Source organism: Dipodomys spectabilis, unplaced genomic scaffold (assembly GCF_019054845.1).
Source record: "Dipodomys spectabilis isolate Male_0828 unplaced genomic scaffold, ASM1905484v1 ptg000118l, whole genome shotgun sequence".
Taxonomy (NCBI): domain Eukaryota; kingdom Metazoa; phylum Chordata; class Mammalia; order Rodentia; family Heteromyidae; genus Dipodomys; species Dipodomys spectabilis.
The window spans coordinates 4831918-5114770 of NW_024870795.1; the positions used below are offsets into that span (position 1 = coordinate 4831918).

At 49.4% G+C, this 282853-nt stretch overlaps 6 protein-coding genes across 11 annotated transcripts; 4 read left to right on the forward strand and 2 right to left on the reverse strand.

The window, feature by feature from the left end:
- Positions 1 to 23837: 23837 nt before the first annotated feature.
- On the forward strand, positions 23838 to 47284 carry Ldlrap1 (low density lipoprotein receptor adaptor protein 1). Of its 2 annotated transcripts, none has more exons than XM_042688693.1 (9): positions 23838 to 24026; positions 32625 to 32767; positions 33629 to 33741; positions 35538 to 35652; positions 41440 to 41512; positions 41828 to 41911; positions 42652 to 42782; positions 44436 to 44470; positions 45427 to 47284. In XM_042688693.1, exons 1-9 carry the CDS (start codon positions 23939 to 23941, stop codon positions 45569 to 45571), a joined length of 927 nt encoding a protein of 308 aa, XP_042544627.1. In that variant the 5' UTR covers positions 23838 to 23938; the 3' UTR covers positions 45572 to 47284. The 2 variants fall into 2 exon arrangements, with proteins under 2 accessions (XP_042544627.1, XP_042544628.1); XM_042688694.1 differs by having other exon boundaries at positions 44442 to 44470.
- A 36236-nt stretch (positions 47285 to 83520) lies between these two features.
- Positions 83521 to 210621, forward strand: Man1c1 (mannosidase alpha class 1C member 1). Its single transcript, XM_042688679.1, has 12 exons — positions 83521 to 84244; positions 138547 to 138643; positions 182107 to 182222; positions 184327 to 184407; positions 189240 to 189334; positions 191564 to 191681; positions 195520 to 195613; positions 197654 to 197769; positions 203838 to 204057; positions 206294 to 206466; positions 207640 to 207755; positions 208512 to 210621. Exons 1-12 carry the CDS (start codon positions 83705 to 83707, stop codon positions 208642 to 208644), a joined length of 1899 nt encoding a protein of 632 aa, XP_042544613.1. The 5' UTR covers positions 83521 to 83704; the 3' UTR covers positions 208645 to 210621.
- A 13643-nt stretch (positions 210622 to 224264) lies between these two features.
- Positions 224265 to 238912, forward strand: Selenon (selenoprotein N). Of its 2 annotated transcripts, XM_042688737.1 has the most exons (13): positions 224265 to 224453; positions 225082 to 225199; positions 228873 to 229006; positions 230894 to 231103; positions 231248 to 231372; positions 231788 to 231925; positions 233163 to 233244; positions 233379 to 233567; positions 233864 to 233969; positions 234892 to 235004; positions 235097 to 235198; positions 235573 to 235752; positions 238896 to 238912. In XM_042688737.1, exons 1-12 carry the CDS (start codon positions 224265 to 224267, stop codon positions 235741 to 235743), a joined length of 1677 nt encoding a protein of 558 aa, XP_042544671.1. In that variant the 3' UTR covers positions 235744 to 235752; positions 238896 to 238912. The 2 variants fall into 2 exon arrangements, with proteins under 2 accessions (XP_042544671.1, XP_042544670.1); XM_042688736.1 differs by lacking the exon at positions 238896 to 238912 and having other exon boundaries at positions 235573 to 237301.
- A 641-nt stretch (positions 238913 to 239553) lies between these two features.
- Mtfr1l (mitochondrial fission regulator 1 like) lies at positions 239554 to 252932 on the forward strand. 4 transcript variants are annotated; one of them, XM_042688557.1, is made up of 7 exons: positions 239554 to 239610; positions 241708 to 241842; positions 242295 to 242399; positions 245550 to 245659; positions 245865 to 246076; positions 247410 to 247728; positions 251938 to 252932. In XM_042688557.1, the coding sequence occupies exons 2-7, from the start codon at positions 241819 to 241821 to the stop codon at positions 252041 to 252043; spliced, it is 876 nt and encodes a 291-aa protein (XP_042544491.1). In that variant the 5' UTR covers positions 239554 to 239610; positions 241708 to 241818; the 3' UTR covers positions 252044 to 252932. The 4 variants fall into 4 exon arrangements, with proteins under 4 accessions (XP_042544491.1, XP_042544490.1, XP_042544492.1 ...); XM_042688556.1 differs by having other exon boundaries at positions 239562 to 239635; XM_042688558.1 differs by lacking the exon at positions 239554 to 239610 and having other exon boundaries at positions 247446 to 247728.
- A 1000-nt stretch (positions 252933 to 253932) lies between these two features.
- LOC122115210 (aurora kinase A and ninein interacting protein) lies at positions 253933 to 267543 on the reverse strand. The gene is made up of 3 exons (XM_042688555.1): positions 267395 to 267543; positions 256663 to 256798; positions 253933 to 254979 (listed from the first exon to the last, which is right to left on the reverse strand). The coding sequence occupies exons 1-3, from the start codon at positions 267470 to 267472 to the stop codon at positions 254102 to 254104; spliced, it is 1092 nt and encodes a 363-aa protein (XP_042544489.1). The 5' UTR covers positions 267473 to 267543; the 3' UTR covers positions 253933 to 254101.
- A 2120-nt stretch (positions 267544 to 269663) lies between these two features.
- Paqr7 (progestin and adipoQ receptor family member 7) lies at positions 269664 to 271822 on the reverse strand. Its single transcript, XM_042688561.1, has one exon. The coding sequence runs from the start codon at positions 271768 to 271770 to the stop codon at positions 270733 to 270735; it is 1038 nt and encodes a 345-aa protein (XP_042544495.1). The 5' UTR covers positions 271771 to 271822; the 3' UTR covers positions 269664 to 270732.
- Between the last annotated feature and the right edge of the window lie 11031 nt (positions 271823 to 282853).

A 282853-nucleotide genomic window follows, 5' to 3' on the forward strand; every position in this document is an offset into this window, starting at 1 on the left:
ACTGGAAAAGTCTTCCTAACTCTTTCTTGCACACGATGTGAAGCAGGAACTTTCTTTCAGAACATTCCAGAATCTTTCTAATTACCATAGCAGGTGGTTTTCATTTTCTTCTTTACTATATATCCCTAGGTTTTATATAGCAAATTTTATATTTTTATAACAAAAACAATAATGATTGTTTTTAAAAAATGTAAAAGGTAGTGGCAGATCACACTTGTAATCCTAACTACTCAGGAGGCTGAGATCTGAGGATCAAGAATTGAATCCAGACTGGGCAGGAAAAAGTCTGTAAAATTCTTATCTCCTATTAACCACCAAAAAGCCAGAAATAGAGCTGTGAATAAAGAAGTAGCGCACCATCAGCCTGGAGTGTATAAACTATAGGACAGTGCTCAGACCCTGAGTTCAAGCATAGGTGTGTGTCACCACACCTAGCTAGGGATTGGCTTTGAACAGGTTGAGGCTGGCATTCCTTACCTCCCACTAACGGGCTCCACTATGGCTCCAAGTCACAACCTCTTAAGGGGCTTCCCAACCCCCTCCTTCACCTGACATAACTGCACTGGCTTTTTGTTTCTGACCTCTGTCTCCTAGGCTTACAAGAGTGAACCACGATGGCCTGGCTTAACTTTTAAAGTCTTGTATTTATCTTCTGGAAAAAATGAATGGAAAATTTTTGCTGGATCAGAGTTTAGTTCCTCAACAGCCACATGACACTGCCATCTGGTGGCTGCCTATTAAAGTCCCCGGCTTGCTTTATTCAGGATGAATAAAACGTTGCAAGCCCAATTTTTGGTCATGACTAAACTTACCACAGCCATTTCCTCCTCCCCCTCCCCCCACGGCTTTGCTAATATCCATTTCCTCAGCTGAAACCTCCAAGTTCACAACGTTTTTCTCTTTCTTGTTTTCTTTCTTCTTTTTTTTTTCCTAAGCCACCGTCTCCCCAGTTTCCAGCAGAAAAGCCAACTTGGTTCTCTTTTGTTGTTGTTTGTTTGTTTTTTGTTTTTTTTTCCGGGTTGTGGGGCTTGAACTCTGGGCCTGGGTGCTGTCCCTCAGCTTTTCAGCTCAAGGCTAGCGCTCTACCACTTGAGCCACAGCACCACTGCCAACTTGTTCTCTACTGCCCCCTGGCAGCCCTGGAGAGCCTGGGGTCCACTCTGCCTTCCAGCTCCTCATGCGAGCTAAGTCCTCCCTCTGCTCTCAGCCCCTCCATGGGAAGCGGGAGGGTGGGGTACATATGGACAGAGCTCTACCCAGGACTGACCGTGTTCTAGCTGTGGATCTTTGGCCCTCTCTATGGTTTCTCTGAGCCTCAGTTCCCCATTGGAAAGGTGGGATGGAGTCTGGATTCAAATTGAAATTTCATGTTCTTCCCACTATCTTCCTTCTACTATTTCTGCAGGATCAGTGGGAGTGGGTGGAGACTAAGAAACAGAGGGGCGGAGCCACCCCTCCAAAGTCAATGCCCCTCCCTCCCAGAAATGGCTGAGGCCTTCTGCCTTCCCTCTCCATACCTCCCCAGAGCCTGGTCCTGAACCCCTGCACCCTCTCTCTCACCACCACTTAGGATTGAGTAAATGTCTCCCCACCATGGGGTGTGTGCATTGCAAAAGCCTGCCCCAAAGAGTAATGGGGGATCCCTGGACTGGCTTAGGAAGTGGGGAGGAGAAGGTCTGGGGCCGTACCCAGGCTTGTGGCCCTGGCCTTCCACCAGGTGCTGTAGAGGTCCCCTTCTGTGTGGCCTGGGACAAGCCACTGCCTGTCCCTTGAGCCTCAGCTTGCCACTCTCTGGAAGGGGTTCATGGAGCTTGTGGGGATCTGTGGGGCTTTGGAGGCTGGGCGGGGCTGGTGGGGCCTCTCCCTCCCCTGCCACCTTGGGGACCCTGGACCCCACTTGGAAGAAGCACTGCTCCCCCTGAGAAGTGGATCCCAGGGGACTCTGTGCTGCTCCCCACCCCTCCACCCCCTGCTGTGGGCAGCCAGCAATGAACACTACATTAATGATTACCACCTCCCCCTGGGAAGCAAATTCAAAGTGAGGTCACCATGGTAACCCAGACATTGCCATGTGACCATATTTTTAAAGCGCTCAACAAGTTGCAGGCAAATTACCTCTTTTAGAGGAAGAAGAGCGTGGGACCTCAATCCTACATTTTGGTGGCTGAGAAAAGCCCAGGAAAGAAGAAAAGCCCAGGAGCTCTTACATGGGCCTGGATACTTCTACCAGAAGAGAAAGTGGGGGAAGGAGGGAAGGAGGGGTGGAGGGAGGGAAAGAAGGAAGGAAGAAGATGGGGAGAGGGGGGGGGAAGGAGAGGGAGAGGGAGAGAGAGGTGAAGTAGAGATAGGGACCACAAACCAGACCAAAGTTGACATCAGGAGTCCTGAATAATCCTATACGTTAGTTACCCTCTCATTTTGAGGGGGGAAGGGCAGTAGGTGGAAGGACTGTTTGCTCCTCAGGTCTCCAAGGCAAAGACACTGGGTTCAGTTCCTACTTCTGCTACCCTCAGTTGTGTGACATTGAGGCCATGTCTTTCCCCCTCTCAGTCTTGTTTTCCTTATCAGCAGGAGAGGACTAATGGGGGTTCCCGGCTGGCTTGTTTGCGAAGCTTGAATAAGGAGAATGTCCCACAGGCCACGGGGATGCGGCTGCCTCTCTCCCCATTTCACAGGTGCAGAAGGTACAGTTAGTGAGGACAGGTGCTGGACACCCACAGGGCAAGGTTGGATGGCAACCAGGTCTCCCTCCCTCCAGGCCCCAGGCTCCTCACCATCTGTCACTGGCCTGGCACCAGGGTGTGGCAGCCAATGACACTCACTGGACAGAGGAGCCATGACCACATCCATGGCCATGGCTCAGGTGATGATGGTGGAATTTGAAGCAAAGACACCCCTTCCCCCACCCCCACCCTGGGCTTCTGTTTAGAGGCCCCAGCTCAAGCCTTGTCCAAGGTGCCTTACACCAGCCTTCCGCTCCATTGCTCCTGGGGCCCTGGCAGATCTCTGGTTTTGCATGGCCCCCATGTCTTATGCTGGGACCACATTCCACCCTGTGCTGTCCTCCCCCTCTCCCCCTTCCTAGCCAGCCCCAGGCAAGACTGCCTCTCCCAAGACAGAATGAGGTCAGGCCTGCCGAGTGATGGATGGGAGTAATAAGCAGTCCTCCCCACCCCTGGTCCATGCGCCCTCCCCAGTCCCAGGTCCACACGGGGCCTGAGCAGTCAGAAGCGCAGCTGAGGGACAGCCAGCGGTCCCCTGCCTGCAGCAGCTCCGAGCTTGAGACTTGGGGTGCGAAAACCCTGTTTTGACCTTCTGCTGCCAAATAGTTTCGTCTGAGCAAATCCCTGCTCTTCTCTGAGCCTCAGTTTCTCCATCTGGAGAAGGGAGCACCAAGGCCTGACCTGGGGCCTCCTGGGCTGCCGTGGGGACCAGGCTAGTGGTGGACATAACCTTGTCTGCTGATCTCAGTACACATGCAAGAGGCGATTGCTGTCTGAGCTGGGTCTCCAGAAGGTGCCGAGACAGGGGCTCCAAGTCTAGCCTCAGATTTGACCTGAGGGGAAAGAAAGCTGGGGTCCTTACCACAGATTCTCTTCACTTCTGTTCGTTGTTTGGGTGGGTCATGGGGCTTGAACTCAGGGCCTAGGAGCTGTCTCTGAGCTTCTGTGCTCAAGGCTAGTGCTATGCCAAGATCCTCAGATCTTGGCCTCCCGAGTAGCTAGGATTACAAGTGTGAGCCACCGGCACCCGGCTTCCAACTCTCTTACTTAGAGATAAGATTCAATCCCCCCCCAATGTCTCCCACCACAAGAGACCCCCAAACATAGCAGCTTTGAGAATGCAGATGTGAGTTTCTCTCTCACAGAGCAGTCCTGGGCATGGAGGACACCCTTGCCCTGCAGCCTACATTCACACACTTGCTCTTTCTGCAGCATGAAGTTTCCATCCCAAACTTTGCAGTTTGTCGCTTTGTCTGGGAGGAAAACAAGGCTTCCTCCTGGCTGAAGGCGTCCGTTCTTGCTGCTGTAAGAGAGGCTGGGAAATACAGGTGGTGATGGCATAGGATGTGGAGGACAGACAGCTGGCTTGCATCGCTGGCCCTCTCCTCTACAGAGGGGAGTCCAGATTTTAGACAACCTCCTTCCCAGGTTTTATTTCACAGAACCAAGAACATGTACTCTGTCCTCTAGCAAGGCACAGTTCCATCAGGAAGCTGCTGAGAGGAAATAACTCTGCATCAAAGGGCAAGGAAGGGTGGACAAGAAGGTGCACAAAAGACATCCTATTCTAGGGCTGGGAAGGTGTCTCAGTGGTAGAGTGCTTGCCTTGCATGCATGAGGCTCTGGGTTTGATTCCTCAGCACCACATAAGCAGATAAAGCCAGAAGTGGTGCTGTGGCTCAAGTGGTAGAGCACTTGCCTTGAGCTGAAGAGCTGAGGGACAGTGCCCAGGCCCAGAGTTCAGGCCCAATAACCAACCAAAAAAAAAAAAAAGACAACCAGCCGCTGGTGGCTCACGCCTGTAATCCTAGCTACTCAGGAGGTTGAGATCTGAGGATCGTGGTTCAAAGCCAGTTCGGGCAGGAAAGACCGTGAGACTCCTATCTTCAATAAACCACAAGAATACCGGAAGTGGCGCTGTAGCTCAAGTGGTAGAGTGCTAACCTTGAGCTGAAGAGCTGAGGGACAGCGCCCAGGCCCAGAGTTCAAGTCCTATGACCGACAAAAAAAAAAAAGACATCCTATTCTAAACTCAGGACTGTAATCCCAGATAATTGGGAAACGATAATTGGGAGACCAAGGCAAAAGGATTCTAGTTTGAGTCCAGCCTGGGAAAAGTTAGGGAAACCTTGTCTCAAAACAGAATAAAATCAAAGGATTTGGGGCTCAAGTGGTGAAGCATTTACTTAGCATGTACAAGGTCCTGGGTTCAATCCTTAGTAATTATCTATCTATCTATCTATCTATCTATCTATCTATCTATCTATCTACCATGACATCATATTCTAGATTTCCCTCAATCTTTGGGAAAAAGCTCACTTCCCTAACACATTTACTAGAGGGGGGAAAACACTGAATAAAGATCTCACCCAGCAGCTGTGTATTTTAGGAAAAGTTTCTGCCCCTCCCTAATCTCAAATTTCTCATGGTAACCACAAGGGCCTCCAGTAGCACATTGGATACTTTGTCAGACGTACTGGAAGTTTTCCCCACTAGTGGACAAAATGGAAAGATGCGTCTTTCCCATGCACTGACACACAGCGTGAACACAGGCTGGATTTCAACCACCCTTCATTCCTGGCTTCCTGCCTTTGTGCAGTGTACAACCCACACAACCAAATGTAGGCAGCAGTCTTGCCTAGCAAATCAAGACTCCCTGGGACACTGGAGGGTACCAAAGGAGTACCTGCTGAGACTCATTCAGCGTCTTAGTGACTCTCAGAACATGGGTCCAGCTAGCAGATCTTTGGGTATGAAACATGGTTGAAACTAGTGTGAGGTCTGGGAGTGTAAGCCAGAGAGACACTTGCTTTCTGGGGGTTCGTGGGAATGAGAGTGTCTATTAATTCTGTGCCCTGGCAGCTGGTAGCCTCATCCTGGCCCTGTCTGATCTGCAGGGTGGTGAGGGAGAAGTAAGGGAAAGTTAGCTGGACACCTTGGAGTTGAGGGTAGGAAAGGAAAAGGGCTGAAGTAGAGATTCTAACTAGAGTCTAGGAACTGGGTGCCAGGTGGGCCTCTGTGGCAGGGAACCATGGCTTCACCTAGCAGGAGGTCTGGGTGGAACTCCTTGTCTGTGATCCGGGGAATCTATTACAGATGTTCCAGAGAGAGGATGGCAGCATGGATACTGGTTCATGCCAGTGGCACCAACCAGTTGTGGTTGCGCACGCTGAGGGGAGGCAGCCTGCAAAGGGCCAGCTGAGGCTCCACTTCCACCTTCAAGGCCCCAGGCAGCCCGCTCCAGAGCTGCTTTGGAGATGAGGGGCCTGACAACCCAGCAGTATTGAGAGACAAGGACTGAGTTGAGACTTGTCAAGGCCACAAGGGAGCCATGCCGACTACAGTCACCCTGCAGACTCCGGAAACCTTGGGCTATTTTCCCAAAACTAACTTCTTGGCAAACGCTTCTGCTTTTGCCTGGACTTGTAGCTATCCGGTGTTCTTTCTAAAATCCCACTACATCATTGATTTCAATGGAATGCAATACTATTGTAATACATAGATTCTAAGCTTTTGCTCTGTGGGATGTTAGCTTGCAACGTGGTTAAAGTTTGGTGGGTTCTGGCTTCTGGATGTGAGTGGACAAGGTCACAGAGGATTAAAGACCTGGCACCTCTAGGGACTTTCTTCTTCTGTCAGAAATGGAGTGCTTTTCTCCATGAATGTGAAGATCATGCTTACCTGCAAAAAATGGCCACAGGTGTGACAGCAAGAACCGCCATTTGGCCCTTTGAATGCCTTGGCCCCAGGCTGGACCCCAGCTCCGGCCTGGCTACTCCTGTCTCAGGCCGATCTGGGCCTAGTGGGTCTCCTGCACCTTGGACACACCGTGCTCTGACAGCCTGGGGTCTCTGATGGCCTTTTCATGTGACACCCCAAACCCAATAATAGGTCTTGAGTGTCTGCCTCATGTTTGTTCTTTGTTCTCTGATGGTCTCCGTGGAAACAGGAACCTAAAGGAGGCCCGAGCGGCTGGGCCTCTGTCCTGGCTGTCCTCAGGCTTAGTGGGGCAACAGAAAGCCCTCTGAGTAGGGGCGTGACCCTGGGGGCGGGGCGGGGATTCGTGGGAGGGGTCAGAATATGGGCGGGGATGAGTGACTAGCTGCCGGATTGGAGGGGCGAGCTGAGTGGGTGGGGCTGGAGCTGGGTGGGCGGGGCCGGCGATGGGCGGGGCTGGTGGTGAGGTGGCGCCGAGTGGGCGGGGCGTAAGCGAGTTAACCCTCCAGGGGTGGGAGCAAGGAACTTCTTGGCTGGGCAGAGTGGACAGGCCCTGGGGGACCGACAGAGGCTTCCAAATTGGGAACGGACTGATCCAAGCTTCCCATGAGGAGGAGGAGCGCGGGGCGGGGGCGGGGGGAACGGCGCACGTGGCCGAGGGTGCGGCCGGGCGCCCCTTCCCACAGCCTTCCAAAGCAGGGATAAAAACCGGAAGAGCCGTGGGACAGCCTGGACCGCCTGGCCTTGGTGCTCCCGGGGCCCCGGCCCGGTCCCTCCAGGGGCTCCGGGCCCACGATTGGTGGGCTGCCTGGCGTGAGGGCCTGGAAGAGCCCCAGAGCAGCCAGTGCTGCAGCCCGGCCGGCCAGGAGGGCACCGCCAGGCCCCGGGCACCGCCAGGCCCCGGGCACCGGGGGGGGGGGGGGGGGCCGCGCCCAGCCCCGCCAGCCGTGGCTGTCCTCCCTGCCCGCTGGAAGGGGCTGCAGGGAGGCGCAGGGCACGGCTGGAGAGGGGCATGGCTGGAGAGGGGCCGGCCCCAAGCCTGCTCCCTGCCAGCCGCAGGCCCAAGGCACACACACAAGTCACAGGTTTAAAATGACAGGGCAGACAAGCCACATGCCTGGCGCTGCCAGCCTGCTGGGCACTGGGGAGACCGAGGACAGAAATAGCCAGGCCTCAGTATGCCCTTGAAGAGCTGCTGGGCGGAGAGACAGGCCTGCAGACAGAACAAAGACAAAGACTCCAGTGGGGCTCACAGGGCTGAGGCTGGTGGGCAGCTTGGGGGTGGGGAGGATTGGCATCATTTGTTATTTTTTAGTGTTTTTTTTTTTCCAATCATGGAGCTTTAATTCACTGTTTTGAAATGTGCATATCATAATATGTACATTTGGTATATTAACTGTAGTATAACCATTCCTCACCCCAAATAGTATAAACATTCCATCACCCCAAATGGAAAACCAGACCTCTCTATTTATTTATTTATTTATTTTTGCGTCAGTAATGGGTCTGAACTCTGGGCCTGGGCGCTGTCCCTCAGCTCTTCAGCTCAAGACTAGTACCCTACCACTTGAGCCACAGCACCACTTCTGGCCTTTTCTGCTTATGTGGTGCTGAGGAATCGAACCCAAGGCCTCATGCATGCAAGGCAAGCACTCTATCACTGAGCCACCCTCCCAGCCCTCTTTATTTTTATGTTTTGTCTTTTTGTCGCTTGTGGGACTTGAACCTGTCAACCACCAGTCTTTCTCTGTTTCACATAAATAGAATTATATGCTATGTGGCCTGGTGTGACTGTGGCCTATGTGGCCTAGTGTGACTGGCTATTTCATGTGACATGCTTTCACCGTTCTTCCATGTTGTAGCATGCCTCATCCCCTTTTTTATGGCTGAATAATATTCCATTGCACAGATAAGCTACATGTTATTGTTCTAGTCATCAGATGATGGACATCTGGGAATGTTTTTCACTTGTTGACTGCTAGGTTTTATCATTTATCAAGTCCTTTCCCATCCCAGGTAGTTCTCAACCTCAAAAAAATCAGCCCCTCAAATCGATTAGATAAGATAGGTCATGGAGGGGCTGGGAAGGTGGCTCAGTGGTAGAGCGCCTGCCTTGCATGCCTGAGGCCCTAGGTTCCATTCCTCAGCACCACATAAGAAAAAAGCCAGAAGTGGCACTGTGGCTCAAGTGGTAGAGCGCTAGCCTTGAGCTGAAGAGCTGAGGGACAGCGCCCAGGCCCAGAGTTCAGACCCCACGACTGGACCAAAAAAAAAAAAAAAAAGATAGGTCATGGCCAAATAAACGCTCTTTTTAAACAACAGAGGGAGAGATTTGCCTCTTTTTCAAGGGGTCTGCTAAAGGACTCAGTGGTATTGAGAGACTTCCTTCCAGGGTGGAGCCCGGTATGGACAGAGGGTGGTCCTCAGGAGCTCCTGGACTGAGGACAACAATTCTTGTGGTAACTTCTCCTGCAGCCTGTATGCATACTATATGAACAGAAAGACAGAGAGAAGCCTTAGTAGTGCTCTGGGCCTCTGAGAGACAGGGCTTCTGAGTTTTGCCACTCAGTCTGGCCTCGTATACCCTGCCCTCGAAAGGCAGGGCCATAGCCTCCCTCTGTGCAGGGGAGGGCAGACTGGCTTGCATCGACATGCATGCACATGTGCACACACACACACACACACACACACACACAGTATTTTTTAAACACTTAGTGCTTTGCCAAATTGGATAAAAACTGAGAACAAGCTATGCAGTTTTGAGTTTCCAGGGGATTGGCATGTATATTTTCGGAGTTGGTTTTCATGAAAAAAACAATAAATTCTGTCTCCAAGGTGCCAGCCCCTAACCCATCTCCTCACCTGGCGCTACCTCACCCACCATTCAGATGCCTGAATGCTTGGCGACAATTTCTCAGGTGGCAGACTATGGGCGCCCAATATAGTATTTACTGAGAATTTACCAGCTTATATTTGAACACTTTGCATGGAGTTTATTGGCCCTCAAAGGATAGGTATCATTATCACCCCCACTTTAAAATGAGGAAACTGAGGCTCAGGGAAGCAGGTAGATGCTACCTCAAGACCCCTCAATAAATAGGTACAAGAAGTGGATTTTGAATCCAAAGCTGCCTACCTTACCTCTCATTCTTTTGGGTGACGAAGGCCGTCTTGGCCAGCCATGACTGACTTTGAGGCTACCTGTGTCTCATGCTGGACATTGTAGTCCCTCTCAGGTAAGACACACCTGAGGCGGTAGACCGAGCCCAGGGTTAGAGTCCTGAGTTTGAGTTTTAGATCCAGGCATAAGGCAAATGCCTCCCCATCTCTGAGATACAAAAATGGGAACTTTGGGTTCCTTAGTGCCTTTCCATGTTGGCTGTGTATTTGAACTAATAATAAACAATTCTCTCTGCTTCCATCCCAGGCTTGTCAGCCAAGCCGCTCTGATCTGCAGGTGGGTCACAAACCTGAAGTAAGCTATTGCTTCTAGAAACCTGCCAGCTGAGCCTCTGTTCTCATGGAAGCAGCTTAGGAGCTATGCCAGATAGTCTGAACCAAACACCAAAGAAAACCATCTCTAGGCAGTATGTTCCAGAAGAATCCAGCAGAGGAAGAGGTTGGCATGAGCTATAGAAATTGGGTAGGAGAAGCTGAATTTGCATTGGTTTATTTTTATGGTTTCATTTTTCCACTTGGAAGAAAATCACATTTCCAGCAAAACCATATTCCCTGCCCCCCTTGTCTTTAGGAGGCCCCCGTGTCTAGATTCTGACCCACTGAAGTGGGTAGCACTACTTCCTGGTTGCTTCCTGCTGTGGTGAACTTGGTGGCTTTCACAGATGGAAGGATTCTGGGTTCCAGAACACCTCTTGCTGGATGGAGGTTGTAAAATAAGTGAGCACTAAACTAAGATTTGTGTTAAGTCACTGAGCTTATGGGGCTGTTTGTTATAGCAGCTAGAGGTACTTATACTGATGAATACATTCTGGAGAAATCAGAGCAGTTTCCTGAAAGCTGTGTTGGATTAGGACATATGAAGGGCCATCTAGAAGGGGGAGCAGGAACAAAGGCTTTGGAACCAGTGTGATGTGTGTGCACAGCCTAGAGGGAAATCTGGTGTGGCGGGTATGGAGGGCCTGGTAGGAACTGAGACCAAATACACTCCAGCTTGTGGTGCCTTGCAGGCAGCTTGTACCAGCTCCTGAGGGACAGTCATTGCCTTTTTTCCCCTTGGCTCTGTGTTCAGTACTTCCCTCCCCCCTCCTCCTCTACCCCCATCCTCCTCCTCTCTCTTTGTGCTGGGATTAAGGTTTAAACTCTGGGCTTTAGTAGCTCGCCCTCTAACCACTGAAGCTCCACTTCTGGGTTCGCTGGTTAATTGGAGAGGAGAGTCTCATAGATGTTCCTGTCAGGGCTGTCTTGGAACTTCAATTCTCAGCCCTTAGTCTCCTGAGATGCTAGGATTATAGGCATGAACCACTAGCACCCAGTGTGAAGATATGTCTTGTCTATCTGAGAGGCAAGACAGAGCACCAAAAGCCCTGTAGCCTATGCTTTGTCCTTGGGCAGTGAATCTCATCCCCTGAGCCCCAGAGCCCTCATCTGCCAAATGGGCTTGTGGAAATCCCTCCCCCATAAGAGGGACCAGGCACAGGTCCCAGCTTTGCCCACTTCACTTTGTTGTTCCTATGCAAGCATGGCCCTCTGGGGGCTTCTGTGGATGGGATAGGCCCAGGCTTCTCAGAGTAGCTCAGAGGGCAGGGAGCATTACTCTATTAGAGATGATGAATTGGGCACTGGTGGCTCCTCATAATCCTAGTTACATAGGCAGCTGATATCTGAGGGTTCCGGTTAGAAACCAGCCCAGGCAAGAAAGTCCATGAGACTCGTATCTCAAATTAACCACCAAAAAAAAAAGCCAGAAGTAGAGTGTGGCTCAAGTGGCATAGCAAAGCCAGCCAGGCAGGAAACTCCGAGAGACTTTTTTTTTTTGGGTCCAGTCGTGGGGCCTGAACTCTGGGCCTGGGCGCTGTCCCTCAGCTCTTCAGCTCAAGGCTAGCGCTCTACCACTTGAGCCACAGCGTCACTTCCGGCTTTTTTCTTTTTGCTTATGTGGTGCTGAGGAATTGAACCCAGGGCCTCATACATGCAAGGCAAGCACTCTACCACTGAGCCACCTTCCCAGCCCTCTGAGAGACTCTTATTTTCAATAAACCACTCAGAAAATTGGAAGTGGCGCTGTGGCTCAAGAGGTAGAGCGCTCGCCTTGAGCTGAAGAGCTGAAGGACAGCACCCAGGCCCAGAGTTCAAGCCCCACAACTGACCACAAATTTAAAATAAAAAAAAAAAAAAAAAAGAATTGGAAGAGGGGCAGCTGCTCTGCACTAAGTCCCATCAAGCCCTGGTGGAATGATTGAATGAGGAGCTGTGTAGCAGCAACATATGAAATAAAAGATGACTGCTTCTAAGCAAAGGCCAGAATAGAGACAGGGACCCGAGGGTGGAATGCCCACAGCAACAAAACACAACAGAGGCCACCTGCCAGCTTTGTGAGCTTTCTTCCTTGAGAGGACTGGAAGAAAGGAAGGCTCTCACACACCCCACCCCCATTTCCCAAGGGCCCACCTGGCCCAAGGTCACGCTGGCAGTTGGCGCCAGAAGTGGCTTTGGAAACCCTAGGAGCTGTGAAGCTGGAGGTAGACCTGGAGGTAGACGGGTGAGCCAGCCAGGAGCACTCCCCCCACCCCCATCCCCAAGGTGGAAAGATTAGCCCAAGAGCACGGACAATGGATGGAAGTGACCAGAGGAATCCCCAGGCGGAAGGAAGGGGGGACAGGGGACGCCTGGGGAGGCCTGTCAGCCAGGAACTGGGAGGGCTTGTGGCAAGTGGAACCACAGCTCACACCAAAGGCCTGGGGCTGGCAGGAAATGCAGTGAATCACCGGGACTTGGAAAAGGAATGCCAGACAAGAGGGACAGGGGAAGGGAGAGCCCCAAGCCCTCCAGCACCTCTAATCTAGTGTGGGCATGGGAGGGAGAAGAAGACAAGACCTGAAGTGTGTGGAAATAGCAAATCACCTGGCCAGGTGCGACAGTGGCTCATGCCAGTAATCCTAGCTACTCAGGAGGCTGAGATCTCAGGATCTCCGTTTAAAGCCAGCTAGGACAGGGAAGTCTGTGAGACTCTTATCTCCAATTAACCACCAGAGAACCGGAAGTGGGACTAAAAGTGATAGAGCACTGGCCTTGAGCAAAAGAGCTCCACACAGCACCTAGGCCCTGAGGGTGAGCCCCACCACACACACACACACACACAACCACCACACACACACACACACACACACACACACACACACACACACACCACACACACACACACACACACACACACACACCACACACACACACACACACACACACACACACACACACACACGACCACCACACACCACTGTAGCAGGGTGCCAGGATTTCATAGAATCAGATAACAGGACAGGAGGACAGGAAGTGAGAAGGATAAGGCAGAGCCCAAGGGAGATCTCCCCTGGAGATGCAACTGTGGGGACCCCTGTTCACAGAGCCGGGGAGAAGGGTCCATATAGCCATCTAGGGGAACATGTAAGTTTTTCCTTTCCCTCTCCCTCCCTAGCGCCCCCCCTCCTTGTTATTGAATTTTTTATTTCCTGTTAATGATACTCTAAGTAAAGAAAAGTTTCCAATTTACATTACTAGCAAGAGTCTCACCATTCGTCCTTATGTGGTACATTGCCAGTTTTAAAGGCAAACTATCATTGCATTTAATGCCTTGGTGGAATCATGGGAAATGCACTATTAGTGTTTCATGGCTCAGCCGTAGGGTGAGTGCGTCAAGCTGGCCAGAAAGACAAACATAGACAGACTGAGGAAGGCTGAGGGGGAGACAGTGCCGCTAGCTGAGGTGAGAGGGTGCTCCTGGGCATGGGCCTCTTGGGTGGCCAGATCCCCCCCCCTCCACCCAAGCCGGAGCCACACCCATCCTGCTCAGCTGGGCAGCTGCCAAGTTCCTTTGCAGCCAGACACTGTGGGGAGGGTGAGGCTTTGCCCCAGATGTGGGCTGTACCTGCTAAAGTTAAGCCAGCCACCCTGTTCTCAGTGTGTCCATCTTACCAACCCTAGACAGACCACCCCAGCGCAGGGACCCTGCACCCTAGGCCAGTGTGTGCTTAGCACCTGGACTGAGTGGCCCCCTTACTAAGGCAGGGTCTCTGGCTGGCTGCTCGCCAGCCCCCAGGGCTGCCAGCCCAGAGTGGGGACAGCTGCTCCCATATCCCCTGCCCAGGATGATCAGAGGGCGATGCTGTGACCCAACCCAAGACCTTGCCTTCCTCCCCACCCCCAATGCCTGAGCCCAGGGCACTGCCAGGCATCACAGGTGCTGTAGTAGGGGGATGAAGCAGGGAGGAGAGGGGCAGGGCCCAAGATGTTCCCAGGAGCTGGTCTCCAAGGCCTTCAGAAACAGATTCAACAATAAATATCAACACTCTCAGGCCAAATGAGGTAGCTTCTAAGCATGGGAGAGGAGAGGGGAGAGGAAGGAGGATGGAAGGGGAGGGAAGGGAGGGAGAGGCCCTTAGAGGAGGTTGTATGCAAGCTCTCTGACCCCCACAGCGACCCAGGGACACGGTGGGCTTGTCATCCTGGCGAGCTCACGGCCACACTGAGCACAGGGCTGTTGTAAATTGGCCCCTGCTGCTCGCCCAGGCCTTCCAGCAGGCACTGATGGATGTACCTGCCAGGCCTTTAGTCTACCCTCAGTGAGTCCTTCAGAAGGAGAGACAGATGACCAGGTTCACAGCTTTGATCCCAGAGCACAAAGGGGCTGAAGGCCTGGGAGGGAGGTGAGTGGGCCCCTCTGTGTGGGGTATGGGGACCCTGTGGCCCTCCTCTGGTGACTTGACACTGCTGCTGGGCGAGACTGAGGGGGGCAGCTTGGCCTTCAACCTAGGGTCCATGTGTACTCTGGCTGCTTCTCTGCTCATAAGAGTCACACCTAGAGGGATACAGGAGCTGGGTATGAGTGCCATCGGTCAGTGCTGGGGGCTGGGTACTATAGTTGAGTGAGAGAGCTGGGTATAGGGGATGGGTGCTAAGAGTGGGTACTGTAACACAGTGCTGAGGCTAGGTATTATAACTGGGTACAGGAGCTGGGTGGTGGGGCTAAGTACTATATCTGAGTGCAGGAGCTAGGTGCTAGGGTGATGTGCAGGGGCTGGGTACTGTAGCTAAGTGCAGGAGCTGGGTAGAAGAGCTGGGTAGCAAGGCACAGTGTCAGGGATAGCTATTGTACCTGAGTGCAGGAGCGGGGTGCTTGGGCTGGGTACTGGAGCTAAGTACTGGAACTTGGTTCAGGGACTGGGTGGTTCACAGGGGCAGAGTGCTAGGTTTTGCAAACCAGGTTTCTTCCAGAGATCAAATTAATTAGTGCTCCCCTCACAAGAAGAGAGCTCCAGCTACAAGCACTGTGGGGCATGGAATGGCTAGAGACTGGCACCCAACACACACACACACACACACACACACACACACACACACACACACACCTCTGCACAAACCTGGGGCTGGCTCAGGAAATATCAGATACTCCCAAATGTCTCTGCTTTCAAAACAACGTGAAAACAACGCAAGAGGCATGCAGCCGAGGGATACCACCTGTATCTTAAACCTCTGCCATATCACGGCACTGGGGACTTTTCAAACATTGACTTCTTTTTTTTTTTTTTTCGTCGGTTGTGGCGCTTGAACTCTGGGGCTTGGACGTTGTCCCTCAGCTCTTCAGCTCAAGGCGAGCGCTCTACCGCTTAAGCCACAGCACCACTTCCAATTTTCTGAGTGGTTTGTTGGAGATAAGAGTCTCACAGACTTTCCTGCCCCGGCTGGCTTTGAACTGCGATCCTCAGATCTCAGCCTCCTGAGTAGCTAGGATGACAGGTGTGAGCTACCGGCGCCCGGCCTAAACATTGCCTTCTTGACCCCATTGTACAGATGGGACAAATGAGGCTCAGTAAGATAAAATCACTGTCCAGGATTACAAAGCTGAAAGCTGACATGGCCCTGGCTTCTGTGGTTGCCACCTTTAACATGGCCATGTCCTGCTTCTGCAGGAGCAGCAGGATAGAGCAACTTGCCCTGACCAAGACAGGGGCAGTAGTGACATTGGTTGGGCTTTGAAGGATGAAGAGGAGTTTACCAGCTGGAGGACCAAGTGGAGGGGGTAGGAGAAGGCATTCCAGGTAGAAGGAACAGCACAGGCAAGTGCATGGAGGAGTAAAAGATCCCAGGAAGTCAGTGGGGGAGAGAGGAGGGTCTTGTAGCAGGAAGGTGTGGTTCTAAGGGAGGCAAGATGGGAAAGGAGGTAGGAATTTGGGTCTCTATCTTATAGACTTTACATAAATTGAAAGTTCTTGGAAATCCAACCCTACAACTATGTAAATAATAGGGTGAGATTGCTCCCATTTCATGTTTCATGTTGCTAAAGCAGTGCCACTGTCAAACTATCTGTGGAGAAAGATTATTGTTTACAAATTTCTAGTTTAGCTGGGTGTGGTAGTACACACCTGTAATCCCAGCAGTGGGGGAGACTGCACCCAGCAATTGGCGGAAGATTGTGAGTTCCAAGCAAGATCTTGCCTCCAGAAAACAAAACATAAATTAAAAATAAATAAATAAAAGCTTTCTCATCTGCAACAGATCACTATTTTCATAAAATATGTAGAAAATAAGACAGCACCAGTGACTCCTGCCCATAATCCTAGCTAGCCTCTCAGGAGGCTGAGATCTGAGAACTGTAGTTCAAAGCCAGACTGGGCAAAAAAGTCCCTGAGACTCATCTCCAGTTAACCACCAGACAGGTAGAAGTAGAGCTGTGGCTCAAGTGGTAAAGCACTGGCCTTTAGAAAAACAAAAACAAAAAGTAAAACCCTTCAGGGACAGCACCCAGGACCAGCCGCAAAAACAAAACAAAAAAACCCAGCAGAAAATACATTACTAGAAAGATAAAATGAAAAAAGAACCCCAAACCCTTTTTTTTTCCTTTCTCTTATTCTGGTGCTAGTATTAGGACTTGAACTCAGGACCTGGGTACAGTCCCTTTGTTTGTCTTGTTTTTGGCAAGTCTAGTACTCTACCACTTGAGTCATGGAAGCAAGGAAAGGCTCTGAACCAGGATCCTCAGGTCTCAGCCTTCTGAGTAGCCAGGATGACAGGAATGAGCCACTGGTGTCCACTTTCTTTCTTTTTTAACTATGAGATTCAGTAGATATAAGCTTCAGCTGCTCTATCGGTTTTCATCTTCTGCTGTCTGCACTCATGGTTCGGGGAATGAACTGTCCAGCCTGAGTTATCCCAGTCAGCTAAGGTCCCTGACCAACTCCCATTTTATTTAATTATTTACTTTAGTGCCAGTCCTGGTGCTTGAACTCAGGGCCTGGGTACTGTCCTTTAGCTCAAGGTTAACACTCTACCACTTGACTTCACTTCAGCATTTTTTTTTTTTTTTTTGGTGGTTCATTGGAGATATAAGTCTCATGGACTTTCCTGCCCAGGCTGGCTTTGAACTGTAATCCTCAGATCTCAGCCTCTGGAGTAGCTAGGATGATAGGCCTGAACCACCAGGGCCCCAGCAGCCTCCAGCAATTCTGATACCAGCCCATGTGATTTGTGACACCCAGGGGCTGGGACTGTATGACCTCCAGACAATTTTGCTGTGCCTCTATGCCCCCCCCTAGAAAGTGGGAGACAGAGGTGCAAGAGGTGAGGAATTCATCAATGGCTGGCAGTGACACATGCTTTTGTCACCGTAATTAGCTCAGTGGCCCTGCAGACACTCACACTGGGGAGGGCAGACTGGCTGAGTGAGGACCAGAGAGTCCCTAGGGCCCAATCCTATTGTGACACAGCTTTTGACAACAGTAACAGAACCTAAGTCATGGACAGGTCATGGACTTGCTGGTCAGCTGCTCCCTGGTGGATGACGATGTCCAGCCCCACGCTAGAGGCATGCTGGGATGCCTCAGATCCCCTGATGCTAGGATGGTGGGAGGGAGGCCGCTGGACCCTGGGCTGAGCAGTTCCCCTGGAATCAATCCCCTGCAGAAGCCTCCCAGAGCCCTTTAAGGTGGGTTTATACAGATCAGAAAACGGAGGCTGGGAGGAGTCAGGGTCACAGACACAAATGGAAGATTTGATGGAAGAGCCCAGGAATGTGGAACTTCAAGGTCCACATGCATGCGTGCGCATGCATGCATGCTCATGTTAGAGAGGCAATAGTGATGTGTGAGTAGCTGTGAGAGGGGTATTGGGAAGGCAGGAGCCTTGGGGACACCCTGGCTGGATGTTTCTGGAAGCAGCAGTGTGGGAAGGGTCTGGGGAGGGAGGGTTCAGAGGCACCTGGCTGATGTGGCTGGGTAGGTGGACAGGAAAGGCCCTGCACTGGGTAAAAGGTCATGGTGGATGCAGACAGGATCCCTGGAGTCCCTGACTCACCAGCAGCTCAGACTGCCCCTCGGACCTGCCCTCTCCTGCCAGCTCACAACGCAGTGGGATCATCCAGTTAGAAACCTGCATTCAGTTTTGTTTTTTTTTTTGGTCTGGTTGTGGGACCTAAACTCTGGGCCTGGGCGCTGTCCCTCAGCTCTTCAGCTCAAGGCTAGCACTCTACCACTTGAGCCACAGCACCACTTCCAGCTTTTTTCTTTTTGCTTATGTGGTGCTGAGGAATCGAACCCAGGGCCTCATGCATGCAAGGCAAGCGCTCTACCACTGAGCCAACTTCCCAGCCCTGCATTCAGTTTTATTAAAATAGGCAACAGGGGCTGGGAATGTGTCTTAGTGGTAGAGTGTTTGCCTAGCATGCTTGAAGCCCTGGGTTTGATTCCTCAGTACCACATAGACAGAAAAAAAAACCGGAAGTGGCATTGTGGCTCAAGTGGTACATTGCTAGCCTTGAGCAAAAGAAGTTCAGGAATAGTGCCCAGGCCCTGAGTTCAAGCCCCATGACTGGCTAAGCGAACAAACAAAACAAATTAATTAAAAAATAAAATAGGCATGTGGAGGGGAGGCTTGGAAGGGATGGGAAGGGGAAACAAAGGAGGAGGCTACAATGCTTGATAAGAAATGTACTCATTATCTTGCCCATGTAATTGTAACCCCTCTGTACAGTTTTTTCACAATAAAAAAAATTAAAAAAATAAAATAGGCAACACATAGAGCACTTACTTTATACTAGGCCTAATTTTAAACAAGTCACAAACATTAACTCTTTTTTGTTTTGGTGGTAGTGGTATTGAGCTTTGAGTTCAGAGCCTTGAGCTTACAAGACTGAAGTCATCCTGTTTTTTTCACTATTCTATCAAAGAAAAGGTTTCACTTCGTACTGTGACACATACCTGAGGAGCTCCATGGTTGCTGGGATTACAGGCATGTGCACAACCCTACATCCAGCTTGCTTCAGCAGAGATGGAGTCTTGTGGACTTTTCTGCCCTGGCTGGCCTGGACCACAATCCTCCTAATCTCAACCTCTCACATAGCTGAGAATGACTGGCATGTGTCACTGAGCACAGCTATGGGTGGAAAAGGGGGTTTCTTTCTTTCTTTCTTTCTTTCTTTTGGTTGGTTGTGGGGCCTGAACTCTGGGCCTGGGCGCTGTCCCTCAGCTCTTCAGCTCAAGGCTAGCGCTCTACTACTTGAGCCACAGTACCACTTCTGGCTTTTTCTGCTTATGTGGTGCTGAGGAATCAAACCCAGGGCCTCTGCATGCAAGGCAAGCGCTCTACCACTGAGCCACCTCCCAGCCCTAGAAAAGGGGGTTTCTTAAAGTTCTGTGCTTAGTCTGGCCTTGAGCCCTGCTCCACCTATTCGTAGCCCCCCAAGTAGCTCAGATTACAGTCATGAGCCATCTATATTGAGCCTTTTTTTTTCAGTACCAAGGTTTGAACTCAGGGCCACATGCTTTTTTTTTTATTGTGAAAATACTGTAGAAAGGGGTTATAGTTACATGAGCAAGGTAATAGGTACATATCTTATCAAGCATTGTTGCCTCCTCCTTTGTTTGCCCTTCCCATCCCTTCCCATCTCCCCCTGGGCCACATGCTTTAAATCTAACACTGGTGCCACATTTTCAGGACCTTACCCTCACTTTTTTAGGTTGGTTGTAAGGCTTGAATTCTGGGCCTGGACACTATCCCTCAGTTCTTCAGCTTAAGGTGAGCACTCTACCACTTGAGCCACAGCACCACTTCCGGGTTTCTTTCTGTCCAGGCTGGCCTTGAACTGAAATCCTCAGATCTCAGCCTCCTGAGTAGCTAGGATTACAGGTGTGAGCCACTGGCTCCTGGCTTCCCTCACTTTTTATTTTTTAGCAATAAAACAAAACAAACCAAAAAAAGCAAAAAACAAAAAAACAGAGTCTCAGCCAGGTGCTAGTGGCTCACATCTGTAATCCTAGCTACTCAAGAGGCTGAGATCTGAGGATGGTGGTTCCAAGCCAGCCCACGCAGCAAAGTCCCTGTGACTCTTATCTCCAATTAACTGCCCCAAAAGGCCTGAATTAAAACTATAGCTCAAAGTGGTAGAGCACTGTGCTTGAGCACAAAAGGTCAGGGACAGCACCTAGGCCCTGAGTTCAAACCCAGGACCAGCACATATACACACAAAAAATAGTCTTCTATTTTTGCCCAGGCCAGTCTAGAACCTTGATCCTCCTGTCTCTGCCTCCCAAGTAACTAGGCCATCACACCCAGCCCATCAATTCTCTTCTCAGTCCCCAGTCAGTCTCCTCTGTCCATGCCAGTGCTATAGCAAGATACTGACTGGGTGGCTTTTAAACAACAGCCACGTCTTTTTTTTTTTTTTTTCCCAGACCTGGGGCTTGAACTCAGGGCCTGGGCACTGTCTGTGAGCTTCTTTTGCTCAAGGCTAGCACAACACCACTTCTGGCTTTTTCTGTGTATATGGTGCTGAAGAATCGAACCCAGGGCTTCATGCATGCTAGGCAAGTACTCTACCACTGAGCTATATTCCCAGCCCCTGGCCATCGCCTTCTCTGGAGGCTGGAAGTCCAAAGTCAAGGTGCCACTCGGTCCTGTGCTAGGTGCGGGCTGCTTCCTGGTTCATGGCGTGCCCTCCCTCTTCCCTCTCGGGGCCTTCTCAGGCTTCCTCTCACCCCCTCCTATTACCAGGCCTCTGCGTTGACAACAGTCACCTCCCAAAGGCTCCAGTGCCATCACCTTGGGGTTAAGATTTCAACATGTGAGCTTCTAAGGATATAAACACTCAGCCCATTGCATCAGTTGTGTATTTTTGAGGAAACTAAGGCTCATGGATTATTTATTTATTTATTTATTTATTTATGCTGGCCCTGGGTTTGAGCTCAGGGTATGGAAACCATTCCTGAGCTTTTGTGCTCAAGGCTAGCCTTCTACCACTTGAGCCACAGCTTCACTTCTGGCTTTTTGCTGCTTAATTGAAGATGGACTTTCCTGTCCAGTCTGGCATCGAACCTCAGTTCTCAGATCTCAGCCATCTGTGTAGCTAGGATTACAGGTATGAGCCACCAGGCCAGGCCGGTGGCATTAAACAGCTGACCTAAGACCATGAGGTGATGAGGGAGGGGAAGTGCTGGACTGGCATGCATGGAAGAGCAGGGCACCAAGAAGGAAGCAGGGCTTCCCAACCTGGGCCTCCAGTTACTAAAGCAATCATGATCAACGGCACAATGTTTGCACACTTAGGTAAGATAAGAAAAAAAATTAGCTGGGTGCAGGTTGCTGGGTGCCGGTGGCGCACACCTGTAATCCTAGCTACTCAGGGGACTAAGATCTGAGGATTGCAGTTCAAGGCCATCCCGGGCAGGAAAAGTCTGTGAGACTCTTATCCCCAATAAACCACCAGAAAACTGGAAGTGGTGCTGTGGCTCAAGTGGTAGAGCGCTCGCCTCGAGCTGAATTGCTGAGGGACAGTGCCCAAGCCCAGAGTTCAAGCCCCACGACTGACAAAAAAGGAAAAAAATAAAATAGAAAAAAAAATTACCCCAAAACCTCATCTTTGCACCCTGTGCTCTTTCAAGGTTTCCTTGTTCCCTTTGGCTGTAAACACCCCAGGTGGCTTCTGGTCCTGGCTGGCTGTGTGACCTTGGGCAAGTCCCTGCCCTTCTCTGGGCCTCAGACTTCTCACCTGTGAAATGAGGATTTGGCCAGCAACCACAGAAGAGGCCCCTCGCGGCTCTGACCTTCTGCTTCTGCTTGTGTCTGGGAGCGGCAGAAGGGGCACTAGCAGGCTGCCCCTCTGCAGGGGACACATGGCTGACAGCTCCCAGCAAGGCACCTCCGGGAGGGGCGGGGACAGGCTGCAAACAGCGTTTCCCAGGCCTGCCCCCTCCTGAGCACATATGGCGTCAGAAAGTGCCTTCCACCGTTCTAGGGCCTCGCTGTTCTGGGATAAGAGAGTTGGGGCTCAGTCTTGTGACCTCCTTATTCACTGCCTTTGAGGGAAAAGCTGAAAGACAAGAGACAGGAGCAAGGGAGGAAAGGAATACTGACAGCCTTTCTAGCTCTATTTGGCCCCCTTGCTAAGTGTCTGGGACTTGGAAATGAATCAGAAAGTCTTTCTGTCCTTGAAGGAGGAGAGAAGAGAAGAAACAGGCGGTGGAAACTGCAATACTGCAAGATGGAGACTGTGTTAGGAGAAACCTGATCTATGTAGTATAAGAAGGCTTCCTGGAGGAGGCAACTGTAAAGGTTAGTCCTCCAGGATAGCTGGCTGCATTATCTTCCCAAACAGTGCTGATGGAGCAGGGAAGGACAGAAAGGTGCTAAGGGTGGAATGTCAGCCGGGTATTCTTTGCTACTGAGCTAGCCCAGCCCTGTTTCTCTTCCAGCAGTATTGGCTGTGGGCTTCTGAGCCCAGAGTAATTGGAGACAGAGCTTCTTGCACATTACTGAGACACCCTCTCTGAAAGGGGCAAGCAGAGGCTGGATGATGGTGGGCACTCTGTCTTGGACTCCTATGGCAATTTTTTTCCTTTGTGCCAGTACTGGGGCTTGAACTCAGGGTCTGGGCACTGTCCTTTAACTTTTTTGTGCTAGCTGAAGCATTTTCACTTGAGCCACTGATCCATTTTGGGCTTTTTGATGGTTAATTGGTAATAAGAGTCTCAGATCTCAGCCTCCTGAGATTACAGAGTACAGGTGTGAGCCACCAGTACCTGGCTCAATATATATACTTTATTAGGAAGCTTGGCTTGACGTTAGGGCTTCATGCTCACTGGGTTTGCTTGCTCATGGCTGGTGCTCTACTACTTGAGCCACGCCTCCAGTCCTACTTTTTTGTGTGCTGATATATGGGGGCTTAATTCAGAGCCTCACTCTCTCACTCAGCCCTTTATGTTCCAGGCTGATGCTCTACTACTCCAGCCACATCTCCACTTCCAGCTTTTTTGCTGGTTAACTGGAGATCAAGAGTCTCTTAGGTTTTTCTGCCCAAGATGGCTTTGAACTGTGATTCTCAGATCTCAGCCTTCTAAGTAGCTAGAATTATATGCACAAGCCACCTGAGCCCCGGCTCTAGAGTCTGAATTCTAAAATTCTGAGATTGCTTCCAGGAGGCAAGAGAGAGTCTGGGTCAAGGTTACACACACTTAGCAAGTTGGAAGAGTCGCTGGAGAAAGGATCCCTTTTCATTTTACAGATAAGAATGAGACCCAGGGAGAAGAGGATCTGCCCAGGGTCACAGGTGTCTTCTTACATGTCAGCCACGGCGGCTGTGACCCGAGCTGCAGGGGACAGCCCAGGAGGTCCCGCGATGGACGGAGGTCGGAGGTCGCTGAGGTGCACAGTAATGAGGGCACACGTGCTGACGCTCCAGCCCCAGCCCTTGTTCTTCCTCTGGAAGCTTCCTGGGCCCAGGACATCTGCTTCCTCTTATTCTTTTCTTGTTTTATTTTTGTTGTTCAGTTTTGGAGACAGGGTCACACTGTGCAGCAGATCCTAATGTCTTGATCCTAATGTCTCGACCTCGCTAGTGCACGCACCACCATTCCCAGCTTCTTTCTTTGTATTCCTGAAGTCTGCCAAGCAGCTTCCAGAGGGGATGTGAAGAATCCTAGGCCCTGGCCTCCCGCGGAGGGGACGGCAGTTCTCGGCTGGGCCCGTGGGGATTGCGGAGAAGAGAGAAAGGGGGGCGTCGGGGACTAGAAGCCAGCACTTGAGCCTTACCTGGGAGCGCGGAGCGTGCGGACCGCCCGCGGAGCCGGGCGGGGGCGGGGCTAAATCCGACCCGGGGCGTGTCCCCCGAGACTGGGCGTGGCCAGGGCGTGGCCAGACCATCGCTCCGCCCCGAACGTAGCCGCGGAGCAGGCGCCCGGGAGGGCGGGAGGAGTGCGCCGCCCGCGCGCCTCCTGGCCGGGCGGAAAGTTTTCCTGACGGAGTTGTGGTGGCGGCGGCGGCGGCGGCCGGAGCGGGCCATGGACGCGCTCAAGTCGGCGGGGCGGGCGCTGATCCGGAGCCCCAGCCTGGCCAAGCCGAACTGGGGGGGCGGCGGCCGACACCGCAGTGAGTGTGTGCGCGTCCTCCGGGCCGGGCCGGGGCGGGCCGGGCCCGGGTGGCGCGGGGCCTCTTGCGGGCGCGGAGTTGGGCCAAGTTGGCGGAGAGGCGGGGCCTGACCCGGTCGCGGCCCGGCGCGGCCCGGCCGGGCCCTGGGACTTGGGGGTCGCCTGGGGTCAAGTTGTGCCCTCACTTCCCGGGTGCGCGCGGTTCAGCGGGGAGGGGGCGGGGGAGGGGAGGGGCCGAGCTCGGGGTCTCCAGGGGCGGCCGCGGGGCTGCAGGTGGGGTGCTCGGGTTTCGGGGACCCCCGACACCTCCCTACCTGCTGGCCCGGCAGCGTCCGCGTCCGGGGTGGGGTGGTGGCCGCCGCGGCGGACGCAGGGCTGGGGAAGGCGCCCATCGCTGCACCCCGGGGCCCCCACGGCGCAGCAGCCACGGGCTCCCCTCGTCTCCCCACTCCAGGCCGACCTGCGGCGGTGCCTCCGGGGTCTCGGTACCTACTTTGGGGAGCGAGGCCCGGCCTGGGTGTCTCCGGAGCGTCCCGACACCTGGCGATCGAGACCCCGGCATCCTCTACCCCGGCCGCGTCCAGGTGGCCGGCTGACCTCCAGGCTGCTTTTGAAACCTGTTTTCTCTCGCACCTTCCCCGGGGGGGGGGGGGGGAGGATTCGGAAGTCCCTGGGTGCCGGAGCAAACGGCACACTCGCCGCCACCTCTCCTGGGGGTGTCTGGGCCGCCGACGAGCCTTTCCCCGGGGGCCCCTCCTGTCTCCCTCCTTCTCAGGTTACTTCCAGGTTGCCTTCACCTGCCGCTGTCACCTGCCACCTTCCCCCGAGGCCTGAGAAACCAAGCCCAGGCCCCTGCTTTTGCAGGAGCCACTCGGGCCTTTCTGGCTGAAGTTGGAGCCCAACTTCAGGGCTCCCACTCCCACTTTCCTCCCACCTGCCACACACCTGGGGATCCGGAAGCCGCCCAGCCCTTCCCACCCCTATTCCCTCCTGGCCTTCTAGGGCTCTGCCAAGGGAGCCCGAGGTTCCCTGGTTGCGCGCGTTGCCAGCGTGTCTGGGCTTAAGGAGCCCGCCCTGCTCCTCCTCTGCAGTTCCAGCTGTGGGCCCCTCCTAGCGCAGACTGGCATGGTGGATGTGGCTAGGGCCTGCAGCTGGGGGTGGGGCCAGAGGCCCTCTGGATCAGGCTGGCCTGTACCAGCTTCCAAAATAGTTCTTTATAAACTCCTAGGGATGTGACCAGGATTCTGAGGGCTCACCCTCTCTTCCATGGAGGAGCTCTGTGGGGCTGAGGGACAGCAGGCAAGTGGGGAGGGGTGCCCCAGGGAAGTGGTTCTGAAAGGGTGGATGCCTAGATCTACCCCTGGATCTGGGGCGGGGAGAGGGAGCCACTCTGAATGGTGGACAGAGTTTCTCTTATCTGCTCCAGTTGAGGGTGAGTCACTTGTTCTCAATAACCCGCAGTTTCTTACCTGGACAGGAGTGTAAAGAAGATTATTGGTAATAATGCTCCCTCCGGATCAGTGTTTTCTTCCCTTCACCTTCCTCCTGCCTGTGTGCTTCTTACTGAGGTGGGCCAGGCTTGGGGGAGCTCAGAGCCTTTCTACACCTTGGAGGGAAGCAGGGGTGCTCCTCTTCTTTCACTCCTCCCCCCAATACTTGTGCCTTCTATACTCAGACTTCACCTATTACTGTTATTAAATCAGTTTCACTATCTGCAAATTGCAAATAAGAGTAGTATTTGCCTCAGACTGCCAAAGTAGGTGTGCCTGGCCTAGAGGAAAAGTATAAGTGGTACTTCCTGTTCTGGTTACTGCTTTAAGAAGTATTTCAGCTTCTGTTATAGATTATGATCAAGGGAGGTGACTAAGCCTGAGTTCTTATCAGTCAGATCTATTTTAGAGATAAGGGAAGTGGGAAGTAGAGTCTTCCCTGAGTCTCTATCCCCAGCTCTGGGTCTTTAGTGGACTGCGGCTTTGGGAAAGGGAAGGTCTCAGAGCTGACACCAGCCCTTGTTAAGCTGGCAGTATCTGGGGACCACTGTGACCACAGGTTAGAGATGGTGGATGGCCTTGGGGTGGGGTCTACTCACCTTGGGCCTAGCCTTCAAGATTGGAGTCTGTGGCTAAGTTTTGAAGACAGTGTGAAGCCGATGGACTTAAGGTTTGATTTGATCTCTGCTGTCTGCAGTGACCTCCCCTCCCCTCTTACATCTTCACCTGGGGTTAATCAGGTCTTTGATTCAAGTGTAGAGAAATTGATGCCCAGAGAAGGGTTGCAGTTTGCCTGAGGTTACACAGCAAAACCAGCACATCAGGCTGGCTCTGAGCCTCTTACCCCCTTGTCTCCCAGTCGTGCTGACCTCCCAAGGGGGCTATCTTCCCTTCTCACATACCAGTTTCCTGTATCTTGGGAAACATAAATATTTTATTTCAGTCTCTAGCTAGGGATTTTCCTTTCTCCCAGCTGCCTGGAAGGGTGCCTTACCCTGGCCCCTCAGTACCCTGTCCCTTGAGCTTTTTTTTTTTTTTGGTAGGTTGTGCCAACTTGCCAGAGAGCCCAGAGAGAAAGGATAAAGAAATAGGAGGTGCCAGCTTCAGTAGACCGAGTTCCTGGTGGGAGGTGATGGCACAAGAATCTAATCGTGTTTACTCACAATAGTGTAAATATTACAGACCCAGCCAACCACCCAGCCATTGTTTGTTGAGCACTGACTGTGTGTCTGCTACTGATACACAGGTGTGGGGACTCCTGAGAACCTAGTTGTCTTCTGACAGTGCTCTGGTAAAGAGGGGCAGAGCAGACAAGGCCACAGACAAGCAGAGGCTGACAGGATGCCAGAGATAAAAATGCAGTGACTGGTGTCCTTGTCTGGGTTCTTCCTGCAGGAGACTCAGAGTCCGAATAACTAGCCTTCTAGTTATTCGTTTGGGAAGAGAACATGAGGATAAGTGAGCGGGGAAGGGAATCCCAAAGTGGACATTATAAAGCAAAGGACCACTAGAGCTGCTGGGCTTTAAGCCCATGGCGCACTTGGAGAACCAATGTGGAATATGTCCCCTGCTTGGGCTGGCCCTTTGCGGGGCTGTGATGTGCAGTCATGGCTGGGACGACTGCTGGGGAAGGAGCCCACAGACTGGAGGCGCTGGCAGTCAGTTGGATATGAGGACTATATGCAGTGGGGCCCTGGAAGTACCACTTCTCTGAGAAGGTGACTGTAAAGACACAGGAGGGAGCAGCAAACCTGGGGACAGTTAGTCAGAAACGAGGACTCTGGGAGTGATGTTTGAAGGAGTCAGATGCTCCTTTTGGTGGGATAGGAGGCATGAGTCCTGTCTTGTACCAGAAGGGGATTGGCAGGCTCTAGGAGAAGTACAGGGTTCAAGAGCCAGTGCTGTTAGCTAGGAGCCTGCATCTCTCACACTCCTGAGCTCTCTGCAGTGGGAATGCCACATGTCCTTGGCTTCTGTTTTGGTCTGTCTTAGGGCCTGAACTCTGGGCCTGGGTGCTGTCCCTCAGCTCTTCAGCTCAAGGCTAGCACTCTACCACTGGAGCCACAGCATCACTTCCGGCTTTTTCTGCTTATGTGGTGCTGAGGAATGGAACCCAGGGCCTCAGGCATGCAAGGCAAGCACTCTACCACTGAGCCACCTGCCCAGCCCCTCCTTGGCTTCTTAAAGTGTTGTAATTGCCTGCCTTGTGTACTCTAAAAAGCTCATTGCACTTGACATTGATGGTGGTTCTTGGTAAGCACCAAGCAGGGTCAGGTGTAAACTTTATCTTCAGAACAACTCCATTTGGGGGGGGATGCTATTATTATCACCTTTTTTGTTTCCTTATGTTTTATTAGTGTCATTTAGTTGTATCATTTTGATATGTCCACATATGCATACCATGTACCTTGATCAGATTCATCTCATTTAGTCACTATCTCCTCACTCTTCTGCCCCCCGAGTTGTCACTATTTCAAACTGAGGAAACTGAGGCATGGATGGGGAGGTTCAGTGACTGAACCCCACCTCCTGCTTCAGGGCTTCTTAAAGTGTAAAGAGGTACTTAGGAAACTATAATCACTTTAAATTGTTTGCTTTGATAACAGTCCCTATGACTTTGACTTTTGAAATCTGCCTAGTACTTTCCACATCCTCTAACTTTTCCGGAAGATAGACCTGAAGGGCTGACTCACTTCTCAGAGTGTCTGCAGAGGCACAGCACTCTCTCCTCAGGGCAATGAGTCCACTCCTAACTTGTCTGTGTGGCTTTTAGGCCATCGCCCTCCAGGCTGGGGAGCAAGGCCAGGATGCTGGGCATCCGCGGCCCAGGGGTTTAGCTGCAGCTCCATGTTCCAGGCCCATCCATCTGAGTCTTCCAAGGCAATGGAGGGACCCAGGACACTGTTGGTCCTAACTTCTGAGTGGGGCCTTAATGAGGAAAGAGCACATGGTCACAGCTGAAGTTCGACTGGGCATATGGCCTGTCCCCAGCTAACTCTGGCAGCAGGTCATCTGTAAAATTGCAAAGTTAAAATAGTACAGTCATTACCCACCACAGGGCTGAAAATAACCAAGACCGGAACAGGGCTGTGGATACAAGCCTCTATTTGCCCAGAGGCCTCTGGGAGCTCCCCTCTAAGGCCTAGTTTCCTGTGGTGATGAGGAATGTGGCCTCCATTCTTGGCTTTGTGGGCTGAGTCCTGTGTGATGGTTCCTGGGGGTTGGTTTCTGAGGGAAGGTGTGGGCACCAGAGACCACATGCCTTAATGAAGGCGCATCATGCGCCCAGAGCACAGGAGAGAAGGAGCCCCCAGCATGGGAGGTGAGAGATAAGGGAGACAGACGCAGGAGGAGACTGAGTAGCACAGTGGGGCAAGGCGCCACCTCCATACCAGGTCCTGGGGAGGCAGGTATGAATGACAGGTCCTCTGACTGACGAGAGACAGCTGCTTGGTTTTGGGCAGTGGGTGAAAACAAGAACATTTTTATTGAAGAAAGGCATCGGCAGTGCATGGACCAGGGGATCGAAGTGTGAGAGCAGCTGCTCTGGGCCTGACCCTTAACCCTTGGCTGAGCATGTTTTTTACATTTATTACTTTGTGTGTGTGGGTATGTGTGTATGTGTTGCATGCATGCGTGTGTGTGTGTGCTGCATGCCAGCCACTTCTGGGGCTTGAACTTGGCCTGGGTGCTGTCCCTGCTCAAAGCTAGTGCTCTACCACTTGAGCCACAGCTCCACTTCTGGCTGTGTGTGTGTGTGTGTGTGTGTGTGTGTGTGTGTGTGTGTGTGTGTTTGTGCTCTTAGTTGGAAATAAGAGTCACAGACTTTGCTACCCAGGCTCACTTCAAACTGCAGTCTTCAGATCTCAGCCTCGTGGCTAGCTAGGATTATTGGCATGAGCCACCCAGCTTATTTTATTATCCTATCTAAGAGTCAGTCATCCCTGTAAGCCAAAGACTGTGGCTTCCCCCTTGTTATAGATGAGAAAACGGAGGTTCAAAGAAGGTCAATAGCTCACTCAGGATCTAGCCCCTGATGGAGGCTGTCAAGGAGAGACTAGATGTATGGAATTTTTGATCAAGCAAAGGGAAGAGCATCTGGGGTAGACAGAACTACTTAAGCAAAAGCTTAGAAGTTGAAAGTAGTTGTTGCATTGTGAGAGGGAAGTTTTGTGTGACTGGAGTTCCTGCCGTGCGTGCGTGCGTGCGTGCGTGCGTGCGTGCGTGCGTGCGTGCGTGCGTGTGTGTGTGTGTGTATGTGTATCTATCTGTATCTGTATGTGTGTGTGTATGTTGGGACTAGAGATGGGGGAACTTAAAATTAAAACAGACCCAACAGTCATTGTGGGGACTGAGGTCCCATCTAACTTACTGTATAACTACACAGGTCCCATCTCTCTCTGAGCCTCAGTTGTATTATCTGACGAGTGAAGGTTGAGTCTGTGAGGCTGATGAGTGGCAGCTAGTCTTGAAGCAGCTGGTAGAATGCAGGGGTAGAATGCAGGGAGAGAATGGAGGAATGCAGAAAAATGTTAAGCATTTGAAAGGTCGAGGAGGACAGAGAATGTTTTGACAGCAAAGAGATCACCAATGACCTTGGCAAGCTTTGGCCCCCCAGGAATGAAGGGAGCGGAAGTGGTTTTGGAAAGTGGCCAGGAAAGGGCTGAACCAGAGGAAATGGGGGAATGGGGAACACAAAAATAGGGGGAGGAAGGATGTTTGCCTTGGGGGCAGGAATGGATAAGAAGATGCATAAGGCCACCCCTGATTGTTTGGTGTTGCCTGCCTAGGGCCCTGTGTTGGAAAGGGAATGTAGAGCTGCAGCCGAGTAGTAATGTTTGCCCAGGACATAGGCGATGGGCTTGCCAGTATTTCCTTTACCACTATGTGCAGACAGGTCTGAAGTTGGCAGTGGTGGCCTGGATATCCTGGCCTGCAGAGAAGCTTCTGGTATTAGGAAAACCCAATTCCAGATGGGAGCAAATGCCTCCAAGAATCTCTCCCTGATCTTTGACTTGATCTTGTGCTTGATAAGGACATCTGGTCTAGCTTGGGTTTTCTGGTCCGAGTCCATTGAACCTCACTTTCTTCATCTGTAGCCTGGGGATGAGAGAATGTCTCCTTGCTGTATCTGTGAGTATTGGAGGAGATGGTAGAAGCCACTGCTTTATTACTGCTGTATCGTTGTTTCGTGGTAGCGTAGGTGGTGATGGTGCTCTTAGTCTTGGTATCTTTGAGAGCAAGGCTGATGTCCAAGTTTTTCTAGAGCCCCCATTACCTGTCCCAGGACTGGAAGTACCTCAGAAACTTCCTGCTGTTTTGTGGCAGAGCAGGTGACATAAGCTCATGATAGTGGGTCAGAGGATGGGGGTCATTTTAGGCTTTAGGGTCATCTCACTGGGAGCCCAGCCTCACACTGGAGTAGAGGGATGAAGGCTAGAGGACAATGTGTTGGGCCAGAGTTAGGGATGAGGTTATCCAGATCTTTTAATTTTTTTATTGTTACTATGAAGGTGATCAACAGAGTGATTAATTACATAAGTCAGCTAAAGGGTACATTTCTTTTCAGCCAATATCACCCCTTCCCTCGCTCTTTTCCAGTTCAGAGCACAGTGCAAACCTAGAGGGAGCTGGGGTGCAGTCTTCTCTTGGCTGTGGAGAGGGAGGGATACAGCCATTTGGGAACTCCAGAGCTAGGCTGAATTCTTATCAGGGAAGAGGGAGACATCTCTGCCAGGATCTCAGCTGCCTGGAGCCTGCCATGCCCAGTCCTGAGCTTACGTCTGTGGCCTTTCCCTCTGTGTGGTAGAGCACACAGGGCATGCCCCAGCCCCTGAACAGGATGTCCTAGGTCAGGTAGCCCTTGGAAGCCCCCTTCTTGCCTAGGTCCTGTACTGTTATGAACAAGATTGCATGTGAGGCTGAAGCATTGTCTCCCTCTTGTGGAGTGGGTAGGGTGTGTGGGAACAGTCCTGTCCTGTGGTGTGGAGTGGGTAGAGTGTATGGGAACAGTCCTGTCCTGTGGTGTGGAGTGGGTAGAGTGTGTGGGAACACTCCTCCTGTGGTGTGGAGTGGGTATAGTCTATAGAAACACCCCTGTCAGGGCTGGGAAGGTGGCTCAGCAGTAGAGTGCTTGCCTTGCATGCATGAGGCCCTGGGTTCGATTCCTCAGCACCACATAAGAAAAAAAGAAAAAAGCCGGAAGTGGCTCTGGGGCTCAAGTGGTAGAGCGCTAGCCTTGAGCTGAAGAGCTGAGGCACAGCACCCAGGCCCAGAGTTCAGGCCCCACGGCCGGACCCTCCCCCCCCCCCCAAAAAAAAGAAACACTCTTGTCCTGTGGTGTGGAGTGGGCAGAGTCCATGGGAACACCACCTGGGAGAGGCTGGGACAAGGATAGGCCAAGTATGCAGTGTGCATTCATCCTGGGGTCACACCTGGTTACCTGATCTGCTCAGCTTCACTGTTTCCTCTGAGTGAGTGGACCTCAACTGTCAAGGAAGGACCTCCCTTTGCACCCCTCTGCCTCCTCAGTGCCCTCTCCTGTGGTGGGGCCTGGTGGAAGCCCATTTCCTACCCTGCCTCCCTGTCTGAGTCCACCACTGAGCTAAGCTGATTTCTCCGGACATTAGTCATGGTCTCCTCAAGGACCTTCCCTGTTTACTCCGCTGTGCTCTGCTCCAGTTACTTCCTCCTAATCTGTAAAATGGACTCAAACCCACCTCATAGAATCCTACTACTAATTCAGTAGGAAAATACCTCTTGCCCTTGGCAGGTGCTAATGTTGAAGCTGAGTTTGGAAATATGGCGGAGACCTGGCCCTGGCATGGACTGGCTTTCCCAGCTTGGTCATGTGTCGGCCTCCTGCCTGGGCATGGCTGTCTGCAGAGGGGTGATGACAGATCTGGCTCATGGGTTCTCCTGAGGTCAAAGAGAAAAGTTTACACAAGCATCTCATCAGGTGCCCGGGACCTTCTGGAAACAGTTAGCTCTATTACCAGCGCGAAGAACCGTGGCACCTGGCACCCCTCATGGCGTGGTCCAGGGAGATGGGGCTGGTGAGAGCCAGTGGGCCTGTCAGCAGGGTCTGAGAGCTGCCTTCTCCCACCCAGAGCTGCCGGAGAACTGGACAGATACCCGGGAGACGCTGCTTGAGGGCATGCTCTTCAGCCTCAAGTACCTGGGCATGACACTTGTGGAGCGGCCCAAGGGTGAGGAGCTGTCAGCCGCAGCTGTCAAGAGGATCGTGGCCACGGTAAGTGCCTGGTTGGGAGGGGACACATGGAGCCCACCTGAGTCAGGGCCAGTTTCTTTCTGGGCTGTCCCTCAGACCTGCCTTGTAACCCTGATGGGTTATGTCTGGGCCTGTCCTTGCCCTTGAGTCCTTGTCAGGCTCAGGGACTTTGATGGGGGAGCCATTGGACTGGTAGGGTGAAGGTCAGTGGCCTCTTCAGCTGTCATGGCCATGGCTGCTTTCTGCCTCACCTCCCCCAGCTCAGACTTGCAACCTAAGTGTTGGTGACTTAGAGTGCTAGAAAGCATGGGGAGGTTGTCACCTCTCAGCCAGATTGCCCCCTGCTCAGCTGTGATGGAACAGGGGCCCTTTAAATCCACTTACCCTCATGACGCCCTCTACTGCAGGTCAGGCCGTGTGTGTGTGTGTGTGTGTGTGTGTGTGTGTGTGTGTGTGTGTGTGTGTGTGTGTGTGTGTGTGTGTACACGTGCACGTGCGCTTGCACACACTGGGTAGAACAAGGTCTGTACTGAGATCATCTCAGTGCAGAGTCTGGTATCCTACCTCCGAGCCATGTATCCTGGGGCAGGTCCCCTACCTTGTGTGCAAACTTCCTCCCAGGCTGAAGGAGAGGGGCTGAAGGAGGAGGGTGAGAGGCCCTCTGCCTATGACATCCAGAGCTTGGCAGTAACAGGTACCAGTGAGTAATAGTTGTTCCCATTTTTTGTTGGAGAAGGTGCTGGCCAAATTTCCTGCCAGTGGCACCAGCCAGTTGGCTGAACTGAGATCTCACATGGACCCTGAGTGTGGGGCTTTGGAACAGTAGGGTACAGCTCACAAAGGAGGGTCAGGCAGGCTCCTCTGACCCATCTTCCCTTCTAGGCCAAGGCCAGTGGGAAGAAGCTACAGAAGGTAACGCTGAAGGTGTCACCACGGGGGATTATCCTGACTGATAACCTCACCAACCAGCTTATTGAGAATGTGTCTATATACAGGTAGGCTCAGCATGGGGTGGCCCAAGTCTCCATCTTGTCACTGGGAGCAGTGATTGGTGTGTCCCATCTGAATCTAGGCTCTGCTGCTTTCTATCTGGGACCGTGGATCCTTGGTTTCCTCATCTGTAGCATGGGGTGATGCAGGTGCTGCCTTCCTGTGCTGTTACACTTAGTGAAGTGGGCCAGAAGCTGAGGCCTGGTCAGGCCTGGATCAGCCATGCTTCCCTTGTCTCTGTCTACTGCTGAGTCAAGCTGGGAGCAGAGAGCTACAGAGTCACTGCCTCTTTCTTCTGCTGTCAACACTGCTGGCTGTGCATCCTAAGGGAGGCTCTTGCAGGGTCTGGAACTTGACTATGAGTGGTCCCTCTGGCAGGGCCCCAGTGCTAGAAAGGAAGGGTCCATCCTTTCTTGCATGGCTTGGTATCGGATTCTACCTTGGGACAGCCTGGATCCATTTTACAGATGGAAAAATCAAGGCCCAGGGAGGGTGTGGTCTGAGACTGTGTCGTGAGGTAGGGTCCAGGCTGGAGTGCTGTCCAACAGATCCCCTCTGCCAGGCATCCTTCCACTTTCTTGTTCTGTCTCCAAGCAGGAGGCTCAGCTGGCTGGAGTGCATACATGTGTGCTGGAGGTGGCTTCAGAGTTTCAAGCTGCTCCCTTCCTCTCACATGCAGGATTCTACCCACTTCCCTTCACTAACATTTCCAAGTACCTGCTCTACTGAGGTCTATGCCCTCCTGGAGCTTCCAGTCTAGGAGGGAATGGAGAGATAGGGAAAGGAGATAGGGTGTTTCCCAAGAAAAGCAGAGTCCAGCAGGGGAAATCAGAGAAGGGCTCCTAGGGGAGGTGGCGTCTTGCTATGGCTGGATCCCTCTACCAGAGAACAGGAAGCTGGGGATGTGGCACTACCCACTTTTGTCTACGGGGCAGGGGAGGAAGGGTGTTTAGTGGCATTAATGAAGCAGTGCAGTTGAAGCCAAAGCCACCTGGGTGAGGGCTAAGTCTGCTGAACTGTTCCACCCCTGCAACAGCCAGCCCCTAGATGGGAGTCTCATGAGTGTAGAGGCATCCGACTGTGCGGGGACTTAGAGACCAAGGGCTCTGGGGAGCTGAGGTTGGAAGTGGAGATTAGGGCTAGGGATGTGGCCTGCAGAGGAGCTGCTGTCTCCCCCAGGCCCAGTGAATCTCCAGTTGGGTCACTGACTCACTCCAGTCCCAGCTTTCTATCCCTGGCCATGGTTCCAGTACTTACTTGTGGAGCTTGGGAAGGCTGAGCCTGGCTTTTACCTGATACCTGGGCAGGGAAGCCCAGGTGAAGGACAATACGCACAATGTATCCTGCTTCCTCTTCGAGCCTGAGCACAATGTGGTAATGAAATCAGGCCTGGCTCTGGCACCTACTCTTTTCACAGATCTTTAGCCTAATTCCTCATCTGAAAATCAAGCTAGTAATAGAGCTTATTTCAGAGGGTTGCCCTAGAATTAGTGAGGCAGTGTCTATAAAGCTTTTGATACATTGCCTAGTGCACAGGGTTCAGCTGTGTTTGGGGACGTGGCATGAGAGGGAAACAGGGGAAAGTGCCTTCCTTCACCACCAGTCCCTCCTCCCTGGCCTGGATCCTTGCTCTATAGATGGCCCAGGATGCTGGGCCTGGTGGCCAAGGCCAGATCTGCCCTCTTTTCCCCTACCCCTGCCCCCAGTGGAGAAGAGACAACAGGCTCTCTGGAACTGAGAGATGCTAGATGAGATCAAGTGCACATGCCAGGTGTGATGACACTTCCTGCTTGCCTTTCAGGATCTCCTACTGCACAGCAGACAAGATGCATGACAAGGTGTTTGCCTACATTGCCCAGAGCCAACACAGCGAGAATCTTGAATGCCATGCCTTTCTTTGCACCAAGCGGAAAATGGTCAGTGGGAAGAACACAGCCTACTCTTGGGGGCCTGGGTGGTCCAGATGGCAGGACCCAAAACTAATAGTCACTTTTCAAAAAGAATGAAGTCCCTGGGATTCTCCAGTGGGTGCTGAGAGCCAGGGGTATTGGAAGGTGAGCAGGTAGGTGGTACTCAGATAGGCTGTTGTGGGCAGCATCTGGCCTGTGTCCCCAGGAAGCACCTGGATCCTTCCCTCTCTGTAACAGATTTGTTAAGTTTGAAGTTAACTTTGGATCTCCATGATTAGTACAGCCTTGGGGGTATGGCCCTTTTCACAGATTAGTTCTCAGAGGTGGGAAGTCAGAAGTATCAAGGAAGGGGCAAAGATGAATTACTATGAGGCAGGGAAGGACAAGTGACTATTGTGGTACCTTTTTTTTTTGTCAGTTGTGGGGCTTGAACTCGGCCTGAGTGCTGTCCCTGAGCTCTCCAGCTTAAAACGAGTGCTCTACCACTTGAGCCACAGCACCACTTCCAGTTTTCTGGTGGTTTATTGATTAAAGTCTCACGGACTTTCCTGCCTGGGCTGACTTTGAACCATGATCCTCAGTTCTCAGCCTCCTGAGTAGGTAGGATTACAGACGTGAACCACTGGTGCCTGGCTATGGTACCTTTTTATGCCAACTCCAGTGCTCAACTTTAAGAACTTAGGGCCAAGAGGCCAAGAGTTTCCTTCCATTTCTAGGCCACCTCCCCCCGCCCCTCCATCTCATCTGGCTAGGAAAAGCCTACCAAAGACTTTGGTGGGCCCTGGCCTTTGTCACGACTGGTGAGTCAGCCTTTGGTGTTGATGCTTTGTTTCCCAGGCCCCTGAGATCTGAGCATCTTCTCTTTCAGGGAAGATATTGATTGATTTCTTGATCACAATGTGAACAACTCAGAGCCTAGTCCTTCTGCCCTGTGCTTCTTGAAGACAGGGAGTTAAAATGTTCTCTGTTCCCTTATCAAAGGACACATCAAGACTATCACAGTCTTTGTGGCCCCCAGGCTTTCAGCTCCTTAGCAGGGCAGCTTTAGATATTGTGAATGTTTCCTGGGACAGCCCTAAGAATTAACACAGATTTAGTGTCTTAAAACAGCATGGATTTTCTCTCTTACAAGTTCTGGAAGTCAGCGGTCCCAGAAAACCACCCTGCCAGGAGGGTAGTTTCTCTTGGCAGCTCTAGGGAGAACCCATTTCCTTGCCTTCCTCCCCTCTGAGACCAGCAGCAGTCCTTGGTTCATGGCCTCCTCCTTGTCTTCTGAGCCTGCAATGTTGTATCTTCCAATCTTGCTTCCACAGTCATCTGACTATTTCTCTCTGACTCTTGCTTCCTCTCAAGGCCTCTGCTATGACATTGGGCCACTGGGTAATCCAGGATAATCTCCCTTCTCAAGATCCTTAAGTTAATCTTGCCTGTAAAGCCCTTTTGCTATGTATGGTAACATTCACAGGTTCCAGGATGAGTCTGTGAGCACTCACAGCTGAGATTCAGCCTGTGCACACATGTCATGGAGTAGGAGTCAGCCCAGGGGTATGGTCACGGCTGAAGTGCTGCTGTGTGACTATGGTTAAAGTCCTTCCCTGGGCTGCTTGCCTACCACTTCTGGGATCCTTCTGAAAGGTCCATTTCTTTTGCCTACCTCTACGTGTATTGGGGAGGGGGGGGAGCGGGGGGGAGGGAGAGTAGGGTGGCTGTAATTGAACTTGGGGCCTGGGCTTAGATTTTTCCTTAGCTTAGATTTTTCACTCAAAGCTGGTGCTCTACCACTTGAGCCACAGCTTCATTTCTGGTTTGTGGTGGTTCATTGAAGATAAGAATTTTCTTGGATTTCATGGACTCCTGTCCCAGCTGGCTTTGAACCATGATCCTCAGATTTTAGCCTCCTGAGTAGCTAGGACTACAGGCATGAGCCACCTGCACCCAGCATTTTGCACATCTCCTGTTTGTCCTGTAGATTAAATGTCATTGTTACTCATCTGGGATCTCATGATTGCCCAGGGCCTTGAGCTGCAGTGGCTTCTCCTGTGACAGCCTGTTCCTACAGTGACTTAGTGGTGTCTCTTATGAGGCCATGGGGACTTAAAATACAAAGCTCATTATGTCCCCATTGTTCATCTCTTCTTCCCCACTGATGGGAGCAAGTACCGGGCAGGGCAGCTGGCTCACAGCCATCACTGCAGAGCTGGGGCCTGGGTAGGAGAGGCCTTCCCAAATGCTGTGGCTTTTCTCTGGGACGGGGGTTTTGGAATAGGAGAAAGGGAGCCAGCTTGATTCAGAGGGAGGCCTGCCCTGGCCAGAGGACTTTAGACAGGCTTGAGCCAGCTCAGTCTGTCCCCAGGCCAGAGGGCAATTGCTGAGGAAAATAAAGCCCAGCTACTGTTTGGCTGCTGGCCCCGGGTCAGCAGGGGGCAGGGTTCCTACCGAACACCCAGCTCTTCACTCTCTCAGCCTGTCTGTGGTCAGGGGCTGACTGCCTGGGCTGCATCCTTCTCTCCCCAGCCTCTGTGCTTCAGGATCACTGGAGAGCTCTTCTGAGAGATAACCAAGCCCAGAGTGGTGCAGGTACACTGCCTAGTGCCTCCCCTGGCTGGCAGTGTGTGGCTGACCTTGTGGCCTAGCCCTGTTTGGGAACCTGGGGGTTCTCAGGACTTCGCAGACTTTCTGGTGGGCAGAGATGAGATGAGGGCCTTGAGTAGTACGCTCATCCACTAGTGAGCCTCTAGAGATGTGTAGGCCCCCTGTCCTGGACCAGGCCCTGTGATGGGCAGTGGGGAACCTGAGCAGCCATACAAGTCGAGGGGAAGGGCCCAGCCTTGGTAACTGGACCCAGGAGCTTGAGCTGGGCAGAGATTATGAAATTTTCCACAGGTCAGGAAGACTTCCAGAGCAGAGTCCTTGAAGTTCATATCAGCATACATATCAGAGTACACATCAGCAGGAGTGTGCCAGGCCAAGGGGGTGGGCGGTGAGCGGTGAGTGCAGGCCAGTGTGGAGATCCCGTGTGCAAAGCACTTCACCCCCAATTCTTCAGCCTTCACAACTTGAGTCTCTACATTCCACACCTCCTTGCTGGAGTGAGCAGGAAGTGTGGAAAACTGGGCATGGTGATGCATGTCTGCAGTCCCAGCTACTAGGTAGCATTAGGAAGATCACCATCGGAAGCCAGCCCAGGCAAAGTTATCTAGAGACCCCATATGAAAATAAACTAAAACAAAAAGGGCTGGGAGTGTGACTTAAGTGGTAGAGTGCTTGCTTAAGAGGTATGAACCCTGTGATCAAAGCTCAGCCAACAAGCTCCTTCCCAGGTCACCCTCATTTAGCCCCAGATTGAGGCAGAACAACCCACTCAGGCCTCTCTTTCCTAGTCCTGGTGGACCTGGTTAGTAGAAGGCTCCCTGCAAAGAACTGTTCGCTTCTGCTCAAGCCTGAGGCCTCAGCCAGCACTAAAAGTGGGGAGCTCAGCATCACTACGCAGACTCTTGGGGCCTGGATACTCTAGTTCTGCTTGAGAAGAGGCAGAGCTATGCCCGCCATGAAGCTCTCTGTTTCTGGAGTAATCCTTGTGCAGGATTTGTACCTCAGCTCCAATAGGGAGCACGAACCTGGTTTGATGTGAGAGCGGGGCTCCCTCTGAGGGGTGAAGAACCCAGTGATTGTGCAGCTACATGAGAGGTGAGATCAGGAGGATTGACATTCCTAGCCTGCTGGGCAAAAAAGTTCATGAGATCCCAGCTCAACAGGAAAATGCTGGACACGGTGGGATGTCTGTTATCCCAGCTATAACTGCAAATGTAAAACAGGAAGATCAGGGTCCACATTGGCTGAGGCAAAAAACAAAACAAAACAAAACAAAACAAAAAACCCAACCCCCCCCCAAAACTAGCAAAAAGAAATGGAGGCATGGCCCAATGGGTAGAGCACTTGCCTAGCAAGCAGAAAGCTCCAAATTCAAACCCTGGTGCTGTCAAAAATAGTCTGGTTACTGGGAACAAGAGACACACACAACCTGGTCAGATGGTAACTGGTCAGAGTAATAATACAGACTCAGCCAGAGGAACCTCAGGAGGGCTGGGCACCAGGCTGGGGATTAGAGAAGCAAAGACTTGCCTGGGCTGTGAGCCCTCCTTCCAGCTAATGCCGAGGGACAGATTCCTGCAGTGGCTGCGAGCTGGGCCCACCTCCAAGTCCCTGCCCAGCCTAGTCCTGTAGCCACCTGCACACTACACAGCTCATCTCAGGTTGTATTTGGTTTAACTCACAGCCTAGGATGTCAGGACTGAGGGGCTGGAATGTATGCAAATGAGCCAGCAGATTTCTGCAAAAACACTATAAGCCTGTGTCCCCAGGTTTCCTGCAGGCAAGAATAATGTTGTTCCCATAACCCTGCCACATTGGATGACCAGTGCTTGCTGGGTATACAGTAATCTGGCTCAGGCTGGTAATTAGCCCATATTTTTAGTTCATGGGCAATTCTCAATGGTAACTGGGTCTATTAAACTTGATTCAGACGTGACAGCTTAAATTGTAAACAGCTGTGAAGAGTTTCATACTTAATTACCATATTTAAGTTTTGCCATAAAGCACCCGAACTTCCATCAAAGATGTAAATGACGGAGACATTCAAATGAGATTTTTATACTTCGTGAAGTTTAATTGGCACAGATCAGTCAGCTTGTTTGGGAATTTTAAATCTTTTTTTTTTAATGTTTTTAAAAGAGTTTTGAAAGCAGCAATGGCCACAGATTCATTTCTCAGTTGAATTGAGCTGTCTAGCATAGGGGAGGAGATGAGACTGAGGCTGGTTGGCCTGCCCTTGTGCACTTGAAAGAGTCTAGTGCTTTCTTCTCTTGCCCGGGGCTTGCAGGAAGAATCTCAGTGGTGTTTCCGGCTGCAGCTGGAGTTGCACCGGTTAACCCTGCATTGGAACCTCCGGGAGGGAGGTATGGAAATAGACATGGGCTGGGGAAAGGCCTGGCTGGCAGGAGGCCAGGTGCAGTTGAGCCAGCACTGAGGGGCCTCAGTCTGCCCTGGGAATGGGGTATGCAGACCCACAGATCCGGACACTTTGATCTGGGTGGTACCAGAACTCCACACCCATGGCAGGAGAGGAGTGGTATGTTCAAGTAGGGGTTGAAGGCATGGATGGACTCCTCAGGCATAAAGGGCCAGCATGTCCTTACTTCCTGCAGGTTGGTTACTGTGCAGAATGGATTTGGTTCCTGGCACTTAATGACTGATATCCTGTTCCTGGAAGATTTGCTAGCCACTCCCCTCCCTTGCTTGGTTCCAGTTATCAGCCCCTCCAACCTGAGCAGTCCTAAACAGAGCCTACCTGTGGCCCCTCTGGCTGTGGCTTCTTCAGGCCCTTCCGATCTCAGTTTTTCTGTTGTCCAATTCCAAGGGCTCACCTAGTGTCTGGAGTCCTCAGATAATCTGGGAGGCCTTCTTGAAGGAAGTAAGCCCCACACATAATTGGTTTACTCTCAAAGGGAAGCAACGAAGTGGAGGTGAACAGCTGTAGGGGGCTGGGATGAGAGTGGGACTTTGGGTTAATGGTGGTAAAGATGGGCCTCACCACCCTGCCCCAATATGGCTTACATAAGCATGTCTGCTCCAGGTGCTGTGGGAGGCGCCCCGCCCCGCCTCCATGCACCTGGCATTCCCCAGCCTGGGCTGGAGCCCTGGAGCTGCCAGGAGGGAGTCCCCAGCCCTCTGTTCAGACAAGTTTTTCCCCCAGCTGACACCAGCCCCTGCCTGCCCCAACTTCCTGTTTTTCAGGCTCAAGCTGTCACCCTCACTGTAGCCCAGGCCTTCAAAGTTGCCTTTGAGTTCTGGCAAGTGTCCAAGGAAGGTGAGTCTTTTTCATTCCATCAAGGGGGTTAAGGGGAGACAGATAAATGCTTGGCATCACCTGGGCTGGCTCCCAACCTTGGCCCCTTACCTGGCTTGTGACTGCGAGCAGGTCCCTTACCTGTCCTTCAGTTTTCCCATCTGTTAGAACAGCAGCCATCTCCCTCCCGTAGGACAAGGGAAGGCTGTGTGACATCCACAGGGTGTTGAACACTGCCCCCCTGGGATTGGCTGCAGTTGGGCCCCTGCAAAGTGATTGCTTGAAGACAGAATGGCAGGGCTGAGGCTCCTGCATTTTGTGTCTTGATTCCCACAGAGAAAGAGAAGAGAGAAAAAGCCAGCCAGGAAGGAGCAGACATCCTGGGACCCCACCATGACAGCAGCCCCTCATTGAAAAGCTGTGAGTCTTGGCCCTGGGAGGGGCCCTTCCTTGGGCTTCCTTCCTCTTGGGCTGGGGTAAACCCATGGGTGTTTTATTGTTTTCTTCTTAAATCAGTAACACAGACATTATAGGTAAGAAAATAGGAAATATAGACAAGGAACAAAATACTCACTTGCATGCATGTTTATTCAAACTGTACATCCATGTAAATGTATGAATCATCTCTGTGCACTTCCTGTCCTGTGTGCACTCTCTTTAAAACTCAGCAACTTAGTGGGGTGCCAGTGGCTCACGCCTGTAATCCTAGCTACTCAGGAGGCTGAGATCTGAGGATCGAGGCTCAAAGCCAGCCAGGGCAGGAAAGTCCATGAGACTTTTATGTCCAGTAAACCACCAGAAAACTGGAAGTGGCTCTGTGGCTCAAGTGGTAGAGCACTAGCCTTCAGCTGAAGAGCTGAGGGACAGAGCCCGTGCCCCATGATCACCACCACCACCACCAAACAAAAAACTCCAAAAAAACTCAGCAACTGTTATGAACATAAGAGTTGTGTTATCAGATCTCAGCAAAGACAGATCATTTCTTTATGGACAGCTGTCCAAAGGCTCGGAGGTGAGGCGGGACTTGGGTGGTCTCTGTCCTAGGCCTGGACAAGGCCAGGTCTGAAGAGGGAGTTGGGACCTGAATAGCTTAGGGTTTCCCTGATGGGGCCAGAAGAGAAAGAGCTCACGTCCCACTGGTACTCTGCCTGACCTCATAGCGGTTGCCACCGGGAACCTGCTAGACTTCGAAGAATCGGCCAAGGCCCCTTTGTCCACAGTTAGCGCCAACACCACCAACATGGATGAGGTACCACGGCCCCAAGCCTTGAGCAGTAACAACGTTGTCTGGGTGAGTAAGTAGCCCAATGGGAGCATGGGGACCCCACAGAATCCAATGAGCCTTGGGTAGATCTCTGGATGAGCCTCAGGCAGCTCCTGATTTGTGGGCCTCTGGGAGGACTAGACCTAGCCCAGTAGCTCCCAAGCCCAGGGTGGGGGATGAACAATGTGGCCTTTGAACTCGAGGCTGTGTCCCTAACAGGCCTGGCTTCCAGCACAGCTGTCTTCTTACAATGCCTGGCCTCTTAGCCTGAGCCTCCACAGCACTGCCCAGCACAGAACCAGCCAAAGGCTCCCTTGTTCTTGGTGTGGCAGAGTTGTGCCTGACACCCACCCTGCTGAGCCATCTAAATGCAGATCCACAACCTCAGACACTTGTCTGCTTGGTCCCTGCCTCCCTGTGACCCAGGGCAAGTCACTGACCTCTCTGTGTCTCAGCTTTTGTGTCCTTTAGTAAAAGGGTGACTAACCTCCACCTACAGAATCTCCCAGAGGAACCTGAGGGTTTTTGGGTTTTTTTTAATTGTAATTTTTTTAGAGGTAATTTCAGATTATGTTATAAAAATAGTACAAAGAATTCCAGTGCACCCTTCATCCAAGTTCTCTGTTATTCATACCTTCCAAACCAGGGTTAACGTGGAAATTAACATGGAAATGACAGGGAATCTGTATTATTTCCCCACCCTTCTCTCCCCACCCACTCATGCTTCCTGTGTCCTTCCAGTCCAGCATCCATTACATTTTATTTGTTGTAGCTCTCTAATTTTTAAAAATCTAGGACATGGAAGGCTTTTGGACTGTTGGGGCAACCAGGGTGCCCCTCAAACCTCTACTATCTAGGGACCACCCTGTAGTTGCTCACCTACCTGTGGGGGCCAAGGAAGGACCTTGCCCATTGCTTTGGGCCTGAGGCTGTGAGGTCTTAACTAGGGTTATCGCCTGTGAGCAAAGCATCTGGCTTTTCTATTTGTTCATTTATTTGACATAGGGCCTTGTTGTGTAGCCTAGCTTGGCCTTGTGTCAGCCTCCCAAGGGCTAGGATTCCATCTTTGAGATTTTGACTAGTTTTGGAAGTCAATAAGGGCAGACATCTTCCTCTGGCTTTTCCCTTTGGGGGTCTGAAAGCCATGGAAATCAGATCCCTTATTTTGTGGAAGGAAAAACTGGGTCTCAAAGAAGCTCTGTGATTTGCCCCAGGTCTGGGAGTCGAACCCACTCAGGTTTCTAGAGGCCTGTGATGTGCCCATGCTCTTTCCAGCTTTTTTTTTTTTTTTTTGTGCCAGTCCTGGAGCTTGAACTCAGGGCCTGTGCACTATCCCTGAGCTTCCTTTGCTCAAGATAAGCACTCTGCCATTTGAACCACAGCACCACTCCCAGCTTTTTCTGTATATGTAGAGTTGAAGAATGGAACCCAGGGCTTCATGCATGCTAAGCAAGCACTCTATCACTAAGCCACATTTCCAGCCCTTATACCCAGCCTTGGGCTCATGGGCTGTGTGGCTGGTGGTGGCAGCTAGGCAGGAGGCCTGCTTGTGTCTGCTCCTCTGGGCACTTGTGTAAGTGTCCTACTTCCCCATAGTTGATTGAGAGCTGGGATAGGCCCCCATGGAGAGTATGGGTCCCCACGCAGCACTCCTCCTGACTCCTGCTTTGTTTTCCCAAGGAGCTGGACGATGGCCTGGATGAAGCATTCTCCAGGTAACTTGTGCTGGGACCACAGGCCTCAAGTTGGCCCTCTTCCTCCCTTCCCTTGCAGTGCTTTTGCTATGCTGAGAACATGAGGCACTAGGCCACCTCCAACACCAGCCCCCCTTCACTTGCGTGGAGATGTAGGGCTAATTACTGGGGAGGGAACCCCTCCAGGGGGCTTAGAAAGCTCTTGCTGTTATATCAGAAGCTACTCTTGGGTACACAGCCACTTCAGGGTGGAACTGAACATTGCAGCTCAAGCTCATTGTCTCCCTGTACGTGGGCTGCTTCTAGGCCTGGCCTTTCTTTGGGCCTTGTCCCTTCCATTGGGCTTGGTTCAGCTCAAGTATCATGTGCCCTTTATTAACAATTTCCGAAATCAGCAGAGCCTTAACAGAAAATAAGGCGGTGTTATAATCCCACACTGGGACTGGGACTTGATTTGTGCTAATCCCTCACGTGCATATTACTTGGCCTGGATCAACTCATTGCCCTGGCCTTTCAGGATCCTGCTTGTACCTGGCACAGGATGCCAGAGCCTGTCTCCGGCTCGTACCCCTGTGAGCCCTCCCCCTGAGGAGGTGCTCGTAATTTATTGTGCACGTAGATTGTGTCCACAATCTAGATATTTTTTTTTTTTTAAACACACTTGGCAGTCAAGACTGCTTGTGGCTAGGCCAGTCCCTGACCACCTGTTGCTGACTTCCCTCCTGGGCAGTTCCAGACCAGGTCTGTCCCCGGGTGGGTGTGCTTACTGCCTGCTCCATGGATTTGACTCTCCATTGGTTAGAGGCTCCACCCCCTGTCATCTTAGACTTTCTTCTTGGCCCTGGGTTTGGCCATTCCTCCCCTACCCCCAACTCTGCTCTTGCCCTCTTCCTTCTGGCCATGGTGCTGGCCAGGCTGTTCTGGCTCCTTGCCAGCCCCTCACTCAGGGGCTCAGCTCACACAGCTCTGCCTTCCAGGCTGGCGCAGTCTCGGACAAATCCTCAGGTCCTGGACACGGGGCTGTCAGCACAGGACATCCATTATGCCCAGTGCCTCTCACCCATCGACTGGGACAAGCCTGACAGCAGTGGCACTGAGCAGGACGAGCTCTTCAGCTTCTGAGGGCCTGGGGCCAGCAGGACAGTGCCAGCTTTGACATGTGATGGACCAAAGTCACCCACAACATGGGAGCCGGCTCCAGGACACAGCAGCCTCTTCCTGCCCATGAAAGCTGCAGCGAGTCACAGGAGAAGAGAGAGCTGAACCTGCTTTTTCTCCAAGAACTGAAAGATGCTTTGAATATTTATTCAGTGACTTCTGGCTTACACTTGGCAGCCAGCTTTGCATTGGGCATGGGGAGTGTAGAGTGCTGTGACCAGCATCACGCTCTGCTTCTCTAGCCCAGAGCCTGCCCCCTCTGTGCGTGGGTATCAGGACAGTGACCAAAGCATTTCTTGTCCCTCTTGTAAGGACATGGACTTCCCTGGGACACCCCCACTCTGTACTAAAGGGCAGTCAGAATTCAGCGTGCTCTGGGCACAGGAAGAGCCTCCCCGCTGCCTCCCCCCTCCCCCCTCACTCTACAGAAGCCTGGGTCTTTACCTTTTCCTTCCTCAGACTGCAGGCTCAGGCTTGAGCCCTGGACCCAGGACTCTGAAGAGGCAGCCCCTGACCAAAGAGGACATAGCTTGGCACTTTAAAGCCTACCCAGCAGGTGTACCCCCTGAGGCTCTTCTATGGTGCTGTGTGGGCTAGAACTTTCTGCCCTTCTCCCACAGAAGTCTGTGACTGGTCCCCCAAGCTCTGGACCCTGTGTTCCTGCCCCAGTCTAGGACTGGGAGCATCCCGGCTGGTGATGGCTCCACCCTTGGATCTCTTCCCGCCCTTCCCACCCATGGGTGAGGTCACGCCTGCTCTTGTTTTGTCTGTACATCCATGAGAGTCCAATCCCTGCCTCCCCCTACAGCCCGGGTTTGTGACCATATATTTCACAGCCATTTTTCTACAGAAACAGGCCCCGGGCACAGAGGGGTGGAGTTGAGAGCAGAACTTACATCTGATGCCAAAGCTGCTTTCTCCCAGCTCACACCTCCTTTTCTTCTAGCTTTGTTCTCCCACGAACCAAAAAACTCCAGCTATTTTCTGACCAAAATGTGTTTCATAACAAGCCATCTGGTGCCTTTCCTCACAGCACTGGTGCAGGCCTCTGTGCCCAGCTATCTATCTTGCTGCCAGTTTCCCAGAAGATGCCAGTGTTGGAAGTCTGCTCCTTCCTGCTTAGGGTGAGACAAAACTTAGACTCTAAGCATCACACTGCTCTTTCCCTACACTGCCCCGATCCCAGTGGCAAGCTCCTTTAGAATCTCTCTTTCCTTCCTCCCTACTGCCCTGGTGGTCTCCGACATCTGAAACACAGCCAAGCTGTGAGGCTGTGCTTCCCAGGAGCCCCAGCAGCCTGGCTTCTTAGAGCCAGCCTGAGCAGCCCTGGGAAAAACCCCAGCATGTCTTAGAATCCGTACACTTGCCTGCAGGAGGGGATGTGGAGCGAGAGAGGGGACATAGAGTGTCTTTATCAGCATAAGGATGACTTCCTTTCCCTGCCCAGCTTCCCCCCGTGCCCCCTACCCTCCACCCCAGAATTTTGTCAGAGGCCATCCTGGAGTCCTTGGCCTGGGCTCTGCTGGGTTGTGCAGTCCTGCTGTGGCCTGTGGTCTCTTGTTGACTTGTCAGTGTGCTTCCGGTGTCTACGGCCAAGTCTTGGGCTCTTCTCCATGATGCTGTAAAGGAAGCTCTAATGGTGAAAACAAACAATAAATGTCTCTTTGTGAAGCACAAGCTGCACTTCAAAGGAGAGGCATGGTGGTGGGTCCAGCATTCAGAGCCCCCTGCCATTTGGTGACGGGAACAGTGGCTATGGGCCTGGGCAGGCCACGTGCCCAGAAGTAGCACTGTACTAGGGGTTGGTGGCCTTTGAATCTGATGAAGTCACCTCAGAATAATCATTGAAGCCCAGTGACCTCACATGTCAGCTCTGATGAGGTCCCTGGGTCAAGGACCCTGGCCAGGTTTGCATGTGCCCACGTGAGCCTTCTCTGGTGAGAGGGCTTGTTTCCACACACCAGTGATCCATGGCATTCATTCAGTGCCAGGAGGCTTGCTCTGTGCTGTACATGAAGCAGGCCTGAGCTCTGCTGGCAACCAGGCCAGGCAGGATCCCTGTGAACAGAGTGTAGCTTCATAATGAGGAGACAGTGAAAGTGTTTTAGTAACATGGAAGACCCAAGGTCCGGTTCTGACCCTGCCATTTAGGGACTGTGACCCTGGATCGGTTACCCTTTTCCTTCAGCCTTGCTTTTTGTATCTGTGAACAGGGCGTAACAGCACCCCTCTGCCTCCCAGGTTCTGTGAGAGTCAGATGACTATTGCTACCTTGTTAGTAGTACCACATCTTCCAGTGGCTCAAAGGTTACTAGAACAAAAGGAATTCGGACCAGATATGTTTAAGAAAGAAAGCAAAATGGCTGCCAGCACTTCCTGTGTACCTGTGGTGGGACTGAGTTGATTTTGCCCACAGTGGCTGTGGGTGCCAGGCAGTCCTGTCCCAGTCTCCTCCCTGTGATGTGACCCTGCCCTGCCTTGGCTCCCCTGGCTCTCCATGGCTGGGCTGTGCGGGGGTCTTAGCTGTACCTCAAACATGCTAAATGCTGAGGCAGAGCCCTCTGATGTCAGCTGTTGGGGAGACTCTCCATGAATCCTGAGTGGATCTGAACAAACAGGAATTCTCTCCTGTCCTCCATAATCTGAAAAGACACCCAACAAGTTCATCTTTCAGTTTAAATTTGGCCAACATCTTTAGTCTCTGGGTGTCTCAAATTATGAGTCGTGAGTACCCGCGTCTGCTCTTCCATGCATAATGCATGCAGCGGGAGGCGCACGGTCCCTTTCATATTCGATGTGACCTTCAGCATCGCTGCTGGACATGGGGGCTTCTCTCAGGAAGGAGAGAACCTCCCCCTTAAATCTCCCTGAGGGCTTTTCCACACTCGTGGATGGACCTGGCAGAGTCCATGTCTGGCCATGCTGGCTCTGGCTCTTCTTCACAGCTGCTTTTGCCTGTGGTAATTAGGATGTGATCTTTACATCCAGCATTGGTGTTACTGGTCCTTGGAGCAGTGCTCTTGAGTCCCTACTTTTGAGATGGGGTAGTTAAGGGTCAAGAAGATGAACAAGTTGACCCAATCTGACATCCAGTAGGAGCATTTGAACCCCAGGCTGATTCCGGAGCGCATTCCCACCTCATCTTCCTTCTCTCCTTATAGAGTGAAGCATAGACCCAGGTGGCTGCCCCCTGTGGCCAGTCCCTGGACACACCCAGGGTAAAACCCCACAAGGCCATGTGTCTTCTCATCAGGCCCCATCCTGACCCCAGCAATATTGTCCAGCCTGCTAGCAGGGCCCAGTGTGAGTCCTGTGCCCCTCAGAGAAGAGACAGGGGACCCCAGGCCCACCAAGGAGGGAAGGGGTGAACACCTCTGGAACAGCTGCTGCAGTGGTCCTGCCAGGTGCTGTTAACCCAGTATACAGATGGTGACACAGGCCCACTGAGGTGCTAGGAGCAGCCAGCCTTACACAGCTGCTGAGGGACAGGCCTGTGGTTTACATTTGGGAGCATTTAGCTTACTTGCTTTGAGGCCAGCCCAGAATGAACTTAGCCAAGAGCCAGCACAGGGTTACAGGAGTCAGCCTGGTGTGTCTGCTCCTAGCCAGGCAGAAGTGGACTGGACCATCAGTCCATGTTGCCCGGCAGCTGTGCTGAGTGTACTCGCTGAGACCCCCACTCAACTCCAGTCGGTCAAGACAAGGTCAAGGACTCCCCTGACCCTTCACAGACCATAGATAGCGCCATGGCATCCTGTGGCCTGGCCAGGTTTGCCCACACAGTGGGACTGCAGCAGTTTGTGCTAGGGGATGGTGTCAGGGACAGCAGGGAGCCCCTGGCATACAGGAATGGTCCACCAGGCCACTAAGGAAGGTGGAACAGCAGGCAACATTGTTTAGCTTGGGAGCTCCTGAGGCCAGGATGCTAATGGAGTTCCCAGCATCGTCCCTGTACACCTGGCAGAGCGGCCACCAGTGAATCTGCTCCACAGCCTGGGTTCCTGAGACATGGCCCAGCCTCTGAGAGAAGGGGTGGCCTCAGGTGATCAAAGGCATGGAGCCACAGTGACAGTCCACCACGACCACGCTGTGTGCCCAGGGCAGGGGACTCAACCTGGTCTGCTTTGGCAGAATACTGTGTGATCTGCTCCTCTGCCTCCATCAAAGAGCTTTCTTTCCAAAATGTGATCAAAGCAAGATTCTAGGGTTGTGTTTTGTTTTGTCAGTTGTGGGGCTTGAACTCTGGGCCTGGGCACTGTCTCTCAGCTCTTCAGCTCAAGGCTAGCACTCTATCACTTGAGCCTCGGTGCCACGTCCAGTTTTCTGGTGGTTCCATCCCAGGCTGGCTTTGAACCACAATCCTCAGATCTCAGCCTTCTAAGTAGCTAGGATTACAGGTGTGAGCCTGGCTAGATTCTAGGGTTTTGTGAGTGTTTTTTTTTTTGTTTGTTTGTTTTTAATTTGTGGTATTGGGATTTTTAACTCAAGGCCTCACACTTGCTTGGCCAGTTGAGCCAGGCCACCAGCCCTATTTTTTCCCTGCTTATTTCTAGGATAGGGCCCCTCACTTCCAGACCAGGTGTAATCTACCTACTTTAGGCCTCTCATCATTTCTGGGCTCACAGGTACGTGCCACCATGTCCAGCCACATCTGTTGAGATGGAGTCTCACAGCGTTTTCTGCCCAGGCTGGCCTTGAACTTTGATCCTCCTGTTCTCCACCTCCTGTACAGCTAGGGTTACAAGCTGGAGCCATTAACGCCTGGCAAGATTCTAGAATGTGAATGTGAGGAGTGCCTTAATAGCCCTCCAGCCCCTCCCCCACTCTGTTCAGTTGGGAACTGAGGTCCCCAGAGGACACAGGACTGACATTGACCCACAGAGATTGAGAGGCAGAGCTGAGATTTGACCTTTATTTTCCCGAGGCCCTACAGAGAGGAGAGAGATGCTCTTTCCGCATTCTGTGGAAGAGCCGCAGGCTGGAGTGTGACAGGCCGACCTCACCGCGTGGGGAAGTGGGATGGTTTTGATAAGAGGCTGAAGGAGGACCCTGGTGAATTCTCAAGTACATAATGGGCCTGGCTCCTCCTGCGCCTCTTGTCCTCCCTCTCGAGGGCCCTGTCTGCAGAGGATGCCTGGAAGACGGAGCAGAACTGCAATTGCATGCATAGCTCTGGAGCCTGGTACAAGGCTGAATCTAAGTTTTCCACTTAGTCACCACACACACGACTCAGGGGCCCATGTCTCAGTCTCCTCCTCTGTAAAATAGGGTGATGACAGTCTTGTCCAAGAGGGATGTGTCAAATCATGGAGCTAATTCAGGAGTGAGGACTTGTGCTGTGCCAACAGCACTACACTGTGGCTCTTGCCTGCTTGGCGGGAGGCTGAGATGGCCCAGAGTCACCCATGGTGTGGTTCACCAAGCGGGCAAAGCTGGGGAGGAGATGATCACACCCTACTAGCTTCCACAGGTGCACAGTGGCCCAAGCCTACCCCCTAACTGTGCCCTTAGGAAAAAGTACCAACTGCATTGTCCAGTTGGAAGAACTTTCCAATCTGTCTGTTCCAAGCAGACTCACAGAGGAAACCTAAGCCAGGCACAATGCCTGTGATCCTAGCTGCTCAGGAGACTGAGGTCTGAGGATTGCAGTTTGTAGCCGGCCTGGGCAGTAAAGTCTGTGAGACTTTTATCTCCAATGAACTATCTAAAAAGCAGGAAGTGGCACTGTAGTGCAAGTGGTAGCGCGCTAGCCTTGAGCAAAGAAGCTCAGAGACAGTGCCCAGGCCCTGAGTTCAAGCCCCAGGACTGGCATGTGCGTGTACACACACACACACAGAGCTGGGGGAAGGCCAGGTATGAAGGAGGTACCTGCAAAGGGCTCAGGTCATGACCATGCTGAGCTGAGGTGACTCTTGCCCAACTGGCCGCCCCTCAGAATTGCAAACAGTAGGCAGAAGCCAGGCAGGGGAGCAGGAGAGTGGAGTGGGGGGGTCCAGCTCCTGAGATGGGGAGGTCATGTGGGTGGGTGTGAAGGGCAGAGTTCAGGCACCCTACCTTGCACGCGGACACTCCTGGAGTGGGGGGTCCCCACATCTGCCCTGTGTCAGGGTCATGCTGGGCGTTCCCATGCATCATCCTCTGGAAAGTGTTCAAGCCTGAGACCCCAAGAGATGGTGTGACCCCATAACATTGAGACTCGAGGCTGGGGTGCCTGAACACTGAGTGAAGAGGGTAGAGAGCCTGGATTTGACCCACCTGGTCCAAGTTCAAAAGCCACAGCCTGAAACTGAATGGCAAGCAGGACTTACAGGAGAGCTTGGTCCATAATAGCTGTTATTCCTGAGGCTCAGAGAGGTGGAGTGATTTTCTGTAGGTCACACAGCCAGGGGCACAGCCAGGCCTTGTTCATATCACCACTGTCACAGCGGTTCCCTCACCCAGCCTGGCATGTGTTGGATTCAGGGTGAAAGTCGGGTGACTGATGATGGGTCCAGGCCTTCCTTCTCTTCCCAGAAGCAGGGTGAAGGGCAGAGTCATAGCCAACCCCAGGCCTGGGACTTTGGGCTGTGGGGCCTAGTGTACAGGAGGTGCTATCGTGCCCTCTCTCAGGTGTCCTGAGCTGTGGACCAGAAGAGGGACCAGGCTGGTGCTTGTTGTCCTTGAGAGCAGGAGTCTTCTGACTAAAGCAGGAATGGTGGGGAGGCTCAGCGACGGAGGCCTGACAAGAGAGGCCCCCCTCAGCTGGACCGTGTATCTGGCTAGTGGGCCTCAGGACTGGTCACGCCCCTGTAGTGTGACAGTGGGACCCAGCTTCTGAGTCACCTGGGTCTTAGGGCCCTGCTGCTGCAGCCGCCGCCGCCACCACCGCCTGAGAAGACAAGGGGAGAGCACGTCTTGAATGCCGCGTTATCGCAGTAAGTTTGTCGATTCAGCTCATTACACTTAATTAGAATTATTTAATTAGAATCTTAATAAAAGAGCAAGGCAGGAAGGAGGTTGAGAGCGGAGGTAGGGTGATTCGTGCTGAGTGTGTGAAGTAACTCAGCTGGGGGAGCATGGGCGTGCGCCTGCCTGGAAGGTTGGGCCAGGGGTCTGCATGTGGCAGGACCACCAGGGCTAGGGGAGCAGAGAAGCCAAGGGGTTAACAAGGCTGGGGCAGGGGGGCACATGGATGCACTGGCCAGAGGGGGAGGCCCTGCCCTGGCTTTCAAGCTCAGGAATGCTTATGTGAAGATGTTTCCTTGGAGGTAAGCAGGAGGGGAGGGACTGCAGGCAGGTATGTCAAGTCTGAGGCATTGTCTCAAATGGGGACAGGATGCAATGAAGAGTCAGAGCAGGGACCTGGAGCCAGGCGGATGCTTTGTGTCCTGTGCTTGCTAGCACAGATGGGCTCAGCTATTACCTTGGCAAGGGAGGCCAGCCCGAGAGCCTCGCTTTCCCATTTGTAAATGGAGTCATTAGTGAAGCTGTGGTTTTGAGGCATGGTTGTAAGAGTCATCTCCAGCGTGATGAACTCCAGTTCATCGTTACTGATTACCTGAAGAACCCCAGTTCCAGAGGGGCTCCAGTGACTCGTCAGAGCACCCTTGGGTGCTGGGACTCAGTCTGGAGGGCAGGGTCTGACCCCATGCTTGGTGGAGCATCCCTGGGCTGTCTTGCCACAGCTGGCAGACCCTGCCATCTCTTTAGGGAGCCAGCCAGATTTAGGCTGAAGCTTTCTTACATGGGCTGGCTTCGAACCTGGATCCTCAGATCTCAGCCTCCTGAGCCACTAGGATTACAGGTGTGAGCCTCCAGCTCCTGGCTTCAGCCTGGAGCCTTTGGGAGACAAACAAGTACTGTTGACTGACAGCAGATCTGCAACAGGACGAGAGCATCCAGTGCACTCTGCTGCAGGGCTGCAAAGCAGGACTGGAGCTCAACCTGGCTCTGAGTCCCGATGACATTTATGTAATGACAGAGAAAGAAGAGGCTGGGAGCTCAGTGGACATTGGGATTTGACCCACAAAAGACTCAACTCTACTCTGCCTTCTCCACAGTCCCAGTCCTGCTGCACCAAAAATCAGGAAAACTTTTTTTGTGTGTGTGCTAGATAGAACTCACTCTCACTTGGTCTTCTACAACTTGAGCCACACAGCTTCGGTGGTTAATTGGAGATAAGAGTCTCAGCCCAGGCTGGCTTTGAATTGGGATCCTCAGATCTCAGCCTCCTGAGTAGCTAGGATGACAGGGGTGAGCCACCAGTGCCCCGCGAAGGCAGCTAAACTTACGGCATAGTTACATAGCATGACCCTAGGCACAGAACTGGGGCTAAGGATGTAAGAACTGAAGTTTCTTCCTTTCCCTTTGTGCTATCCAGTGTGGAAGAAGCAACATGGCCTTGGAAATGGCATGGAAATGTTCCCGCCGTCCCTCTGGGTTCATTGGCAGTGTGCACCAATAGACCTTCAAAGTGCTGCCTTCAGTGACGCTTTTTCCTGGATGGCCATAGGCCATTGTTTAATTAATTAAGTGCAATTTAATGAGCTGTTTCATCACTGCATACCAGAGGCTGAAAGATTCACTCTTGGACACATACATGCTGGATTTTCCCTTCGGTCGGCACTAGACCATTTCCCAGAACGAGTGTTGTCTGAACTGGACCCTGCAATTCATCCTGCACCAAGATCCAAACCAGACAAGTTTCTTGACTGAAAATAGTGAAAACCAACTCTCATTAAGCAGAATGGGTACTGAACTGGCAGGACACCAAGAGGCTCCTGGAATTGGTTAGAGAAGGGGGTGGGCTCAGGGCAGGCACCCCAACAGGAAATGGTTGTCATTGTTGTGGCTAAGGCCACCATCACCAGACTTCACATGTTTCCCCCAGTCTACCCAAGCACCATCTCCTCTGCTCCCGGGCCCCTGCGCATGCTCTACAGTCAGGTGACAGAATGAGACAAACGTCAGCTTCTGAGTTAGGACAGAGATCTGCCCTGTTCCTTGGGGTTCGGATGCTGAGGGGAGGAAGGAAAGGAGGAAGAAAGGAAGGGTAAGAGGGAAAGAGGAAGGGTGGGAGGAAGAAAGGAAGAAAGAGAGGGAAGAAGGGAGAGAAGGAAGGGAGGGAAGAGTAAGAGAGAAGGAGGAAGGGGGAGGGAAAGAGCAAAGGGGAGGGAGACCAGAAAACTAACACCATGGTGTGGAAACACCATGCCGACATCCCATTACATGACATTACACCATGCATTACATCCCAGTCTTGGCCATGAACTCCTGAGAGGTTTAATTGTATCCACCCATTGTGTAGATGGAACACAAGCTTTGAGGTTCATTGTCAGTCATCACCCCAGGCTTTGGGGATCGTGAGAACCGGATGGGGGCCTGTGCTCTCTGAGCACTTCCTGTTTCTCACAGGAGGGCAGGGCCTGGGCCGGGAGCATCATCCTAGAAGCAAACCCACGTTAGAATCACATGCTGTCTGTCAGGCCCCAGCCACTGGGCAGTCTGTCTGTCACCATGCTGATTGTGGCTCTCTATGTGAGTTGAGGCTCCTGCCGGCAAACTGGGAGCTGAGGAAGAGGTGAGGGCCGCTCACCCCACAACTGGAATGAGGCAAGGGTATCTGAGAGAGAACCAAAGCCCAGGGTATTGGTTGACACAGGGACTGCTGGTCTCCACTATCTGCTGGGTGTTCCTGGCTCTGGTGTGGCTTCTCTCCTTTGACTAAAAGCAGAACTACATTTCTGCCAGCAAATGTGAAGATCCTGGGTTCAAGGCCCTGTGTCCTCCAGGGACTGTGAGACTGCCAAGGGGGCCAAGCAGGGCTGTGTTCCAGGACTGCATCTGAAGGATGGACTAGGAGCTTAGGTGGAACTCGATGGTCCTGAGGGGACCAGAGGGACAGGATCTACTGAGGCCACGCCCCTGCCTTCCAGCCAGGAGGACCGGGAATGACATGATAAGGTGTGGCCCTAGGAATGCAGCCCTCAGAGCCAGGCAAGAGACAGCACCCCAGGGCCCAGGCTTTGCCTCAGTGCAGCCCCACGCCTTGGAGGCCCTCGCTGGCCAGATTCCTGGGCATTGCCTCATCCCAGAGGCTGACAGATGTGCAGTGGGGGAGGGGCTCTTGATGAGATCCAGCCTGGGCCTCTGAACTGGACTCTGGGTGCTAATCCTGGCCTCCACCCCCACCATGCAGTAGGGTACCTCCTGTCAGGTCTTGGTTTCCCTTCCTGGCCAGTGGGGGTGGAGTTCATTCTTTTCTTAGATACTCATTGAGGTTGGGCTTCCTGGTCCCCCCGTTCCCATATTTGGAGGTACATGGTTTTTGTGGGATACTTCTCCCCTTGATTTTAAAGTTTATTTAATTATGGTAGATTTTTTTTTCTTTACTAGTATTGGGACTTGAAATCAGGATCTTGTACTTTTGTTTGATTTTTTCACTCAAGGCTGGTGTTTTGCCACTTGAACCACAGTGGTTCATTGGAGTTAAGAGTTTAAGGAATATTTCTGCCCAGGGAGTCTTTGAACCTCAATCCTCAGATTTCAGCCTTCTGAGTAGCTAGAATTACAGGTGTGAGCCACTGGTACCCAACTAGAAGTTATGGTAGAATTCTATCCTCCTCCTCGTCCTCCTCCTCCTCCTTCTCCTCCTCCTCCTCCTCCTCCTTCTCTTCTTCTTCCTCCTCTTCCTCCTCCTCCTCCTCCTCCTCCTCCTCCTCCTCCTCCTCTTCCTCCTCCTCCTCCTCCTCCTCCTCCTCCTCCTCTTCTTCTTCTTCTTCTTCTTCTTCTTCTTCTTCTTTCCAAGGATTTGAACTCAGGGTCTGGACTCTGTCCCTGAGCTTTTGCTTTTTAGTTTCAAACAGTAAATTATCCATTGATTGCATCATTGTGCCAGGCAGGACTCCACTGTTTATGGCTTAGATGGAAATCACCAGTATGCAGTTTCTGTCCTCAGGGATGGAAGGAAAGAACCCAAGGACGACCATCATTCTAGAACAATGTCTATGAGGAATCAACATTTGCTATCTCTACTTTTTTGATTTTTGTGTGTGTCAGTACTATGGCTTGAACTCAGGGCTCACATTCACACTTACTTTTTTGCTCAAAATTTGTCCCTGAGCTTTTTTTTTCCCTCAAAGCTAATACCCTGCCACTTGAACCAAGCATTTGGGTTCATTGGAGATAAGAGTCTCATGGATATTTCTATCCAGGCTGACTTTGAACTGAGTAGCTAATATTACAGGTGTAAGCCACCAGCACCTGGCTTATGGTAGAATTTCTATTTTTTATTTAAAATTTTTTTTTCCGGGCCTGGGCTTTGAACTCAAGGCCTGAACATTGTCCCTGAGCTTCTTTGGCACAGGGCTAGTGCTCTATACCACCTGAACCACAGTGCCACTTCCAGCTTTTTCTGAGTAGTTTATTGGAGATAAGAGTCTCACGGACTTTCCTGCAGTCCTCAGATCTCAGCCTTCTGAGTAGCTAGGATTACAGGAGTGAACCACAGGCACTCAACTTATGGTAGAAAGTTTGATAGATCATTTTAACCATGTTTAAGTGTGTAGTTCGGAGGCATTATGTGCATTCACAATGCATAAATATCACCACCATCAGTCTCTAGAACTTTCCCATTTTCCCAAATGGATACCGCATTTCTAAATAGCAGATTCATTGAGGTACAATCCACTCCTAATGCAACTAATTCAGTGGATTTTAGTCCACAGTATTGCAATCAATTTCAGAACATTTCATTATCCCCTAAAGAAATCCTTTAGCTACTATTAAATAAAGCTTATCCACCATGTAAATGCTCCTCTAAGTGTCTGATCTCTCTCTCTTCTCTCTCTCTCTCTCTCTCTCTCTCTCTCGTGTATGTGTGTGTGTGTGTGTGTTTGTGTGTGTATTGGGATTTGAAGTCAGATTTTTTTTTTGCACTTTTGCTTGGCTTTTTTCACTCAAGGCTGGCACTCTGCCATTTGAGCCACATCTCCACTTCTGTCATTTTGGTGGTTAATTGAAGATAAGTATCTCTTGGCTTTGAATCTTGATCTTGACATCTCAATCTCTGGAGTAGGTAGGATTATAGACATGAGCCATAGGTGCCTGACTTCTCAACTTTGTTTACTTATTTTTCAGATACAGTTTTATATTTTTGCCTACAGCCGGCCTTAGTCTGTGATCCTCCTACCTATAGTCTCCCATGTAGCTGGAACCATGGGTGTGAACCACCATAGCTGGTTTATTGGTTGAGATGGGATCTTACAACTCTGCTGTGCTATTCCAGGAAAAGAAACCAACTTCCAAGGTCTTCTAAATTTGTCTTTCACCAAATGAAAATCACATGCTTCACGAGGCCCAGGGCTGCAAGGACCATGTGGTGTGTTCAATGATTGCACATGTGCAATTAAGTGAGTGGCTAGGTGGAGAGATCTGGGCGGGTGAGTGATTTGCAAAACTGAGGCCTCAGGCAAGGCAAGACTTGGGGAGGAAGCTGCTTCTAGAAGTTGTTCCTTAGGAAAGGCCAAACCCCACAGACGTCTATGAATAGAGCCAATTAATAAACACCAGCCAAGGTAAATGTTTACAGGAAGAGGCTCTGCAGAGGTCTCTGATCTCTGAGACTGGCTCAGGCCTGGCTGGCTGCAGAGAAGGAAAAAGCTGCCTTCCTCCTCTGGTGGTTCCCTGCTGGGGTTTTCCCTAGATGCCAGAGGCCCAGTCCCAGAGTCTCTGCTGCCTGAGGCTCCCATGCTTCAGTCCTTAGCCCCTTAGAATTTCCTTAAACACCCCTGTGCTCCCCCTGTTCCATCCTGCTTCCCCTCACTCTTTACTGGCTTCTATGTAGCCTAGGCTGGCTTATTTATTTTGTCGGTCGTGGGGCTTGAACTCTGGTCTTGGACACTGTCCCTCCGCTCTTCAGCTCAAGGCTAGTGCTCTACCACTTGAGCCACAGGTGCCACTTCTGGTTTTCTGATGGTTTATTGGAGATAAGAGTCTCACGGACTTTCCTGCCCGGGCTGGCTTTGAACTGCGATCCTCAGATCTTAGCCTCTTGAATAGCTAGGATTACAGGCGTGAGCCACTGGTGCCCGGCCTAGGCTGGCTTTGAATGCATGATCCTCCTGCCTCAGCCTCCCAAATTCTCAGATTACAGGTGTGCATTACTATGTTCAGCTTCTGTTTTAATTTCTTGAAATGACATATTTGCTTAAATTGTATATAATGTAAGTCATATATATATTTTTTAATTTCATTTATTTACTCTACCTTTTCATTCCAGAGGGGAAGTCAGACTAATTTTTTTTGTTTTCTTTTTGTCTTGTTTGTTTATAGGTCTTTAAGAGGGTAAGGGGAGCATAGAAATAGAGGGATAAAGGGCGAACAAATGCAGCAGTGGTGCTCACTAAATGAGTTCACTATGTTGAAAATGAGTTTTACTGTGTTGAAAATGAACTATACATCTTGTTGGTGGGGAAAGGAGGGAACAATTAGGAGAGGGCGAGGGAAGGAGAGACATTGTCCAGGAAGAAATATGCTGAGTACCCGTGCTCATGCCTGTAATCCTAGCTACTCAGGAGACTCAGATCTGAGGATCGAAGTTCAAAGCCACCTCAGGTAGAAACGTCCATGAGACTCTGTTCTTTCCAGTTAATCACCAGAAAAACAGAAGTGGTGACTGAAAGTGGTGGACAGCTAGCCTTGAGAGAAAAAGCTCAGGGAGAGCACCGAGGCCCTGAGTTCAAGCCCCATGATTGACAAAAAAAAAAAAAGAAAGAGAGAAAGAAAGAAAGAAAGAGAAATGTACTCATCACTTGACTTATGCAACTGTAACCCTCTGTGCATCACCTTTATAATAACCATTTTTAAAATAAATTTATCTTTGAACATAAAACATTTTTTTTTGTGATACTACAGTTCAAACTCAAGGGCCTAGTGCTTACTAGGCAGATGCTTTACCATATAAGCCTGTCCCTACCCCTAATTTTTAAAAAGTAAATGCATGATCTCTCTAGCACCTACAGCAGCGCCTGGCCCTCTGAGGGACATTTAGTAGAACTTCCAGCTGAGTGAGAGTCCTCCCCAGGAGCTGGAGATTTCCAGAATGGGTGATTGAGGTGCTGAGAACAGGCAGCTGCCCTTGGCTCAATGAGGCAAAGCTTCTCCCCCTGCTAGGTTGGGGGAGGTTGAGGCAAGGTCTCCTGGGGGGGCCACTAGAGCTTCTCCAGGTGAGCAGCTGAGGCGGGAAGTGAGTGTATAAGTAGCAGTAAGGGTGAGAGGGGAGTGGACCAGCAGGTAAGGGAAAGGGTAATGAACAGAGTGGAGTCAGGTAGAGAGAGCCCAGGTGGTAGCAGGCTGCATGAATGGGCGGGGCCATAATAGAGAGGGGGGAGGGACTAACACTTGATTGGTTGGTTGGTTTTGTTTTGTTTTTATCTCCCCACCCCATTTCCTATTCCTGCTCCTTTTTCAAAGATCTGATTTGTATGTGAGAGCAACTGTGCCACCGGTTGCTTATATCGTTACTGATAGATGATTTCTGCAGTTACAGAAATAATCTTGGAAAGGATCACAGACCCAGCTTGAAGCCACACTGAAATCACGTGGCAAGAAAGACAGTCCCCTTTCGATCTTCTTTTTTATCTCTCTGAAGATGCCATATGGCAAAGCAGGAAGTTCCATCTGGGGCTGGCATGTCTGACACTCACACGCACTTGTTCATCTCCACCAGGCCAGGCTTCAATCAGAATGTTAATCCTGTGTGATTCTTGGGGTTCCTGGTGTCCCCTCGCTGGGCCACAGAAGGACAACAGGCAGAGGTGACAATTACACCCACATCTTTGCTTTATGATATTCCCCCTCCTAACCACTGTGTCTTTGTCCTACAAAAGTCTGTCTTTGTTGTCGTGAGACTGTGTGTAGCTTGCTCAGTGGGGCTGTGAATTGGTGGCTAAAATTAAGAATCTCACTTGGGAGACAAAGATGCTTCCTCTTCTAATAACTGCTGTCTATTCCCTGATGGACAATGGCAGGGTGGGGCTCCATGGACTGACTCCTCCTCCTCTAATTCATGTGAAACAGCCTACTGCTGTCCACTGGGCGCTGAGACCTTGCCTCTGACCCAGCAGCTGACCTCATCCTGAGACCTTTCACCTGCAGGCGGGGAGGCATGCCAGCATTTTCTGATGTCTCATCTTTGTTTATTTGCAGGCCAACTCCATATCCTGCTGCTGGCCTTTGTATAACATAACATGGCATTAGAATCAGCTCCGGAGAGCGGGGCACCTGTGGTCACGCCTGGAATCCTAGCTACTCAGGAGGCTGAGATCTGAGGATCAGGGCTCAAAGCCAGCCCCAGACAGAAAAGTTTGCAAGACTCTTATCTCCAATAAGCTACTCAGAAAAAGCCGGAAGTGGCACTATGACTTAAATGGGAGAGTGCAAGCCCTGAGCACAAAGAGGCTTAGGGACAGCACCCAGGCCCCGAGTTCAAGCCCCAGGACTGGAAAAAAATAAGAGAAAAAGAAACAGCTCTGGAGTTACACGGTGTGGGTTCTGCATTGTGTACTATGCTTTGGGGCAAGTTGTTTAACCTCTTTGGGGCTTACCTTTCGCATCTGTAGAATGGAGATGTAAAATAACCAGGAGGCCAGAGGAGATATTTATTCTGGAATCTATAGGAAGAGGAGGAGAGAGAGGGAAGAGAATTGTAGGCAACAGGAACAATATATGTAAAGGTCCTGCAGCAGCTAGAGGAAGCAAATCCATTACTAGGGACTGAAAGAAGGTCCAGGACTGAAAGAAGGTCCAGGACTGTGGAGATATTATGGCTTGGCTGCTCTGTGTCTTTGTTTTGAGAAAAAATAGAGGCAAGGATGCAGATGTGATTTAGGTCCTACTGTAATTTAGTTTTCCAAGAATCCCTCAAAGGTTTATGTGTTAGTAGCTGGGTTCCCAGCAGGGCCACTACTGGGAAGTGGTGGAGCCTTTAAGGGGCGGGGCCTTGTGGGAGGTCTTTATTCCATTGGAGGCATTGGGCCCAGTCCCTTTCTCTTTTGCCCTTTTTCTTCCCAGCAGTTGGATGAATGGTTTTGCTCTGCCCGGTACACTCACCATGATGTGTTACCACAGGTCCGTCAGCAATGAGACCAACTGATCATGAACTGAGATATCTAAAAAGGTGAGCCAAAGCAAACCTTTTCTCTTTATAACTTGATGAGCTCAGGTATTTGTTATAGTGATGGAAAGCTGATTCACACAGGTGCTACCCATGAGATGTATCGTGGACTTAAACCAATAAGACTGGGTCACATGTTTCTGGTTTTCAGAGACCTGGAAGAGGGGGTGTTTGTTTCTCTGCAGCCACTGTGACAGAGGGTTGTTGTGTCTCAGGCTGTGTGTTGTGAGTGTAGAGATGAGCTGGGGCCCATCTTGCTGAATAGTCAGGGCAGAGTATTATCCTGGGGATGTGAGCAGTGGCTATGGCCCCTGGTTCCTCAGCTCCTTGACCATGGCCAACCTTGTGGCTCTATTGCCGGGCCAGTTCTGCTAGGTTATTCTAGAGATCCCTTCCGGAAATTCAGCTCACAGCCAGCCTTCCAGCCCTCCCTGTAAGCCCTTTGTCCTGTATTAACTTCTTTTCTGCTTCAGCAGGCTGTGGTGGTGGCTGAGCTCTGAGTGGAGAGTGATTGTGGGAAATGGGCTGGCCTTGTTACCTTCGAACCAAAGGAAAGGATTCTTAATTCCAAGCCTGTAAGGAAAGAGCTAGAAGTTTCTGTTTTCCCTTTTCTTTTCCTCCCTCCCTTCTGTCCTTTTTTTTTTTTTTCACTTTTTGTTCTTCTTCCTTTGACTACGGTGTCACTATGTGACCCACACTGGCCTCAAACTCTTGATCCTCTGACCTCTTGCCTTCCCAGCGCTGGGGTTCCAGGTGTTCACTACCCACCCCTGACCAAGTGTCTGCCGACTAACTACTGGAATGTGCAATCTTGAAGACACTCTCTCTGAATCTAGTTGCTGTATGGTGAGGAGCCCAGGCCACACAGAGAGGCAACATGTGTGCGCTCAGGTCCACAGCCCCAGCAGAACCCCAGGTGACAGCCAATCAATCATCCACCAGCAGGCACAGGAGGATGCCACCTTGGATGCCCAGCCCTGCCCAGCCTCCAGGGTTCTGGCTTGCTGCTTCAGAAGAACTTCATGGCCGAGCCAAATCAATCTCAAGAATGGCCAGAGATTTTGGGTGCCAATGGCTCATGCCTGTAATCCTACTACTCAGGAGGCTGAGATCTGAGGATCGTGTTTCAAAGTCAGCCCTGGCGGAAAAGTCTTTGTGAGACTCATCTCCAATTAACCACTCAAAGACCAGAAGTGGCGCTGTGGCTCAAGTGGTAGAGCGCTTTCCTTAAGCAGAAAGAGGCTCAGGGACAGTGCCCAGGCCCTAGGGGAGTTCAAACCCCTCGACTGACAAAAAAAAAAAAAAAAAAATTGACACAGAAACAGAAGGATAAAAAGTGAACAAATATAGCAGTGGTACTCACTAGACACTACGTTGAAAATGAACTATGCAACTTGTGGGTGGGAATGTGAGGGAAAACTTGGGATAGAGTGAGGGAAGGGGTGACATTGTCAAAAAAGAAATGCACTCATTACCTGACTTATGTAACTTTAGCCTCTCTGTACATCACCTTTATAATTACAGTATTTTATTTTTTTGTCGGTTGTAGGGCTTGAACTCTGGCCTGGGCACTGTCTCTCAGCTCTTCAGCTCAAGGCAAGTGCTCCACCACTTGAGCCACAGCACCACTTCCAGTTTTCTGATGGTTTATTGGAGATAAGAGCCTCACAGACTTTCCTGCCCAGGCTGGCTTTGAACCGAGATCTTCAGAACTTAGCCTCCTGAGTAGCTAGGATTACAGGGGTGAGCCACCAGTGCCTGGCTAAAATAATTTTTTTTTAAGTCTAAAGCAAAGCTAAGGCTCAAGTGGTAAAGTGTTGCCCTTGAGTAAAAACAACAACAACAAAACCCCCAAAACTCAGGGACAGTGCTCAGGCCCTGAGTCTCTCAGATTTTCTTGTCCAAGCTGGCTTCAAATTATGATTCTCAGATTCCTCAGATCTCAGCCTCCTTAGTGGCAAGGATTACAGGCATGAGCTACCAGGGCTCAGCTTTGTCTAGTAGTTTTATTAGTTAACTGAACCCAAGGGGCAGAGGATACTCCATGGGATGACCAGCCTTGTCTCATGGGAGTCTTGGCTCTACTTAACTCCAAGTGGAGAAACATCTCATCCCTGATTCTCCTCAGCACAGCAGACAGGCTGACAGCCCCTCGGACAGGCTGAGATGCTGGTGCTTCCCTGACTCCCCATGCCCCCATGGCTGGGGCTCTCCTCTGTAGGAGCTGCTACTGCTTTGATTTCACTTCTTTCCAGAGGAGTGGGAAAGCACGTGGCCCTGGCGGGGGATGGGGGTGGAAGCCACTTCAGTTGCCCTCTGTAGGACATCTGACAGGGAGCAAGGATCTCTGGGAATGAAGAACATCAGTAAAAAAGTTAAGAGTCCTTGGTTTCACTCTGTTACAGCCTTCAGTCTGCTTTTCTGCCTTCCAAATGTAGTTAATGTTATCTCTGCCTCTGTGCAGATTATTCTTGTGGGGTTTTTTTTGCCTCTTATGTGTACAGGGTGTTGGGGGAGCAGAGCTATATCTGTGGGCTCAGTCTGTCTGATTTAAGCAGAACTCACAGTCAGCCTAAATTTCATCTTCACGATACCAAGAGGCCAGCAACGAGTGAGGAGGAAGGTAGTCTCTGTAATAATCCACAGCACTGGGAAATCTGCATATCCACATGCAAAAGAATGAAAGTAGATTTTTTAACACACACCAAAAGTCAACACAGAGTAGATTAAAGACTTGGATGTAAGACCTAAACAAAACTACTAGAAGAAAACAGAGGGCAAGTTGCATGTCATTGGTATAGGTGATGATTTTGTGTGTGTGTGTGTGTGTGTGTGTGTGTGTGTGTGTGAGAGAGAGAGAGAGAGAGAGAGACAGCGAGCAAGCGAGAGAGAGAGAGAGAGAGAGAGAAATAAGAGTTCAAACAGATAAAGTCAACAAATCTTCCTTACAACTTGGTGGCTATGGGTAACAATGTAGTGCATGTTTGAAAATTGCTGGTTGCTGATTTTGTATTCTAACCACACCCCAAAAATAAGTATATGAGCTATACCACATATACTAATTGTATGATTTAGCCATTCCACACTATACATACATATCAAAACATGTTATATACCATAAAATTATACTTTTTTAAAAAAAACTTGCTAGACAGGTGCTCTACCAGTTGGGCCACTCCTTCCTTTTAACTTTAATTGTTTCTCAGTTAGGATCTTGAGGGTGTTTTTTTTATTATTATGGTTTGATAGAGCTTGGATCTCCAGTTTGTTTGTTTTTGTGCCTATCCTGGAGTTTAAACTCAGGGCCTGAGCCTTTGCTCAAGGCTAGCTCTCTACCACTTGAGTTCCATTTCTGGCTTTTGGTAGTTTATTAGTGATAAGAGTCTCAGGGACTTTCCTGCCTGGGATAGCTTTGAACTTTGATCCTCAGATCTCAGCCTCCTTAGTAACTAGGATTCCAGGCATGAGCCACCAGTTCCAGGCTCATGCCCAACTTTTTATTGGCTGAGATAGGCATCTCATAAACTTTTGAAGGAATCATATATTGTATATTGCAGTGCTTGGAATGGCACCCAAGCCTATGTTGAAACATCTACATTGTGAGATACTGTGATCTCAGAATTGTACTGGAGATGGGACTTTGGGGAGGTGTTTATAGCTAAATGAGGATGTAAGGGTGGGGCTCCAACCTGATGGGACTGTGGCTTTATAAGAAGAGGCAGAGAGCTGGCACTGGTGGCTCATGCCTGTCATCCTAACTACTCAGGAGGCTGAGATCTGAGGATCAAGGTTCAAAGCCAGCCCAGGCAGTCCCTGAGACTCTTATCTGCAATTAACCAGAAAACCAGAAGTAATGCTGTGGTTCAACATGGTACTAAACTTGAGCGAAAGAACTCAGGGACAGAACCCAGGCTCTGAGTTCAAGCCCCATGACCTACAAAAAAAAAAAAAAAGAGGAAGAGCCTGACAATACTAGCTACTCTGAAGGCTAGGGAATGAGGATTGAGGTTCAAAGCCAGACTGAGCAGGAAAATCTGAGTCTCTCTCTCTCCCTCCCCCCTCCCCCCTTTATGGTTGTGGGACTTGAACTCTGGGCTTGAGCGTCGTCCCTCAGCTCTTCAGCTCAAGGCTAGTGCTCTACCACTTGAGCCACAGTACCACTTTCGGTTTTCTGGTGGTTTATTGGAGATAAGAGTTTCATGGGCTTTCCTGCCCGGGCTGGCTTTGAACCCCAATTCTCAGATCTCAGCCTCCTGAGTATCTAGGATTACAGATGTGAGCCACTGGTGCTCAGCTGAGACACTATTATCTGCAATTGACCAGTAAAAAGCCAGAAGTAGAGATGTGGTTCAAGTGGTAGAAAACCAGCCTTGAGTGAAAAAGCTAAGTGGAGCACAAGGCCCTGAGTTCAAGCCTCAGTACTAGCATACATACCTCCCCCTACCACATACACAATTGAAAAATGTGGAACAGACCGTAGATTCTTATTGTCCTTGGAGTTTGGTTCCAGAACCTTCCTTAGACACCAAATCCTGTGGATGCTCAAGTTTCTTATATAAAATGGCATTTTATTTGCATACATTTTACACACATCCTTCTGTCTAATTGAAATCATCTCTAGATGACACACAATACCTCATCTGCTGTGAACACCGTGTAGTTGTTGAACTTGGGGCCTTGCATTTCCTAGGCAGGGCCGATGCCACTTGAGCTATGCTACCCAGCCCTTTTTGCTCTGATTAATTTTTGAAAAACAATTCATATTAAAAAAGGTAACATTACCTGCATCCCTGTGCTTAACATACAGATCCCCAGCCAACATCCGAAGTCATTATGGATTCTCTCTGTCCTTGGGATGTGACGTCAATTCTTAATTCTTCAGACTCAGTCTCCCCCCTCATCCACTTTGCCCCTTCTGATCTCGGAGCTGCTCTGAATGTCCTGCGGGGAGGGAAGTCATCACCCACCTGCCCTCCACCTGGGGAATTCTGTGGGCTCTGAGAACATTTAAAATATGGCAGCCATCATTTTCTCTTTCCTTTTAGCCTCCATCCTCCCCCTTCCTCCCTTTCTAGCCCTCCCCCTCCCTTGCCCCCTCCCCTTCTCCTCCCCTTTCTCATTTTAGGGGAGAGAGAGAGAGAGAGAGAGAGAGAGAGAGAGAGAGAGAGAGAGAGAGAGAGAGAGAGAGAGAGGAGAGAGAGAGAGAGAGGAGAGAGAGAGAGATTAGCCAAGGGAGGGAAATGGCAACCTGTTATAATGAAGGAAGGGAACTTCCCCCTCTTGCAGACTAAACAAGGAAAAATGACCCTGAAACCTCACCACAGCCTGACGTAGGAGACACCACATTTCCTTTTCGAAAAGCTAAGGGTTTATTTATTCAGGACACTTTAGAACACTTGTGTTTTCCAATGAGGGTCAGTACCCATTACTGTCCAGTCCCTGGGCCAGGGGCTCACCGCCTTCTGAGCTGGGGCCAGTCTGAGTGGAGATGTGTGAACAGAAAATATGTGCTAGATTCTGAAGACTCACTGTGTTAAAAAAAAAAAAAAAAGAATGCCACCTGCTTCTTTAATAATTTAAGGTTATAACTGAAATAATTATGTTTTGGATATATTTAGTTAAATAAAATATATCTGCACACAGGGGTGTCTGTGTAGGAAGATGGCAAAAGAATTCTCATGGAAAACTGTTACACAATACAGGAGTTGGGGAACAGAAAGAGAGAGCAATAGAGAAGGTTAGTCTGATTAAGTGATTATTATATATGTACATATGAATTACCATGGTGGAAAAAAATCACAGTTTTTGCTAAAAAAAAAAAAAAACCAACTTGTTGACTTCGTGTTGCCAGTGCGTATGAGTTCTTGCCTACATGACAGTAGCAAGTTTGGGGATTTGGAAAGGAGACAGGAGAGAGGAGACAGGCACACAATCGCCAAAAACCATGCGATGGGAGCCTTTTTGATCAAGGGCTCTAACACTTGAACCACAGCTTCACTTCCAGCTTTTTGGTGATTAACTGGAGAGAAGAATCTTACAGACTTTCTTGCTTGGGCTGGATTCAAATTGTGATCCTCAGATCTCAGCCTCCTGGGTAGCTCAGATTACAAGGGTGAGCCACTGGCACCCAGCTTGAAGAACATTTTAATGGTTAAGAATTTAGTGGCTCCAAAGCTCAAAAGTCTCACACCGTACATGTCAATCACTCATTCAAGCTGCAGGCCAACGCCATCAATGTGGAAGGCCCTGGTCTTCACAGTCATACAGGGACCCCTGTTGATCGAGCTGCTGCCTTTCAATCTGGCTGGGGACCAAGCCTAAGCTTTGGAGACCAAGTAAATGCTCTGGCCTAGAAATGGTGTCTGTCATTTCTGCTGATAGTCCATTGGCCAGATTGAGTCATATGACTCTAGTCAACCACAAGGGGGCAGAACAATCCTACTATGTGCAGCTTTTCGGCGCTCTGGAAGGAAAAATGGCTAGTGTGCCTTAAATTTTTTTTTTTTAAGACAGCATTTCACTATGTGACCCATGCTGGCACAGAAATTGTGATTTTCCTGCTTCACTCTTCTGAGTACTGGGATTACAGACATGTGCCACAACACCCTCCAGCTATAAAAAAAAAAAAAATTAAAAAGCAAAGGCTGGCATGGTAATGCATGGTTGTATTCCCAGCACTTGGGGGAGACTGAGGTAGGATCATGAGTTCAAGCCCAGTCTGGGCATTTTAAACCAGGATGAAAAGTGAGACCCCATCTCAACAAAACAAAATGACTATAAAAAAAAAAAGTAGAATGGAATATGATAATATAAGTAGAAATGGAATACGATGTACTTTTAAAAATGTAAATTTTGCTGGGCACCAGTGGCTCACACTTGTAATCCTAGCTACTTAGGAAGCTGAGATCTGAGGATCATGGTTCAAAGCCAGCCTGGACAGGAAAGTCCATGAGACTCTTATCTCCAATTAACCACCAGAAAACAGGAAATGGTGCTGTGGTTCAAGTGGTAGAGCACTAGCCTTGAGCTGAAGAGCTCAAGGACAGAGCCAGGCCTAGAGTTCAAGCCCCATGACCAACCAAAAAAAAAAATGTAAATATTAGGATGCATTTTGAAAATATTGAAATTGTGGCTGAGGGTGCAGTAGATACTTGTGAGATGTTAGAGAATTGCTTTCTGAAGAGATCAGAGCTGTGACGGGCACTTGTTTTACACTGCTGCTGACGGAGTGCTTGCCCATCATCTTTCCTTTCTGTTGAGTTTCATGGGCCCCCTTTACTGATTTATTAAAAAAAAAACAAAACTGCCCCAAGAGAGATGAATCACCTGCCAGCTTACACTGTCAGTTGGCGGGGTGGGATTTGGTAACAAGTAGTTGGACAGATGAGAGTAACTCTTCAAACCCCACTATTTCTTCTCTTTGGTTTATACACCTCAAACCCTAATCTGGATTTAGCACAAATACAACATATTTCATGGCCAGGGAAATGGGGGCCCAGACAGGAAGTGACTGGTTCTGGCTGGTCACACAGCCACTAGGAGGTAGTACTAGGATTCAAATGCAGGTATAGGAGAAACCAAGCCCTCATGACCATGTCCTCTGCCACTCTGTTTCTCTGCTTCTAGAAAAACACATTTCTTTGAAGGAAATATCCTTTTGTTATTCTTAAGGAGTTGTACAAAGGGGTTGGAATTCCGTAAGTTAGACAATGTCACCCCTTCCCTTGCTTCCTGTTTTATCACTCGTGTCCCTGCCCACACGTTGCATAGTTCGTATTTTACACTGTAGATTGAATATAATGGTTGCATTTGCTTACCCTTCTCCGTTTGCCCCCCCCCCCAACAACAACAACAATGAAGAAACCATGTCTCTTATTTTCTAGAATTCATTTTGATAAACAGTACTTTACGAGTTCAGAGGATTTATGCCTGGGTTCCTCCCCTAAGTGTGTCCTCCTTTAGTCAGTGTTTGTGTGTAAATGCATAGAGTCCTATATAATTTATCATGTCCACTTGTATTCTAGATCTAGCTTCCACGTATGAGAGAAAACATGTGCCATTTGTCTGAGCTTGACTTACCTCACTTAACATGATTTGTTCTAGGTCTATCCATTTCCCTGCAAATGACATAATTCTTTTCAATGGATAACTACAATTCTATTGTGTACGCACCACGTTTTCTTGACCCACTCATCTATTGTGGAGCATCTGGGCTGGTTCCATAATTTGGCTCTTGTGAATAGCGCAGCAATGAACATGGATGCAAATGTGTCTTTACTGTATCCTAACTTGTAATGTTCTGGGTAGATGCCCAGGAGTGGTGTGGCTGGATGATAGTGGTATGGCTGGATCATAGGAAAGATCTGTTTCGTTTTTTGAGGAACCTCTAAACCTCCATCCAGAGTGGTCTTACTACTTTACTTTCCCACCAGTAGTGCAATAGGTTTCCTTTTCTCCCACATCCTCACCAGCATTTGTTACTGTTCAAATTCGCTATGTTGGTCAATCCAACTGGGGTGAGATGGAATCTTAATGTTGTTTTGATTTGTATTTCCTTTATGGCCTGGGATGTGGGCATTTCCTCATGTGTTTATTGGCCATTCTTACTTCTTCTTCTTCTCAGAAGTCTCTCTTTAGCTCTTTTGCCCATTTATTTTGGTTTATTAGTTTGGGAAGGGGTTAATTTCTTGAGCTCCTTACATATCCTTGTATATTAGGCTCTTGTTAGATGTATTGCTGGTAAAGGTCTCCCGGTCTGTTGACTGTGTTTCTAGTTTAGTAACTATGTCCTTTGCTGTGCAGAAATTTTTTAGTTTGATGTAATCCCATTTTTCAAATGTCTCTCCTATTTGTTGTGCCCCTGGGACTCTTTTCAAAAAGTTCCTGCCTGTGTCCCTAAGTTCTAGTGTTTCTCCTACTCTACCTTGTAGTAGTTTCAAATTTTCAAGTCTGATGTTGAGGTCTTTGATCCCCTTTGAGTTGATCATGTTGGTGCATGGTGACAGACAGAGATCCAATTTTAGTTTTCTATAGATGGATATCCAGTTTTCTCAGCACCAATTATTGAATAGGCTCTCCTTTTTTCAACATATATTTTTGGCTCTCTTATCAAATATCAGATGACTAAGTATATGGCTTTATTTCTGGGTCTTCAGTCTGTTCCATTGATCTTTGGGCCTGTTTTTATGCTAGTACCAAACTGTTTTTGTTACTGTAGCTCTGTAGTAGAGTTTGAGGTCTAGAATTGTGATACCACAAGCATTGGTTTTTTGTTTTTGGTTTTGCCTAAAATTGCTTTTGCTATTCAAGGTCTTTCGTTGTTCTATATAAATTGTTGGATTGTTTTCTCTACTAAGTAAAGAACAATATTGGGATTTTGATTTTGATTCCATTGAATTTATAGATCAACTTTGGCAGTGGCCATTTTCATAATATTCTACCTATTCATGAACATCGGTGGTCTTTCCATTTCCTGATGTCATCTTCAATTTCTTCAGATGTTTCTAGTTTTCACCATGGAGGTCTTTTGCTTCCTTTGCTAGGTTATTCCTACGTATTTGATTTTATTTTTTGAGGGTATTGCAAATAGGATTGTTTTCCTCATTATGCTCTCTGGTTATACATTGTTAGTATGCAGAAAGGCTACTGATTATTTTTTCAGTCCTGGGGTTTGAACTCAGGGCCTGGGCATTGTCCCTGAGCTTCTTTTGCTCAAGGCTATCACTCTACCACTTGAGCCACAGCACCACTTTTGGCTTTTTCTGTTTATGTGGTATGGAAGAATCAAACTCATCAAGCCATATTCCCAGCCCAAGGCTACTGATTTTTTTATGGGTTGATTTTTTTTTTTTTTTATCCTGCTGCTTTGCTAAACTTATTGGTTAGTGCTAGGAGCTTGAAAATGAAGTCTCTCAGGTCCTTTAGGTATAAGATCATGTTGTCTTCAAATAGGGATAATTTGGCTTCTTTCCCTATGTGAATCCCTTTTATGTCTTTTTCTTGTCTTTATTGCACTGGCTAGCAATCCCAGAATTATATTGAAAAGGAGTGGAGAAAGTGGACATCATTGCCTTGTTCCTGATTTTAGAGTAAATGGCTTTAATTTTTCACTGTTTAGTCTGATGTTGGCTGTTGGTCTGTCATATATTGCCTTTATTATGTTGAGGTATGTTCTTTCTATTCCTAGCCTCTCTAGAGCTTTTAACATGAACGGAGGTTCCGCATCTATTGAGATGATCATGTGATTCTTGTCTCTAGTTCTATTAATGTGATGTATTCTGTATATTGATTTACATATATTAAACCAGGCTAATATCTCTGGGATAAAACCCACTTGATCATAATATATAATGTTTTGATTAGTTGTTAAATTCTGTTGGCAAGTATTTTAGTAAGGAGCTTTGTGTCTATTTTCATCAGAGAGATTGGTCTATAGTTTTCTCTCTGTCTCTGGTTTTGTTGTTGTTATTGTTGTTGTTGTTATTGATCATGGGGCCTAAACTCAGCCTGGGTGCTGTCCCTCAGCTCTTCAGCTCAAGGCTAGCACTCTACCACTTGAGCTACAGTGCCACTTCTGGCTTTTTCTGCTTATGTGGTACTGAGGAATTGAACCCAGAGACTCATGCATGCAGGGCAAGCACTCTACCACTGAGCCACCTTCCCAGCCCCTCGGTCTATGTTGGCTGTGGACTCAGGGCCTGGGCACCCCTGAGCTGTTTTGCTCAAGGCTAGCACTCTATCACTTTGAGCCATAGCCTCACTAGGTGGTTAACTGGAGATAAGAGTCTCATGGACTTTCCTGTCCGGGCTGGCTTTGAACCGCTATCCTCGGATCTCAGCCTCCTGAGTAGCTAGGATTACAAGCGTGAGCCACCAGCGCCTGGCTCTATAGTTCTCTTTTTTCATTGGGTTCCTACCTCATTTTGGGGTGAGTATAATGCTGGCTTCACAAAATCTGTTTGGTAGGAGATCCTTATGTTTCTGTTTTGTGGAAATTTTTGAGGAATATTGTTTAGTTTGTTGTTAAAGGTCTCACAGAATTCATCTGTGAAGCCATAGGGACCTGGACTTTTCCTTGCTGGAAGACTCTTTATTACTTCCTTCATCTTATTGCTCATTATGAGTCTGTTTAAGAGGTTTATATCTTCTTGGTTCAGCTTAAGCAGCTTGTATGTCTCTAGAAATTAGTTCATGTCTACTAGATTTTCCACCTTGAGAATAGGTTTTGAAAATTGTTCCTCATAATCTTTTGTATTTCTTGTATTGTGTTGTGATGTTTCCTTTATCATCTATAACTTTTTTTTTTGTCATGGGGCTTGAACTCAGGGCCTGGGCACTGTGCCTGGGCATTTTTTTTGGGGGGTCCGGTTGTGGGGCCTGAACTCTGGGCCTGGGCGCTGTCCCTCAGCTCTTCAGCTCAAGGCTAGCGCTCTATGACTTGAGCCACAGCGCCACTTCCGGCCTTTTTTTTCTTTTTTCTTTTGCTTATGTGGTGCTGAGGAATCGAACCCAGGGCCTCATGCATTGCAAGGCAAGCGCCCTACCACTGAGCCACCTTCCCAGCCCTGCCTGGGCATTTTTGCTCAAGGCTTGCACTCTACCACTTGAACTACAGCTCCACTTCCAGGTTTTATTTATTTATTTTTCGTGCTTAATTGAAGAGTCTCACAGACTTTCCTGCTCAGGCTGGCATCAAACCACAATCCTCAGATCTCAGCTTCTTGAGTAGCTAGAATTACAGGCATGAGCCACCAGTGCCCTGCTTATCATCATTTCTAATTTTATTGATTTGAGTCTCTTCTCTCTCTTTCTCTCTCTTTTTTTTTTTGGTCAACTTAGCTAGGATTCTGTCCATTTTATTAATTTTTTTTTGCAAAACCAGCTTAGTGTTTCATTAATTCTATGTACAGTTTTTCAGTCTCTTATTCATTGATCTCTGCCCTGTTCTTTACTATCTCTCTCCATCTAGTAGTTTGGAGTTTGGTTCATTCCTGTTTTTCTAGCAACGTTAGTTGCATTATACTTCTGTTTTCTTTATGCGAGCATCTAGCACTATGAACTTTCCTCTCGACACTGTTTTTGACATATCCCAGAGGTTCTTGTATGATATGTTTTCATTTTCATTGAATTGTCGGAACGTTCTGATTTCCTCTTTTATTTCTTCAGTGACCTACCTGTTATTCAACCATGTGTTGTTCAGTCTCTGTGTGTTTGAGTGTTTTCTGTAATATCATTTGCTGTTGAGATCTAGTTTAATTCCCCTGTGATCAGATAGAATGCAAGGAGTTACCTCAATCCTTTTGTATTTGCTCAGGCTTATTGTGTGTCCTAGGATATGATCTATTTTGGAGAAGGTTCCATGGGCTGCTGAGAAGAATGTGAATTATATGGTTGTTGGGTCAAATATTTTATAGAGGTCTATGAAGCCCATTTATGTTATGGCACTATTTAATTCAGAAATTTTTTTGATGATCTTTTGTTTGGCTGACCTGTTCTGTGGAGAGACTGGGGTATAAAGTTTCCAACTATTATTGTGTTGGGATCCATCAGTTTTTATAAATCCAGCGGTGTTTGTTTAATGTATTTAAGGTGCTCCACTATTTGGTGGATATATATTTCTTCTTCATAGATCATTCCCTTTATAAATTTGTAATGACCTACTTTGTTTCTTCTTACTAATTTTTTTTTTTATTTTTTTTATTTTTTTATTTTTTTGGATCTGGTCGTGGGGCCTGAACTCTGGGCCTGGGTACTGTCCCTCAGCTCTTCAGCTCAAGGCTAACACTCTACCACTTGAGCCACGGTGCCACTTCTGGCTTTTTTCTTTTTGCTTATGTGCTGCTGAGCAATCAAACCCAGGGCCTCATGCATGCAAGGCAAGCGCTCTACCACTGAGCCACCTTCCCAGCTCTTCTTCTTACTAATTTTAATGTGAAGTTTAATTTATCAGATAACAATATGGCTACTCCTGCCTTCTTGAAGGTTGCATTTGCTTGAAAGATCTTTTTCTATCCCTTCATTCAGAAATTTTGTTTATCTTTGACTGTGAGATGTGTTTCTTAGAGACAACAAATGGTCGGATCTTGTTTTTTGATCCAGTCTGCTGCTTTATGTTTTTGATTGAGGAGCTGAGTCCACTGATGTTTGGCATTACTATGGAGAAATGTGCCATGTTTCTTAACATTTTATTGTTTCCTTCCCTTTTTTTTTTTAGTTTGCTTCCTTCCTATTCTTGTTTTGCTAAACTAGTTCTCTAGTGATTTTTATTCATTGCTATGTTTCTTTGACTTATTGCCTTCTTCAGATAGTATGCTTCTAGAAAAAAATAATTGAATGGTTTAAAAGGAGTGAGTTGTTTTTTTGTTTTGTTTTGTTTTCTTTTTTGTTGGTCGTGGGTTTGGAACTCTGGGTTTGTGTACTGTCCCTGCACTCTTCAGCTCAAAGTTAGTGCTCTACCACTTGAGCCACAACGCCACTTTCAGTTTTCTAGTGGTTTATTGGAGATAAGAGTCTCACGGACTTTCCTGCCTGGGCTGGCTTTGAACTGTGATCCTCAGATCTCAGCCTCCTGAGTAGCTAGGATTACAGGCGTGAGCCACTGGTACCCAGCAAGGAGTGAGTTTTGAGAGGACTTTCCCTGATCTTCTGGTCCAGGTGGTCTTCATCCAGGGGCCCCTACGTACTCCAGGGTCTTGGGCCCTTTGTGCCATGTGGACTTTCAAGGGTAGACTCTGAGACCCTGCATTGAATCTGGAGCCTTGATTGGTAAGCATTCAAAAAACACACAGACAAGCTGGGCTCTGAATTTGAGCCCCAGCATAATAAAAAAAACACGCAAAAAAACCCAACACACACACACACACACACACACACACACACACACACACACACACACACACACAACCCGTTAATCTCAGCAAATGGAACAAGGTGACTAAATTCTGTCAGGATTGCACTTTGAAGATACTGCTTTATTTCTACCTTTGTGTAGCTTGATGTAAGCTTTATGCAATATATTTTTATGAGATTCAAAGATATTTATTTTACACGCCCTTTCAAAGGTGCCAGGACCATAAATAATAATAGCTAGCATTGACTTGCACCGAATGCTGGGCTACTTAAGGGGCTCAGACATTCCAGCAGCGTAGCTCCCTCCATCCTCACAATGGCAAGAGAGGAAAACATAATCCTGGCTCATAAGAGTGAGTAGAAATGTGATGCTGTCTTGTGCTTGCACAAGTGGCCTCAGCTGGGACTCTCCAGTATTGACAGCCAGCGTCTGCTCTGTGTCTCCTAGCAAGTTACTTGCACACTCTGGGCTTTTGATTGCATATCTGCAATATCCTACTACAGAGCTGGCTGATCCCCAAACTCCTGGATAGAAGTAGCTCTTCTGAACAGTGCAGATCACAAGAGAACTTCATCAAAAGCCATGCCTATTGTCACTCAGGCAGGAGTCATATCCTGATTAGTGAGCATCCTCAGGGGGACTCTGGAGCCAGGACTCGAGGCTAGAGTTGCAGCAGGTTTTCCATTTGGGAACCACCAGGAAATGAGGCAGCACTGATTCCTTTCGTTGTTGTTTTTGAGGCAGGAACACCTTATGTTTCCCAGCCTGTTCTCAGACTTGAGATCTTCCTACCTCCGTTTTCTGAGTGCTGGAATTACAAGCATGCAACCCCATCCTCAGCGTGCACTGATTCTTTTCATCACGAGGAACTTTGATGTTCACTTTCTGAGTGCTCACTGAGTGCTAGATGATGTGCTCAGACAGCTCCAAAACTTGGCTTGGTTGGTCATAACCAACCCATGTGCCAGGCACCATGATACCTCCATTTCCTAGCTGGGGAAACGGAGGCTTAGAGAGGTGAGTGGTTTCCTTAAGGGCTCACTATGGGTAGTTGACTGAGTGTCAACTCAAAGCTGGCCTCCAGGGTCCTGTTTTGGACCACTCTACTTCCTCTTCTCTGCTAGACTAAAGTCTTGGCTTAGGGGAGCATATCAAGAAGACGTACAACTTCAGAGTTGGGCACTGGTAACTCACACTTGTAATCCTAGTTATTCAGGAAGCTAAGATCAGAGGACCACGGTTCAAGGCCAGCCTGGGCAGGAAAGTCTGTGAGACTCTCCAATTAACCACTAGAAAACCAGAAGTGGTGCTGTAGCTCCAGTGCTAGAGCACTAGCATTGAGTAAAAGAGCTCAGGGACATCACGCAGGCCCTTTGTTTTAACCCCATGACTGACAAAAAAAAAAAAAAAAAGTCCAACCATAGTACATTGTTGAGGATGAGGGAACATTTGCTTCAGGCTTGAGCCCTGGTGTGAAATGCTCGGGGCCAGCAGTGTTTCTGATATCAGAGGTTTGAAGACTTTCAACTATATGAGGTGAGCATCCTTAATCTGAAATCCACAAATGTAGACATTTTTGAGTATGATGCCACACACAATCTGTGTTAATCCATTGGAGTGGATGGAGAAATTCAGATCCCAAATGGTCAGGTAAAGACCACTGGCCAATGTGAGAGAAAGCCAAGATTCAAATCCATGTCTGTCTGGCGTCAAAGTCTTGGTCCTTAGCCAGGTGTCTGATCCTGTGTTCCACGGATGGCAACTTTCAGGCTATACTTGACAGACTCCAGGGCAGATTTCGGTTCTGTGACCTTCAACTTGACCCCAAGTATAGGGAAGCATTGGCTGGCTCTAGCAGTCTGCTGCTGGAAACCTAGGATGGCAGCAGGGCTTTTTATCAGGGGACTAATTGCTATGCTGTCAGGGTTGGTGGGGTGGGAGCTTCCCAGCCACCTGTGTTTCTCCTCTCCTCTGTCTGGTGGCCATTAGGGGAGCTGCTGATGTTTATCTCTTGGACAGAGCTTGGCTTTATCTCTAATCTGTGATTCTAAATGGTCCTAATGACCATTGGATGTTTGGATTCTGCCACTACCCAGCTGCAGTCCCTCCCAGGCTGGCTCACATATCTGACACAGCACACAGGTTGGAGCTCTGAAAGCTGGGACTGATACCTCACTGTTCTTGGCAGCCTCGTTCAAGCCATTGCTTGGGCTCTTCCATCTTGGCTTTTAACTATGGCTTGGATTGCATGGTTTGGTGTTTTCTACTTCTTGGTCCCAGTGCCAATACAGGTGATTCTGATAGTCCCCCAAAGTCACCCATATGTCATTTGCTACACCTTTTTTTATTTGTTTTGGTCGTAGGGCTTAAACTTTGAGCCTGGGCACTGTCCCTGAGCTCTTCAGCTCAAGGCAAGCACCCTACCGCTTGAGCCACTGTACTACTTCTCATTCACTACACCTTTGAAGAGCATCCAGAGTAGTCTTTTAAAAAGTTCATCTAAACTTACCTCCTGTCACTTCTGACCCTCCCATAAATCAGTGATTCTTCCTGTCTTTCTCCATTACTCTTCCTACTCTTGACACACTAGCTTCTTTTATTATTATTTTGGATGTATTGGTATTTGAACTCAGGGTCTTGTGCTTGCTAAGCAGCTATTCTACTATATAAGTATTCAACTATTTGAACCACTCTGCCAGCTTCTTTCTGTGTTGTTTTCAACATAGGATCTTGCTTTATGCCTGAGTTGGCCTAGACTGTAATCCTCCTATTTGTGTTTCTCTTTGCTGCTGGGATGACAGGCATGTGCCATTTACACATAGGCATTAGTTATGATAGAGTTTATTGATGTTTAATGCCTAGAGTTTCCTGGAAACTCAATTCCATGATTTCTTTTTTGTGTGCTAGTGCTGGGGCTTAAACTCAGGGCTTGGTCACTGTCCTTCAGCCTATTTTGCTCAAGGCTGTCATTCTACCACTTGGGTCACAGATCCCTTTCAGGCATTTTGGTTGTTTATTAAAGATAAGAATCTCATGAACTTTTCTGCTTGGACTGGCTTCAAACCAGGATCCTCAGATCTCAGCCTCCTGAGTAGCTGAGATTACAGAGAAGAGATATCACCACCCAGCTTTGATCCCTTGATTTCTGTCCCTTAAGTAGCTAGGATTATAGGCTTAAGCCACCGTTTCTGGCTGAGCTACTTCTATTCTTAAAAGTGTCCTGTTCCTTTGCATATGCTTCCCCCTCTGCCTGGGCTATATCACAGTCTCTCTGTGTAGTCAATGCTCTTCACTTTTGGGGAAGACTTCTCTGTCTACCTCCAACCCAACCTGATCCTGGGTTCAGATCCATCTATATTTGCATGTTCTTACAGCAGCCTTGCTGCTGCTTCACCTTTGATGGATACTGGTTTAAATGTGTCTTCCTTGCTAGAGTGTATTACCATCTCTGTCTTTTGTTTCCTATTTTGGCAAAAGATCAGTAATACTTGTATCTGTCTCATAGGATAGTTTTAAGAGTCTAATAAGGTAATTTCTATAACCTGCTTTTAAAGGAGCCTGCCATGTGCTTAAGCAGTTATTATTTACAAAAAGATGATTGATTCTGAGATATAGAGGCCCAGTATTTTTCCTCTCAAATTAACAAATTACTCCCTGTGTGGCAAATCATAACACATCCTGGAGCCTCAGTTTCCCTATCTGTTCAATTGGGATCTGGAGACAAACACTTCTTTGTTATACAGGTGAATCTCTAACAACAGAGACCTGTCCACTTCCCCTCTGCTTAAACCCTACTTGCTCATTTGAACCAATGCTTTGGAACAAAACAGTTTTTGAAATGGCTGTTCATTTTTGCTTCAGTCCCACTTGAATTTCTGACTACAACTGAGAAAGATGCTGTGATAGCTAATTTTATGCATCAGCAAGACTAGCCTAAGGGATGCTCAGATTGCTGTCAGAACCTCACTTGCTGTTGGGCCTGTCTGGGAGGGTGTGTCTAGAGGGGAATTAGTGGTTGGAACAGATCTCTATCCTGACCCGTGCAAGTGACATTCTCAGCTCATCAATGTCCGGACAGAACTTTCAGGCCCAGGAAAATGTACCAGGGTACTTTCATTGGGAACAACCCCCTACACCCTGCTTTGTCCCATCCTTCTCCTGACTTTGGGTTCAGTGTTCCTGGTTCTCAGGTCTTCAAACTCACCAGCCCTGGTCCTCAAACCTCTTGGTTTGGACTAGAATTCTTCCTGGTCTGCCTTCCTGGGTGCCCAGCTTGCAGATACCTGAGTGTGGAACTTCACAGTCTCAGTAGTCACGTGAGTTGATCCCTCATAATAAATCTTGATTTGCTTTTTTTTTTTTTTTTTCAGAACCTGGACTAAATCTCTCTAGGCTTGGGTATTCTTGTAAAAAACGTTCAAGCCCCTGTATTGGCACACAGATGGCACCAGTGGAGAAAAGTGAGGTCTGTGTAGAGAGAGGTGAGGGAAAGGAGGAATCGCCAGCATTCTAGCTAGCATTCTTTCAGTCACCTGCCATGGGATCAGGCTTTTGTGTTTTTAATTTAAATTTAAAATTTTTGGTACCCAGGTCCTGGGGCTTGAACTCAGGGCCTAGGCTCTGTCCCGAAGCTTCTTTTTCTCAAGGGTAGTATTCTTCCACCTGAGCCACAGCTCCACTTCTGGCTTTTTTTTTTTTTTTTTTTTGGTAGTTTAGAGGAGATAAGAGTTGCACACACTTTTCTTCCCCTGGCTGGCTTTGAACTGCAATCCTCATACCTCAGCCTCCTGAGTAGCTAGAATTATAGCCATGACCCAGTGGTGTCTGGCCCCTGAGCTTTTTTTATTTTTATTTTGCTCAAGGCTAGTTCTCTATAACACAGCTCAACTTCTGGCTATTTGCTGGTTAACTGTAAGAGCCTCACAGACTTTTCTTCCTGGTCTGGCTTTGAACTGAAATAATCAGTTCTCAGCCTCCTGTGTAGTTTGGTTACAGGCATGATCCATCAGCACCTGGCTCGGATCTGAGTTGGAAACACATGCCAGTTCTGCAGCACCTCTATTTCCCCCTGGCTCACAGGCGGGCACCAGGGACCATCTACATCACAGCACTCAGCTCAGGCACCTCCTTCCAAGGCTCAGCCTGGAGCCTTTCCACTCCTCCTCCTGGTCCAGCCTTGGCGGAGAGGACTGATGGCTGATTTTCCTACACTTGATGCAGAACTGAACACCTGATTCTTCAAAGCCTCGTTGCTCAGTGTGGGACCCAGTGAAAAGCTTGAGTATTGGAGAGGTGGAAGATGCCTGATCTCTGGACTCCTGCATCCAACTGGGTTACATGCTTATCTCTGGTATTCACAGCTGGCTCCAAGGAAGTGTTTCCTGCTAACCAAACTCACAAGAGACTGAAACATGTGTATTAGAATTTTATATTTAAGCTGGGTGTATTTATGGCTTGAGAAGGATTATTCATCTCCAGTGACCAAAAATATTTGTACCTGTTACCCACAGAAATGGTTTTACGTTTTACATTGTAAAAAAAAAAACGTTATATGCCAGAGGTATTTAAATATCAGGAGTGGGCTTGCTATCAGTAGCCTGGCCAGAAGTAGAAGGATGGCTGAGTCCCAAGTGGGCCCAGCCGCAGTGGGTCTCAGGGAAGAAAGATTTACGAGGTGAGTGCCTGCCTGGGCTCCTTCTTCTGTCGGGAAAGGGCTCCCTGCAGTATTTTCTGTCTCGTCAACGCTGCATTTCATTTTAAATTGCAGCTGAAAGCAGATATTTTCCCTCTTGCCTATTACACCTCTTAATTTGTCTCTCCCTCTGCTGATATTTGTCTCTATAAAGTGTTTTGCATGAAAGACCCACACAGCACAGCGTGGCTTTGCTCTGGGTTAGATTTAACAGCAAGGGAAGACACAGGTTAAGTCTGAAAAGAAATGTGAGAGGCCTGGGGCGGGGACACACACGCCCGGCAGTGTGGACACGTGTACAGACGGACATCTGTGGTCCGAGTATGTGTGTGCACGTTGGTATTTGTACTAATGCATACATGTTGGTGTCCACACGTAAATTGTGTTTGTACGCACGTGTCTACCTGCCAGTCTGTCTCTGCGCACTAAAGCACACACATGGGCACCTGGGTCACCAGTGTGGCCTGATGTGTGGTCGGGGCTTCCCAGCTGGGTCTCCCCTCCCCCTCCCTTTCCTTGCTTCCCAGGGCCACAGCAGTCAGCATCTTTGGCAGCCCCACCCCGAGGGCCCTGGCTCTGGGGTTGTGGGAAAAGGAAGGCCGTCAGCGTGGCTTGAGGGGGCCACTGGAAACACGGCCTTAGGCGGACCTAACCGCGGCCACAGCTCTGACTTGGCTCCCGCCACCCCAGACACTGTCTCCTCGGAGGCCCCACGGCGGCCGAGCATCCCCAGGCAGATCCCAGGGTGCGGGCTGCCATCTTCCTGACCATCCCCGGCTGGCACGGAGGTGAGAGGGGCCACCCCACGACCGGCAGAGCCCTGCGGTCTAAACCCTGACTCGAGGCCTTTTCTGGGGGACCAAAACCCAGAGCGGCGCGGGCCGGGGAAAGGTGGGGGAGGTCTGGGTCTCTCCCCGTCCGGCGAATCTGGGCTGAGACCAATGGGCGCCTGTGGCCCAACGGGGATCCCTCCGAGGCAGCCAATGACCTCGCTCGGCTCTCCACCCCGCCCGCGCCAAGCCGGCGCAGCTGGACCATTGGTGTGAGTGGGATGGGGGAGTCGCGGCCGGCCCTCGCGGGGAGGGGGCGTGGCTTGGAGTCGGGCTGCCCTCCCCTCTCCACCCCCCTTCTCCTCGCGACTCCTCGCCCGCCCTCCCCTCCCCTGCCCCGCGCAGCCTCTGCACCCGCGGCCCCAGGACGCGCGGCCGTTGGCCTGGCTGCGGAGGCGCCGCGGCTGCCGCGGGTGGAGGGGCCGGACCGCGGGGCTCGCGGTGGGCGTGGCCGGAGGGCGTGGCCCGGCGGGAGGCGGGGCCGCGGGCGCTGTCGCAGTGAAAGCCGGAGCGGGCGGCGGCGGCGGCGGCGGCGGTGGAGGCGTCCGGGCGGGAGTGCGCGCGTGTGGGGCGCGGGCTCGACAGCGGCAGCGGCTTCTGAGGCGGCGGCGGCGGCTCAGCCTGCGGCGGCGGCGGCGGCCCGTCTGGAGCGCCGCTGCGAGGACGCCAGCTGCGGCGGGGGAGGCGCCGCCGGGGCCGCGCGCTCGGCGGAGCCGGCCGGGCCCGGAACAGGTGATCCCAGCGGGAGCCCCGAGCCCTCACCGAGTTGTCGGGGCCGGAGCCCGCGCGCCTGGGCGCAGCTGCAGCCGCCCAGCCGGGGCTGGTCCGGGACAGGCGCCGGGCTGTGGAGCTGGGTCCGGGCGTCCCTCGGCCGGAGCGGGCGGAGGCAGCCCCCGGCCCCCGCGCCCCAGCCTCTCCCTGCGCCCCGGCGTCCGCCCCGGGCCGGAGCAAAGTTGTGGACGTGTCCCGATAGCCGAGCCCGGGCGCTGTGGCGACCCGGCCGGCCGTGCGCGCTCTCGGGGCGGCGCTGCCCCGCCACCCCGCCGCCGCCAGCCACCCCCGCCGCCGGCCCCCTTTGCAAACTGCCTCCGGGGTTGAAACTTTGGGCGCTGGCGAGCGCGGGACGGAGGCCGAGGGGCTGAGGACGCCGCCCGGCCGGGGCCTGCGTGCGCCCCTCGGCGCCGCGGACGGCATGTGACGGCCGCAGCGCGGGAAGGCGCGGGCCCCGGGGACCCGGCCGCAGCGGGGAGGGACCGCGCGGCGCCGAGGGCAGGCTGCGGTGCGTGGCCGGCGGCTGCGGGCCCGGGCCCTGAGCCCTGTCGTCCGGCTCGCCCGGGCCCCGCCGAGGTCGCCGCGCCCCCGCCCCAGCGCGGGAGCGCCGGCTCCAAACTCCCAGAACTTCCGGGACAGTCCCCTCTTTTGCCCCCTGGAGCGGAGAAAACTCCGGCTGGCAGTCCTGCCCGGGGTCCCCCCCGTTCCGGGCGGCGCCCCCTGCTCTCACGTGCCTGGACCTCGAGGGCTTCGGGGGGATCCCAGGAGGGGCTGACGGTCCCCAAATCCGTGGCAGGCCACGATGCTCATGAGGAAAGTGCCAGCCTTCGTCCCGGCCTCGTCCTGGGGGCTGCGGCTGCCGCAGAAGTTCCTTTTCCTTCTCTTCCTCTCGGGGCTTATCACCCTGTGCTTCGGGGCCCTCTTCCTGCTGCCCCACTCCTCTCGCCTCAAGCGCCTCTTCCTGGCCTCCCGGACCCAGCAGCCTGGCCTGGAAGTGGTGGCCGAAGTTGCGGGCCACCACCCGGCCCATGAGCCAGAACCTCCACCCAACCCGGCCCCCGCGGTGCCTGCCCCAGGCGAGGACGATCCGGGCAGCCGGGGCAGTGCCCGCCGCAGGAAGGGATGGCTGCGGCGCACCCGTCCCACCGGACCCCGAGAGGAAGCCACGGCTGCCCGGGGCAACGGCATCGCGAACCCTAGGCCTGGAGAGGAGAGTGTCCCCTTCAGCTTTGATTTCAATCTTTTCCGGAGTCGCTTGCGCCACCCGGTCCTGGGGACTGGGGCCGATGAAAGTAAGGAGCCCCAAAGCCGAGTGCGAGCCCAGCGGGAGAAAATCAAGGAGGTAAGCACCCTGTCCCCCAAAGGAGAGACCTGTGATACCATGCATTGTCTTGACTCCAGTTCCCCCTGGCTTCTGGGCCACTCTGGGCTCCTAGACACACTCCATACGTCCCTCCCTCTCCCCAAACTTTCTGCCTTCTCTCTCCCTTCATGCTTCCCTACTAGGGGTTCAATTCATTGCCACTTCTCCCAAAGGAGAGCAGCTGAACTCCTGGACCACCTGTCCCCAACATTCAGATCTGTTTTCTGTAGCGTCTTCAGCCCAGTGGCTCTGGTGGAAGCTGCTAAGTGAGAGCAGAATTTACATTTCCCAATGGGCATCCTATGCCCATGCATTTGTAGAATTCTTTCGTCCTCTGTGTCTTTAAGTCTTGACTTTCTTCAAACCTCTGTAGGACCTTGGAAACCAAGACTTTGAGAGGTATTTGGTGTCCTGCAAATCATTTGCAATCTACAAACCAGAGATGTTGTGTGACCCTGCTAACTGTTTCTATTGAGCTTTGGAACAATTGTACATAATTGCTTGTGATGCAGGAAGGGAATGATCAATAAGGCAGTGGTAATGTTACAGAAGCACCGGGGTTATTGGCTTAATGAAGCAAGTCTTGGACTGCTTCCTTGTAGGGATTGTACCAGAGAGGAATTTAGAAGAATCTCGTTGAGACTCAATCTCAGTTTAACAAACCAAAACCAAACAAAGCCTTGCTGTGGCTTAAGACAGTTGCAAGTCACTCCTTGGTGCCTACACATTCTACTCCACCCCTGTCAGAATGGCCTGTGTGAAATGTGTGCCCAGCAATGCAGAGGGGCTGCAGTGACACCCCCGGGCCACGAGAGGGCTGTGGGCCAGCCCTGGGCCAGGGTCTCCTCTACAGCAAGGGAAGATTCCTCCTTCTCCTCCCCCCCCCCCCCCCCCCACCTTCGCCCCGTGGAGCACCAGAAGGAAAGAGCTGCTTCAATCTTGATGGTTTGGCTTGCTGGAGGGATCAGCATATCTGCCCTGATTTTGATTCTAGGGAGAACAGGCGGTAAAGGTTAGGACCTGCCCTGCCAAGACCTGCTCAGAGCCAGTTACAAGCTGGAACTGTCCAGTCTTCCCAGTGCATACCTCACTTCCATTTCTCTCTGCTCTGACCCAGCTATGCTGTCTTAACGAGCAATCATGGAACATTTTGTAAAGTTAAGGTAGGAAACCATACAGAAGCTGAGTCCTGTGTGTGTGTTGCATGTGCACATGTGAGCGCACATGATTCCGTAGTTATCAAGATCTCAAAGGTTAACTGAAGGCTAGACTTATTAGTAGTTAAGCAAGAGGCATCACTTCTCTCTTTTATGTTGAGGGGCCCTTGTTTATAGTCACCTGGACCACCTGCACCTTCTACTCTGAGGACTCCTAAGGAGGACCATAACTCCCACTGAAATTACATAGAAGTTGCATGTGTACTGCTTTTCAGAGGAAGTCAGAGCTGCCATCAGATTTTCTAATGGGTCCCCACAGGGATTAAAGGTGAACTACCATCCTCCACTGAAGAGGTGCATGTGGCCCATGTCTGAAAGCCTAAGGTTAGGAGCCACTGCTGGAGGGATAGCATGGCTAGTGGAAACTTGGTTCTCCTCCTGTGTAGAGCCAGCCTCTAGGCTGGCAGAGGCTGGGGGCCATGACTTGCTGTGGTAGTGGTGGTTGTGGGAGGTGTGAGGACTCAGTTCTGCAGGTGGGTGTAAAGACAGGAGGAGGAGGTCTGTGTTGGTTGCTGCTATCTGGATTCATCAGTGTGGCATCTCCTTGCAGCATGCTGGAAGTAGCTGGAGGCATGCTAGCTTTTATCTGCTGTAGGCATTTAGCAGCCCTCTTCTTCCCTGTTTTCTTTTTAATTTTCTTATTATTATAAAGATGTATTATAAAGGAGGGGTTACAGTTCCATAACCCTCCTCCCCTTTTGAAGATGTAAGCTCCTCAGAGTGGAGGGGCTAGTATTTATTTATTTGGTTTGAGGGTACTGGGGCTTTAGCTCAGGGACTGGGCACTGCCCCTTAGCTTTTTTTGCTTTCTTTTTTTTTTTTTTGGTCGGTCGTGGGGCTTGAACTCTGGGCCTGGGCGCTGTCCCTCAGCTCTTCAGCTCAAGGCGAGCACTCTCCCACTTGTGCTACAGCGCCACTTCCGGTTTTCTGGTGGTTTATTGGAGATAGGAGTCTCACGGTCTCTCCTGCCCGGGCTGGCTTTGAACCGCGATCCTCAGATCTCAGCCTCCTGAGTAGCTAGGATTACAGGCGTGAGCCACCAGCGCCCGGCTTCCCCTTAGCTTTTTTGCTCAGGCTGGCACTCTACTGCTTGAGCCACAGCTCCACTTATGGCTATTTGGTGATTAATTGGAGATAAGAGTCTCATGGACTTTTCTGCCTGGGCTGGCTTTGAACCACAATCCTCAGATCTCAGTCTCCTGAGTAGCTAAGATTATAGGTGTGAACCACCAGTTCTTAGCTGAGGGACTGGTTTATGTACACTATTAGGTTTGTGAAGCCTATTATCTCTCTCTCTTTTTTTTTTTTTTTTTTTTGGGTCCGGTCGTGGGGCCTGAACTCTGGGCCTGGGCACTGTCCCTCAGCTCAAGGCTAGCGCTCTACCACTTGAGCCACAGTGCCACTTCTGGCTTTTTTCTTTTTGCTTATGTGGTGCTGAGGAATCGAACCCAGGGCCTCAGGCATGCAAGGCAGGTGCTCTACCACTGAGCCACCTTCCCAGCCCAGAAGCCTATTATCTCTTAAGGCTTGACTTTGACCTCTTCCCATGCAACATGAAAAATGTGGGCAGGGTTTTTTGTTTTTTGTTTTTTTTTTTAGTCATGAGACCTGAACTCGGCCTGGGCACTGTCCCTGAGCTCTTCAGCTCAAGACTAGCACTCTACCACTTGAGCCACAGCACCACTTCTGGCTTTTTCTGTTTATGTGATGCTAAGGAATCGAACCCAGGATCTCATAGATGCAAGGCAAGCACTCTACCACTGAGCCACCTTCCCAGCCCAGGGTTTTTGACTTAAGTGTTCACTCTCTGTGAGAGTAACTCAGTGCTCCTGAGGAGCATTGCATAGGACTGCTGCTGGGGGTCTTTATTACTCATTTACATTTCTCCCTCTGCCATGCCTACAGGGAGATCTTTTTAAAGGTGTCTGTTGTCACAAAAGGGACTCTGGCTTTGGTTTCTAGTTTGTTTATCCCCAGACTTGGATTGATTAGACCTCAGAGCAGGGAAGGAGCTAAGATCTGATAAAACAGTCCCTGTTCTTTTATGCTGAGGTTTTTAAAAAGGAAAGTAAATACTGGAAACAGAGCCAGAGAAGGTGATAGAGTGAATGGGACACCCAAACTCAAGTGTCCTTAAGAACATGCTAGTTTGAGAGATAGACAGGGGCCCAAGACCTATGCTGATAAGATGGGGTGAAACTGTAGGTTCTGGGTATAAAACATCAGGAAACATTTTGTCACAGAACCAATTATTTTCTCTTACCCCTCCCACTAATTCTGAGCCTTAGAGAAAGCAATGTAGTAGAGAGGGACCCAGAGAACATGGGTTGAAGCCTCAGCTCAGCTGTTAACTGTCTGACTTTGGTCAAGTCACTGCCTTTCCTTCCTGGACCTTCCTGTAGAATGGGGTAAAGGAAAGAGTAGTAGGTTGGTCATGGGCACTTTGGGTTCCAGCTCCTACCCTGTGGTAGCTGCCAGCCTGCCGAGGGATTCCTTTGTAGTTGGACTTCCAGTGCTTTCCACATATCTAAGTCCCAGGAAATGAAGGACAGTAATGTGGTGGTGACATTGAGAGCAGTGGTGGTCACTGTTGGTGTCTAGATTCTACCCACAATCAGCATTCATGTTTACTAACTTCATTCTTGTGAGCATCCATGTCAACTGTGGACATGAGGCTGAATGGCCTTAGCTTGGGATCATGAAGGCTCAAGGTGTACACTAGAATGTACAATGGCTTGTCAACAGCCATTTTACATCTGAGGATCATATAGGGAGTGAGGGTCTCATTTCTAGGTGGATTACTTATGGATTCAAGTTCAGACCTTTCCACCCATGACAAGAATTAGGCATGCATTGCGTCTTGATTAACAAATTCACACCTGTTTTTCTGGGGGTGGGGGGGCAGTCATGGGGGTTGAACTCTGGGTGCGCTGTTCCTGAGCTCTTCAGCTAAAGGCAAGTGCTCTACCACTTGAGCCACAGCTCCACTTCCTATTTTCTGTTGCTTTATTAGAGATAAGAGTCTCACGGACTTTCCTGCCTGGGCTGGCTTTGAACTGTGATCTTCAGATCTCAGCCTCCTGAATAGCTAGGATTACAGGTGTGAGCCAACGACGCCCAGCTACTTTTTTTTTTTTTTTTTTTTGGCCAATCCTGGGGCTTGAATTCAGGGCCTGGGCATTGTCCCTGAACTTCTTTTGCTCAAGGCTAGCACTCTACCACTTAAGTCATAGTGCCACTTCTGGCATTTTCTGTTTATATGGTACTGAGGAATCGAACCCAGGGTTTCATGACAAGCCCTCTACGACTAAGCCATATTCCCAGCCCCTACTTCAGCAGTTGTGGAGCTGGAACTCAGGACCTGGGTGCTGTTCCAGAGCTTTTTTTGCTCATGATTACTGCTCTGCCACCGTGAGCCACAGTGCCACTACCCATTCCCTAGTAGATAACTGGAGATAAAAATCTCTTGCCCTGGCTGGCTTCTACCAGTAATTCTCAGATCTCAGCCTCCTGAGTATCTAGGATTACAGGTGTGAGCCACCAGCACCCAGCTAAATTCACACTTTTCTAGATGGTTGATGGCTGATCTGGGGAGCCTTCATTGTCCTTCCCAGTGAAGGGGCCTTTTATGAAGGGCAACTGGCTATCTGGGCCAATGAGTGGGGGATACTGGAGTTGGTGTAGCCCCTGTAGTGCTTTCTGACAAACTACATCAAGGGCCATTTCCTCTCATCAGGTGCAACCCCACCTTGCTGGGCTGGGCAAAGAAGAGTGTGGGTCGAATTTCACCGCCTTCCCTTTCTTTCTACTTGCTAAGAATCCAACCTGGGTTCAAATTGTCAATTTTGAACATGGAGAGAAATTTCTGTTTATCTCTGAGACTCCAAGAAGACACAGAGGAGGAACTACAGACAGGTTTATGGGCTGAGCAACTAAAAGACCCAAGAGGTCCTTTAGAAGTTGCAATCATTTTCTGAGTGCAATAGTGACTTGAAGGCAGCGAGGAGGTGGCATGCATGAGTGAAATCACCTGGTGGCAAGGGTCAGCTAAGCTCTGCCCTCAGGGCCTCAGGATATCACTGCTGGTGTGGTGTGATAATGTCTGCCCAATGATCTTTGCTCACTGTTAATGGGTTGCTTCATTAGTCAAGTGCGCTTTCTCTATGTATCTGATTTGTTGGCATTGGTGCAGGGACAGGTAGAAAAATGAAAAGGCATTGTGTTCCTTGTAGCATGTGAATCTGAGCTTGTGAGATAATTAATATTAGGAACTGCTCAGATTTAAACAGCTGCCCTTCAAAGAGCTCCCAGTTGCTAACGCACTGAAGTTCCTTTTTCCCCTCCCCTGCCATTCAGTTCCTTCAATTCCTCTTGCCTTGCTACACTGCACTTAGGTGGAGGCTGGCTGAAAGAATTGGACAGGTCTGAGCCACACTCCTCCTTCCTCGTTAGCAGTTAGACAGGGAGCTGCAGTTAGACAGACGTTCGAATGTGTCCTACCACCAGGACCACGGAACACCTGCAGCTAGGCGGCTCTGCTTTCACTTTGAGTTGCAGCATTTTTGGTGGAGCTGGGCATCCAGGGAGCAGTGGCTTCTCAGGCCTCACACTCTTAACTCTGACTTCCATGTTGGGGCAGGGAAAAAAAAAGAGATGACTTAAAAGTCAGCTGCTGCTTTCATAGTACAGCTTACAGTACAGGGTCCAGAATATAGATCCCTGGAGGTTTTCAGAGCAAATGATTTACATCCAACTTCACAAAGTGCCTTTTCTCTAGCGTTCCTGGAAGATGGATCCATCACTCCTCCAAAAATAAATATTGTGATATATATTAGGCATACTTTGCTCAAAGGGCCTTACATCTTTTCTCCTACTGAAACAAATAAATCAAGCTTACAGATTCCCTATGTAAGGAAACCCTTGGCATCTAGCTGGTAGCCTAGCTCTGTGAGGAAGGAACCTGTCTGCATCCAAAGTTGAGTGTGTGGTGGGGTGTTGGGAGCTATAGCAAATGTATTCACAAAACCTTTTAGCTAGGAAAAGATGGATGTGGGATTTAGGAGAGCAGCTTATTACATTGGACGCGTACTACATTGCTTGAAAACATGGGCAGGGGTGAGGGTCATGAACCAAGGAGGATTTCAGTTCTCTGCCCTGGTAGTCCAAAAAGACCAGGCTCATTCAAGCATTGAGCCATAGTTTCCTGTTATTCTCTGTCCAAGGCCTTTATACAGTATTTGCCTAATTTGGAGGACAGAAACAGTTCATTTTTCTTGGCTTTGTGTTTCTATTATCCACGATGGTGAAACCAAATTTGAGACCCATGAAATCAGGGCTTGATGACCTTACTCTCACCTCCCTCTTCCTCCTCCACTCACTTCATTCTGAGGCTAGTTTGTAGCTCAGACACATTTTCTTAATCTCAGTTGATATAGCTGAAATTGCTGAAGTCAACACTGCCTTAATGTCTTGCCACACCAAGAAAACAGAGGCCCAAAGCCTCAGTGTGGTGGCTCAGCTGCAATCTTGTTGAGTGTGTCTCCAAACTGTGTCTCCTTTAATTAAAGGCAGAAGTTAGGGCAGTTATCCACCTGTTTACTTTGGCATTTTGATTGGTGCTTTCCTTGGAGCATGAACAATTGTTCCATGTATGTGTATGTGCGCTCATGTGTGTGTGTGTGTTACTGGATTTTGAACTTAGGCCTGATGCTTGCTAGGCAATACTCTGTCACTTGAGCTATGCTTCTGGTCCTTTTGCTTTTAGTTTTTCAGGTAAGTAATCATACCAACTTTGCCTAGGCTAGCTCCTGACCTTGATCTATCTACTTATGGCCTCCCTTATAGCCAGGATTACATATATGAAATCACCATGCCCTCCTTATTTGTTGAGACATGTCACTGATTTCTGAGTATGTTCTAGTTGCTGAGAATATAAGGGCAAAAATTGTCAAATGGGACTATATCAAATAAAAATGTTCCTGCACAACAAAAGAAATGATTTCCAGAACCAAGAGGAAACCCACAGAATGGGAGAAAATCTTCACCAGATACTCAGTGATAAGAATTAATATCCCGAATATATGAAGTCTTCAAGCATACAAAGAACAAATAGTCTAATTGATAAGCAAATTAAATAGTTCTTGGGAGAAATACAAATGGCTAATAGATATATGAACAAATGTTCAACATCCTTAGCCAGCCAGGCACTGGTGGCTCATGCCTGTAATCCTAGCTACTCAGGAGGCTGAGATGTCAGGATTGTTGTTCAAAGCTAGCCTGGGCAGGAAAATCCATGAGACTTTTATCTCCAATTAACCACCAGAAAACTTGAAGTGTCACTGTGGCTCAAAGTGGTAGAGTGCTAGCCTTGAGCAAAAAGAGTTTAGGGACAGTGTCTAGGCCTCAAGTTCAAGCCCCACAACTAACAAAAAAAATTCTTAGCCATAAAAAGTATAAAGCACATGTAAATCAAAACCACACTAAGATTCATCTCAGTCCAGTAAGAATGGCAGCGATCAAGAAAACAAACAAATGCTGGATAAATTTGGTCAAAAAGGAATTTCATATACTGTTGGTAGACATGTAAACTAGTGCAAATACTGGAAATCAGTATGAAGTTCCTCAAAAACACCTAAAAATAAACCTTCCTTATGACCCTGCCAAATCACTATTGGGCATATATCCCAAGGAGAGTACATCAATATACAAGAAAGGCACCTGCATACCTATGTCTGTTTCTGAGCTGTGCACAATTGCATATTGTCTTAAAGAAATTAATAAATTAGCATCTTTTCACCCACATTCTTACCATTGCTAGTACCTGTCATCTTCTTTTGTATGTGTGGGTTTCCATCTGGTATTTTTCCATTCAATCTGAAAAAATTCTTTTCACTTTCCTTGTAGTATAGGTCTGCTGGTGACATATTCTTGAAGCTTTTGTTTACCTGAAAATGATTCTATTTTTGTCTTCATTTTGAAAGGGCATTTTTGCTGCATACAGAATTTTGGGTTGACTTTTTCTTTGTTCTCGCCAAGAGTGTAATTCCATTGTCTTGTAATCTGCATTGTTTTTGGTGAGAAGTTAGAGGACACTCCTCTGCATATAATGCCTTTTCCTTACCTTTAGGTACTATTACAAATTTTCTGTTAAGTTAGGAGTGGTGGTTCATGCCTGTAATCCCTGCTGCTCAGGAGGCAGAGATCAGGAAGATGTCAATATGAGGCTATCCTGGGTAAAAAGTTAGCATGACCCTATTTCAAATAAGCTAGGTAGTATGGCAGTACAATGACTGATCCAGGCTATGGACTGGGATAAAAGCTGAGTCTCTGTAAAAAGTTTGGAGCAACTGGGTGCTGGCAGCTCACACCTGTGATCCTAGCTACTCAGGAAGCTGAAATCTGAGGATTATGGTTTAAAGTCAGCCTGGGCAGAATCTGTGAGACTTTTATCTCCAACTAAGCACCCAAAATAATAATTAAAAAAAAAGCCAGAAGTAGAGCAGTAACGCAAGTGGTAGAGCATGAGCCTTGAACAAAAAAGCTCAGGAAAAAACTCCAAAACCAAGATACCAAACAAAAACAAAAACAAACAACCCTCAGTGCCCAGGCCCTGAGCTCAAGCCCCAAGAATGGTACCAAAAAAAAGTCTGGAATATGGCTCAAGTGGTAGCATGTCTTGCTTAGTAAGCAGAAAGCCCTGAGTTCAAACTCTAGCACTGCAGAAAAACAATACTTTTTGTTATGTTTCTTGACAAGTATTTTGCCATCCAATTTATCTTCTTTTTATTTAGAACTATGTTAGGTTGCTTGACATTGCCCTAGAGGTTACTGAGTCTCTGTTCTCCCTCCCACCCCCAGCTTTTCTGTGCTTCAGTGTTGTTTGTTTACAAGTTCACTGGACTTCTCTTTAGTATACAATCTTTTTTAAGCCTACTCAGTGAATTTTTTGTTTTGGGTAATATTTACTTCCTGGAATTCTCATTTTTAAAGGTTTTTGTTTCTCATACGCCTACAATCTTTGTTTCTATATTTTCCTTTAAATCCTGAGATATATTTCTAATAGCTTTTTAAAAAAGCCATTCCTGTGGCTTTGCTCTTGAGATTTTATAAACTGTCAAATACTTTCTCTGAATGCTTTACCTCACCTTAAAAAAAAAGGTAGGGTTGGAGTCATGGCTCAAATGATAAGAGCACCTGCTTGGCAAGTTCACAGCTCTGATTCAAGCCCCAGTACTCAGGGATTTGAAAGAAAGAGTTATTCACGGGAGCCAAATTGCTGAATTCTTGATCAGAGGACACAGCTGTAGGTGCTTTCTGTGAGAGCAGATCCTATCTACTCAACTTCTGGGAAGTTCCAGATGAAGTAAATGTATCTCATTGTAAAACCTGCCTTTTATTTTTAGTCTCTCTCTTTTTTTTAATGTGTGTGTGCCAGTATCAGAGTTTGAACTTAGAGCTTTCTCACTGCTTTCTTGCTCACAGCTGGTGCTCTACTACTTAAGCCATGCTTCCATCCCAGCATTTAATTGGAGACAGTATTACAGACTTTTGTGTGTGGGCTGGCTTGGAACCATGATCTTCCAGATCTCAGTCTCCTGAGTGGGTGGATTATAGGCATGAGCCACTGGTGTTGGCAGTTTTAATGGAGGGAATGAGTAAGGGCTTGAGCTCAGGGCCCTGTGGTCTTTCTTGGCTTTTATGCTTAAGACTGGCACTCTACCACTTGAGCTACACCTCTACTTCTGGTTTTTTGTTGGTTAATTGGTTAAGAAAAGTCTGTGAGACTTTTCAGCCTGGTTTTGCTTTGAACTGTGAGCTTCAGCTCTCAGCTCCCTAAGTAGCTAGGATTGTAGGTGTGAACCAACAGCACCTGACTTCAGATATAACTCTTAAGAGCTGAAACCTAAGCCTGCTGAGTAAATGCTGGTTCCCTGGGAAGATATCTCAATATCTGGTTTGTTTTTCTGCATTTGTGTTATTGACCTAAACCAGCAGATCCTCCAAGTGTGTCACATACATTATGGAGCGCTGTGGAATAGTCTTGTTTTGTTTAAATTATAATAATCAATGGAGAAAGAAGGCTTTAGTTCCTTTCAGAAGTGAGCCCTTTCAAGAACCTCCTATAATAATCAGTCTCATTGTGTCGTAGCAGAAGGACATGGTTTACAGAGAAAAGATTATGTTTCAGCAGAAAAGTAGAAGCTCTGTCCAGAGACTCCTGATAGCTTTGTGTCAGACTTGTGCGGTGTGTAATTAGGAAAGGGTGGAGGCGGGGTGGAGGCCACCGGCTCACCCATGTGCTCTCAAGGCTGTGTGGTGTCGTGCCAGCAGGGCTCTGTCTGGCCATCGATCCTGGAGTAGTTGAGATGCTTTTGGGTAGCATCAGTCCAGAGGAGCCATGGAAGTTGGGTATTACACATTTCCTCCATTAGGCCTGGGATTGGGTCACAGAATAGTAAGATGTTTGTGCTCTGAATAAAGTACTCTTCAGCTTGGAACCAAGTGAGAGGAGCAGGATCCTAGTTTGCCCTCCCTGGCATCTGAAACCTATTCGTATGTATAAAAAAAGGTTTTTTGGTTGTTATTATTTGTTCTTTTGTTTTTTGCACCAGTACTGAGCCTTGAACTCAGAGCTTCATGGTCTCATTTAGATTTTCACTCAGGTTTGCACTCTACCACTAATGCCATGCCTCTACTTCCAGCTTTTTATTGGTTAATTGGAGGTAAGAGTCTCTTGGCTTAGTCTGCCTGGGCTGGCTTTGAACTGTGATCCTCAGATCTCAGCTTCCTAAGTACCTAGGATTACAGGTGTTGGCCACTATACCCGGGTAGGAAAGGAGTTTTGAATCTCTAAACCACTCTGTTTTCCTTTAAGAATCCTCAGGGGTCTGGGAGCTGGGATGGGGTGGACAAGTCTGGTGAGGAAATCCCTGTGTATGGGAAGTCCTAACAGAGGCTCAGCTGCCTCATCCAGTAGCCCATGACACTTGGGTCCTGAACCACAATCCTGGTTCACAGCTGACAGAATGGAGTCCTGGAAAGGGAAGTAACAAACTCCTGGCTGACCCATTTACTCCCATGTATGGGCTCAGACCTCTTCTCCTATCCTTGATGTAGATGGCCCCTACAACCACATCTGAATGCTCATGGTCCTAACTTTGAGGTCGAGTTTTCAATTTGTTTTTTTTTGGGTCCGGTCGTGGGGCCTGAACTCTGGGCCTGGGCGCTGTCCCTCAGCTCTTCAGCTCAAGGCTAGTGCTCTACCACTTGAGCCACAGCGCCACTTCTGGCTTTTTGCTTATGTGGTGCTGAGGAATCGAATCCAGGGCCTCATGCATGCAAGGCAAGCACTCTACCACTGGGCCACCTTCCCAGCCCCGAGTTTTCACTTTGAGATGGAAAAATATGAAAGTTGTTAAAGCCTTGGTAGGTATTCAGAAGAATTTGTCTCTGGAATCTAGAGAACAGGGATTCAAACCTTTATTACAGTCTGGAATTGCCTGAAGGATTTCAGTACTTGCCGCTGTGTATGGAATCAGAGAAACATTTCTGTGATCTGTGTGCAGTCTCAGCACTCAGATTCAGACACTTCCGGGGGAGGGGCAGTTTCCTAAGGTACACGCAGGCATTTCCAAGCCTGAGGTGGTTTTGTCTTAGTCTAGGCTACTTCTCTTTTCTAGATTGTTCCCTTTTATTCACTATTCGAGAGGTGGGAAATTTCTTCTTTTAAAATTTCCTCTGTGCCAGGATTGAATAGAGAAAAGCTGGGTAAGGCTCAGTTAAAACTGAGTGTCCCAGGGTTAAGAGCATGACCAAGAAAAGGTACAGGTTTATTAAAACATTAAGAAAAGTATTGAAAGCACCAGCTACATGTGGAGGCTCAGTTATACACAGAGAGCTGGAGGAAAGATGAAGCGAAATGGTACAGTATAATATTGTCCTGTGCCAGGACCACTTCCTACCACAAACAGATGTCTAAAGGTAAGGAAACATTGCTTAGCTGTATAAATATTTGTCAGTCCCACCTAAATCTTTTGGGAGGAAGCAGGCAGGACATAAACAGCTGAAATGAAAATATTTGCTTGTCCAGAGTAGATTTCCCAATAGTCTGTTGCCTGCTCTCCGACATGGCAGCCTCTGCCTCTTTCCAGTTACCCAAAATTTGCATTTCGTTCTCTGGGTTTCCGCTTTCCAGGTTTCCGGAGATTCTGGAGTCAGCAGGGTAGATTGTTATCTGCAAAACTGAGTAAGGGGTGGATGTCCAGGAGAAAGGAGGTCCTGAAGTGAAGGAACCCAGTCCCATGTGTCTCATGCAGTGAGCCCTGCCCATTTCCTCCCATTTCTTTCATGTCCAGTGTGTGACCTGAGACCTAGGTTGATTAGATCGCATCTGTCCTGGCCTCTGGTGGCAGAAGCTACAGGAAGAGAGAACAGCCTGTAGATTCCTCTAAGTTCTTTCTCTGGGCTTTCTGTCTGTGAATTCTCAGTCTTTGCCAATGGGCAATCTTTCTTCAGCCTTCCCACCATTTATTTCAGCAAAGTCTTTGGCTGATGCAGCATATAAAACACATCCTATTTGCCCCTGCATTGATTGCATTCGAGCTTGGAGGGGTGGACATTCAGCCTGTCAGACTTCTGAGAAGAAATTCCTCTCTGTTGTTAAGTCTCGCATTACACTGTGCTTGCTGGAGGCCGCCGGCTGCAGGAAACAGTGACAAACATGGAGCTTAGCAGATGGCTGTGCCTGTGGTTTCCTGGAGGCCTGTGTGGGAGACAATTGTTTGTATATTGGTTTTCATTTATGTGCTGGTCTTATTTTCATCTTCCTGAGGTACCCAGATGCCGTAGTGATAGATCGATTGGAAACGACTCATTTGTCAGGGTTCCGTGGGGGACGTAGGTTCCCTCCTCGTGTGCAGTGGAGTCTAAAATGTTTAATTAGATGCTGAGGCATTTCTGCCTGGATCTGCCTTGGCCAGTTTCCCCTGGTAGATGCTGTTCCTGAAGTGTGAGAGGGACTGGGGACCCTCTGGGCTTGGCCTCCTCTCCCATTATCCCCTCCTTTTGTCTTCGAGCACCCTTTGGTCCTGCCTCCTTTCAGCTGCTGCTCATGTGCTTCCCTCAGTCATTGTTGCCCAAGAAAACGGTTTCCTGTGGCTGCTGGAATTTGCAGAGCTGATTTGTGTTGGAAATCTGGTTGTCAAACAGGTCTGAACCAGACTTCATGGAATAATGTAGTTGAACTGATACGCAGTGAGAGGAATATTAACTCCCTGCAGCTTATCTGTTTTGTTCCGGTTCAACCTTTCCAGAAAACCAACTTGCTTTTCCTGGGTGCCAGGCAGGGCTCTAAATGTGAGCATGTGGCTTCTGCCCTCAATGGGTAAAATGAGTAGAATATCTAGGTAGCATGAAGCAGATGTATAGGCAGCACTAGTGCCAGAGAGGAGCTGCAGGAAGGTGTGAAGAAGAGGGCTGAGCTCAGGGCTTGGGAACAAGTGACAGATTGGGCAAGTGTGGTCATTGTGGGGTGGTGGGGTGGGATGGTCAGTGCAGAGGGGTGCTTGGGGGAAGGGGTGTGATCAGTGTGAGGTTGGGGGGTTGGAAGGTGTGTGGTCAGTGCAGAGGTGGTAGGCTTGAAAGGGCATGGTCAGTGCAGAGGTGGGCTTGGGGGAAGGGTTTGGTCAATTTGAGGTGGTGAGCTTGGGCAGGGATGGTGGGCTTGTGGAATTGAAGTTCCACCTGCTGATGGGTAGGTGTTGGTAAGTGGGGCTATGAGACATAAGGTTTCAAACAGCTGAGGTTTCTACCTGGGGTAGTGATAAGAGTCAGTGAGAGGTCTTAGTGGGGAAATGAGTTTAATGCTAGATGTAATGAAGCTAAGATGCTTAAGAAGTATGGGTGCTTATCTCCTAGGAGCTGGAGATAGGTTTGTCACTGGCCAGGACTTGGGAAGGACTTGCATTAGGAGTCATAAGCTGGTGCGTCTGTCAGAGAGGCTTGAGTAGGAGCCATCAGAGGAACCTCTGGACTGAAAGGCCTTCGGGAACAGCAGTGTCATAGAGGTGTCCTCCCCTCCTTTCTAGAAATAGAGCACTGCCCAGCTTTCTGGCCTGTCCTGAGTTTGAAGACAGGCCTCTGGGCTGGCATATGGCTAAGGAAATCTTAAGAGCTCTGCTACCAGAGTAGTCCCTGTTCGGGAGCAACCCTGGCCTTTCCTGTCTTCCTCAAATCATTCTCACTGTGTTGTTAGTGACTTGGGCAGCTTCAAGTCTGAATGTTAAGATTGCTCATCCCTGGGGGTAACAGGTGAGAGGAGGCCAGCACTAGTCAATTCCAGTTTATTACTGCAAAGCTGAAAAGTGACTCTGGTCATGGCATTTTCAGCAGGTGGTATTGGGTTGCTCCAACCTCCTCAGGGAGGTGCTGAAAGCTGAACAGAGTCCCTGTTCTCCTTTCTGCCTGTTCTTGGAAGGCCTGTACAGACAGAGGAACCCTCTCACATTCCTGGGCTGCTCAGAGCTAACCACCTTCTCTAGAGTCCTGCACTTTGCAGATTCCTACTTGTTTCAACTGAGGCCACAGAAGTCAGGAGTAGCAGCAAGTAACGGCAGAGTCTGCTGTATGAGATGGTGACTTCAAAAAAATTATTAAGACTGGGTGTGGTGGTACATGCTTGTGATCCCAGTGCCTGGGAGGCACAGGCAAGAGAGTGAGCTTGAGGCCAGCCTGGGCTTAATGAGACTATCTCCAAACACCTAAAACACGTGCGATAAAAAACAGTTCATTATTTATTATTCTTTTGGGTGGTACTGAAGTTTTAGCTCAGGGCTTCACACTTGCAGGCAGACCCTCTACCACTTGAGCAATACCCCCAGTTTTTTGGCTTTGTTTTTCTGGACTATAGGCACATGCGACTACACTCAGCTTAATTTGTTGAGATGGGATCAGAAAAAATCTTGTCCCCTTCAGCAGTCATCCCTGTCCTCTGCCCCAGCCCCCACATCCACCAATCTGCTTTCTGAGCCTTTCTGGGTTTTTCTGTTGTGCATATACGTTGTATAAATAGAACCATGCCATATGTAGTGATGACATGTTCAAGGTATGAACCTTGTTGTAACATGTTGTGAACATGTAACATGTGCCAGGGCTTCACTTCTTTGTATCTGAATCCTGTCCCCTTACACAGATGGACTATACTGTGTGCATTCCTTTTGACAGACATTGTGCTGTTGTGCATGATACGATTGTGACTGTTCTTGTTTGTACTTCATGATGGACATGTCCTCAGTCCTTCTGGTGCACACCTAGCAGTGGCATTGCTAGGTCACATGGGATCTCTGTTTGACTGACTGAGGGATTGCAGACAGGCTGTTTGTTTGTTTGTACCAGTACTGGCACTGGAACCAGAACTGAACTCAAGGCCTTGTGCTCTCAGGTTTTTTGCACATGGCTAGTGCTCTGCCACTTGCACCATGCCACAACTTGTAGCTTCCCTTCACACTTTTGGCCTTTTGCTCATGGTTTTGCCTGCCTGGGCAGGCTTTGTGCTCCTCAGATCTCAGCCTCCTGAGATATCCAGTGTTACAGGTATGAATAACCAATACCCGGCTGCAGACTTCCTCACACCATTATTGGCAATGTCTGAGGGACGTGGAGACTTCTGCTGCTCTGGCATAAACCTGAATAATTTTCTGGAGTGAGCCACCAAGTGATGGGAAGGTAGGTAACATGCTAGGGAAAGGCTACAAGATGGGTTTGGAAGGCTGATCTAGGAGGTACCTGTCTGTGTGAAGTGTTTGCCCCCAAGCCTGGGGTGGGAGCTGATTATAGCTTCCCCAGGCAGGGCAGATTACCAGCCAGGAAGAAGTGGCTCAAGACCAGCCACAGCTCAGGCTGATGGGTATGTGGGAGAACTGTGTCAGAGACTGAAGATGAGAATAGTAGGCTCCAGTATGGAGTAACGGTGTCTTGTCTTACCCCAAGTTTCACCTGTCACCTGAGGCTGAGGCAGTTCTACCTGTGCCTGAGTTCTGAATCTCATTGCTGGGTCCAAGGCCTCTGGAGGCTCAAAAGCTTTTTAGCTTCTTTTGTTTGCTTTCCTTGGTAACTCTGCTTACTTGAGGGCATTCCATCTCTGGACCAGTTCTTGGAGACTTGAAGTCAAGCCACATAAGCACATAGCAGCACCGCACAGAGGTGTCAGGGTGGCCGTCTTTTACTGTACCTGGCCAGCCTGCACCTAGGAAGATAACACTTTTGGGACACATGAGCCAAGGCAGTGCTACCCTATAAACAGAATTTAGAATGATATAATTTAATGGTGCTGCTTGTATACTTGTCACCTTCTTGAAGCACCTGGCAATCAGGAAGTGTGTTCCCAGTTACAGACAGAGGCTCAGACAGAGCCCAGCACTCAGACTCCCTGATTAGGAAGGGGCAGAACTAGGACACACAGCTGGGGTTTCTGGCTCTGGACTCAGCATTCTCTCTGATGTTCCCCAGGCCTTGTAAGCTCTCAGAGACGGTGCTCGACTTCTCTGTTAGGATAGAGGATGGTCTTGGGCTCACAGAGCTCAAAGAGTGCGGGGGAGGATCTGGGTCACATCTGATTCTTATGCAGCTAGCTTCCTCTCTCCCCAGGCTGTGAGATGGATCTGTTTTCCCAGTCTGCTGAGGCCAGCTTGACCCTTGGCCATGTCTCCATCTGTCCATGGCCTTTTCTGGGCAGCAGCCTCCCGAAGAGATAAGCCCTCATCTGAACTCTGCTGAGATTTTTAAGTCTTGCCTGGCTTCTGATGAGACACAGTTAGCGTCCCCTGCCGAAGCTGCAGCTTTCTGCAAATGGTAAACTCTACTTGAGGGCAACATTCAATTATGAAAATCTATTTCTCTTGCCACATTCAAAAAGTCTCTTAATGTGCCTTTGTGCACACACAAATTTAGTGACACATCACTAAATGTGTATGTGGTTGCCATGGAAATGTCTCTCTTCTAACATGACATTCGAAGAGCACAGTGAAGGGAAGTTTTCTTTGTAAAGAGAAGCAGAGCAGAACTTGGCTAATTGTCATCACACTAATCCCCAAACTGTCATTCTTCCCTGACTACCTGTCTCCTACTTCCTGTCAGCGACTTAACAGTGGAATCCGAATCTTGTGCAGGACTAGGTCTCCTGTTTCCTGAGGGGCTCTACAAGCATGCTTCTTAACACTCATGCCAGGCACATACCAGGAGAGGAGCCCAGGTCTTCTTGATTGGAGTTTTCACCTAGAGGCACAGAAGGTGTACCCTTGTGGACTGCCTAGCACTTACCAGTCATGAGTACTCGAGGCTCAGAAGAACTCTTGGCACCCTTTCTTTGCAGAAAATGCTGTCTGAGTAGGCTGTCTGGAGATTCTTTGTGATTTCCACTGGAGTTGGAGAGCTTCGGTTTTTGTAATCTTGACAGGTACATGACATGACAGCATAAAGAAGTGTGCTGATTCTAAGCCCCTCTTTCAATGTCAGAAGTCCCAAGTATTTTCCCAGTAGTGGTGCGAATGCACAGTGTGTGGAGAAAGACAGAAGGATTCCAGAGACCTGAAACTACTTGGGTGTTCTTTGTCTTCTGGTGTCCTCACCTGTCCTCTTGGCTTTCTTGACTGATCCCCTTTGTGGGCAAAGTGGTCCTTTTAGTTCTGGATTTTACCAGTAACTTTGGAGGGGATCCACTGGCTAATAATTTCACCCAGTCATTGGGTTGTATTGGCCTCTCCCAGTTTCGGGGTGGGATAACTGTTCTTTTTTTGGGGGTGGGTCCAGTCGTGGGGCCTGAACTCTGGGGCTGGGCGCTGTCTCTCAGCTCTTCAGCTCAAGGCTAGCATGCTACCACTTGAGCCGTAGCACCACTTCCAGCTTTTTTTGTGTGTGTGTGTGCTTATGTGGTGGTGAGGAATCGAACTCAGGGCCTCATGCATGCAAGGCAAGTGCTCTACCACTGAGCTACCTTCCCAGCCCGGGATAACTGTTCTTTTTTTTTTTTTTTGTCGGTCGTGGGGCTTGAACTCTGGGCCTGGGCGCTGTCCCTCAGCTCTTCAGCTCAAGGCGAGCGCTCTACCACTTGAGCTACAGCGCCACTTCCGGTTTTCTGGTGGTTTATTGGAGATAGGAGTCTCACGGTCTTTCCTGCCCGGGCTGGCTTTGAACCGCGATCCTCAGATCTCAGCCTCCTGAATAGCTAGGATTACAGGCGTGAGCCACCAGCGCCCGGCGGGATAACTGTTCTTAATGGCTCTCAGGTTCATATTGATGAATCTTTTATCAGGCTCACAGCCAAGAGATGGTCTTAGGGCTCCAGAGGCCAGTTCATTCATAATGCATGTCTCTGCTCCTGGTATCAGACACAGGGGTGGCTTCTAGGATAGAGTATATCTGAAGGCTAGACTCCTGCCTCTTGTGTTCCTCCTGTCTTCTTAGTTTCTGGGCTTCTGAGTACCTGCTTGCTGCCTTGTGAAGCTGCCCTACGCATCTTGTCATTACCTGATGTCACAAGGTGAACTTGAGAGCTTTGCTGCTTTTTTGTATTGAAACCTTTAGGATCATCTGTCTTGTTTGTGGCTATCTTGGCTGCTGTGAAAACCTTTAGCCACTGGCCTGGCAGATTCCAAAGTGAGAGAACACTTCTGACCCTCAAAGCAGGGCTTTAATGCTGGATACTCTCTGATTGACATCTACACCATCAGTGGAATTCTGGATCTCCGTGTACCAAGGACACGAGGCAGTCTTTCCTGCCACAAACAGAGTGACCTTGGATAAGCTGATGTCAGGCTCATAGCCACACTCAGCATTATCTCTTACTGACTGTTATTCTTCTTACCCTCAAGGGGTGGATGGGGACACCTGTGGTGCAGGCTGGGCTGTGACCTAATTGAACCTACAAGACTTTATAAGAGCTGAGGGAGCTCCAGCAGCACTCCAGGAGTTCAGAGGATTTTGTTACCTAATCAGTCCCTGGTGTTGACGCCTTGAAAGGACATACCACCTGTTTAGGCTGCTACCATTCCTGACTTCTTCCAGGGGTTGTTCTGAGCTTATTTGAGGGAGCTCATGACCCCTCCCCAGAGAAACCAGGTCAGAACTGCCTGCTTGACTCTGTGGCTTTTTCAGGCCTAACCATATCTCACCACCTTCAAAGGACAAGGGTGGGGGAGGGGGCGTCTTTAACAGTAGTATTCTATTTGCAACAATGAAGAACTTACCCTTGACATATGATGTTCTGAATTCTCTCTCCTGATTTAGACTGGTAAATGTACTGAACATGGATGTATAAATGGCTATTAGGAGAGTTGACCGCCCCATTTTGCTTTTGGCTTACACAAGTAAATATCAATTTAGTCCTTATAGAAGGAAAATAAAGGAGACTTGGATGTCTCCCTAATCCACAAGCCCTATAATTCTCACCTGGAAAATCTAGCTCTCCTATTTCAAATCAGTTTTAATGGCAAAGGCTGAAGGGAGGCTTTATTGCTTCTTACCTGAGCTTATTTTTTAAAGTCTTTTTATTTTTACTTGTTCTTTCAATAAATAAGAACTCCTTCAAGGAGAGTGGGAAGGGGCCAGCTTAAGAGAAAAAGAGACCAGTGTATGGGAAGTTGGTGCTGAAGAGATTCTACCAGGTGGAGGGAGACACAGATGGGCTTTGCCCACTAACTTGCCAACATTCTAGAAGTTAGTGGCTGCTGAGGTTGGGGAAAGTGGACAGACTGGCCTTGCTAGAGGAAGACAGAGGTGGGAGGGTTCTTTATACTTTTGCTGCCTAAAGTTTTCTTGGGTTGTACATTAGGCCTCTCTGGGTTCCCTGCCTCATTCCTGGACTTGTTAGCCCTGCAAGTAGTATGAACTGGGACATTCCTTTCCCCAGCAGCCTGGCCCACCTTTCTTCAAAAAGGGTCTGACCTAACTGTTCTCTCAAGGAAGATGCTCTATGCAGGCTGACTAGTGATGTACTCCTCTGCCTGGTACCAGTCAGTCAGTCTGGTATCAGATTGGTGTGCATTTTCTTTAGCTACAGACCTTTAGAGTATATTGTAACCCCTGACCACAGATCACATGTCAGAAAGGAAACCGGATGTTCCCCATAGGGAAAAGTCTGTGTTTTGCAGATGGGCGGTTTGTGGGACTTAGAAAAACAGCTCAGTCTGCTGCATCTGGGGCACATTGATGGCCTGGTCTTCACCTTGGTGCCTGTTGCTCTGGAGCGAGCTCATGCTCCCTGCTGCCTGCCTGCTGGGGCCAAGACTGGCAAGGACAGTGGCTGCTGAGGGGCTCAGGAACCCTGCAAGCCTGCATTGTGCCCAGCAATGTCCCCTCAAGGCTGTTCCTGCCTCCTGCAGTCTAACTGCCTGGCCAAGGCCCCAGACACTTCTCCAGAACACTCATAGATGCTGTTCTCTCAGGGTCATACAGATGAGCCTCATGGTCAGAGGACTGACCATGAGCACTAGGCGATGGGAGGAACCCTGCTCAGGACAGTTGTCACCTTTCTGGTCACTGCTGGAACAGATGGCCTGTCTGAGTAACTCTGGGACTCTAGGAAGTTCTGTCCACCACCAAGGAACCTGCTCCAGGCAGTGAGCCACACTCTCCGGGGAAGCGAGACTGCTGATGCATCCTCCAGGGCTCTTCCAGCTGGCATCAGCCCACCTGTGCTGTGAGCTGGACAGCCCCCAGTGCCTGCTGAGGCATGGGGCTAACTCAAAGGCAGTGCTTGGCATCTGGCTGTTCAACCAGACTGGCACTTGCCGCTGGCCTTGAGCTGCTGTGTTGTCTTCCGCCTGCCTTGGTCAGGAGGGCACTATCATGGGGATCTTCTTCTGAAGCAGAGCCTGGGGTAACCACACTAACAGGGTGGCAGAGTGAACATGAGCATAAAAGTTCTTGAACTGTAGTCTCTGTTTTCTTTTTTTTGGGGGGTCCTGTTGTGGGTCCTGAACTCTGGGCCTGGGCACTGTCCCTCAGCTCTTCAGCTCAAGGCTTGCGCTCTACCACTTGAGCCACAGCACCACTTCCGGCTTTTTTCTTATGTGGTGCTGAGGAATTGAACCCAGGGCCTCATGCATGCAAGGCAAAGCGCTCTACCACTGAGCCACCTTCCCAGCCCTAGTCTCTGTTTTCTTTTCTGCACAGTAAGTGGATAATTTGGAACACCTCTAGGGTTGGAGTATACAAAAAGTGCTTAGAAGAGTGCTGGCATATAGTAGGTATTTAATGAAGAGTAGCTTCTATTGTTACTCCTTTAAGACCCCTGAGGGTCTTGCAGTGCTGCAGGTTAGCGTCTCCTCTCCAGGGGTTTTGTGCTATTATGGTACTATTTGTGTGCCCCAAACTGAGATTCCTTATAATTAGGTGCCCAGCCACCCCATCCTATTCTGGATGAAGGCCCCTGGCTTCTCAGTTACAAAACTACCTAGGTTCCCGGATTTTCATGGACTCTACAGGTGTGAGTGTCCCTATCATAGCTGTTTTAGAGATGTTCCTGGACTTTGGAGCTTTTCTCCCAGGCACTCTCAGGTGAGGCTGTAGCTTCCTGAGTCTGGCTCCTGTAGGAGAGTTTCTATGCAGCCCAGCTATCCCTCAGGGCAGGGGATGGTTTAGGACAGAATGGGGTGGGGGCACTCAGATCTGAAACTTGTCATCCATCAATTCTAGTGGTTCTTAACTGGGGCAGGTTTTGCTCCCCAGGGGATACTTGTCAACATCTGGAGAGAGTTTCAGTTGCCACAGTAGGGTTGCCACTGACATCTCCTGAGTAAAAGCTAGGGATGCTGTACACAGGAAAAACCTCAGCAAAGAACTGTCCATCCCAGAAAGCCAACAGTGCCACCACCCAGAAGTCTTGATCTCTTCCTGGCTGGGCAGGAGCCATGTTTGGGTACTTCTAGGACTGGGAGCAGCAGGTAAATCAGCCCGACTGCTTCATCCCTTTGTGTGCCATAGCCTAAGAATCTAGAGTCACTTAACTCTCATTCATGTACTGTGCAACTCTAGACATTTCCTTTAACTCCTCTGAGCCTTCGTTGGCATTTTGTGCATATGGCAATACTATGGGTAATTAATGCCTTTATAGATGAGATCCATCAGAGGACGGCATTCTTGTGTGGAATGTGTTAAGGGCCATGCGCTGTCACACTGCTTCCTGAGGCACCTGACTCCTTGCAGAGGACAGGGTCCTGTAGGAGGAAAGCTCTGCCAAAATGCCAGTGTTGGGCTGCACCCAGGCTCTGAGTTGAGGAAACCTTTGTCCCATAGGCAGGATAGATACTCACCAAATAATTGTCTTTTCTTTGTGTGTAGTAAGCTTGTACTTTAATTTGTGTGTGGCCGCATTGGGAAGGCTGACTTTATGGCAGATGCTGTGGGTGTAATCGGCTGGGCTGTAAATTTTCTGTGGTCCCAAAGTGCTGTGGAGTTTGTGGAACACACACTGTCCTCTGATAATTGAAGTGGCTGCAAACAAAGCCAGGCCTTATTAGGTTGAAACAAACCATCTTGAGGGCCATGCTGTGTTAAACACAAAACGTAGAGCAGAGCTCCAGTTGAGTGCTCCAGCACACACTATCCCTAAAAATCATGGATTAACAAAGCATTAACTTGCTGTGTGACGCTGAGCAAGTCATCTTGGTTTTAAACTGTCCAAAACTCGACCTCCAGGTCCCTTCTTGTGCCACCTCTGGAGCCCCTTTCAGGATTTAGGAAACTTGAGTAGAGTCTGCTGTTGACTGCTTCCCTTCCAGGCTTTGGATTGCCTCTTCCAAAAGGGGTGGGCAAGCCCCTCTTCTTGCCTTCATAATTGAGAATCTTGGATGTTTTCAAAATACTTAATGGCGAGTTTACTTACAGGGAACTAGAGGACACGTGTCATTTAAATCACTTTTCTTGGCTTCAAGGGAGTGAGCCAAGTCTGACAAATACAAATGGAAAACTGTTCTCTGGTTCTTGCCCCTGGCCCTTGGAGACAGAGGATGATTGATGTACAGGACAGAGCGGAGCTGGGTGGGAGGCAGCCTCTTCCTCCTACATCCCTTTTCAGCTCCTATCTTTTCTCCTGGAGTCTTGCCAGCCTCTGATCAGGGGACTGACTCCCAAGTCTACTGGAGGAAATCTTTTCCTTAAAAAAAAAAAATCCTGAGGGGGCAGGGAGTGTAGTTGTGGAGGTGGGAGGGAAGGGATGCTAGGGGAAAAACAAAGGAGGAAGCAACAATGCTTGATAAGAAATGTACTCATTACCTTGCTCATGTAACTGTAACCTGTCTGTATAGTATTTTTACAATAAAAAACTTACTAAAGAAAAAAGAAAAAAAATCCTATAGAAAATGGCAGTTTTCCCTCAGGGACTTTGTACCCAGGTTAATAGGAGCTCACAAAGAAATGTACTTTTCCTCCCTAATCTCAATTTCTTCTGTTCACTTTGATATAAAAAAGAAAATCTTGAACTTGGCAATGTGGAATAACTCCCTTGGTTGTATAGGCAAATCCCCTTCCTAGATTGGGGTCCTCAAGACTTCTGGGTTCCTCTTTGTGGGAGATTCCAAATGGACCAGACAGCCCCAAATTCTTGTTTTATTCTTTTCTTTTTTTCTTTTTGTTAGTAGTGGGGCTTGAACTCAGGGCCTCGGTGCTGAGCTCTTTTGCTCAAGGATAGTGTTCTACCACTTTGAGCCACAGCTCCACTTCCAGTTTTCTGATGGTTAATTGGAGATAGAGTCTCATGGACTTTCTGGCCTGGACTGGCTTTGAACCATGATCCTCAGATCTCAGCCTCCTGAGTAGCTAGGATTACAAGCGTGAACCACCAGTACCCAGCCAGTCCCAAATTCTTATGGGATTCACATTTTGTTGGTATTATTATTCAGTTGTGGGGTTTGAACTTGGGGCCTAGGCACTGTCTCTGAGCTCTTTAGCTCAAGGCTAGTGCTCTACCACTTTGAGCCACAGCTCCACTTCCTGTTTTCTGGTGGTTAATTGGAGATAAAGAGTCTTACAGACTTTCCTGCCTGGGCTGGCTTTGAACCATGATCTCAGCCTCCTGAGTAGCTAGGATTACAGGCGTGAGCCACCAGTGCCCCACTGTTTTTTTTTTTTTTTTTTCTTTGCGAAGAAAAATTTTAATTGATACATAGGATTTGTACATATTTATGGGTACACTACAATAATTTGATATAGATGTACAATGTGTAGTCACTAACTCCCCCCCCCTTTTTTTTTTGGTGGGTTGTGGGCCTTGAACTTGGGGCCTGGACACTGTCTCTGAGAATTTTTGCTTAAAAGCCTAACTCTACCACTTTGAGCCACCATTCTACTTCGTTTTTTTTTTTTTTGTTTTTTGAGTAGTTAATTGGAGATAAGAGTCTCATAGGAACTTCTCTGCCCAGGTTAGGTTCAAACCATGGTCCTCAGATCTTAGCCTCCTGAGTAGCTAGGATTATAGACACAAGCCACTTTTAAATCTTGTTTGTTTGTTTTCATTTTATAACATCGTGACTGGTACACCTGGTATCTTTCCCAGGGCTACTGGTCATTGGTGATGCTTTGACAAAGTGTCACTGCATGCCGGTGGCTCACGCCTGTAATCCTAGCTACTCAGGAGGCTGAGATCTGAGGATCGCGGTTCAAAGCCAGCCCAGACAGGAAAGTCTGTGAGACTCTTATCTCCAATAAACCACCAGAAAACTGGAAGTGGCGCTGTGGCTCAAGTGGTAGAGCGCTCACCTTGAGCTGCAGAGCTGAGGGAGAGCGCCCAAGCCCAGAGTTCAAGCCCCATGACCGACCAAAAAAAAAAATTTCTTGCTTCAGTTTTATAGGGTCAGCTTCATGATGGGAAAAATAAGTCTGACTGTTTGGTTTCCTCTAGGCTCTCCACTTTTAGCAGGTAATCCTGTTGTATGCCTGGCCATGCGAGGCCTGCTTAATTGTAGTGGTCTGTTTGAAAGTGCTCTTCGAAGTAGGAATCAGAGGGGCAAACATTTGCTCAATCGTGCCTGCACGGGCTTCTGGCTGTGGGTTTAGGTTCACTGATCAGGGAAGGGTGGGGGAAGAGAGTTGGAGAGTTAGAACTGTCTGATGTCACCCAGGCAGGGGAGGTCTGGTGCCTGGACTCCAGAAAGAAAGCAGATCCCAAAATCTTCAGCTTACCATGAGCTGAAGAGCTGAGGGACAGCGCCCAGGCCCAGAATTCAAGCCCCACAACCAACAATAAATAAATAAATAAATGGAATGTCACAAAATTTCAAACCAGCCCTTATCCTATGGCTACTTCCCAGGTTAGGGTCTTGCCCCAAGCAAGAACTTGTCTCAGCCATCTGCCATCACCTGCTGCAGGATTCCATCCTGCCAGGAGTTAAGGGAACTTTGAAGGTAGGCCTGAGGCCTGACCTGCTATGGTGGCTGTGGCAGTAAGCACCTGCCTTCTGTAGCCTGAGGTGCTCACTATAGTGACTTATCCAAAACACAAGCACTTTTTCTTCAGTAAGATTTTTCTTACCTATCCACTACTTTAAGACCCAGGGCTTGATGCCCTGTACTGAGTATATAGTAGCTTATTGTATCTCAGTTCTATTTATGTCCCATTTGGGGGCTTGGTGGCTGTCCTCTGACAGACATACAAAAAGAGATTGATGTCACCAGAGCCATTGAGAACTGAAATCTCACATTCCACCCTGTTCCCCACAGGGCTTTGTAAGTTATCACCTCAGTAAGTTACCCTGGCTGCCACAACTGAGTTAGTGTCATCCTCACCAGGTTCAAAGCACCCTGTAGCGCACTGCATCACTGCCCTGCAGCAGGGTAGGAGTGGGGAATGGGCTCTGGCTGCAGCTGGCCTCAGGGTAAAGGGATGAGGATGAATACACACAGCTTGCCTCTTTCAGGACCCATCTACCTATGGGGCCTTACAGCCAGGCTCCTCTTGTGCTTGGTATTGGTCTTTGTGTTTATTGCCTGCCCTGGGGCAGCCCCATCAGACAGATCATCTGAAGATAGATTGTACCCTCTGCTTTATAAGTACAACTGGCCACTCCCTGGGTATCATCCAGAGCCAACTAAGTGGCAGGAAAGGGTGCTTCCTGTGGATTATTCATCCTTGTGGAGGAAACGAAGGCTCAGAGATGCCCAGAGTCACATAGTTAAAAAGTACAAGAGTCAGGAGGAGATCTTGATGCCAAGATATACCATAGACTCTGAAGACTGGCAGGAGTGAGGAGGGACTGGAGGATTCCTGGGAGTGAGGTGGGGGTAGGTCAGTGGCTGGAATAAGCCAAGTAAAGAGAAATCCTTATGGGTACCCAGGAGCCCTCTTTTCTCTGAGTCTTTTCACCTGCCCAGCCCATGACCTCTCATAAGCCCTTTTCCATTTTCTCCTTTGATCTTTAACATAGTTCTCAAAAGTTGCCTTCTTTCTAGATGAGGAAACTGAGGCTCTAGAAGAAGCCCAGAGCTGCTGAACTTTGGGGTTGACACTATGCTTTCTGTTTCTGTGCCACCCCCTTACCTCCTATGCTGTAGGTTTTGTGTGTATCCTAAATCCTAGCTAGGCTTGACTGTTTGGGATGGGCTTTGGGACAATAAGGTGTATTGCCTTACTCCCTTCTTTGCACAGGCGCTCTAACTCTTCCCTAAAGACCCTCCCCCACACTGTGGCACCCATCATTTCCCCAGGCCACCCTCCACATTCCATTCAAAGTTGAATCTGTCACCAATGGAGAGGCTGTGTCCTACTTTCTGGTGTTACCTCTGGCCTGTATCCTCTGTCCTGACCAGCAGCGTACTTGACAGCATTGGGCCTGCAGTCTCTTCCCTGCCCACTCCTTCTGCTAACCAAGGACAGGGCCAGTGAGGAAGAGTAGGAGGCCCCTCAGGACTGGAGCTGCGAAGTCCTTAATCTAACCACTGCTGCACTGCCTGAAAACCAGATGGGGCTCACAGTGGGGTCTGGCTTATCTTGTTGTTGAGCCAGTGCTATGGGCAGTCCTGGAAGTCCCAGCTGTTTTGTTCTAGAAGACTCTTTCTGGGAACATTTCCTCATATCCCCTGGAATCATCCTAGCTGTGGCTATATCTTCACAGCACCTATAGCTCTGTCCCCAACCTCAGATCTAGAAACACCATCTTTCTGACTAGCTGGCAGCCCTGGGTCAGCCCTTAGGCCCCAGTTAGCCACCTTCTGTACTTTACTGCATAAAAATCACTCAGAGCCATCTTCTTCCAGGAGAGTACTTGGGCCTGCCCTTCTCTTTCAGAGGGCAAACACTCCTGGGGTGGGGCCAGTGCCTAACTTTTAGAAATCCTGATGATGGAGGTGTGTGTGGGGTTCTGGGAGTATGGAAATAAAACAGGAATGACCGGCAGTTATAGTAAGGCAGTAAAGAGTTTATTTAACAAGGAGAAAGTAAAGGCCACTCAGGAGAGCCAACAGTAGGACTCAGAAACTGGTTGTCTATTTGGGTCTGTGATTTTATTTTATCCTTAACACCCTCTTTTTCTCCTCCCTTTATATATTTTGTTAGATTGGGATTGGCTTGTTTAAAACAGGCAAGACCCTAGGATCTGAGATTTTGGGACATTTCCCCTATTTATTTATTTATTTATTTAGTCGGTTGTGGGACTTGAATTCTGGGCCTGGGTGCTGTCCCTCAGCTCTTCAGCTCAAGGAAAGTGCTCTACCACTTGTGCCATAGCACTGCTTCCTCCCCCCCCTTTTTTGGGGGGTCCTGTCGTGGGGCCTGAACTCTGGGCCTGGGCGCTGTCCCTCAGTTCTTCAGCTCAAGGCTAGCGCTCTACCACTTGAGCCACAGTGACACTTCAGCTTTTTTCTTTTTCTGCTTTTGTGGTGCTGAGGTATGGAACCCAGGGCCTCATGCATGCAGGCAAGCACTCTGCTACTGAGCCACCTTCCCAGCCCGTTTCCTCCCTTTTTTAGAGCAAAATTACCCTTTAGGCAATTTGTTAGATTGTGGTTGGCTTGTCTAAAGCAAGACTCTTCCCTAGACAGTAGCCAAAGAATGTGTGTGTGTGTGTGTGTGTGTGTGTGTGTGTGTGTGTGTGTGTGTGTGTCCCCCAAAATAATCTTCAGAAGAATCTTGTAGCTAGATACTAGTGGTGCACACCTCTAACCCTCAACCCTAGCTGCTTGGGAGGTTAAGATTGGGAGGACTGTGGTTTGAGGCCAGTGTGAGCAGAAAAGCCCTTGAGATTCAATTCAGTGGAAGAAGCTAGCCATAGTTGTGTGTGCCTGTTATTTCAACTACAAAAGGAATTCTAGGGCTGGGAAGGTGGCTCAGGGTAGAGGTTTGCCTTGCATGCATGAGGCCCTGGGTTCAATTCCTCAGCACCACATAAGCAAAAAGAAAAAAGCCAGAAGTGGCACTGTGGCTCAAGTCGTAGAGTGCTAGTCTTGAGCTGAAGAGCTGAGGGACAGTGCCCAGGCCCAGAATTCAGGCCCCACAACTGGACCAAAAAAAAAACAAAACAAAACAAAAAACCAAAAGGAAGCCTAAAATAGGCAGGTCAAGTCTAGGTACAAGCCTAGGCAGGAAGTAAGACCCAATCTTAAAAAATAACCAGTGCAATCTGTGGGAAGGTGGGAGCAGAGCACAGAATCAGTGGAAAGCGGGTAAAAAAATACAGCAGAGGGGCCCATCTGCTGCTCTGGACATTGATGAAAGTGAACTAAGTGACTCAAGGGTATTGATGGGAGGAAGGGAATGAGAGAGAAAGAGGGAACAGCTGATACTCAGCAAAAGGAGTGTATATATCATCCGACTTGCAAAAACATGGTTTGTTAAAGGTCATAGAGTTCATAAGCAATGTAGATTAAGATAATGATGCTTATCATTGTGAAGATTAAAAGGTGTTTGTGACTTAAAAAAATAACCAGTGTAGTAAAGGATTGGATGGAGGCTTGGGTTGAGGGTATAGGACTTGGAGTGAGGCTCTTGAGTTCAAACCCCAGTAACTCCAAAACCAAAACCAAAAGCCTTTATTTGATACATATTTTTTAAAAATCTCATATACTGCGGCTTCCCTTTTAGCTTTCCTGATTGCCTGACCCTGGGTGAATTCATTGACACAGAGTCTCCTGAATTGAGGCTGGTGAGGATAGGGTCACCCCAGGATGTGCTAGACCTGACTTGCAAGAGCCAGATATTTTGTGGGCTGATTGTTAAAAAACAATCTTAGAAACTAGTTATAAAAGAAGTGATGCTGTGGCTCAAATGGTAGAGTGTTCACCTTGAGTAGAAGAACTCAGGGATAGCGCCAGGCCCAGAGTTCAAGCCCCACGATTGACAAAAAACAAAATGAAAAAAAAAAACCCACCTAATCACATGAACTTACTGTTTTCTAATTTAAAAAAAAGGGCAGAGAATACTTAAAATGCATCGTTTCCTTGCTGGGCCCCAGTGTGATGCTTGTCATCCTAGCTACTGAGGAGGGTGAGATGTGTGGTTGGTGGTTTGAAGCCATCCCAGGCAAGAAAGTCTGTGAAATTTTTTTGTTGTTGTTGGTTGTGGGGCTTCAACTCAGGACCTGGGTGCTGTCCCTGAGCCTCTTTGTGCTTAAAGCTAGCACTCTACCCCTTGAGTCACCTCTCTACTTATGGTTTTTGAGTAATTAATTGGAGATAAGAATCTCAGGAACTTTTCTGCCTGGGCTGGCTTCACACCAGGATCCTCGGATCTCAGACTCCTGAATAGCTAGGATTACAGGTGTGAGCCACTGGGGCCTGCCTTGTCCATGAGATCCTTATCTCCAATTAACCAACAAAAAAGCTGGGAACAGCTATGGCCCAAGTGGTAGACCACTATTGAGCAGAAAAAGCTAAAGAACAGAGCCCAGACCCTGAGTGCAGGCCCTAGTACAGGGGTCTGTGTGAGCGCGTGCACATGCACACACACACACACACACACACACAACCCAAACAAAACCCCTCATCCCCTCCCAGTTATTTTGCCGTCATTTATAATTTATCTCTAGCATCTGTGTTCTGTGTTCAGCGACATCAGGCTGCTAGTTTGAAACAGGCTGTGCTGGGAATATTTACACCATAGAATTTGGCAGACACTATAAATCAGGACTTGATATTTTGTTTTGATAATTGTCTAGACTTAGAAAAGTGATGCAGGAAACGTTAGTAATACAGATTAGACTTGAAAGTGAGTCATGGGTATGTGACACAAAAAATGGAAGAAAGATTCTTCTGATATTCAAAAATTACCATCCAATTCCGCAAAGAGGTTGCTTACATCATTGACAAATGAAATTCTGATTTTGTTATTTCATTTTCATGTTACCTGTAAGTGTAAATATCAACCAGTGTTCACGAAGGACCTACATTCAGAGAGCTGACTATTAAAGAGCTCCTACCATTCAGCTCTGTTCATGTTCCAGTATTTTATCATCTCTGCCTTTTGCTTTTCTCTGCCTGTCTCTATATGCTATCATGCCTGAGTCCCCTTTCATTGACTCACATTTATGTCACAAGTAAGTATGGAGTATGTACTATGTGCCAGGGACCAGGGACATAGTCCTGAACAAAACACTAAAATACAAATTCTGTTCTGGTGGAGGGAGAAGGACAATACAGAAAATAACTACATAGCACCCATTTTCAAATTTTCCTCTTCCTGGGTGTAAGAATGACCCTTGTGTCTATCTCTCCACCAGGAGTCAGCTGCCTCTGTTGTAGTCCCATCTTCCTTCCTCACACTGCCTGTAACATGGCTCAGCTCTCAGCGTAGTAAATCCAAGTCAGAAAAACATATCCCTAATCCCTAACTTCCCCACCAACTCCCCAAGTATGTTCCCCAAGGAAATATAGAGCAGTTAAACAACCTTGGTTTTGTGTCTGGCAAGGGAAGAATTCAGGCAAGGTATGAACCTAAGTAAAGGTGATAGAAAAGCTCATTGGAAGAGAACTATGACAGACAATGAGAGCTGTGGCATAGATATGCCATGGGGAAGAAGAGAGTGTATCCTGTCTGCCATTTTAGCCATCTCCTGTCCTTTTCTGAATCTGAGGATTCTGGTTCAAAGCTAGCCTGGGCAGGAAATTCTGTGAGACTCTTATCTCCAATAAACCACTACCAACAGCAAAATAAAAGCTGGAAGTGGTAGAGCACTAGTCTTGAGCACAGAAGTTCAAGGAAAGCACCTAGGGCCTGAGTTCAAGCCCCAGGACCAGCACAAAATAAATAAAATATTAGGATTTTCCAAGTTCAGTCATATTGGGAAAACTGGGAGTGTAGGGCTTTGTGGAACCTCAGTAGAGTAAGATGTGCCGAGAGATTGAAGATCTGAGAAAAGGCCTCTGCACCTGAAAGAAGTTAAAAATATTTAATATAAGAAATAGCATAGGATAGCTCTCTGGCTCACTTGTCTTTGTTCAGCAAAAACTGAACCTTCCCAGCATCCTGTGCTGCAAGCTAGATGAGCTATAAAGCCAAATGTTCTGTCTTCTTCCCCTTTGAGGAATTCTTAGACCTGTGGGGCAGTTTATAATCTGGATTGCTGGCCAGTGAGCACGGCAGTCAGAACGCTCAGGAAGCCTTTTCTATCTCTAGAATCACCAGGCCCTCCCAGACAGCCATTCTTCTGTTCCACTTTACCTTCGTCTGCATTTGTAATCTTATGTCTCTGTGTACATTTGATTGATGTCTGTCTTTCACAAGAACATTGGCTTTGAGAGGGTGGGGATGGACCTCTGTCTTTTGCACTGGGCAAGGCACAAGGACGTCCTTAGGGAAATCTTATGAAATAACCGAACCATGAGAGGAATGATACTGGGGCAGGGGAGTGGTGCAGGTGACAGGCTCTGGACTATCCAGGAAGCCTGTGGCTTGAGCTGGTAGGACAAAGCCTTTGTTGTTTTTTGTTTGTTTGTTTGTTTTTGGTTCCGGTCGTGGGGCCTAAGTTCTGGGCCTGGGCGCTGCCCCTCAGCTCTTCAGCTCAAGGCTAGCGCTCTACCACTTGAGCCACAGCGCCACTTCCGGCTTTTTTTTCTTTTTGCTTATGTGGTGCTGAGGTATTGAACCCAGGGCCTCAGGCATGCAAGGCAAGGGCTCTACCACTGAGCCACCTTCCCAGCCCCAAAGCCTTTGTTCTTTAAAGTTCAGCAGGGAAAGCTGCTTCATTTGTCAAGGCCCCACCCACATATTGTCTCCATTGACAGCTTTTGGTTTTCCTTTTCTCTGGCTAGATCTCTGTAACCCAGCACTGGGATTTGCATTAGAGCTTACATACATGTGGTTCTTTACATTTTCCTCAGTCACCACTAATCCAGTAAAAACTGGAAGCTCTCTTTCTGAGAATAATGCTTATGGCATGTGCATACACATGTGCACAAGAAGGTATACACCTAGTTTTACATTAAGTTTCAAGAGGGTGGGAATCCACAGGCTCCTTGAAGCCCATCCATCATCTCCAAATCAAGGAGCCTTCTTTTAAAAACAGGATTCCCTCATGGGCACTGGTGGCTCACACCTGTATCCTAGCTACTTGGGAGGCTGAGACCTAGGGATCATGGTTTAAAGCCAGCCTAGGCAAGAAAGTCCATGAGACTTTTTTTTTCCAATTACACACACACACACACACACACACACACACACACACACATACACACACACATACACACAGCTGGACATGGAGCTGCGGCACAAGTGGTAGAGTGCTAGCCTTGAGCAAAACGCCCAAGGACAGTGCCTTGGCCCTAAATTTAAACCCCAGGAGCAGCATCCTCTGGCCCCCCCACCATGATTTCCCATCAGTCATTCCTCAAGAGGCATTGCTCCTTTCTCCAGATCCCCAATGTCTAGCTAGCCCAATTCTTGGCAAGCAGACTGCATTTACTGTGTGATATGGTGGGGAATGGGATGAATGGATACGTGGGTATGTGAAAAAAAAATGCCCTGATTTGTTATGACCTCCAGAGTAGTTCCATTGAGGTTGGAGGAGAAGGAGCAGTTTGAAGAGAGAATGGAATACTCTTTTTTTTTTTTTTTTTTTTTGCGTCTGGTCATGGGGCCTGAACTCTGGGCCTGGGCGCTGTCCCTCAGCTTTTCAGCTCAAGGCTAGCGCTCTACCACTTGAGCCACAGCGCCACTTCCGGTTTTTTTCTTTTTGCTTATGTGGTGCTGAGGAATCGAACCCAGGGCTTTGAGCATGCAAGGCGAGTGCTCTACCACTGAGCCACCTTCCCAGCCCTGGAATACTCTTTAACACAGGTCTGCCTGGCCCTGAGAGTGTGGTTTAGTCCACACCCAGGCAGTCCAAGTCCCTAAGATCATTTTCCAAATACAAACTTAGAACTTGGTGTCTGGCACATTGTGTGATGTTTGAAATCGGGGCTATCTTAGAAAATAAGGTGTGTGATTTTACAAGAACAGAATTTATTCCTGTGGGGTTCTTAGGGCTTCTTTAACCCCCCAGAAGAGGGTGAGGGGGATGGGGAGACTGTGCCCCATAGATACTAGATTAGGCTTTCAATTCTAGGTAGAGGGACCTAGCACCATAACTTACTTCTTCTCCTCCCACCCCACCCCCACCTCATCCTGCACCCTGTCAGCTGGGTTAAGTGACAGCTCTGGTAGCTCCTCTCATGGACTAGCTTCTGCTCATTGCTGCCCATTCCCCCACCCCCTAAAAATGGTGACAAATCCCCATCTTTAAATTTTTTCAACTCGGTAAGCTTAATCTTTTCCTTTACATTTTAATCCCTGTTTTCCATATTTGGGCATTTAACAATGCTGATTTTTTTTAAATACCAAAAGCTTGTGGGTGGGGCAGGGAGAAACTGTACAGTAGTGGAATTTGCTTGGAAAACAGTTGTCAAGGAAATGGATTTTGAAAAACATTTCCTCCTTGGAGAGCTCTCTTTTTCCATGTATCCCCACATTGAACATTATTCTTCTGTGCGATTGTGGTAAGCAAAGGCACCATTGGCAGGTAATTTGTCTAGCCAACATCTAATTATGAATTAGAGCCCTTCCTGGCACTTTTACAGCTCAGCAGCCAATGGTGGTCTCAGTTCAGGTTGAATGCATTGTGTGGCTGAAATGATCTTAGACATAAAGGAACGACAGAAGATTTCTTGGCTCCCACCCTAGGCTAGGGAATGGGATTCTGTAAACTGTTAGCAGACAGTAGAAATACCTGATAGATGGAGCTGAAATTGCAAAAACATTCCATTAAAAGAAAAGGTGAAGACTCTTGGGGTCAGGGCTATGACTCAAGGTCTTCACATGAGGAGATACTTATGTCATGATTAGACCTGCTGGCCACCCAGACGCCAGCCTGTGCCACCTGGAGAACCCCTCACTGTTAGACATGCATAGAATAGACAGCTCAGGTGTGAGCACAGGCAAGGCTGGTGGCTTTAATTATCACCTGTGAGAACCTAGTCAAGAGGGTGCCGGCAGGCTTAGAGTTATGGCCACTGACCCTGGTAGGTGGCTAATTACAGACCTCTCCACTCCATGGAGGAGCATGACCCACATGAAGACAGTAGGAGAATTGCTGTCAGAGACAGAGATGGCCTCGTCTCTCCATTCTTCCTGTTTATGTTGGGAGTTATTGTATTTGCAGTAATCTTTAATTATAAAAGCTATTATTATGGAATGGATTATCAATGTTACTCATTTCTGTAATGTTGCCTGGTAACATCCCTTTGAGTCCAAGGCACATGTTTCTGTAGTTACAGTTGAAGAAGGGCAGCTTCCCTTTCTTTTAGCCATTTTGCCTTCACAATGTAAAAAAAAAAAATGCTCTCAAAAATTGGGAAAGCTCAGTCAATATGTGGGGTAAAAAATGATATGATAGCAGCTTAAATCTTCTAAAAGACTCAATTTTAACTAGGGTAATTCACAAAGCAGCACTCCCCAGTAGCAAGGCAGAAAAATGCTTCTTAATGATTAGATGTATTTTATTTGTTTGTTAACGTCTGTCTCATTCCATACCAGTCCCTGCTATGAGGCCTGTTTGGTGTAACCCCACAAACTGCAGGGAGACTGGGAGAGCTGTGAATCTTTAGGGTTTTTTTTTTTTTTTTTGGTGGTGGTGGTTGTTTTATGCCAGTCTTGGGGCTTGAGCTCAGGTCCTAGGAGCTATCCCTGAGCTTCTTTTGGCTCAAGGCTAGGACTTGAGCCACAGTGACACTTCCTGCCTTTTGTGAGTGATTGATTGCAGATAAGAGTCTCATGGACTTTCTTGCCTGGGCTGGCTTCCAACCATAATCCTCAGATCTCAGCCTCCTGAGTAGCTAGGATTATAGGTGAGAGCCCCTAGCGCCCAGCTTTCCCTGCTCCCCACTATTTCCAACCCAAGAAATGTTCACTGATGGAGAAAATAGGGCATTAGGTATTTCAGGTAATATCTCTTTGCACCTCTGAAGTCAGGCTATCTTCTTCATCTTGCTGATTTTGAAAATGTCCCATTAATGGAAGAAAACGGTGGTAGAGTTATCACCAAAAGTACTCAGAATCATTCTTTTTAAAGGTCATTCTGGTGGAATTTTCAGGTAATACTTGGCATTGCTAGGGATTCTTTTTTAAAGTGGAAAAGCAGCTGCTCAGACCATGGGGAGAGGTCATCTGCAGGGCATCAGATCTCCAGCTATGGCTGTGACCCCACACTAGTGTTATCACTTAACGATAATTACATTCCACATTGTTCAGCTAAACTCTTGAGATGGACTGATTGGCATATTTAAATCTCATCTCCCACGCATTTACTAATTATCATAGCCTAGTTGGGGGCGGGGAAATACACTCTAATCAAATAGCTGTTTAGAGATGCTTTGCATTTAAATTTTTTGCTGGGTTCATAGGAAGAGGGGAAATGGGTCTATTCTTTTGGTTCTTTCTCTGACCGAAGAAGGGTTTAACTTTTTAATGGTTTAAATAACATAGCTTATTACTCAGGAAATATTTTTGCATTTAAATTCTGTCTTTTTGCTTGTTTCCCTCCCCACTGCCTTTCTCACTTAGCAACTTCCTATTGAGGGAGGAGGCTGTTGAATTCTAGCTGTTGAGGCTCATCTTTGCTGTTCATTGTTAAGTGGGTGCAGCTAGGCCTGGAATCAAATCTAAGTGAGAACAGTACTGCCTGTCCTTCTCAGGTTCACAGATGGAATGGCATACCACAGCGAAAGCCAGAGGAAATTTTTATTCCTGTCCAGAAAAGAAAAATGAGCACTGTGGCCTGCCTACTGGTAGCGTAGAAGCCCTCTTGCAAGAAAAGGCTCAGCCCCCCAGCCCATCTGACAGCATTTTATGCAGTGGTTCTTTCTAGCTAATTGTGTTCATAACTGAGAAAACATGACGATTCCCTTCTTTATACAGAATATATGGCTGACAGGGAGAGAAATCTAATGGAGGCCTTTCTTTTGTAGGAAGTGTCAGAAAGAGACTGTCTTTGAGATTTATGTAAGACCCCCCCAGTGAGCCACCATCACCCACAGTTGCCTCAAACATGTACAGGGAAGAGGAATTCTGTGAAGATTTTGTTGAAGCACCTGTCACAGCTGCCCCTTCATTTGTCTCCCTTCTGTAGAAGGGTCTGCTTTGCCCACACAGTGGGAGCTCCCAGCTCCAGAAGCAGGTTTGAAGACCAGCAGGAAGCCCTAGATCCCGAGGCACATCAGGAAAGAAAATCCTATCCCATCAGAAGCCAGAGCTTCAGACCTGGAAAAGCTGTGTGCAGTTATCAGGGAGTGGGGTATGTGGATTAAAGGGAGGTAGAAGAAGAAAGCTAAAAAGCAAGCAAACTTGAAAGTCTGCCTGATTGAGCTTTGAAACCTGGCCTTCTGCATTCTCTCTCACTTAGTCCCATTGGCTTTTTGAGGTGAAGGTCCTTTGGTTTTCATAGTTAATTGTTCTTTGGGGTTCTCTTTTGGGATTTAGAGATCAAACTGCTTGATGTTTTACTTTCTCCTGTGTGATTAGGTTATCTTTGATATGACAGAGGCAGTAATCTTTTCAAGAACATCATGCTTCTGTTCAGCTCTGTCAAATGAAATATTCTAAGTGTCCCATGAAATTCAGTCTTTTAGGAGTGCCGGAACACTACCAATCCCTTATTAGGAATCCAGAAGTGCTACCACACATCATCCATCCACCAAAGACCTAGAAAAATGGAGAAAAAACAAAAAATGTATAGCAAGCTATCTGATTAATGGGAACTAAAGGAGTGCTCCTGGAGAATGAATGACACCACGACCCCAGCCATTCTGTATGACATTTGTAAGGGGCAACAGGGCTGTTTACTCCTTGGAAGTCTTTCTCCTAGTGTGATTGAATAACCTTCCCAGCAGGTTTTAGAAGCCTTTCTAGCTGAAAGGGGGGGAGGGGGAGAGGGAGAGAGGAAAGAAGGAGGGAGGGAGAGAGAGACACTTTGGAATTTGTGCTGATAGAGGCCTAGGAGGAGCAAAAAGAAGCAATTCTCAGGCTGTGAATGGGGAGCAGGACTTTCATTCCCAGATATTTACTAAGGGCTCAGCCCAACTATCATCCTCCACTCACTTGCCTTACTTCATTTTTCTTCACAGATCAGCCTTTGAGCTTCTCCTATGCATTGCTGTCTGTGAAGGCAGGGACCTTGCCTGTCTTGCCCCCTGCTGTTTGTCAGAACACAGGGTAGGAGATGCTTAGTACATGTTTTCTGAGTAGATATCAGCAGGAAAAGGTTGAAATAGGAGCAGGAAGAAGCAAAGGTTGCAGTCAGATACACCTAGGTTTGAGTCTAAACTCTCTACTTATTGGTTGTATGCCATGAGTTTCTGAACTTCTCTGAACCTTAGTCTCCTTGACTATGAAATGGGCTTCCTGGAATAGTTGTGGAAGGTTAGTAAGTATGTGGTCATACTTGGCACAGGGGCTCCATAAATACCAACTCCATCCTTGCTTGAATCCATATTTCTGGACAGCAAACAGCCTATTGCCTCCCCTGCATGTTGGTTTCTCAGGACTGCTTGAGTCCTGGAATAGAGTATCTCAGGAGAATCCTGCAGGTCCTCCTTTGACTCCCAAGAGAAGCAGCAGAAAATGTGTAGATAGCTCCTGCATGGACTCTGCACCCGAAGCCAGCTTCTGGAGAGATAGCAACCCTAGTGAGCGTGTCAGTACTTTTGCCTTCCTGGAGCCTGTGTTCCATCCTTAGCCTAGGCCTCTTGCAAAGCTGAGGGCCCCACACCAGATCACCAAGGCCAGCAGACAGTGCCACCAAGGCTGAGCTTGCAGACTTCAAACTGAAGACTGAATTGCTGCCTGCACAAACCGATGTCCAGGTCAGCCAGACTCTCCACTGTTTAATTTTCTGTTTCCTTGTTTTTATGTATGCTTGTTTCTTTTCTTTCTTTATGTTTCATTTTTTTTTCTCCTATTCTTACAGCTTGACAAAAGAACTGGTTCACGAAGAGCCTATTTTATGTTTTCAGAGGCTCTGGGCTGTCCTGGGGCAGCGTCTTCTTCCAGCAGACTAAGCTGCAGAGAGCAGGAGTGTGGATGTTTCTGTTTTCAAAGAAGCAAACATCAGGTGGTGCCACTTGGCCCAGGCACCAGGCAGCAGCCGTCCTTGTTTTGATTGTCTGTGTGCTGCATGCTGCCCAGAGGTGCCCAGCTGATGTGTTGTTGGTTCATTCATTTGCCAGGGGGGCTGCTTGGTGAGATGGATTTTGAGTCAGCTAGACTGGGACTTCACATTGGCCCTGCCACCTACCTGCCAGCTGCTTTAGCAGCTGGGAAAAGGAGACTAACCTCCCTTTCTCAGCGGCTGGACAGGAAGCAGGCCACTTTCTTGAATAAGAGCACAGGCTTCTGAGCTCCGGCTTGGCTCTGCTACTGTTTGTTCTCTATCCTTGGGCAAATGATCCAACCCAGGACACCACTGTTTCATCTTGTAAAACAATAAAACTGGTAAGCCACCTTGCAGGTTGGCACAGGGTTAAATGTTTAAGAAGGGACAAAGCTGGTGTTGGGCACACTGTAAGTGTCCCCATGTCCATTGCTGGATGGTGGAGACAATGATGTGCTGTGTTGATGCCTTCTGTGTAGGATGTTATATGCTAGGAGTGGAAAATGCTAGGTAGAACTGGTCAAGGGCGGGGAGAAAGACACCAAATAAATCATTATCCAGTAAAGGCGTTCATTTTCAACTTTGGGGGCCAGCAAGGAGCTGGCACCCAGACTCCACCATGTCTGTGGGTAATGCTGAAATGGAATGGAAAGTGCTGTGGTAGTGTGGTGGCTTGGTTTGTTCATTCAGTTATGCTTTTTTTTTTTTTTTTTGTCATGGGGCTTGAACTCTGGGCCTGGGTGCTGTCCCTGCATTCTTCAGCTCAAGGTAAACACTCTACCACTTGAGCCACAGTGCTACCTCCCATTTTCTGGTGGTTTATTAGAGATTAGAGTCTCTGATCCTCAGAACTCAGCCTCTTGGGTAGTTAGCTAGGATTACAGACATGAGCTACCAATACCCTGCTTGAGCTATTTCATTTTTCCTCTCCACTTAGAGTTATATAAGAAGTCTGAAATGGTATTGAGCTAAAAATTGGGCTGTGTTCCTTTCTGGAGGCACTAGCAGTGTTGGATTCTCAAGGTAAATGGAACTAATAGGGTAGAGACAGATAGTGGTAGATATCTGTAGTCCCAACTACTTGGGAGGCTGAGGCGGGAGGATTGCTTGAACCTGGAAGTTCAAGGCAGTCTGGGCAACATAGTAAGATCCCTGTTCAAAAAAGCAGTCACTGGTGGTTCATGTCTGCAATTGTAGCTACTTGGGAGGCTGAGATTGGGAGGATTGGTATTCAAGAGAAGAAAAATCCCAAGAGCTCTTCTCAACGGAGAGTTAGGCAGGATGGCGCATGTCTCTTATCCTAGCTATGATAGGAATCCTAAAATAGGTGATCGTGAACCAGGTGCCCTCTCAGGCAAGAAACCCTGGCTCAAAAACAACCATGCAAAAAAGAGCTGAAGGCAAGCTGGGCTCATGCCCGTAACCCTACCTACTCAGGAGACTGAGATCTGGGGATCGTGATTCAAAGCCAGCCTGGGCAGGAAACTCCATGAGATTCTTATCACCAATAAACCACTAGAAAAACTGGAAGTGGTTCTGTTTCTCAAGTGGTAGAGTGCTAGCCTTGAGCTGAAGAGCTCAGGGACAGCGCCCAGGCCCAGAGTTCAAGTACCACAACTGACAAAAAAAGAAGAGCTAAAGGCATGGCTCAGCCTTAGACCTCCTGCTTAGCAAGTGTGATACTCTGAGTTCAAACCCCAATACTGCCAAACAACTCAACCAAACAAAAACACAGAAAAGACATCTACACAGAAGAACAACCAGATGATATAGAAGGGAAGGAGTTTAGTAGCACTTACAACAGAGTCTCACCAGGACTTGTCTGCAGGTTTCCCTGATTATGTGGCCCAGACCATGTCCAAAGGTCTTAGACAATGCACCGCTACTGGGGAGTCTTGGAGGCCACTAGTGTAAGCTCAGAATTCAGAAGTAAGAGAACCTGGGGTTCTGATAGCCAAGGCAGAAGAAGATTATTCCAGGTCCAGAAGAGAGGAAACACGTTTATTTTTCTGTATCTTTTTGTTCTCTCATGGCCTTCAGTAGACTAGATGGTCTCTGCCCACAATGCACAAGGGCCATGTGCCTTCTTACTCAGCCCACTGATTCAAACCAGTCTTTTTTCAGAAACATGTTTTCACATGATGCTCTATCATTCATCTGAGTATCTATTAACTCTGGCAAGTTGATACCTAAAATTAGCCATCCCCAGGAGCTGTCTGCATTCCTTGGCTTGTAGCCCCTGCATGCATGCTCAAAGCCAGTGTGATGGCTGGTGGAGTCTGTTTCGTATCTCACAGCTTTGAGCTGCCTTCCCTTGGTAGGAAAACCCTTGTGATTACATGGGCTCCTGCAGGGACAGACTCCATCTCTTAGTCACAGGATCAGCTGGTCATCAGCCTGGATTCCATCTTACCCTTACATGTTCAGGGATGCTCGGATTCAAGATGGCAGCACCTTGGAGGCCACTGTCCTACCATCCCAAGTAGGAGGGGGCTGTATGTGTTTGAAGCCAGTATGAAGGCCCAATGACTTAAGCCTGTGTGGGGCTAAGGTGCAGGATGAGGATGGGAAGACTCATGTTTTGAACACAGTGTCATGGGGAGGAGGTTGTAAGCACTGGGAGACCAGAGCAGGTGGGTCAGAGCATCATCCACATACTTACTGGTGATCCATGTGGGGTGTGGCAGAAAGGAGACTTGGGGGGACCAGGAAGTTCTGGCTTGAGTAGTCAATAGAATGGAAGTGAGCACTGTCTCCTGACCAAGAGAAGATGCTATTGTATGGCCTAGAGAGGCCCAGCACTTTCTGACTGTTGCTGGGAATTGTCTGTGTGCCAGGTGCTATCTTGGTGACAACAGAACCCACTGGACAGGCTGTCACTGTCCTATCTGGGTACCTTGGCTGGGACTACTTGCTCTTACACTCAGACAAGTAGCTCAGTTTCCTCCTGGGACAGTGAGTGATGGCATACTAACCTTACATGATCAAGCTAGTACATGATTAATGCTGGTATGTTGCGGAAACACTGGGTAGGTCTAACAGCATCATTATTTTGAAACAGATGGAAAATTCAGGTACAGGGAGGCTAAGTGTCTTCTCCAAGAAGACACAGCCAGGTTTTGACTGGCTACACCTTATCTTCTCCCTGAAGCACCTTCAGAGGAGGCCTACACAAGCTAGTGAGACACAGGTGTGCAGCAGGGTATTTGCTCTCAGTACTTCCATAATCATCACCTGTGGAAGTGTAGCTTCTTTCTTGGTAAAACTGATAGTAGCCCTGCCTGCCTAATTCACAGGTGACAAGAAGGCTCCAACAATGCTGGCAGCACTTTGGAAATGGCCAGTCTTCCTTCAGCTGGGCAAGTGTTAAACATTTCTGCACACACATTCCAGGCCTGTTGGAGTGAGCTGAGAGTTTCCTGCTGGTACGGTCTCTGTTCCTGCACCTGTCTCTTAGTCTGGGATACAGGCAGAGTTTGGACTTGTTCCTGGGCCTGGGACCTACCCCATGTAGCTACCTGTATGCCTCTGCAGATTCCAGCAGGGTCAGAGGCTCTTCACTGAGAGAGGGGCATACCATAGAGTTGTTTCCCCACTTGGCAGATCTTTCTGGTTAAATTAAAGTCCTTGGGCAGTGGAGGTCTCTGACACAAGAAGCCAAGTCCATGGACTCCGTATATGTTTGTAGAGGGCCTCTGTGCTAGAAACAGTAGTGAGAAATAGAACATCATGGAGCCCTCACTCAGATATTCATGAATGAATCACATAACTAATTCAGAATCTCCACCTTACTGATCCTTCTTGATAGGGGGGATTCTACCTGGTCCAATAAATGGTGGAGAGATACTTAGAGGGCAAATGAACAGGATAACAATCACTGAATAGGAATAGCACACTAAGTACTAGCCACCACACTAAATACTTTACACATTATCTGTTCTTGGGGTTATTGTAACAATTGAATAGTCCTGTCTTTTTTCAGATGAGAAAACAGAGACTCAAGTTGTCACTCAAGAGAGGTTACACAGCAGCAGAGGCAGAGCTTGAGATCAACCTGGAGAACTTCAGTGTTTGCCACTGACTCTGGTTCAGCAGGACTGGGTGGGCCCACTGTGCTGTATTTCTCACATGCTCCCTGGGTGTGTGCCCAGTGCTGGTCCTGAGCAGCAAGGACACACTCAGCCAGGACACCATAGGACAGCTACTGACAGGGTGCTCAGACCTAAACCTGAACAAAGTGGGCAGGCGTGGTTCAGGACAGCTGTCTGGTCTTCAGGCCTGGGCTCCTGTCACATTTTCATTACCTGCAGCAGCTCAAACAGACCTGAAAGTGAGGGAGGAGGTAGCATCTCCCTTGCACTGCCATCAAACCCCACCTGTCCAGTCTCTGAGTGACTACCTTCAGTCTGATCACATGTGGCACTGTCAGCTGGAGGGAATCAAGAAATCTGGTGTGGATGGTGTGCAGGTATCAGGCCAGTTCCTGGGATGAAAGTGGGGGAAACACCAGCTATACCTACAGTTGTGATCTCACTATCTGTGTAGTCATTAGGTGGAGGATCATTAGAGATCAAATCCTTTCCTGCTTGGCCCCTGTAAACAGAACCAGGTGCCACTGCTGGGAGATGTAGATACAGCCACACACCCTGATGTGAGCACTTGCCTTTAATGACTAAGAAAATTCATTTTCCTTCCTGGCAGCTTTGATTGGGGCCACTGTGGTTCTGGGTCGCTGCCTGGGTTGGCCCTGCATATGTGAGCTTTACTTTTAAGAGGATGATACATCTTGCTATTTTACAGACATTTCACTATTTCACTGCATAGCCTCTGCATCACCCAGCTGCCCAGCAGAACTTCCCACTGAGTTCTCTACAGGTGGTTTGCCAGCACCAGCTTCCACCTTCCTCCAAGGCAGCGTTTCTCTCCTGGGTTCTTCTGCTGGGTGGTCTTCTGGATCTGTGGATTCCAATGGGTGTTCTGCGGGGAAGAACATAAGCTCTGAGACAGGTAGAAAGAGGACCTGACATGCAGTGGCCCGGTCCATCTCCTCCCTGGCAGTAGTTTTTATCTGAAGCTCTCATGTCCTTGCAGTTGGTTCTGGTAGACAGAAACATCTTTTGCTTGAGAAAGAACCAGAAAAGTATCTTGGGCTTCAGCTCTGAGAGCTCTGCCTGCTGAGCTTTAACTAGAGCTTAGCTCTTTGCCTTGGCTGCGCTAGGTGAAGGGAAAGCTCTGTGGTCTCCTGTTGGAGTTCTCTGAATCTGTAAATCACATACTGCTAGGCAGGGAGTGGCCTCCTGAAACCCTCCGGAGCTGTCCTCTAGCTCCAGCATGGACACATACAATGACCACTAGAGCCCACTAGGGGCAAAGGTACAGTTTCTATTGGTATTTTCTTGTCTTGTGACTCTTAGTCACGTTTTCTAGTCTGGCCCAAATATTTCTTGCTATAGCTCAGGCTATCCACAGCTCAGTCAGATGCTTGACGTTTGGCTCCTGTTCTAGAACGTATGATTATCCTGCTTCCATGGCCTTGGTGTCCTGGTCATGGGCAGGTCTTAGGTTGCTTTGCTGAAATGTGGCTTTGGGAAGAGGTTGTGTCTCTAGACCTAAGGTTCAGTCTGACTGTGGGGTCCTGGGCATAGGTTTCTGTTTCTGTGTTGCCTCCTACAAGGAGAGCTGCCCTGACCCCCACCTGTCAAAGTCATCCTCAGATCCAGCTCCTCCCACCTGCCCTAGGGCCATTTTAACTTTATTTTTCACATCACAAGCACTTCTAGATAGACGTTACAAGAAATTATGAGAGTCAGAAAGTAGAAGTCAACAAGAAGCAAAAATAAAAGACACTAAACTTTTCACTGTCAGACATAATCACTGACATAACCACTGTCCATATTTTGGTGTATTTTCTTCTGGTTCTTTAAAAAAGAAAACATTTACAACAGCATAGACTCATGAACTTCATGCTGTGTAATTTGAAATCTTTTCTACTGAATTATTATAATGATATAATGAATATTGTAAAACTACCTTCCAGTAAACATTTGAAAACCAGTTTTGTTTTGTTTTGTTTTCTGAAGCAAGGTCCTACTGTGTAACTTAGGCTGGCCTTGAACTCTGAATTCTTATGTCTCAGCTTCCTGAGTGCTGGGTTTATAAGCATGTGTTATATTCCATTTAAAAACAATTTTTCTAGATGTATTGTACTCATGATCTGACTTGTTGAATTGAAACCTCTTTGTATAACTACTTAAATTTTAAAAAGCTAAAATAAAGTTTTATATTTTAAAAGATTAATATTAAAAAATTTAAAGCCTTAGCATAGTTATTTCCAAATGGAAAAATATCCTGTCCAGTCTATAGAACTATTCAAATCAAGGTAAATAAAGCATACCCTGAGCCACAAAAATAGAATTGTCAATCATGTTACTTTTATCTCCCCAAGTAAACTACTATAGCATCACAGGATTGTTTCATACTTGCCTAGTCAATAAGTTTTGCAGTGGTAAGAAAACAAGCTGTTCTGCTGTAGTCTTTATTAATACTAACATATTCATAACTGCTAGATTTTTGCTACCAATTTCTTAGAGATGACCTAAGATGTCCACTATGACATTATTTTATAGTAAGTCCAAACTAGAATTCATCAAAATGTTTAATTGTATAGGAGAAAGATTAAGTGAATAATGGTCTACCTACTCGGCATTATATAGCTATTATGATGAGGTTTATAAAGTATTTGTAATAAAATTGAATATGTTTATGTCATAATTATAGGAAGAAACAAAGATATATGAGTAGAAAAGAATGAAAGAGGGCTGAGAATGTGGCTTAATGGTAGAGTGCTTGCCAAGCATGCGTGAAGCCCTGGGTTCAATTCCTCAGTACCACATAAACAGAAAAGGCCAGAAATGGTGCTGTGACTCAAGGGGTAGAGTACTAACCATGAGCAAAAGAAGCTCAGGTACAGTGCCCAGGCTCTGAGTTCAGGCCCTACGACTGGCAAAAAAAAAAAAAAAAAAAGGATGGAAGAAAGACATCAATGCTGTCCTTTGTAGAAGTAATGACAGTAATTGTGGATGTTGTTTCTGTCCCATGCTCCATCTTAGCATCACGCACTACACTGCATGTGTTTTTTCCCTCATCCTGGGCTTCTCAGGTGTTAGTTCCCCTTACCTTGGATCTTTTCAGCCTTTTGTTCCCACTCATAACCTTTCTGAAGAGCAAAGAGTTAAAGTTGTTGATGTTCCTCCATTAGTTGTCTGATGTCCCCTCATAGTCCAGTTCTGGAGGTCCAAAATCCTGCAGCTAGCATTTGCTTCTGTGCTGTGTCACACCATAGTAGAGAAATTGATAGGAAAAGAGGCTTGTGTTGAAGAATGAGGTCACATGGAGGAGAAGAGAGTGAGTCAATGAAGTGGAGCACCATTTACAATAACATTTTCTTAGCAGTAAATCTATCCCCTGTGACCTACCCCACTCAGAGCAAGACTTGCATTAATCCCTACCTAGGGTGGCACCTCAGTGATGAATCACCTCCCACTTTTCCCACCTCTTAGAGGCTGCTCCTCACCTCAATACCATTACCTTGGGGATCAGGCCTTTAGCCTGTAGCCTTTGAGGGACAAACCACACCAAAGCATTGCAAAGGAAATGTTCAGTAGAGAGGCTAAGGACTCAGACCTGAGCTCAGGAGAAGGGGGTGACCCAGGAGTGGGGAAAGAGGATACTGGGAGGCCAACACTCTAGAAAATTCATGGAACCACAGCAGGAGCCTTTCTTATATCTTTTTCTTTTCTTTCTTTCTTTCTTTCTCCCCCCCCCCAAAAAAAAACAGCCTCAAAACAGCACTTGGTCTGAAGATGTTAATAGAATTATAAGAGGAGAAGCCACAGTTGCAAGTTGCAGATTTGTTTGCTAGGCTTGTCGTCTTAGGGGACAGGCTGGTAAAGTGGAAGCGAGGAGCCAGCCAGTGTTTGAGGACCTGAGTGTGGGACAGCTGGCAGTGAACATGATTTGTCATAATGTATTAAAAATTGAGGAAAATAGAATTCTGTAATGGAGAAATTTGCATGAGAATGTCATTGACCTCCAGCAAAATTCCCTACTGGGCTTTTAAAATACAGATCCAGATTTGTAGAAAAGTTGTAAAACTGATCTCCCATTTACTGTCCCCAGGTATGGCTACTAGCATTTTACCATCTTGCCTTTCTTCCCCTCTTCCCACTTTTCTTACATATACACACATACACACACATACAAGCATGTATATGCACATGTTGTTTTCTGGTCCATTTGAGAGTACATGGCAGACATAACACCTTATAACCCTAAATGCATCACTATGTATTTCCAAGAAGATAGCAACACTTTTCTACCTAACCACAGTGAAGCTATTACAGCCAGAAAATTGGCACTGATAAGAAGCTGCTCTCCGTTCCCTGGACCCAATGCTCCCAATAATGTCCTTTGTAGAAGTAATAACAGTAATTGTGGATGTTATTTCTGCCCCATGCTCCATCTCAGCATCATGCACTGCACTGCGTGTGTTTTTCCCTCATCCTGGGGCTCCTCCGGTGTTAGTTCCCCTTACCTTGGATTTTTTCAGCCTTTTGTTTCCACTCATGACCTTTCTGAAGAGCAAAGAGTGAAAGGTATTGATGTCCCTCCATTAGGTTTGTCTGATGTCCCCTCATAGTCCAGTTCAGGTCAGGCATTTCTGTTACACGTATCCCCAGAGTTATGTTGTTTCCTTCTGTGTGTCATGTCAGAGGGTGGATTGATAGCCATCCCTTTCCACTGATGGTTCTTAAGTATATATGATTATAAATAAATTACAGCCTTATTGAGTTTTAACTCACAGATCATAAAATCTACCTTCTAAAAGTATAATATTCAATGGTTTTCATTATATTCAGTGATAGTCATCATCATAATCAATTTCCCCCCAAAATCTTCAGACCCATTGATAGTCACTCCTTATCTCTCCTCTCCTACTCCTTGGCACCTGCTCCTCCTGTCCTGGTCAGCTTGAATTTGAGGCTTCTGTGACTGGCTGTGTGCACTGTAGCATAGTGTCTGAAGCTCTTCCGTGTTGTAGCATGTGTCACTACTGCATCCCTTTTATGCCCAATAATAGACCACTAGTGCAGTATATCCTGCTTTCTTTCTTTCTTTCTTTTGGGTGGGGGGGTCCGGTCGTGGGGCCTGAACTCAGTGCCTGGGCACTGTCCCTCAGCTCTTCAGCACAAGGCTAGCGCTCTACCACTTGAGCCACAGCGCCACTTCCAGCTTTTTTCTTTTTGCTTATGTGGTACTGAGGAATGGAACCCAGGGCCTCACGCATGCAAGGCAAGCACTCTACCACTGAGCCACCTTCCCAGCCCCAGTATATCCTGCTTTCTATCCATTCAGCAGTCAATGCACAGTGGGATTGTTTGCACATTGGGCTCTTAGGAGTGGTGCCACTGTCTGGCACCATTTGTGTACAAGGCTTTGTGTGGACATAGGTTTTGTTTTGATTGTGTCAGGGGTTCTCCAAGATCCCTCATAGACTTAGTGGGTCACTAGGCTTTTCAGGAATCAACACACAGTCCTATCCTCAGTTGTGATTTATTATAGTGAAAGACACACGCAAAATTCACTAAGGGAAAAATGCATGGGCCTAATTCTAGAGGTGTAAGTTCCAGAAGTCCCTTCCCAATGAAGTGGCACTAGATGGACTTAATTCCTACAGTGTTGAACTGTGGTGGTGTGATTAAGATGTCTACCAGGCAAGCTCTTTAGAAACATAAGGGCCTCACTGGGGGCTGGTCACACAGACACCGTCTGCTTGATGTGTACCAAAATCCCAGTCTTCTAGAAGGGAAGCCACATGTTCAGCATAAGCCATGTCTTGGTACAGACACTAACAGTGAATCACCCTTCTCAGTTCAACACTAGGGGAAAATACTCATAATTCCCAGATCCCAGCTGAGGCCATCTTTGGCAAGCTGGCCTTCCTGAATGTAGAAGTCTTAGATCTGCTGTGCTGTCTCCTGCACCGGAGCATACGTGGACTGAAATTGCCATGTGGCAGCTCCACACTTAACTCTTTGTTGTAGCATGTCTACCTGCTGTATCCATTCCCTCCAGCCATTTCTGAGGGCTCCACTTTCTACTAGCCAATGTTTTTTATTTTCTCTTTCTGATCCTAGTGGAATGAATAGGTTTTTTGTTTTTGTTTTTGTTTTTGGTTGGTCGTGGGGCTTGAACTCTGGGCCTGGGTGCTGTCCCTCAGCTCTTCAGCTCAAGGAGAGCGCTCTACCACTTGAGCTACAGCGCCACTTCCGGTTTTGTGGTGGTTTATTGGAGATAGGAGTCTCACGGACTCTCCTGCCCGGGCTGGCTTTGAACCGCGATCCTCAGATCTCAGCCTCCTGAGTAGCTAGGATTACAGGCGTGAGCCACCAGCGCCCGGCTATGAATAGGTTTTTAAGTTAGTGATCTGTAAGTATTTAGAACAAAAATGATCCATAGGCTCAAAAACAGATTCTTTAAGAAAACCATGCCTATCTAACCCTTTATTTTCCTATAAAAATAAAAAGGCAATTTATTTTTTCTATACTAGTTGTACCAGGGCAGGATGTTTTTGTATTTCAGCCTTCTTTTACATCATCTTCATGTACAAAAGTGGAGACACAAGGTTTCTGCTTACTTGGCAGATCTCACTTCAGGATGATAGTGAGAGGAGCTCAGATTAGGAGTAAGACTCCATCTCCATCGCAGCCTGGTCCCGTACACTTCTGTCCCAAATTGAGGGTGGGAGGCCCCAGTGGCAGTTCATTAAGTTTGCCCATTACCCACAGCAGACAGATGCACATGAGCTTGATGCATGAGCCTGACAGCATGTGGGAGAGGCTGAATCCAACAGGGTGGAAGTTATTCAGGAGGAATGGCAAGTCCACAGCCACAGGGTCTATGGCTCATCCACTTCTGTGCCCTTTCTAGCCTACTCAGAAAATTAGGTTGCCTACCAAAATGCCCTGGAGACACAGGCATGCCCCTTTTAGCCCCTCTGGCTTAGAAGCCCTCCTCTCTGATTCTTTTTTTTTTGGCTGGTCCTGGGGCTTGAACTCAGGGCCTGAGCTCTGTCCTTGAACCTCTCTGTGCTTAAGGCTTGTGCTCTACCACTTGAACCACAGCACTACTTCTGGATTTTTCTGTTTATATGGTACTGAGGAATGGAACCCAGGGCTTCATGCATACTAGGCAGGCACTCTACCACTGAGCCACTTTCCCAGCCTTCCTCTCTGATTCTTCACCTGCTTTTTCCTACACTGTGTGTACGTGCATGGTTAACATGGTCTTTCAGCCATGGGTCAGGCTCCAGAGCTAGTTTTCATGTCTATTCTTACATTCATTTAGCAAATATTAATGAGCACCTCTGTGTGCCAGTGCCTTAATCTGTGGAGGGCATGCAGTGGAGACTGATCAGGTAATTGCAGTTATAAAAACTTGACCTTAGGCACTATGCCGCTGTACATCAGGAATGTGGGTGGGAGTCTAGAAGGAGGGCTCCTTGCACTGCTCTTTCGCTGGAATCTGAAAGAGATTGTGCAGTTGGCTAGAGGAGAGGGCAGATCTAGGAATGTGTGTCTCCCAGCTCCCCACAGCTGCAGCCCAGACTGTGGCTGGACCTCAGGAGAGGACACCTGGTTGATGCTTTCTGGGCTATGTTCAGAAGTTAGGGGAGTACTATTTGTTGGGTGGGGAGGGGTTCCCTTAGCTATCACCTGGGCTGAGTACCTCTGACCCAACTGGGACAGCACGTGGAGACAGCTCTTAGGGCCTTCCAAGTTCAGACTAGAAATGCAGGGAATAGTTTGTGCCTTGGGCTGCTTCCTCCCCCTCTGCCTATGTGGAAAAGAAGCCATGATCCAAACATCTCCACATCCCTCTAGTGATTCCCATAATTACTCTCAAACACCCACTTCTCTCTAAGTGGGGGGAGGCTTCAGGATAGGATGAGGCATCATATATGCCTCAGCTCCTTTGTGTGCTATTCATGCTCTGAAAGCCTGCTGCAGTCCCCCAACTCCACCCATACTTGCTTTTCTCTCCCAGTCCCACCCCAGATGAGAGAGACCTGGGAGGAGGCCAGTCTCCCTCAGATACTTATTCCCAGCAATTTTTTCTGTTATTGCCAATTGAAGATAAATTGAAAATAGCAGAGAAATGGAACCCAGACAGAGACCTGAGCCAAGCTCTTGTCATGTGTTGCCATGACATTTGCATGTGTTGCCATCCAGGAGGCCCCAATTCAGGCAAGTGTGAGGTGGGCTCTGCTGCCCTGGGAGATGGAAGAGCAGGTCCCCAGCCTAGTGCTGCAGCCCTGAGCATGCTTGTTCCATCTTAGAGCGTCTGTTTCGCCATCCATGAAATGGGAGGGTTCTGTTATTTCAGAGTTCAGGCCTTCCTGTCACCTGTCCACTTGCTGTTTTGGCTACAGCAGCAAGTGTAGCTGTGTTCACTGACCCCATGTCCCTGGAAGAGATGGTTTGCAAGCCTGGGCACCAGGAGTGGCCATGTTCTTAGAAAGAGTGTACCAGGGCAGGAAGCACAAGCCAGGAGTCAGGAGGAGAAGAGGAAGATGAGGAACAGAAATTGGAACTATAGATTGAGTATCCCTAATCTGAGATCCTAAGCACTCCAAAATCTGAAACCTGTGGGCAACATCGCCCTACAAGTGGAGATTTCACACCTGGCCTCACCTCACAAGTAGTAGGTAAATGTAGGTGCACTAAAAATATTGTACAAAATTACCTTTAGGTTATGTGTGTAAGGTATATATATGAGACATAAATATATTTTGTGTGTAAACTTGAGTCACTCTTCAGAATATTTCTTTGTGAACATGCAAATGTTCTAAAATAAAATTTGAAATCCAGAACACTCCTGGTGACAAGCATTTTGGAAGGGGGATACTAACCCTGTACAGTAAATAGAGTGGTGGTATGTATGCTGAGTGCGGTGGCTTATGCCTATAATCTTTTTTTTTTTTTAATTTTATTTTATTTGAGAACATACTGTACAGAGGGGTTACAATTACATGGGCAGGATAATGCATACATTTCTTACCAAGCATTGCAGCCTCCTCCTTTGTTTACCCTTCACCTCCCTTCCCAGCCTCCCCCCTCCCCCCCCCCCATCATACCCCCCTCCCCCCACACACACACCGACATTGTAAAGCTGGTTTTGACATGACATTTTGTACTTCTCATTGTTGCAACAGGTCCACCTGAATCCTTAAACGACTTGTTTGTCCCCATCTCCTCCACATGTTATACTGACATCAAATATAGTGAAAGCAGGGGTTACACTGTGAGGGAGGGACATACAAAGCAACAAAGAAATAATCTTATAAATTTATGCCTATAATCTTAAGCTACTCAGAAGGTAGCGATTGGGAGGATAATGGCTCCAGCAAAAACTTAGCAAGAATCCATTTTAAAGAACACACTGGGCATAGTATACATCCGTAATCCCAGCTACACAGAGGCATGGAGAGGAGAATCACAAACTGACACGGACCCAGGCCAAACCCACAAGACACTATCTGAAAAAATAAATACAGAAAAAAGGCCTGGAAGTTAGGAGTCAAGTTTACCTAGCAAACACATTGCCCTGAATTTAAAAAAAAGAAGGGGTGGGGAGAAAGGATCAGTACTTCTCAGATGTGGCCCCTGGACCAGCTATATCACATGGAAAATTGTTAGAAAGGCAAATTCTTGAGCCCTACCCAGACCTGTGGGGTCAGAAGCCCAGGGATGGTGCCTATGATCTGTTTTCCCAGCCCACAGTGATTCTGATGCAAGCTAATATTTGAGGACTGATCGGATAGAAGGACTTGGGAGAAAGATCAAAGAGGAAGGGGGAACTAGAGGTTGCCACTGTCTATTGAAAGTGGGCATTTTCACGTGTGTGTGTGTGTGTGTTGAACTGGAGATAATAGTCTCATGGACTTTTCTGCCAAGGCTGGCTTTGAATCATGAACCTCAGATCTCAGACTCCTGAGTAGCTAGCTGGATTACAGGTGTGAGCCATAGATGCCTGGCTCTGCTTGGTTCTTTTTTTTTTTTTTTAATTGATCATGGGACTTGAACTCAGGGCGTGGGAGCTGTCCCTGAGCTCTTTTTGCTTAAGACTGGCTCTCTAACACTTGAGCCACAGCTCAACTTCTGGTTTTCTGGTGGTTAATTGGAGGTAAGAAGTCTCATAGACTTTCCTGCCTGGGCTGGCTTCAAACTGTAGTCCTTAGATCTCAGCCTCCTAAGGAGCTGGGATTACAGATGTGAACACTAGCCCAGCCTGTGGTTATTTTATGGAAACTATTCAGAGTTATGGCCCTCTCATGCCTGTTAAAACAGACTTCAACTAAGGCAACTGAGTCCCAGATGTTTAGTTCCATGTTAGAGTCACAGGGATGGTGGCAGCAGTCAGTTAGAACTCAAGACCCACTGGTCCCAAAGCCTGAGTTCTCACCAGGTGGTGCCCTCACCCAGCTGCCCTCACCTGAGCCTCCACTGCATACCCAGCTCCCTCTTCTGTCCAATCAACACCAGATATGTGCCATGCAGCCTCCCGTGGAAAGGGGGCACACCATTAAGCAAGTCTGGGAGACTGCAGGGAAAAGAGAGGAGGTGGGTGACTGTCATCCTGCCTGTCCCCCAGCTTTCAGTGCCAAGTACACCAGCAAAATGCTGGTGTTCGTACAGGATGACGGAGCTGTCTTTATGTAACAAGAACATACAGGAAAATGCAGTTCTCAGCTACTCAGTGATGCCTGCCTATGCCAAGTCTTCTATAGGGTGTCATCTGGGGAAATGAAATGAAAGGCAAGTGGAATGGGTGGCCCCAAGGAACCAACAACAAATAACATTAACTAGCTTGAGTGCCAGCTTGCTTGGGCCACTAGAGCAGGTCAGGGTAGTGCAGAGATTCGATCATTATCACTAGGAATCAGACCTAAAACCTTGGAACCAGAAGATGTGGGCTCATTTTCTGGCCCCCAGACTTGCTAGGTCACCACATGTCTGACTGGTTCCTTACATATAGAACAGTTCATAATACTTGCTTGGAGATTGTTCTATTAGATGCTAACAAATCCTCAGTGATTTTTGTTTCATTCCCTTGAGAAGATGAGGCCATAGCAAAGCAGAGAAGGCTGCATGGAAGAGGTTGATTGTCACCTGACACAAGGATGGAGAATATTTAGTTAGTGCTTTGTGTGTCTTCTCTATGAAATTTCTGGATGTGCAATGTTATTGAAGGAGAATAGCTTTCACACTGATCTAGCTGTGTGCATATAATTACATGAAAGCAAGTTGCCTTCCTCAACAAGGGGAAATTGCAAGAGGATTTTTAAGTGGGCAGAGACTGTATCATCAACAGGGTCTCATGAAAGCCTGGCCTCTGCTCTTTCCCGCAGATGATGCGCTTCTCCTGGCAGAGCTACCGGCGATATGCGATGGGCAAGAATGAGCTCCGCCCACTCACCAAGGATGGCTATGAGGGCAGCATGTTCGGTGAGTTGGCTACCCCTCTGGTGGCCCAATACAGTTTCATTTTGTGACTTTTTTCACCCTGAGTTGAGACCTGGGGCTCCTGGGGCTGTAGTCCTCTGGGCTATTGCAGCTTCCTAGACTTGGGGGACCCAAGTACTTCTCTAGCCTTACAGATTTCTTGGTTACTTACTTTTTAGAGTGCAAAAATTTGGAAATGTGTTTAGGGATATGAGGGAGAGACTGCAATCAGAAGAACATAGGAATGTAAGTCCACTCCTCTGGGTCATGGCTGTTAAGAGGATATCAGTGTCCAGGAGGCTGGTGAGCCACTGCCTTTAGAATCATGGGGTGCATCTCTGGTGCTGCCTGGCAGATGACAGAACCATCACATGTTGCTTGATGCTTTCCCGTGGCCTCACCAGCTGCTGCCTTTGCCCCTGTCATCCATGGCATTCCCCAAACTCAGAGCTTAGAGATCCCCTCTCTGCGTCTCCCAGAGACTGAAGTGATGTAAACACCTAGCCTCACATTTCAAATGTGACCCCAGCCAAGAGGCCCACTCCTGCTCTGCAAACTGCTCGTGGGAGAAGATACTGGATAGCCTGACTGAGCCTTCCCTGAGTGGTGAGAGTCCATAGCCTCTGCCCCTCACTCCGGGTGTTCGGTCTCCTGGAGTCTGGAACAGAAAAGATAAGTATGAGGTGAAATCTTCAGGAAAACCTTAACGGCAGGTTGGTCCTGTGTGTGGACGGCCCCACTCCAGGTATCTGGTTACAAGAGAGGCCTGCGGACACCCCCGCCTCCCCCATGAAAGCACATTAACCTTCCTTCCCGGGTGGTGCATGACTCACAGGCGAGGCAGGGGCACGGGACATGAACTTGGGTAGCTTGATCTGTCTGATTATCCTAGGCATGCAGGGGGAAAGGATGTGTTAAAGATTGTAAACCAGGCAAAGAAGAATTTGTTATGCCAGGTGGATGTTGCCACTTGGACATCTTTGCTCTTTCCTTCTGTGGACTTTTTCTCCTTTTACATATAATTTTATGTCTTTTCCCTTTTTTTGGAAGAGGGCTTAACTTATAAGTATTTCCCTAAGTCATTTACATTTTTCATAAATAATATTTTTAAAAATTAAAAAAAAAGCTGGGCGGCGGTGGCTCACGCCTGTAATCCTAGCTACTCAGGAAGCTAAGATCTGAGGATCACAGTTCAAAGCCAGCCCTGGCAGGAAAGTCCGTGAAATTCTTTTGGTTTGGTTTTTTTTTTTAACTGTATTATTTTTGTCTTTTCTTTTTTGGTACTGGGGATCGAACCCAGGACGTTGCACTTGCTAGGCAAGCGCTTTGCCACTGAGCTACATCCCAGCCCCCGTGAAACTCTTATCTCCAATAAACCACTAGAAAACCGGAGGTGGCGCTGTAGCTCAAGTGGTAGAATGCTCACCTTGAGCTGAAGAGCTGAGGGACAACGCTCAGGCCCAGAGTTCAAGCCCCACAACCAAAAAAAAAAAAAAAAAATTGGGATAGGATTTTGCTTTATTGCCCAAGCTGCTTTCAAACTCCTAAGTTCAAACCATTCTTCTGCCTCAGCCTCAACGGTAGCTGGGACTGCAGGTGAGTACCACCATACTCACCTCATATTGAATGTTTTCATTATTTAACCATTTGTTTATGTCGGGCAGAGGTTTTTTTCCTAGTTTTTGCTATTTAAAATAATGCAGGAAGCCAGGTGCTGGTGGTTCATATCTATAACCCTAGCTTCTCAGAAGGCTGAGATCTGAAGATCACAGTTTGAAGCCAGTCTGAACAGAATAGTCTCTGTGAGATTTTTATCTTTAATTAACTAGCAATAAGCCAGACGTAGAGGTGTCACTCAAGAGGAAGAGTGACAACCTTGAGTGAAAAAGCTAAGGGAGAGCATTAAGCTCTAAGTTCAAGCCCAGCACAAATACATAAATAGGTAGATAGGTAGGAAATAGATAGACATACTCAGGAGTTACCACTTTGTAAGTAAAGTTCTATTTGAGGGTAGATTCCTGGAGAGGGATTCCAAGTTATATGGAGTAAGAGATGTTTCTTAACCTTACACACAAAGTGTGGTTCTTTGTTAGGAGGCTGGCTGCCTTGCCTGCCTGGGACACAGACCTGTGCCACACCTCCCTCCATACCAAGTGAGTGACAGGCCTGCCCAGGCCACAGACCTGCTCCACATCTCTCACAGCAGGGAAAGATGCCTAGTATAGAGCTCATGAAGGTTGTTTGGCTACCGCTGTAAAGGGTAAACTTAGCAATTAGCCAATGCTTGGAGAACTTGTGGACAGTGGGGAGGGGTGTCTGTTTCTGACACGTCACAGCTTAGACACAACTATTGCTCAATCACAAGAAACCCTTCTGTAAGCTTGCTCAGGGCCTGAGATTTAAATCTCAACCCTTCAGGCCCTTCCCAACCCTCAGGCCTTGTGGAGTATGTAGGCTGCCTGGGATGCTGGAGAAAACCTAGTCCTTGATTCAGAGGACTTGGCTTAAATCTTCATTCTGTCCTAAACTACATGGCCAAATCCAAGACACTTAACTTCGTTGGGTCGCTTCCCATTTGTCCTTCATGTTGAGGTTACTATGCGGATATAAGTGGGAGTGTACAAACATGAAAAGGCCACCTACACTTGAGTGATTTAAGATTTTCCTTGTGATTAATGAGGTTAACAGTTGCCCTAGTGAGCTCATGAAGCCTCTGCGGTGGTGAGGTTTGTCTGAGCCTTTGGAGTGTCCCACCTGGCTGTGAGCAGGGAGCCTCCTTAACCAGGTGAGGGATCTTTTGTATCTTTCGCTAGTGTGCTTGCTGGGGCCAGCCCAGGGGCTGCCGCTGGAGATGTAGGGGCAGGCCACATAGTGAAATTCCCACGTGCCTACCAGCATGGACACTGGTACTTCTCTGGCATTCTCTAAATCTGTGCAGGGTTCTCGGAGAAGGGCAAGTAGAGCTAATCACAAATGGGTGGGAATAGTCCTTATTGGCTTACAATTCTGTGTTTCTGGAGCCAGACTTTCCTGCTTCCTGCTGTGTAAAGTGGCACTAACATAGCACGAGAGTCCAGCCTGTGCACTGACACAGATGTTGCTCCCAGGTGGTGGCTGTGACTGTGGTTAATGCAGAGCTAATAAGAGCAGATAGGGACTCATTTTTGAGGGCCTGCGAGAGACTCTAGCTAGGTGGACTCCAAGGATAGAACAAGGGGGCTCAACTGAACCAAACATCCCCACTCCGCTTTTCTTCTGGACCTGGGTTTCTGGGTAGCAGCACTCCTACACTCTGCCACTGCCATCTGTGAGCTCATGCAGGCTGAGCCCTGCACACACAGATGCCTGGGGGTGGCAGCGCCCTTCCTATCTCGGCTGAGTCCAGGGCATAAGGAGACACCCTGCACAGTTAGACAGGGCTCTTGCAGCCTCATACATGGGGGAAAGTAATGGGTTCAGCTGGTGCTTCTTTTTGCTGAGACTTAGAGAAGTTGCAGCAAAGGCTGTCAGGCTCTGAGCTGTTCTCCCTGTATGGCCTATCACCAAGTTGAATCCCCCTCTGGCCGCCTATTGGCCTTCCTCAAATCCATTCTTACTTTGAGGACCAGCCCTGGTGATGAGGTTTCTGACAGCCAGGTTTTGTGTCTGAAGCATTTCAGCATGTAAGTAGCTTCCTTTTACTCACATTCAGCTCAGCAGGCCCTGTCAGGAAATGTTCCCAAGGCCCTAGTGGCCACGAGCAAAGGAGACAACGTACTCCTTGCCTGTGCCTCAGGCCAAGATAGATTTCTTTTTCTTCATCTGAGAGTTGGCTTTGAGGACAGTTGGTATCCAGCTGGGCTTGGTGTCCATTTGAGCCTGGGAAGCCTCAGACTGTGCAGTGGGCAGGGTTGTTGGGCCTATGGTGATTATAGAAGAGATGTGGAAGGGCTGGCCTGGGCCAACGCACTCTTAATATCAGAGGTCAGCTTGCAGCATGGGTCTGTGGGAGCAGGGCTAGCAGAACCAGTGGCCATTATAAAGCTGCCATAAAGCAGGCAGCTTGCTCAGTGAAGCCAAGCCTCCCACTGTCAAAGGGGCAGACACCTGCTCAGAGGAATTGGGTGTGGTAAGTAAGCTAGCTGAGGAACCTGGGCTGTAAGACCAGAGAGCCTTGGTGCTTACTACCTCTGTAAGCTTGGCAAATTTCTTAATCTCTCTGGGCTTAGTTGCCACCCATTTACAAAGTGGGGCAATAGTACTAGTACATCCTTTGCAGGATTGCTCTGCGAAGGAAGTGAGTTAATCCCTATGGAGAGTTGATGCTCATGCCTGATCCCAGATGGCCTGCTGCAAGTGTCATTGTAACCTGGAGATGCAGGGCCCTTGGATCAGTATGTGCCCGTTCCATTGTCCAGGGCATGCCCAAGTCCCAAGACCCAGGAATCCATGTGAGGACTGTAGGCTAGCCCACCCAATCCTCCCCATCCATCCTGTCCAGTCCCCCAGCTCTCCATGCCATGGCAGAGATTTTGAGTTGGCAGTCCACTGGTCTTCAGTGTGTCTTTCACTCCTTCATTTAAGCAGCTGCCTGGGCATTTTTAATTGGAAAGAGTGGAAAGGCTTGAGCAGGCTGCCTCTGACCAACCTAAGGGTCTAGGACAAGTAGCAGGTGGCTCTTTACATCAATATTCACAGACACCCTGAAAGTACTTAACACCCATCTCTCCAAGGAGCACAAGCCATGCGGACTCCATTTTCTTACGGTATAGAGGACACTATCATGGGGTCCAGAGGATTGATGACATTGGAAGGCCCCTTTACTGAGTCCAATCCCCTCATTGGGGGATTGATGACATTGGAAGGCCCCTTTACTGAGTCCAATCCCCTCATTGGGGGTCTCAGTCAGGGGAAGGAGTTGCCTGAAGTAACACAGCATGGTCACTGTAGATTAGGGACTTTAACTCTGGTGCACTTTATCACTCAATCTGAGATGGCCAAATTGCTGGGTTACCAGCAGGAATGGATATTCTCAGAGATTTCATGGAGCATTCTGTCTTGTGAGGTGTGTGATTTGAGGGTTAAACTGCCCCCCCCATACATGCATCATTCCAGCTCTACAGCCACCCTGCTGTAAACCACCATGCCCCCCATCTCCCAGTGTGACCAAATATGGTGGCCATCAAGAAGGAAGCCAGGGCAGAGGGCCGTACTCAGAGTGTTGTACCTTCTACTCTACTGTCCCCTGTGTTCTGTCTGTGGTCTGCACCTACCACCCCTCAGTGTCATTATTAGGCATAGCTGAGTATTTGGAGTTCAGACAAAAGATTCAGATTCCCTTGCCATCTACCCTAAGAAATCTGCACAACAAAAAACTAAAAACAGGCTGGGAAGGTGGCTCAGTGGTAGAACGCTTGTCTTGCATGCTCGAGGCCCTGGGATCAATTCCTCAGCACCACATAAGCAAAAAGAAAAAAGCTGGAAGTGGCGCTGTGGCTCAAGTGGTAGAGCGCTAGCCTTGAGCTGAAGAGCTGAGGGACAGTGCCCAGGCCCAGAGTTCAGGCCCCACAACCGACAAAAAACAAACAAACAAGAAACAAAAACAAAAAAACACTTGAACATTATTCCATCCATTGCCAGCCAACTGAGAACAAGGATTTGAGAGGTAAGCCAATCAGTTTGGATCCAGCTCTGCCACTCACTAATCACATGTCCTTGTGTAGTTTCTTACCTGCCTGTATCTGTTTCTCCACATATTCAATGGGGATGAACTAACTTCACCCTACAGCTGGAAAGCACATATAAAGTTGATGTGTGTTAAATACTGTTTGGTACCTGCTCCATGCATTCATCCAATGTAATATACTGTCACTGTTCTGTTTGTTCATTAATGAGAATAACTATAGTCCAAGAAGAGAAGCAATGTCTGGAACATAGTAGGCTCCTGACCAATGTTGGAGGATGGGTGGGTTGCCTGCTTCAGTTTCTGCCTGCCCTGTTTCGCATACGCCCTTGATCCCAGACTTGGGTCTGCTGTCTCATGTCAGCTGCCTTGAGCTCCTGCCACAAAGTACACTTAGCATCAGCAGACAGACCCTGCTTGCTCAGCAGCTCTGACTCCTGGGCATCGTCTCTGTGGAGGATGTTGGTAGTTGCGTGGGGAGAAGCATATCCCCCTGCTCCAGGCTGGCCCCAGGATGACCATGAGAGCCACAAATTGGATTCTGCCTCTGCTTTCAGATCCCAGATAGAACTGCCAGCTGAATCCCTGTTCCAAGGGATGATTTATGGCCTTGGGTGAGTTAAGAGGCAAAATGAACACAGCATGATTTTCACATCACAGGCTGGGAATGTTTGGCCTTGGCAGAGAGGAAAATCATCTTTGCCTTGTAAACGGAGCAAATATGATGTCGAAGAGGGAATAAATTCAGGCCCCAAGATGTCATTTTTACTATTGCTTTTGAGTATTTGACTTAGTAATGCCTTCTGCAGATTCTCCACCCTGTCCTGCGTGTCTCTCTCTCTCTCTCTCTCTCTCTCTCTCTCTCTCTCTCTCTCTCTCTGTTATATACACACTCACACTCATACACCAATCTTTCTGGTTCTGTTTATCAGTGGAAGTCACTCTCCTAGTATCTCTGTACTTGGAAGCAGTAGTCTTTGTCAGCTAGTTTGTGAAAAACACCCAGATTTCTTTGGTGCATTATCTGAGTCTGTTTTGGGAAGCAGCTGTTTATTGTTTGCTTGCTTTGGGATGATACAGAGTTTGAACTTAAGGCCTCATGCCTGCCAGGCTGGTATTCTACTGCTGAGATATGTCTCCTGCCCTTTAGTGAGCTTATTTTTTAGATAGGCTCTTAGTTTCTGCCCAGACATGCACCTGGGCCAACATCCACCTATTTTTGGCTTCCCTTCATAGCAGGTGCATACCATTGTGCCCATCTCTAGGTTGGACATAGGGAGGAGTCTTGTGAACTTTTCTGCTCAGGCTTGCCTTTGATCTTTTCTGCTCAGCTTTCCAGGAAGCTAAGATTACAGGTGAGAATCATTGGAACCTCGCTTGGATGTAGCATTTTTTATTTTGGAGTCATCTGGGTTCAAATCCTATCCCCAGCATTTGTTCACAGAGTGAATTGGGCAAGTTGCCAAGTTCCCTGGAACTCAGCTCACTGCTCTGTGAGATGAGAGGGTTGGCCCTCAGTGAGTCTCGTCCTTCTCAGTGTTTCTCCTTTGGTTAACTTATCTGGTGAAAGAACCACATCCACTTTTATGAGATGGGGTGGGGTTGGTTTTTATAGAGTTTTTCTTTTGGGGGGAAAAAAATTGACAGTTCCTGGAAAATCAGAGTGTCAGGATGTGTTGTGCACCAATTCTGCTGGCAGGCTGTGGTGCACATTCCCAGCTCAGGCTTTGCTCTGAGAAAGAGCTGACATCAATTTCGCAAGTATAATGTTGTAATCCTTGGTTAGATGGGTCAGGTTTCAGGACAGCCAGCAAGCCTTCCCAGCAGTCACATGTTTGGGAACCCCAAGTGTTCCACCCAGGGGCCAGAGCGGGTAAAAGTGCAGAAGAAATTAATTAGAAGCACTAGTCACTGGCTGACGGCCTTTGGCACCAGGAGGGTAATTGGATAAAAACTTTAACCCCTACACTGAAGGCCAGGCAGGAGCTGTGATTGCTGTGTAGATGCTGCTGTCCTGTGTGGTCTCCCTGCAACCTGGAGTGACATGTGCTCCATCTTTGGCTACCTTCTGATTACCACCAGTGTACCTTGGGTCACCTGGCTGGTTAGCAGAGCATGGTGCTCTTGGAAGGTAGCCTGTTGGGTTTTCCTGCTCTGACCTTGCCTGGCCAATGGCACCACCACTCTGCACTTTCCCTTCAGCAAGCTTTCTTCCAAGCAGCTTCTAATTAAGATGCATCTTGGCCTTTTTCTTTTTTTTTCTTTAAAAAGCCTTCCCGCCAGCACAGAGGAGAATTAATTTCTCTAGAAAACAGAATGGCAGGTTGTTGTAGAAAAAAAGAAGAAAAGAAACCTCAGGCAAAAGGGCCTCAGGTTCATGTCCTATCAGTGATGCCAGCAGCCTCAGGAGCTAACAGCATCCTCCTCTAGGCCTTGCTCTGTCTCCCTTCTACCATGGGTCTGGGACTCATCATTGTTAACTGAACTCATACTCCCTCCCCCTCCTTCTCTCCCCTTCCCTCCGCTTCCTTCCCTCTGTCCCCCTTCCTCCCTCTCCCCTTCTTTCTCCCCCTCCTTCCCTCTCCCTTCCTTCCTTCTTCCCTTTCTCTCTCTGGGCTATTGATGGTTCTCTTGAAATCTGAAATTTTAGCAACAAGTCTTGTAGCTTGAGTGGAGCGGGGGGGGGGGGGGGGGGGGGGAGGCATGTGGAGGAATGAATCAGGGTGTCTATTCCCAGAGCAGTTGCTGGCAACCAGTAAGATGATTCATATTGAAATTGACATTCCCTCCTGGTGGCAGTGTGTTCCACCCACTTTCCAAAGACCTTTCTTTCCTTGGAAACAAGGCTGAGCAACCAGCTCCCTCTCTTCTCACTGCACCATTGGCAAGTGCTTGCCAAATTTTGTAGCAAGTGCTGTGACTCATAGGTATGTGGATTCGCAGAATTGCAGCCTGGCACTGCCTGTTGGGTTCTGCCAGCCATCTATCTGGTCAGGTGCCTGGAGATAGAACATCGGTAGAGAGGGGCAGGAACTCATCTGAGGGAAGCCTCACAGCCAAGATTTGAATTTCTATTTTCTTTATCAATTGCTTTCTTAAAAATTACTTTTAAAAGAGTTGAGGTGTAGCTTACAAACCTTAAGTGCGTAGCCCAGGGCACCATACATCTATGTCTGTCTCTAGCTAGATTGGCCAGTTCAGAGCACTTCCTGTACATGGTCACATCTGGTCTTTTATAGCTGGCTACTTTCACCAAGTGTAATATTTCATGATTTGTTCATATTACAGCTTTCTTTGTTGTCAAATAATATTCCATTGTATAGATACCACGTTTTACTCATGCTTTCAGCACTCAATAGACATTTGGGTTGTCTTTTTTGCTATCATGAGCAGTGCTGCTATGAATATTCATTTATAAATTTTGTTTTACAGTTGTCATTTCTCTTGGGTATATTCCTAGGAGTGGAGCTGCTGGGCCCTATGGTAACTGTACCTGAAAACTTTGGAAGAGCTGCCAAACTGTTTTCCCACCATGAGTATCTAATGATGATGAGCACTTTTATACATGTTTTTTGGTGGAATGGCAGTCAGGATGTAGGATCATACCCAGGATTTGAGTTGCTGGGTCCTATTGTTTTTAGGTATATTAAGCTTTATTGGGAATCTGCCAATTTTCCAGTGTGGTTAAGCTTATTGGTACTTCTGAAGCTATGTCTGAGAGTTCTAGTTGCTCCATTAACCGTGTTCTTGGTCAGCATGCTTAACATTAGCCTCCTGCCATATACTTCCCCCGCCAACATTCAAAGCCCCAGCTCCGTGGAGCTGCCTTGTACTGCCTGCTCTGTCTTAGTCTGCAGGGAGTCCCTACACTTCCTGCCTTTACTTAGGGGTGAATTGGGACTCCTGTGCTAATTGCCTCCACTGCTTCTCATCTTAGCAAGAGCTGTCAACAAAATCCACTTTCACCACCCCCTCCACATCACCTCCCCTGTGCCTCTCAGTCCATCCCAGTTGTGACTTGAGAGACTTCAACTTCTTCAGTTTAGGGACTAGGATTTTTAATGAAGAAAGGTTGACTTGGGAATTTGGAGTCAGTCCTGGTTCTACAAATCTTGGCTCCACCACTAACTCAGTGGGTGGGCCTCAGTTTTCCCTCCTGTGGGATGGGGATGGTAACACTTTTGCCTAGGATTGTTATTGGTTCACAGGCCCTTCATCTGACAATAACTATAAGGGGCCTACCCTGTGTCAGACTCTTCTAGACACAAAACAAACATCAAAAAGTGAGGTAGACTCCCCATGTGCCTTCCTAGCTCGTGTGGACAGGCACCAGGAACTCATAGTTTCAGTTAAGTTCACACCAAGGGCTCTTCAACTTATTCTTGGAGAGGAGACAGCCTCCTCATTGAGCCCAGAAGTACAAATGGACAGCAGAAGAGAGAGGTCATGGCACAGAAACACATGTGCAAAGACCCAGAGGGGAGAATGGGCAAGACAGTAGCCCCATTGGGTCTAAAACATTGATGTGAGTGTATGCAACCATGAGAAGAGCATATCTATGAGCATACAAATAGGGTCTCAGGAATGCAGTTCTCAGCATTTCCTCTCTCCCAGGTCCCAAGATCTAGGAGGCCAGGCTTCTGGTAGGTTTGGGGCACCAGGTCCCCCACCACAATGGCAGGGAATTTCTCTAGGTTATTCTAGGTTCTAAAATTGTAAGTGATATGTCAGTCTGAAATATAAATACTGGATCTAACTGGTGCCATTATGGCATCTTGGTGGATGATGGAAACTTTCCAAAAACTCCCCTCCCCCACCAGGTGATAGGTACATCTGAACTCCTAGAAACAGATGGGGCAGGGTCTTGGACAATAGGTTCTTGGACCAGCCAGACCTGTACCTTGAACTCATAAGACTGAACTCTCGAGGAACCTATGACCCTGCCTCCTGACCCCTTAGGCTCTACCACCCCTGCCACCATTGTGCCATACTTTGTCTCTTGATTCTCCTCAGGTCGCCATGGTATCCCTCTTCAACTCTCCATTAGAGTTGATGTCCGTTGTTGAGATTATTTTTCTGCTCTTTCTTTACTACCCTTGTGGTTCAATTTCCTAACAGTATTAAGTGCCTTCGAGGCTGCAAGTTCTGGGGGGACGTGTGTCTAATCACAGTTGCTGTATTTCTCATTAAGACTCCCAATTCAACCTCTCAAAATGTGGCTTCTTGCCAGGCCAGTGGCTCACACCTATAATCCTAGCTGCTTAGGAGGCTGAATCTGAGGAGGTTCAAAGCCAGCCTGGGCAGGAAGTCCGTGAGACTCTTATCTCCAGTTAGCCACCAGAAAAAGTGGCACTGTGGCTCAAGTGGTAAAGCACTTGCCTTGAGCTGAAGAGCTGAGGGACAGTGCCCAGGCCCAGAATTCAAGCTGCATGACTGACCCCTGCCCCCCCCCCCCAAAAAAAGTAAAAAGTAAAGTGGCTTCTCTGTATCTCGAGATCAAATTCCCATATAACATGTCTTGTTATTGCCAATGACAGCCTGCTGCAGCTGAGCAGGCAAGGAGGTCTACAGTAGAGGCAGAGGGTCACAGTTGTCCCCAAGAAGTGAAGTCAGACACAACTTTCTCTTCCCCAACAGCTCAGCTCCAGTCCTCTGCAGCAGACAGAAGGGTATCCACGCTCCACAGACTGTTCTCCAAGCATTACCAGTCAGCATGAGAACCATGCAGAGATCAATAGGAATTGTTGAACATTTCTGAAGAGAGAGCCTGGGGAGGACAAAGAAACCCGGAAGTGTGTTGTCAGCACAATTTGGTGCTAATGTTCAAGGTTTTTTCCTTTCCATCATGTCTGAAAGGCGGTTTGAAATTCACTGCCCTTGTTTTTTGTTTTAATGACTGGATAAGGCACAATTGCATTTTCTCCCCCAATAACTTTGAATTCTGGGAATGGACCATGTGGGGATAATTGCTGTTGTCTGATCCTCCCTTTCCATGGTCATAGAACCATTAGAATGGAGGAAGGGAGCCGCCGTGGCGCAGGCTTCTGCCTGCATGGCCTCCCTGTGGAACACTGCTCCTGGGGTAGCTGTGGCCTAGAAATAGTGTGGCTTTCACTCTGTGATGAGTGACTGGCAGTGCTTGGGGATGTGGCAGGCATGAATTATTGTCTTCATTCTTAGTCTGTTGCTCAGCTTTATGCTGAGTCCCTACTATGTGTGCAGCTCAGAACTGGTTGTTCAGTGGGTATGAGGGTGTGACAAGTGAGCAAGTCACAGTGGAACAAGTAGGCAAGGGGCATCTACTTGTGCCACAAGGCAGAATGTATGCTGAGGGCCACATCTGAAAACCTTTCAAGAATCTGAGGAGACCTTGTATGCTTTGCTTCCTGAGACTGTTGTAACCTTCCCATAAAGCTTCCAGTTTCACTGCCGGATGGTGGTGGCATTTGGAGGATCTGTTTAGGAGAGGATGCATTCTTCAATATCAAGGTTGCTTGGAAGGTAGATTCCAACAGCTGGCAGTGAAATCTGTGTTCCAGGTTAGAAGATGGTGTAGGCCAAGCTTAGGATTGGAGGCCCAGGGATATAGGTATAAGGGAAAAGGCTTCCGAGGCCCAACACCAGCCACACAGCCCTGTGCAGGGCTGGCATTTCCATTCGTCATAGGCCTGGACACATAGATTGTTTTCATGTTATTTATTTATTATTTTTGTGTGTGTGATGGCCCTGGGCCTTGAATTCAAGGCCTGGATTCTGTCCCTGAGCTTTTTTGCTCAAGGTGAATGCTCTACCACCTGAGCTATAGCTCTGTTTCTAGCTTTTTGGTGGTTATTTGGAGATAAGAGTCTCATAGATTTTTCTGTCCCACCTGGCTTTGGACCATGATCCTTAGCTATCAGGCTCCTGAGTAGCTAAGATTACAGGTGTGAGCCACTGGGGCCCAGCTCATTTTTATTTCTTTTAAGATCAGAAGAACAACTATAATAATGCATCCAGCTGGGATCAGATCCATCTTTAGGCCAAAGCAATTGTAAAAGATAATTTTTATTGTTTTATGGAGGAAAGGGCCTGCAAAGGTAACACTGCCAGGGCCTCAGGAAGTCATGAAGCAGCCCTACATCTGGTCTTGTCTTCCAGGGAGCTCCCCACTCCCCTGCATTGCCCAGAAGCTGGCAAGCAAACCCACAGATAACTTGGGCTCATTGTCTACATTGACTTCAGTAGGAAGAAAAAGCATGATTGCTGGTGCCTACCTGCCAGCACAGGTACCTCCTTTTCCTTCTGTTTATTCCTTACTATCACACTTGGAGGTGGTATATTGTAACAAACAAACAGAGGCTCTCCAAGAAATGACCTGCAGTAGTCACGTTAAAGAAGCAAGATGCAGAGCATCCCAAGCGTGTTTTTCCCTTCAGAGCCAGGCTTCTTGTGTGAGGCGAGGGCCTCCTGTTTCTTTTGTTTTGAGCAGTACCCTGAAGTAGTATTTGGGGGCATCCGGAGGAGGTAGCTGTGATGGGCAGAGAAGGTCTGCTCTGTTCTCTTGACACTGCTTATCCTGGCCCTTGTACCCCTCTTCCCTACAATACATTTTAAAAGAAAATCCCAAAATAGTTATGTTCCCCATACCATGGGTGACAAAATCCCAAACTGTCACATGGAAACTGTCACATGGCGCCCACCAGTGTAAGAGGCTGTCTTTGGTGGCTGCTTGGGAAGAATTGCCTCTGGAAGGCACACTGGGAAGGCTGGCTGACTTTCCTGTTCTTGCCCCAAGCAGACATTGGGGACTTTATTTCTCCTGTGTGTGGCTTCATTAAAGGGCCTTGAATTCCCAGATCCAGAAGTACAAAAGCAGGTTTCACAGCCAATTGAGAGACATTTTCTGAGCTACTCAGGTTCTGGCAACTGTTGTAGCTCTCTCCCCATCTTTAGGGAGCAAAGCTGGGCAGAAACATTGTGACCCACTGACTGGGGAGGGAGTAAGGTAGTCCTGGCGGTTTGAATCAGCTATGTCAACTGGTTAGAAGAGAAAGCTTTGGCTTTCTCTTTCTCTCTGGTGAACCAGGTTTCCTGTTTTATGCCTATCTTTCCTGGAAAGAGAGCAATTGGAGTATCTATCTCCTAGGATGGTTGTGAAAATTCAATTAGTTCATATATTATGAAAGGCTTAGAATAGTATGGAGAAGGAGCAGCTTCTGATAAATGAATCATCTATTTATCATCATCATCTTTGTCATTAATATTGTCTAGGCTGCTCACAGAGGCAAGAGAGTTGGGTCACATCACTGCTGTACAGTTACTGCCTGTGTGACAGCTCCTTCCCCTTCCCTCCCTGGGGACAGCCTTGCTGTCCTCTAAGCCCAGTGGAGGCATGGATGTGTCCTGCATGACTCCTAGTTGGACCCCAGCATTTCTGGGTCTGTGAGTCTGGAGGTAGCCCAGGGATCTGTAGTAAAGGTTGAGCCTATATTGATGCTGTGGTGCACCACAGGTGACAGAACCAGAGTAGGATCGCAGAGCAGCCCCCTCAGACTCCCCATGAGCCCCCTATCCCTCTGGGCTAATGCTGCCAGAGTGAGGGTCTGCTCTGTGGGCTCTCCCAGCTCAGCAGAAAGACAGTAGTAGCTTGGGAACAACTATGTGGCATGTGGATCAGGCTGTCTAAGGGTTTTCATTCAGCAGGTGTTTTGTGAATGTGACATTTGCAGATGACAGGAAGAACTGTTGAGGATGAGGTGTTTTCTTCTGGCAGGGCGCTACTTAGGGGCTATGTTAACCTCAGGTAATGCAGGTGTAAGTGAATGTGAGCCCCACCTTTCATGTAGCCACCCAAATGATTTTCTTTTCTTTTTTTCTTTTTCTTGGTCATGGGGCTTGAATTCTGGGCCTGGGCACTGTCCCTCAGCTCTTCAGCTCAAGGCTAGCATTCTACCACTTGAGCCACAGCGCCACTTCCAGTTTTCTGGTGGTTTATTGGAGATAAGAGTTTCACGGACTTTCCTGCCTGGGCTGGCTTTGAACCAGGATCCTCAGATCTCAGCTTCCTGAGTAGCTAGGATTATAGGCGTGAGCCACCAGTGCCTGGCCACCCAAAGGATTTTAAATGCTTCTGATAAGAAAAACCTTTAGCCTAGACTGGTAGTGTACAGTTGTAGTCCCAGCCACCCAGGAGGCTGAGACAGGAGAATATCTTGAGTCCACGAGTTAAGAGCCTGGGAAACATCAAGATCTCATCTTAAAAAGTGAAATAAAAATCACAAAGAAGTGTTATTACCATAAGCAGCTCATCTCTGTGGACAAAGCAGGGCCTTCTCCCCACCTTATCTATCCAAGATCACTCTTACCAGCAGATGCTGCCGCTGCACTGGCTCCTTGCCCCTTCGTCTTGTCTCCATTCCTCTTCTCTGATCAATGGCCAGGAAAGCAAGTCTGTGCCCTTTATCTCTCCCAAGGCTAAGTGGCTCTCCATCTATCCCTTATCTACCTTCCACCTCCAGCCACTGTTGCCTGGTGAGGTCACTGAATTTGTGTCTTTGAAGAACAGCTCTGCAACAGACACTGCAACCAGAAGGCAGTATGGCCCCAGCCTCCTCCCTCCCTTTCCCCTCCCCATACCCCTGACCCCAGGGTCCCTGCAGTACTGACCTAGAGCAGGAAAGACTCACATCCTAAGACCCAATTCCACAGCAGGAGAGCCCTCTGTGTAGAAAGGGGGGAGGGGAACAGGCAGGAGCTGGCGGTGGCAGTGTGGCCTCAGCCTGCTCAGTACATGTTTGAGATGGAATCCAGCAGGGTAGTTTCTGAGCCTTACACATCCAGCAGCTTCAGTTTTGCATAGGTCGTGAGGTGCTGGGTAAGCATCTTGTCAACCTCAACACAGCTGACAAAATTATGACGCCCAGAATATTTAGACTTTGCAGTTTTCCCCCACCTCCAGCTGATCCTGTTAAAATGTTGTTTCTGCTTCCAGGGAGCTGATTTGTGTCCCAATCTCCTCACCTCAGGGGGAAAGGCCGTTTCACCGGGTAAAGCACAAATTCTGTGTCATCCTGACAACGATATAGCAGGATCTGGAGTCAGGCTTGTTTCATGTCTGGTTTATTGCTGACTTTGAGGGGTGGTTTCCTGTAGGATGTAGTGATGGAAGCTGGCTGGAGATGCTTTTTTTTCCAAGCTTCTCTCCTGAGCCTGGAACCTGTAAACATGTGGCTTTTCCCTCCCAGCTGCCACTCCTCATGTGTCTTCTCAGGTGGAGAGTAATGAAGTGTTAACAAATCCCTTTATCTGTGCTAAGTGTAGACATCCTTTTCTGCCCTTAAAATTACTTTCTTTTCTCCTTTTAAAAAATAAACAATACATTCCCATTGTTGAGAAATTAGAAATTACAAGTAAAACCAGAAATTCACCTCACCATTGCTTGGCATAGAAAAAAAGATCAGAAGAGCCAGACATGGGTGGCTAAGGCCTTTAATCCTAGCTACTCAGGAGGCAAGATATGAGGATTATGGTTTGAAGCCAGCCCAGGCAGGAAAGTCTGCAAGACTCTCATCTCCAATTAACCACCAAAAAGCCCAAAATGGAGCTGTGACTCAAGTGGTAGAGCACCATTCTTGAGTGAAAAAGCTAAGGGACAGTCCTAGGACCTCAGTTCTAGCCCCAGTACTGGCACAGCAACACACAAAAGTCTAGGTTGCTGCCTGTTAACCTACTTTATCTCTTCTAGCTCTTTGACTCTATGACTTGCTGGCCCCAGGGCTGGTTTCCAAGAACCCCACAAGCCCATATCACATAACAGAACATCAAGGAAGAGCTGGGCCACATTTGCATAGAGCTCGAGGGATGGCACAGCACTTTCCCCATGACTCCGCTTCTTTGGCCTTGCAGATATTTTCTAGAGAATCTTCCAGGGCCAGGAAGATGTAGCAACTAGACACTCAACCCAAGGGCAACTGTGAGCAGAGTCTCCCATGCCTGATACCTGAGAAACAGCCAGGGCTGGGGGAGCTTCAGTGCAGAGCAAGTCTGTGCTCTTCCCAGGCCCAGTTTCTTGAAGGAATTAGGCTCTAGCTGGGGACCATCTCTGCTGGCCACCCTGGGGAGAGCTAGACATGCATACAGTGGCCTGGGCATCAGTCAGAACCCTCTACAGGAAGAGTGTTGGGAAGAGAAGAATACTGAATGAAATGTGGAAATTAAGTGGCAGCTGTGAGCCATTTGCTCAGTGAGCATGTCCCTAGAGGGGGGTAAATAAGCTGGGGCTCTAAGTCCTTTTGCAAGGACTTATTTCAGACTTGCGGCCCAGAGGAGACAGAGGGCCTTCTCATGACCCTATTTGAAGGCTGACTCTTGTCAGTGGCTCTGCCCTTTGGGGATAATTAGAGGTTCAGCTGCCTGTGCCATGGGAGTGGTTATCAGGATGTAGATGGGCCCTGCAAAGGCAGAATAAAGCACAGCAGCTTGAAGCAGCAGGGCATCTACGATTCCCACTTTGGCTACCTCACAGGACATCTCAGCCCAGCAGAAGAGTTGGATTGGAGAGAGCTTGCCCTCCACGTGGCCCAGTTATCTCCTCCTGATTTAGCCATGGATTGAGCTTGATGATCCAGGCTCATATTCATTCAACTAATCATGCAAGTTATTTCTGCAATTGAGGTCTTGAAATAAGTGCACTTGGTTGCTGAATATGTGATCAGTCACAGATTTCTCATTCTTTAAAACCCAGGGAGCGCAAATGCCAATATAAAGCTGTCTGCACAAGTCAGACATTTCCGAAGCCCTGAAATCAGGCTGCTCAGAGGAGGCCCCTGGATGTCCTGTCAGGTTAGCACTTGGCCATCAGTGCCCCATGCGGAGCCCAGGTTTGGAGGGCTTTCTCTATAAGACCCAGGAAGATGACAATGGATACATAATCTACTCATATTCTTTTGACTTAACCAGAGAACTGGTTTGCCTCTGAAGTAACTCACTCTAGAGGGGAAAATGCCCCTTGAGGGCATCAAAAGGGTGGAGGCCAGGTGGGAAATGCTCCTGCAGGCTTTGAGGTTGGGAAGGTCAGCCTCTATTCTGCTGTTCTAGACTTTGCTAACCTTGAGCACCTGCTGCTCCTCTTCTTACTGCCCCTTCTTTCCACATCCTCCCCATCACAGGCGTCGCCACCAGCTGGGTCCAGGACTGAACTTATTCACTCTTTTGTCCATTTGGGAAGCCACATTGTTTAGCTCCTACAGGATTGAGTTAACTCGAGAGATTTCAGAAATAAACCTGGGCTCTGCCCTTATACAGTGCTTAAAATTGCACTGGGGAAGGCAGTGATAAACAGTTCAATTCAGGTATGAAAACAAGTGTTAAGAGTAGAAGCAGGAAACCTTCTGCCCCAGTATGTGGGAGAGAGGCCTTGGGCAGCAAGCACTGATAGGGCCCATGTCAGTTGCCCCAATAGAAGAAGTAGAAGCTGCTCCTTGCCCCAGGGCTCTGTTATTCAAACACCACTATGTGACCTCCCTACCCTCTTGGTTGCAAATGCTCCATATGGTCAGTCTTTAGCCTTTCTAACAGAAAGAAACACTGAAAGTTACATATCTACCCATTTTGAGCTTTTGTCAATCCCCACTCTAATGAAATAGGGAGAAATTGTCCTGGCCTATACCCCATGGGCTCGGATTAGATAGCTAGGGTGGGGAATCCTGCTCACCTGCAGCCCAGCTCTTCTAACAGTGGGCAAATTAATCTCACTGTGCTTCAGTTTCATCATCTATGAGATGGGGGTTGGTGACTTAGAGAAGGGTGGCAAACAAACTGACAAGGGCTGGCCCACAGTGGACAGGGGGGAGGGAAGGAAGAAGGAGGGGAGGAAGTGTTCCATAAACATTATTCACTCCTTTGGCTTGCTGACTAATTGGCTGAAAAATGCTAAAAAAGTACCAAAGGTTTGAGAAAAAAAAGTGAGACTGTATTAATATTAGCCAGCATTTATTGGGTGCCTAATGCTGATCTAAGTACTTATTATATATTATTGTTAATATTAAAAATTTGGTAGATTTCAATAATTTCCCCAATTGGAAAAAGGCCTCCGTGATTTGGTTTCAGGCCAGAGCCCAGTATTACAATTTGTGAGACTATAATGACTTCCTAAGGGCAGTGTCTCAGAGGTGACACACTGGAAAATGAGATACACCTTACTGTTTTCTGGTTTGGGTTTTTTTTTTCTTTTTTTTTTCAGCTGTAGAGCTTGAACTCTGGGCCTGGGTACTGTCCCTCAGCGCTTCAGCTAAAGGCTAGCACTCTACCACTTGAGTCACAGCGCCACTTCCAGTTTTCTGAGTGGCTTATTGGAGATAAGAGTCTCACAGACTTTCCTGCCCAGGCTGGCTTTGAACTGTGATCCTCAGATCTCAGCCTCCTGAGTAGCTAGGATTATAGGCGTGAGCCATTGGTGCCCAACTACGCCTTTGTCATCCAGTGGCCCTTACGCACCTGCTCCTGCTCTTTATTTGGAACTCAGAGGCTGATGACTTTTAAAGAGAAACAGTGGCTTTGTGAGGGAAGATTAGGGATTGGCATCTCAGAAGGGGTCTGGGTAACTGGTTCTGTACTTGGATGCTGGCATTGGTAGACTTGGTTTTAAGAAAGACCTTGCCTCAGTGTCCTCACCTGTTTGGAATGTTGAATTTGTATCAGTTAGCTGTTGCTGTGTATCAAGCCACCTTGAAACTCACTGGCTTAAAACAAAAATGTTGTTTCTCATGAGTGTAGATCTTGGCTTGGCTAACTCATGTGTCTGCAGTCAGCTGCAGGTCATTTTGGGGCTGTCTTGTCTAGGATGGCCTTGGTTGGCCAACTCAGTTCTCTGTCACATGGACCTGCACCTCTCCTCATGACAAAGTCAGGACCAAAAAAACAAGTGGAGGCAGACTGGGTCTTTGAATGCCTAGGCCCAGACTGGGGTACCATATTCTAGAGGTCATATCAAGTTAAAAGTTCAGCCTGGACACCACAGAACTTCTCTTGACAGGAACAGGAACAACTGCTCCATCACATGGCCAAAGTCATAGTCACAGAGGATGAAAATCAGGAATATTTTTGTAATTACATCTGCTTCTTCTCTTCTGTATCCTCTCTATAATCAGATAGTTCACAGGGCAGTATGGTAGAAAGCTATTGATTTCTCTTTATTAGGCCAATTCCAGATCTGCCTTTTGGACTTGGGATGAAATGACCAGGTACCCAGGCACTGTTGGTGCTGAGCTACACTTGGTCAAATGGACAGAACTGAAGGACCCACTTTCCCTCAGCTACTTATTCTGCATTTATTGAGCACCACTATGTGCCAGGTCCTGAACTGGACCAGACACATAGGTCATTGTAATACAGCCTACCGGGGTGACCAGAGGCCACAGAGAAGGCCTTGTTCCTGGGGCTCCTTTGGGCACAATTCCAGAAGCCCCCTACATGCTGAGCAGATCCATTTTGTTTTCAAGCCACACAGAGAGGAATCCAGAAGCCTTGGGGCCTAACAGTCCCCTTCAGACTCCAGAGTCCTGGAGTGGGGCAACCCCATCAAAAGACACCCTTCTCTTTGGCACTGGACAGCCAGACATAAAAGAAAAAGCAGGCCTCTAGAGCCAGCATGCAAAAGTTGATGGTGTCTCCTATTGGCTCTCTTGTGCCGCCTCTGTGATTTCCGGCTCCAGGGCTTTCATGTACCCAAAGCAGCTGGCTTTAGAGAGAGTTAAATCAACTTCAAGTTTTCTGTAGCCCCTCCCCAAATAGACACCCAGCTGGCATTTTTTTTCCCTAAATACCACTCATTTTTAAAAGAGGGAAAAATGTTGGTGGCATTGGAATAGATCACACTTTAAAATGCAAACTAGCAAAGAGTCAGCTCAAATTATTCTGTTAATAGTTCTTCAGCATGAGGAAGTGACGAGAGAACATAATTGCTGCTTTTGTTGTTCTGGCAAAAATCTGAGGACTGAAACCCATTCGTCTTGCGAATGCTAGCAAATATTTTCCTAAGTGAATGGTCTCTTAGTAAAGTCAGTTGTCTTGGGTGGTTGGAGGTAAGGGCCCAAACTCATATGCATAGTTATCCTCCTTTAAAACTAAAGCTGGGCTGGGTGCTGGTGGCTCATGCCTGTAATCATAGCTACTCAAGAGGCTGACATCTGAGGATCAGGGTTCAAAGCCAACCAACCTGGGTAGGAAAGTTCATGAGACTCTTGTCTCCATTTAACCACCAGAAAACCAGACGGAACTGAAGCTGTGGCTCCAAGGGCTTGAATGGTAGTCTTGAGCAAAAGAGTTCAGGGAAAGTGCCTGGGCCCTGAGTTAAAGCCCCATGATTTAAAAAAAAATAAATAAACAAGCAAACAAAAAAACAACTCCTAAATCTGGGCACCTGTAGCTCACACCTGTAATACTAGCTACTCAGGAGGCTTAGATCTGAGGATCACAGTTCAAAGCAAGCCTAAGCAGAAAAGTCCATGAGATACTTATCTCCAATTATCACCAAAAAGCCAGAAGTGGTGCTGTGGCTCAAGTGGTAGAGCACTAGCCTTGAGCACAAAACCTCAGGGACAGTGCCCAGACCCTGAATTAAGCACCAACACAAACAAACAAACAAAAAAAAAACTAAACACAAAACTAAAAAAGAATATATATTTCCTCCTTGATTTGATAATTAGGGGAACTTCCTCCTAGTCTGGCACTTATGAATACAATTTTTGCAGTAAGGCCTCTGAGAAACAGTGGTAAAATAGCAGTCCTGCTAAAAATGCATCCACAAGCATTGATTTTTATAGCTCAAGTGCATTATGTGTCTTGCATGAGCTTTTGAAAGCTTAGATAAATGAGGTAGCTCAGAAAGCAGATTTTTAAAATGGGAGGAAATTACACTGATCCAAAAGAAGATAAATGTCCACTAATTCTCAGATTAACATTTTAGACTCTTGTGTTTTTATAGGAGGATTTTGCCATGCTGATATATGAGGTTGGTTTTCGATGTCACATACAAGGTAGAATCAACAAAACCTTGTTTGAGTTCCCAGGGTTAGCTTCGTTCAAAAGGAAGTGGAGTTAATGCCACAACCTGGTAGAGCCACAGCCCCTACCTGTATTAGATAGAATTATGATGGCACTGAGTCACATTGACCCTCAGCTGTGTTAGTTTATACTCTCTGGGGTATAAGTGATTCTTGATCCAAGTCCTGTTCATTTAATAGAAATTTACTAGATTACTTTCTTGGAAATTACTAGGATTCAACTTGAGGCCCAGCTTGATCCAGGACTCAAATAAAGATCATGACTCAGTTTTCTCTGTCTGTCTGTCTGTCTGTCTGTCTGTCTGTCTGTCTCTCTGTCTGTGTCTGTGTGTGCACTGGTGCTTGAACTCAGAGCCCTGGGTATTGTCTTAATACTGGTACTCTACTACTTGTTCTACACTTCCACTTTTGGTTTTTTGATGGTTAATTTGAGATAAGAGTCTCATGGACTTTTGAACCCAGACTGACTTTGAATCTTGATCCTCACATCTCGGCCTCCTGAATAGCTAGGATTATAGAACATGAGCCACTGGCATCCAGATAAATACTGCTTTCTTGAGTGTTTCAGTTTTAGTCCCAAGGTAACTCTGATCAATTTCAATTGTGCCTGTGGTTCTGTCTATCCCTAACTTATCTTGTGTCCAGAGGAATGAAAAGTATGGACTGACTGAGGCCTAGATCCTGTGATTATGGGAGATCTGGACAGTCCTAGGCCAGAGGAATATGGACAAGTTGTCGTTACGTCTGTGTTAAGATATTAGTTGTCTGTGAGCAGCATCCTTGTGGCTGAGTGTGCACTCTGTGACTGACCTTCTCTTAGTGTGATTTTCTCCCATGTATTTTCTCCGGAGTTGATGATGGCCCTTCTTGCTGTTTCAATTGTTATATATCTGTTGTTCCCTATCTCCACATCCTCCCACAGTTGTATAATCTCCTTTAATGTTCAGGTCTTTAGGCAGCACTGCAGTCTCACCTTGCTATTGTTTGTAATGTATTTAAAATGTACTATATGATTTTTTTTGTTTTTCTTGTATGTTCTTCCCCCATGGTATAACCAGTATAACCTGTTTTCACTATATTTGATATCTGTGCCCTGCATCCTGTATATACATTTTCTAATTTGGGGAGGGGAAGGGTAATAACAAAGTGCTGAAATAGGGATACAGATTGACCCATTGTAACAATGAGATGTACAAGATACTATGTTGAAAACAAACTTTACAACTTGGGGTGGGGGGGAGGAGGTGAGGAGGGAAGGGATGGTAGGGGAAAATCAAAGGAGGAGGTAACAATGCTTGATAGGAAATGTACTTGTTACCTTGCTCTTGTAACTGTAACCTCTCTGTACAGTATTTTTACAATAAAAAACATTTTAAAAACTCTCTCCTGGCACCTCCAGTCCCTCGGCATCCAAATGTCTGGGCCTACTACACAGCTCTTGCCTTGAGGATTGTTAACTTCCTTCTTGTTTGTTTTCCAAAATAGTTTTGTTCATATATAATTTACAGACCATAGAAATAACCCATTTTAGCGGGGCACCAGTGGCTCATACCTATAATCCTAGCTATTCTGGAGAGTGAAATCTCAAAGATTGAGGTTGGAGGCAAGCCCATGAGATTCTATCTCCAAAATAACCAGCAAAAAGTAGGGCTGGAAGCATGGTTCAAGTGGTAGTTCAAGTGCTGAGCAAGCAAGCTGAATAAGCATGAAACCCTGAGTTCAAGTCCTGGTATGGCAAAAAAAAAAAAAAAAAAAAAGAGTAATGCTCAATGAATCGATCATAATTTTGAAGCATTTCATCAGCTAATAAGAAACTGCGCTTCCATTATAGTCACTTCCTGTTTCTACTCCCGTTCCTAGACAGCCACAGATTTACTGTCTGTCTCTGTACATTGGCCTGTTTTTAGATGTTTCACAAAAATGGAGCCAGACAAGCTGTGATCTTTTATTCTGGCACTCTTCCTCTGAGCATCATTTCTCAGGTTCATCCATGCTATACATGTGCCAGTACTTCCCTTCCTTTTACTGCTCAATGATATATCTTGACAGATCTACCACATTTTACTTACCCATTTACTAGAGTGACATTTGGGTTGTTTGCACTTTGGAGGCTACTCAGAATAATGCTCTTATGAACACTGGGTATGAACTTTTATATGAACATATGTGTGTATTTCTCCTGGGTACATGTGCCTAGTAGAAATGCTGGTTATGCAGAACTTCTATATGGAATTTTTGATGTTTTCTAATTTGTTTTCAAAAGAGACTGTGCTATTTTACATTCATAATATATATCTATGAATTATAATTTTTCATATCTTTGACAACACATACTGTTTGTCTTTTTATTATAACCACTGCATTATGTATGAAATGGTATCTTATAGTGGTTTGATTTGTATCTTTCTAATATCTAATGATGTTATTGGCCATCTGTATATTTTCTTTAGAGAAATAAATATTTAAATATAAATTCAAAATCCTTGCCTATATTTTAACTGGGTAATTGACCTTTTCACTATTGAGTTGTAAGAGCTCTTTATATATTCTATATACCCAGGCCTTCATGAGCTTATACGGTTTGCAAATACTTTCTTCTGTTCTGTGAATTAAATCTTCAATACAGAAGTTTCCGATTTTATATAATCTAGTTTATCTGTTTTATTGTTTCTTATGCTTTTGATCATGAATCTAAGAAGCCATTGTCTAAGATGATTCCTGTGTCTTCTAAGACAGTTACAGTTTTAGCCATTCCTTTCAAGGCCATGATCCATTTTGAGTCCATTTTTGTGTGTGGTGTAAGGTAGGATTCCAGCTTCATTTTTTTGCATGTATATCTAAATGGTGGCAACATTAGATGCAAATTATTTTTTGAGCCGGGTACTGGTGGCTCATGCCTGTAATCATAGCTACTCAGGAAGCTGATATCTGAGGATCAAGGTTCAAAGCCAGCACAGACAGGAAAGTCTATGAGACTCTTATCTCCAAGTGACCACCAAAAAGATGGAAGTTGAACTGTGGCATAAGTGGCAAAGCACTAGCCTTGGGCAAAAAGGCAAGAGAGAGGGCTCAGGCCCTGAGTTTAAGCCCCAAGACCAGCATAAAAAAATTATTTTTTTCTGAGAAGACTCTTCTTTCCCGATTGATTTGTATTGCACATACCTCACTGCTTTGATTTGGGCAGCCTTGTAGTTTTCCAGTACCACATCATCTTGATTCTGTAGGGTTTGTTTGTTTGTTTGTTTGTTGATCATGGGGCTTGAACTCTGGGCTTGGGTGTTGTCCCTGAGCTCTTCAACCACCAATTAACCACCAGAAAACTGGAAGTGGCAGTGGCACTGTGGCTCTACCCCTTGAGCCACCGCGCCACTTCCAGTTTTCTGGTGGTTAATTGGAGATAAGAGTCACCAACTTTCCTGCCCGGGCTGGCTTTGAACCATGATCCTCAGATCTCAGCCTCCTGAGTAGCTAGGATTACAGGTCCGACCCACCAGCACTCAGCTGATTTTGTAGTTTTTGAAACAGAAAATATATATCTTCCATGTTGGTTCTTTTGCAAGATTATTTTGGCTGCTTTGGGTCCCTTGTATTTGCATATGAATTCTAGGATCACATTATCAGCTTCTGCAAACACTACAGTTGGGATTTTGAAAGAGATTATATGAATCTATAGCTCACTTTGGAGAATTGCCCTGTTAACACAGTTCTTTCTGATCCATGGATATGATGGGTCTTTCCATTTATTTAGATCGTTTTTCCTCTATCTCAGTAATGTTTTCTAGGTTTCAAGATTTGTAGATATTTGTTAAACTTATACTTAAGTATTTTGTTCTTCTTGAGTCCTATTCTCAGTGGAAATACTTTCTTAATTTTATTTTTGGAGTGTTTACTATTCATATTTACACTTTGCTGAACCATTATTTCCATGGAGTGGGAGCGGATGAGGATTTAGAATTGCGCCTCATACCATCGGCCTCAGGCTCGGCTTTACGGCTGCCTTTCTTCAGCAGGTGTCCTTTATTCCTCTCTTGCCTAATTGCCCTACTTGACTCCTGCGCACAGTGCCACTCAGAGTTGGACATCTTTGCTTATGCTTGACCTCAGGATGAGGCTTCCAGCCTGTTAGCTGTGGAGCCTTCTTATGGAGCCCCTATTACTGGACCCCTTTCTTTTCTCTTTCTTGGTATGTACCAACCAATAGATACTGGAAAAGAGCATATGGGGATGGGGCAGATATGTGAAATCTGAAGCTCTCTCTATTCTTCCCTCAGGCTTTGTTAATAATTGGACTAAATAATTACAGATTGGAAGCCATTTTTCCCTCAAAATTTTGAAATTGGTCCATTGTCTAGCTTCTTACATTCCTGAAGAGAAGCTTGATCCCATTCAGATACCTGACTGTGCTTTTCCTTTGGAAAAGCATGTCATAGGACATGCTCTGCGTCTTCTGTGTTCTGAAACTTCAACATAACTCATCCTAGTGTGGGTCTTCCTTCATTCATCTTGCCAGGAAAGGAGTGGTCTTTTCCAGCCTGGAAATTTATTATCTTCAGTCTGGAGACATGTTTTCAAATTATGTCTTTATTTTCTTCTCTCCCTTTTCTCCATTTCTCAAATTCCTACAGTTTGGATGTTAAATCTACAGAGCTACTCCTCTCATTGCCTTATTTTTTTTCTATTTCCTTCTTTTCTTTTCTTTCCCTTTCTTTTTTTGCCAGTTCTGGGGCTTGAACTTGGGCCTGGGCATTGTCCCTGAGCTGCTTTTGCTCAAGGCTAGCACTCTACCACTTGAGTCACAGCACCACTTCCAGCTTTTTCTGTTTATATGTTACTGAGGAATCGAACCCAGGGCTTCATACATGCTAGACAAGAACTGTATCACTAAGCCACATTCTCAGTCCCTTCTTTTATTTTCTGAATCTTTTGTTTTCAGTTCATTTCCAGGACATTTCCTCAGATTTCAATTCTAACTCTACAATTGAGTTTCCTATTTCTGCTAAATCAACGCTCAACCTCTCTCTCTTTCCCAGCTGCCCAAACATGATTTCTGTTGTCTTCTCCTCTTGTTACTTTGTCCTGTGGATTGATACTTTTATCCTAAATTCTCATCCTGATTTCTCAGAGTTAGGGGGAAAGGGGGAGGTAGGAGCTAATGTATTTATCCAGCTTACCTTCTTAGCCATTATCTTTGGCTCTAATTCATTGGTTCTCTAAGCTTCTACTTGGTTCTACAAAATGAGACAAATGAGCCCCGTTCTGACATCTGCCCAGAATTTTTTGTGAAGATCAAGTGAGTTAGTTGGGGAAAGATTTACTGTTCACACACAGGTGTATGACTCTCCATTGGAAGTGGTGTGCAGCTGAGAGTTGAAGGTAGGGTAGAAGCTGGGCTGGAGAAAGGCCACTCCTGGCTAAGTCCACTAAGTGATACTACAGATCTCAAGCGGGCTTGGGCCTTGGCGACTAACTGTCAGCTGACCTATGAGATCTTTGGCTGGGACCATGGGACAGCTAGGCTCTGCTCTGAATGGAGATGTCAGAAGCAGGAAAATTAGCAGAAACCTGCAAGGGGTGTTTGAAGCCTTGATTGTATCATGTTTGCTGTCATTGTCAAGTTAGCTGCTTAGCAGATTGCAGATTAAGAGGACAGGGAGAGAGGCCACCTAATGTGGCAAAGAATGGGATGCAGAGTAGGGTAGAGCCTTTGATGTGCTACCAGCAGTGTCCAGGCAAGATTCTGAAGCAGAACCTCTATTTCCATCTCTTGATTTTGCTTCTGTTAACCAAGAATGTTTTACCTAAACAACTGCCACCTTGGTTTGCATTCATTTGAAACAATCCTATTTGACTTATATCTGGGGGAAATGCTGCCCACCCGTAAGACGATCTAAAACGATCTCTATCTCTCCCTAGAGCTGCACACTCCCCAGTCCTAGGCTGAGCTGTTGATCCCAAGCAACTGATTTAATCTGCTTAATTATTTGATTCAATCAGAGGTTGGCTTAATTATTTTCTTGCTTCTCACCTCTTTTGAATCCATTCTGGAAACTGATTATGTCTTTAACACTAGTACAGAGATAAGCATTTCAATTGGGAAATGTAATTAGCCCAGGAAAATGAACATAGGAGTTGCCTTTTGTCAAAGCACTATTAAAACTCAGCTCTGGTCAATACCAAAGAGGTGAAAGACAAAGGGTGCAGTTTATTTCTCTTCTGACACTGAGGGAAACTCAGCAGGAAGTGGGAAAATAGGAACACTAGGGCCTTAGAGGAATGAGGTGCATTCATTCATGATGAGGCCGTATAGGACCAGCACTGGGTGCTAGAGATACAAAGGTGAACTGGCTGTGACCTTGCCCCTTGAACTCTCCTGACAGGAAGGCCCACATATCACATGAGGTAAGTACATAGTACTGAGGGGAATACATTGCCTCACCTCTGGGGACTTCACAGAGCAGGTCCTTCACTGAGCTGGTTCCTGAAGAATGAACATTGTTTCCCAGAGAGGAATGGAAGAGTACTCTAGGGAGAGGGCCCAGTGAGTGCACAAGCCTGGCCCCATTGTGGTGGGACCTATAGCCAGGCTGCCAATGGCTTTAGAGGCCATCCCTAGGCCTCCCAGAACCCAGAATGCAATGTATCCTTCCCAGGCCTGCTCCCTTTTCCCACAACTTTTCCCCTGTGGAATTTTCAAGGATCCCACCTACAGTGCTTTTTTTTGTGTGTTTGTCTGTTTGTTTGTAGGCAGTACTAGAAGTTGAGCTCAGGGTCTTAAACACACTGAGCAGGTGCTCTACCATTTCAGCCACACTCCTAAGCCCTTTGTGTGGTGGTTATTTTTTTTTTTTTGGGGGGGGGGGTCCAGTTGTGGGGCCTGAACTCTGGACCTGGGCGCTGTCCCTCAGCTCTTCAGCTCAAGGCTAACACTCTACCACTTGAGCCACAGCGCCACTTCTGGCTTTTTCCTTTTCACTTATGTGGTGCTGAGGAATCAAACCCAGGGCCTCAGGCATGCAAGGCAAGCGCTCTACCACTGAGCTACCTTCCCAGCCCCTGAGGTGGTTATTTTTGAGGTAGGATTTTGCTTTTTTTCTCCCCAAGACCGGACTGACCTACCATCCTCCTGTTTGTGCTTCCTTACATCACTGGTGATGACGGGTGCATACCACCATGCTCAGCCATTGGTTGAGATGAAGTTTTAAGAACTCTTTTTACCCCATCTGGCCTCAGTCTGCCATCTCCCAATCTCTGCCTCCCAAGAAACTAGGATTACAGGCTTTAGCACTGTATACAGCATACAGTGCTTGCTTTAATGGGAGTTCAAAGTGTATGTCTCTGGAGGTGACTAACCATCTGGAAGCTGGAGTGGGGATGGATACTGCCCAAGACAGAAGCCTGGAATACCCTAGGGTGAGGGGTTTCCTGGACAGGTGGCTTCTGCACCTGGTTAGGGCGGTAAACCTCTTCTTCCTCCAGGCCACAGAAAGGTGGAGCCACCACACCTGTAACCCTGGCTCTTGGTCCACCTTCATCTTTAGCAGTCCTTATGAGGAAGAATTCAGTTGAGGGCAACCATGAACTAAGGGAACCAGACCCCACCCACTCAGAGACCCATGCCCACTGTCTGCTGATACCCATATCTGGTCCATGCTCATGTACACATTCACATACACAGAGTTTTTAATGGGCTGATGACTAGAATGTATCCTACTTTTTTCCCTTGGTAGAACCTTGATGCTTCGTTCTCTGCCTCCCCTCTGCCCCTCTCACCTGAGAGACAACTGGGTAGAAAGAAGCCACCCCTTCACAGGCCTGCAGGCCACGGTTCCGCCTGTCCAAGGTTGCTTTAGCTTCCCTGGAACCTCAGTTTTATCAACTGGAAATGGAAATAATATAATCCCTTACATTCTAGAGTTGTTATGAAGATTAAGATACAGTTTTCAGTTTGTTACTTGGCATATAGAACATATTAAGCCAGTGCTCCATAAATGTTACAGAAACTGCTAAACCCAGTTCCACATGCCACCCAGTGGACTCGCTGGGTAACCTTACTGGGTGACCCTGGGCAGCAGTTACCTAATGTGTATGAACCCCAGTTCTTTCCCCTGTGCAGTAAGTAATGGCAGCTCTTGGGGTGGGTGTAAGTAGCATTTCTGTGTGAAAGAAGTCTTTAGGTGGAGTCTGTGGTCCAGGCCATGAAAGGCCCTCACCACTGGCGGGTGATTGAGACTTCTTTGGTGCCACCAGCTAGGGCCAATGAGAGGTGAGTAGAAAGTGATGAGAGAGCAAGAGAGGTAGACATCGTCTGCAGCCTGCTGGAGAATGGGACAGTGGCATCACATGTACAGTCTGAGGTGATCTCATCTGACTCCAAGCTCCAGAGATCTGCCCCAAGCCTTAACATAGGGACCCCCTCCCAGTCTAGTAAAAGAACAGGAAATGACAGGGTCCTGTAGGAGTTGTCCATGGCCAGAGACAGCTTATCACATGCTGCTCTGGCCTCACTTCAACCACTGGGGTCTCAGCATCAGAACTAGCCTGGAAGTGTAAAGGTCATGGCTGTGGGGACCAGGCTGAGCCTCAGCCACCTGAGCAGGCTTGGTCCTCAGCCCCATTTCCCACCAAACAGGCTGGCAGAACACAGCCATATGAGGTTCTCCAGACTCCAGAGACTGTGTGCTGAGAGCCTGGCAGAGGATGCCAGAGTGGGGAGCACTGGGGGCTGTACAGACATGACAAGGTTTTGATAACAGTCTACCTGACGAGTCTGAAAAATCAGGTGAGCATCTCCCTGGCAGGGAATGTGATTTCCTGCTAATGAGTTGTGAGAGACTGGAACAAGTTATCAGAGGGAGGCTGGGCCAGCTCCTTCCCAGGGGAGCCGTCTGCAGATGAAAGCCTGACCCAGCCTCCTCTCCCCAGGAGCTCACCGTGGAGATTAGGAACTGCCGTGGGAAAGAACTCCTGGAGTGAGGTTCCAGCTGGGTCAGGACCTGAAAATAGACCTGTCTCCACTGTCCTGCCTCACAAGGAGTGTGCTAAGTTCCTTCCCCTTTAGCAGCTTCAGACTCTCAGAGGCCAGAGCTAGTAATCCATGTGATGGGACAGGATGATAGGATACCATTCCTGGTGTCCTACTGAGCTGTTAGCTGTTGTTCTTGGGGTCTGAGGTCATTCCACTTAGTGGAGTGTTTATTTAGGTCAGGCTTGTTGCTGTAACAGAAAGCATAGAGATCACAGTAGATTGAAACCAAACTCGTTTATTTCTTGTTCATCTAAAGGCAAGATGAAGCCAGGTGTTGGTGGCTCATCCCTGTAAGCCTTGCTACTCAGGAGGCTGAAATCTGAGGATCTGAAGCCATCACAAGTCAGGAAAGTCCAAGAGACTCTTACCTCCAATTAACCACCAGAAATGGAGCTATGATTCAAAGTGGTAGAGAGCTAGCCTTGAGCAGAAAAGCTGAGGGACAGTGCTCAGACCCCAAGTTCAAGCCCCACAACCAACAGGAAAAAAAAAAAAGGTAAGATGATGGCAACAGAGGGGTCTACTGCTCACTGTCACTTGGGTCAGAGACGTCATCATCTTCAGAGTCTGACTCCCAATGTCACTTCAGCCTCGGAGGATCCTTTGGGTGTGCTGTCTGTGATCTGGGCCTCATACCTATAGGCCCCTCCAAGATACTCAGGGTATGTTTGGCTCCTGTCTGGAAAGAAGCGCCTTGCTTTGGCTTTCCCAGGGGGAGAGGATATTTTCTTCCAGTAAGGGCTGGGTGCTAGGATGAGTGTTCTTGCTATTAATGTGTGGTGGTTAATCTCAATTTTCGATGTGAGTGGGTGCCTAGGAGGAAGGGTTAGTAAAGGAGGTTAGCAAAAACGACTCCAACATTGCGCTTCCCGATGTCAAGTCCTAAAACCTGAGATGGTGAGAGCAATAAAGTGTGATTCACATAGAGTGCCCAGCATGGTCTGAGGCCTGAAAAAGACACGCGCTGCAACTCCAGACCCTGAAAGGAACCTGGATCCCACACACTGCCCCAGTGTTCTCTGCTGACAAACACTTCCTGCTCCCTGTTGTCTCCACCTCAGAGGTTGAACCCCTCAGCCACACCCACATCCTTCCCACAGGACTCCAGCTTGGCTGGCAGCATTGCCTCCCTTTCCTTCCCTCTACTCTGTGCTCATTCCCCACCAACTTGTCACCTCAGAGGCTTTACACATGCTGTACCCACTGCTTACGAGGTCCTTTTCACAACTCTCCATTTTGCAGATTCTTGCTCTTCCTGACCCAAATCCAAAGTAGTCTTTGAGGCTTCTTCCTCATAGTGTTAAGGCCGCATTTATCAAGAGCTTCTTATGAGCCAGGTGCTCTGGTAAAGGCCTTATGGGAATTTGCCCATTTACTCATCCACCTAGGAGGCGTCTCACTTGGTAGGTGAAGAACCTGGGGCTGTGAGAGCTGTAGCACTGTATGGAGGTCACAGGGCTAGTGAGTGGCAAAGGCCGTTCCAGACCCAGGCCCCTAACCCAGCCTTAACCACGTGGAATGTCCACCCTGTTACCAGCTCCTGCCACCCTCCTTCTCATCATTGCTTTCTTGATCATACCATCTTTCTGAGAAAACAGCTGTGGTCTCACAGGCAGAATTCAGGCCTAAGCCACCTGGACAGTCCCTCCAGCTGTCCCTGTCACCACTATGGCCAAGGGCTAGGTGGTGATTTTCCTCTCACACCCTACCTCTTCTGGGAAGCAGACTCAGAAATCATGCAGATTATTGCCAGCCATAATCTCCGCCCTGCTTGCCTGTCAGTTTTTGAAAGTTACCCTGAAACCATTTGGAAATGATCTGAAAGACGTAGCCGGCCTTCTCCATGCGTGATTAAGTACAATAGCTTTTTAATGACTTGAGCTGTGCCTTCCATGGATTGACAAAACCGGGTTACCATGTATTTCTACAAGCTGTGCTGCTGAATCAGACACTTTTAGTTTCCTGTCATCCTGCGAGAGCAAACCTTGGCTGAGAGTGGCAGACGCTTGAGGCTTTAATTGTTGAGTCTCATGAGGGTGACACCTCCAGCTTCCCAGAACCACACTGGCCTGGGCAGCCTTGAAGCGCTCTGGGTGGAAATTACGCTGTGTGTTTTCTCTGAAGCAGAGTTGCCTTCTGGGCCTCTGAATATTAGCTTTGTCTGTGAGTTGCCGTAGTCCCAAGGCCTAACTTCATAGGCAGCTTACACTCAGAAATCTACTCTGGCTGCCTCAGACCAGGGCTTGAGTTGGCTGAGTGGGTGGGCGCAGGCCAGTGGGAAGGAGTCCATCCTGCACAGACTCTTCACCTTCCTGTTTGACCCTTTGTAAGGAATACCTCCAAGGCCTTCTCACTGGTTCATTTTGATAGATGCAAACTCAACTGTTGGCTCAGAGAGGTTAAGTCACCTGGATATGGTCACCTATCCACTAAGCCCTAGGCCAGGTCTGAATTTTTTGTTTGTTTCTTTACTAGAAGCCTAGGGACTTTTCCTACCACTACTACTGCCTCTAAAACCCCAGAGGCCGCTCCCAGGCACCCCAGAAGTACACACATATTTAGAGAAGAGCAGAGAGCACTGCACACCTGAGGAGCAGCTGCTTCAGAGGTGGATGGTACCCCATTCCCAGGGGAGAGTAAGGCTCCCAGGGTGCAGTGTATGGCTACAGGCCACACAGCAAACCAGAGGCCAAGCAGGATTGGATTCTGGGTCCCCTAGACTCCAAGGTAGCTCCCCAACCCATGTGTGGGTAGGAAATGAGCTGTCCTAAGCAAGTAGGATGGCTTCCATCAGATTCTGAAGGGGCCTCTGAGTCAAGAAAGGGAAGGGCCAGGTCTGTAGAGGAGCCTAGCTGCTCCCTTCCCCTCTGTAGGTGGGTCTATGGCCTGAGGGAGGACCCTGGCTCAGCTGCTAGTCACAGTAGGCACCGTCTCAGTCCTCTCCAGCTTGAACATACACTTGACTTAGAATCTCTGTTCCACTCCTCCTCCACCCCCTGCAAGTTCCTTAATAATTGCAGGGATAATAATAGCATGAAACCTCTGCCTCTGGGGCTGCCTGTCAGAGGATCAGACCCCACCTTGTGATAAGCCTGTGGAGCCTGGAACTGAGAAGCTATGTCACTGGAAGGACCAGAGCAAGATTTTGTGCAGAAAGCAGGGCCAGGCTGGTCCCTGTGCTATGGTGAGTGAGAGGCCTACAGAAGGTCCTTCTCCTCCAGAGAGAAGTGGCCAGCTCCTCATGCCCAGGTAGGGCCTCCATGGAGGGGGCATTGCAGCCCTGGGTGGGAGGCAGAGCAGGCCCTGGCCAGGTGCCCCAGGCCTCTCAGCCAGTTCTATCCTAACAGTTGTACAGTGAGTAAGAGCAGATGGCCTGGGTCAGGGCCTGGCTCCTGTTCCTCAGCCTGGGACATTTACCCAACTCTAAGGCTCAGCTTCCTGTTCTGTCAAAAGGGGGAGTAATTATACCCTCCTGTTGTGAAGTACCTGGGAGGCCCTGTAGGGAGTGCCTATCCCCAGGGTGGCACTACACTGCTTCCACAGCCTGACCACTGCTGCCAATTGCTATTGTCCAGTGGAGGCCAGAGGCCAGCTAGGAGCAGCTGCTAAGGTGTCAGCAAGTACTAGATCCAAACTTAGATCTCTGTGTCTCAGTGTCTCCATTCCCTGCAGCTCAGCATGCACGCAGCTGGGAGGACCCTCCATAGAGGCTCAGCTTCAGCCCAGGCACTCCCACCTCTGTGGGTTCCTAAGGGTGAATAGGGCCTCTCTGCTTGCCCTCCCAGTACCCATCAATCATCCGATTATCAGTGCTACACATCTGTGCCTCTTGGCTCTGACCCATGCACTGAGAGAAAATTTGGGGTAGATGCTTGTCATGATCAGGGCACAGCTCTGTGTGGCTACAATGTATGCCCAGCATGGCTTTGTAACTCTCTCTGGACCTGGGACCCCACATCAGCAGCAGCAGCAGAGTGAAGCGGAAGCTAACATCTCCCAGATACAGTCTACCTGGTCCCCTCATCCCTGGATGAATAACTGACTCAGCTGCAGGAAATCTCCAGCAGCTTTGAGGAGGTGCTCCTGCCTCCCTTTACCTCGTGACAAGCTCACCAAGCCAAGATGGAAATCACTGTCTGGGGTCCTCCCAGGGTCTCTGGCCTGGCTGCTTTCCATGTGACATTCAGTCAGATCCCAATTCCCTCCCCTCACCACTGCTTCCCTTCCTCTTTCTTGCTGCTTCTGAGGCCCTCTGCCTAAGACCATGTCAAGACTTCCCTACCTCTGACTTTTCTATGCTACCATACTTCATGATCTTTCCTCTGTGCACCCTTCCAGCCTCTGGAAGGTTGAATGGTTGAGTGAATGCAGCCTCTCCCAAACCAAGGTTCCTTGCTTGGAATCCATCCCCATCTTTCCCTGCAGCACAGACATGCCATTTGGTAATGAGAGGTGGCCTGCAGAAGGGTCTCATTGCCACCGGGAAGTCTCCCAATCTGTGAGGTGGGTGAAGTGGGCCACTCCTCATTGTGCTCCAATGTCAGACAGGGTGGCATTCAAAAAGTCCAATTGACGACTCAGTCGTGTAATCTCAACAACTTGAGAAATAGAGTAGAAATCAGGTTATTTGTAGTTCAAAGCCAGCCTGGGCAAAAAGTTAGTAAGCCCCCATCTCAACTAATTGCTGGGCATGCTGGCATGTGCCTACCATCCTAGCTACATGAGAGGCATAAATAGGAGGATTGGAATCAAGTCTGGCTGGACTAAAACATGAGACCTGAAAAACAATTAAATCAAAAGGGCTAGGATGTGGCTGAAGTGGTAGAAGCCTGCCTACCAGGCACAAAGCCCTGAGTTCAACCCTCTGCTGCCACAGAAATAGATTTGTGGTGGATAGTTTTGAGGTGTCTTGAGCAAGTGACCTAATTTCATGAAGCCTGGCTCTTCATCTATGAAAGAGGAACAATAATGGAGTTGTCACAAGGTGTAAAAGAGACGTGTGTGCGACTCCTTGGTGCCTGGAGAAGCAGGTGTTTAGTTGGTGCCAACATCTAACGAGGTCAATTGGTTGTTGACATCTAGCAGTATTCCACATTCCACAGCCAAACCTCAAACACAGCAATACCCTGTCTCGACAACAATCACAATCACAATTACTTGGGAAGAGGAAAGCATCTAGTCTGGGAGAACACCTTTATGGCAGAAGTAGCATTTCATCTAGACCTTGGGTCACACATAGGACATTTTGCTTAGAGGAAGTCACTCCAAGCAGAAGTCATGGCTTGGGGTAAGGGTTAGAAGCTCAGGAGAGTGGGCCACATGGAATCAATCAGTGGGCTAGGGAGAATGTGAAGTACGTAGACTGTTAAGGAGTGCTGTTCAAGCATTGTAGTGGTCAGCCATTTTCTTCAAGATGCTGTGTAATGAACCCACCATGAGTGGCAGACAAAGAATGTTTGCTGTAGCTTCATAGAGGGAGAACTTTGGTTTAATTAGCTTGTGTTCAGCTTCATCCAAGTCTTCCCTATTATCTCTTGTTCTTGCTGGACCAGTGGCACTTTGAAACTTTTGGGGGTGACAGGTGGGTCAGGGCAGACACACCTGTGCTAGCATGTTTCAGCCCTTTGCCCAAATCATGCCCACAAATCCCGCCATAGGTACCTCCAGGCATCAAAGCAGAGCAGAGCCATGAAGCCAACACAAGGGCAGGGATAAGCCCAGGGCTGCTAGGATAAGAATGTTCACCCCTCCCAAGGCAGCAGATACGGAGGAAAGAAGAGCTACCCAACAGTGACTAAAGTTATGCAGGTGGAGGCAAGAAGAGGGAAGGGCCTCTGGGTCTCAGGAGCTGCCTATGGAGCTGCTGGGCTGTATGCCTGCTGGGAAGAGCTGACAGGAGCTCCCATGTCCGCTCTTCTTCCTGCCAAAGCAGGGCTGTTAAAATACCAGCGGGCCTCGCCCAACCCAGTCCTGCCTACCTGGAAGCATCACTTTCTGCCTGCCTGGCATGGAGGCACTACCACCTTCCCCTGTGGGCCAAGACTCTGCCAGGGCTCCTAGCCTGACGAAGCTTGGGTGCAGCTCTCTTCTGGGCAGGACTGTGGTGCACATAGTGCATTGGGCACAGGCTGGGTGCTGGTGTGCCTTACTTTCTTGTATTGAGTGTTTGCTGGGTCTTTGGAGGAGTCCCTGTGTTCCTCTGAGCATATCACTACACACTCTCAAAAGGGAGTTCTTATCCTATTTTACTGAGGCCCAGAGAGGTAGAGTTAGTTATCCAAATCACACAGCTAGGAAAGGACAAGGCTAAGGGTTGAGCCAGGATCTGTCTAGCTCCAAAGCTCTTTGCTCTACCACAGCTGCCTCACTGGCACTGCAAGAGCGGCAAGGTCACATGGTCTGGACACTGGCCGCCTCTAGCCCTATGTGACTTTGGAGCCCCATGGCATTTGGTCCAGCTTCTACACCTGCCCTTTCTGTCTCTCAACAATATTTGGAAACAAAAGCAGTTCAGAGCCTTTTTTTTACAGCCCTGTCAAGAGTCTCAACACAGGTTTCCAGGTCAGATAGCACCCTCAGCTCTTGTTTAAAAATTAACAAATCAAGCATCAACATTTTGCAAATGCTGAGCATTTCCAGCAGGCTGCTCCATGAGCTGGGTCTGGCCCCGCATCCCAGTGACCCTCATCCAGCAGTCAGCCATGGCATACAGCCTCCAGCCAACTATGCAACAAAATGTACGTGCATCTGTTTGTAAAGGATGAGGGCTGTTAGCTCCAGCGACTCTGACGTCTATGGCTGCCTATTCTGTTTCTCAGAGGAGATTTCCATGACAGCAGGCCTCTAGTCTGCGTGTCTGCTCCAGTGCCCAGAGGCCTTGGGAAGGAAGTGTTTGCACACCTCCCAGAAAGTCCTTCCAAGACTTCCATTATCCGGTCAGCCCCTTCTGGTGCCCACCTTCATAGTGCCTGGCCTGGGCATAGAGCTGGACCACTGGAAGAGTGAGACCCACCCCTGTCCCCAGAACTCACAGGCAAATGAAGGCACAGCTGCAGTGGTGGTGTGCAGAGGTGAGGCACTGCAGAGCATGGGCATTGGAGGAGGAGTGGCCAGGCTTGCCTGGCAGCTCAGGAATGTCTTGGAAGAGTGCTCACCACTGAGCAGAAGCCAAAAAGAAGAGAGATGTTTGCCAAGCCATGTCGATCATTTGTACTGCTGTAAAAGACTGCCCAAGTCTGAGCAATTCCTAGTGAGCAGAATTGATTTGCTCAACAATTCTGGAGGTTTGGAAGTTCTGGGCTGAGGCTGCATCTGGCCAGGGTTGCCTTGGTGTGTCATCCCAGGGTGGAAGGCAGACGGGAAATAGAAGGCAAGTGCTAGAGTGGGAGCTCTGAGCCATGGCAGAAAGCCTCCCAGGCAAGAGGGATTGTGTCATCAGGCACCCCCAGAAAACATAGGTGCTGGCTGCTCGTGTGCTGTGAGCAGAGCATCACTCAATGAGAGCAAGAGCGGTGCATCTTGCAGAGGTCTAAGGCCTGGTTCACAAGGCTGCACACTGTTCCCTGGGGACCAGAGTAAAATGAGGGCTTTTTTTTTTTTTGGGTCCGGTCGTGGGGCCTGAACTCTGGGCCTGGGCGCTGTCCCTCAGCTCTTCAGCTCAAGGCTAGCACTCTACCACTTGAACCACAGCACCACTTCCGGCTTTTTTTTTTTTCTTTTTGCTTATGTGGTGCTGAGGAATCGAACCCAGGGCCTCATGCATGCAAGGCAAGCGCTCTACCACTGAGCTACCTTCCCAGCCCCAGAGGGCTTTTTTTTTTTTTTTGCAGGAGTGGAAGGACAGACAGTATTTGGGTTTTGAACTCACTGCCTTGTGCTTACTAGGCTCAGAGTTTTAATGTGAGTTTTAAAAAAATGATGTGATCATCTTTTACTAATCCACCTCTAGTGAGAACATTCTGTTCAATTCCAGGAATAGTTCCTAAAAAATGTCTTTTTCTAAGACCAGACACAGTGGCCTACTCCTATAACCCTAACTACTTGGGAGGCTGAGATCCAGAGCATTGTGGTTCGAGGACAGACTGGGAGAAAAGTTACCAAGACCCCATCTTAAAAAAAAAAATCAGTGTTTGATGGAGCACATCTATGATCCCAGCTAGGCAGGAGGCACAGGTAGGAGGATTGTTGCCTGTGGCCTCCCTTGTGTTCTGGCAGACTGTTTTGGGCTCCCTTACAGTGTGGTAGCTGGTCAGCCCAACAGGTATAAAGGGGAAGCTGCCTGTTTCTTCAGGTCTGCACCTGGAAACAAGCACTCCTTCCTCTGCTTTATTTTGTTGGTCCAGGGAGACACCATGGGAGGACCATCAAGGTTGCAAGAAGAGCCCCATTGCTGTCAGGTGAGAGGTGCCATGGTGGCCATCTTTGAAAAAAGACAGCTGCCACACAGCCTCCATGGTTTCTTTGGAGGCTGAGAAAAACATTCGTGTTGTTTCTTTATAGTTAAGTCTCTGTGGGTGAAATCATTAAATTAAACGCAGCCATTAGTGTTGACTCTGGGGATGCTATGATAATAGGCTCTGCCTTGGGTGGTTTTTTTTTTCCTAAATGTTCCTCCCAAAGCTGGAATTGCCTTGCCTGACCCATTTCTCTCTGCTAATAAAACATCCCATAAAACCTCATTGTCATTAACAGGACAGAGTCCAGAGAAGATGCAAACCACAACATAGACGGGCAGGTGACTCCTGAGGAGGCAGTCCTGGGAGGAGGTCTTGGGAGACGAAACAGCCTCCCAATAGGAAGTCCCTGAAAGGCTGTGATTTGGGCATGCTTGATAATCCCAGCTAGGCTGCCACAGCTGGGCGAGATCTCTGTCCATTGTCACTGGCTCCTGGAGTGGACTTAACCTAGCCCTGGACATGGTCACCACCGATGCTTGCTCAGGGGACCAAGTTTGTTCAGCCTGACAAATTCCCACCCAGGTAGTATGTAAGTGCTGAGAATGTGAGTGGGCCACAGCCTCCAGAGCCTGCCCATTCTCCCCAAGGCAGGGGCTTCCTTCCCAGCACAGTGGGGCCCCATCTGGGAAGCGCTGCAGTGTTGTAGGTGTAGCAGTTGTGAGAACAGATGCAGTCAGGTGAGCAGACCCTGTGCCTTGCCCCTGGTCCTACAGGTCAAGAGAAAAATAGGACAGGACATCGAGGGGTGCCATTGCAGCAGAAGAACCCTCAGCCATCAGGCCCAGGCTCGGGAGGCTCAGTTGTACCCCTGGTGTGAGGGACAGATGCTGAGGGGATGTGGCCAGATCACAGGCCCTGCAAGTTAGATGGGAAGGACTTGAGTTACAGAGTGCAGTGGCTGGTATGGCTTGCATCTTTATGGAATTCCTCTGGCCACAGGAGAAAAGTGGACAGGGTAGAGGAGGAGGTAGAAGCCTTGGGGATGATTAGGAGGCGCTTGGGATTGATTTGTTGCAGGACTGGTAAGGCCTGAGAAACAGCAGAGGCACATTGTAGGGGCGTGGCCCTTGGGGGAAGCAGTAGACAGCAGGATGGGGCTGGGAGTGTTTGGAAGTAGAGCAGGATTGCTCACAGACATTAGAAGGAGAGATGCCTACAGCCTTCCAGTGGAGGGGGGGGCGAATGGATGTGGGCAGGGAGTTGGATGTGTCTGTTTGGGGACTGGGGACAAAGTCTTGGCTGGAAATTTAAACCTAGGAGTTGTTTCATGTTCTGGAATCACTGAGGTGGAGGGAGACTGCAGAGAAGAAACCAGAGTAAGAGGGAGACTCACCCAGTGTTTAGATGTGGGCAGATGCGAGGAGCCAGCAAAGGATGCTGGGAACAGCAGTCACAGAGCTAGGTGAAAGAGGCAAGGTGCACTGAAGTCCAGGCCAGTGGAGGAAGGCCAGCACCAGAGCTGGAAGGCCAGGCCAGTGGAGACCCAGCACCAGGCCTGGGGCATAGGAGCAGACTGCAGCAGCCTCCTTTGTTCCTTGGGCAGTCAACAGCTGTTTCCTGAGTACAAGGTTGTCTCTGATCCAGACCATAATCCCTGCTGTTGTGGACAGGAAAAGGACACAAACAACTCTTTCAAGAAGGGGGCAGTACCTGTGCTGGAGGTCAAGGGACACAGTGGTTGCCCAGAGGTTTCTCAGGAGGCCTGGCTGGCTGGAGAGGAGGGTCATTCACACACAGCAGACACTAATGGGATCCCAAAGACCTTGTGGAAGGACTGTCCAGAGCACAGGGGGCCAGTGATCTGGTGTGTCAAGTACCTGTCCATTCCAATTAGGGACAGATGTGTCAGCTGCCTGGCTAGCAGGCATGTCAGGGTCAAGGCATGGTTCCCTGGTGCTCCGCCCACAGCTTTCCACTTACCTGACAGAAGAAAACATTGATGGTTAGAGAAGATGTATTGCTAGGATTGTACCCCAGCATTGAGTTCTAGCCTACAGGAATTCTTCACTGCTTCTTGCTTCCTTCACAATGGGGTATCCTTTGTGAAACGAAGAATTCAGAGCTAGTGAGGATTCAACTGGAGCCCATCTCAGCTCCAGTCCCAGTGGAGGGTTGAGGGTGCCTTTTTGAGGCCTGTAGGTCTTTCACGTGCAAGTCCTTGGCCTGTTTACTGTAGGGCATGTGTTTTTCCATGGGGAACTGCCAGGCCACACATAGGGTGGATTGGGGATAGAGCCTTCCTACCCAGCCTGGCCTCTGGGTAACCCCTAGCCTGAATGAAAGGCTCTCCAGCGAGTGCCTTGGTGGACAGCAGCCAACCCAGAGAAGGAGCCCAGAGCAGGGGCAGGACTTTGCCAGCAAACCTCAGCCAGCTGCTTCTCAGCTGTCCATATCGGGTGTCCTCAGAGATGTTACAGGGCAGAGCTGGTCACGAGAAGCCCTGTTGCCTCCTGGCCTGGCCCAGGGGTCAGAGGGACTGTAAGGTGAACCCACAGGTGGCCCAAGAAAAGGTCTCCGAAATCAGATACTATGGCCACTCTGCTGGCCTTAGCAGGCCTGGAGAACCACTGGGGCAGGCATAGCAGGGCAAGCAGTCAGACTGGAAAGTATTTGCAGAGCGTTGAGAAGCCACATGCTCAATGGGGAGCTCATCACCTTGCCTAGTGCTGGGACAGGTCCCCTTGCATCTCAGCCCTTTGGGCATCATCTGAGATGTGGAGTAGCAGGATCCCTCTGGACCCTTAAAACATCAGGTTTGCAGGTTGCTGGCCTAGCTGTAGTGCAAGAGCATGGGCACCAGCCTGTGCTGGCTTTAGCCTCTCTCCATGCATCTGTTACCCATCATGGTTCCCTGGCCTTAGCTCCTCCAGCCTGACACGTAGAGGGAGGCAGCTGGGACAAGAAAGACTGTCTGGCCTGGCTTGTGTCTCCTAACAGACTGGAAGTGTGGAAGGGGCTGGCATTCTAGAAATTCACCTCAGCCTAATTTCTAAGCCAGTGCATGGCTACACCCTCACCTGCACAGCCAACCCTCTCTTCTGGTAATGCTTTTTAATCTTAAGCCGTATCTTCCTCCCTCTCCCTTCTCCCTCCTCCTCCCTCTCCCTTTCCCTCTCCCTGACTTTACTCCTTGTCAGACCCTGCCTGGCCATGGCTAGGTTTCAGCATTCTCTGTCTGCAGCAGCAACACAAGTGAGCAATTAGACCAGTATTGGCTGAGGGGCCCAGATTGAGCTCTGAATGCATGGGATGGGGTGGAGGGGGCCCCTCAGCAGCTCCAGTCCTGTATGGGAGGGTGGGGCCTGTGGCTCAGTACCACCCCCAAGGAGGATACTGTGGGGCAGTAACTCTTCTGAAGGCAACACAGTGGGGTCTCAGCATCTCCATCAGTGGATTCAACAAACCAGAGATGAAAAACACAGGAAAATAAATTCTCTGTGCTGAACATTTCCTGACAACGTATTTCTTGTTATTGTTCCCTGAGCAGTGTAACAGCTGCGTACACAGCTTTCACCTTGTACTAGGTATTGTAAGTGATCTGAGATGAGGTCAAGTGTAGGGGAAAATGTGCGGAGGTCATATACAAATATGCTTAAGTTAAACATATAAAGTAGGGATCCCCAAAAGATACCATTGACTACTATATTCTGGTCCCTAAGGAGGTGGTTGCTTTCTGTAATAATTAGTTTTAAGGTGTTCATGAGAAATAGACAGCCACCTCTTTCAAGAAGCCCTCCAGATGGCTCTAGGCTTATCCCTCTTCCTCCCCACTCCTTCAGTAGGAGTGCAGGCTCTCTGTACCACACAGGGTCTGTTCTCATAGTGTGGACTGTTAGAAAACAGTCTTTGTAGTTAGCACCCAGGGCCAGGTTCTAAGGTTCAGTAACAGGGACGGGAGTATGGCTCCTTTATGCACTCAAGTTGTGTTGATTTGTGCATTAGTTGGATTTCTTCCCAAATGTTTCCTTTTTAATGGAAATAAGTTTCTAGCTATAAAAATAATGTAAGAACCCAGGCACTGGTGGCTTACATCTGTAATACATGCTACTCTGGAGGCTCAGGAAGGTCAAAGAAGGGACTCACTTAGTGCTGTCTCCTTCCCTGCTTTTGCAGAGGGAGGAAGCAGCCACCAGGAGGACGTGAGATCTTCACGCATTTGCTGGTGGCATTGGAGTCCCCTTGGATCATGCCTTGGAGCCTGCCTGTATCTGGGGTCCCTGGAGAACAGGGATGGGAAGGATAATAATGATACCAAGCCACACTTTAATCCTCTTTGCCTGCAGGTGGCCTCAGTGGGGCAACAATCATTGATTCTCTGGACACACTGTATCTCATGGAGCTGAAGGAGGAGTTCCAGGAAGCCAAGACCTGGGTAGAAGAGAGCTTCCACCTGAATGTGGTGAGTTAGAGACCCTCAGCGTATTAAAACTTGTCAGCAGCCAACTCCCCAAGAGATCTTTGAAGCCCAAGATACCAAGGGTCCTGCCTTTGCCTGAGGCTGCACAGCAGGACAGTCCCAGAACCAGGGCTGCATGAAGCCTCCTCCCTCTCCGCAGCCTGAAGTCCTCCCATGAGGAGAAAGACTCTCCCTTTCATTCCTTCCCTTTCATTCACCATTGCTCATCTAGGGCAGATCACTTACACCCAGGACAGCTCTTCTGACGCTGCATCTGTCGCAAAGCAACAGCCTCAGCAGTGAGGGCAGAGAATGGCTGTCTGGAGGAAGAAGTGGCTCATCTCTCCACCCATGTCACTCTGCGTGTCCCCTGCTTGTCTCTCTTGAGACAATGTGGTGGGCCCAGGACCAAGCTCAGGACCTCTTGGTTCCCATTCTTGCAGGCATCCTTGGTGAGGGTTAAGGGCCAAGGGCCTTGCTGAGGGGATGCTCAAGTGTCTAGATGGAACAAAAGACTTGAGGCCCACTCCATAGCTCTCACAGTCCAGACTAAACAGTGGATTTGGCCTGAAGCCATGTGTCACATGTCGATTTGAGGAATAAGAAGTGGAGAGTTCTGGGCAGGAAGGAGGAAGCACAGCTTCGCCTGCTGAGAGCAGGGCCCTACAAGTGCCAGGTTCTGAGGTGCAGCACCTGGGGCAGTTCTGCAGCCAGGCAGAAGTGAAGCAAGCCCCTGCTCCCTCAAGGAGTGTCTTAGTCAGCACAGAGTTGAGGGCAGGGCGGGGGCTGGAGAGCAGTGAGAGAGCAGTGTCCCCCAGAGGCAGGTCTGAAAAAGGCTTCTGCCTCCCTCGGCCTTGGTATCCCTCACTAAGACGGTGTGACCACAGCAAGGCCTGATTCCTGGACTTGATGTGAGGACTACTTGGAGTATTGTAGAAAGCTTGTATGGCTCTGTAAACCACAAAGATAAACTGGCATCCTTTTCATCATAATTTCTGTGGTCATCCTGATGCTGGTTGTGATTTCAGTGGTATTATGCGTTAGTCAGGGAAGAGTAGCATCCTCCATATTGGTGGGAGGAGGGTGGGGAGGGAAAGGGCATCTTTAGGGGCCCACTTTGTCGTCTGTGTTCCTCTGGGCAGCAGCCACTGCCCAGGTGGCCAGGGAGCCTAGAGATGTTCAAGCAGTCTGGGGCAGGTTAGAGTGTCCCTAGGGGAAAGCAAGGTGGGATCACCTCTTTGAACCTTAGAATTCTCATATGGAAAAGAGTGACCACCCAAGAGGGTTGTTAGGCTGAAAAGGAGTAGCTTCCCATACATGTTGTTGATGGAAAGGTTCTTGCAGGTTAGCAGTTGATGGTTGTTGCTCTCAATAAAAGTATGTCAGGGAGGCAAAGGAGGTAACAACAGGTGCCTCCCACCAGTGGTTCAGGCAACTTCTTACCTGTATCCACCCTGCAGCCCTAGGAGTACTCTCAGGCAGAGAAAGGCAAGATGTCTTTCTTCAGATCCCAAAGCCAGGTGTGTAACCCAGGTGGGATTTTAACCCAAGCCTGGTGTTTGTAAGTTGCCTCAACAACCTTGGTTGACAGGCCCAACACAAAGAATCTGCAGGTTTCCGAGCATACACCAGCCTGCATTTAGGACTAGCCCTGCCCCATTGCCCACAGCCTCCTTTGAGAACCTTTCCTGCCCATCACCCTGGGGAAGGGCCTCTCAGTTACCACACAAGCCTTGGGGCTCTCAGGGAAGAGGAGAAGTGGATTAGAAGAAGATTTGCCCCTTGGGGTAAGCTTCACCAGTAGCTCCCAACACAAGTCCTGGAACTCACTGGAGTGCAGCCAGGCATAACTGCACTAATGGCCTGGAGCCCTAAGATCTGGTGAAGGAGCCAAGCCCAGTGTTTATTTGGAATGCTGTAAATGTGCGGTAGTAACTGCCAAGCAGGCGCTCACCCTTCTCAGCTTTTGCTATGAAAACTGAGCCTGGTCTGTCCTACTGGAGGACCAAGGTATGTGTTGATGGGGGTCTGGAGTCCTGGTTGGCTCTGGAAACTCACAGGTGTCTTTGCAGGTATCTTTACTTCCCCTCTGCTTTCTGCTCTGCAGAGTGGGGAAGCATCCTTGTTTGAGGTGAACATTCGCTACATTGGAGGACTCCTCTCAGCCTACTACCTGACAGGAGAAGAGGTGAGTTGGCCCTTTGACACACTAGGACTATGCAGACTGGAAGGGTGGCCTTAGGAAATACATGGTCCTACCCTCCTTTCACCAACAAAAGCAGGAGAATTCAAGAGGCAGGTAATCTGCCAGAGGCCACCCAAGAACCCCAACAAGCACCTCAGGTGCCACCCAAAGGCTCTTCCTTGTCTACTTTGCTGCTCAGTCCTGCCACCCTGGTGAGCACCTGGCTCCCACAGCAGGAAGTGAGCTCTCCAAAGGCAGCAACTGTGCCTTCTCTGATCACCATGCGTAGCACCATCAGACAGCAGCATTGCTTTTGGGACTAACAAAGCAAGACTACTATTGTTCATCATTTCCAGTTCTAGAGTCCTGGATTTGTCCTATTCCATAGCCTCCTCTTTTGTCCCCTCCTGAGCCACATGCCAACTGGGTGCCAACTTTGGGTCCCAGTGGGACAGTGAGGATACAGGCCATTACCTCTGGTAGGCCATACATGCGCGGCCTTGTTCTGGGACCCCCCTTCTGGCTTTTATGAGGAAAGCTGTGACATGTGGGGGCAGGCAAAGAAGAGCCACCCACAGTCATGGGCCTCATTCTACCTCCTCACTTGCCACAGGCCAGTCCTCTTCTCCTATCTCTCGGCCTCCCTCCTTGGTCATGGAAGTCATGACATGCCTTAGGCCTAAGAGCTGCTGTGAAATGGGATAGGAGGAAAAGGATTTGGTCCAGAGCTGTCACTCCAGAACTCACATTCTCCTCTTTGTCAGATAATTCTGAGTATCATAGAGCTCTGCAGAATGGGAGACTTCTTCATCCCCTTCTCGTGAACTCCTGGAACAGCACAGCCCATGTATCAGATGGCCGGACTGGCAGTCTCCAGAACACAAGCCATTGATCTCATGACCTAGAAGGGCAGCGCTGCCCAGCTCAGCCACTGCCCTGAGTCCTGATCCTCCTGCTTTGCCCACCAGAGACAATTCTGCCTTCTGTTCTCTACCCAGAGCCACAGAGAATCCCTATCCCCTCCGCTGACCAGAGGCATTTCTACCTTTCTTCACCTTCAGCTGCAAGACTGAAGTCAGGACTCAGAGGCAACATGCCGCCTATCTCTCTCGTCACTTCCAGCAACTCTGCATCGAACATAATCTTCTCAACAGAGATTACTGCTTGTACCAATTTGTCACCAAAAATTGTAGATGGGAGCCCTCGGCTTCCAGCCACCCAGAGCCTGAATTATATTTGAAAACCACAAGGCTGGAAAGTGACAGAAGGAGCAGAGAATAGGCATTCGTGCGCATCACACGCAGTGGCCTGGCCTCCCGGACAGTGGGAGATGGATGTGGCTAAGGCTTACAGTTGCCTTTCAAGTCAGCACTTCCAAAAGTGGCTAGAGGTCTTCAGGTGGCCCACAGTCCCCTCCCTTCTTCTCCCTTCCAGCCATCCCTCCCACCTCCAAGGGTGTCTGTGGTTCTGAGCCCTGGACTCCCTGAAGGAACCTCACTCTCACTTCCTACTGTGCGCACCCCCTGGAAAGTGGCTGTGGACAGGGGCCCCAGGAACTTAAGAAATGGGTCAGAAGGGCAAGCAGTCTGCGCCCCAGGACAGGCAGGCTCTGCTTCTGTCCATGTAGCCCCCTGCCAGGAAACATACCCCCCATCGTTTTTCACTGTCCTTGGGTTCCACCCCCTTCCAGACACCTACTGGAGGGAACTCAAACTCCCATGAGGTGCAAATAAGGAAACAGTCACCTCCTGACCTAGTCACTAAGGGATGTGTCCCAGCCTCACTCCTGACCCACTAGCCTTTCTATCCCATGCCTCCATTGTCCTTGTTTGTGACCCAGGCTCAGCCATACCTGTCTGAGCCCTCCTCTTCTCTGTCCCTGGTCCACATACAGTGGATGCCTGTCGACTGAGTCTCCCCAGTGTTTCAGTTTCCCACGAATATATGTGGAAGACTGGGAAAAGCAGCCCCATCCCTGCTGCCACCACAATCTGTCTTTGCCTCCAAGGAAGGAAGCTACAGGAGGAGAAGCAACTTTCAAGAGATGAGCTAGCAGGCTGCCCAAGGTGGTGCTGGCACAGTACTTCACAGTTTACAATAAACTTCCTCTTGTTTGAGTTACCAAAACACCCAGTGAGGAAACTAGGGTACACAGTACTGTTCCATTGTGTAGATGGGGACAATGAGGCTCAGATAGGACATTCCTACTGAGGCCACGTGGCTCCAGGTAGGAGAATCTGACCTTGGCCCTTGTTAGGCAAGCATCCTGTCACTTAAGCCATACCTCCAGCCATTTTTGCTTAGTTATTTTTGTTGTTGTTGTTGTTGGTCATGGGGCTTGAACTCTGGGCTTGGGTGCTCTTCAGCTCAAGGCAAGCGCTCTACCACTTGAGCCACAGTGCCACTTCTGGTTTTCTGGTGATTTATTGGAGATAAGAGTCTCACGGACTTCCTTGCCCAGGCTGGCTTTGAACCATGATCCTTAGATCTCAGCCTCCTAAGTAGCTAGGATTACAGGCGTGAGCCACCAGTGCCTGGCCTTAGTTATTTTTTTTAAGACATGATCTCAAACTCTTTACCTGGGCCAGCCTCATACCGCAACACAACACTCCTCCTAGCTATCCTCCTTTATAGTTAGTATTACAAGTGTAAACCACATGCACCTAGTTTATTTAGATGGAGGTGTCACAAACTGCCTGGGCTCTCCTTGAACTATGATCCTCCAGATCTCTACCTCCTGAGGAGCTGAGATTACAGGCATGTACTACCACCAGTTCCTTTGGATTGAAAGCCCCCAGGAGACTAGTAAAGCATACTTCTAGATGTCTTGTACAGCTTTTCAGAGTGGATGAACAAAGGGAGAAACATATGCCTTGAATATGAGTGCACCATCCAATAAGCTGGGGCACCTCCTATGGAATAAAACAGGGAAGAAAGAGGAAACCCTTAAGTACAGAGCTTGTTCTCCCTACCCCCTCTCTATCTTCCCTCCCCCTTCCCCTTTTTCTTCCTTCTGTGTATTTGGCCATCTCTACTTCCCTTTCTCCCACCCACTCTGTCTTCTGCCCTCCATGGTAGACTGAAACCCCTAAATAAATCCTTCCTCTTTTGTTGTTTATATCCAATATTGGACAGTTTGATTGATATATTGGGCAACATAGTGAGATTCCCAAATCAAACAAAACATTTTAAAAATACAAATTGCAGAGAAAATAGAGATGAGCCAAAAGAAGAAAAGCGCCATTGTCCATGAGCTTGCCCCTCACAAGCGTACATTATTGATATGAGGCATTTTTTTCCTTTCCTCATGCATCCACATAGAATTTTTGAAAGTTGAATTATGTTGTTTGAAATTTTTTCTTGGTGTATTATAAACTCTTCCTTTGCCCTTAAATATCTCCATGACTTTAGTGTCTTCCTGGTATTCCATGACATGTAAGTCCTAATTTAACTACTTTCTGTTGGTATTTAGCACATTTCTGTTTCCCCCACTGTTCTGAGCAGTGCTAGACTAAAATCCATAGAGTGATAGCTTTACAACCTCCACTATTACATACTCAGAATAAATTTCTAGGAGGAACACTGCTGAGTCAGGAGGTCCCTGGTCCTTTGCCACTAACCTGGCATTTGGAGGAACAGAGCCAGAGCCTTGGACAGGGGACCTTCCCCTGGGTCCCAGCATGGCTCCATTGCTATGATGTAGTGGCTGAGGACAAGCCATTTGACCTTTCCCTTCATTCCCCAACTCTAAAGTGGGTGGCATCAGAGTGTCAGGAGAAAAAAATAGATGTTTCTGGATCCTGGGGAAAGGGGTGGTCATAGCTGTTATGTAGAACTCTTTACAGTTGATCCATACAGTACTATTTTTTTTTGGCGGGGGGCCTGTCGTGGGGCTTGAACTCTGGGCCTCAACTCTTCAGCTCAAGGCAATCGCTCTACCACTTGAGCACAGCACCACTTCCGGTTTTCTGGTGCTTTATGGACTTTTCCTGCCTGGGTTAGCTTGGAACCTCGTTCTTCAAATTCAGTCTCCTGAGTAGGTAGGATTACAGGCATGAGCCACTGGCGCCTGGCCAGACAGTACTATATGTTTCAGTGTATAAGTCAGCTTCCCATCACTAACAAGAATACCTGAGATAATCAACTCAAAAGAAGGTTTATTTTGGCTCACGGTTTCAGGGTTTCAGTCGGTGTTCACATGGCCTGCTTCTTTGGGTCTCTGGTGCCACAGTAGGTTGTGGTAGAGGAGACATTGGTGATAGCCAAGAAGCAAAGAGAGAGATGAGAATGGACCAGAGTCTCCATATCTCCATCAAGGACATTCCACCATTGACCTGGCCCAGCCTCCCAGAGATTCTGCCACCTCCCAGTAACACAACGAGCTGGGGGCCATGCCTTCAGTACATAGCCTCTGGGGATGATCGTTCTTAGCCTGTAACATTGTGGGCCTGTGTGAGGGCATCACTGACCACTGGTGGCCTGCTCAAACTCAGCCAGGTCTTCACTGCTTTCCCCTCATCTTCCCACTGGTCACCTAATCACACTAACAGCCCTTTGTCATGGTCTGACGTGGTGGTGGTGGATGATTTACCATGATTATCTGATTGTCATTGCTCCCAACAGCTGTCTGAAGAGAACAATTTATCCTCATTCTACAGATTCTCAGAAATTGAGGTTCAGAGAGACATGACATCTAAAACCACAAAGCCAGTGATTTAAGGAACCAGGCCCCCTCCCAGGCTGGCTGCAGGCCCGTCACAGCCTCTACCATGGTGGATTTACCCTGCCCCCAGCAGTGACTGCCCCACTCATTGCCCTTTGACCCTTCTTTGCAGGTGTTTCGAATAAAGGCTATCAAGCTTGGAGAGAAGCTCCTGCCGGCCTTCAACACCCCCACAGGAATCCCAAAGGGCATAGTGAACTTCAAAAGGTAGGACACTTCTCATTCCCTGCATCTGCTGCAGCTGGCCTGCCTAGGTGGTGCCTCCTGAGGAGGCCTGAGGCCCTGGCTTTGGTCACCTGTACAAATGTAGAAACTGAGGCACGGGGAGAGGACAGTTTCTATTTTAATGATCTAAGTAAATTAGTGACACTCTGAGAGCAGTCGTAGTCAAGGATTCTCCTTGGGCCGGTGTTTGTCACCAAGCCTGGTCCTCAGGGTTTAGGCCACCTGGTCCTGGTTGGTCCTCTGCAGACATCCCACAGCACTGTCTTGACTCAGCCCACCAGGCTGGCCCAACACCCTCCTCCACAGCCACAGCTTTGGAGCCATGGGTACATCATTCCCTCCCCAAAGGGAGTCATGGGCTCTGGCCCTCTCCAAGACAGCATCCCTGTTCTTGAATCCTGAGCCTGGAAGACAGAGACATCCTGGAGCTCTCTGGACATCCTTGAGGCTCCACAACTTGCTGAGTTGAGGAAGTCTATGGTAGTTCCATAGTGCCAGACCTCTGCTCCATCTCAGAGTGAGCTGTCTCGGGCTCACACACACCCTACACAGGGGTGTGGCCAATGCCTGGGAGGGAAGCAGGCTGAGCTCTGGTTGGAACCCTTGCTGTCCTGTGGCCTCTAGCTTCACTCTCTCTAATCATGCAAGAAAAGAACACTTGGCAAGCCCACACCACTGGCACTCGCCTCTGTCCTCGGGAGTGGGAACATTCCAAGGTGGCCAAACCAAACCCTTACTGAAGTCCAGGTGGAGCCCATCAAGAAGGAGGGAAAGTGTTCTCATCAGGATTGACACCTCAGAGCTGGGACAATTGCACTGTTCTCCTGGGTCTGGGACAGGACCTTGTCAAGGATCCCCTCCCTCTTCTATGCCACAGCCCTGGCTGTCTCATCTATGTCCCTGGGAGCAGGGCTTAAAGCCCTTAGTCCAACACAGACTAAAGAAGCACAGTGTTTTGAGGCTGCTGTGTGCTGGGCTGCAGTGTGTGTGTATATACACATGCTTACTTCTTGGCAAAGCTTCCCCTTCATTTTCTGGGTAACAGTCTGTTGCTAAAAATGGGAGAGTGGCAGGGATGCATATGGCTTGTGCTGCCAAGTCTGCTCTTCAGAGGCCCGCTGGGCGCTGGACCCCACACTGCACCTACACCCACACATACCTACAGTTTCAGCAGAGCTGTCGGTGAGCAGCTACAGAAAAAGGGCTGAAGAGACAGGCTGTGATCCTGCTCTGGCACTGCCTGGCCAGGAGAGCTGACCTGGGAAGCAGCGGCAGAGCCAACTATGACCTGTGACCTGCAAGGAGCACGAACTGCTAGGACAGTGACAGTGATCAGTCCAAGGAGCTCTGTGGTTGAATCACTCCCTCCCCTCAAAAACCAGATACTGGTCAGGAGACAATGTGCAGATGGGGAAACGGAGGCACACAGGATGCAATAGCTAGCCTGATATCTGAAGCTAGCCAATATTCAACCGTATGTCTTCTGGCTTCAGATTCCAGGGACAGCAGGTGAAAAGTCCAAGTGAAGGGAGCATCCTGCGCAGGACTGTGTTGATGCAGGGCACTCTGGCCTCAGCAAGCATTGGTCCATGTGCTGTCCCCACTGTGTGACTGGCAGGGACGTCCGTCTGGCCTGGTTCTGTGACTGGAGGCAAACACACATCCTCACAGCTGTGAGGCTAGCTGAGGTGCCTCCATACTTTCTGTGCTCCTGATCTCAGCCCAGTTCCCCAGTGGGCAGGCCCAGGGCTGGGCTGTGGTCTCCCCAGAGACTCTAGGCCAGTCCATTATATGTGCCCACACCAACAGTGTGGACAGAGGGAGGGGCTATGGGTCCCTGTTTCCATCTGCCCCCTTTGGGCCTGAGTCCCAGCACTGTTTGTCTTCCAGTCAGAGGTAGTCACAGTGACCCATGGAGCCTTTGTGTTCCCCGACAGCATTGCCAATATCATTTGTGTGCCAGGTCTTGAGCCCCAAGTCTTACACACACTGCTTAATGATACAAAGCATTGTGAGTCAGACAAGTGTCCAAATGACCTTTGGCAAGTCAGGTCACCTCACCCTCATCAGCAAAATGGGTTGGTAGCATCTGCAGAAGTGGCATGAGGCATCTCCTACCAGTGCCTAGTGCACAGCACTTCCTCCAGCAGCCCAGATGCTCTTGTCCTAGGAGCCCCTGGCCAGCACAGGTGACTGTGTGTCTCTCTTCAGTGGAAGCTGGGGCTGGGCCACTGCAGGCAGCAGCAGCATCCTGGCAGAGTTTGGATCCCTGCACCTGGAATTCTTACACCTCACTGAACTCTCTGGCAACCAGGTCTTCGCAGAAAAGGTGAGTTTCCCCTGCCTTCCTCAGAGAGCAGAGGGCCAAGCATCCTCTGCCTGCCTGTCACTCAGTTCCCAGAGATGACAGGTGACTCTCCTCACAACCCAGTCTTGGAACCCCTGAGCCACCACTAAGAGCATAGCTGGAGCTGCTGACTGTGCCTCAGTCCAGGTGACAGGGAAGGAAGCCCCCAGTCCCCAAGACTCTGCAGAGGACAGGAGAGGCAGAGCTTTGCCAGGAAGGTTGCACTGGCACGCATGGGCTTAGTGGCAAATCAGGAACTGTGGAATTTGGAGGAAATACAACTGGAATCCAGGCACCACCTGTGCTGGCAGGAATTGGCTGCTGGTGCACATGTCCCTTTCCAGAGACATTTAGCTTTTCCACGTGGCATCTGCCTGCCTTTTACTCCCAGATGCCTGACTGGCTTATGCGGGCAGCAGGCTGGCAAAATGATTCTTCTCCATAGCAGAGACCAAAACTCTTCTCTGTCATGGTTCCCACTGTCGAAGGCCACATTAGTGCTGAGAGGTGGCAACCGAGCTGGCAGGCAGTTCTGACAGCAGCCCACACCTTCTGGGAAGCTCTTCAAGAGTGTTGAAGCTGTGGGCAGTGTGCCCTTCCAGACCTTACAGCACCTCCCTAGGACAGACCTGTACAGAGAGTAGGGGCCCCTCCTCTCTTCCCTCTGGAATGCCAGCTCCTAGATTAGCAAGGAGACTGGGAGATGAGCGGTTTGCTTACAGCTCTACCTGCTTACAGCTACCCTATGCCCCTCCATACCAGGCTGGGACCACTACTCACTCAGAGTAGTACCCTCAAGGCTCTGGAGGAACTGCTCAGCCCAGATGGCTACCTCCCATGCTTTATACTATATTATGCTCAGCCCTTCCATCAGCCATTTTCCTCCTATTGAGAGACCTGGCCTCCTGGGACTCCTCTGACAGCTCATGGGATAAATGTAATCCTAGCCCTGATTCTCTTGACCCTTCTCCCATTCTAGGCCCCTGGCCTTGTACCCCCCCATCCCTTACCCTCTACCCACTGCCCTGCAACAAGCCTCCCTTGGGAGGTCTGACAGAGCAGATGAGGAATGCAGGCTGCCCCTAGTTAGGCTGGAGTAATGACTGCCACTGCCCGTGCCTACTGTGTAGGTGGACACACTGTGGTCACTGACCCCCAGCATCCTGAAGAGTCGATCTTCCTATTTCCCCATTTTACAGAGGAAGAAACTGAGATTCAGAGAGGCTAAGTACCCTGCCAAGGCCAGCCAGCTGGTAATCCATAACGCTGGAATTTGGGCCCAGGACTTTCCAGCTCTTTCCACAACAGATTAGTACATCAAACTTCAAACTGTTCCTCCAGAATCTGTCCATCCATCTCTGTCCTTCATTTGCATACTCTGGCTATTTTCATCCTCCAGTCACGCCTCCCACAGAGGCAATTATTGGCAGTCAACAAATTGACCCAAATTCTGGAAGTGCCCGCCCCCTCCAGAGGAGCTAATTTAGCCTGCTTCACTGCTCACCACCAGGACAGTTGAGAATAGCTCAGGTACAAATACATTCCTGTCCCTATAATGGGCTCTGCTAACATGAATGGACATGAAATCTGATATGCTAGCACTCAGTGCTGTCCTGAGAAGAAGGTCTGACAGCTGAAGGGCTGCTCCCTCAGCTCCAGACTGTGTTGATTAACCTGTTATGGAGAGATGACAGCTTGGTTCGATCCTGTCTTGGAGGAACCTGCACTGAATCGGACACAGTGTCGACTGGAGCAGACACCTATGGAGACGCCTCAATCCCACCTCACCTTGCACAACCCCAGAGTTGCCTCCGCTACATGATGCTGTGTGGCCACCATCCTGTGTGGCCATGGGGCCCACACAGAGTATGGCCCCAGGGGTCATATAAACTTGATTAATGTCCTGGTTCTGCCACTTGAGAACCAGCTGGCCATTAGCAAGTTGCCAACCCATTGAGATTTGAGTTGCTGTGACGCTGAGCTGACAATACCTGACAGCTGTGAGGGCTGGGGGTGGTGTATAGCGGGCTGGAGATGCTGACAACTGCTGTTGTCATTGTTACCACTATTATTGAAACCCTATGATGCCAATTAGAGACAAGGGTATTCGCCCCTGAACTGACTCCCAAGGGGTCACATAAACTAACATGCTTTCAAATTGAACTACATGAAGTCAGCAATGCAGAGAACACCAAAGACTTCTCATAGCAATTCCAAGGGTACAGCTCATTGATGCTCACCAGAGTCACCGTGTTTTAACTGTACATCTCTTGAACTTCTCTCATCTGAAATTTGTATCCTTTAACCAACACTCCCAATCCCCAAAGACTTTAAAAAGAAGGTCCTTTTGATTCTTTTAAAAAATATATTCTTGGCAGTACTGTGGTTTGGATTCAGGGTCTTGCACTCGCAAAGCAGGCACTGTCCAACTTGCCATGCCTCCAGCCCTTCTTCTGCCCACGGCTTCCGAGGGACCTGGGACCACAGACACACACTGCTATGCCCAGTTTATTGATTGAGATGGTTGTCTTACTACCTTTTTGCCTCAGGTGGTCTTGAATTGCAATACCTCTTGCTCTTTGCCTCCTGAGTGTCTGCAATTCTAGCTTTGTGCCATAGTACCCAGCTGGAATGTCCTTTCTGGGGCTAATATTTTATTGTATGTAGATACCACATTTTCTTTAGTCATTTGTCCATTGATGAACACTTGGGTTGATTGCGTATCCTGGCATTGTAAGCAGTGCTTCAGTGAACAAAAGCATGTAACTATCTCTTTCTTTTTTTTTTTTTTTTTTCATGCCATCCTGTCATAATTTATTTTTCTTTCATCATGTACATAATCTCTCAGCTGTCTTTTCTTTTTTTTTTTAATTTTATTTTATTTTAATTGAGAACATACTGTACAGAGGGGTTACAATTACATGGGCAGGAAAATGCATACATTTCTTACCAAGCATTGCAGCCTCCTCCTTTGTTTACCCTTCACCTCCCTTCCCAGCCTCCCCCCTCCCCCCCACCCAATCATACCCCCCCTCCCCCCCCCCCCCCCCCCCCGTAACTATCTCTTTCACATACTGATTTTTGTTTCCTTTTATGGATTCAACAATGGAATTTCTGGATTTGAACATGTGGCCTATTCAAAAGGCAATATACAAGGGGTAACAATTTCCAAAAGAAATGCACTCATTACCTGACTTATGCAATGTAACTCCTCTGTACATAGCCTTTATAATAACAATAAAAAATTAAAGCAAGGGAGAATTTACAGCTGGGTGCCAGTGGCTCACACCTATAATCCTAGCTACCCAGGAAGCTGAGACTTAGAGGACTGAAGTTAAAAGCCACTCACAGCAGAAATGTCCATGAGACTCCATCTCCAAAATAACCAACAAAGAGCTGGCATGGCTTAAGTGGTAGAAGGACAAGCAAGCGAGCAAGCCAAGTGAGCTGAAAGCAATGAGTTCAAACCCCAGTACCTCAAAGTGGGGCTAGGGGGACAATTCATTTAATGCAGTCAAATAAACTAAACCCTCGCCACCACCAAAAAAGAACAAATCCCCAAAGCATCCTATAGCAGGGTGAGGTAGGAGCAGGCAGAGTAGCCATGGGGAGGCGGGTTAGCCCAATGTAGCAGTGTGTCACACTGCATGTGGGCACAGGGCAGGGCTACCCTCCCGCCTTGTTGGGGAGGACCTGAAATTCATTCACTGCTCTCCCTCCTGCCCCCGTGGAATGGTTTTCTATGTGAATCTGAGCCCTGGTGGGTGGGGCAGCTGTGGCTTCTTCTGGAGAGTGGCAGCTTGTCCTGTATCTCTTGAAGGTCAGGAATATCAGAAAAGTCCTGAGGAAAATCGACAAACCCTTTGGCCTCTACCCCAACTTCCTCAGCCCGGTGAGCGGGAACTGGGTGCAACGTGAGTATCTACAGTACTGCCTCTTGTCTGTCCCCTGGGTCTGGGCATCTATACCCAGCCAGGCATTGGCACCTGCTCCTGGACAGTCCCTGCCTCCCAGGCATTGGGGAGACCTCTTCATTGTCTCTGGCGCTGTTGTGGTGAGTGTGACGACGTCTGTTATCACAGCCCTGCCTGTGCTGCCCTTCACACACCCCTGTCCTTCAGCCTCCCCTGGTCTCCCCCAAACTCAAAAGGCTGTCGGTCCCACATAAGTTGACTTCTCTGGAAGTGGCTTGAGGCCCTTCCCCCTCCTCAAGCTCCTTTCATAAGCTCTCATTTTTAAAAGGTTTTTAAACAGGGCCTGACTATACAGGAAGGAACACTCCTTAATCATCACTGTATCTTAAACCTCCAAGAACTACCCCCACCTAGTCAGGGCCCTGTTATGACACTCCTTGGTCACCTATGGAGTGCCTTGCCCAGTCCTGCCTCACCACTGACAGAGCAGGGCTGAGGGAGCACTTTGGTAGAGTTCAGAGCGGCTCCCAAGTCCCTGCTGGGCACCTTGCTGAAGCTGGCTCTGGATACCCACTGGGCCTCTGCCTCCATGTAGATCCAGAGCGCAAGAAAGAATTCTCTCTTTGTGGGATCCCCATGAAGAGCCCACAGTCTGGGGGAGGGGGGGCGCACAGGGGCTGCAGGCCCATAATCAGTGCCTCTAGCAACACTCAGAACAGCCAGTTGCCATGGCTGTGTGGATCGCTGCCCCCGCAGAGGGGCACTGGCTGATTTCACCAGCTAAATCCATGTGGCTGTGAGCAGGGACAAAACCTAACCTAGACCCAGGGTGGGGAGAGGGGACAAGCCAAGCCAGGATCAGCACAGCACCCAGTGAAGGCTGAGCCCGGATGTTTAGAGTGGCAGAGATAAGAGAGAAGAGACCGCAATGAGTCAGGAGACAGGAGAGCCTGTCTTCAGCTACCAAGCCCCTGGCTCCCCACTTCCAGAGCAGTGGGGAGCTGTCAGGGCTCTAAGGCTGACCCAGTTTAATGTCTAGCCTCCCCTCGTCTCCTGCAGACCTGCCCAGTATTGAAATTCCAGACTAGGATTCACAAGTGAAAAGGAGCACCAGAGCCCAAGGGCTCTGCTGTGTGCTTGTCTCTCCTCCCTACACCCTTACCCAGGTGTTGTTTGGCACTCTCTCCCCACTTGTCCTGCCTTTGTGCATCTTTGTTATCACCGTCCGTGCAGACAGTGAGGGCTCCTCACTTCATGTGGTGGCCGTGGACAAGCTATGCAGGCTCCCACTGTTTTTCCACCCACGAAAGGGGCCAATGGTGCTGCTTGAAGAGCTTCAGGGAAGATTGAGTAATAATCAGTAATCAACTCCTGGCTATGGCTGCTACCCGATTCATGGCAGCTGTGGACATACTCTACATCCACCTCTTTCTCACTTCCCCTCCTTTCCAGAGGAGTTGAGACCACCACTCATCCCCACTTTGGTCTACCCATGCCCCTTCCTCTCTGTGTCCTTTAAGTCTGTACAATGCTTTTATGCTTCCCCTTGCTCCCTGAGTCACCCTGGCAGCAATGCTGGGGCAAGGGAGGGCCTTCAAGCCTACCTCATCCTGAGCCCCTTTGTTCAGATTTACTCAATTGAAACTCAGTCATTCCAAAGGGTCTATGATGAGTTGGTCTTTTACTCCTCCTTAGTCTGCCCTTTACTGAAGCAGCCCCATATTTAGTTAATTACCGTGTTTGTCACTAGACAATAAAGTCTTGAACTTCCTTGCCACCAGATTATCTTTCTGAAGAAGCACAGCTCATTTACAGCTAATAAATAACAAGGGCCTGTGTCAGCCTGCTAAGGACCATGAGCCCATGCATTTGGGCACATCACAGACTGTGTGTCTTCTTGGCCCCTACTTGGGGCTCAGTGGCAGCTGATTAGATGCCAGTTCCCCCCATGCCCAGCCCTGGGCCACTGAGCCACGCCTGCTGTTGGTCCCGCACAGCCAGAGGCAGATGAAATGACACTCTTGTCCTCTTCCTTCATAGACCACGTCTCGGTTGGAGGACTTGGGGACAGTTTTTATGAATATTTGATCAAATCCTGGCTGATGTCTGCCAAGACAGATATGGAAGCTAAAAATATGTACTACGAAGCCTTGGAGGTAAGATGAGTGCTGGGCTTTTCATGGGCGGGTGGACATTAGCCACCGGCTCTCACACAGGCCCCCCGGGAGCTGGAGGCAGGAGCCAGATGGCAGCAGCCTACTTAGCCCTCTCTGGGGTGGGCTGGGAGGAATGACAAGGAGACCCACCCCCGCTACATCCCTAGCTGCGCTTTGCACCGTGTCCTCATGAGTTAAGGGAGTTAGAGTCATTTGTCCAAGGTCTCATAACAAGTGACAGTCTGTCTGATTCAGAACACACAGTTCAGACTCTTCCCTATAATGTGTAAGCTTCAATTAATGTCCCAGAACCAGCATGCTGCCAGGCTGTAGACTGGGGGGCCCCTCAGCCACCTTCCTGCCAAAACTAGAGGTGACATATTAGCAGCCACACTGGCCAGCTGGGTGTGTGGAGCACTTCTTCTCCCTATGTGGATGGAAGCCAGAGCCTGCAGAAGGGAAGGCACTTGCCCAAGGCCACACAGCACAGACCTGGAAAAGCTGGTTCCACTGTTGGCTGTCCACAAGCCTGGAATGTACACCTAGAGTGTGGTGTAGAGATGGTAAGCCAAAATGATTCCCCTACAAAGAAAAGGAGACTTTAGGACTTTAGCTGAGGGCTAGGGAATCCATGGCCCATCAATAAAATCTTTTGAGCTCAATTAATGGTCAGGTTCTGAACCCATTTTTCCATCAAGTTACTTGCCACCACCTTGGTCTAACCTACTGCCTCATTTCCTCTAAACTAGGCTCCTTGCTTCCCTTCTTTCCTGTCTCTAAGTCAGTTCTCTACATAGCAGCCAGAGAGCTGAAAATGTATGCCCTCTCCTTACCACCTTGCCTTAGTACCTCTAATACTCCAGGCCCATTTCCTTTGCCCACTGGGTTCTGGCCACTTGGAGCCCTGCCGGTCATCATGACCTCCTTATCCTTTCTTCTCTGATTCCCCAGACACAACAGAGATACCTCAGGACTCTTGCACTGCTGTCTTCTTTACCCAAACTATCATTCAAATAGCTACACTTCAATGTACTGGCCAAATTCTTCAGAAATTTCTGCCTTCTCTGAACATGCCTAAGCTTATGGTCTTCTTTACTTGTAACAATATCTGAAATTATCATGTGCATATGTTTACTTACTTGATCATCGGTCTTTCCCCAGATAAAATGTAAGTTATCTAAAATCTCCTTGTTTATTTTGTGTGCCAACCTTTTGAAACAGACTGGCACATAGTAGGCCCAAAGAAACTATTATATAAACAAAGGAATGCACGAGTGCTAAATGGATGGATAAAGAGAGAATATGTGAAGAGAAAGGATAGACAGGTGGATGGATGGATAGATAGATAGATAGATAGTTGAAGGGGTGAATGGGTGGATGTTTTGAGGGGATATGTGGACAGGTAGATGATGTGAACAGGTACATGGGATGCTTGGATGGATAGTAGAGGGATGGATATGAACAGCTGATTAGATGGATGGATGTAAGAGTGGATGGATGATGGATAGATATATGAGTAAGTAGATGGATCGATGTGGGATGGATGGTGGATGCATGTGTGGATGCGACTAGATAGGTAGATAGATGGATGATGCCTGGATTTGTGGAAGGATGCATGGATACATGAGTAGGTGGGCAGATGGACGTGTGATGGATGCAGTAGGTACATGAATAGATGGATGATGCCTGGATGCGTGGAAGGATGGATAGATTGTGGATAGATGGACATCAATAAGTAGGTAAATGGATTAATGGATGATGCCTGTATGCATGGAAAGATGGATACATGGATGGATGGACAGATGGATGGATGAATGTGAACAATTAGGCACATGGATAGAAGCCTGGGTATGTGGGTGATCTCTAGGTGCACTTTGGTGGCATGAATCTGGCAGGCATGATGGTGCTTGAAGAATCACTGAATCAAATGTCCAGAGCTGTGAACTGTGGCTCAGAACTGAGCTTTCCCTGCTTCATTCCCAGCTCAGTCTGTCTCACCCCTGTCTGCCACTGGCTTTGGCTGAGCTCAGACCATGGCCAGCATCCCCTGTTAGAGGATTAGCCCCAGCTCTTTCCCGTGCTTTTTGCCGAGAAAATATGCAGTTAACAAGTGACACTGATATTTCTCCCCTCAGGCACCCTGTAGTTGAGGCTTCAAGGGAAGAAATGGCCATGAATTATTTAACAGACTGAACAGGAGAGAGCTAGGCTGGGATCCCAGTAAAGAGCCTGGAGCCTCTTTGACCCTGGGTAAAGGCTAGGCCTCGGGCAAGTCTGAGGCTTTGAAGAATATTCTGGTGGTTCTCAACATTGTCAGCATATTAAAACCACCTGGAATACTGTCAAATCCCATGTCCTAGATGTACTTCTTGACCAGTTACATCAGGTGGGTCCAGTGACAATATTTTAAATCGCCCTGGGGACTCTAGTGTGCAGCCATAGACCAAAAACAGCAGGCTGGACTGGTGTCCACTGCTAGACCAGCGTGGGAGGTTCAGACAGGGGCAGCCAGCTGGGGGTACCCCTGAATGTCACAGGGAGAGGGCATCAAAGCCAGGGGCAGTTCTGGCCATGCAGCCTCCTCCAAGTACATACACTTATCTTCTGTTTCTTATTTAGCTCCATCTCTCAGACAATGAAACAGGCTCAGAAAGGCCTAGGTCACACAGTTGCAACCGCTGTGTTCCAACACAGCTCTGCCTGAGCCCAAACTCAGTGCTGGCAGCCTGCTCTCCGTCCAGGAGGGGCTCAGGTGGGCTTCAAGGAAGCAATGGGAGCAGCAGGTAGGGCCACATGCTGACCTGAGTCTTCGAACATTCTCTCCTTCAGTCCTCTTGGCCATCTCAGGAATCTAAATTCTCATTTAGATAGGAATAAAGTGAGTGTTCAAAAAAGAGACATGCCCTGCCCAAAGCCTCCGGTTCTCAAGCTGCAGAGTCCAGACCAGAACCGGGCCTTCCCGCTCAGCACTTCACACTGCTGCACGGTAATTTAAACCTTTCCTGTTACTGCCTGTTTTGCTCAGGGCTTTAGAAAGCCCTGGGTTTTTTTTTTTATCGTCACATCTGCTCATCTCGATTATGTCTTCAAAGAGACACAAGTCTACAATTTCCTCTTTACTTAGCTTGGAACTGACCCCAGATGGAAATAACCTTCAGGAGTAGGTCTAGAAGTGCAATTCCAGTCCTGGTACATGGCATCCTGGCTGCTACCCCAGATGTCTGGTGTCACATCCCAATCAGTAGCAATGGGCTTCTCAATCCTGGGTTGCCCTACTACCCCTCCTCCCCTGCACTGATGCTGAGCCAAGCAGGACAGCTGCCAGGACTGTGCTGTGCCCAGGAGCCAGGGCCTGGCCCAGAGCAGCCCAGCTCGGCAGCTGGTGGCCCCCAGGCCTCCTCAGCATGACCTCCATGTGGAGCAGGTGCCTGGCATGTCACATCAGCCTTTCCCCATCTACCACTCAGCAAGGCCCAACCCCTGATCCTGACCAGAAAGGGAAAGAAAGAAATGGTCCGGGAGTCACACCTGCCTGAGCATCGTCCGCCAGGCCTCATCTGGAGTCTGCTGCCCACATGTGCTGCTGGGTTTCATGGCACTGAGTCAGTCCCGGGGGACACAACAGGGCAGGGAAACCTGATTCAAATGAGCTCAGCACTGGGTGCCAAAAGCGAGAGTAAGAGAGAGGCTTTTCCAAGGATGGCATTCTGGAGATGGCCTCAAGGTCAAGCCATTCCCCGCTGGCTGGGACTCAGCATGCTTCCCAAGGAGATGGAAATTCTCTGACCTCACTCTGCAAAGCAAGGCTTTCCCACTTTTTTTTTTTTTTTTTTCAATCATGGGGCTTGAACTCTGGGCCTGGGCACTGTCTCTCAGCTCCAGGCGAGCACTCTATCACTTAAGCCACATTGCCACTTCCAGTTTTCTGGTGGCTAATTGAGATAAGAGTCTCACAGACTTTCCTGCCCAGGCTGGTTCCGAACCATGATCCTCAGATCTCAGCCTCCTGAGTAGCGAAGATTTACAGGCGTGAGCCGCTGATGCCCGGCTTCTCCCACATTTGTATCTCGTCCTTCAATGTGTTTCACTCAAAATGCCAATTAGATGGCAATTCCCACACGTGTTGAGTGTTGTCAGGTCTCCACTCTCATCGGGGGTTCCCCAGCCCAGGGCTAGACCCTTCACTGTGCATCTGTGTCCTCCCCAGCTCCTAGCATAACGCTGGGCAGCTCAGGGACCGCAAAAGAGGGCGGGGTGGGGCATGAGGAAGGGCAGAGTACAGACTAAGAGGCCTCCCAGTGGCCAGCATCTGCTAGAAATGCCAGCTGTGCAGCATCACTTAATTAGTTCCCACAGTACTACAAAGTAGTAAGTATTCTCACCCTTATCTGATATACAAGGAAATGAAGATACAGAGAGGGTCTTTTGCCGAACCAGTACCACACAGTGGTGGAGGAGAGATTTGAAAGTATGGAATCTGAGCTCAGCAGCTAACCTGCAGCATCAGCTTATACTTTGGAATCACAGAAGGCCTACCAGGCACTTGTCGGGGTCCTGAGCAGGGGTATGATGCAATCTCAGAGTAGAGTAGAAGCAAAGAGGAAAAGCAGGAACCCAACAACAGTCTCACAGGTCCCCAGCCCTGATCAGGACACTCTGGCCTATAGTATCTGGCTCAGCATTCATGAGCAGCTCCTCCATCACCTTGGCCTCAAGGCTCCTTAAACTAACAGCGGGGAGTAGAATCCTAATGCCTGCACACCCCAGCACCACTTTGAGTCTTCCCTCAGGAGCCCTTCCCACTAAAAGGAACTGAGACGTGGGGCCCTGACGGTCTTGGTACCATGGTGGCTGGGTGACCTGTGACAAACTACTCCACCCTTGGTTTCTAGAGGGCACTAGAGGGCACTCGCATGGCTTACACCAGGTAGCCTGTGAGAAAGCACTGTAGAGAGCAGGCCCTGATGCATGGACTTTTTTCCCAGTAGTTACACAGTCACAGAGGTGCTGACTATAGTCCCAGAGACTCTCTGAGCTTCCCCAAGCAATCCTTAGGCAAAGCCAGCTTCACTTTAAAACCTCCTACCTCAGAGGTAATGGAAAAGGGCAATTAGCTTAAAAGGTATTTTGAGTGTGCTTTAAAACATAGATGATTTAAAATTTAAAAGGCTTTGTAAGGCTGGGCACCAGTGGCCTAAGTACTCAGGAGGCTGAGATCCGAACATCACAGGCTTGAAGCTAGCCAGGGCAGGAAAACCCCTGTGAGACTCTTGTCTTTAATAAACCACCCAAAAACCAATAGTGGCACAGTGGCTGAAGTGGTAGAGCTCTATCCTTGAGCACAAAGAGGCTCAGGGACAGCACCCAGGCCCTGCATTCAAGCCCCACAACTGACCAAAATAAATAATAAAAAGATATGTAAGAGACTCAGACATACCCCCCCCCAGGAGCAAATCGGACATGCCCCTGGAGCTGCCTGACATCCCAGCTCTCAGCAGACTCAGACCTTGGCAAAAGAGGTCAAGAACTGCAAGGCACCAGTGCTCATGCCTATAATCAGCTACTCAGGAGGCTGAGATCTGAGGATCCTGGTTTAAAGCCAGCCCAGGCAGTAAAATCCATGAGACTCTTATCTCCAAAATAAACACCAGAAAACTGGAAGTGGTGCTGTGGTTCAAGTGGTAGAGTACTAGCCTTGAAGCCCCAAATAACAACAAAAACAGGTCAAGGAGCCATTTGTGGGGGACAGAGGGTTCTGTAAGTTGTCCTGCTGCTGTCTCCAAAGTGTTCATTTCCGGGCTGGGAAGGTGGCTCAGTGGCAGAGTGCTTGCCTTGCATACATGAGGCTCTGGGCTCAATTCCTCAGCACCACATAAGCAGAAAAAGCTGGAAGTGGTGCTGTGGCTCAAGTGGTAGAACGCTAGCCTTCAGCTGAAGAGCTGAGGACAGTGCCCAGGCCCAGAGTTTAGGCCCCACAACCAACAAAAAATAAAGTGTTCATTTCCTTCCTTCTCTCCTTTCTCTGTATCTCACTTCTGTCCTTACCTATACCCCCACCTTGCTCCCAGGCAATAGAGACCTACTTGCTGAATGTCTCTCCTGGGGGACTGACCTACATTGCTGAGTGGAGAGGGGGGATTCTGGACCACAAGATGGGGCACCTGGCCTGTTTCTCAGGGGGCATGATCTCCCTCGGCGCAGAGGACGCCAAGGAAGAAAAGAGAGCCTACTACCAGGAGCTCGCAGCCCAGATCACCAGGACGTGCCACGAGTCATACGCTCGCTCAGGTAACCCTGCAAGTGAAAGGGGCAACAGTCAAGACTGAGGCTAGACACCAGGAAAATTTGGAAAGAGCAACTGAACGGCAGCATATGAAGGGAGCATGAGGCCTTAGCCTCCCAGTCTCTCCCAGGGAGCTGGGTAGAATCTAATGAACTGTGCTGTCTGGACTCTTGATTGAACCCGAGTTGAAGGTATGAGTGAGGCATATTCAGCACCTGGCCCACACATCATCACTGAGCCTCCAAATCCACATAGGGAAACTGAGGCTTGCGAAGACTTGACCATGGTCACATGAGAGATAAGAACAGAGAACTTTCAGCCCCAAGGGGCCTGAGCTGGCAAACCCTCTCATCCTGAGTGCTCTGTCCACAAAGTAAAGCTCCCACTGCATCCCCCACAGTGTCTCTCCAGTGAGGGTCTCACTGCCTCCTGGTACCAGACACTCATGTGTGTGCTCACACATACACACACACACACACACACAGAGGCATGTACCACAGACTTGTCAGGTATGGGTCAGAGTCACATGAATATGAGCCCAACACCTAGATTAACACAGGGCAAAACTGAGCCCAGAGAGAGAAGGTGACTTAGACAGCACACTGCACATGAAAGGCTGAACCAGGTCATCTGAGGCCCATCCCCACCTCCCACATTGCACCCTCACAAAAATCCCCTCCCTACACCTACCTCGTGATCCCAGAAGCCATCACTGCTCAGCAGAAATCCTAGTCTTGGCCTTAAAGCTCCCTAGCTCCCTGTTTCCCCCACCCCAGTGGCCCTTTTTCTCTCAGCTGCTCAAAGAGAACAATCGCACAGGGCTCCAGGGTCCCGGGAGAAAGCCCCTTGCCAGAGCAGCCAGCATGTGTCTCTGCGCCTGGAGCTGGTGCTCGGAGCTGTTTCCAGGAAGTCAGAATCTCTATGGGTCCTAAAAGCTGCTTATCCATTTTCTTCTTAGCGCTTATTCTGCCAGGACCATAAACAAACAGGGAATCTGAGGAATAATAAAAAGCTTGCTATTTGTCTGGGACAATCAGGCCAGGCCATAAAAGACAGCCGCTTAATCGAGCATATTGTCCCAGCCAGCCTGACTTGCCCACTGCCGGCTGTGTGGCTGCTCCTGCCCTCACCCCATTAGCAACTTGGCAAAACCTCTGTTTCCTGATGGGCCAGAGCTGCCACACCATTTGAAAAAGATTAGAGGGGCCAGAGTTGCTGACTCCTCTTCCAGGAAGCCCTTCATGGAAGGAACACGTACAGGAACTGATGCTCCAGCTGGTGAGGGAAGGAAAGAGGGAGGAATGAAGGAAGGGAGACAGCACATTCACCCCAAATTTTAGATCTAGAGAATTAGCCCCAGAAGGGAGAGGCAAAGAGATCCAAGATCGAATCTCAGTTCAGCCATGACCTGCGTTGCCTTGAACAAACTACTTCTCTAATCCTAAATTTCCACCTGATAGAGAGAGACAGAGACAGAGAGATCTATTCTTAATGAAAATTAAGGAATAAGAGGTTGGGGCATGGCTCTGGTGGTAGAGTGCCAGCCAGTGAGCAAAAACATCAGATACCAAGTTTCAAGTCCTGGTTTTAAACTAAAAGAAAAAGGAAAGGAAAGGAAATTAAGAAATGAGACATGTATGTTAAGCACCCAGCACAACACTGGCAGTCATAAATGGCAGCTGTGCTCATGGCTATAACCTTGGTCTGACAGAAGGCAAAAAGTTCTAGTTTACATCTTCTAAAGATCTAAAGTCTCAAAATACACAATTAGGGGATGCTTCCCCAGCCTTGGTCTTCCCAGATTCTGAGTCAAAAACTGCAAAATCAAGCTGGGCACTGGTACCTCACACCTGTAATCCTAGCTACTCAGGAAGCTGAGATCTGAGGATCATGGTTACAAGCCACCCCAGGCAGCAAAATCCATGCAATCCTTATCTCCAATTAAGTTCCAAAAAATGCTATAAGTGGAGGTATGACTCAAGTGGTAGAGTGCCAGCCTTGAGCAAAAAAAGCTCCTGGACAGTGCCCAGGTCTGAGTGTACATACACACAAACCTCAAAACTCTAAGGCCTCAAAATCTTAGGCCTAAACAGGCTAAAAAGGAATCTATGTGTCTACCCAGCAGCCAACCCCACTCTGGTGCCCACTGAGGGCTTCTAGACCCCCAGATTCCCCCTGGATCAGCTAATCTGAAAACAGATGGTAGTGTCTGACCAAGGCCTCTGTTGACTCTTCCCACAGACACCAAGCTTGGGCCTGAGGCCTTCTGGTTCAACTCTGGGAGAGAAGCAGTGGCCACCCAGCTGAGTGAGAGCTACTATATCCTGCGGCCCGAAGTGGTGGAGAGCTACATGTACCTGTGGCGGCAGACACACGACCCCATCTACAGGGAATGGGGCTGGGAGGTGGTGATGGTGAGTGGTTGGGGGGAGGGGGCACACGACCCTGAGAAATCACCATGCGGGCAGCAGACACCAAGAGAAAGGCCATCTAGGCTGCCTTCGGGCCAAGGGTCAGAGTTCTGATGGTCAGGCGGCAGATGCAGAGACAGAGTAGGCTGCATGCCCCATGGCCTTGGGGCCAGGCAGCAGCCTAGAATACCACCTGGCTGCCCTGCTCCTGGCCCTGGAGCCTGGATGGCTCCTTGGATTGCCTTCCCTGGAACAGGACCAGCTGCACAGGCTAGCAGCTCTCTGTCCTACGGCATAGCCTGCCCCACCCCAAGTCCTAATGCTAGTGTAGATGACTTACCTCCTCTTTGGCTCAGCCTCCCCTCAGCCCCAGCCACCTACTGGAACTCTCACATCCTCCTTGGGTAGGTGTCAAAGGTCAGCCAAGAGTTCCAGAAATTTGTTGTTGTTTTTTTTTTTTTTTTTGGTCAGTCGTGGGGCCTGAGTTCTGGGCCTAGGCGCTGTCCCTCAGCTCTTCAGCTCAAGGCTAGTGCTCTACCACTTGAGCCACAGTGCCAGTTCCAGCTTGTTCTGCTTATGTGGTGTTGAGGAATCGAACCCAGGACCTCATGCATGCAAGGCAAGCGCTCTACCACTGAGCCACCTTCCCAACCCCAGAAATTTTCTTGATAGGTGCTGAGCTTTCTCTGTTACAAACCCCATGCCTGCTCCCAGGCTGACAAGGCACCACCTACTATGAAGCAGGCTGTCCTGGGAGCCCTGTTCCAGCAATAGGGGCCTAACCATGTCAGAGCCTGGCTCACTGAGGCCCAAGCTCTTTGCCTGGTCTGTATTTCTGTACAATAGGTAGGGGCCTGCGGTACCTCTAGCCTAAGGATCAAGAAGTCTCTGCAGACTTCTGAGGGTTCCCCAGATCCAAACCATTCATATCCCAAACCATGCACATCACCAGTGGCTATCCCAGACCTTGTCTACCCCGTGGGCCCTCTGTCAAGCCAGACTGCTTCCCCGAAGAACAGAGAAGTCTCCACTAGGCAGCCGCAGAGCTTAGTGGGGAGGAGGTAGCATGGCACCCATAAAGACCAGGGACCCCAGCGTGTTCGCCATCTCCAGCGGATGACTGGCAGGTGTCTTGGGGACCTTCCCTTCCTGTGCTGAGACCACTCCCTCCCTCAGGCCTTGGAGAAATACTGCCGGACAGAAGGGGGTTTCTCGGGGATTCAGGATGTGTACAGCAGCAACCCCAACCATGACAACAAGCAGCAGAGCTTCTTCCTGGCAGAGACGCTCAAGTGAGTTGGGGCACAGCCAGTGTTCTCCTTAGAGGGCATGTGGCTCCTGATGGGGGCGGAGGGGTGGGCCAGCATCCCCCACCCAATGGCCAGGTGTAAAGTCACAGGGCAGGAGTCCAGGAGAAGATGGAGGAGGGCTTAGGGGTTCAGAGGGCTGGACTGTCTCCTCCCTCAGAGAACTAGTCTGGGCTGGAAGCAGTCCTGAGGCTCCATTGTGATGGACAGTTACTGAGATCTTGGGAGCTGTCACCCCTGTACAATGGGGGTAACCATGACAATGATGATGACGCTGGTCACTGCTACAGCCCCCCTCCCAGGCCTCTGCAGTGTTGCTGCGGTACTACTCTCCCACCTTCTTGGGGTGGTTAGGACCCCCTTTCCCTGCTCTTCTTCAGAGTAGCCCCCTGCCCTTTGTCCCTGGTGTAGCCACTTTCTTCCACAGACCCTCCACGCTGGGAGCTGCTGCCAGCAGCCCCAGCTTTGCTAGGTTCAGTGGCCTGGCATAACCTGGCAAGGCTCAGAGCAGGGAAGTAAGAAGCTGGGCTGCACAGCTGGGAGCCCCAGACGAGGCTGTCTGGGTTGGAGGTAACAGCAGGGCTGGACAAAGCCAGGATTAAACCATATCCCTCTGGCGCCCTTGACTGTAAAGCTCAGCACTCGCCCAGTCATCCCCAGGACCAGGCCCCTGAGCAGATGTGGGGTCTCCAGCCTACCAGGCACTGACCACATGGCTTGTCCCTGTCCCGCTGCACACAGATACCTCTATCTTCTGTTCTCGGAAGATGACATGCTGTCGCTGGAGGACTGGGTGTTCAACACCGAGGCGCACCCGCTGCCCGTGAACCACTCGGACAGCTTGGGCAGCTCGGGCCCTGTGCACCGGCACTGACCTGCCACCCACCCCGCCCCGGCACCTCAGGGATGCCTTGCCTTCTCGGGGTTCAGAACTGTTTCCACAGGCCTTGGGAACAGAGGCCCCATCCTGGCCAGACCCTGGGCTGATGTGTTGGACCAGCAACTTCTTTTCCTCTGTGAGGAGACAGGACCTGGAGACGCAGCAAGGCCAGGCAGGGCCCCGGCCCCCACATTCCTTTCGACAGAGAATTTCTACAAACTCACTTGCCACTGCAGGGCCAAAGGACCAGAGGGTCACATCGCACCCCTGTGCTTTACCTCCTTCCCGACTTGGGGGTTTTGTTTTGCTTTTCCTGTTCCATTATGCTTTATTATAATTACGTAGATTCCAAAATCATTTTGTCTGAAACAATGTCATCCTGATGAAGGAAACCTCAGAGCATTTGCACAGAAAACCTTGGCCCCAGATCTCTATATTTTTAATGCCTTCTACCCAACATTTACTCTGTGTTCAACCATGTTGCTACCCTATGCTTTCAGGAAGGGCCCTTTGACTTGGGCCTAAGCGTTACAGATCACTAGTTCTATTTTCATTGTTGTCCTGGGAAATGATGTGAACTAGAATAAAGGAGTTTATTCAATAAGGAATCAGATTGGGCTCATTGCACATCAGTGGCTCCTGGGCAAACCAGCACGCCATCATTGGAAAGAACAACCAGCCAGCAACAGATTGAGGTATAATTTAGTAAGGATTCTAGCTTCTCTTATTTTCCCTTAAATTGGTCCTGACGTTCAGGAAGTGTTGACGGACTTGGATATTTATACTCAGACCGAGGCTTAGAGAAAGCCCAGAGAGGAGCAGCAACTTACCTACAGTCACACAGCCAGGAAAAGGCCCAGGAGGGCCTCACTCAGTAGATGCCTGGTAAGCATCAGCTATAGTCCAAGTGCTGAGGTCAAGACCAGAGGCAGCACTGAGAGCAAAACAGCCTTCAGCCCCGCTGTCAGCAGAGTCAGGGCAGCCCCGGAGAACGGAGGTGGCAGCAAGTTGTGGGCAGGGCTGCAGAGGAGGCAGGCCAGGCCGAGCCAGCGATGGCCTCCACCTGCCTTTGAGGTTGAGCAAGGGCCTCTGGGGCAGGAGGCTTTCCAGCCCAGCCTGGGAAGATGAGCAGGAGAGTGGGAAGAGTATCCAGTTGAGGCCTAGACCCCGTTTCCACCCTCCCAGCACCACCACAGCTGCCCTGTGAGAGGCCCCAACGCAGAAGCCACGTGCCGAGGAGGAAGCTGGGCCCCTGCACGGTGGTGCCCCACCTCACCCCCCCCTCCCTGCCACCCGGCTGCCCCTCCACGGAGCTGATGGCAGGGGATACCGCAAGCCCTCCCCAGGACTCAGCCACTTCATTTTGGCTCCATTCATAAACTCAAGTGGTTTTTGGAGTGTTGGAGCTCTGGGCTGGGTGACCTAGCTTTAAATCCCTGCTGTGTGTCCCCTGACAGATCATCTCACCCCTCTGTGCTCCACTTTGCCATCAGGCAGACAGAGCTTCCACCTCTCGAGGTTTCTGTAAGAGTAAGTGGGATGCTCCCAGCTCCCTGGGGGTGAGGCAGGAAGTACCATTTCCTTGTTCCAGAGGCCCTGGCACCCACAGGACCTGGAGCAGAGATGTGGTGTGCAGCACTGGCATTCAGCAAACAAGCCACACACACGCACTTCACGGAAGTGAGGCTCCTGCGGCCCATCGTAAAGGTTGAAAAAGCAAAAGGCAAATGGGGAAGACTCGCTGCACCAGCACGAGAAGACCAGCAGGAAGGAAAACCGTTCATCCTACTCTTTGGAATGAATACTGTTATATTTTCTTCTAGACCTTTTTCTATGAATATATAGAATATATATTTTGCAAACATGGTATCATCCTATGCATACTGTTTTCTTATAATCTGCTTTTGCACTTAACTATACATTGTGAAATTCCTTTCCACGTCAACAAATATACACGTATGTCACCACTGTGCCTGGCTGTGTAGCATTCCTCTGTGTGCTGCGTGCACTAGGCGGATCTCATTGCTTGGCCTTTGGGCCTGGGTCCCTGTGGGACCTTAGATACAAATAATAGAAACAAGTTCTGTTATTAGTGAAAATTGTGGAGTCAGGGAGGGAGGACCTCTGGGAATCTCGGGAAAGAACAAACAGCCAGCCCTCAGGGATGAACAGAAAGAGGACCCTGAAAGGGTTACAGAGAGCCTGTTGCCCTTTGCACCTCGGTCCAGTTCCCCTGAACTCCCTGATTCCTGAAGCCCCAGGCTCCTGGCTGTGCCCTGGTCTCCTTCCTCCACCCCTGTCCACCCTACTGCTGGGAGCAACTTGTAAAAATAGTGGTTTTAAAATTCATCCTTCAGGAGGCCCATCCTTGTGGCAGCTTAACCCCACACCAGAGATAAGAAGAAGAAAGGCCCCGGGCCGCATTCAGAGGTCAGTCGCCACCAGGCACTCCTGGCAGAGGGGTGGCTGGGAGAGAGCTTTGTAGTGCAGGCCCCAGGCCCAGCCCTCCTGCCCCAGCTGGACGCGTGTGGCCTCGGTCCCCCTCACACCTGCTCTCCACAGATGGCTTGCTGCTTCCTTAGAGCCGAGACCCACGGAGCCCACACCCCTGGGATGGGGCCCAGTACTGTGCAGCCCCTCTGAGCCCCCACACCGCCCGACGCACCGAGGAGGAAAAGACTGGACGGCAGACCCGGTTTGCTCTGGGGCAGTGGGCAGAGCGAGCACCGCAGAGCCACAGGGCCGTGCGCAGCCCCCCAGCCTGCCCGGTGGGGCCTGCCCTTGGAAGTCTGTCTGTTGATGGTGTGGCACAGCCCGCAAGGCGCTCGGTGGCGAATGCTTGGTCACATGCTGCCAGGAGCGGGGTGGGAGGAGAGGCTATTTCTTACAGCTGAAAATATCTGTTTGACTTCCTATATTTGGAGCTTTATTTTGATCCCACTCAGTCTGTCCCTTAAGTCAGCATCTCAGACTTGCACACCAGTCACCGGGGACCTTGTTAACATGCAGGTGCGCTGTCGGAGGGGCTGCGTGGAGCCCAGCTTCTAATGAGTTCCCAGGAGACACTGATGCTAGGGGACCCAGGTCCCCACTTAGAGCACCAAGGCCCTTTGCTTTCCACCCTTTCTACGTGACCCTGGAACTGTAATCCAGGAGCCCCAGAGTGGTGGTCAGGCAGCATCTAGAGGAACCTGGGCTGCAAGAGGGGCCTATCCTCATGGGCCTGTCCCTATGGCAACAGTCAGGGGAGCAGAGCTGGCACCATCCAGGGACCTTTGAGCTTGTCTGTGCTGTCCAGTAGGAGCCACTGGCAGGTACAGAGTACTTAGACTGTGGTAGGTTGGGCTGGGAAGGTGGCTCAGTGGTAGAGCACTTGCCTTGCATGCGTGAGGCCCTGGGTTTGATTCCTCAGCACCACATAAGCAGAAAAAGCTGGAAGTGGTGCTGTGGCTCAGGTGGTAGAGCGCTAGCCTTGAGCTGAAGAGCTGAGGGACAGCGCCCAGGCCCAGAGTTCAGGCCCCATGACCGACCAAAAAAAAAAAAAAGAATGTGGTAGGTTGTGGCTGAGGAACTTTTAAATTTTATTTTGTGGTAATTCAATTTGAACAACTAACTATATGTAGTTACCAGCTGCCATTTGGATCGCACAAGATCGGAACTGAGGAAGTGAATACCCAGCCCAGACCCCACTCGCCCCTCACCCGCCTGAATCATTGCAAAAATAATCTTAGCACAAAACATGTTGTGTGGGGCCTCCAGGGTGCCTTTGAACACACCTGTTTTGTTCTTTACCTCATTCCCGCCTCTGACTGCCTCTTGCACCCGCCGCTGCGTCTTGTTGTGTGTTGGTTTATCTTATGGTAAATCTGTAGATGGGCACGTTAGATCAGGTGGAAGCTGACCCAGAAGAGAAGTGCCACAGCACAGGGCTAGTACAGCCTGTGAATTTAGGCAGAGCTGCCCTCCACTCTGCCTTGCCCTTTCCCTGTGCTGTGTGGCCTTGGGTAAGCCCTTAACCTCTCTGAGCTCTGTTTCTCCATTAGGAAAAATAAAAAGTGATGTCTAGAGTTAATGGAACGGTCTTCCGCCCATGTAGACACTCAGTATATAATAGCAATGGTAATAATTGTTCCTACGTGAACTTTTTTGTAAATGTGAAGCAAAACTGCTGTCAAAAATTTCTCCTTTCTTAAAAACAAAATGCTCTGAAACTTGGAAGAAACTGCATCAACCAGGCTCAGGAGACGACCAAACTCTCAAAGCAATAAATCTGAATGTTTTCTGTGTCTCACAATGAGCAGGCATTTTGCAGTTAGTCCTGAGTCTATGGAAATCAGGATGAAGATTTGTTGAGTGCAAGGCTGCCGTGGCCACAGGGTGCAGGGGCTTGGGGGCGGGGCCACAGAGGAAGGAATTTGCTGGCGCCTCTGTCTGGGTGATGCCAGAAGTCCAGGTTATTTTTCTTCTTTGCAGAGTCCCTGGAAATCCTTTCTTCTGCTATGAAGCAGGGAAAAATGGCACCCCACTCACCAAGGAGGGAAATGAGGCCAAAGAGGTTTTGGGCGTGTGTGTGTGTGTGTGTGTGTGTGTGTGTGTGTGTGTGTGTGTGTGTGTGTGTTGATACTGAGTGTGTGTGTGTGTGTGTGTGTGTGTGCGTGTGTTTGTGTGTGTTGATACTGAGACTTGAACCCAGAGCCTCACATTCTTGCTTTGCTTTTTCACTCAAGGCTGGTACTTTATCACTTGAGCCACAACTCCACTTCTGGCTTTTTGGTGGTTAATTGGAGGTAAGAGTCGCATGGACTTTTCTACCCAGGCTGGCTTCAAACTGCAGTCCTCAGGTCTCAGCCTCCTGATGAGCTAGGATTCCAGCCACGAGCCACCGACTCCCAGTCACGTCAAAGAGGTTTGTTCAGTTAAACAGCTGTTCCTGGCTCCGAGTGGCCTCCACTGGGTCTCCCTCCCCTTCCCCCACGCTCATTCCTCACCATCATGTAAATAGCCCGAGTCTGGGTGGCCCTTTACCCATTCATGACTGACTGGTTTGTAATCTGTTGTCCTAACAAAGTAAGTGTCCTATTTTTTCTGAAGAGTGCTCCTATTGTGGCAGTATAACACCCTGTCTCCTCAAGTGAAATCAACGATGACTGAAGTTACTCTCCCCTCTGCTCTTTCCATCAGACAGCTGAGGTGCAGAGCTGGCTTGTGCCACAAAGCTGTGTTTCCAGCTACTTGAGAAGAGGGGGTAGGAGGCAGAGTGAGTGATAGACTCTTATCTGTAGCTCAAGTGGTAGATTGCTTCCTTAGCAAGCACAAGACCCTGGTTTAAACCCTAGTACTTAAAAAAAAAACAAGTAAGGGGCTGGGAAGGTGGCTCAGTGGTAGAGCGCTTGCCTTGCATGCATGAGGCCCTGGGTTCGATTCCTCAGCACCACATAAGCAAAAAAGAAAAAAGCCGGAAGTGGCGCTGTGGCTCAAGTGGTAGAGCGCTAGCCTTGAGCGGAAGAGCTGAGGGACAGCGCCCAGGCCCAGAGTTCAGGCCCCATGACCGGACCCAAAAAAAAAAAAAAAAAGTAAATAGGCACCAGAGGCTCACACCTGTAATCCTAGCTACTCAGGAGGCTGAGATCTGAGGATCATGTTTCCAAGCCAGCCCGGGCAGGAGAGTCTGTTAAGACTCTTACCACACATAAAACTACTCAACAACAACAACAAAGGCCAGAAGTGGGGCTGTGGCTCAAGTGGTAGAGCACTAGTCTTGAGCAAAAGAAACCCAGGGACAGTGCCCAGGCCCTGAGTTCAAGCCCCAAAATGGGCACAAAACAGTAACTTCACTGTGAAAACTGAAGCCCAGAGAGAGAGAACTCGACTTTCTTCTCTACTTTTTCTTCTGTTCAGTCTTGCCCAGGGGGCTCCCTGCATGTCTGCTGCCTCTGGGGCCATCTCCTCTCTCACTAAGGTGGCCTTTGCCCCAAGTTTCCAGAGCATCTCAGTAGGAAATGGCCCCAGCAGCCCCCTCCCCTCCGGCAGCTGCCCTCTGCGGAGCCTGGGTGGTCCACACCCCCAGTGCCTTTCTATCCCCAGGCAGGAGCAAGGGATCAGGAGAGACAGGGTCCAGGGGACAGCTTCTTCTATGGTCTGCCTCTTCTGAGAGCAGAGCTAAGGGACACTTCCATTGCACGGTTCAGGCTCAGCCATGACTGGCTCAGACTTGGGCCCTGCATGGATTCCCTCTTTCTGCAAGCACAAAGCCCACACATTCTAATGGCTGGGTCCCCTGTGCAGCTGGCTCTTGGTACCCGGTGCTGAGTGGCATGAACACTCAGTGAACCAAATGGGGTCTGTATGTATACATGTCCACTCCTGACCACTCCCATCTGCTTTCCTCTCTCCCTGACTTCTCCAACTTGGGTTGTGGGGTTCATTACTGCTGCCCAGCCACTGCTATGGAATCCTCTGACCTTTGTCATTTATCCAAAGACATCTCCTGGCACCTGGCCCACAAGGGGCTGAGCCACAAGCTTAGGAGGGGGAGAAATGCTGCCCACCCCTTGGAGTTTCCAGGCTTAGTGGCAAAGGGGTGCGGGGTGGGGGGGAGACTGTCAGCAAGAAACACAAGCGCATCCCCAGGCTGTGTGTGTGTGGAGAGCGGACAGGGAACAGGATGCTGGGATGGCCCATGAGGAGCTGAGTGCAGCAGGGCAGGCTGGAGAAGGTTTGCACAACGGGCTGTGTCCTGTGGTACCTAGCTAGGAGTGTAATGTTAACCTGACAGCAGCAAGAAGCCAGGTTCAAAGCATAACATGACATTGCCTACTTTACATGTCTAAGTTTCTTGTAATTCTGCACCATGAGACCTCTGCCACTGACATGGATCTCTGTGGACAGCTGTCCTCAATCTCCTAGCACCCCCTGCGCTCCGATACACCTCCTTCCGCATAGAGGAGCCTCGCCCCTTGATCCTTCTTCCCTTCTGCCTCCCATTCTCTGTTCTCTCCCTCCCTTCAAGCAGGCCCAGCTGCACTCTTTTTGATTCTGGTAGTACTGGGATTTGAACTCAAGGCCTTGAGCTTGCTAGGCAGGTGCTCTGCCACTTGAGCCATCTCTCCAGGCTTGCTTTTTTTGCAGGCTCATTGGAGACAAGGGCTCACAGACTTTTCTCTCCAGACTAGCCTTGAAGCATGATTCTCCAGATCTCAGCCTCCTGAGTAGCTAGGATTACAGCTGTGAGCCTCTGGTGCCAGGCCCTGATGCACTTTTAAAACAATCAGAGCTGGTCCCTCCACCCACCCTTCTCCTGGCTAACACAAGTGGCACTACCACTGTGAGCTCTTTCCTTTTCTCTGTGGATCCTTCCGCATTTGTGATATCAGAGAGTTCTAGAGCTATAAAAGCAACTATTTCCCAAATACTAATGTGTCCCTCCCTGATCCCTACTGGGGATGGCTAGGAGATGCCTTCCAGGAGTCCCTTGTGCTGTGTCTCTGTTCTTCCCTGGGGTCCTCGGCTTTTTCCATCGGTCACATGGTTCCCCGATTGCAGTCACCATGTGGCCTTGACACCATCCCCATCCAAAGATGAAATGACCACTGACAAGCCACCAGCAGCCCGGACGAGGCGCCACAGGAGCACATGGGCTCCATCGCACAGGAAAAGCATCCTGTCTGCTCTCTGAGCGCTTGCCTCCTCCCTGTAAGTGTCTCGGGGCACCTGGGTCCTTTCCAGTGAGGAGCAATTAAAATACCCCCCATCCTCTCTGGGGTGGTCAGGTCCCCCTCTCCATTCCTGTCCCCTCTGTCCCCAGGGCTCAGCCTGTGTCTGAGGAAGTCCACCCTCATCATGCCGTCCGCCCATCTTCCTTGTCTTCTTTCTCCATGGCTCCAGGATTTCCAGCCAGTCTTTTTTCTTCTGGAGTGTTTGGGGAGGGGCGTGTGTGCACTCACCAGTCCTGGGGCTTGAACTCAGGGCCTGGGTGCTATCCCTGAGCTGCTTTTGCTCAAGGCTAGCACTCTACCACTTGAGCCAACATTACATTTCCAGCTTTTTGGAGGGGTTAGTTTTATTGGAGATAAGAGGTCTCATGGGCTTTCCTGCCCAGTCTGGCTTTGAACCTCAATCCTCTGATGTTTTGTTTTATATAGCTGGGGATGGAACCCAGGCCCTCACACACAGGACCAATGCTCTAAACCACCACCACCACACCACCCTTTTCTTGAGCCTTTAATGTGGCCAGATTGCAGTAAAGCCTTCCTGTTCTGTCCTCAGAGCAGCTGCACTATGGAACCTGTTTCACACACTGATTTTGGACACAATTTTTTTTATCTTGCCTTGATTTTCAGATTATAAAAATTCTACCGAGGGGGACTGGGAAGGTGGCTCAGTGGTAGAGTGCTTGCCTCGCATGCATGAAGCCCTGGGTTCTATTCCTCAGCACCACATCAACAGAAAAAGCCAGAAGTGGTGCTGTGGCTCAAGTGGTAGAGCGCTAGCCTTGAGCAAAAGTAGCTCAGGGACAGCGCCCAGGCCCTGAGTTCAGGCCCCAGGACTGACAAAAAAAAAAAATTCTACTGAGTCATATAGTCCTAAAAAATGAATTTCTTTCATATGCTTCAACATGGACAGAGCAGGAAGACCCTGTATTAAGTGAAATAAGCCCAGGAAGGCAAATGCCAATCTTGTCACTTCATGTGGAAGCTAAGAACTTGACCTCCTAGAAGTAAAGAATAGAACAGTGCCCACCAGAGCCTGGAAAGGTGGATAGGCAGGGGGTCACCCTGGAGAGAATGGTATCAGGTACAAGGGGGCAGCTGGACAGTAGGAAAACACCCAAGGTTTTACAGCACAGTAGGGAGCCTGTGCTCCTTAATTAAGTATTCCAGATAAGATAAAAGATAAGATCTTGAATGTTCCGAACCCAAAATACTGGCAAACCTTTGGGGGGTGGTTATACGGGGCTTGATTATGAGCATACGATATTTATACAAGCCAGAGTGTCACATTGCACTCTATTATGTGTCAACTAAAAATGATATTTTCTTTTTCTTTTCTTTCTTTTTTTTTTTTTTCCTGTCAGTTGTGATGCTTGAACTCTGGGCCTGGGTGCTGTCCCTCAGCTCTTCAGCTCAAGATAAGCACTCTACCACTTAAGCCACAGCGCCACTTCCAGTTTTCTGGTGGTTAATTGGAGATAAGAGTCTCACAGACTGTTTCTGCCCAGGCTAGCTTTGAACCACGATCCTCAGATCTCAGCCTCCTGAGTTGCTAGGATTACAGGCATGAGCCACCGGCACCCGGCTGGCTAGACATTGTTAAAATACATTTTTTAAGTTTAATTGTTTTCCCCATCTAAATTTTAAGAAATCATTTCTAACCATGTATCTCCCATAAAAGAAGGACACTCTGTCTTTGTGTGTCACATTAGCAAGCTCTTCTCTACCCATTTGAGACCAGAACTCTGGTGTGTACAACTAAGTGCACTTCCTCCCATCCTCTTTCAAGTGACCGGTGTAGCTTGGCCCAGTTTGGACTTTCTCATATCCCGGGCTCCCAAGGGTCCTGTGTGTGGCAGGGTGGCACTCCACGCTCTGCCCTGTTCCCACCTGGGCCTGGATGCTGCTAGAATGACAAGCCAAGAGGCACGGAATCTGGGACAGTGAGTCCTGTGCCATCTGCCCAGCCTGACGGGTGGCTGGGAGGTCTCCATATGTCAGTGTTGGGTTTGGGAGCTTAGGTGGAATCCAGCTGTCTTTACATTTTCAAACCTCCCAGTCCTAGGTATCAAATGGATTTAAACATTTAATACCCAGTACCCGAAAAGCCCCAGCTAGTTCTCGCCCCTGTCCAGTGATTCTCATTCTGACTGGGGAGCTTGTGAACACGGCCCCTACTGTCCCAAACAGCCACGATGAGACCAGGGGCATTGCTCTCTCTCAAAGGCTCCAGGCAGCTGGCAGGCAGCTGAGCTGGGCAGGCCAGGGGTCCTCTCCTACAAGCTCAGAATGCCTCTGGGCACCAGGATTCTTCCCTTGGAGGAGCAATTAAAATATCTCCCAACACAAGCCAGTGGCTCACGCCTGTATTCCTAGCTAATCAGGAATCTGAGATCTGAGGATTGCAGTTGAAGCTAGTTTGTTCAGGAAAGTCTGTCCACAAAAAGCCAGACGTGGAGCTGTGGCTCAAGTGGTAGAGCCATGAGCACAAAGCTCAGGGGCAGTGAGCATCCAGGCCCTAAGTTCAAAAAAAAATCTCCCAACCCAGAGAACCCCAGGCATGATTTCTTCACCCCAGGAAACAAATCTCTCTCCCTGCCTGGACAGTTCAAGAGCCCAGCCAAGCCTGTCTAAGCCTCTAAATCTAATCTACTTCCTGACTCATCACAGCCTCAAACCTTGCCTGTGAATCCGGACAAAGCCACTCAATGCCCCAAGGCTCAGTGCCATCTGCGGCCCTTCAGGCCAAAGGCTGCACGTCTCCTCCCTCCTCCCATGATCTCATTGAATCCTCTGCCTCTGAATTTCATTCCCAGGCTGGCAGCTTCCAGATTTATAGCCCAGGCTCCGCCATGCCCGTAGCTCACATCTCCAGACTCATACACACAGTGCTCCCTGACAGCACGAAGGGGTTCTACGTCCTGGTGCCTTCCATCTGGACAAGGGTGGCTCGGCCAGGCAGAGCCCTCCAGACTTCTCTTCCACCACCAGCCACCAGAGCCCCAGCCCAAAGCTAATGCTTTGTTCTTTTCCCATCTACCTCCAACCCGCCAGCAGCTCCCATCCTTCTCCAGCAGATTCCCTGCCTCCTCTAACTTCTCCAGCCCTGTGCAGGCCATGTCCCACTGGGAGCCCACTCAAGCCGGCCTGCCAGGCTGTTGGTTCTCCTACCAAGCACCAGAGAGGCACTCAGAAACACGCCAAACACCAAATGACCTTGTTGGATTATACTGTCTCTATTCCACCAAAAATTCACCCATTTAAAGTATGCAATTGATGTTTTTATAGGATATTCAGAGTTGTACAATCATTACCATAAGCTAATTTTAGAACATTCAGAAAGAAAACTTGCACCCATTAGCAACTGTTCCTACCCTCAGTTCTCTCCCCCCCCCCCCCCCCCCCCCGCCGCCCCCTTACTGGCTCTGTTCCCTTTTCCCATTCGTGCTCCTGGCAACCATTCATCCATTTTCCATCTCTATGGATTTGTCTGTTCTGGATATCTCGTAGAAATGGAATCTTTGTGCCTGGCTGCTTTTACTCAGATCACATTTTCAGATTTCACCATGCTGTAGTATTATCTAAAAACATCCCCTGCCTGGCTATTCCACACTCATCCAGCAATGGAAACCAGGGCTGTTTCTGTTTTCAGGCTGTTAGAAATGTCCCTAAAAAAGTCACAGTCAGGGCTGGTGTTGGTAGCTCATGCCTGTAATCCTAGCTACTCAGGAGGCTGAGATCTGAGGACTGTGGTTCAAAGCCAGCCCAGGCAGGAAAGTCCGTGAGACTCTTACTGTGAGACTCTTATCTCCAATTAACCACCAGAAAACCGGAAGTGGTGCTGTGGCTCAAGCGGTAGAGTGCTAGTCTTGAGCTGAAGAGCTGAGGGACAGCTCTCAGGCTAGAGTTAAACACCCCATGACCAATGACAACAACAACAAAAAGTCACAGCCAGGAAGCTGGAAGTGGCAGTACACTCCTATAATTTCAACACTTGGGAGGCTGAGGCAGAAGAACCTCAAATTCAAGAGCAGCCTGGGCTACACAGTGAGTTCCAGACCAGCCTAGACTATATAGTGAGATCCCTAGCTTAAAAGCAACAAAAGTCATCTGTTTAAGAAAATAGCCAATGGGCTGGGAAGGTGGCTCAGTGGTAGAGCGTTTGTCTTGCATGCCTGAGGCCCTGGGTTCGATTCCTCAGCACCACATAAGCAAAAAGAAAAAAGCCAGAAGTGGCTCTGTGGCTCAAGTGGTAGAGCGCTAGCCTTGAGCTGAAGAGCTGAGGGACAGTGCCCAGGCCCAGAGTTCAGGCCCCATGACTGGCCCCCCCCCCCCCAAAAAAAAGAAAAAATAGCCAATATCCTAGCCATAAAGGAAATGCAGATCAAAACAGATCAAATGCAGATTCCACCTCACCCCAGATAGACTGGAGGAGAATTTTGACAATAACAAATGCTGGTGGGATTGTGAGGGGGGAGGGGGACGGGAAGGAATCCTATTGCACTGTTGGTGGGAAAGTTAACTAGTACAACAACGCTGGAAGGCAGTCTGGAGATTCCTCAAAAAACTGTAGAACTTCCCTATGATCCAGCCATATCATTCTTGGGCATCTCCCTAGAATATTACAAGTTAAGATATGGTGAAGACCCTTGTGCATCCATGTTCATTATTAAACTATTCACAGTAGCCAAGTTATGGTATCTCACACACACACACACACACACACACACACACACACACACACACACACACGGAATTTTACTCGTCCATTAGAAAGAATAAGATTATGTCTTTGCAGGGAAATGGATGGACTTAGAACAAGCCATGTTAAATGAGGTAAGCCAAGCTCAGAAAAACAAACGGCATTATGTTTGCTCTTATATGTGGAACTACATGATAAACTATACAAGACTCTAGACAGTCACATACAGACTAAAGGGGGATGCTCTTAGCGTAAGAACCCAATGTGCGACCTCTGAACATTTAAAATGCTATTTACTGAAATAAACTCCAGACTATGGAAACATGAGGGGTTTTTTGTTGTTGTTGTTACTAGTAGTGGTGGTGGGTTTTTGTTTTTTGCTTTGGCTTTTCTTTTTAGAGGGAACAAGAGGGGACACAGAGAGAGGGAAGGGTGAGCAAATGCAACCATGTTATTTAGTATACACTATGTAGAAAATGACCTATGTAAAACTTGTGGCAGGGATGGGAGGGAGAAAGTGGAGGAAAGCAAAGGAAGGGGTGACATTGTCTAAAAGAAAAAATTATTCATTACCTGACTTAGGAAATGAGGATCCCTCTGTACAGCACCTTAATAACAATTATATATATATATATATATATATATATATATATATATATACATATACTTAACAATCATATGTTATATATGCAATGCCCTGTTGAATGAATTCAGCATATATAAAATTTGTATCCATGACTTACAGGATTCCTATAGAGCCTGGCATGATCATCCCAGATACTGAGAGGCAGAAGTCAGGAAGATGGAAGTTTGAGGCCCACCCAGGGAAAAAAAGTGAGACCCTCCATCTCAACAACGACAGGCGTGAGGGAAGTATGTAGTACCTGGGGGGGAGAGGGGGAACTCTGTCAGGCATAGATAAAAAGATGGAGGCCCTAGGAAAAACACAAGAACCTACCTGAAAAAATCACTAAGTCAAAAAGGGCTGGGGGTGTGATCTGAGTGTAGAGCATCTGCCTAGCAAGTGTGAAGTCCTGGATTCAAACCTTAGCACTACCAAAAAACAAAGCAAAAAAATCCAGGGCCAGTGTGATTTGAACACCATAAAACATATACATTTATAGAAACTCCATATGATGCTCCATAATTTTTATGTGTCATTAAAGGAAAAATTCAAGGAAAATCATGATTGTAAGAATAACCAGCAGCCAAATGGCCCTCTCCTTGTCCCTGGCCTTCTGCAGTATTAGAGCTGGAGTGGAGCAACAGCACCCCCTGCAGGAGAAAGGCCTTCCCTCGAAGAGTTAGAAAGCCAGGAGCAGAGAAGAGGCTACTGGAAGGCAGGCAAAGGTAGGAGACAGACACACAGAGATGAGGAGTAATTACAAAGAGGCTAGGATGGAGGCAGGGACCCCACCATGTTTAATGTGGCAGTAGATAAGTCAGCCCCTTCCTACCGCATTCCTCCCCAGCTTTGAGATATCTGTGCATCTCCATCCCTTATATACTGGACAGCAGAGACTAGTGAGTTTTCTGTGTCTTTAACAGAAGGCAAGCATAATAAATGAAAGTATTCTGGCAAAGAAAACCCTAGGTTTGTTTTCGCCAGGTGAGGCCAGGCTGTGCATGGCTCATCAATCTTCCCTCCTAACCTGCTTTGTGCTGTCTTAGTTCTGCTTCCTGCTAGAATGGAGTTTGGCTTTCTAATAGCATCTGGTGTCTGCAGGGTGTCCCCAAACATTAGTGATAATGAGTTGGAAGAGGCACAGTTGGCAGCCTTGGGACACCAACACCAGATGTCAGGCCTTCCCAAGTGTCCCTCTGAGGACACACTGCAGTCAGAGCACAGGCCAAGAGTTGGGCCAGGCCACAGCTCTGGAAGGTCCAGGAAGTCTGTCTGTGCCAGGTCCTGGAGTGGGTGCTGAGAAGACAGGGCCTTTCTTGTGGGTGGCACTGTTGTAACTGAGGGGTACCAGGGCAGAAGTAGCACTGACTCAATGAAGTTGGTTATCCTCCCATTAAATCTGGGAAGCAGAATGGCAACCCGGTCTCCAACAGACAGGGTTGCCAGAGCTCAGGCTTTTGATTTTAAAAGAAGCAAGCAAGCCTCTCCCATACCAAGTGGCCTTCGAACAAAATGAGAGAATCTAGGGGGCTTGGAATCAAAGTAGGGACTTGGAAACAAACCATGAGATCGTCTGACTTCCCAAGCCTGGCAGGGCGGTGCCCGTGCTGGGGGGTGGCTGGTCCACTCCAGGGGACGCAGCCTGCTCCCCTGGGCTGAGTCTTTGTCTAGAGGCCTCAGAACTCCCCTGCCACAGAGCCACCCCTGGCTAGAACTAACGGAAGAAAGCTTGGCAGGAACCAGGGTTCCCGGGATCGACAGATGGGGAAGTATTTCCTCCAACTCCACCTCCTCCCTGCCCGAGGCCCTCGTCCAAGCACTCTCCAGAAAAACCACTCCTGCGCCAGGCAGAGCCAGCAGAGGGCTGCGGCCTCCTCGCCCCGCAGAACTTCCTCCTCTCACGACCCCAAAAAGGGCCTCTGGTGACTGCCTGGAGCGCAGGAGGAAGCCTGGGCGTCCATGCCAGCTGCACGTGGCATGAAGTAGGAAATTCGAATGAATCCTCAGGAGGGAAGAGAGGCCGACTTCCTTGTGCTAGATGATGCCTGAGACACCGCAGGGCAGAGGTGGGTGAGGATGCCAGCTGCGGCCCTGTCGGGGTCTTCCTCCCCGCTGACCGAGGCCCTGGTGGCCCCGAGGCTACTCTACCCCGGACCCGCCTCCTCCACCCCGGCCCCGCCCCTTAAAGTTCCCGCCTCCTCCACCCCGGCCCCGCCCCTGCAAGTCCCCGCCCCCTCCGCCCGGCCCCGCCCCTGTAAGTCCCCGCCTCCTCTACCTAGGCCCCGCCCCCTAAAGTTCCGCCTCCTCTACCCCGGCCCCGCCCCCACCACGTGGGTCTTCACAACCTGGTTAGCCTCTAGCGCCTGGTGAGACCCGCGTCTGCCGCGGCCGCAGCCCCGCCGGGGCCCCGCCCCTCACCAGCGCAGACCCCCCGCCCATCTCCTGCCACGGCCCCGCCCAGGCCGCCCCGTGGCCGCGCCCATCTCCGGCCGCAGTCCCGCCCATCTCACCCCATGGCTCCGCCCCTGGCCCGTCCGGGCCCGTTAGTTGGTGCCCGGCCTCCGGCGGAGCCGCCACCATGGGTCGGGCCCGGCCGGGCGAACGCGGGCCCCGCAGCCCGGGCCCCGCCGCGCCGCCCCCGCCTCCGCCCGCACGCCGCTGCGCGCGCGCCCTGGCGCTGCTCGGGGCCCTGCTGGCCGCCGCCGCCGCCGCCGCCGCCGCCCGGGTCTTTGCCCGGCTCGCCGAGGCCCAGGCGGCCGCGCGGCAGGTCGGGCCGGGCGGGGATGGGGCGCCGCGGGCGGGGGTGGGGCCGGAGGAGGAGGCGGGAAGGAAAGGCAGAGCAGGAAACTTGGAGGGACGCTGGGCGGCGGCGGAAGACTGGCCTGGACAGACCTGCGGGGCACCGCGGGGACGGTGCCGGGGACGGTGACCGCAGACAAAGGCGGAGGGTGCAGCCGGGCCGCAGACCCTGCCCGGGAGCTGGGGGGCGGCCTGTGCGCGCGACGGCCCGATGGAGGGGTGGGGATGGGACGGTGAAGGCAGAGTGAAGCCGGGGGGGCTGAGAGCGCCGGGGAGGGGGGGCAGAGGGGCCCTTCAGAGCTGACGTTTGATCAGACGGGCTGGGAGGTGTGGGGGAGACTCGGGGACCCTTCAGAGCTGACGTTTGATCAGACGGGCTGGGAGGTGTGGGGGAGACTCGGGGACCCTTCAGAGCTGACGTTTGATCAGACGGGCTGGGAGGTGTGGGGGAGACTCGGGGACCCTTCAGAGCTGACGTTTGATCAGAAGGGCTGGGAGGTGTGGGGGAGACTCGGGAAGACGGTGGCGGGAGCTGCTGGGGACCTGGAGAGTGTGGCAGCTCTCTGGTGCTCAGCCCAGCCACTTTGTCCCATCAGGAATCTGCGCTGAGGGCCCTGGGGACCGATGGCCTCTTTCTCTTTTCCTCACTGGACGCCGACCAGGATATGTACATCAGCCCCGAGGAGTTCAAACCCATCGCAGAGAAGCTGACAGGTAGCAGAGAGGCTGGGGACCAGGGGAGTGGGGTGGTGTTCCACAGCTGCACTAGCAGGGCCTTGGGGCCCCTGCTGGGACAGGACGGGTGAGATGCTACAGCTCCCAGTGTGTTTTCTCACACTTCCCGTTTCCCCCCCCCCCTTGGTCCTGGGACTTGAACTCTTGGCCTGGGTGCTGTCCCTGAGCTTCTTTGGCTCAAGGCTAGTGCTCTACCACTTGACCCACAACTCCACGTCTGGCCTTTTCTGAGTTTATTGGAGATATGAGTTTCACAGACATTCCTGCCGGGGCTGGCTTCAAACTGTGATCCTCAGATCTCAGCCTCCTGAGTAGCTAGGATTACAGGCGTGAAGCACTGGTGCCTGACTCTCACACTTTTCTGAATAATGCCCCGTCTGCCAGCCACTGTCATTAGGTACTTCCTGGAGCTCTCTCCTTAAACCTCATGACAGCTCAGGGAGATGGACCCTGTTCCCAGAGTTTGGCATATTAAACTCACAGGCACTGTGACAAAAAAACGTTCGTTATGTATGCCCAAACTGGAGAGCCCAGGTTAGAATAGGTATGAGGATTAGAGGAGGTGGATGTAAAGCCACCACAGGTAACTTTGTCAGGGGTGTCAGGGAGAGAGGAGCCACAGCTGCGTGTGGTGACCTACAGCTGTCTGCTCAGGTGCTGTCAGATCCCTATCCCTACTTGCTATTTTTGCCTTTTCCTAATCTATTTTTTCTTTTTAAGATGAGAGGTTAAAGAAAGGTTCTAAAAGTATAATATGGGCTGGGAAGGTGGCTCAGTGGTAGAGTGCTTGCCTTGCATGCTTTAGACCCTGGGTTCGATTCCTCAGCACCACATAAGCAAAATGAAAAAAGCCGGAAGTGGTGCTGTGGCTCAAATGGTAGAGTGCTCGCCTTGAGCTGAAGAGCTGAGGGACAGTGCCCAAGCCCAGAGTTCAGGCCCCACGACTGGACCCCCCCCAAAAAAAAGTATAATATGCTTCTCTCTCCCTAGCCACACCCACCCCCCTACCCGAAGTCTGCATTGCCAACCCTCCAACCTCTTAGGATATTTTTGAACTTAGGACCTTGGCATACCGATCACCTGGTTGAAGTCAGTCAGTCAATCGATGGAAGATATAGGAGAAAGGTTCCAATTTCTCTCCGGACAGAAGTAGCACAACATCATAGTGGGCTTGTTATGTTTCAGGGATGTGCAGGGAAGTTGGCCACTAGCTACCTGGTGACCTGAAGTTGCTGCCAGAGGGGGAAGGTCAGATGAAGATGCAAATTAGCTGTAGTAACGTGTATCAGCAGTAGGTAGTTCTGTCAGTCACGCTGACATTGCTTTTGATTCTTACACTGCATTTGCTTCTCTAAGTCCCTGATGGCCAGAGAGCTAGCATTCCCTCATAATGATAAGTCAGCAAAGCCTGCTGGAGTTGAGGGCACTTTTAATTCACAGGGAGAAAGAATACTTTATTGCTTCTAGTCTGTGAGTATAAAAGGGACCATGTTTTGGGAAATTAGAGGACAACAAATTCAAAGCAAGCAAGAGAAACAAATGGCTGTGTGTAGTTGATAGAGCTATGCGTATGTCTGCTTTATATCTTAAAATTCTTTTTTGGGTTTTTTTTGGGGGGGGTCTGGTCGTGGGGCCTGAACTCTGGACCTGGGTGCTGTCCCTCAGCTCTTCAGCTCAAGGCTAGCGCTCTACCACTTGAGCCACAGTGCCACTTCCGGCTTTTTTCTTTTTTGTTTATGTGGTACAAATCGAACCCAGGGCCTCATGCATGCAAGGCAAGTGCTCTACCACTGAGCCACCTTCCCAGCCCAATATATCTTAAAATTCTTACAAGTGTTATTTACAGTAAGGGAAATAATACTTTTTTTTTTTTTTCAGTTGTGGGCCTTGAACTCTGAGCCTGGGCACTGCTCAAGGCTTGAGCTCTACCACTTTGAGCCACAGCACCACTTATGGTTTTCTGGTGGTTAATTGAAGAGAAGAATCTCATAGACTTTCCTGCCCAGGCTGGCTTTGAACTGCAATCCTCAGATCTCAGCCACCTGAATAGCTAGGATTAAAGGTGAGAGCCACCTGCATCCAGCTGGAATACTTCTTATTTTAAAACCAAAGGGCTAGGATAGACAGTGTTTCAGGCTATATCTCAGCTACTTGGAAGACAGAGATCCAGATCACAGATCCTACCCCAGCAACCTTTTTGCCTACCTTAGCAAAAAGTTGCAACTGAGTGCCTGTCATCTTAACTATTAGGGAGGCAGAATCAAGGACCAGACTGACCCAGGCAAAAAGTGTAATACACTACCTGAAAAATAAAACAAAAAGAGCTGGAGGCATGGCTCAGGTGGTAAAGCTCCTGCCTAGCAAGTGCCAAGCCCTGAGTTCAAACCCTAGTACCACACACACACATACACATACACACACACAGAGTTCCCGACTCACAACCTGATGGCCCCCACTCAGTAGGTCTGAGGTGGGATCTGGGCAGCTGTGTTCTGAAGTGGTGATCTGTGTGTTTCTGTGACTGCCTGAGAGCCAGCTCTGATGTACACATTCCCGGCTGCCAGCTGTCAGGGCCACCAAAGGCTAGGAACCCTCTGCACACTTCACAGCCCTGGGTCAGCAGGTGGGCCAGGCCTCCCCCTTGCTGCGTCCTGCCACAGGTGTCCGTAGCCAATCATCACTTTGGGTTTTGTGTTGTTGTTGTTTTTGCCAATCCTGGGGTTTGACCTCAAGGCCTGGGCCCTGTCCCTGAGCTTCTTTTGCTCAAGGCTAGCACTCTCCCTTTTGAGCCATAGCATCCCTTCTGTCTTTTTCTGTGTATGTGGTGCTGAGGAATTGAACCTGGGGCTTCATGCATGCTAGGCAGACACTACCACTCAGCCACCTTCCCAGCCCTGTAGCCATCACTTTGGAAGTTGACTTCTTTCTCCTTCCATGCTGGATGATGGCAGGCGTGGCCCGTATCTGAGCAGAGGATCTGAGAAGCCAAGTTCAGCCACTGCCAGTCCCACACTCCTATTCAAGGAGAGCCAAGCTACCCAGAAGAGCAGGGGGCAGTGCGTCCATGACACCAAAGAGAGCCTGGCTCTCCTTTTGCTTTTTTTTTTTTTTTTGCCGGTCATGGGGCCTGAACTCTGGGTCTGGGCGCTGTCCCTTAGCTCTTCAGCTCAAGGCTAGTGCTCTACCACTGGAGCCACAGTGCCACTTCCAGCTTTTTCTGTTTATGTGGTGCTGAGGAATCGAACCCAGGGCTTCATGCTTGCAAGGCAAGCACTCTACCACTGAGCCACCTTCCCAGCCCCTCCTTTTGCTTTTGGTCTTTACTCTGATGCCCTTGACTGAGTTCCTTACAGACCCAAGACCCAGAGGAGGATTGTGACAGATCTGAGCGTAGAGCAAAACAGCTCCTTCCCCACCCCTGCCTGGCTGCGTGACCTTGGAGACGTGACTTCACCTCTTGGAGGCTCCATCCCTCACTTGTAAAATGGAGTTGGCCATGAGATTTGCCACTGGGCCGGGTGAATGTGCAGTGCCATGCGCTGTGGGCCCAGCGTGTGGTGACGGGGAGGCCCCGCTCCGTCGTCGTGGCTGCCCTGGGAGAAGCCAGGCCTAAGCCCGCAGCAGGACGTCTCCAGCCCTCTGTGTCCTGTAGGGTCAACTCCTGCAGCCAGCTACGAAGATGAGGAGCTGCCCGCTGACCCTGGCGAGGAGACGCTCATCATAGAGGCCCGCTTCCAGCCTCTGCTCCCCGAGACGATGACCAAGAGCAAAGACGGCTTCCTAGGGGTGAGTCATACCTTGCTCCGGACTCACCCCTAGGAACCCGTATGTGTGGCCCCCTTCCTCTTTCCTTCCTTGGGGTGCTGGCTGTGCCAAGAGTGTGATTCGGACCTGCTGGGCGGATTCCCAGGCTAATGGGAGAGCAGGAGAGACGCACAAGCCCCTCCCCAAGATGGGGAGTGGGGGGGGCGGGGAGGGGGGGAGTGCTTCCTGCGAGAAGGGACACCCAGCAGATCCTACTCACGGGGTTGGAGGAAAGAGCAAGTGTGGGGCGGGTTGGCACTGCCGTGCCCACTTGCAGTGGTTACCTCTCCTGCCCGCCATGTCTCCAAGCCTCTAGCACCTGCCAGCTGCCTGACAGATGCTCTGGTGAGCCGCAGTAAGCTGACCTGAGGCGCAGGGTAGAGTCCCCAAGGAGGGAAGAGCGCCTCCCCCACGGGGGGGGGGGGGCAGCTGTGGACAGTCTGAACCGGTCCCACCCTGCCCATGGTCTGCACTCTCTCCTGCTTGCTCTAGGCCATCCTGACCACCACCCGGCTTTGCCTTGGCAGCAGCAAGACACCATGGTGGGCTGTGAAATGGCCTCTGTCATTAGCGTGTCTCCACTGGCAGCGGGGAGCCGGGGCAGCACGGGGGAGATGGGGACAACAGGCCAGTCTCTAGGGTGGGAGAAGGCAGCCCAGAGGATGCTGGGAGAGAAGGGGCAGGGTGCAGCTGCTGCCGGGGAGCAGGCCAGGGAGAGTGGGTGGCTCAGCTGCTGGCTGGTGACCCGGGCATGTGGGCCGCTGGCCCAGATGGGGACTGTGGAAGGGAAGCATGTCTGGCGGGCACAGGGAGACCCCGTGAGGTTCCTAGGCGGGGGGGGGGGGGGGCCCTGGAGGGAGGAATCCCGTGAGTGGATGGAAACTCAGTCTGACTCCCCTAGAAACATGTGGTTTGCAGGGTGGTGGGAGAGCAGGAGGGGAGCTGGAGGGCGGCCAGGCGCCTGTCACAGCCCTGCCTGCCCTGGAGCTCCTGCGGGTTGGGCAGCCTGTGAGCAGAGGGGTGGACAGCTCAGCTGCCCCCCCCACCCCGCGCACAGCCAGCCCCGCATTGAGAGCCTGCGGCTTGGTGAACCGCTGAGGCAGAAGCCAGAGCCCCCACACTCCTGTCCTGTTTTCCCCTCTAACAGGGTGGAGGGAGAGGGGGCTGTGCCTCGTGGGGTCTGAGCAACCTGAGGGGACAGGGCCAGCCGTCCTGGCAGCCCCCGTCTGCGCCCTGTAAGGACAGCTGGGTGCTGGGGCTCTTCACCCCAGATGCATGCACGATCCTGCAGCTTCTGACCCTGCTCGCTCCTGCCGCGAGCTCAGGCAGTGGAAGGCTAGGGAAGGCCTTTGTCCAGATGTATGGCAAGAAGGTGACACGGGCAGGACCCTCTGAAGCGGCCTTCCTTCCCCTTCCTGTCAGCCCCCCACTGTGACTGTACACATCTCACCCCAGGGATGGCTGCTCCTCCTTGTCAGCCTAGCCCCAGACCCACGCTGATCTGGTTAGGAGGGTTGGGGGCGCAGGGCGTGGAAAGCGAGGCTGATGGAGGATGAGGCTGCCTGGGACCTGGCAGAGGCCCTGTCTGAGCCCCAGGCTCCACACCCGTTCCAGTCCCGGGTGGCCCCTCCAGCTCCCTCCCTGCCCTGAGCCTGGCCGGGCCTTGCTGGCAGGCTGCTGGGCCTCGCTTCCCCGGTGTCTGGAAGGGCGAGTTGAACCTCTGTCCAAACTTGTGATGGCCACTGGGGCAGGCGCCTCTCGGGGCTCCCTCTGCCTAGGATCCAGCTAGGGCTGTGAGGAGACCCCACAAAGGACAAGACCCCGCAGCGGAGGCCCCAGTGCCCAGAGCCTCGGTCTTCCCTGCCCCAGGTCTCCCGCTTTGCCCTGTCCGGCCTCCGCAACTGGACCACAGCAGCCTTGCCAAGTGCAGTGTTTGCCGCCCGCCACTTCCGGCCCTTCCTTCCCCCGCGAGGCCAGGAGCTGGGCGAGCCCTGGTGGATCATCCCCAGCGAGCTGAGCGTCTTCACCGGCTACTTGTCCAACAACCGCTTCTACCCTCCGCCCCCCAAGGGCAAGGAGGTAAGGCCCCAGACCCAGAGCCCTGTCCCAGTGCCAGGCCCCTGCCCACCTGCACCCCCGTGCCAGGCCTGCCGCACCGGCTCACCTGACCTCCCCCACTGCCGGGAAAACCTGACTGAGTCTCCACTGCTGTCCCTGATCCAGGTCATCATCCACCGGCTCCTGAGCATGTTCCACCCCAGGCCCTTCGTGAAGACCCGCTTTGCCCCGCAGGGCGCTGTGGCCTGCCTGACAGCCACCAGCGACTCCTACTACACCGTGGTGTTCCGGTGAGTGCCCACCCCAGGCCTAGCCCCGCCCCTCCCACCCTGTGAACTCAGGCTCTGAACCTCAGTTTCCCCACCGGTGGATCTGGGTGGAGATGACCTCCTCCCAGAACAGGTGAGGATTCAGTGGGAACTCTGGAGCTCGCTTGGCCCGGGGCTGGCACCCAGTCCACAGAGGACACTGGTCACACACAGCAGAAGTGGGGAGCTCAGGGTGAGGCTTCCCAAAACGACAGCACACAGACCGTCCTTGAAGGGTGGTGGCATCCAGAGGGGCTCATGCGCTCTCCCTGCCCCCACCTTTTCTCTTACCCTACTCTTCCTTCCCCCGCTCCCCCCCCCAGAAGTCAGTCTGGCCAAAGCTCCAGGCTTTGGGGGAGAGGAGGGGAGCTCCAGCTTAGCTGACTCTGTTCCGCAGGATCCACGCCGAGTTCCAGCTCAGTGAGCCTCCCGACTTCCCCTTCTGGTTCTCGCCGGGCCAGTTCACCGGCCATATCATCCTCTCCAAAGACGCCACCCATGTCCGCGACTTCCGGCTCTTCGTGCCAAATCACAGGTGCAGCGGGTCCCATCCAAACTCCGAGGGCTCAGAAGCAGCCCCTGCCGACCAGGGCCAGCTTCCGCTGTGAGGCAGGCTGAGGGTGACACTGTCACCTGGCCACCATCTCCCAGTCCCTCACTAGGCTTGTCCTCCCGCTTGGGACGCAACATGGAAGCCACGAGGCCCTCCCTCAGGCTAGCCTCCGGCCTTCCCATAACAGGCAGACCCAAACCACAGTGGCTCCTGCCACTGACGGAAGGCCCTGCTAGTGTCCAGGAAAGCCTCCTAGAGGAAATGACACCAAGCAGAAACCCAGGGAGGCGAGGGAGCGGTGCATGCCAGGGCCTGAGGGCAGACTTCCTGCGCCACTGCGCGTGGGAGGGGTTTCTGGCACTGTGCCAGCCACTTGCTTGCACACTTGTTCAGGGTGAGCCACCTGTTGGGGCAGCATGGGGACCCGGGAGGGTCTGGCTTCAAAAGATCCCTTCTTGACAGCAGTGGACACTCCGGAGGCCTGAGTGGTGTGTGTATGGATGAGACTTGGGCTGGGAGCTCAGATGCCCTAGCGAGTCCTGGCCCTGGCAGTAATGGGTAGTGTGGCCAGTTTCCTCATCCTGGGCAGGAGTAGAGAGCTAGGGCGGCCTGGAAGATAACACGTCTCTAGCAGTGGGAGTGGCTTTTCTCCTCCTTGGAGTCCTAGGGCAGAGACATAGCTACAGGAAGGCTGAGGAGGATGCATAGCTTTGCCCCACCTCCCCAGCAAGGAGCACCTGCTCCCATGGGCTGAGCCCACCCCAGGAAGGAGGCTGACCCCCACAGCGGCATACCTGCTCCAACGCAGGGTTGATGCCCTGGATAACCAGCAGAACCAGAGGTGTCACACCCCATAGACACCTGCCCTACATCTGAGCAGTTGGTCCTGGGGCGCCCCCCTGTGGCAGATCTTCAGATTATATTGACCAGGCCAGACTGCTTTCCTCCCACCGCCCTGTTCTGCCTCACACCAGGAACTATCTAATGCATTGACCATCTCTCGGCCTTGAAAGGGAAGGGTCATGGGAAGGACACAAGCCAAACCTTGAGAGCCCTTGGGAACCCCAAGACTGGCCCAGTGGCTTTGCTCTAGTGCCATCTGAAGTCTTGGCAGTCTTCCTCTGCAAAGTGGGATGGTTGCTGGGGCAAAGTTAGATGGAATCTGACACATGGCCAGTGGGCTTTGCTGTTGACATTGCCCTGCCCCGACTGTCCCCAGATCCCTGAATGTGGACATGGAGTGGCTGTATGGGGCCAGTGAGAGCAGCAGCATGGAGGTGGACATCGGCTACATTCCCCAGGTGAGCACTGGCAGTTCGGCTGCCAGTCCCTTTGGGGCCTCAGACTCTTCAGGCTCCCTGCCTCCCTAGAGTGGGTCTACTTCAAGGCCCCCAGGCCATCTCCAAGACACCCCTCACTGCTGATTCCCGCCCAGATGGAGCTGGAGGCCACAGGCCCCTCGGTGCCCTCTGTGATCCTGGATGAAGATGGGAACAGGATCGACAGCCGCCCACCCTCCGGGGAGCCACTGCAGTTTGTGTTTGAGGAGATCAAGTGGCAGCAGGAACTGAGCTGGGAGGAGGCTGCCCGGCGCCTGGAGGTGGCCATGTACCCCTTCAAGAAGGCAAGCCTGGGCAGGGGCGAAGGGTCAGGCTCTGAGGGGCTGAGGCTGGGTGCTGGGCCCACACAGGGCCAGCCTGCCCCATGGCTAACTCCTCTCTGCACCCAAGCCTGGAGGAGGCTCTGCCATACTCACACACACACACACTCTCACACACAAACACACACACATGCACACTCACACACACACGCACTCGCACCTATACACAGATTCACGTGTATAAATATGCACTACACATAGCCCCTGGACAGAGCCTTGGCCGCACACAGTAACTTTACTCCATCCTGACTTGGCTGTAGGTCACCTACCTGCCATTCACTGAGGCCTTCGACCGAGCCAGGGCCAAGAACACGCTGGTTCACTCGATCCTGCTGTGGGGGGCCCTGGACGACCAGTCGTGCTGAGGTGAGGGGAAACAGGTACTGAGCGGAGACTACCAGGACTCATTGCAGCATGAGGGATTCGGGCCACACGGGCTGGGGACACGAGTGAGGCTGGGGGGCTTCTATGCTGAGCCCAGAGGAAAGTGCCAGAAGAAAAGCCCCGCCATGTGGGTCAAGCACTTTGCTACTTTGCTGCTTGGCGTTCCCCTCCCTGAACCTGTTTTCTCCACAGTGAAAGGGAGCAGCATATTTTCCTGAGGTTGTGAAAATGAGTGTGAAAGTGAGCTGGACTCTAAGGCCGTTTCCACAAATGAGAGGAAGCAGGGCCGCAGGCTCTGCCATGCTCCTGACTCAGAAAACCCAGCTGGATGCAAAGCTCTTTGGGTGTCCAGTGGTAGGCACAAAGTTGAGTAGAACAGTGCCCCTGGCCCAGTTCAGTCATTCACAGGTCTGTGTCACACTCCTACAATCCCAGCTACTTGATAGGTAGAGATGGGAGGACGGGATATAGGGCTAGCCTCAACACGAAGGTTAGCCAGACCCTATCTCAAAGGGAAAGCTGAGACTGGAGGCTCGGCTTAACTCGTAGGCTTCAAACCATAACACTACCAGAGAGAAAAGAGAGAAAGAAAAAGGAAGGGAGAGGGGAAGAGAGGAAGGTGAGGATAAATCAGGTGCTGTGGCTCATGCCTATAATCTCAGCTACTCAGGAAAGCAGAGATGGGAGGATTACAGTCTGACCTCAGCCCAGGCAAAAGCAAGACCTTATCTGAAGAATAACTAAAGCAAAAAGGACTGGCGTTGTGGTAGAGCAGCTGCCTCGCAAGCTCAAGGCCCTGAGTTCAAACCCCAGTAGGCAAAAAACAACAACAACAAAAATACTGATTGGAACCCCCAGGAAGGCACACAGCCCTCTCACCCTTCGGGCTGGGCTCCCCTTACAGGTTCCGGGCGGACTCTCCGGGAGACCGTCCTGGAAAGTCCGCCCATCCTCGCCCTCCTCAACGAGAGCTTCATCAGCACCTGGTCCCTGGTGAAGGAGCTGGAGGACCTGCAGGTGAGCAGGGCGGGTGGGGAAGGAGCCTCTGGAGCCCCGGGGCAGTGCCGGGCTGGGGCGGCAGGGGTGTACCCGCTGCACTGTCCCCACAGAACAACCAGGAGAGCCCGACCCACAGGCAGCTGGCTGGCCTGCACCTGGAGAAGTACAGCTTCCCCGTGGAGATGATGATCTGCCTGCCCAATGGCACCGTGGTAGGCACCGTGGGCGCGGGGCGCAGTGGGGGCCGGCGGCGGGGGCGCACTGAGCTAGGACTGAGCTAGGCTCAGCCGGTGTGCGCCGCAGGGGAGCGCGCAGGGGAGCGGAGGGTGCGCAGGGCCTCCTTGGCTGTACTTCGGGCTGCCAGCCGTGAGGGCCAGTGTATGGCGTTCAGGGGTCCCAGGAACAGGGGAGATGGGAGGGAAGAGGAAAAGGAGGTGTTGGAAGCAGCAAGCCTCGGCTTAGGGAAGGTACTAGTGGGGTTCTGTGATCACAGCCCACCTGCCATCACCGCAGGGAGAGGCTGGTGGAAGGGACGGGGCCCCCGCGCCCCCCCCCCTCACCCGCCCGCCTCCCCCGCTCCTCCCAGGTCCACCACATCAACGCCAACCACTTCCTGGACATCACCTCCATGAAGCCCGAGGACATGGAGAACAATGTCTTCAGCTTCTCGTCCACCTTCGAGGACCCGTCCACGGCCACCTACATGCAGTTCCTCAAGGAGGGCCTGCGCCGGGGCCTGCCCCTCCTCCAGCCCTAGCGCCCCTGTGCGCTGCAGAGGGGGGACGGACACCCCGGCCCGGCCTCTCAGGCCCCGAGCCCAGTGGTCCTCAGCCCACTCCACACTCCACACCCTCCCTCTCCCTCCTCCCACGCTGCCATAGGATCTGGAGCCATCCCTGCCCCGTGGGGGGACCGATGAGCCACCACCTCCACCCTCACCAGCAGCCCTACCTAACCACCGGGCTCCCCTCAACACAAGCCCCGGGGTCACCTCCCTGGCCCTCACCGTCCAGTCACAGTCCAAGCCCTTGTGGGAGGAGGGGGCGAGAGGGGGAGAGCCCCTCCTGGCTGCCCCTCACCCGGCCCAGAGGCCACGAGCAAGCGCCGGCGCAGGGCGCCAGGCTGCCACAGCACTGTCTGTGTGGAGCCCCCACACCCCGCCCGGCGGCCTCCTGTGCCTGCTGTCCCCTGTCCCCAGCGCGGGTCACTCTCAGCTGGAGACAGCCTGTGCGGAGGCCTGCAGCCAGCGGAAGGGGGGGGGTAGCTGGGGGCTCCCAGACCCACTCAGCCGGCCAGGCCAGATGACAGGACACTGGGGTGGGGCTGTGAAACGGGCGAATCCCCGCCAGGGCCCAGCCACCCTAACACAGGGTCCTGGCAGGACAGATGCTGGTGCCCAGCCCGCAGACCTCCATAGACACAGCAGCCTCCCGGCACCCAGGCCAGCTTGGTGGCCGCTCCTGGGACCTTGTCCACACCCTGAGCCACTGACCAGGGCCAGTCTTTTCTACACATGCAGAGAAGTGTTTTTATGTGAACTATAGATATTTTTTTACAACCTATGTGCTGGAGAGAAAGCAGGGGGCGCGGCCTCCCCCGCAGCAGCCTCATGACGGCTGGGTCTGAAATCCTGCGCAGGCCCAGCTTGATGTCTTCGCAGCTGTGCGCAGGGGGACGCGCCTCTTCTCCTCCTCGCCCAGCTTTTTAAAAGCAGCTCTCCAGAAACCAGTTCCCTTCCTGGCAGAGGAGGAAGGCGGCGGGCAGACTTCCTAAGGCCCATCCAGCCTCACCCACCCATAGGGAGGAGCCCTGCCAGCCGCAGGAGGCCCCGAGCTGCTGGAGCTGCCGGCCTCAGTCTCAGAGGCGCGGGCTGCAAACCGGCTTGTGCCTGAGAAGTTGTCTTGGTTTGGGGTGTTTTCTTTGGCACCGTCCCTCTTCTCTCCCTGCCTGTTTTCTCCAAGGTGTCTGTGATCTTCAGATCAAGCAGGGCCAGGGAGCGCTGCCACGTGCTGTGCTGGGAGGTGGCACTTCCCCACCGCGGGGACAATGCCCAAGCCTCACCCAGCCCCCTTCATATCTTGTCCCCTGAGCCTCCAGCCTCAGCCTCAGCTGCCACCTGGCCTCTGGACCTCTGCTTGAAAGGAGCCCGGCCTCGAGATTCCACTTAGAGAGGCTTGCTTTCTGGATCTCCATTCCATGCCTGCCTGCCCTCAGCTGAGGACGCCTCGCTGCCCTCTTGCCACCCCTCTGCCACTTTCCTCCAACATGTCCGGTAATAAAACTGGAGCGTAGAGGGACTCGCATCTTTCCTTCAAGCAGCATGTTCAGTTCTGTCCTTCTGTTCTCTGACTTCCGTTGGATTGGCTAGGGAGAGTGGCAGGGCCAGATCTGAGCTGGAATGCCTCGGGATTATCTTGTCAGCAGAGGGCTTGAGTGACTTTCCTAAAATAAATCTGTGATAAGCCCAGGGGTAGAACTTGCTGTTTTGAGAATCTGGTGCTCTTGTACTGAGAGCAATCCTAAAGTTAAACCCAGTGGCTTGGAAGCAGAGCCCGAGACAGATATTAGGTGATTTGGGAAAAAAGTACCCTTTAGGGCTGGGAATGTGGCTCAGTGGTAGAGCGCTTGCCTTGCATGCCTGAGGCCCTGGGTTCCATTCCTCAGCACCACATAAGCAAAAAGAAAAAACCTGGAAGTGGCGCTGTGGCTTAAGTGGTAGAGCGCTAGCCTTGAGCTGAAGAGCTGAGGGACAGCGCCCAGGCCCAGAGTTCAGGCCCCACAACTGGACCCCCCCAAAAAAAAAGAAGAAAAAAGAAAAGTACACTTTAGAAAAGACCTGGAAGAGAAGGGTTGCGGCAGAAAACAGCAAGGGAAATTATTGAGCAAAGATGTCTCAACGCCTCGCTTTGGCCCGATCCACAGTGAAGGGTTCTGGAGCAAAAATGACCACTGCAGGGTCAAGCCAGCCTTTCCCTCCTCAGACCAATCAATCATTGGTCTGGAGAGGTAAAGAACATGCCTAGGCTGAGTTTACTCCCGGCAGGGATCTGAGTAGGGTGCGCAAACAGCATGGGCAGGCACAAGGATTTGCATAATCTGCCATTGCCCAGCACAGGAAAGTAACGACTGAGGGGCATTGTGCCATCCTAGAAAGGGTAGACCTGGAAATCAACCATCGCTGGGATGGATGACCTGCCCTCCAAGTCTCTGGCTAGGAGCAGTTACTTGACTTGTGGCATCCATTGCAAAACAAAACAGTCCAGTGCAAAATGAAAGTGCAATGAAATGCCCTTGTCAAGGCCAGGTATGATGGTGCGTGCCTATAATCACAGCTATTCAGGAAGATTGTAGAAACAAAAACAAAGAAAGAAAAAGCCGGGAGTTTGGCTCAAGTGGAAGATCACTTGTCTAGCAAGCTCTGGGTTCAAATCCTTATGCTGCTCACCAAAGAGAAATGATAGTGATGGTTTGGGCAGGGATAGGCCGTCCATATGACGGTGGTTCCTAAGATTATAACTAAGCCGAAAATGTTCCATCACTTAGTACTTTTACTGGACCTTGTCTATGCTTTGATGTTTAGATGGACAATACCATTGTGTTGCAGTTGCTATATTCAGTACAGAAATATGCTGGAAAGCTGGAACAATGGGTTCTACCACATCATCTAGGTCTGCATCCAAGAGATGATGTTCCTATAACAATGGAATCAACCAAAAGCATGTTTCTCAATGGACCCCCTAACACCAAGTGACACCATACCTGGTTTCAAGAGGGCCACAGCAGAGCAGGGGAGCAGGCTGGGGCTGTTCTGGGCGTGGGGCCCATTGTGACTGCACAGGCTGTTCACCCGCGCAGCCAGCCTGTGCTTGGCACATGGGGAGTCCAAGTTCTGAGACCGAGGAACCACAGCCAGAGCCAGCAGAGCCAGAGCCAGGCAAAGCCAGGTAGGAAGGCAGAGGAACCTGCCTCAGGTCCCAGATGCCAGAGATAAGGACAGTGAAGGTTTCAGCACTGGAGTGAGCCTGTGAGCCTGAAGAACAGTGCCATTAATCTAATCGACACACTGAATAGCTCTAATTGACATACTGTGGAGGTGTGAGACTGGCAGACACAGTAGGGGCAAAGATAGAAGCAAGCCACAAAGCACTGGAGGTCAGCAGTCAAAAGCGAGAGGCCCTCTGCCATTAAAAACAAAAATGTTATTTACTTTTTCTTTGCTTATTTACCTATTGGGCATACTGGGGACTGAGCTCCGGGTTTGAGCTCACCAGGAAGATGCTCTACTACTATTGAGCCCCTAACTCTAGCCCGCTTCTGCTCATTCTTGCTAGATTTTTCCAGAACGCCTTGGCTGCGAAAACGGAACAGAGAAGCGGGCGAGGGTAAGGTAGGGGCGGTCAGCGCTGGCCAGCGGGCTCCTGGGGGCGGGGCTCTGCTCCGGCGTGGGCCCCGCCCCCTGGCGGCCCGCCCCGCCCACGGGGCCGCCCCGCCACGCCTCCTCCCGAGCCCTCGCCTTGGCGCGCAGCTGCAAGAGATCGCTTCCGGGGTTGTGGGGGGGCGGGTTACCGGAAGTGAGGGCGCTGGAGGCCGGGCCGTCCGCGGTGGTGGTGGGAGGGGCCGTGAGGTGAGTCCGGGAGCCCGAGTCTGAGGTGAGGAGAATCTGGAGACCGCTCGTCCGGCCGGCCGTAAGCCGGCCCCCGCGGCTCCTGTTCCGCGCGCGTTCCCGCCGCGGCGGCTGCTGTCCGCCTCGCTCGGCCGGAGGGGCGGCTGCGGTCCAGCGCCCCGCAGCTCGCCCGCGCCGAGCGGGTCCGGTCTGCTCGCCCCTGCCGCGCCCCGGGCCTCGGCCCGTGCGTCCCAGGGCCGCGGGGCGGGCGGCGAGGACCGACCTTGGCCCGGCGTGGGGGGGGGGGGGGGGTAGACGGGCCGCTCGAGCCCGGCGGACCGGCGCGGGAGGCCTGGCTGCGGCCGGCGCGGACCCGCGGGGCGGGGCGGGGCCTCGCGGCCAGGGTGCTCGCCCACGAAGGTCTCGGGGCCGGCGGCCCCGGCCCGGCCTCACGCAGTCCGTCCCAGCACGTCGCGCTTGGAGCCGCCAGGCGCCGAGCGCCGCGCCAGGGCTGCGGGCGGGACGGCGCGGCCCCCGGGAAGGGGCCCCGAGCAGCCCAGGGTTTATCCTGTTGGTCGCGTCAGGCGGCCTCGGCCAGGGCAGGGTCTGGCCGAGGGTCCCCGGCTGTGCATCTGGAGGTGCGGGGTGGCTGCGGGACTAACGGGAAGCGCAGCAGCCCTGCTCTGCGAACCTGCGCGGGCACGGGCAGTCCGCTCGGAGCCCGGCGCACACACGGTACTGTGATTTTAAAAAAAGAAAAAGGCTTGAAGGGAAGTGTGAAAACGGAGTCCAAGTTGGAGGCAGCAGAATTGGACAGACGAGGGCCTTTAGTGCCAACTCCAGGGCGAACTATCTAAGGAAGTCTCCAAAATGAGCTGCCTTCACTCTAGACCATCTCCTGTTCAGACCAGGTCCAGTTCTCCATGACACCCCCAGACCTCACCACCTTTGCAGACTTAGGATATTCTTGCCTGCCCTGGTCCTGCTGTGCTGGACCTGTGCTGGTGCTGCGCCTCCCTTCCCGGCCCCTCACAACTCACTGGCCACATGCCTAGTACATCTCTTTAAGGAGCGATAATGAGCCTTCCTTAGAATATGTTCAGGCCTTGCCTTTCTGCTGGATTGTGAATTCTTGAGAGCATGCTCAGCATAGGGCCTGGCAGTAGTGGCTGTTACTGGTATTTGATGGACAAGAAGAATCTGTGAGTTCACCAATTCCATTTGTTCACCATGTAAGGTGAAGAAAGCAGTCAAAAATGGTGGCACTTGTGTCATGCTTTAAAATTCATTTAGTACCTTAAAAATTCTCTATTTCACTAGCTTTTAGCCTCAGGTGGCAGCTTTTGTTTCCTTTGTTTTTGGTGGTACTGAGGCTTTAGTTTTTAGGGCTTGGGCACTGTCACTGAGCCTCAGTGCTCAAGGCTAATGTCCTACCACTTAAGCCACTGCCACTTCCAGCTTTTTCTGTTTATGTGGTACTGAAGTATCGAACCCAGGGCTTCATGTATGCTAGGCAAGCACTGTACCACTAAGTCATATTCCCAGCCCTGTTTCCTTTTTACAGATACAGAAACCAACATTCAGAAAGATTAAATGACTCGCCTTCTAGCTAGTCAGAAATTTTGGCTGGGGTATATGGGTCAGTAGTGGAGTGTTTCTTAATATACTTGAAACTTTGAGTTCAGTCTCTCTTTTCTCCCCCACTCCTAGAAAAAAGGAAGTTGTCCCTTTCCCCTGTAGCTCAGACAGATTAGCACAGGCTGGCTGTTGCTCCTCCTCTACACCTTGCTGATCAACACAGGCTAGCTTTCATATCTTCAAGCTCTCAGCTTGGATGGTACCTTCGTTTGGCTCTCACCAGCTTTGTAGTTCTGTTTGTATCGTTGGAAGCTTTGACTCAAACTTTACGGTGCAAGAAGGTTCCCTGGTTGGTTAATTTTTCTCAGCAAGTCTGGAACACAACTTTTCGGGGTCTGGATTTGGCAAAGGCAACCTCTTCGGCTGGTATTCTCTCCTTGCAGACATCAGAGGTCTTGGTTTTAATTATGGCTGTCAGGGCTTGTTTTGTGGTGCTTGTGTGGTAGCCATTGAATTCCCACTGCGGGGATTGTTTCACAGGAAAGGAAATCTGATTTTCCTCAACATGGCCTGATATGAAGAAGTTACACCTCCCACCTCCTCAAGCTGCCAAGTGTCTGCCTTGTCTTTCAAGTGCAAGAGCTGGCTGAAATGTCGGCGATGGAAACCAATGTGGTAAGAGGTTTTCCTGAGATGGGGGCTGGGAAAGGTGAAGGCCCAGTGTTCACTGGGCCTGCTGAAATCTATGAGACTCCAATTAATTCTTCATTTCACTTGGAGCCCTAGAACTGGATCACCCACCTCCTACCCTAGTGAACAGTCCATTGTGATCTTGGGAATACCTCAAGAGTCAATGTGGTTCTACCTTTCTGTGCACAGAAAAAGGGGAGACATCCCTCCTCTGGGCTCTCCCACCATTTACTGCCTTATTAGCAGCAGGTTTCCCTTTGGGTGCTAGCCAAAAGCTAGTAACCAGAGACCCTGCCCTTGCTCATAATGGAGACTTGACTCACTCCCAGGTGGTGCCTCATCCCTAAGAGTAGGGAATTCAGGCTCCTTGCTAGAGAGGAGAGGCTAGGGACCATGGCTGGACTGTCACCAATGTTGTGACTGACTGTCTGCTCTAGACTATCCCAATCTGGCAGAACAAGCCTCATGGGGCTGCTCGAAGTGTTGTGAGAAGAATTGGGACCAATCTACCCCTGAAGCCGTGTCCCCGGGCATCCTTTGAGGTAAGTGTGCCTCAAGAGCAGTAGAGGCTCCCAGAATGGGAGCGCAGGGCTGCTTTGTGCTCCACACCTCTTGGCATTTGCTAATGCAGCCTGCTTTCCTGTTCTTTTCATTTTGTAAGGAATATTTACTATGTGTTTACAACCTTCCTGACTACCCACAAACAGATGACAATGGACTTCCAATTTGTTCATAAATAATCTTGCATCTTACCTTCTTTGTTGCCTCTGGTATCTCAAAATTTCGTAAGGCATCAGCAACGTCGTTAACCAGAGCAAGTCACAGATCTTTGAGGAACCGAACCTTTTAGATTATGTCTGTGCTCTGAAGTGTTTTTCTACAACCTGGCAAGTTCCCACATAGGATACTAAATGCTGTGACTGGAGTGGATCTCTGTTTTTCTCAACAGACCTATGATTGGCCACTTTTGAATGTTTCTCTGAGGCCTCAAGTCTCCAGCTCTTCCTTCAGGTCAAATATTGTCACTCCTTTACTGGGCTAATTCAGTCTTATCTGTGTCTAAGGAGCCATTAGCATCCACTCTGTAGCAGAGTCCTGCCTGACCTAGGTCATCTCTGAGACTTTTCTGCAATACAGAGCCTAGTAGGCCCAGAGGCCTCCATCCAGGAACACGGGGCAAGGCATCAGCTCCAGGCTAGATGGTTTAAGGTGAGAGTTGAGAAGCTGAGACAATTATTTCTGCTTTGTATCCACAAAGAAGAGACAGAAATACACACATGAAAGGACACGAGCCCAGAGAGAGAGAAATTGTCAGGATTAGTATTAGAGTCAGCTGCGGGGTTGGAACAGTGTGAGTAGAAGCCATCTAATGACTCAGATTGCCAATTATCCAGTCACCAATACAGTTCAACAGGATGCGGTCTTAGGTGCCTCAGAAGCATGAGGAATTGGGGGTGTGACTATGGAGGTTGCCCTAACATCTGTGTCCTGTCCAGTCTATTGGCCAGATAGATGCTACTGGGCAAACAAGGACACAGGCTCTGAAAAATAGAAGTAGATGTGATAGCATTAGCCATAGCAGCTTACATTACTTGAGTATATACTATTGTCAGGCACTGTGCTAAGCACCTACCTTTGTAAATCCATTTAATTTTCCAAGAACATTCAAAGCAAGATGAAAGTAAATTGAAGCTTCCCCTGAATGGCCCATTTTAGCAGTAGTTTCTGAGATCAGAGAAAAGTATTCTATGAGAACTTGGAATATCACTTAACTTCTGGGAGAGTCTCAGGTTCCTTGTTAAAAATAGGAGCTGTCTGGGCACTGGTTACTCACACTTGTAATCCTACCTACTCAGGAGGCTGAGATCTGGGGATTACACCTAGGCAGGAAATCAATGAAGCTCTTATCTCCAGTTAACCAGCAAAAAGCTGGAAGTAGAGGTATGATTCAAGTGGTAGAACACCAACCTTGAACAAAAAAGCCAAGAAAGTGTAAGAACCTGAGTTTAAGCCCAGCACCACAACCTAAGTAAATAAAATTAGAAACAATCAACCCAGACCCACTTACCCATTTGTAGCAGAAACATTTGCACTTGTGTTTTATAATTCCCAGATTTTGGTTGTAAATTAAATTTCCTTAAATATTTAAGGAAATCTTAATTTTAAACATTTAACCATTAAAAATTATTAAGAGTAAAGAAAAAGTTAATTAGTTGTGACACAACATGAATGTCTTGGTATAGTTTTTCTAGATGATTTCTTTTTTATTTTGTTTTAATCACAGCAATCATATGATTGAATTCTAATGTTTCTTTTGACATGGTATTACTTAACTCAGTCTCTGTTTCTTGGTGGTTATCCATTTGAGTTGAGAGGCTAGTTCAAGAAATCCTAACATAAGCTGGCTTTGTATAATTTATCATTTCTACTTATTTAAATCTGAATATTCAAACTAACAGATTTGTCTAAAACAATAGTCCTATAATATAGGACCTATGAATCCCAATTAGCTGTTACGTTGTCTTCAGCACGAAACAACAAAGACCCAAGTTCATAGAACTCATAAATGTTACAGACCGTGATAGACAAACTGCTCCAGGAAAGTCAGAATGTGTTTATGACTTTAACTGAGCATCACTATGTCACAATACTGTGAAATTTGGGAAATTATGTAATCACTTAATCACAATTAAAAAAAAAAACCAAAGACCCAATTATCTATAAAAGTGTAAAGACTTAGCCAGGAGAAGTTTCCCATAAATATAACAAGTTGTTAGCTGGGCGCTGGTGGTCACGCCTGTAATCCTAGCTACTCAGGAGATTGAGATCTAAGGATCGCGGTTCAAAGACAGCCCGGGCAGGAAAGACTATGAGACTCCTATCTCCAATAAACCACCAGAAAACCAGAAGTGGCGCTGTAGCTCAAGTGGTAGAGCACTCGCCTTGAGCTGAAGAGCTGAGGGACAGCGCCCGGGCCCAGAGTTCAAGCCCCACAACCGACCAAAAAAATAAAAACAAGTTGTTGATGATCTCATACCCACATTTTCACAAGAGAATGAGATGGTTCTAAACAGTAGCTACATCTACAAAAAGATGATCTGTAATCTCAGCACTTGGGAAATAGAGGTAGAATGAGGCCAGCCTAGATTACATAGATTGTCTCAAAAAATTTTTAAATTAAAAACTCAATGCCTCCTATAAAATCTTATTTATCGAAATGAATTCCAAGGTTTCTTTTTGTCTTGTTCATTCATTTTTCTGTCTTTGCAGGGAGGTGGGGATTAAGGAGGGACAAAGGGTAAATATATGCAGTAGTGGTACTCAATAGACACTATGTTGAACATAAACTATACGACTTATGGCCAGGTACAAGAGAGAAAAACTGGGAGAGTGAAGGAAGGGATGACATTGTCCAAAAAGAAATGTACTCATTATGAAACGCCCTCTGTACGTCACCTTTATAATAGTAATTTCAAAAAAATTTAAAAACTCAGGCTGGTCCTACTGAAGACTAAAATGTAATCCCACACTCTTGTTTCTGGCTTCTTATTCGAGCTCTTTCCAACCAAGAACTTTGTACCCATTCTAGGAAGCCTTCCTGACACCCATTGTGCACCAGTTACCCTACTAGCTTTGTGACTGGCTTATTATGTCAGGTTGCTGTTTGCTGTTAAATTTTGCTTTCCCCACAGACCCTGCCCAATATCTCTGACCTGTGTTTGAGAGATGTGCCCCCAGTCCCTACTTTGGCTGATATTGCCTGGATTGCTGCAGATGAAGAGGAAACGTATGCCCGTGTCAGGTAGCTGAGGCAATAGCTAGCCTGCTAGGAAACAGGGACCTTCTTCCTGGAAGTATCAAGCATCAGGGAGGGTTTTTGTGAGAGGCTATGGGCAACAGAACAAGTGCTATGGGTTCAACAGCAAAGCAGAATTTTCGGAGTAAAGGGATTTTAGGAGGGAGATACTGGCCAGTTGTCATGGACATATTTGTCTTTCCTGGTCCAGGAGTGATACACGCCCCCTGAGACACACCTGGAAGCCTAGCCCTCTGATTGTTATGCAGCGCAATGCCTCGGTGCCCAACCTGCGTGGATCTGAGGAGAGACTCCTGGCCCTGAAGAAGCCAGCATTGCCAGCCCTAAGCCGCAGCACTGAGCTGCAGGATGAGCTGAGCCACCTGCGCAGCCAGATTGCCAAGATAGTGGCAGCTGATGCAGGTAGAATTCCTTGACAAGGAGCTACAGTATACTGTCCTTTTCTCTTAGAGTATGGGCAGGAAAGGGGTAAGGAAAACGGTGATTCAGGGGAATCAGGCCCAGGGCAAAGGGGGTGTCCTGAGGCTGGCTAGTCTGTAGTGTCCTGGAGATGACTTCCACCAGTCATTCTGGGCTAAACAGTTTGATTAGAAATAAAAACCTACAACCTTCCAAGCAGATACCCTCTTAGCCACAAAATCACATATCCTATGAGTCTACAGAAGCTTTGCTTTTCAGTATAATACGCATTCCTCATCCTTGTCCTTTCATCCAGAGTGGCCCCTGCCCCTAAGGCAGGACCACTGAGAAAGAATGAGCCTGTCTTAACCAGAGGCTTAGACACTCAGCAGGATTGAAGATGCTCCATGGTCCAAAGCAAAGACAGTTTCAAAACCTTGTCAGCTCGCAGAGCAGCACATTAAAATCATAATGTTCCCTTTGAATTCTTCATGTATTCATCTGGGAGAAGCTTTATGGAGCAATTACACTTAAATTTTCCTTCATTTCTTGCCTTTTTTGTCATCCAAAAGACAAGCAAAGTGTTTCCTAGAAACTTAGAAATTTGCTTGCCTAGCAAGTGCAATGTCCTGGGTTCAATCCCCAGTACCAAAAGAAAAGGAACTTTGAGGAAATTTTCTCCGTTAAAAATTTGGAGGGGGGTGGGGGGTGGGGAAGGAATTGGACCAGGGCTAGGAAGGTGGCTCAGTGGTAAAGTACTTGCCTTGCATGCATGAGGCCCTGGGTTCGATTCCTAAGCACCACATAAGCAGGAAAAGCCAGAAGTGGTGGTATGGCTCAAGTGGTAGAGCGCTAGCCTTGAGCTGAAGAGCTGAGGGACAGCGCCCAGCCAGAGTTCAGGCCCCACGGCAAAAAAAAAAAAAAGGACCGATCACACTAGCTCACAGCGATTTAGAGCAGAGTCAAATCACTATCCCTGTAAGAGACAAGGACCAGGACAAGGACAGGCCTTGCCTGCCGTTGCTTCAGTTTAGACAGGGTTGTTGCTCCACAGTCCATCATGGAAAGGAAACTTTTAGAAACCATGATTTTATGGGATAGGTTTTCTGCCCTCCTAAATACTGTTAAAGCCCCAGTGCATGTCCCTCTTCCTTGCCCCTGAGTGGGAAAGATAATGGAGAGTACCTTCCACTAGCTTACAGTATCACCCTGGGCTCTCAGAATACCATGGGTCAGCTTAGGAGAATATGTTTTTTAGGCATTACCTGTGGGGAGAACATATCACTGCTGTATTGTAGCCCCAATGTCCATCCATACCTCTTGTTTTCTCTTTCAGCTTCGGCTTCATTAACGCCAGATTTCTTATCTCCAGGAAGTTCAAATGTCTCTTCTCCCCTACCTTGTTTTGGATCCTCATTCCACTCTACAACTTCCTTTGTCATTAGTGACATCACCGAGGAGACTGAGGCAGAGATCCCTGAGCTTCCATCAGTCCCCCTTTGTTCTGCCAGCCCTGAATGTTGTAAACCAGAACACAAAGCTACCTGTAGCTCATCTGAAGAGGATGACTGCCTCTCTTTGTCCAAAGCCAGCAGCTTTGCAGACATGATGGGTATTCTGAAGGACTTTCATCGGATAAAACAGAGCCAAGATCTGTAAGTATTTGATAAGGAGTTTTGGTGTTCAGATAGTCCTTGCTCAATGATCTAATACAACATACTTCTTCTCTCTTAAGTTCTCAGTAGTAGCCACGTTACTTCATTCACAAAGATTGCTAACTTCCTGATTACTAGTACCTAGGGCCAAGTTTGGGAAAATAGCAATACTTTACATTTGTTAAGTCATCCCAGCCAAATGGGGCTTTTACACGTAAGGGTCATCTAATCCAATTTGTCTGTAAGTGACTTAACTACTCCAGTTTTTTAACTTTTAGGGCCAGTATCTCCATACCCTGTGCTTCCAATCTCCATACCCTGTGCTTCCAGTTAGAGACTTGTATGACATGTTTCAGTACCTCAAATTGGTAAACTTTTTTTTGTTGTAAGATTTTCATGAAGTTGATTTTGGCCTTAAAATCTGTGGTCTGGGGCTGGGAATGTGGCCTAGTGGTAGAGTGCTTGCCTAGCATGCACGAAGCCCTGGGTTCAATTCCTTAGTACACACAGAAAAAGCCAAAGTGGTGCTGTGAGTGCTAGCATTGAGCTGAAGAGTTCAGGGACAGTGCACAGGCTGAGTTCAAGCCCTACGACAGACTCTTCCCCCACCCCCCCAAAAATAATCTGTGGTCTGTAATGCAAAACCTTAATTTGAAAACAAGGCTTTTGGGATTCATAGTCAGAAACCCATCAGAACTGCTCAGATTTGGTTTAAAAAAAGAAAAACAACTAAATGTACCAAAGTATATCCTCAAGGACTGGAGCTCTACCTGATTTTATTTTATTTATTTAGGGTCCGGTCGTGGGGCCTAAACTCTGGGCCTGGGTGCTGTCCCTCAGCTCTTCAGCTCAAGGCTAGCTCTCTACCACTTGAACCACAGCACCACTTCTGGCTTTTTTGTGTTTGCTTATGTGGTGCTGAGGAATTGAACCCAGGGCCTCATGCATGCAAGGCAAGTGCTTTACCACTGAGCCACCTTCCCAGCCCTCTACCTGATTTTAATATAAGGGAATTTGGGAGGCCTGGAACTAAAGCAAGTCTACCTTATACCTCTCTAGACAAATTTATTACTGAATTGCCACGTTACATAGCTTTTCCCAGGTCTGGTCTGAGCAGCTGCCTAGCTCACCAGAGGAGCTTGTTCAATTGCAGGTTTCTGGGCACTTCGGTCTGAGGTCTAAACACTGATGGCTAGTGTCTGAGGAGCACGGCTATATGTGGACATGCAAGGGAGGAAGGTCTTTCTTGTGAGCTGATGAAACTGCCCTTTGAGGAAGTTTACTCATTTTATACATCCATCTTTGTGTTTATCAGATCCCTTTCTGTTCATGTTTCCCCCTGAAAACTAGATATGGTTGACTCCCACACTGCTTTCTGGTAGTGGTCCTCTTTTAGAGGAGTCACTCTTACCTTACTTACCTGGCCCAAGCCTAGCTAGTCATAATGAACTATAGTGCTTTGACCTCTCACATTCCCAAACTCAGCTATTAACTTCATTTGTATTGGTCACCGTGCTTTATAGATTGACACTTAAATTTCTTAAGTATGTCTTGACCCAAACTAGACCCAAGACAGTTACTGCCAACACCCTCTCCCATTTATATCCTTGGAGCTTGTAATTGGAGGAGCTGGGTCTATGGCTAGAAATGTAGAGCACAAGAGCTGGGCGCTGGTGGCTCACGCCTATAATCCTAGCTACTCAGGAGGCTGAGATCTGAGGATCGAGGTTCAAAGCCAGCCCGGGCAAGAAAGACCGTGAGACTCCTATCTCCAATAAACCACCAGAAAACCGGAAGTGGCGCTGTAGCTCAAGTGGTAGAGCGCTCGCCTTGAGCTGAAGAGCTGAGGGACAGCGCCCAGGCCCAGAGTTCAAGCCCCACGACCGACAAAAAAAAAAAAAAAAGAAATGTAGAGCACAGGAAATACTTATTTTCTAGGATTAATAAGTTTGACCTTTCTGTACCACCTAAACAGTAAAACATCTTTGTGAAGATGTGTTTGTCTTTTTTTTTTCTTTTTTTTTTTGCCGGTCCTAGGGTTGGAACTTGGGGCCTGAGCACTGACCCTGAGCTTTTGCTTAAGGTTAGCAGTCTACTGCTTGAACCACAGTGCCACTTCTGGCTTTTTTATGTGGTACTGATGAATCAAACCTAGGGCTTCATGCATGATAGGCAAACACTGTACCATTAAGCCACATTCCCAGCCCTGTGTATGTCTTAAGTTCAGGGTATCTAAGACCCTTTAACATATCTCAGATAATTGGAGTCCACCCCAATCTCCAGTGGTTTTGTTCCCAGTGTCTTGCGGTTTTTTGTGCTGGTACTGGGGCTTGAGCCCAGGGCTTAATAATACACTTGCTTGGCTTTCTTACTTACAGCTAATGCTTGAGCTACTTAATTTCAACTGTGTGTGTGTGTGTGTGCGCGCGCGCGCGCGCGCAAACCAATATAATACACTTGCTTAGCTTTCTCACAGCTAATGCTTGAGCTACTTAATTCCAAGTGTGTGTGTGTGTGTGTGTCGCGCAAACCAATTTTAAGGCTTGAACTATGGCCCTAGGTGCTTTCCCTGAGCTTTTGTGCACAAGGCTAACACTCCAGCTTTTTTTGGTTGAGAAGAGACCCAGCTTTTTTTGGTTGAGAAGAGACCCAGCTTTTTTTGGTTGAGAAGAGACCTATTTTTAACCTTTGATTGAGTGGGTGGTGCACACCTTTTACCCATTTGGAACTGAGTTGGGAGGATCCCAGTTTTAGACCAGCCTGGGTAGGAGAGTTAACTGGACTGTCTCCACAGAGGGAAAATGGATATAGTAGTTCATATCTGTGATCCCAGCAACAACAGGTAGCCTAAACTAAGCTCAGGCACATGAAAAGCAAGATCCTATCCACAAACAACCAGCAGTGGCTAGAGGTGTGTGGCTCATGTAGTAGAAGTCTTGCCTGGCAAGCACAAAGTCCCAGGTGCAAACCCTAGCACTATCCAAAAGATAAAATAACCAGCAGAGAAAAACAAAGCTGAAGACATGATTCAAGAAGCAATGCAGGGGGGGAGAGGCCTGGGAAGGGATGGGAAGGGGAAATAAAGGAGGTGGCAGCAACAATGCTTGATAAGAAATGTACTCATTATCTTGCTCATGTAATTGTAACCCCTCTGTACGGTATTTTCACAATAAAAAAAAAAGAAGCAGCAGCAGCAATAGGCCAAGCAAGGGCAAGGCCCTGATGAGTTCAAACCCCAGTACTTTAAGGGGGGGAAAAAAAAAAGAGCAGAGGGTGGGGTGAGGGGACGATCCTGAGAGAAAGCACACTGTTTTTAGTGCATCTTTTCCCCAGAACCAGGAAGGGTCAGGTTATTCAGGACAGTCAAGTCATCAGTCACTTCCCCTGCAGACTTGCTTGCAAAGGTGGGTGCCAGCAGAATCCTAGATCAGAAGGCCAACCCCAGCAAATTAATGGCCCTTTACTTTGCCTGCACTGTATAGCTATCTCAATAAATGGTAAATATGTAGCCAGGCCCTAGTGGCTCATGCCTGTAATACTAGCTACTCAGAAGGCTGAGATCTGAGAACTGTGGTTCAAAGCCAGCCCAGGCAGGAAGTCTGTGAGTCTCTTATCTCCAATTAACCACCAGAAAACCAGAAGTGGAGTTGTGGCTCAAAATGGAAGAGTGCTAGCCTTAAGCAAAAAGAGCTCAGAGACTGTGCCCAAGCCCCAAGTTTAAGCCCCACAACTGATTTTAAAAAAAGAAATAGTGTATACATTCTAGTTAGAAGATGAGATCTAGAACCAGCTAGCTTGGTTTGAACTCAATTTGACTTGCTTAGTGACTAGTGACTCTGGGCAAATTACCTTCTGTGCTTGCTTCTAATAGCGAAGGGGGACTTGTAATAGCAATTACTTCACAAGATTATTATGTAGGGCTGGGAAGGTGGCTCAGTGGTAGAGTACTTGCCTTGCATGCAGGAGGCTCTGGGTTCGATTCCTCAGCACCACATAAGCAGAAAAAGCCGGAAGCTGCGCTGTGGCTCAAGTAGTGGAGCGCTAGCCTTGAGCTGCAGAGCTGAGGGACAGCGCCCAGGCCCAGAATTCAGGCCCCACAACTAACCAAAATAAAAAATTATTGTGTACACTCAGTGACATATACAGACATAGAGCACTGTCCAGATAGAGCAAGTACTTCCTAAATACAGGCTATGGTTGTCTCTCCAGGTCTCGAAGTTTAATGAAGGAGGAAGACCCTGCTGTGCTTATCTCTGAGGTCCTGAGGAGGAAATTTGCTCTGAAAGAAGAAGATATCAGTAGAAAAGGAAACTGACAGTATCCTGCTCTGCAAAACTCAGTCTAATGCTCCTGGAATTCCTTCAATAGCTGCCTTCCTCATTGCAGAGGATTCTGCCTCTCAGAAATCTTCTGCAACAGTCTTGCTGACAAGCTAGAATTTGGACTGAAAGAGAAGAGTTGGATTATGTGTGTTTCATACTTCAACCTTAGCAGAGCTAGGTTTGAACTGAGACATTTTTCAGGTAATTGTGGAGGGTACAGTGTGTATGTTTAAGGGGCGAAGTCAAAGTTTCTTGCTTTTCCTTGCCCCTGTGTGAAAACAAGTCCTAAATGAATGACTTTACTTCACTGCATTAGATCCAATAAGTGTCTGGACAGACCCTTGCACAGCTGTCACTCACTCTCAGCCGCTTCTTTGCAGCAGAGTAGGGCTGAGGAGAAGGGGCTCTAAGTCTGTGTACATGTTCACAGGACAGGGATGACCTAATGCTGCTCCTTCATCAATTTACACCAATGCCCCAAAATTACCCTTTCCCTGTCTAGATGTAGAGGTCAGGCCATTGGACCAGCCAATAATTGGGCTACAGCTTGGAGGTCTGGAATATTTTTTTCTTAAACATATTTTATAATGCTATACAACCAAATCAACCCTCCAAGGCCCTGGGCCCTCATCACTTCTACTGATTGGAAACTTATTCCATGGACTTTAGCTTAAGTCTAGCAGGAAAAGGGAAATGGGGAAGGAACAAGCATTCCATCCCTCTTCAGGCCCTGGATTGACAGTTCCCTTGGGTTGGGCTAAGGTTTGGACCTACTGCATCATGCATGATTCAGTTGCCCTTGGGGCCCTTTCTCTATGGTATGTATACTATGTGTGCTTGGGTTGAAGCACAACCTGACATTAAATGAAGGATTTAGAGAAATAGTGCTTCCTTTTTTTTTGGTGGGGGAAAAAGGGAGGTCAGTCCTTGAGTTGTGAACACCCAGTATCCATTTAGGGGTGGGAGATTCCCATTGTTTGAAGATATATGAAACTCTTACACAGGACCTTATGCAGTCCTGCCCTGTCCTTTCCAAAAATGTTGTGTCCTGGCAGTTACATGTGATAACATGCAGGTTTGCCCTCTAGAAGTTGGTCAAGTGTAGGTACCACACCTGCAATCTGAGAAACTGTCACCTGGTGGGTGATCACAGGCTAATAAATTAGACTTCTCAATCAGATTGGATACAGAGCAATGGCAGAGCATATATTATTAAAAAGTTGCTTTTTGTATGATTTTTTTTTTTTGGCAGAACTGGGGTTTGCAAGGCAAGTGCTCTACCACTTGAGCCATGCCTCCACTCCAAAAGCTACCTTTTCAAAAATAAAATTGGTAATGTTTTAATTACCCCATAAGGCACTTTGCAGACATTAACTTGGATTCATAGATTTACAAAAGAGATCCCCTCCTACCTGTGGGGGAGGAATAATACAGTTATATCAAGATTGTTTTAAAGCTCAGGCTTTTTAGGGAGAGATATTTAAGTAAAGTACCTAACAGTGAAATGTACAGTTACCACATAAATAAAATAACAAAAGAATAAGACCATCACTATTCTCCCTCTCAATGTCCTCTTGACCCCTACTGAACATCTAGGTTGGAGATTTGCCTTCTCTTTCAAAATGGAATCAAAAATAATAATGTTCCAAGCTTGGGGTGAGTGAGCAAAATTAGCACCAGAGATGAAAAGAACCACACGTACGCAAAGCAAGGACCCCAGTGAGCATCTGAAAGGACAGAGGTAGCGCTGAGCAGACTGAACAGCAGGCTCTTGGGTAGAAAGATCTGTTCCCTACCCTCTCTCCTCAGTGCTCACAGCCTCATTTGGCAATCACCCGCCTTCTTCCTGACGGAGAAGCATGATGCCAACCACACTGTCTCAAACAGTGGCACTGACTGCCTGCTTTATTTACACAAAGTGCTCAATAATGACAACAGCTTCATCCCATAGCCACTTTCCTCCTAAACCCTCATCTGCCCCAACACCTCCACCTTACAAGATAACTTTCCTGCACCCTGCAATTTCAGGGCACCTTTAGGACCAAACCCCTTCATATAAGCATTTTAAACTGGTGCCTCATAACTTGGTTACCTTCAGAGTCCTGGGTAAAGAGCAAGCTGGGCTGCAGATGCAACTGAGTGGGCCCATCTTGGCACTGAGCTTTAGGGCTGTGAGGATGCTGCTCAGGACACTGCTCTAAACCCTGATTCCAGGCGTTGGTTACATCTTGAAAAGGAGCTCTGTTGTGGGCAATGACCCTCTGGCCTTGAGAGTCTTCAGTGAAAAGCTGACTCCAGGAGTCCTTGTCATGTTTTTCACTCTTCTGGGAAATTGCAGACAGAGAACAAGGACTTTGTTTCACTGATTCTGTATTTTCTTCTCCAATCAAGGATTCCCTGTAAGCTTGAGGGTTCTTACAGGCTTGCCTGTTTTCTTTAGCAGACAATTTCCTTTCTCGTTTTCCTTTGTCCAGAGGTTGATGACATTTCCCCCCGGGTGGGGTGGTATGTCCCTTAGTGCCCTGATAGTTGGTCTTAGATCCATGAAGCCTTTTCAGTTTGTGGGGAGAATCCCCCTTGCCCTCCTGTAGGTCTAGCAAACAAGAACTTTCCAAGTCCTGGGCAGAGGAAAAAGCCAATGACGCTTTACTCTCTCCAGCAGAGACAGGGGTTTCAGATTGGGGCAAAGACAGAACTGTCAAAAATGGAGTTCCCATACTGTTGGGGCCAGGAGTCTCAACCGACTGAGGAGAAAGTCCAGGTTCCTGGAGACCAGCAGGGGTTGAAGTGGCCAAAGGGAGTGCTACACAATCATCCTCTGAGCCCTGGATCAAATAGTCTAGATGGATTGTATCTTTCTTGGACTCTTCATTAATCTGACTTTTTATATGAGATGAAACACTTCTCCGGTTACTGCCACTTGTCATTCCTAATAAAACAGTAGTGGACAAATATTACACTGGAGAAAAATTGCCCTGAGCAGGATTTTAGTTGTCTCTGAAATCAATACCAGCTATTCTACCACCTTGTGCTTTTATGCTCTTGAAATAATTCTGTAGCTGATCTTGTTTTAAATCTACTAATGATCTTTAACAAAACAAAAACAAAAAAAAGCATATTTCTTGGCAGGGTATAGTGATTCAAGCCTGTTAATCCCAGCTACTCTGGATGCAGAGTTTAAGTCCAGCTAGGGTAAAAGTTACTGGGTGCCCCATCTCAACAAATATACCAGACCTGGATACCATAGGTAGACCATGGTCCAAGACCAGCCCCAGCCAAAACACACAAGACCCCATCAGAAAAATAACTAAAGCAAAATTGGGTTTAGAAGCATAACTTAAGTGATAGAGCCAAGTATGAGGCAGTACACCTGCTTAGCAAGCAGTCTAATATGGCATATGATCAGGCCACATCCTATTTTTCTAGCTGTTTTTATTTCCATGGTTAACAAGAGGGACAACAGTTTTGTTGTGTTTTTTGTTTGTTTTTGCTATGGCTTCTACTAGTGATCCAGACAAATATTCTTGAATATTATGCCCTTAAAGAAACATGCTCTGGATAGAGGTATAGCTCATGTAATAAAGTGTTTGCCCTAGCAAGCTCAAGGCCCTAAGTTCAAACCCCAGAAAACAAAACAAAAAAATACTCAGCACCACACTAGTTTTATAAAGTCGCAAGGATCACATTTAACCATCTAACTCTGAAACATTTTGGTAACAAGATGAAGAACATAGGTTTCCCAATGTTTATTTCATGGGAACAAAAGTGAAGACATTAGGATACTACGGTAACTAGTGGGAAGAAAATTTTAGTCAGAAAACAGCTGAGCATGGTGGCTCACACCTATAATCCTAGCTAGTCAGGAGGCTGAGATCTGAGGATCCTGGTTTGAAGCCAGCCAGGCAGGAAAAGTCCATGAGATTGTTATCTCCAATTAACCACCAAAAAGCTAGAAGTAGACCTTCCATTGCTCAAGTGATAGAGTGCCAACCTTGAGTGAAAAAGCTAAGGGACAGTACACAGGCAACAAGGTGAAGCCGGAAGAAAGGAAAAAAGGAAGGGAGGGAGGGAGAGAAGAAGGAACAACAAACCTCTAGCTTTCCCAGTAAATCAGATATGGAATGGACCCTGTTCTGTCTTGTTTTTTGGGTCCGGTCGTGGGGCCTGAACTCTGGGCCTGGGAACTGTCCCTCAGCTCTTCAGCTCAAGGCTAGCGCTCTACCACTTGAGCCACAGCGCCACTTCCGGCTTTTTTTCTTTTTGCTTATGTGGTGCTGAGGAATCAAACCCAGGGCCTCAGGCATGCAAGGCAAGCGCTCTACCACTGAGCCACCTTCCCAGCCCCCAGGAAAGTATATCTGCAAATAGGTGTTTATATTTTAACATATACCCTTTATTTTAAAATATTTCCTTTAAATACACAATATTTTACGTCCCTGTACCACCACTACCACCAAATAAAACAAAAAAGACATAATTTCCTTTGTTTCATAATATCACAGGTCAGCCAAGTTTAACATAGTATACTAGCTTCATTGCATCTCATACATGTTCCAGAACACATTCCTTTTGCTTCCTGGATAAGGAAGTATTCCCAAATGGATTACCATACCTTGCTGCAAGGTGATAAAAGAAGCAATGCTGGTCTGCCGAGTCCCTGCAGACATTCTCTGAGTAGGAGAAACATTAGGTTTTCTCTCTCTCGGAAAGAGTGTTAGTATTTTGTTGCCTGGTTTGATGAAATGTGTCTGAAAAGGGGGAGAAAAAAAAATAGAACCTATTACTATTAAAAGAGCTGCCAAAAGCCAGGTGCTGGTGGTTCAACACCTGTAATCCTAGCTACTCAGGTGGCTGAGATCTGAGGATTGTGGGAAGCCAGCCCAGGCAGAAAAGTCGCCATGAGACTCTTACCTCCAATTAACCACTCAAACACTGGAAGTGCAGCTGTGGCTCAAAGTGATAGAGTGCTAGCCTTGAGCAAAAGAGCTCAGGGACAGTGCCCAGGCTCTGAGTTCAAGCCCCATAACCACCACCAACAACAACAAAGCTGCCAAACAGGAGGAGTAAGCCAAACATCGGTGACTAGAACCACTTTAGACCTCTGGGCTCCCTGCTCTGTAAGTAGTCTGTACACCAAGACTCCACTCCCCTCTCCCCCTTCCTGCCATCCTGATATTTTTCTCAGGAATCAAAAAATTTCAACCATAGCTCAGTTTCCTGCTTTCCAAAAAAACTTAGTCAAGCTGACTAAAACATTATTTAAAAGGGGTCCAGAGATGATGCAATCTCCATTAGATTTAAGGCTCCTACATCAACAGGTGATACATTTTTAATGGTTATACTGTGGTTAAGAATGTGGCCTTAGCGGGGCACTGGTGGCTCACGCCTGTAATCCTAGCTACTCAGGAGGCTGAGATCTGAGGATCCCAGTTCAAAGCCAGTCCCGGCAGGAAAGTCTCTGAGACTCTTATCTCCAATAAACCACTCAAAAACACGAAGTGGTGCTGTGGCTCAAGCGGTAGATCGCTCACCTTGAGCTGAAGAGCGCAAGGACAGTGCCCAGGCCCAGAGTTCAAGCCTCACGGCCAACCAAAACAAAACAAAACAAACAAAACAAAAAAAAAAAAGGATTTGGCTTCAAGCTGGGCGCCGGTGGCTCACACCTGTAATCCTAGCTACTCAGGAGGCTGAGATCTGAGGATTGCGGTTCAAAGCCAGTCCGGGCAGGAAAGACTGTGAGACTCCTATCTCCAATAAACCACTAGAAAACCAGAAGTGGCGGTGCTGTAGCTCAAGCAGTAGACCACTCGCCTTGAGCTGAAGAGCTGAGGGACAGTGCCCAGGCCCAGAGTTCAAGCCCCACAACCGACCAAAAAAAAAGAATGTGGCCTCAGTGCCACCGACACAGCTTGTGTTCAACTTAATCACAATTCTTTCATTAGTTGTATGCAAGTTGCTTAATCGCTGTCTCATCCCAAATGTATTACCTCTCCTAGGGTAGAATAAAGTGCTAATAAAGATATTGATAAGCTAGGCACTGGTGGCTCATGCCTATAATCCTAGCTATAATCCTAGGTCTGAGATCTGAGGATTGTGGTTCAAAACTGGACCAGACAAGAAAGTCCATGAAACTTCTTTTGTTTGTTTTGTGCAGGTCCTAGGGCTTAAACCCAGGGCCCGAGCCCTGTCCCTAATTTTTTTCTCTCAGGATGAGCTCTCTACCACTTGAGCCACAACTCCACATCTGGAGTTTCATGGACTTCCTGGTCCCAGCTCTCTTTGAACCACATCCTCAGATCTTAGCTTCCTGAGTAGCTAGGATTATAGGTGTGAGCCCCCTGGTACCCAGTTTAGTGAGATTCTTTTCTCCAATTAGCTACCCAAAAGTGGAAACAGTTCAAGTGGTAGAACATCAGCCTTAAGCAAAAAGAGCTCAGGGACAGTGCCCAGGTCCTGAGTTCAAGCCTCAATGCTGACAAACATATACACACACTGCTGAGGGTTTTTTTGTGCTAAGATGAGCTGTTGCCAAATCCTAATAAACAGGGAGTTGATCTGCCAATCAGAGGCCCCTCTCCAGTACATGGGTGCAGAAGGCAGAAACAATGATCCTACAAGTGAACTTCTTGGGCCTTTGATGCCTGGGACCTCTGTTCCAAACTATTCAGGGTCCATGGGGAATCTGAAGCATGCACTGATGTACATTTGTTATATAAGCTACACTAGTCAGACAACCTATCCATCTAGACTTCCCATCAAAGGACTGTCCACACCTGACCTAGAACTGTTAGAAATCCCAGCTTAGCCAGGCACTAGGGGTTCGTGCCGGCTCTCCTGGCAACTAGGGAAAGGCTGAGATCTGAGAATTGTGGTTCAAAGCCAGCTTGGGCAGGAAAGTCTGTGAGACTCTTATCTCCAACTAACCACTAGAAAACTGGAAGTGGTGCTGTGACTCAAAGTGGTAGAACATTATCTTTGAGCAAAAAGAGCTCTGGGACAGTATCCAGGAAGGAGTTCAAGCCCTGCAGCCAACAAAACAAGAAAAATAAGCCCAAGGCTCTCTTATCATGTTCTCTTACTTTCATAAACTTATTTTCATTATGTCTTGCTTTAATATTCTTCTCTAGCAAGGCACAAGGATCAAAGTTAAGCTGCATAAATTTTAAGTAACTTGTTATTAGTAACATATTAGTTCTACGTCACAGGTGACTTTACTTCACTTTCATATTTGGAAATGAAATTGTACTTTAAACCCAGTGGCTTAAAGCAGTGGCTCATGCTTGTAATCCTAGTTACTCAGGAGGCTGAGGTCTGAGGATTAAGTTCGAAGCCAGTCCAAATTCAGCCAAGGCAGAGAAGTCCCATGACACTTTTTTTTTTTTGGTCAGTCTGGGCTTGGGAACTGTCCCTGAGCAATTTAGCTCAAAGGCAAGCACTCCACCACTTAAGCCACAGCGCCACTTCCGGTTTTCTGGAGATAAGAGTTTCACAGACTTTCCTGCCCAGGTTGGCTTTGAACTGCAATCCTCAGATCTCAGCCTCCTGAGTAGCTAGGATTACAGGTGTGAGCCATAGCACCTAGTTCCCATGACACTCTTAACTCCAATTAATCACCAGAAAAGCAGAAGTGGCACTGTAGCTCAAAAGTGGCAGAGCACTAGCCTTCAGCAAAAGAGCTCAGGGTCAATGCCTAGACCCTGAATTCAAGCCTCATGACAAAAAAAAAAAAAAAAGTACTTTAAATGGTTAACAAAAGGAAGGAAATCTCAGCTATAAAATTAATAAATCAACTAGTATGGAACTTTCCCTTATATCACATACAACTAGAAAACTGGATTAAAAATACATTGAAAATGAAGTCTCAAGCCAGGTGCCATAACACACACCTCGAATGCTAGCTACTAAGGAGGCTGAGATTTGAGGATTATGGTTCAAATACTGCCCAAAAAGGATAGTCTATGAGACTCTTATCTCCAAATAACAACCAAAAAGCCAGAAGTGGGGGATTGGCACAATTTTTTTTTTTTAAAGGTGGCACTGGTGGTTCATACCTATAATCCTAGCTACTTAGGAGGCGGAGATCTAAGGATCCTGTCCAGGCAGTAAAGTCCATACTCTTTTTTTTTTTTTGGTCAATCATTGGGCCTGAACTCTGGGCCTGAATGCTATCCCTCAGCTCTTCAGCTCAAGGCTAACACTTTACCACTTGAGCAACAGGGCCACTTCCAGCTTTTTTTTTCTGCTTGTGTGGTGCTAAAGAATCAAACACAGGGCCTCATGCATGCAAGGCAAGCACTCTAGCAGTGAGCCACCTCCCAGCCTGGAAAGTCCATACTCTGATCTCCAATAAACTACTAAGGTGGAAGTAGCAAGTAGCATTGTGGCTCAAGTGGTAGAGCTCTAGCCTTGAGCACAAAGAAGCTCAGGGACAATACCCAGGCCCTTGTTCAAGGCCCATGACTAGCAAAAACAAAACAAGTTTCTTTAGATAAGTAATAATAAAAAAGAAATCTCACTCTAGAGATGATCTGCTTATAGTCAATTCAAAGTGTCCTCTTTTCCTTACAACCTTTCCTATGACTTGCACCAAATAAATATTTTGAAACAGTGGGTAACAGACATTACAGACCTGTGAGCCCCAACAAGCAAGTAAACAAGATGAGCTGTGACATCCTAACTCTGCATCCAAGCACTTTCCAGATCATACTATACAACCAAGCAGAGCACTTCTTTAGGAACTGAGTAGACGGATATTGCATCTGGGGAAGCTGAGGTGGCTGGGACTTACAGCTCAGAGACCTCCAGAAATCTGCAGAGAGCCTTTCAGTCCATTGCTGAATACAGAGTTACATATGTGTTTCCCAGAATTCTACAGGCCAGGCAGAATAAATAAAAATTGCAAACTGAACAACTTCCAGAGCTTGTACAAAGCCAAGTTCCTGCTACCCGGAGTGGAGAAATGGTGAGCACCAGAAATGCTCAAAAGAAACATCCTTTAGTGACAGACCTAAACTAACTCTAGGGCAAAAACAAATTTCAAAGCTGCTTTAACAAAGCTTAAAAGCAATTTTGAAAATACCAAACTGAGTAGCACTTGCCAAAACAAACTTCATTACTAAAGGCAACAAACCCAAATATAGAAATGTAACATTCCTAGCATGTACCAAATTACTAGCTGTGAAGAAACAACTATAATTACAGCAGAAGGACCAGTTAATGGAAACAGAGATGTCAGAGGCAACAGAGTTGGCAGACAACTTTAACAGTTAACTTAAAATTTTGTCTATGCTTAAGAATTTAAAGAGAAATTAGTAAAATAAGGAAAATTTCTAAAGGGGGAATTTCACTAGTTAGGTTTATTGACAGTTTAGACACAGTAACAAACTATCCAAAATAAGAAAACCAAAAAAGATTAAAGTCTTAATCTGTGGGATATGAGGTATTCTTAATCATAGTCTCAAAAAAAGAAAGGAAAAGGCTGGAGGGGGACAATATATACTTAAGCTAATGGCCAAAAGTTTCCAAATTAGAAGTATAAGCAGTCATAACTACCTTCTTCAAAGGTAGATAATACAAGAACTTGCATTCCACATGTCCTCCTTGCAGTAGGACTTTTCCCATCAAGTAGAGAGGTCCAATTTCCTTTCCTTAAACTGGGAAGTACTCCTTGACTACCTTAACCAATAACACTTGCTAGAAGCAATCCATGACATCCAAAACTAGAATGCCACGCCCTTCTGTCTTGCTCTCTTGAACCTAGCCAAAATGTTAAGAGAAAGCCAGAATTCACACATGGCTCTTTAAAAGGAACATATCCTAAATATGTGAAATAATGTGAATAATAGTTTAGCACCTTTATGCTGGGTATTGGAATAGAGTGAGTGAAACATTCTTTCTGCCCTGGTAAAGTCTACCACCACTTCAGGGAGAAACTGATGGCTATTAAGAAATCTATTAAGAAATCGATTGCTTGTTTCACATATGCTAAGTCCTATAAGGGAGCTTCAGATAACTACAGTAATCAGAAACAGACCTCAATTCACAAAACAATTGAAAACTTTTTATCAATCTGGCCATAAATGGCTGGAGTAGAAACAAGTTTCTTCCTTAGAAGACATCAGGGTAATGCCAGACAACAATATAGTCCTGGGGATAGCTGAGCATGCCCAGGTCTTTAGGGACAGGCATTTACCTCAGTGGAATGTTAAAGACTTAGTTAGACAGGTCACCTGGAATGGAGAACTCAGGTACCAAGTCCTTTGGCTGATTATACACACTCAAAGACAGCCTTAATGTGTACTTTGTACAATATAAGAAAACCTGCCTAGTAGGCATAAAGTTCCTGCAGGACCAAACCACTTGATAAGCATTAACTGTGGAATTAACAATTCTTGTTAATCATTAATAATTCTTAATTCTTAGTAAGATGCCTAGAGAGCTGAGCACCAGTGGCTCACTCCTGTAATGCTAGCTAGTCAGGAGGTTGAGATCTGAAGATCACAGTCCAGTGCCAGCCCAGGCAGTAGTATGTGAGACTCATCTCCAAAAAACTGCTCAAAAAAATAAAATAAAAGCCACAAGTGGCTCAAGTAGTGGAGCACTAGCCTTGAGCAAAACAAGCTCAGAGACAGTGCCCAGACCCTCAGTTCAAGCCCCAGAACCAGAACACGTGCAAACACAAACAAACAAACACACACACCCACACACAGAATGCCCTAAGAACCTAATTTGCAATAAAAACTGATATTTATTTATTTATTTATTTAGATCAGTTGTGGGGCTTGAACTCGGGGCCTGGGCACTGTCCCTCAGCTCTTCCGCTCAAAGCAACTGCTCTACCACTTAAGCCCCTTCTGGTTTTCTAGGGGTTGACTGAAGAGTCTCACGGACTTTCCTGCCCAGACTGCCTTTGAACCACGATCTTCAGATGTAGCTAGGATTACAGGCGTGAGCCACCAGTGTCCCAAGACTGATTCTTTGACCTATCATATGCATGCTTTTTGATTTTCTTTTTTCACAATGGTGAAAGGAAAAAGTCCCTGCTATTCTCGCTATCACAAGGTTTCCTTGTGATGATTACAGAAAGTGACAATTTGTTGTTTGACTATTAAGTTCACCTTGAAAATATTCATTCCTATGCTTTGCTACACTTATCAAAACAGATCAGGATCATATACATAATCCTCAGCTATGAGATTATTCTAACCTGCCTGTACAACTTGAATTCAGTTGGTCCCTCACTTATCACTTCTGATAATTTAGCTATAAGTTTGTGTTAGTTTTACTACAAAGGCAGGCTCCATCTTTTGAAGGGATAAGAACTGAGCCGGGTCCCAGTGGCTCATGCCTGTAGTCCTAGCTACTCAGGAGGCTGAGGTCTAAGGATCGTGGTTCAAAGTCAGCCTGGACAGAAAAGTCCATGAGACTCTTATCTCCAATTAACCCCCAGAAAACCAGAAGTGATGCCGTGGCTCAAGTGGTAGAGTGCTCCCCTTGAGCCGAAGAGCTGAGGGACAGTGTCCAGGCCCGGAGTTCAAGCCCCAGAACCAACTAAAACAAACAAAAAATTGACATATGTGTAGTCTTTTTTTTGATGTATACATACGTACACATGTACACACACACAGTGGGTAGGGGGGAAGAAAGGGGACAGTGAGCACAGGAAAGACAGGGAGAGACCTAAAGGCCAATTCCTTTATAGTGGGTTCAGGGTGCCATCTAAACAGGTTTCCCTTGGGGAGTTGTTTTTTGTTTGTTTGTTTGTTTGTTTGATCATACATGGGGCTTCAACTCAGAGCCTGGGCCCTGCCCCTGAGCTCTTTGTTCAAGGCTAGCACTCTATTTTAGCTTCATTTCTGGGGGGTTTTTTTGCTGGTTAACTGGAGGTAATTCTCATGGACTTTTCTACCCAGGCTGGCTTTGAACCACCATCCTCAGATCTCAGCTTCCTGAGTAGCTAGGATTACAGGCGTGAGCCACCAGCACTCAGCTCCTTGGGAAGTTTTCGTTGGTGGGTTTAACGCAAGCCGACATTAGTTCCAAGAGGTCACACAGTGACTGAGACAGTCTCATATCTGCATACTTGGTAACAGTATGAGGGCCAGTGGAGCTGGTCAAACAGGCTGCCACTCAGGAAGTGCTCATGAGGGAGCAGTGCATCAGCCTCTACCGGGACTGACCATATAGAGGACTGGGAGTGTGGGGCTGGTGGACTAGGAATCATTTCAGTGGTGACTGACCCCTGTTTCTGATATAGGAAAGTCCAGTTGATAATTAAAATGGCTTCCCAGGCACATACAACTGTAAGAAGTCACTACAACTGTAAGAAATCACTACAATACTGATAAATATTTGTTAATTTATGTCGGAACCCCTTACCAGTCTTACAGTACAGACCCTAACAGGGCTACTACTTCAGACTTCCTTATTTTCACTGCAGTTTCAATAAAATTTCTCCTTTTCAATATTTATCAGAAAGGAGATGTTAAGCACACTTTTTTTTTTTTAAAGATTCTGGGGTTGGGCGCTGTCCCTCAGCTCGTCAGCTCAAGCCTAGCGCTCTACCACTGGAGCCACAGTGCCACTTCCGGCTTTTTCTGCTTATGTGGTGCTGAGGAATCGAACCCAGGGCCTCATGCATGCAAAGCAAGCACTCTACCACTGAGCCACCTTCCCAGCCCTAACCCAGCACACGTTTTAAACAGCCAAATTTACACTGTGAAGCTTAAAATCCTCCTACTTGCCCTCTCACCAAAGTGAGAAAGAATAAACACTTACAACTCAGACAAGAAAGTTCAGCCCAGGGGCTGGGAAGGTGGCTCAGTGGTAGAGTGCTTGCATTGCAAGCCAGAGGCCCTGGGTTCGATTCTTCAGCACCACATAAGCAAAAAAGCCGGAAGTGGCGCTGTGGCTCAGTGGTAGGGCGCTAGCCTTGAGCTGAAGAGCTGAGGGACATCGCCCAGGCCCAGAGTTCAGGCCTCACGACCTGACCCAAAAAAAAAAAAAAGAAAGTTCAGCCCAGGTGAATTAGCTCTCTCATTTATTTACTTGCTCACTCAATATTCATACTATCTGAAGGACTGCCTGGTAGAACTTGCATTCTAGTAGGAGGAAAACAAGTGAATAGGAAATTCATATACACAATACGTCAGAGGTGTGACAAGTGCTATGTAAAGCGAGATGTCAGGCACTAGTGGCTCACACTTGTAATCCTGACTACTCAAGAGGCTGAGATCTGAGGATCACGGTTCGAAGCCAGCCCACACATGAAAAGAGCATAAGATCCATATGTCCAGTTAGTCACCAAAAAAAGCTAGAAGTGGAGATATGGCTCAAGTGGTAAAGTGCTAGTTTCAAGAAAAACAGCTAAGAAAGACTGAGAGGCCCTATGTTCCGGCCCCAGTACTGGTACACAAAAAAAGTAGTGATGCCAAAAAAAAGGGAGGAGGAAAAGAGTGATGGAATATGGAGTGTAGGATAAGGGAATGATCATTTTATGGTGGTTAAGGGAAAGGTATTAATAAGAGGGTATCTGAACAAAGGAAAGACTAGAGCATGTAACTGACTAAACCCCAGGCATTTTAAGCCTTGTGGTACAAAGTCCCAAGCAGAGGGTTGCTTCTCTCACAGCCAGGATGGCTGGAGCAGAGTGAAGCACAGTCAGGTTCACTGAAGTCTAAAAAATACGAGAACAAATGGGTGGCCAGAGGAAGCTCATCGCCTTAAGAAGTGTCTGGTGATTCACTTTAACTATGAGCACAGTTAAAATGGGCTGAGAGGTGGGGACTATGCGTCAAGTGCCAGGATGCCTCTGTCTATCAAGTGCGTGACTGAGTTCAAATCCAATACCAATTAAAAACAAAACAACAACCACAGAAAACACCAAAGAGTTTGATGTCTCTTCCCACACATGCACATACAGTCAGGCACCTAAGCACCGAGAGAAGAAAGCCTCTGCCAGACAGGACCATGATGGCACCCTAATGTGACGTCCATCCTTTAGAACTGTGAGAAAACAAACTATTACGCCATCCAGTCTATGGCATTTTGTTAGGGCAGCCTATGCTGACAATATTATTTCATGTAATGAGTACTATTCTACATGATGTAATACAACAAGAGTAAAGCCACTCTATGAAAACATATAAATTGAGCCATAAATCTGGCATAATGGAGTGAATAGGCCTGTAACCCCAGCTATTTGGGAAGTAGAAACAGGAGGATCATAGCTGGAGGCCAGCCCACACAAAAGTTAGGAAGAGGGTCTGGGGATGTGGCTCAGTGGTAGAGTTCTTGCCTAACATGCATGAAGCCCTGGGTTCCATTCCTCAGTACCATATAAGCAGAAAAGCCAAAGTGGTGCTGTGGCTCAAGTGGTAGAGTGCTAGCCTTGAGCAAAAGGTCAGGGACAGTGCCCAGTCCCTGGGTTCAAGCCCCAGGACAGGGGGGAGAGGGGATTCTATCTCAAAAGTAAGCTGGGTGTGGTAGAACACATCTATAATCCCAGGTACCTGCGGAGCAGAAGTAGAAAGATAGTAGTACAAAGCCAGCCAGGACAAAGCACAAGACACTATCTGAAAGACAAACTAAAAAATCAACAAAGGATGTACTTGCACGTCAAGCTTGGAGGTCCTGAGTTCCATCCCCAGTACAGAGAAGGAAAGAAAATAAATGAAGACGGGCATCGGTGGCTCACACCTGTAATCCTAGCTACTCGGGAGGCTGAGATCTGAGGATCGAGGTTCAAAGCCAGCCCGGGCAGGAAAGACCGTGAGACTCTTATCTCCAATGAACCACCAGAAAACCGGAAGTGGTAGGGCTCAAGTGGTAGAGCGGAAGTGCCCAGGCCCAGAGGTCAAGCCCCACGACCCACTGGGGAGGGGAGAGAAGGGGGAGGGAAGAGGGGAAGGGGGAGGGGAGAGGGGAAAGGGAGAGGGGAAGGGGGAGGGGAGAGGAGAAGGGGGAGGGGAGAGGAGAGGGGAAGGGGGAAGGGCGAGGGGAAAGGGAGAGGGGAAGGGAAGAGGGGAGGGGGAGGGGGAGGGGAGAGGGGAGGGGGAGGGGGAGGGGAGAGGGGAGGGGGAGGGGAGAGGAGAAGGGAGAGGGAGAAGGGGAGGGGAGGGGGGAGGGGGAGGGAAGGAGGAGGGGAGAGGGGCCCCACTTGTACGTAGCACGGCCCTCCCCCGGCGGGGCTGCGTTCGCCGCGGCTTGCTCCAGCCTCCCCGACCCCCGCGCAGCCGCCCCCGTCGTCCGTGCGCCCCAAAACTGTTACGGACATCTACTTCCGTCACCCCCAGATGCCCCCCAAACTCCTCCCTCCTCCAGCCCCTCGACGCCGTCCCGCTCACCGGCGCTTTCCGCCTCTTCAGCGCCGCCGCGTCCAGCCACACGCCGCAGGCCTCTTCCTCCGGGCCTCTCCGCCTCATGGCGGCTGAGGAGACCGGCTGCGGCCCACGGGCTGCGGCCCACGGGCTGCGGACGCCACAAGAACCGCCAGAGCCGGAGCCGGCAGAGTTTGGATTTGGCGCCAACGCGGGAGGTGGGAGCACGTCGCTGGCGTCGTGACGTAAGCGCCGCCTCTGGCAAGGCCCTGCCCCCTGCGTCCGAGCCGCCGGCGGCGAGCCTTGGCGCACGCGCCGTTGGCGTCTCCGGGGTGGACCGGCTCTAGGACGGGTTCTGGACGCCCTGCTTTGTGAATGGTTCTCCCGGACGGGCCAGGAGCCTCCTTTTGGTTTCGCTGAGTTGCCCAGGGCTTTGCTCTGCCCTCAGTGATTCCTCGCCACCATCCCCCTGGGAGACAGTGGACCAGGGCCAGGGATGCCCCTTCCAGAGCCGGGCGCTCCACACTCCGGGAGTAGTGACACGAAATCAAACCTCGGATTCGAGCCGGGCGCCGGGGCTCACGGCTGAGTGGCCCAGCTGCTCCGAGGCTGAGATCAAAGCCAGCCCGGGCAGCAGAGTCCGGGAGGCTCTGATCCCCAATGAACCGCGGGAAGGCCGGAGGTGGCGCTCGCCTTGCGCTGGAGAGCGCAGGGACAGCGCCCAGGCCCGAGTTCGAGACCCGCGACCACAAAAAAAGAAAGAAAAACCGATTCACAAACCCGTCTTCCGCACGCGCCAGGCTCTGGGCTCCACCCCCAGCACGGAAACAAAAACCTCCCAGCAATTATTATGTAACCTTGGATTTTAGAGGATCAAATGAGGTAACATTTGTGAAGCTTCTACAAATTTTGAAGGCACTTCAAATACAAAATGCTGGTGTCCCACTGAGACACATCCTAGAATAGGATGTGGAGAAATACTATTCACTTAGAGGTTGGAGTTTTTGTTTTTAAAGAATATTAAAAGAGCCGGGCACTGGTGGCTCACGCCTGTAATCCTAGCTACTAAGGAGGCTGAGATCTGAGGATCGCGGTTCAAAGCCAGCCCGGGCAGGAGAGACCGTGAGACTCCTATCTCCAATAAACCACCAGAAAACCGGAAATGGCGCTGTAGCTCAAGTGGTAGAGCGCTCGCCTTGAGCTGAAGAGCTGAGGGACAGCGCCCAGGCCCAGAGTTCAAGCCCCACGACCAACAAAAAAAAAAACAAAAACAAAAGAATATTAAAAGAAAAAGGCTGGGAATGTGGCTTAGTGGTAGAGTGCTTGCCTAGCATGCACAAAGCCCTGGGTTCCATTCCTCAGTACCACATACACAGAAAAGGCCGGAAGTGGTGTTGTGGCTCAAATGGTAGAGTGCTAGCCTTAAGCACAGAGACTCAGGGACAGTGCCTAGGCCATGAGCTTAAGTCCCAGGACTGGAAAAAAAAGAGAGAGAGATAGAGAGAAAGAAAGGGAGAGACGGAGGGAGGAAGGGAGGGAAGGAAGGAAAGAAAGAGAAAGAAAGGGAAGAATGAAAAGCCATATGTTGGTGGCTCATGCCTGTAATCCTAACTACTCAGGAGCCTGAGATATGAGGATCAGTGTTCAATTAACCACCAGAACACCAGAAGTGGCACTGTGCTCGCCTTGAGTGAAAAAGCTGAGGGACAGAGCCAGGGCACCGAGTTCAAACCCTACAACTGACAATAAAAAAGAAAAAGAAATGGGGGGGGTTATTTGTTGGTACTTGTTAAGTTCTTAAAGAGAGGCGGCTGAGTAAGAACACACCACGCACGTGGTATTCAGGTAAGGGGTAGGTTTATTCATCATTCCAGCTGGCACCAGGCCATGTTGGCACTCCACACAGCTGGGAAAAGACTTGGGAAAGAGAGCGTCTGACCCTGGGCTAGGCATTATCTAGGGTGGGGACGGGGAAAGGTGTGGCCACTTCGAATCCAGAGGTGACCTCTTCCAGGTGTGCCAGTTGCCTACGTAACATAGGTACTGGGTGGAGACTTTGCTTGCCATCCAGGAGCAGACCTTACAGTACTGAAATTTGAACTTAGGCTTGTGCTTGTCAAATGCTCTACCATTTGAGCCACATCTCCAACCCGAAATAATTTTTGGTTTGAGTCCTGGGGCTTGAACTCAGGGCCTGGGCACTGTGTGGTACTAAGGAATCAAACCCACGGCTTGGTGCATGCTAGGCAAGCACTCTACCTACCTACCAAGCCACATTCTTAGCCCCATAAGATTCTTATCTCCAAAATAACCAACAAAACATCTTGCTGGGCTAGAGGTGTGGCTCGTCTGTTTTGTTTTGAGTGGGTAGAGTACCAGTTAAACAAATAGCTAAGCAATTGTGAAGCCCTGAGTTCAAACTCTAGTACCAGGAGAGAGGGTGGGGGTGGGGGGCAGACAAAGGCAAAAAGGAGCTTTTATCACAGTCACTTTATTGAATCCAGGAGTTCAGAGTTCAGACCACCCTCTGCTCCAGCCCCACAGAACAGCTCCTGCATCTCTGAGCTTTTGCACAAGATTTCCTTTCTGCCTGGAACACCCTTCTATTCTGCAAACTCCTACTCACCCTTCCGGACCCAATACCCCGAATGCCCCAAGCAGCATTGAGCATTCTTCCCAAGGTGCTTCCTTGGATGGTTCATTCCGGGAAAGCCCTTGTCATCCTGCCCTGATGCACTGACTAGAGGGCCAGGAAACAGAGTGATGACTGGTGCCATCAGGAACAAGGCAAATGGGGCAGAAGCTGACACCACTGTGTGGGACAGAGACCAGAGCTAGGAGAATTGGGGAACACTGGGTGGTGACCGGGAGGATGTGCACACAGGATAGGACTCCCTTACAATAGAGGGTGGGGGTCAACAATCCAGGCACATCTTTGACCCTGCTCCCTCTCCTCTCCTGAACTGTCATAGTGGTAGAGCCTCCCAGCTCCCATCTGATAGTGGCCTAAGTTTCACCTCCCACCTAGACAACCTGGAAGCCCCACCCTAGGATCCTGACCCAGGCTGACCAGCCCCTGTGGTATGAGGCAGTGGATGGGCAGCCAGCAAGGGGGGAGGATGGGGGTCCACACCTTCATCTCTCCCTCTCCCAGGTCAGGGAGCTAGGCAGGCCCAAAAGATCCTGGCCAGTCCTCAAGCCAGTGTGACCTTACCAACGGAGGTGTGTGCAGTGAGTCACCGTGGCCAGACATAAGCAACTTGACCAGGCCTTGTTCCCATCTGGAGCTAAGCCAGGGCCCCCTGCCTACCCCAACCCCTCTCGCATTCTCCCTTCCCTCCCCACCCCCAGCTGTCACCCACCCTTCACTTGATCTTCTGATGGAGTTTGCGGCGCACCAGCTGGCTGAGAAAGAGGGCAGTGAGCACACTGCTAGCCACAGTGAGTAGGAAGAGGCCGGAGAAGTTGTGGGGCCAGCGAGTGTGCAGAGGCTCATAGATGGACCGCCGGGCCTCATAGTCCAGCGACACGGCCTCCAGCTGAGCCAGTGTGCACAGCACCAAGAAGACGTGAAACACCTGGTGGCCTTGCCCAAACATGTGGCAGCTGCCAGGGAACCAGCGCTCAGGCATGACGGTCGAGAAGAAAGCCGCAGCCAGTAGAAAGAAGACCACCTGGCACTTGTGGTACAGAAGAGCCGGGTCGTCCGTGTCAAGGTGAGGGGACATCAGGATGCGGTGCACCACGGGGCTGATGTCCAGCGCGTAGGCCAGCGCCGAGGGCACCTCCTGGCACATGCGGCCCAGTACGCCTGGCTTCTGGGTATACTTGTTGTAGCAGGAGCCGGCACAGGAAAGCCAGGCGAGGAAGGCAGCCGTGGGCAGGAAGATGGCCTGCACCTGGGCGTGCCAGGCAGGTTCAATGGCATAGTAGAAGTGTGCCAGGGCGCTGCCAAACTGGTACACGGCCACACCCACATAGTCCAGGAAGAAGAAACTGTAGTGCCAGAACTCTGACTTGGCCTGCAGGAGGTGTGCCAGGGCGCTGAAGGAGAGGTAGGTGAAGGAAGCCAGGACGATGATGAAGAGTGGCAAGGCGTGCGGGTCCTCCTGGAAGTCCACCGTGCCCACCAACATGGCCAGCCGCAGCAGCAGCGCCAGCGCAGCCAGCAGGTGCGTCCACACGTTCACCGCCTCGTTGTGCTGCTGGAAGAGCGTGCGGAAGTAGAAGCGCCAGGTCTGGTGCAGAGGCCGGTACCCCGCGTAGATGTAGGGCTTCCAGAAGAGGGGTGGCACCTCGGCACGGCCCACCGTGAACACGGGCTCTGGCTGCACAGGCCCCTGGCCAACGTGCCACAGATTGGACAGCAGGTGGCTGAACCTCTGGGCTACCGCCATGGCCATGGCTGAGACTTGGGGAAGGAGCTGGAAGAGAGACCAGAACGAAGTCAGGTGCACCTACCCCAACCTAGCCCCCTCCAGCCCAGGTCTTCCTCCCTCCTCCCAACATCTCAGTCCTCAGGTTTGAGGAAGGAAGAGCTCAGCTCCCCCTCATGCGAGCAAGAAGACTTATTCCTAGCTACCACGGCGGCTAAGATCTGACAAACAGGGTTCAAAGCCAGCTTGGGTGGTTGTGAAGATTCTTATCTCCAATGAACCATCGAAAAGCTCCAGTGGAGCTGTGGCTCAGGTGGTAGAATGCCAGCCTTGAGCAGAAAAATCTAAGAGACAGCACCCAGACCCAGAATTCAAGACCCAGTACCAGCACAAGAAAAACAAAACAACAAGGCTGGGAAGGTGGCTCAGCGGTAGAGCGCTTGCCTTGCATGCATGAGGCCCTGGGTTCGATTCCTCAGCACCACAGAAGCAAAAAGAAAAAAGCTGGAAGTGGTGCTGTGGCTCAAGTGGTAGAGCGCTAGCCTTGAGCTGAAGAGCTGAGGGACAGCGCCCAGGCCCAGAGTTCAGGCCCCACGACTGGACCCAAAAAAAAAAACAAAAAAACAGCTAGGCCCTGGTGGCTCACGCCTGTAATCCTAACTACTCAGGAAACTGAAATATGAGGATGGCAGTTTGAAGTCAGCCTGGGCAGTAAAGTCTGTGAGACTCTTAGCTCTAATTAACCACCAGAAAACCAGAAGTAGAGCTGTGGCTCAAAGTAGTAGAGCACTAGCCCTGAGCAGAAAAGCTCAGGCACAGCGCCCAGGCCCTGAGTTCAAGCCCCACAACCAACAGAAAAAAAAGAAAAACAAAAGTAATATCAATAAAAAAGAGATCGTTGCAGACTGATACGTCCCAGGACCTAGAACAGGCTCCCTGCCTCACTCACTGCTTCCCAGCCTAGGCCCCACACAGCAGCTCCAGCTGTTTTCTCTGCTAAGATATATACCTGTCACTTTGAATCCAGGAGATGAGGACAGGCCCTCTAAGCCCCTGGGAGCAACAATGACTTCACTGGCAGACACACCACTCCCACTGCTAAGCGATCTGCTGGCTCTCCCTCCCCTAGCCCTGGTACTCAACCACAATGCACTTCAAACCCAGCCACAGCCTCACCAGACTCTCCCTTCACACTGCTTCATATATCTGTAGCTTTACATAGGTTGTCTCCTCTAAGATATTTTCTTTCTTTCTTTCTTTTTGTCAGTCATGGGGCTTGAAATCTGGACCTGGGCACTGTCTCTGAACTCTGCAGCTCAGAGCTAGTGCTCTACCCCTTGAGCCACAGCACCACTTCCAGTTTTCTGGTGGTTTATTGGAGATAAGAGTCTCACAGACTTTCCTGCCCAGGCTGACTTTGAACCGAGATTCTCAGATCTCAGCCTCCTGAGTAGTAGGATTACAGACATGAGCCACCATCGCCCAGCTTGGCCTACCTGGAAAACTCCAATTTGATGGGAATCTTCTCAGTTCTCATATCTCATGTTGCTCCCCTCTCAGTCCATTCTTTCTATCCCAAGACCCTATATGAAGGACTTGCCTCTAAGCCTATTCTTTCCATGTATCCAAAGATGGAATAAGAAGGATTGACCCCCCCCACCCCCACTGTTTTCCCAGGTGCAAACAGATACCAGGCAAGCCACCAAAGAGATGTGTAGACTGCCTGACTTGGACAGGGCAATCTACCTGAGCCTGGCTGTAAACATTCCTTTGTGGGCCCAACTGAAAAGCCCCCCACTTCCCTAAACCTAATGGCTTTTTTATTAACCTCTGTCTCCTTGCTCAGACCTCACAAGAACCCAACTCCTGTCCCAGCTCTTTGCGCAGTCTCCAAGCCCACAGGAAGGCTGTGTCCCTTGCTACTCTATTCAATAAACAGCCCTCACCTGTGCAAGACTGAGTCCAGCTTGTTTCCTTCCTTTCTCCTCCATTTTCCTAACACTATTCATGTCTCTGAACCCATTTCTATAGTGCTTTCCTTGTCCCACCCCCATCTCTGTGCTTGAGTTAGCTACAATCTGATCATCCTGTGATGGTTGGAACACCCTCTGAACATTACAGCTGTCACTGTGAGCTCAGTAAGAGTAGTTTATCTTGTTACTTTGTGACCGTCTGGTGTTCAGCAAAACAGTGTTTGCTGAATGAAAGAACCACCTAACAGCAATCTCACAACAGCAGCCCGCCCTTCCTTCAAGGCTTCACCCAAAAGCTACTTTTCTTTCCTGAGAAATATCCTCCCAACCCCCACCCCCACCCCCCCCACCCCCAGCCTACAACTAATCCTGGAAGTGGAGGTGTGGCTCAAGTAGTAGAGTAGGCCAGCCTTGAGCCAAAAAAAGCTAAGCAAGAGCATGAGGTCCTAAGTTCAAACCCCACTACTAGTACCACACACACACACACCCCCCTATAAAAACAACCCTTATCTTCAACCCCATTCCCAATGTTCCTAGTTCCTCCTGGGTCCTCCTCTCACTGTCCAATGGCCATTAACTCTAAACAGACCAAAAGCTCACCAGCCCCTCATCCGGGTGGCTTCAAATTACGATCCTCAGATCTCAGCCTCCCGAGTAGCTAGCCAGGTTTACAGGTGTGAGCCACCAGTGCCCAGCAATCGTTTTGTTTTTTGAGTCAGGGCCTCACTATGCAGCCTGGACTTGCCTCAAAGTCAAGATCATTCTGCTTCAGTGCCATAAGTATGGATTATAGGCATGTGCTACTATGTGTGGCCATGATTTCCTTTTCCCACATCTCCTTCATTCTACTTCAGCCACACCTCTACTTTCTTGCCCAGGCTGGCTTTAACATCGATCCTCACAACTCAGCCTGGTGAGTAGCTAGGATTACAGGCCTGAGCCACCAGCGCCCAGCTCCATCTCCTCTCCTGAAACTCAAGGTCACCTCCTCGTCTCCCTCTTCCAGGCCTGCCATCCCTACCTCCCCTCACCTTCACTTGACACACCTATCTAAAGGTTGTCAGAGCTCCCTTGTGGCAAAACAAGAATGGGCTGTGCAGTGCAGGGCAGTGAGCTTCAGAGAGGGAGAGGCCTCGTCACTCCATCCACAAACTTCACGTCAAGATCAGCCCTCATGGGCTGGGAAGGTGGCTCAGTGGTAGAGTGCTTGCCTTGCATGCCTGAGGCCTTGGGTTCGATTCCTCAGCACCACATAAGCAAAATGAAAAAAGCCGGAAGTGGCACTGTGGCTCAAGTGGTAGAGCGCTAGCCTTGAGCCGAAGAGCTGAGGGACAGCGCCCAGGCCCAGAGTTCAGGCCCAATGACCGGACCCCAAAAAAAAAAAAAAAGATCTGGCCTCATGACCTAACAGACAGCGACAGCAGACAGGCCCCCTGTCCTGAAGGGCTCTCCCACACAATGTCAGTTGGCCTAGAAGATCCAGACAGGAGGGAAGCACCTGGTACCCACCCTGGAGAATTGGAAAAGCCCGCTGCCCAAAAAGTGGGCACCTACCACTTGCCTCTGAGATTTATTTCAAAAGAAACCATGATCTTCTCCCTGGGTCCTTCAAGTTTGTAACTTGCTGGGTGACTTGGAAAAAGTTCCTTAACCTCTCTGAGCTGGTTCCCTGGGTTACAATCAGAGGGCAAGATCAGCTATCTCCTGGGCTCTGGTAAGAGCAAAACAAAATCCCAGATGCTCAGTGTGGACTCTGGCATGGGGCTGGGTCTGGCTCAGCCCCTCAGGCCCTAGATGACCCTTCCCCTAGATGGGCCTACCAAAAGTCAAAGGAGAAGCATGGTGCCAGTGGTTCACATCTGTAATTGCAGCTACTCAGAAGACTAAGACCCGAGGATCAAGGTTTGAAGCCAGTTCTGGCAGACAAATATAAGAGATTCTTATCTCCCATTAACCAGCAAAAAGCCAGAAGTGGAGCTGTGGTAGAATATTAGTCTTAATATTCTAGGCACAAGTAAGAGCCTCTGAGTTCAAGCCCCAGTATAAGCACAAAACAAAACAAACACAAAAACAAAACACCCCTTAAGGGAGAGAGTACATTCACCAACGACTTCACAGGGGCCTTGAAGCTCTGGGCCATTCCAACAGTGTTGATTTTAGACCTACTCTGTGCTGAACGCTAGCATCTCAGTAGTGAACAGAGCAGTTTAAAACTGTCCTGGAGAGCTAACAGCAAATTAATCCCTGAAGGTGAGAGATCAGGGTATTATTACTCTGCCCTCTTACAGTTTAAAGCTAACTCATTATCAGCATCAATTGGTTAGACTTCTGCCTCCTTCCTGGCATACAAAATATTCATTGTTGCTTTTCTGGGCTCTGATTATTCAGCAATTCTCTTTAAGACATTTTATCTTGTGGGAGAACAAAGTCTAACCTCAGATAAAAATAATAAGGCCATGATCTATTATACAATGTATAAATATAGCAAAAACATCTTATGCTACCCCATTAATATGAATAACGTTCATGTTTCTTATACCAGTTAAAAAATAATAATTCCAGTATCCAGGAAGTTCAGATAGGAAGATTAAGAACTTTGTAGTTCCCAGTCAGGGACATAGAAAGTCACTGCCTGTGTCAAAAATAAATAAAATTTAAAATTTTAAATAATAATAGACACTGGTGGCTAAATAACTAGGATTCTAGTTATTTAGGAGGCTGATGATGTCATCTGAGGCCAACTCTGAGAAGAAAAGTTCCAAGACCTTGTCTTAAAAAGAATTAACATTGCTGGGTGTGGGTGGCTCACACCTGTAATCCTAGCTACTCAGGAGGCTAAGATCTGAGGATGGAGATTCAAAGCCAACCCAGGCAGGAAAGTCTGCAAGATTCTTACCTCCAATTAACCACCAGAAAACCAGAGGTGGTGCTGTGGCTCAAGTGGTAGAACGCTAGCCTTGAGCTGAAGAGCGCAGGGACAGCGCCCAGACCCAGCGTTCAAGCCCCACGACTGACAAAAATAAAAAATAAAAATAAAGCCCATCTTTGTTATACATAGCTCCAATCCCTGCTACTCAGGAGATTGAGTGAGGTAGATCACTTGAGCCCAGGAGTTCTAAACCAGTCTGGGCGCACAGCTAGAGTTCATCTCAACGAGATAAATAAACAGACCATGACATGGCTGGCCAGGTCAAGGCCCATTGTGCAGCGCAATGAATGCTTCCAGGGGATGCCTGTCTCACAGAGTTCTCCCACAGCTCTGGCGGGCCCAGAGGCTCCCCATCACCCCAGCCTGGGACACTGCTCCTCTGTCAGACTCCCCAGGCCCAGTGGCATGGCAATACACCCCAGGCACCCAGAGGTGGACGCAGCCTGGACAAGTCCCAGCAGGCCCCTGGGTGTCCCAGCAACAGAGTCACCACCCCTCGGTGTCTTCCAGGCCCAGAAATGTGATGGGAATGAACAGAGTGATTCCCAAGGAACTTCCCTGGAGCTCAGCTCTCACCTGGGCTCTGAGCAGACCCTGAGGAAGAGACAGAGCCCAGAGAGGGTGGACAGGCTGGCTGGGGTCACCCAGCTTGGGGCACAGGAAAAGTGGCTCCGTGCAGCCAGGCTGGACGGGGCGGCCCTCGGGGAGGTGCAGCTGATCTCCAGTGGACCAGGGCCCCTGGTTGGGGTCCCATGTTTGCCAGGTGCAGCCAGGTTCTGCGAACCCAGCAAATGCCCCGCGGCCTGGACCTGAAATTCCCCCCAGGGTCTACGAGGGCTGCCCAGGGAAATCCCTGGGGTCTCCAGAGCCCCCGCCCCCCTTCATGGTGATCCCGGGGTCAGGCAGCCTTTTCTGGGAAGCAGAAGCCGCTCCCCAATCCAGACCCCCCACCCCTTCTCCCAGAACCTCCTAGACTCCCCTCCGGGAAGTGACGGGGTGCTCCCTGCGCTGGCACCCCAGCATCCTGTGGGCCCCACACCTGCCACCCCAGCCAGCTCCGGGCCTGTCACCATCCCTGTCTCCCCCCAGAGCTGCCTCCTGGCCCTCCACAGGGAGACAGACTGACAGGCAGGCAGGCAGATAGGCAGACAGATAGGCAGACACACAGACAGGCAGACAGACAGACAGACAGGCAGGCAGGCAGGCAGGCAGGCAGGCAGGCAGACAGACAGACAGACAGGCAGGCAGGCAGGCAGGCAGGCAGACAGGCAGGCAGGCAGGCAGTCAGGCAGACAGACAGACAGACAGGCAGGCAGGCAGATGGACAGAAAGGCAGGCAGGCAGGCAGACAGACAGACAGACAGACAAGCAGGCAGGCAGACAGACAGACACAGGCAGGCGGACAGACTGCTCAGCTTCCCTCCATCCACCTCCTCCCCTGCATTCCTCGGGCGCCCCACTTCCTCTCCACCCCTCTCCCCCAGATGCCCAGGTCTCCCCGGCCCCGCACGTGCGGAGCCGCGGCCCGGCCAGCCTCACCTGCGGCGGGGCTGAGGCGCGATCGGCCCGCGCGGCGGCGTCCGGGCGGCAGATATAGGGGCGACGGGGGCGGCCCCGCCCCGGCGGAAGCGGGGAGGGCGCTGCGGGCTCGGGGCGGGGCGGGGCCGGGCCAGGCCGCCTCCCCGCGCCCGCGCCCCGCCTCGGCCCCGCGCCCGCGCCCCCGCGCCCCGCCTCGGCCCCGCGCCCGCGCCCCCGCGCCCCGCCTCGGCCCCGCGCCCGCGCCCCGCCTCGGCCCCGCGCCCGCGCCCCGCCTCGGCCCCGCGCCCGCGCCCCGCGCACCCGCAGGCCGCTGGAAGCGTGGAGTCAAACCCGGAGGAGAGCGCTCTTTGTGCGCGCGCTTCTCTGGCCGCTGCAGGGGCTCTCACTTGTTGCCATGCAGTGTGCAATCCCAGCGCACTAGCGAGAGCCCGACCCCTTCACCGGGTTCGAACACAAGGGTTGCAGTGAATTTATAAATAGTCAAAACCACTTAATCTGTCAGGCAGGATGTGCATACCTCTAGTCCCGGATCCCCGGAGACTGAGCCGGGATCCCTTGACATCCCCAGTTTGATAATAAAGAAAAGAATTACTGGCTGGGAAGGTGGCGGTGGCTCAGTGGTAGAGCGCTTGCCTTGCATGTATGAGGCCCTGGGTTCGATTCCTCAGCACCACATAAGCAGAAAAAGCTGGAAGTGGCCCTGTTTCAGAATCTGGAGAGGGATGGGCCTGGGAAGGTGGCTCAGTGGTAGAGTGCTTGCCTTGCATGCCTGAGGCCCTGGGTTCGATTCCTCAGCACCACATAAGCAAAAAGAAAAAAAAAGCCAGAAGTGGTGCTGTGGCTCAAGTGGTAGAGCGCTAGCCTTGAGCTGAAGAGCTGAGGGACAGCGCCCAGGCCCACAACCGGACCCAAAAAAAAAAAAAAAGAATGTGGAGAGGGAGGGGTGAGTTTGATATATATAGACCTGTCACAATGAACCCTCCCCTGCTTTGTACAACTAAAGTCTGCTAATTAGAAAATCATGAAAAAATAAATTCAGAGCTGGACCCATGGCTCAAGTGGTAGAGCGCTTGCCTAGCATGTGAGAGGCCCTGGGTTCAATTCCCAGTACCACTAAATAAATAAATGAATAAATAAATAAATAAGGTAAAGAAAAAAAAAAAAAACAAATCCAGCATAGAGCAGGTATTCTAGAAATGGAAGCCAATTCAAGCCATCTTCCAAAGTACTTTTTTTGTGTGCAGTGATCCTGGAGATACTACATTACCAGGTGGATTGAGTGAAGCAAGCTCCTTTTCTATCTCCCTGCTCCAAAATTCCAGTTATTCTAGAATAAATCAGATGTTCAACAATAGGAACAGACTACACTCAATCTTAGCTAAAAGGCGGAGCCTTCCAAGTGTTTTTACTCAGATAATAGTCTGCCTTCCCTGGGGCGGGCTGTGTTCCTTGTGTCTGCTTCGATTGCCTCTGTCCTCTGTTTTGAGTGAAGATCTCCTAGGCTTCTTTTGCTATCCACATGAGTAGTGAGGATGTAAGTAATTCCTTGTTTGTTTGTGTGTTTGTGTGTGTCAGTCATGGGGCCTGAACTCTGGGCCTGGGCGCTGTCCCTCAGCTCTTCAGCTCAAGGCTAGCGCTCTACCACTTGAGCCACAGCGCCACTTCCGGCTTTTTTCTTTTTGCTTATGTGGTGCTGAGGAATGGAACCCAGGGCCTCAGGCATGCAAGGTAAGCGCTCTACCACTGAGCCACCTTCCCAGCCCCTTTGAATTTGTTTTTAAAGCAACAGTTATGTGCCAAGCAATATGCTTGCTGGGATGACCTCTTTGACAATGCTATGAAAGGCTAAAATTAACTCATAAGTTAGTATACTGAGGCCTAGAGGGGTGGCAAGCCAATTGGTAGTATCTCATTTAAGCCCCTGGAATTCCTCTCTGGCAGGTGTGATGGCCCTGGTAGTAAAGCAGACCTGCAGAGGAGGAATGACAACTCCTGTCGCACAACTGTGAATGAACCTAGATTCCACCTCTGGGATGTTGACCAGGAATCGTGGCTCAGGAGAGCAGTCAGTTACTGTGAATTAGGGAATTCACTTACCGTGGGTCTTAGGGAATTGATTAATAAAACGTTAGCACAGGTGTCAGTTACGGAGAACTTGCTACTTACCTGTCAGGCCTGTTACAAAGCCCCTCCTTTGGGCTCTCGGTCCTCGTGGTTGTTCTGCATTATCTCAGTCTGTGGATGAGAAAAGAGGCTCAGGGTGCTACTCCCCCAAGGCCACCCGGTGGATTAGAGGCAGGCTTGGACCCAAGCCCAGCTCTTATCTGCTGCACAGAACTTGATCCAAGGAGTGACCAATGAGGCAAGAACGAAGGCTTCCTTCTCTTCTCTGCCCTGCCCAGCTCCAGCTTCTTTCCCCCTTTCCTTCCCAGGAAGGGCAAGGACGGCTCCAAGGACAGGGCACCAAGGATACTTCCCCCATGCAAGTGGGTGAGGATAATAACTTCCCACTCCAGAAGCCCAGGCCCCCATAATCCTTTGAGCTCAGAATCCTGTGAGTCACTTGGCTGCCATCCCAGGCTCAGGCCTCAGAGAAACAAGGTCTCCAGGGAGCCTGGATTCCTGGACAGGCATAAGCCCAGCACTTAACAGGTGTCAACAGGTCTCAGAATCAAGGCTCTGAGCTGGGGACCACAAGAATAGCTTCCAGAGACTCCATGTGCATGGTATATTTTCATTTTTCCTTATGGCTAATATTTCATGGTATGTATCTACAATATTTTCTTTCTTTTTTTGTGCCAGTCCTGGGGCTTGAACTCAGGGCCTGGGCACTGGCCCTGAGCTATTTTTGCTCAAGGCTAGTACTCTACCTCTTGAGCCACAAGCCACTTCCAGCTTTTTCTGTTTGATACTGAGGAATCGAACCCAGAACTTCATGCATGCTATGCAAGCATTCTACCACTAAGCCAGATTCCCAGCCCCTGTACCGTATTTTCTTTAATCAGCCATCTGTTGTTGGGGCCCTCAGCTGATCCCACAGTTTGGCTATTTTGAACAGTGCCACAATAAACATGGGCATGCAGGTGTCTCTTTTTATATTGATTTATTCTCCACTGGACATATACTCAGTAGTCATATGGCAGGGTGATGATGAAGGTCTATTTTTAGTCTTTTGAGGAATCTCTGTATTGATTTCCATAATAGTTGTGCTAGTGTACATGCCCACCAACAGTGTACGAGGCTCCTTTCTCCCTGCACGCTCACCAGTATTTTGTTGCTTTTTTGTTTTTTTTGTTTTGTCAGTCATGGGGCTTGAAGTCAGGCCTGAGCGCTGTCCCTGAGCTCTTTTGCTCAAGGCTAGCCCTCTATCACTTTGAGTCTGAAGTGTGTGTGTATGTGTGTGTGTGTGTGTGTGTGTGCGTGTGTGTGTGTTTGCACCAGTACTTGGAGCTTGAACTCAGGCCCTGGGCACTGTCCCTGAGCTTTTGTGCTCAAGACTAGTGTTCTACCATATGAGCCCACAGCTCCACTTCCTGCTTTGTTAGTGTTTAACTGGAGATGAGAGTTTCACAGGATTTCCTGCCTGGGCTAGCTTCAAACTGTCCTCAAATCTCAGCCTTCTGGACAGTTAGGGTTACAAGTGTAAGCCACTAGCACCTGGCAATAACCCAACTTGTGAGGAGGGGTCCCAAGCAGCATTATTAAAGCCTTCTTGCCTCCTACAAACCCAGGAGCCTGGCTGGGGATTACAGTCTCAGCGGGTTCACAGGTAGCTGAAACTACAAAGCAGGTGAATGGACTTTCAGGAGAGATTCACAGCTTTGAGGCTTCCTGAGATGAGTGTCCTTAAGTGACTTCCTGGCCACAGGAAACAGCATATCTGGAGCAGGGCTGAGAGCTCTGGGTCGGTTAGTAAATGAGCTGTCGGGCTGTGGGGCTGGGCACAGGGGACCTGATAGTAGCAGAGATCACAGGCTAGGCTTTATTGGAAGGCAAGTATGGGTCTAGAGTCAGGGATCCACAAAAGACTCAAGGAGACCAGTTGCCCTCTGAGACCATGGTTGGATGTCTGGCTCTTGCCTGAGAATCTGGAGCAGAAGGAGCAGCCAGAGCCTTGAGGTGAGGACTATGGTGGGAGTGGGCTGTGTGCTTCTTCAGGCCAGGACTGGGCTGAGGGCCAGCTGGTGCACCCAGGGGCCACACAAGATCCGCTGGTGTTGTCCTGAGAGCAGGGAGTCATTCTGAAGCCACTGGCTAGAAGAGAAACTCCACCATGTTCCACCGTGCCAACCTCCAGCGTGCAGACACAAAGGCCCAGAAGCACCACCACACCTACCTACGTTCAGCATTAGCCATGGTGGACAACACCATACACTGACCCGGCTCCACCCCCACCTGCAGCCTGGCACCCCTCCACCTTCCTGCCTTGGGGCTCTCTGGGAAACTATGGGATCTTTCTGGGTTTCTGGCCTAAGTACAGTAGACCAGTGTTCCAGTCAAGCCCTGGGGACGGCCCTCCAGTGCTGTCTGGCAGATGTTGGAGAAGGTCTAAGCCTCCTGTCCAAAGGAGATTCACTCGGTCCAACCGTGGGCCTTCCAGACATCTGGGCACTTTTCCCTAAAGCAGCAATCCAGAAAACACCAGAACTTTCCTGCCTCTGGACCTTCA

Excerpts from the sequence above, each read along its gene's own strand:
- Ldlrap1 (XM_042688693.1), top strand. The coding sequence starts at position 23,939 with ATGGACGCGCTCAAGTCGGCGGGGCGGGCGCTGATCCGGAGCCCCAGC. Across the intron at positions 32,768-33,628 it reads TCAAGAGGATCGTGGCCACG|GCCAAGGCCAGTGGGAAGAA; the intron begins GTAAGTGCCTGG and ends CTTCCCTTCTAG. Across the intron at positions 42,783-44,435 it reads GCAGTAACAACGTTGTCTGG|GAGCTGGACGATGGCCTGGA; the intron begins GTGAGTAAGTAG and ends TGTTTTCCCAAG.
- Man1c1 (XM_042688679.1), top strand. The coding sequence starts at position 83,705 with ATGCTCATGAGGAAAGTGCCAGCCTTCGTCCCGGCCTCGTCCTGGGGG. Across the intron at positions 138,644-182,106 it reads CTATGAGGGCAGCATGTTCG|GTGGCCTCAGTGGGGCAACA; the intron begins GTGAGTTGGCTA and ends CTTTGCCTGCAG. Across the intron at positions 189,335-191,563 it reads GGCATAGTGAACTTCAAAAG|TGGAAGCTGGGGCTGGGCCA; the intron begins GTAGGACACTTC and ends GTCTCTCTTCAG.
- Mtfr1l (XM_042688557.1), top strand. The coding sequence starts at position 241,819 with ATGTCGGCGATGGAAACCAATGTG. Across the intron at positions 241,843-242,294 it reads CGGCGATGGAAACCAATGTG|ACTATCCCAATCTGGCAGAA; the intron begins GTAAGAGGTTTT and ends TGTCTGCTCTAG. Across the intron at positions 247,729-251,937 it reads ATAAAACAGAGCCAAGATCT|GTCTCGAAGTTTAATGAAGG; the intron begins GTAAGTATTTGA and ends TTGTCTCTCCAG.
- LOC122115210 (XM_042688555.1), bottom strand. The coding sequence starts at position 267,472 with ATGAGGCGGAGAGGCCCGGAGGAAGAGGCCTGCGGCGTGTGGCTGGAC. Across the intron at positions 256,799-267,394 it reads TGAAGAGGCGGAAAGCGCCG|ACACATTTCATCAAACCAGG; the intron begins GTGAGCGGGACG and ends CCCCCTTTTCAG. Across the intron at positions 254,980-256,662 it reads TTTTATCACCTTGCAGCAAG|GAATGACAAGTGGCAGTAAC; the intron begins GTATGGTAATCC and ends CTGTTTTATTAG.
- Paqr7 (XM_042688561.1), bottom strand. The coding sequence starts at position 271,770 with ATGGCCATGGCGGTAGCCCAGAGGTTCAGCCACCTGCTGTCCAATCTG.